The 261,527-nt window shown below is 38.4% G+C and overlaps 1 protein-coding gene across 4 annotated transcripts; it reads right to left on the bottom strand.

Moving 5' to 3' along the window:
* Positions 1–29,295: 29,295 nt before the first annotated feature.
* Positions 29,296–173,186, bottom strand: MAOB (monoamine oxidase B). Of its 4 annotated transcripts, XM_053670574.1 has the most exons (16): positions 172,984–173,166; positions 165,126–165,184; positions 124,423–124,517; positions 122,010–122,147; positions 71,632–71,736; positions 70,817–70,908; positions 62,709–62,850; positions 59,310–59,459; positions 58,179–58,338; positions 51,402–51,498; positions 50,286–50,339; positions 49,038–49,095; positions 43,301–43,398; positions 31,916–32,027; positions 31,229–31,291; positions 29,296–30,171 (listed from the first exon to the last, which is right to left on the bottom strand). In XM_053670574.1, the coding sequence occupies exons 1-16, from the start codon at positions 173,016–173,018 to the stop codon at positions 30,016–30,018; spliced, it is 1,614 nt and encodes a 537-aa protein (XP_053526549.1). In that variant the 5' UTR covers positions 173,019–173,166; the 3' UTR covers positions 29,296–30,015. The 4 variants fall into 4 exon arrangements, with proteins under 4 accessions (XP_053526549.1, XP_036991661.2, XP_053526550.1 ...); XM_037135766.2 differs by lacking the exon at positions 165,126–165,184 and having other exon boundaries at positions 172,984–173,186; XM_053670575.1 differs by lacking the exon at positions 71,632–71,736 and having other exon boundaries at positions 172,984–173,169.
* Between the last annotated feature and the right edge of the window lie 88,341 nt (positions 173,187–261,527).

The raw sequence follows: 261,527 nt of genomic DNA on the forward strand, positions 1-261,527 counted from the left end.
ATTCTCCAGGCTGACAACAGGAGTGCATGCCCAAGGCAGAGAAAATAGTACTACTTTCAGGCACAAATCCCAAAGGAAGGTTCTCAAGTCACAGTCTGCTGAGTGGACAAAGGCTAGTAGAAGTTATTGCAACCTTCCCTTCTCACCTATCTTCATTCTGGTTCTCTCACCCATCTGCCTTTTCATAGAGCTCTTTCAAACAGGGAACCCATCTTTCTGAGGTCAAGCCGTGAAGAATATTTTTCAGCATTCCCCTGCTGGCCTGCAGGAAGCACTGGACACATTAGGGACCCTCTTCCCTCCATCAGCAGGATCTTGGAAAAGGAGATCATCCACTGAAAGTGCACCAGGAGGAAGCCAAGGACAGTTATGAGGAAAAGCTGACATTGAGAAGATGGGCAGAAAGAAGCCCAGGAATGTTATGGGGAAGGAGAAATCACTGGGTCTTCCAACATCCTGCAGTTACCTTGTGATGATGTTACTCAGAAGTTAAACTTCAGAACTGATTTTATATATGGATTGACCACATTTTAATGAAGCTTGCTTATTAATGGTAGGTGAGATAAGCCAAGAATTCAGTTTGTGGGCCAGATGTACATTTGACAGACCCCAATCCCAGAGGCTTTCTGATGTAATATTTTACTGTGACAACATAAAACAGAAACATTTCAGGTCCTAGTCAATGTGTCCTTATTGGAATCCCTCAGATTCCCCACCTAGATGGCAGCTGGCCTTCCCTGTGTCCAGCTGCTTTTCTGCCTTCTCCTCACACACTTATTGCTTACCTACCATTTCTTTTTTGAAACAAGTCTTGATTTTCTGTATTGTTTCATTAACTTCATGTTTACTTGTACTGCTGAATGTTGCCTCAAATTCTTTGGGAAATAGCAGACAATAAGAAAATACATGAATACAGCAGCATATTGTTTAACCAGGTGTCTGAAAACCAGAAATATATAACATAAGTGTTGGGATTTTTTAAAAATACTAATTTTTAACACCAGGTTGTTATATTCATTGAAAAACTGTAATAATGTAGCTTACAATGGATGATCATAGTGAAATCACAGTAGAATACACAGATTGTGATGGTTCTTATATATGTTCCTTTTAGGGATCACAGCTGTTTCTAAGTGAATATATATATATATATATATATATATATATATATATATATATATAATCCCATTCTACATGTAAAGTTTGTTTGTCACAGCATTTATCCTCAGAGATATTTCTCGACCCCATGTCTCCCAAAGTTATATTACCAGCCCCAAACTCTTTCCTAAACTCTGACACATATGTTCAACAGTCTATCCAACACATCCACTTGGATGTCCACAGATACTGAATGGGTATCTCCAATCTACTACATTAGACCAAGCCACCAAAATCTCTGGCTTGGACAACTTCCCTGGCCTAACTAGTCTCCTGCTTCCACTTTTACTGAATAATAGTCTGCTGTTCGCATTGCAAAGTGTGTCACAGGCTGAATTGCCCAAAAAGTCAAATCTGAGATGGAGATTTGCATGCAGGAAGTTTATTTAAGGGTCCCCTTGGAATTAACATCTATGAGGGAGTGAGGGAAACAAAATTGGGCAGAAGGTGAAATTGAACTCTGATGAAATTGCACTAGAGGCATCAGCTGATCCTGTGAAAGCCCTGGAGTTGGAACAGTTCTTTGTACCCTCTCATTGCCCAGTCATTGAATGTAGGCTACCCCTAGAAAGGGGCATGTCTTTGGGTCCGGGGGTCTTTTTCAGCCCACAGAAAGGGACACAGCCATGTGGCTGTCAGCCTCCCAATTTTCAGCAGCTGGAAGAATAAGTGCCTAAGTCCATAAGAAAGGATCTGGGCAGTGCACCACAGAATTCCCTATAGAGTGATTCTCGTAAAGATTTTCCAGACCTACTCCCTTACTAGAAACCCTCCAGTGGATTGTCTTCACATGTAGAAGAAAACACAAAGCCTTTACTATGTCCTGATACTTCCTAAATGATTCTGGTCCTTGTCTAAATCATCAACTTAATTTCCTACCACTGGTTTTATGTTACTGTTGCTCCTGCCATACTGATCCCTTTTCTGTACTTTAATACTCCAATAATACTCTCACCTCTGAGACTTGCACTTGCTGTTTTTCCTTCATGGAATGCTCTTTCTCTGAATAGCATCATGTTTCATGACCTTACTTTACTTAGATCTCTGTTTAAATGTCACTTTCCCTGCAAACAGTAACCTGACCACCCAATCTACAATAACCAGCCCCCACCACATTACTCCCTTGCCTTGCTTACATATTCTTGATAACACTTCTATCTACTGACATAATATATAACAGGGTTTATTTATTCACTCATTCATTTATTCATTGATTTGCTGTCTATTATTCTTTAATTCATATAATAGAATAGGCAAAAGAACATTATCAAGAAGAGGTCAGGGTTAGATTGAGTGGTAAGAGGGCAAGAAAAAGCTCTTTTGAAAATGAAATATCTAAGTGTTGGTAATACCAGAAATTCAGAAAGGTCAGGTTCTAGGTATTTTGTATAAGTGGCTCAGGGGATAGAGACAGTGCAGAGAACACTCACAGGTTTAGTACAATTCCCAAGTGGGTTTGAAGCCCATGTCTTCCTCTTACTAATTTTGGAACTTTTACCTTATAGCATCTCTGAAACTTAGATTCCTGATCTGTAAAATGGAAATGATGAATGTTATTTCAAGATAAAATCAGATGATGTATAGGGTCATGTCAATAGCACATTTAATGAAAAGTAGCTATTATAATAATATAATTAATAATAAACATGATTATTGGCCAAATTCTGATTAGGTCTTTAATTTTGCCAAATAATGTGGATTTTTAGGACACTTTGGACTGTAAGTACCAGAAAACTTGTATTCAAACTTGTTGAATTTATTTCCCATATGAACATCCACCCCAAGACAGGGTAGCCTGTAAGTATGGTACATCAGGTCTACAGCCAGGTTCCTATGACATTTTTGGCCTTAAATAGTTTGGTATATGGCCCTCATCCTCAGCCTGAAAGTTAGATGGCTGATGTGATTACAAGTGTCATACCACATATGAGAGAAGATGAAATGGGTCTTTTAATTCATAGGTCTGTTTTTAAGAGTGGGGGACCCTTTCCCAGAAGCTCCAGACCTACTCCTCCCCAAAAGACTTCTCCTTTTTTGCCATTAGCTGGAATTGTATAATATACCCAGGCTTAAGTTAATCACCGACAAAGAAAATAGGCCCACCACAACTAGCTTAGACTCACCAGTGTTAACTGACTCTTGAGGGTGTGACCAGCCTACCTATCCTAAAGTATATATATAAATGAAGTTGAATAGCTGAACAAAATCAATACATTAGAAAGAAGATGGAAGAGTAGATGTTGAGTAAGTTTAATACCCAACATTCTGTACTAACGTTTGACTCAAAAGAAATTACTGTTGTCAATGGGAATAGTCTATATAACCTAGAGCTCCCTCTGTGGACCCTCTTCCTATACTGCTCCTTTCTGTGACAGGTTTCATTGTTGCCTACATTGTCTTTTGCTTAAGTAGTACCTCTGGCATTGGGCACCTAAAATAAAAGGGGATCAAGGATGCAGGGCATTGGAAGGGAAGTTCTTATATTAATTAAGAACACAGAATTTATATCCTGGTTTTAACCTTCCAAACAGCTTTTACAAAATATTATTTTAAAGACAATCCTGCTCTTGCAGTACTCCCAAAATACAAGGATGCATAGTCCTAAGGGCCATCCAAACTCAGCCTTGACCAATAGACTGGGGGCTTAAGCATTTGGCAGCACTTGACATAGAGCAGGAGAAGAGTGGGTAGGGGAAAAATAGGGCTAGAGAAGACCTATGGGTCATGAGGATAGGGCTTTATGATCCATGCCTGCTCTAACTCTTCTGAAACAGCTGGTGGTCTTCTTCTTACTGCCCCCACAAGATTCTAGAATTTTCTACTCAATTTTTTATAGCTCAGGCAAGATTTTGGTATTGAAAATATTTTGACAGTAGGTTAGGAAAAAGAAAATATAGTACAATGAAATGGCCTAGAGGTAAGACAGATATGTCAAACTCAAGAGCAAAAGCTCAGTGTCGCTCAGTGTCACTCAGTGTTTTGCCTTGCAAGAAAATGTACTTTCAAGGACAATAAACTGAACCAGAATGCTTAGGGAAAAAATAGTTGATGATTATCGATGTAAAGAAAGCTTAAAGAAGAGGTCAAAAAGATCATGGATGGAGGCTAGAGTGAGTCTGAAATGTCATTCTGCTAGAGTGGTATACAACTTGCCAGTGGCTCATTGCATAGTCTCAGCAGAACTGACAAGAACAATCACATTACAAAGTAGCAGCCCTGGGTAAGTTCAGGGTCTAATTAGATAAGTTATTTCCAATACAGAGCTTGACTTCTAGTGTACACAGACTAAAATGTCAGTAGAATCACTCTCCAGGAGAATTTTCAACTCAGATAAATCTTTTCTTGGTACTTAAATATCAAACTTACAGAAAATAAACAAACCACCAAAACAAATCCGAGACCAAATTACACCAAGTTGTCTACATATTTTCCTAGAGTCTAGAGTATTCTAGACTACTCTATTATGTTACAAGGTTTATTCTATTTTTGAAATGAGTTGCCCCTCTTAGTTTGGGGCCAAGTCTGAGAAGGAAGTAAAGGATTCTAAAATTGTCCAAGAAACAAGATCCTATAGGGTACACAATGACAGAAGATTAGATAATTGGAGACAAGGATATTTGAAGTTTGAAAGAAATCAGAAAGGAGGGAGCTTACTGTTGGCAGAGGAAAGACATCTCTATTAGTTAGGTACACTCAATTTTCATAGAAACACTAAGGGCAGTGAGGATGTAGGGGAGATCAGCCCACTGTGGTTCATTCAAGCCTCAAAATGTACTGGAAGGATGCTCATTGCTCTTGAGATGTCTCTGTAGGTCAAGTGACATAGCTTCCCCTCTATTGTCACACCCTCAGGACTGGGCATAATTACCCCATTCTTGTGACTTACCTGCCCTCTCTTTGTGCCCACTTTGTCTTCATTACTGCCACAAGAAGGCTTTGGACCAGGTGAAGTCTTGGAGCATTGTCCACTCTATAGAATGCTATCTTTGAGTCAGAAGTCAACCCTAGTCCAATCACTTGTGTCCATGATAGTAGATCACAAAAGCAGGTAGTCAATCTGCAAGGATCCACTTCTAATCACTTTTTTTTATAAGGAGACCACAAGCATGGCAAATATTTAATGTTTCATAGACACCATTCTTGCCTGAGAAGTTACCAATAGATGGAATTTACCGTAGTTGTATAGCCTTGAAGATCTCAAATTGGGATATAGTTTCATAATAAAAATATCTACTAGAGTGTCACATAAACATATTTTTTCTCAAGGCTCAGAATTTCTCTGTCGAGAAATCAAGCAAGCAAACTCACAAAACCAAAAAAAGCCCACAATATTAAGCTTCTCTTAACTTCTGTTTTAAGTTGTATATTAGCCCCTATATAGAGGACCCCTCTTGGGCACCACCACATTCTCTCAAACTATATTTTCACTTCAGCCATTGCTGCAAGAACCAGCAACCAGATGCACAAGTTACTGACAGCAACTTCCTCAGTGGTCATTCTGATACATAGGCAGACCTGAAAGTTTAACAGTGAACACTTTGACCAATGAGAGATAAACTCCCATCTTTTGTTCCCTCAGGTGATCTAGACTGAGGGGCATTCTGTACAGCTCTTCAGAGAGCCCCTGGCAGGACTGAGCCCCATTAGTCCATAGCAGTGACCAAGTCAATAGTACAATCGTGGGTTCGCTTTCTCTCCTTTCTTGTTTCACTCTTCTCAGTCCCACTTCTGTTCTCTGAGCTCACTTCCCAAAGTAAACATTATGTATAAAAGCTCTTGTTTGAGTCTCTGATTGATTTGGGGGAGAACCTACCATAAGACAACCATGTTTTCTAATCAAGATAATCTTTCTTTAGTCAATTAGCTCGTATGATTCAGGAAACATATCTCACTTTTTACTTATTGACTCAATGCTTAACATTTAGAGAAAACTGCTGTTCCTTTTTATTGCAGTATTTTATAAGCATATTTTCAACCTGATATACCTGAAAAGGAATGGAAGTAGAGTAGCAGTTCTGTGAGATAGCTGAACTCCAGATGTCCAAGCCCTACTGTACCTTCAAACCAGTGATTCTTAGCTTTTGGCTAAGCTCTTTATAGAGAAGGTCTATCAAGACACTTGCCCTTGACACAATCTGCTGAATTAATCTCCTCATGTAAAGCTTAAACACATGGGCTTCTCCAAAACACCCCATACTTCTTGTGTGCACCCTCAGTTGAAATAATTGCTTTTGACTCATTAATAAGCCCAAGAAGAAAACTGAACCCAGTCCATTTTTATTGCTACCTCAACTAAAATATGGTGAAGAAAACTGATAATTTCAAAATAAGTATGTGGAAAACTGAAAATTAGCTCTCTTCAAAACAGGGCACAGAAACATTCACTTAACAAAGAGTAGATATAACAGGATTTTCAAATACAGAATTAAAATTTAAAATAACAGGAATTAATTCATTTATTTTTGAGACATTATGATTAAGGGCACCATAGGAGATACAGAAAATGAAAAGATGAATAGGGAACAGTCTCTCCTCTAAAGTATAGATGATAATCCCAGTGTACTGAATTTGATGTAACAAAGTCACTAATTTATTTATCTTCCACTGTCCATTTAAATTTCCCAGTAAAAGAATTTTCTTCTCTTCTTGTGTTTGAAAACCCTGGTAGTCTATGACTCTACCAATCATATTTAAATTAGAGGAAATTCTAAGGTATCTTTAAGTCACAAGTCACAGTTTCAATTCAATAATTAGAAATGGAATATTGTGGAACAATCAAATCTATGAACTTGATTTAGAGTTTGATTTTCTTTTCTCTTCCAGTTAGGACCAGATTCGGGGGCTGCTGAGCCATCTTGCAGAAACCTGTGATTAACTTTTCCTTTTCTTCACTTCTCCTTGCTTAGCTTGCCAACCATTGACGCTGGTTTGGGCATGTCAAGGAAGAAAGGAAAATTGCTTACTGAACATTCCAACTTGACTGGTATTCTTTTCTGGGACAGTTTTTTTATATGGTCTGGACCTGCTTGTGATGAGAACTGATGCTTCATTATGGGGACACTTGTTGGTTTTTTTTTTTTTTAAGAAACTCTTGTGACAGCTCTTTCTATCATTACACAGGTAGTACCTCTCCTTTGGTTAGTCAATTTTGATCTCCATTAAGCTTCTGTGTTCCTGAAGTCTCTGTGGCATTCCTTCACTTTAGTCCAAAGAATCTTGAGCAGGATTCAGGGCTTTAGATTCCTCAGGGAGGTATTATACTCTCAAAGGTGTTATCTCCTTGCAACCCCTCCCACTAGATGTGAGATGAGAATATAGCACCATGTCCCTCACCTTTGGGGTGCCTTGTACTCAAAGCATGGCAGGTCTCTCTAAGGAGAGCTCTTCACAAATCTACCCCTTCAAAAATACACTTTTTGGCCCTGGCTGGTGTAACTCAGTGGATTGAGCATGGGCCTTCGAACCAGACAATCGAGGTTCAATTCCCAGTCAGGGCACATGCCTGGGTTGCAGGCCAGTTCCCAGCAGGGGATGGGCAAAGGGCAACCATACATTGATGTTTCTCTTCCTTTCTCCTTCCCTTCCCCTCTAAAGATAAATAAATAAAATTTTAAAAATACGCTTTTTATACCCTCAAAACTAGTGAGGAGTTTCAACAGAAAAGAAACAGTGTTTTTTTTTTTTTTTTAGGAAGTTAGGGGATGGAGGGATTTTTTTTAAACTTTTTTTATTGATTATGCCATTACATTTGCTCTATTACCCCCTCCATTCCCCTCCACCCTGCATACCCCTCCCCCACCATTTCCCCCTTTAGTTCATGAACACGTGTCTCAAATTCTTTAGATTCTGTATTTCCCCTGCTATTCTTACCCTCCCCCCTATCTATTTTCTATCTACTGTCTATGCTACTTATTTTCTGTACCTTCTCCCCCCTTCCCCTCCTCCCACTCCCCTGTTGCTAACCCTCCATGAGATCTTCATTTCTATGGTTCTGCTCCTGATCTAGCTGTCCTCTTAGTTTGCTTTTGTTTTAGGTGTGGTTGTTAATAACTGTGAATTTGCTGTCCTTTCACTGTTCATCTTTTTTATCTTCTTTTTCTTAGGTAAGTCCCTTTAACATTTCATATAATAAGGGCTTGGTGATGATGAACTCCTTGAATTTGGTCTTATCTGAGAAGCACTTTATCTGTCCTTCCATTCTAAATGAAAACTTTGCTGCGTAGAGCAATCTTGGTTGTAGATCTTTGGTTTTCATGACTTGGAATACCTCTTTCCAGCCCCTTCTTGCCTGTAAGGTCTCTTTTGAGAAATCAGCTGACAGTCTGATGGGAACTCCTTTGTAGGTGACTGTCCCCTTAGATCTTGCTGCTTCTAGGATTCTCTCCTTCATTTTAATCTTGGCTAATGTAATGATGATGTGCCTTGATGTGTTCCTTCTTGGGTCCAACTTCTTTGGGACCCTCTGAGCTTCCTGGATTTCTTGGAAGTCTATTTCCTTTGCCAGGTTGGGGAAATTCTCCTTTATTATTTGTTCAAATAAGTTTTCCACTGGTGGCTGTGCCTTTCCCCCTTCTGGTACCCCTATAATTCGGATGTTGGAACGTTTAAAGATGTCCTGGAGGTTCCTAAGCTTCTCCTCATTTTTCTGAATTCTTATTTCTTCATTCTTTTCTGTTTGATCATTTTTTTCTTCTTTCTGGTCCACTCCCTTGGTTTGAGTCCCAATTTTCTTTCCATTACTATTGGTTTCCTTTGTATTACCATTCATTTCAATTAGTTTAGCTTCCATATGTTTCTCTAATTTTGACTAAAATCAACCAGTTCTGTAAGGATCCTGATAACCAGTGTTTTGAACTGTGCATCTGAAAGACTGGCTATTTCTTCATTGCTTAGATCTATCGGTTCTGGGGCTCTGAGATGTCCTAGAGCCATTTTTGGTCTATTCGTGCTGTTAAGTAAGCGGAGCGAAGCCTTAGTTGTTTACCAGGACGGGGAGACCCAGGTCGCTGGTTTGCGACGCTGTGTGTGGGGGCGTGGTCAGAGAGGGAGCAATGGCGGTCCTCTCCGCTAGCCCAGCCCATCCAGTCACACCACACGCCTCGGGCTTTTTTATCCGATCGGAATTGTGCTAGGCTGCTGCCCCGCGCAGGCTTCCCTTCTCACTGGTTTCTCCGCACGTAAACGCGCGACCGACCGACTGCCGCGCCTCTTCCCAGTGCGCTCCCTGTGCACTCCCGTAGCTAGCTCGCTCCCGATCAGCGCTTTCGGCTGCTTGCGTGCTCACCAGCTCACCGCGCCCCACCCAGGAATTTTTTCTTGCTAACCTGTTCCGCTGCTGGCTTCGCTCCTCGTACTGGTCCAGCTGAGTATCTAGTTGTCCTTTGGATTCCGTATTGTCGATTTTCCGTGTGGCTTGGTTGTGACTGCTGTTAAAAATAGTTGTTCTTAGATTTGGTTGTGCACAAAGGCAAGGTGGTTCCTCCACCTATGTCTCCATCTTGGCGGAAGTCCTGGATGGAGGGATTGAGCAAAAAGAAAAAAGGACTCATGGACATGGACAATAGTGTAGTTAGTGATTGAGTGGAGGAAGAAGGTATAGGGCACTAAATGGTGATTGGAAAAATACAATATTTTTTTTAAAAAAAAGAAACAGATTTTGAGGTTTTTTCCTTTAAAGTTTCCTGTTTTTGTGTAATTTGGGATTACCTTGGTAATGATATCTAATATGACTTGTAACTTCAGTTGGCACAATTACAACATAATGTGTAAGTGCAAGACATGAGGTCTATGCATGTAGCCTTAGGAGAAAAAAGGGCCATCTTGCACAGGAGGAGGATGAATAATTCAGGAGATTCCTGGAGAAGATATTTCTTATTGGACTCTTACTTTTTTCATTCAATAAATATTTCCCCCAGTTTCATTGAGATATAATTGGCATACAGTACTATATAAGTATAAGGTGTACAACATAATGTTTACATATATCATGGAATGATCACCACAACAAGTTAACATCCACAGTGTCATATAGCTACAAAAAATAAAAATAAATATAATTTTCTTTTAACATTCATATATACCATACAACAGTAAGTATAGTCATCATGTACATTATATTCCTAGCATATATTTATATTATAACTGGAAGTTTGTACCTTTTTACCATTTTCATCCAATTTTCCCTCCCCTTGCCTCTGGTAACCACAAATCTGATTTTTTTTCTAGTAGTTTTCTTGGGGGATTGGTAATTTTTTATTCTCTCCCTTTTAAAATTGTGAACTATGCCCTAGCTGGTGTGGCTCAGTGGTTGAGTGCTGACCTGTGAAAGGGTCACCATTTCAATTCCCAGTCTAGGGCACATGCCTGGATTGTTGGCCAGGTCCCCAACAGTTAGTGTGCAAGAGGCAACCACACACTGATGTTTCTCTCCCTCTGTTCCTCCCTCCCTTCCCCTCTCTAGTAACTAACTAATTAACTAAATAAAATATTATTTTAAAAATAAAATTGTCAAATATGACACACATACAGAGAAATGTATAAAACAAATGTACAATATTGTGAGTAATTATAAAGCGACACCCATATTTTACTCAGGTCAAGAAATACAATATAGTTAGCATTTCAGCATTGTCTCATATTTCCATCAGGGTCACAACTCTCTCCTTTGCTCCTGGTGGGAACCATGACCCTCAATTTCATGTAATTATTTCCTCATATTTTATGTAATTTGCTATCAAGTGGGTATCTCAGAGTTTTTATTTTTACATTCCACATCATGTGAGATCATGAAGTGTTTATTTTTCCCTGTCTTACTTATTTCACTTAGCATAATATCCTCAAAATCCATACAAACAAACACACACACACACACACACACACACACACACAGTCTGTTCGGAAAGTATCCAGCCATTCACTAAGAAAAATAGAGACATTTATTAAAGAAGATACAAGAGACAAGAAAGTCCTATGTGTCATACATAGGACTATGTGTCATACATAGGACTATGACACATCAGTTTCCTTCAAAGTAGGCACCTTGGGAGAACTCACACAATTCTTCCAGTTCAAAGGTGACTTTAGTTTTGGGAAAAGCCAGACAGAAGTTGCAGGGCACCAAATCTGGGTTGTAGAGGGACTGAGTCACCTGGGTGATTTGATGTTTTGCCAAAACCTGCACAAGATGTGATGCATGAGCAGGAGCATTGTCATGGTGAAGCTGCCAATCACCAGTTGCCCATAGCTGCAGAATTCTCAATCATCCAAAAAGTTTCAAAAAAAAAGTTTCTATGAAGGAATGTTCAAGCTTAATGCAAAATTTGATGCAGATTCATTGTTTTACTCACTCATTTTGAATGTGACAGCTACAGAGTACACATGCTCTCACCCAGTGGTGTCTACCCCCTACTGACTAGTATAAACTGAAGTCATCATTATTCAAGAATGTGCATTCCAATCCACGCTTCTTGGTTACCAGGTTACATCAATGTCATGTAAACCATTCTCATTACATTAACAATGGCTGGACTTTTTCCGGACAGAACTTCATATATATTTATCTCATTTTTTTCTTTTTTTTGAGTTAAATGTGGCATTTTATTTTATTTTTTAAAATATTTTATTTATTTATCTTTAGAGGGGAAGGCAAGGAGAAAGGGAGAGAAACATCAATGTATGGTTGCCTTTCGTGCGTCCCTGCTGGGAACTGGCCTGCAGGGAACTGGTCTGCAACCCAGGCATGTGCCCTGACTGGGAATCCAACTGCGATTGTCTGGTTCGAAGGCCCGTGCTCAATCCACTGAGCTACACCAGCCAGGGCAGCATTTTACTTTTTATTAGTTTATTTATTTAATTGTTGTTCAAGTATATTTTTCTGTTTTTTACTCCCATCTCAGTCCACCCCCCAGTGCTCCCCACCTCCCTCCCATTTCCACCCTCCTTAGTTTTTTTCCATGTGTCCTTTATACTAGTTCCTGTAAATCCTTACCCTTTTGTTGTGGACCTCTCTGCCTGGTTCTAGGAATTGTAACTCTACCCCCTTTGGCTAAGGAGGAATCAGTGACCTCTGCAATGCGAGCCGCAGGAGACAAAGATTGTCTCTGGTAGCAAACGCTGCCTCAGTTTCCTCCCTGCCCCCAAAGCATGGTCTGAAGTCCTTGACAAGTAAGACTCCTAAGAGAGGGGCCACCTGGGCCAGACACAAAAACTTCGGAGGCCCCCATGGAAAGACTTGGGGGGGCTGCAACAAAGAGCAATGGACTCTCACCCCCCGGCTTTGAGATAGCCCGAGTCCCCATATCTTCTGGGAGAAGTGCTTCCTGGCTCTAATCCCCTTAAGCCTGAATTCCTGTTGAGGAGGGGTGCAGCTCCTTGCCTTCCTGGAGTGTGTCCTAGGGAAAAATCTGGCATGACATAGACTTCCTGATAAACCTGTGAAATCTGCTCTGCTAAGAGTGCTTTCATTCATATGTTAGAGGTTTGAGTAGGAAATTCTAAATCTCTCTTCTTGACAGAGGCTGATTCAGACTAAGCCCTCAGATTTCTTTGAAATGTTATCTACTGTTTGATCCTCGCTGTTCTGTAATCCTGTGTGTTACAACCCAATAAAAGGCCTTGGAGGAACCGGCTCAACGCTTATTCCCCTGAGAAACTGGCCACTGCTCAAGGCCTTTTTCCTCTGGGAAACTGGCCACCTCTCCTCCCCAAGCAGATCACAATATGTCTCAGTCATGTTTACTCTCATCCATGGCACAAGGGGGGACTTGGGACAAAAGTCGCTCCCACACCCTTTCCCCCTTGAATTCCCTCCACTCTCCCCTCTAGTCACTGTCCCCCTGTTCTTTATTTCAGTGTCTTTGATTATATTGCTTGCTTGCTTGTTTATTTTTTTAGGTTCCTGTTAAAGGTGAGATCATATGGTATTTGTCTTTCAATGCCTGGCTTATTTCACTCAGCATAATGCTTTCCAGTTCTATCCATGCTGTCACAAAGGATAGGAGCTCCTTCTTTCTTCCTGCTGCATAGAATTCCATTGTGTAAATGTACCATAGTTTTTTGATCCATTTATTTACTGATGGGCAACTAGGTTGCTTCCATCTCTTGGTTATTGTAAATTGTGCTGCTATGAACATTGGCGTGCATAGGTTCTTTTGGATTTGTGTTTCGAGGTTCTTAGGGTATAACACTAGCAGTGGAATTGCTGGGTCAAAAGGCATATACATTTTTAGTCTTCTTTTAGAAAATACCATGCTGTTTTCCACAGTGGTTGTCCAGTCTTCAATCCCACCAACAGTGAACTAGGGAGACCTTTTTCCCACAACCTCTCCAACATTTGTTGTTTGTTGCTTTGTTTATGATAACCATCCTGACTGGTGTAAAGTAGTGTCTCATTGTGGTTTTAATTTACATCTCTGATAGCTATCGATATTTAGCATCTTTTCATGTGTCTCTGGATCCTCTGAATGTCCTCATTGGAGAAGTATCTGTTCAACTCCTTTGTCCACTTTTTAATTGGGTTGCTAGTCTTCTTAGAGTGTAGTCGAGTAAGTTCTTTGTATATTTTGGAGATTAAACCCTTGTCTGAGGTATCATTGGCAAATATGTTTTTGCATACAGTTGGTACTCTTTTTATTTTAATACTGTTTTCTTTAGCCATGCAGAAGCTTTTAATTTTGATGAGATCCCATTTGTTTATTCCTTCCTTTATGTCCCTTGCTGTAGGGGACATATCAGTAAAAATGTTCTGCATGAAATGTCTGAGATTTTCCTGCCTATATTCTCCTCTAGGATTTAAATTGTGTCATGACTTATACTTAAGTCTTTTATCCACCTTGAATTTATTTTGATGTATGGTGTAAGTTAGTGCTGAAGTTTCATTTTTTTGCACATACCTGTTCAGTTCCCCCAACACCATTTGTTGAAGAGGCTATTTTTACTCCATTTTATGTTGCTGCCCCTTTTTTCAAATATCAATTGACCAAAAAGGCATGGGTTGATTTCTGGGCTCTCTGTTCTGTTCCATTAGTCTATCTGCCTGTTTTTATGCCAGTATCAGGCTGTTTTGATTACAGTGGCCTTGTAATACAGTTTGGTATCAGGTATTGTGATCCCTCCTAATTTGTTCTTCTTTCTCAAAAATTGCACCTGCTATATGAGATCTTTTATGGTTCCATATAAATTTTTTAAAATTTTATTTAGTTATTTTTCAAGTACAGTTTTTTGTCTATTTTTCCCATCCCAGCCTCCCCCGCCCCTTGCTCCCCACCTCCCTCCCATTTCCACCCCCCTTAGTTCTCGTCCCTGTGTCCTTACTATTTGTTCCTCCAAATCCCTCCCCCTTTTTCCCCTTAACTTCCCTTCCTTCTCCCCTCTGGTCACTATCCCCTTATTCTCTATTTCAGTGTCTTTGTTTTTTTTTTTTTTCTGCTTGCTTATTTGTTTTGCTGTTTAGCTTCCTGTTAAAAGGTGAGATCATATGGTATTTGTCTTTCAGCACCTGACCTATTTCACTCAGCATAATGCTTTCCAGTTCCATCCATGTTATTGCAAAGGGTAGGAGCTCCTTCTTTCTCTCTGCAGCATAGAATTCCATTGTGTATATGTACCACAATTTTTGGATCCATTCATTTACTGATGGGCACCTAGGTTGCTTCCAACTCTCGGCTATTGTAAATTGTGCTGATATGAACATTGTGGTGCATAGGTTCTTTGATATTGATGTTCTAGAATTCTTAGGATATAATCCCAGCAGTGGAATTGCTGGGTCAAAAGGCAGGTCGATTTTTATTTTTCTGAGAAAATTCCATACTGTTTTCCATAATGGTTGTACCAGTCTGCACTCCCACCAACAGTGAACTAAGGACCCCTTTTCCCCACAACCTCTCCAACATTTGTTGTTTGTTGCTTTGTTTATGATAGCCATCCTGACTGGTGTAAAGTGGTATCTCATTGTGGTTTTAATTTGCATCTCTCTGATAGCTAATGATATTGAGCATCTCTTCATGTGTCTCTGAATGTTCTGTATGTCCTCCTTGGAGAAGTGTTTGTCAAGTCCTTTTCCCATTTTCTAATTGGGTTGGGTGTCTTCTTAGAGTGGAGTCGTGTAAGTTCTTTGTATATTTTAGAGATTAAACCTTTGTCTGAGGTATCATTGGCAAATATGTTTTCCCATACAGTTGGTTGTCTTGCTAATTTAATACTGTTTTCTTTAGCCATGCAGAAGCTTTTTATTTTGATGAGATCCCATTTGTTTATTCTTTCCTTTACATTCCTTACTCTAGGGGACATATCAGTAAAGAAGTTGCTGCGTGAAATATCTGAGATTTTCTTGCCAATGTTCTTCTCTAGGACTTTAATGGTGTCATGGCTTACATTTAAGTCTTTTATCCACCTTGAATTTATTTTGGTGTATGGTGTAAGTCTGTGCTCAAGTTTCATTTTTTTGCATGTAGCTCTCCAGTTCTCCCAACACCATTTGTTGAAGAGGCTATCTTTACTCCATTTTATGTTACTGCCCCCTTTGTCGAATATTAATTGACTGTAGAGAATTGGGTTGATTTCTGGGCTCTCTGTTCTGTTCCATTGGTCTATGTGCCTGTCTTTATGCCAGTACCAGGCTGTTTTGATTACCGTGGCCTTGTAATACAGTTTGATATCAGGTATTGTGATCCCCCCTACTTTGTTCTTCTTTCTCAAAAGAGCAGGTGCTATTCGGGCTCGTTTATGGTTCCATATAAATTTTCAAAGTGTTTGTTCTATGTCTGTGAAATATGTCATTGGTACTTTAATGGGTATTGCATTGAATCTGTAACTTGCTTTGGGTAGTATGGACATTTTGAAGATGTTAATTCTTCCAATCCATGAACAAGGTATATGTTTCCATTTGTTTGTGTCTTCCTTGATTTCTTTCTTCAGTGCTGTGTAGTTTTCTGTATACAGATCTTTTACTCCTTGGTTAGGTTTATTTCCAGATATTTTATCTTTGTTCTTGCTAAATCAAATGGGATTTTCTCCTTGATTTTTGCTTCTGCTGATTCATTGTTGGTATACAAAAATGCCTTTGATTTCTGGATATTGACTTTGAAACCTGCTGTTTTGCCAAAATCATTAATTAGTTCGAGCAGTTTTTTTGGTAAAGCCTATAGGATTTTCCATGTACACTATCATGTCATCTGTAAACAATGACCATTTTGTTTCCTCGTTTCTGATTTGGATGCCTTTTATTTCTCTTTCTTCTTTGATTGCTGTGGCTAGGACTTCCAATACTATACTGAATAGAAATGGTGAAAATGGACAACCTTGTCATGTTCCTGATCTCAGTGAAAAAGAATTTAGTTTTTGCCTGTTGAGTTTGAAGTTGGATGTAGGTCTCTCATATATGGCCTTCATTATTTAGAGGAATGCTCCCGCTATTCCCACTTTGCTGAGTGTTTTCATCATAAATGGGTTTTGTATTTTATCAAACACTTTTCCTGCATCTGTTGATATGATCATGTGATTTTTGTCTTTGCTTTTGTTTATGTGATGTATTACATTTACTGATTTATGAATATTGAACCATCCTTGCATCCCTTGGTTGAATCCCACTTGGTCATGGTGTATAATCTTTTAGATATATTGTTGGATGCGATTTGCCAATATTTTGTTGAGAATTTTAGTGTCTATGTTCATCAGTGATATTGGCCTGAAGTTTTCTTTCTTTGTTGTGTCTCTATATGATTTTGGAATTAGGATGATGGTGCCTTCATAAAAAGAATTTGGGAGTTTTCCATCCTTCTTGATTTTTTGGAATAGTATGTGAAAAATAGGGGTTAGCTGTTCCTTAAATGCTTTGTAGAATTCTCCTGTGAAACCATGTGATCCAGGGATTTTGTGTGATGGAAGTTTTTTGATTACTGACCTTCTATCTTGATTGAGAGCCTTGCTGGGTAAAGTAGCCTTGGTTGTAGGCCTCTGTTTCTCATTACTTGGAATATTTCTTGCCATTCTCTTCTTGCTTGGAGTGCTTCCATTGAGAAGTCAGCAGCTAACCTTATTGGGGCTTCCTTGTATGTTACTTCCTGTTTCTCCCTCGTAGCCTTTAAGATTCTCTTTTTGTCTTGGAATTTTGCCATTTTAATGATGATGTGTCTTGAAGTGGGCCTCATTGGGTTCCCCTTGATTTGAACTCTGTGATTCCTGAATTTGTGTGCCTTTTTCTCTCATCAAATTAGAAAAGTTTTTCATCGTTACTTTTTCAAATAGGTTTTTTATTCCTTGTTCTTCTTCTTATTCTGGTATCCCTATTATCGGATATTATTACACTTCATATTGTCATGTGTTTCTCTTAATCCCTCTCCATTCTTTCTGATCCTCTTTTCTCTTTCTTGCTCTTCTGGGTGTTATTTTCTACTTTGTCCTCCAACTCGCTGATCCGATCTGCTTCATCGAACCTGCTTTTGATTCCTTCTACTGTGTTCTTCAGTTCATTTATATTCTTCATTTCCTCTTGGCCCTTGTTGATCATTTCCCTTTCCTTTTTCATGTTGATATAGTTTGCAGTGAGTTCATTGTAGTTCCCCTGTAGTTTCTGGTAGCTCATTGTGAGCTCTTTGAACTTCCTGATAACCAGTGCTTTTAATTCAATATCTGATAGCTGACTTGCCTCTATTTCATCTAACATTCTTTCTGAGGCCTCCTCCTTCCCTTTCATTTGGGGGTTATTCCTTTGTTTTGCTATCGTTTGCGAGACTCTTCTTGTTACCTTCAGCTTCTTAAATTGATTTGTTCTGGCTTCTTGGGTTTATGGTGTGAATTTCTGTGGTATGTGAGCTTTGGTGGTGTAGTCTCCTTGATCTCCCAAGCTCACTGGTCTTGGGCTGTGGTTTAAATTGGCTCTGTGTTTGTCTTTGGGGTTTGGTTTTTCTGGCATCTTTCTTTGTTGGGTCCTTCCAACCAGCTGGTTAACTGATGGTTCCTGTGTCCACCACCTGTTTCAGTTGTGCTGGTGAGGGCAGGCTGTGTTGAAGCTAGTTCTTTTTTTTGCACAAGGTTTTGAGGATTCTCTTTTGCTCTTGTTCAGTTGTTTGTACTGGGTAGGTTTCTCCACTATTTAGTTCTATTTCCAGATAGGTGTTGGATTGAGGTTTGTGTGGTTTCTACTCCCTCCTTCACCTTCTTTTGTTGTTCTCTGTTGATGGTTCTTTTGTTGTAGGGTTTCCTTTCCCAGTGTGTATCCTGGTGTTCTTTGGTTCCACCTACTCTTTTTTGTGTGTGAGTGTGATCAGTTGGAGGGGGAGGCAAAATGTTTTATGACAGCAGGATAATATTTTATGATATTTACAGTCACAGCCAGTAGGGAAGAGATAGGAGATCTTTAGGCTATGTATAGTGTTAACCTTAATCTTCAACCCCACTAGCCACTTTTAAGAAAGGATGGACAGAAGCTAAGACCCTTGTTGGGGGAGAAAGGATTGTGAGTTGGATCTAGGAAGCAGTGAGGTTGTGGGAGGTCAGATTATGAAGTAAGGTGAAGTAAAGAATAGTAAATATGAAAAGTGTGTGAGAGAATAGAGTTAACCATTACAGTAATAGAATTCAGGAAACTGTGAAGTGGGCTAAGATCTGGAGAGGTTTGTGAAGCATTTACAGTTGTTTAGAACAGCTATTATGCACAATAATATTAGAGCAACAATCATATGACAGACTCTTTGTGATCTGGATAACATGAATAGGGGGTATAGAACTTTGGGTAGTATGCTAAAGGAACACAAGTGACATGAAGTATAGAAAACTACAAATACAGCGTGAAAGAGAGAACAGGGGAAACCTGTTAAATGATACAATATAACCAGCCAAGGCAAAGAAGCCTATACAGAAAAAGGAAGAATACAAAGATACTATTGAAATATAAAAGATGTGAGAAAAAATCATAATACACAAGTATGCAGCAACTTGTGGGTTCTTTGCTATAGCAAAGTGAAATTTGTCTCTCTGTCTCTACTGTTTGTATGCCCCCTCTTTGGGTCCAATTCTGGTCTTTTCACAGTTTCATGTTGTTCGTTTCACTTGTGGATAAAAAAAAAGGCAGGAGAAGGGAGTCAGTAGTGATAAGTTTGGAAAAAAGGAAGAAGGAATAAAACAAGAAAGAAGAAAAGAGAGGACAAAGGTATTGAAAGATAAAACAATAAAATTAAAAAGAAAAAAGATTACTTAAAAAAAAATCTGTTGTTGGTTTCAAACTGACCCAACCAGTTTTTCTGGTCTCCCTGGCTGCAGCAGGCTGTGTGGAGATTGGTGTGGTCTTTTTGGAAGCACTCTCCCAAGAGCTAACCTGGCACCTCTCCCCAGCGCCCCATGAAGGGGATCTAGGTCCTCTTCAGAGCACTCTTTCACTTGAGGTCCTTGATGTGGGCTGGGGTGACAGGGAGCGCACACCAGCCAGGCTGCCTGGGTCCCTCTGGTGTGGGCACAGACCCTTTCCTGTTCTATGGGGAAACTCTAGGCCTCCACCCAATCTCGGGATTGCTGCCAGGCTTGGTGGGGATCAGGCTAAGTGGCTGTCATAGGAGAATCCTTCAGTTTACTTTCAAAGAAATTTCCCCTTAAGTAAGCCTGCCGCCTGCCGATCCCCCAGCCAGACTGGTGACTGTCGGAGTCAGAGCCTGACACTATGCCTCTCAATTCTACCAAGCTGGCATCCACAGACTCCGTGGTAGATCACAGCCCTTTGTCCTTATTACCCTCTCTGTAAACTCAAGCAAACAGATCTCTCCTTGCTTGGACGGGGACAGAGGGAGCTGATGACCTGGATCTCTCCTGAGGATCTGCAGCAGGCCCAGGTCTCCCAAAGAGTCCACGGTAGACCCGCCAGGCACCGAGACTACTGCCGCTCCTGTCTTTGCTCAGGTCCCTGAGACCCCACTGTCCTGAAGCCACCTCATTACCGTCTGTTTTTTTAGTGTCCACTACAATTTCTGGTCTCTGATTTTCATATATGCTGGGAAAATTTTGGCTGTTTGCGCTGTTCCTCTGTAGATCGGCTGGATTTTTTCCCATGTGTACAGGGGAAATGGAATCCACTCTGTCCTACTCTGTCACCATCTTCTCGATGTTCTATCTCAATTCTTTTATCCATTGATCCTTTGATGGACCTTTACATTGTTCTCATGTCTTGACTATTATAAAGAATGCTGCTACAAACATGGGGTTGCAGATATATCTTCAACATGGTGGTTTTGTTTATTTGAATATATTTTCAGAAGTAGCATTACTGAATCATGGGGTAGTTCCATTTTTAGTTTTTTGAGGAAACTCCTTACTGTTTTCCATAGTAGCTGTACCAATTACATTTCCACCAACAGTGCATATGGGTTCCCTTTCTCCACATCCTTGCCAATACTTGTTGTTTGTTGATTTATTGTTGACAGCCATTATGACAGGTGTGAAGTGATATCTCATTGGGGTTCTAATTTAATAGATATGTTGATCTGTAATGTGACTACTTTGGGGGGGAATTTTTTGGAGGGCAGCATGTTCAAGAAAACATACTTATGTCAAGTACATTACATGTTTAGACAGATCCAAAACACAAAATTTACAAAGAAATTCTAGTGGGCTCTTTTTTTTATTTAAATATTAAATTTTATTTAGTTACTTTTCAAGTACATTTTTTTTTCTCTTCCACCCCCCGCCCGGTCTCCCCCCTCCCTCCCATTCGCCCCCTCCAGTCCTCATCTCTGTGTCTTTCATACTTGTTCCTCAAAATCCCTCCCCCTTTTTCCCCTTAAGTTCCCTTCCCTCTCCCCTCTGGTCGCTGCCCACTTGTTCTCTATTTCAGCGTCTTTGTTTTTATTCTGTTTGCTTGTTTGTTTTATTCTTTAGCTTCCTGTCAAAGGTGAGATCATATGGTACTTGTCCTTCAATGCCTGGCCTATTTCACTCAGCATAATGCTTTCCAGTTCCATCCATGTTGTTGCAAAAGGTAGTAGCTCCTTCTTTCTCTCTGCTGCATAGAATTCCATGGTGTATATGTACCACAATTTTTGGATCCATTCATTTACTGATGGGCACCTAGGTTGCTTCCAACTCTTGGCTATTGTAAATTGTGCTGCTATGAACATTGTGTTGCATAGGTTCTTTGAAATTGATGTTTTAGGATTCTTGGGGTATAATCCTAGCAGTGGAATTGCTGGGTCAAAAGGCAGGTCAATTTTTATTTTTCTGAGAAAATTCCATACTGTTTTCCATAATGGTTGTACCAGTCTACAATCCCACCAACAGTGAACTAAGGTCCCCTTTTCCCCACACCCTCTCCAACATTTGTTGTTTGTTGCTTTGTCTATTATAGCCATCCTGACTGGTGTAAATTGGTATCTCATTGTGGTTTTAATTTGCATCTCTCTGATAGCTAACGATATTGAGCATCTCTTCATGTGTCTCTGGATATTCTGTATGTCCTCTTTAGAGAAGTGTCTGTTCAAGTCCTTTTCCCATTTTTTAATTGGGTTCGATATCTTCCTAAAGTGGAATCATGTAAGTTCTTTGTATATTTTGGAGATTAAACCTTTGTCTGAGGTATCATTGGCAAATATGTTTTCCCATACAGTTGGTTGTCTTTTTAATTTAATACTGTTTTCTTTAGCCATGCAGAAGCTTTTAATTTTGATGAGATCCCATTTGTTTATTCTTTCCTTTATATTCCTTGTTCTAGGGCACATATCCGTAAAAATGTTGCTGCGTGGAATATCTGAGATTTTCTTGCCAATGTTCTCCTCTAGGACTTTAATGGTGTCATGGCTTATATTTAAGTCTTTTATCCACCTTGAATTTATTTTGGTGTATGGTGTAAGTTGGTGCTCAAGTTTCATTTTTTTGCACATAGCTGTCCAGTTCTCCCAACACCATTTGCTGAAGAGGCTATCTTTACTCCATTTTATGTTACTGCCCCCTTTGTCAAATATTAATTGACTGTACAGGATTGGGTTGATTTCTGGGCTCTCCGTTCTGTTCCATTGGTCTATGTACCTGTTTTTATGCCAGTACCAGGCTGTTTTGATTACAGTGGCTTTGTAATACAGTTTGATATCAGGTATTGTGATCCCTCCTACTTTGTTCTTCTTTCTCAAAAGAGCAGCTGCTATTCGGGCTCATTGATGATTCCATATAAATTTTTGAAGTGTTTGTTCTATGTCTGTGAAATACGCCATTGGTACTTTAATAGGTATTGCATTGAATCTGTATATTGCTTTGGGTAGTATGGACATTTTGATGATGTTAATTCTTCCAATCCATGAACAAGGTATATGTTTCCATTTGTTTGTGTCTTCCTTGATTTCTTTCTTCAGTGCTGTGTAGTTTTCTGCATACAGGTCTTTTACCTCTTTGGTTAGGTTTATTCCCAGATATTTTATTTTTCTTTTTGCTATATCGAATGGGATTTTTTCCTTGATTTCTGCTTCTGCTGATTCATTGTTTGTATACAAAAATGCCTTTGATTTCTGGATATTGACTTTGTATCCTGCTTTTTTGCCAAATTCATTAATTACTTTGAGCAGTTTTTGGGTAGAGTCTATAGGATTTTCCATGTACACTATCATGTCATCTGCAAACAGTGACAATTTTGTTTCCTCGTTTCCTATTTGGATGCTTTTTATTTCCTTTTCCTGCCTGATCGCTATGGCCAAAACTTCTAATACTATATTGAATAGAAGTGGTGAAAGTGGACATCCTTGTCTTGTTCCTGATCTTAGTGGAAAAGCTTTTAGTTTTTGTCCATTGAGTATGATATTGGCTGTAGGTTTCTCATAAATGGCCTTTATTATATTGAGGAATGTTCCCTCTATTCCCATTTTGCTGAGTGTTTTTATCATAAATGGGTGTTGTACCTTATCGAAAGCTTTTTTCTGCATCTATTGATATGATCATGTGGTTTTTGTCTTTGCTTTTGTTTATGTGATGAATTACATTTACTGTTTTGCGAATGTTGAACCATCCTTGCATCCCTGGGATGAATCCCACTTGGTCAGGGTGTATAATCGTTTGGATATATTGTTGGATGCGATTTGCTAATATTTTGTTGAGGATTTTAGCGTCTATGTTCATCAGCGATATTGGCCTGAAGTTTTCTTTCTTTGTTGTATCTCTATCTGGTTTTGGAATTAGGATGATGCTGGCTTCATAAAAGGAGTTAGGGAGTTTTCCATCCTTTTGTTTGGATTTTTTGGAATAGTCTGTGAAGAATGGGGGTTAGCTCTACCTTAAATGCTTTGTAGAATTCTCCTGTGAATCCATCTGGTCCAGGGTTTTTGTGTGATGGGAGTTTTTTGATTACTGCTTCAATTTCTTTTGCTGTTATTGGTCTATTCAGGTGTTCTACTTCTTTTTCATTGAGTTTTGGGAGATTATATTTTTCTAGAAATGTGTCCATTTCCCCTAGGTTCTCAAATTTCTTGGCATACAGTTCTTCATAGTAATTTCTTACAATCCTCTCTATTTCTGTGGTATCAGTTGTAATCTCTCCTCTTTCATTTCTGATTGTGTTTCTTTGTGTCCGTTCCCTTCTTTTCCAGATGAGCCTACTTAAAGGCTTGTCTATTTTGTTTATTTTTTCAAAGAACCAACTCCTGGATTCATTGATCTTTAGAATTGTACTTTTAGTCTCTATGTCATTTAGTTCTGCTCTGATCTTAGTTATTTCCTTCCTTCTACTTGCTTTGGGCTGCTTTTGTTGTTGTTCCTCGAGTTCTTGCAGGCGTAGAGTAAGGTCATTTGTTTGAAATGTTTCTGTTTTCTTTAGGTAGGCCTGTATTGCTATAAACTTCCCTCTCAGGACTGCCTTGGCTGTATCCCATAAGTTTTTGGTTGTTGTGAGATCATTTTCATTTGTTTCCAGAAACTTTTTGATTTCTTCCCTAATTTCATTCTTGACCCATTCATTGTTTAATAGCATACCGTTCAGTCTCCATGATTTTGGGTGTTTTGGGTTTTTTCCTTTGGGGTTGGTTTCCAGTTTTAGTCCTTTATTGTCAGAGAAAATGCTTGGTATGATTTCAATATTCTTGAATTTGTGGAGGCTTGTTTTGTGCCCTATCATGTGATCTATCTTTGAGAATGTTCCATGTGCATTTGAAAAGAATGTATATTTAGCTTCTTTGGCGTGAAGAGCTCTGTATATATCAGTTAGGTCCATTTCATCAAGGGTGTTGTTTAATGCCACAATGTCTTTGTTGATATTTTGTTTGGAAGATCTGTCCATTTTTGATAGTGGGGTGTTAAAATCCCCCACTATAATTGTGTTGCTGTCTATATCTTTCTTGAATTCCTCTAAGATTTTCCTTATATATTTTGGTGCTCCTATGTTGGGTGCATATATATTTATGATGTTAATGTCTTCTTGGTGGATTCTTCCCTTGAGTATTATGAAGTGATCTTCTGGGTCACTCTTTATGGCTCTTTTTTTGAAGTCTATTTTGTCTGATATGAGAATTGCTACCCCAGCTTTTTTTTTTCTTGTCCATTTGCTTGGAAAATTTGTTTCCAGCCTTCCACTTTTAGTCTGTGATGGTCTTTTGTCCTGAGGTGGGTCTCTTGTAGGCAGCATATGTGTGGGTCATACTTTCTTATCCATGACGCTATTCTGTGTCTTTTGATTGGAGCATTTAATCCATTTACATTTAAGGTTATTATTGATAGGTACTTATTCATTGTCATTTTTGTACCTGTGTTCCTCTCTGTCTGTCTCTTTTCCTTCCTTTCCTTAAAGCAGACCTTTTAGTATTTCTTGTAGAGCTGGCTTGGTGGCAGCAAATTCTTTTAGACTTCTTTTGTCTTGGAAGCTCTTTATTTGGCCTTCTATCTTGATTGAGAGCCTTGCTGGGTAAAGTAGCCTTGGTTGTAGGCCTCTGTTTCTCATTACTTGGAATATTTCTTGCCAATCTCTTCTTGCTTGGAGTGTTTCCATTGAGAAGTCAGTGGCTAACCTTATTGGGATGCCCTTGTATGTTATTTCTTTTTTCTCCCTTGCTGCCTTTAAGATTCTCTCTTTGTCTTGGAAGTTTGCCATTTTAATGATGATGTGTCTTGAAGTGGGCCTCTTTGGGTTCCTCTTGAATGGGACTCTGTGTGATTCCTGGATTTGTGTGACTTTTTCTTTTGTCAAATTAGGGAAATTTTCTCTCATTACTCTTTCAAATATGTTTTCTATCCCTTGTTCTTCTTCTTCTCCTTCTGGTATTCCTATTATTCGGATATTATTACGTTTCATATTGTCTTGCATTTCTCTTAATCTCTCTTCTTTCTTTCTGAGCCTCTTTTCACTTTCCTGTTCTTTCTGTGAGATGCTTTCTACTTTGTCCTCCAATTCACTAATCCGATCTTCTGTTTCATCCACCCTATTTTTAATGCTTTCCACTGTGTTTTTTAATTCAGAAATTGTATTCTTCATTTCCTCTTGGCCCTTGCTAATAATTTCCATTTCCTTTTCATGTTGATATAGTTCACAGTGAGATCATTGTAGCTTCCCTGTAGTTTCTGGTAGCTGATTGTGAGCTCTTTGAACTTCCTGATCACCAGTGCTTTGAATTCAGTATCTGATAGTTGACTTGCCTCTGTTTCATCTAACATTCTTTCTGAGGATTCCTCCTTTCCTTTCATTTGGGGATTGTTTCTTTGTCTTCCCATTGTTTGTGAGACTCTTCTTGTTAGCCTCAGCTTCTTAGATTAATCTGTTTTGACACCCTGGGTTTATGGTATGAACTTTTGTGGTGGAATGCCTGTGAATTTCAATGGTGCAGCCTCTTTTGGTTATCCTGTTGTTCTCTGCTTCCACCTACTCAAATATGCAGCAACTTGTGGCTTCTCTCCTACAACAATGTGCAATTTGTCTTTCTGATTCTACTATTGGGAGGCCTCTTCTATGGGTCCAGCTCTGGTCTTTTTATATTTTCAAGTTGATTGTGACTCTTGTGGGTAAAAGAAAGAAATGATAAGGAAAGAAATAAAAGGAAGAAAGAAAAAATGGTAGGGGAATGGAAGAAAGAGCAATAAGTTTAGAAAGAAAAGAAAAAGAAATAAAACAGGAAATCCGGGAAAAGAGGACAAAAGTATGGAAAGATGAAACAGTAATAAAGTTTAAAAGAAATAACAGATTACTTAAAAAAAGCAAAAAGATAAAGAAAAAGAATGGAGAGGGGAGAAAGGTAAATAAAAAAAAGAAAGAATAAAAATAAAATAAAGTAAAAAAAAAAACAAAACAAAAACAAAAAAAAAAACAAACCAAAAAACGCACCAAAATAATCTCTCAAAAACAACCTCAGAAAAAGGAATGTCACTTGTTGGCTTCAAACTAGCCGAACCGGTTTTTCTGGTTGCAGTTGGCTGAGGGTCGATTGTTGTGATTTTTTCAGCCAGCCCCTCTCAGGATCCAGACACTTGGCGCCTCTCCCCCAGCTCCCTACAATGGGGAGCTAGGACTTTCTCGCAGCGCTCCCCTCCCAGGGGTTACTGCCATAGTCTGGTTTGCTGTGTTTGCAGGCACCTGCACCGGCCTAGTTGCCTGGTTCCCTCGGGATTGAGCACAGGCCTGCCCCCGTTCAGTTGGGAGGCCCCAGACCCTCTGCCCAATCCTGGGCTCGCTGCCAAGCTGGGTGTGAAGCAGACCAGGCTGCCGTGTCTACTGGATTCAGAGCCCCAGGCTGCACCTCTGAGTTCTCCTGCGCTGGCAACCACAGAGTCTTTGGTTGGGGCCCTTTGTCCTCCGCACCCTCTCTGTAAACTCTATCATCAAACAAGTCTCTCCTGGCCCCCCACCTTGCTTGGCCAGAAAGGGAGGGGGTTGAGGGTCTCAGCTCTTTTCCCAGGACCCCTCAGCGTCCCGGGCTTCCAGATAGTCTGAGGGGGGTAGACTGGAAGCCGGGAGCCGATCTGAGGACTGGGCGCAGACCTAAAAACTCTGTGTGCTCGTCATGGCATGCTGGGTGGTGTGTATCCCTTCTGCTCCTGTGTTTGTCTGGTTCCCCTGGCCAACCTCTGGCAAAAAAAAAAAACAAAAAAAAAACAAAACAAAACAAAAAAAAACCAAAAAAAAAAAAAACCAAATAAACAATAACAACAGAGAAACCTTTCCCTTGTTGGTTTCATACTGTCCAGACTGGTTTTTCTCATCGTAGCAGGATCTCCCTGTGTGCTGGGATGCTGGCGCAAGTGCGCGCACCAGCCGGGCTACCAGCTTGGGGTGTGGGCGCCTGCACACTTGCTGGGAGCACCAGCCAGGCTACCGGATTGGGGTGTGGGTGCCTGCGCACTTGCTGGGCACACTCCCGGGCTGTCCGGGACTGCGCAACCAGCGCTTCCCGTTTCGCCCCGCCCCCGAGTACTTCCCTGTCCGTGCAGGGCCCAGCACTTCCCAGTCCGCGCAGACCCCGAGCACTTCCTGGTCCGCACCAGCCCCCAGCACTTCCAGGTCCGCACCGGCCCCAGCACTTCTCGATCCTAGTGGCGTCAGCCTAGAGTTCTCTGCGCCCCCGCTACCGTCTGGCGCTTCTAGGACCAGTAGCCCCGGCTCAAAGATCCCTGCGCCAGTGCACGCCGGAGTCCGGCTATGCGTGAGAGCAGGAAACCGTCAGGGAGCGTCTTTGTCCTGCGGCGCCTCTCTGAACTCTCTGAGCCCGCGAGCTCCTCGTTCTGGGACTGGCGTAACCTGCAGCGGGCTTCCCAGACCCCTGGTGGTGGCTCAGAGGCCTCCGCTTCCAACAGACCTTCTGGGACCCGGAGTAACCGGCAGGGCACTTCCCATTCTTGTGGCTAGTCCCCAAATGCCTCCACTTTCCCCCTGGCTCGCTGCAAGGCCGGATAGGAAACAAGCCAATCTGCCTTGGCAGGAGAACACCTCAGTCCACTTTCAATAGAACAAAACAAAACAAAACTTTCCGGAAATCCTGTCTCTCATTCCTGCTCAGTCCCCAACCAAACCCGTGAGGCTAATACGTCTCTGGATTCCTCCCAGGCTTGCAATCACAGAGTCTGCAGTTGAACCGGGCCCTGTGTCTTTGTACCCCTCCCCAAAAATGCAAGCTGGCAAGCAGACGGGTCTCTACCTGGTGTTGTCCAGTTTTGCTTATACAGGAAGCAGGGGAGCTGCTGGCCCACGCTGGTGGCCACTGGAGCCGCTGGGTGCCCAAGCTCCTGTGGTAGACCTCTCTGGTGTTGGTCTCAGACCGATGGTTCTCGACCCCGGCTGTAGATGCAGCACCCGGGCCACCTGGCCTGGGGCGCCAGCCCCCGCCGCTGCTTTGTCTTTACTCTGGTCCCCAAAGCCCCACTGACCTGCCGCTTTCTGGTGTTTCAGCGTCCAACAGAGTCTCTGTTCTTTCAATTTCACAAATGCTGGATAACTGATGGATTAGTGCGCTGCTTTTCTATAGATCTGCCAGGATTTTCACCCACGAGTGCGGGAGCTAGAATCCGCTCCCTCTTACTCCGACGCCATCTTCCCCGGTCTCCCTAGTGGGCTCTTTAATTTCCTCATTTTGTCTCTAAATTTCCTATAAATTCATGAATATAAATGTCACTGCAAAATCAAAATCTTTATACTATGATTGATTAATCCTAGGGGATTTCTTACATTCTATTTATACTAAGGTTAACAAGCTTTATTTTCTAATGGAAAGTGGGAGAATGGTCATTTATAGATTTAAAACATATCTTGATAAAAGCTTAGTGAGTTGAGAGTTATGAGTCCTTTAAAATGATATCATTTGTAGAGTAGTTCAGATAGAATTTAGTGGAATGTGAAACTGTAGTTTTAAATTAATTAGTGTACCTAGTAAAAAGCTTTGCACTGATAAGAAATATTAAAGGTCAAATGAAATATTGTAATTATCTTAATAGTTAAAACATCTTGCTTATTAATATATCGACTATTTTGACAGTTTTGGGGGGTGGTGAAAGCAAGGGGTTCTGTCTTTTAGCATCCTTGTCATACCATTATAAATCATGTACTATGAGTTTGCATACACAGCACCCATAATGGGCCATCCAATCAAAATGCATGCATCATCTGGGCTTCCAGTAAAGTTTGACTAAATACTTTAAGACCACAATTATATGCCTAATATTGTATTGTGATTTAATCTGTCAAAACCTTGAAAGTCATTACCTAAAAAGAAAAAGCAACAGACATCTGGTGAATCAACTTTATTGTATAATAATAGTAGGAGTAGTACAGTAGTAGCACATAACAACTTAGTATAGAGTAAAACCATACAAGGGGGAAATACCAGTAACCATGGAAGGAAGTAGAGGAGGGTTCTTGGGGCATACATTCTAGGAGGTGGGAAAGCAATGGACCTGTGTTCTAGTCTCCAAAATATCGAGGTCTTATGTGGACCTTGGGCAATTATGTGCCACCTCTCCCAGCTTTATTTGGGCAAACTCTAAAAATAGAAGGTGAGGACTAGATGGTCTCTAAGGTCTTCTAACTATAAAACTACAGGATTATAAGGACAAATGCAGAAACCCTGAAAGATGAGGTTGTTACTTAGTGAGGAGAGAAGCGCAAAGCCATGGAGGTGGGGAAAAACTAGTTTTTTTTTTGTGCATGGGCAAGGTGTATTGTAGGACAGTAAGGACTTTAAACAAGACTGCTTAACTACTGTGAAGATTCTTGGGGCAATAAATTTGGAAATGGGCAAGACAGAGTGCTAAACCAAGTAGGGGGCAATAAGCTGGGAGCAAAATGAAGAAAGAGATACTGTTTCCTACGGTCAGTTGTTTGACTTATCTTCATGCTCCCCATCTCATGCTAGAGTTTGTATATCTTCATGGAACTTTATCACAACCCCTTCTCCTAACCCACACACAAAGTAAAGTAAGAAGGGGTGGTTATAGATGCCGCATTAAAAAACCCTTTTTGTGGGCCAGGAAGCCAAAAGCAGTTGCTGAAAAGATGGCCATCAATCCAATCAGCCTCAGCAGACCTGGCACGGAGGGCAAATGTCTCTCCAAGAAAGTTGTGGTAATGGGCTGTGCAGGAACATCCTGAGTTCAGAGAACATTTGGTGTCAGTACAAGGCTTGTGAGCTTTGCTCCAGAAAGTCTACATTTCCTCCAGTTCTGTGAACATGACCCGCTCTTGTCAACCTCTAGACTATTAAATATAATATCCCCTCTGGTCATAGCACTCATTCCCATTTCCTGCTGGGGCCTTTCCTTAACTAATTCTGACTCAACCTTCAAGTCTCAGTTTATACCTCACTTCTGCAGAGGGCTTTCCTTGTATCCACAGGCTAAATCGTCCCTGTTTTAACATTCTCAGCATGACTTCTTTATCACAGTTGTGCTTTTTGGTTATCATCTATTCTCTCAACTACATGTTGAGCTCTGTGAAAGCACTACTATAGCCTTATCACAATAGTTGATGCAGAGTAGGTACACAATAAGTTATTTGTTGAGTTGAATAAATCTATGGTTCACTCCGCCCTCAATCCCGTCCTTGACAGGCACTAAGAGAATAACTTGCACTGTCAGGAATATTCTTTCTGACTTCACACTTAATAGAGGAATAACTCTGACCTTTTTAAACCTTATTCTCTAAATTACATTCTACTCTATCATGCATGTGCCCTTCCTTACATGTGCCCAGTAGACCAGGAAGACTTACTGGGGTTTTATTACAAAAATAATATTGCATATATTGAAAATGAAATTTTAATAGAAATCTGCTCCATGTCATCCCAATCCTATGCCACTGGACAGGGGATGCTGCTATATCCTACTTTTACTTCCTACCTTCTGTTGAGAATCACCAGATTTAGAGATTTATTCAACAGGCATATGCTCAATTCTTAATATGTCTAGAATTCTCAGATGAAAAAGATCATATCTTTCCTAATAATCTATAATGAATGCAGCAGCTACAAATTTATCAAAGTTCTAAATCTCTGACCTCTGCCCTAACTTAGGCTAGTAAATTTTCATGGGTTGAATCACTTAGGGAAATATATATGAATATAATCATATACAAGTTGTGTTCTTTTTGCAAATAATTGTTCTTAGAGGACAGAGATTTCAATTCATGAAATAAAATATAACCTACCACAGACTCTGGTTCAGACTGCCAGATTTCATCCTCTGGAATCTTCCTCATGGCATACAGGATCTGAAAAGGAGTATCCTGGTGAATAACAAAAGTGACACCATATTTTTCCTAATCTGCTCTTTAAATAAAGGACTGAATCTTGAGATATCCATTAAAAACACCAGGGTAATAGCCAACATAGTCACTCAACCCTTAAAAGGGTCCAAAAACTCTTTCACTAATGTCATAAAAACCTCCAATCATTAGGCTCACCATAAATTTTACTTATGAAACATGATTTAATAGGAATGAGATCAGAGGAATTAGGCCGAAGCTCTAGTGGAGCAATCAGTTAGTGCATGGTACTTATAAAAGGAATTATCAGGAAACTTATAAATGAATTCTGAGTCCTAATAGAAGCATGTTTGGTTCTATAACATTAGACCTAGGTTATTTCTCCAGGAGAACCATAGTGATCTTTTGTCCCATGAGCTCTTTTCATCTTGGGCTATATGATAAATATTTTTGTTGTTACTTTTGGGTTAGGGTGTTCACTTCAACTGAGACTACTCTTAAAATTGTGTTTTATGCATCTCCAGATGGAAGTTACAGGAGAGTTGGCCTCCAGGATCTCAGACATGTTTGATCTGCTTGTCAGGTCCATGAGTTCCTTCTTTCTCCACAGCTCATAACCCCAGGTCCTACCTCTCGGGCTGCTCTCTCCCCAGCCTCTACAGCTCCCTCCATGTATCCACTCCAGTGTGTGGCAGTCTCTGTGCCTGCAAAATATATCTTGCCCACTGGCTGGCGTAGAACCCTTGAAACAAAAACAAAGAAGTAGAAATGGTTAGTATCAGAGAACCAGAGAACCTTAAAGATCAAAGTTGGTTGGTTTCCTCAGATTCTAAACAGCAGGGGTACATTGTGAATTTTGGGAAAATGTTCATGGGTTCCTCCAGCTCTTGCATGATCCTTGTCACAGACAAAATGGAATAAAAGCCAAAGTCCACTCCTACACCAAAAGCTTACAAGTGAAGACACTGACATCAATGGATCATGTATTTGTTTCATGTACATGAAGTCATGTGTAACTATTTTGATGGCTCACTAACTGTTCACAAGCCAACACATGGCCTAGTTCCCTGTCTGGCTATTCTATCAATAAACTTAGGAAGTCACTTTCTCTCACTGAATTTCCATGTAATTCCAAGGCTATGAAAATAAAACTTTTTGCAGTATTCCAAAAGTCACAAACCTTAAGGGTAGAGGAAAGCCCTGTGGGAAAATAATCCTTGCTCAGGCTGGGAGTTACATCACTAAGATATGCTGTGCCTTAGTTTTTATCTTACAAATTGAAGCTAATGATATGTATGCTGACACATGTCCCTGGGAAAGAATAAAGATGAAAAAGGGTATTACCATGTCACTACCAATGCCTTATAAGATGGGGTTTATCTTATTTCTTTCATGTGGTCAAGGTCAGACCAGTGCAGGTGAGTCTTCTTTTCCTCCCCACACTCCATTGCCAAAAGGCATTTTCCTGACACATCTTCCAGGACTGAAAATGAAACCTGCCACTCCATGGTCAGAAATATAATCATATCACAAACCAAAAACAAAAGTAATGGTCTGATTGGCTTTTCTCTGTTGAAAAGTTAAGTTTTTCACCCCAAAATTTGTTGTATGAGGCAAGAGATCCTATCTATGTTTCCAATTCTCCATTCCATCCTCAATATCACCCAGAGCCCAGACATGCAGGACTTTTCCCCGATATTCCATGAACTTGTAGAATTTTAAGTATTTGCTCAGACAGTTTCATCCACCTAGAGTGTATTCCCCAATAGCCTTTCTCTGCTCTCTAAAATCTTCAGTTATTATGGATATTATAGGCCTTTACAGATTTCTCTAGGTAAAGCTAGCCTGTCCCTCCCTGGGTCCTCATGGTATTAGTATGCCCCTTTATTAGAATACTTACTATAGTGATTATAGCCCTTACCATAGCATTAGAGGAATGTTTGATATTTTCTTATCTCCTCATTTCAATCCCAGCCCAACAATCCTTCACAGCAGAGAGGGCTTTTCTTAGTATCAAAGGTTTCATCACAAGGCTTGGCCAATGGTTAGCACAGTCAATAAATGCTGAATGAAACCATTACTATTGACATATTGTACACTCACCATATCCAAAGATTAACACAATGATCCAGTAGCTAATAGGTGGAGCCCTTTGGCCTAAGAATGTTCTCATAATCATCTACCATTTCATTATTATTTTGCATCTTCAGGAGGGAAAAAAGTATTAACCAAAGTCATTTCAATATTTTTTACCAGTTTTCATGGACAGTTCGATTAGCCATTTACATTTATTCACACTCTCTTTTAATTTTACACTATCAACAGCCTTTTAGTCACTATTCTACATTTCTTATTTTGTTTAGATTGAACTTTTCACATCATATTATTAGTTTGGTTTAATATTACTCTCATAGTCATAATAATTACTGCTATATCATTAATGTACACATTGCTGCTATCATCAAATACAATTAACTAAACACCAATGAGTTATATTTGGATGTGCAACATTGTGAATACTAAAAATTATTGAATTGTGCATTTTGAATGGGTAAATTGTGTGGTATGTGAATTATATCTCAATAAAGATGCTAAATAACAGACTGATTAACACACTGATTATTGTCTATGATATATGATTTATGTTTTCCCATATACCTCCTAAGGAAAGTGAGGTTCAAAGAGGTAAAATGACCTATCCAGGATGACAAAGTTGTTTTTTTTTTTAGAATCAGGAGGGGAACCCAAGAGCCTTCACTTTCAGTCTAGAACTCATTTTGCTTTTATAATGTTGTAACCATGTTGGCGCTTATATAGTTCTATTTGAAGAATTCTTACTGAGCTTTAATCTCACTATGAAGAAACTTCTTAAAATGTAAGTGAACCCTCTGACTATCTAAATACCAATTCTTATGCTGCATTGATTGGTTATATTGATTGGGAATGGTTCTTCAAAGGAATTAAGAGTGAAACACAGGACTTCTAGTTAAGATGGTGGCATAGGTAAACAGGGCTCACCTCCTCACATAAGCACATCAATATTACAGCTAATATAAAGACTTGGAAGATGGCGATGAAGTAGGAGGGAGCAGATTCCACTTCCCCCTGTACATGGAAGAAAAACCTGGCTGATCTATGGAGAAACAGAGCAAACAGCCAACAGTGTACCAGCATATATGAAAATAAGAGACCAAAAGTTGTAGCAGACACTGAAAAAACAGAAGGTAAGGAGACTGCTGCAGGACAACAGGGTCCCAGGGACCAGTGCGGAGATGTGGCTATAGCCCCAGGCCAGGCACCTGGTGCCAGTGCTGTGTCTACCACAGACTATTTGGGAGCCACCAGCCTGCCACAGAGTCCTTGAGAGAGAGCTGGGTCAACTGCTCCCTCCCTCCCCAGCCAAGCAGTGTTTGAGCAGCATCAGGAGAGACCTGGTTGCTTGAAGTTGCATAGGGGGAATAAGGACAAAAAGGCAAACACACAAGGACCATGATCACTCACAGAGTCTGTGGTTGCCAGCTTGGGAGAGTTGAGAGCCCTGTAGTGATGCGCACTGACCCTGATTGTCACTGGTCTGCCTGGAGAATTGGGCTGTACTGAGCATCAGGCTTGAGTAGGAGGAATTTCTCAAAAAGTAAAACTGTTTGGAGAATTCTCCCGCAACAGCCACTCAGCCTACTCCCTACCCAATTGGGCAGCAATACCGAGGTTGTGAGAACAGCCCTGCATTCCCCCATAGCACTGGGAAGGGTTTGCGCCCAAACCCATGGGACCCAGACAGCCTGGCTGGGTGTGCATGTGCATCCAGACCCCACCCCAGGGCAGTAGTCCCCTGGGAAACAGTACTTCGAAGAAGACCTGGATACCCCACATAAGGTGCCCAGGAGAGGCACCAGAACAGCTCTTGGGAGAGTGCTCACAAGACTGGTTGAGTACACATAAGCAAGGGAGAAAGGCCACACCAATCGTCCCTCAGCATGCTGCATCAAGCAAGGACAGAAAAAGCGGTTTGGTTGGTTTGAAACCAACAAGAGGTGTTTTTAGGGTTTTTTTTTTAATCTTTTTTTTCAATTTTTATTATTGTTTTATCTTTTAATACTTTCTTCCTCACTTTCCCTCTTTCTTGGTTTATTCCTCCTTCCTTTCTTTCTAATTTTATCTCTACTTCCTCCCTTCTCCTACCTTTTTCTTTTTATACCCACAAGTGAGACAAAAAACAGAACTGTGAAAGGACCAGAGATGGATCCAAAAAGGGGGCATCCAAATGGTTGAGACAGTGATACAAATTTCACCTTGCTATTGCAGAGAAACTACAAGTTAATGCATATTTGTATTATTATTTTTTCATTACTCTTACATCTCTTATTTTAATAGTATTTTTGTATTTCTCCTCTTCCTGTATAGGCTTCTTTGCTCTCTGGTTACACTGTATCATTTCACAGGTTTCCCCTATTCTCTCTTCCACAGTGTATTCCTAATTTACTATCCTTCATGTCACTTATGTTCCTTTAGCACACTACTCAAAGTTCTATACCCCCTATTCATGTTATCGGGATAACATAGATTCTGTCATATGACTATTGTTCTAATATTATTGTAAATAATAGCAATTTCATGCAATTGTAAACACTTCCCACAACCCTTCCCGGATCTTAGCCCACTTCACAGTTTCCTGAACTTTATTACTATAGTGGTTAACACTATTCTCTCACACACTGCACCTATTTACTATTCTTTACTCTCACCTTACTTCAGAATCTGACCTCCCACAACTTCACTGCTTTCTAGATCCAACTCACAAGCCTTCCCTCCCTAACAAGAGTCTTACCTTCTTTCTATCTTTCTTAAAAGTGGTTGAAGATCATGGTTAACATTATACATAGCCAAAGGATCTCTTATCTCTTCTCTACTGGCAACTACTGTAAATATGATGGAATACTCTCCTGCTGTCATAAACCATTTTGCCTTTCCCTCCAACTAATCACAAAAAAAGAGTAAGTGGAAGCGGTGAACACCAGGATACCCACTGGAAGAGGAAACCCAGAAAAAAAGGAACCACCAAAAGATAACAACAGAAGAAGGCGAAGGAGGGAAACACAAATCTCAATTCAAGAGATATCTAGAAATACAAATAAATGGTGGAGAAACTACCCAGTACAAACAAATGAACAAGAGCAAAAGAGAATCCTCAAAACCGTGTACACACACACAAAAAAAAACTAGCTTCAACACAACCTTCCCTAACCAGTAAAACAAATTACCAGAAGCGGTAGATAAAGTGACCATCAATTAACCAACTGGTGGGAAGGACATACACACACACAAAAAAGACCACAAAACAATCAAAACACAAAGAAAAACAAAGAGCCAACTTAAACTACAGCTCAAGACCAATAAGCTTAAGAGATCAAGGACATCACACTACTAAATCTCACTGGTATTCTAACACAGAAGTTCACATCATAAACCCAGAGCCAGAAAAAAACAATTTAAGAAGCTGAAGCTAACAAGAAGAGTCTCGCAAACAATAGCAAAACAAAGGAATAACCCCCAAATGAAAGGGAAGGAGGAAGCCTCAGAAAGAATGTTAGATGAAATAAAGGCAAGTCAGCTATCAGATATTGAATTAAAAGCACTGGTTATCAGGAAGTTCAAAGAGCTCACAATAAGCTACCAGAAACTACAGGGGAACTACAATGAACTCACTGCAAACTATATCAACATGTAAAAAGAAATAGAAATTATCGACAAGGGCCAAGGGAAAATGAGGAATACAATTTCTGAACTGAAGAACACAGTAGAAGGAATCAAAAGCAGGATCGATGAAGGAGAAGGTCAGATCAGCGAGTTGGAGGACAAAGTAGAAAATAACACCCAGAAAGAGCAAGAAAAGGAAAAGAGGCTCAGAAAGAATGAACAGGGATTAAGAGAAATGCAAGACAATATGAAACATAATAATATCCAAATAATAGGAATACCAGAAGGAGAAGAAGAAGAACAAGGGATAGAAAACCTATTTGAAAAAGGAATGATGAAAAACTTCCCTAATTTGATGAGAGAAAAAGTCACACAAATCCAGGAAACACAGAGAGTCCCAATCAAGAGGAACCCAACGAGGCCCATGTCAAGACACATCATCATTAAAATGGCAAAATTCCAAGACACAGAGAAAATCGTAAAGGCTACAAGGGAGAAACAGGAAGTAACATACAAGGAAGCCCCAATAAGGTTAGCCACTGACTTCTCAATGGAAACACTCCAAGCAAGAAGAGAATGGCAAGAAATATTCCAAGTAATGAGAACTAGAGGCCTACAACCAAGGCTACTTTACTCAGCAAGGCTCTCAATCAAGATAGAAGGATAAATAGAGAGTTTCCAAGAAAAAAGAAACCTAAAAGAATACACCTCTACTAAACCAGCTCTGCAAGAGTTGCTAAGGAGACTGCTTTAAGGAAAGGAAGGAAAAGAGAGAGACAGAGAGAAACACAGGTACAAAAATGGCAATGAATATGTATCTATCAATAATAACCTTAAATGTAAATGGATTAGATGCTCCGATCAAAAGACATAGAACAGCTGAATGGATAAGAAAGCATGATCCAAACATATGCTGCCTACAAGAAACCCACTGCAGGACAAAAGACCTACACAGACTAAAAGGGAAGGGCTAGAAATAGCCCTCACTTTTACTAAGATTACTAGGAAAACAGATAGGGAAAAAGAAGCTGGGGTAGCAATACTCACATGAGATGAAATAGACTTCAAAAAAAGGGCCATAAAGAGAGACCCAGAAGGTCACTTTATACTACTCAAGGGAGGAATCCACCAAGAAGACATAAACATTTTAAATATATATGCACCCAACATAGGAGCAAACAAATATATAAAGAAAATCTTAGAGGACTTCAGAGAAGATATTGACAGCAACACAATTATGTTAGGGGATTTTAACACCCTACTGTCAAAAATAGACAGATCTTCCAAAAAATATATCAATAATGATATTGTGGAGTTGAACAATGCCCTAGATGAAATAGACTTAACTGATATATATAGGACCCTTCATCCCCAAAAAGCTAAATATGCGTTTTTTCAAATGCACATGGAATATTTGAAAGATAGACCACATGATAAGACACAAAACAAGCTTCAACAAATTCAAGAAAATTGAAATATTATCAAGTATTTTTTCCAACCACAAGGGAATGAAAGTAGAAAACAACCCCAAGGAAGAAAACACCAAACACTTAAAATCATGGAGCTTGAATAGCATGCTATTATACATCGAATGGGTCAAAAATGAAATTATGGAAGAAATAAAAATTTTCTGGAAACAAATGAAAACGAACTCACAATAACCCCAAACTTATGGGACACAGTGAAGGCAGTCCTGAGAGGGAAGTTCATAGCAATACAGGCCTACCTAAGAGAGATAGAAACATTTCAAACTAACAACCTAACCCTATGTCTACAAGAACTCAAGGAAAAACAACAAAGACAGCCCAGAACAAGTAGAAGGAAAGAAATAACCAAGATCAGAGCAGAATTTAATGACATAGAGACTAAAAGCACAATTCTAAGGATCAATGAATCCAGGAGCTGGGTTTTTGAAAAGATAATCAAAATCAACAAGGCTTTAAGCAGGCTCATCAAGAAAAGAAGAGAGAGGACACAAATAAACACAATCAGAAATGAAAGAGGAGAGATTACAACTGACACCACAGAAATAAAAGGCATAGTAAGAAATCACTATGAATAACTGTTTGCCAAGAAATTTGAAAACCTAGGTGAAATGAATACATTTCTAGAAAAATATAGTCTCCCAAAACTCAATGAAGAAGAAGCAGAAAACCTGAACAGACCAATAACAGCAGATGAAATTGAAGCAGTAATCAAAAAACTCCTGTCACACAAAAGCCCTGGACCAGATGGTTTCAGAGGAGAATTCTACAAAGCATTTAAGGAAGAGATAACTCCTGTTCTTCACAGACTATTCTAAAAAATCCAAAATGATGGAAGACTCCCAAACTCTTTTTATGAAGCCAGCCTCATAGTAATCACAAAACCAGACAGAGATACAACGAAGAAAGAAAACTTCAGGCCAATATTGCTGATGAACATAGATGCTAAAATTCTCAACAAAATATTGGCAAATTGCATCCAACAGTACATTAAAAAGATCACACACCATGACCAAGTGGGATTCATCCCAGGGATGCAAGGATGGTTCAATATTCGCAACTCAGTGAATGTAATACATCATATAAACAAAAGCAAAGAGAAAAATCACATGATCAATCAATAGATGCAGAAAAAGCATTTGATAAGATATAAAACCCATTTATGATGAAAACACTCAGCAAAGTGGGAATAGCGGGAGCATTCCTCAAAATAATAAAGGCCATTAAGGAGAGACCTACATCCAACTTCATACTGAACAGGCAAAAACTAAAATCTTTTCCACTCAGATCAGGAACAAGACAAGGTTGTCCATTTTCACCAATGCTATTCAATATAGTATTGGAAGTCCTAGCCACAGTGATCAGGCAAGAAAAGGAAATAAAAGGCATCCAAATCAGAAAAGAGGAAACAAAACTGTCACTGCTTGCAAATGACATGATAGTGTACATGGGAAATCGTATAGACTCTACCCAAAAACTGCTCGACCTAATAAATGAATTTGGCAAAACAGTGGGATACAAATCAATATCCAGAAATCAAAGGCATTTTTGTATTCTAACAATGAAACAGCAGAAGCAGACATAAAAAAAAACCCATTCAATATAACAAAAAGAAAAATAAAATATCTGAGAATAAACCTAACCAAGGAGTAAAAGACCTGTATACAGAAAACTACACAACACTAAAGAAAGAAATCAAGGAAGACACAAAGAAATGGAAACATTTGCCATGTTCATGGATTGGAATAATTAACATCAGCAAAATGTCTATACTATGAGAAGCTATTTACATATTCAGTGCAATACTTATTAAAGTACCAATGGCATATTTCACAGACGTAGAATAAATACTTCAAAAATTTATATGGAACCATATATGACCTTAAATAGCAGCTGGAATTTTGAGAAAGAAGAAAGTAGGAAGGATCACAATACCTGATACCAAACTGTATTGCAAGGCCACTGTAATCAAAACAGCCTGGTACTGGCATAAAAAAAAAAAACAACACATAGACCAATGGAACAGAACAGACAGCTAAGAAATAAACCCAAGTCTGTGTGGTCAATGAAGATTCAACAAAGGGCCAGGAACATAAAATGGAGTAAAGATAGTCTCTTTAACAAATGGTGTTGGGAGAACTGAACAGCTAAATTCCCCCCCCCCAAAAAAAAATTAAACAGAATCAGCAACTTACACCATAGAAAAAAAATAAATTCAAGGTGGATAAAAGACTTAAATGTAAGTCGTGACACCATAAAAGTCTTAGAGGAGAACATAGGGAGGAGAATCTCAGATATTCTATGAAGCATTATTTTCACTGATATGTCCCCTAGAGCAAGGGACATAAAGGAAAGAATAAACAAATGGGAATCTCATCAAAATAAAAAGCTTCTACATGGGTAAAGAAAACAGTATTAAAATAAAAAGAGAACCAACTGTATGGGAAGTATTTGCCAATAATACCTTAGACAAGGGTTTAATCTCCAAAATATACAAAGAACTCACCTGACTCCACTCTAAGAAGACAAGCAACTCAATTAGAAAATGGGCAAAGGACTTGAACAGACACTTCTCCAAGGAGGACATACAGAGCACCCAGAGACACATGAAAAGATGCTCAATATCGCCAGCTATCAGAGAGATGCAAATTAAAACCACAATGAGATACCACTTTACAGTGGTGAGAATGGCCATCATAAACAAAGCAACAAACAACAAATGTTGGAGAGGTTGTGGAGAAAAGGGTACCCTAGTTCACTGTTGGTGGGATTGCAGACTGCTACAACCACTATTGAAAACAGTATGGAATTTTCTCAAAAAACCAAAAATAGATCTGTCTTTTGACCCAGCAATTCCACTGCCAGGATTATATCCTAAGAATCCTGAAACACCAATCTAAAAGAACTTATACACCCCAATGTTCATAGCAGCACAATTTACAATAGCCAAGAGATGGAAGCAACCTAAGTGCCATCAGTAAATGAATGGATCAAAAAACTATGGTACATTTACACAATGGAATTATCTGCAGCAGAAGGAAAGAAGGAGCTCCTACCCTTTGTGACAGCATGGATGGAACTGGAAAGCCTTATGCTGAGTGCAATAAGCCAGGCAATGAAAGACAAATAACATGATCTTACCTTTACCAGGAAGGTAAACAACAAAACAAGCAAGCAAAGTATAACCCAATAAACTGAAGTAGAGAACGGGGGGACAGTGACCAAAGGGAAGAGGGGAGGTAATTTCAGGGTAAAAGGGGAAGGGTTTACAGGAACAAGTATAAAGGACATATGAAAAAAACTACTGGGGTTGGAAATGGGAGGGAGGTGGGGAGCACTGCAGGGGCTGGGCTGGGATGGGAGTAAAAGACAGTAAACTGTACTTGAACAACAATTAAAATAAATAAATTTTAAAAATTACAACTAAAATATAGACAACCATCACTCATCATTACAAATCAAGCTGAATGGAAGTCTGACAACTTTGGAATTATATAATCCACATCCATCTAGATTGGTAGGAGGAGTGTAGATGCAGAATGGGCTGGTCCCACATCCACATGTGGTAGATAAAAATTCAATAGGGATATCTGAGGAGCAAGGAGTCCCAGACTCACAGCGGGCCTCCCAGCCCAGGATTCCAGTGCCAGGAAGATAAGTCCCCATAACATCTTACTGCAAAAACCAGTGGGGTTGGAGTTGGTTGAAGAAACTTCTGGAGATCCAAGCAGTTCCTCTTAAAGAACCCACACACAGACTCACCTACTCACACTCACTTCCTCTGAGTTCCAGCACTGAAGTAGTAGTTTGAAAGCCACCAGTGGCACACAAGGAGAAACTGAAGTGTCTGGCATCAAGGCAGGGGCTGGAGATAGGTTTCTCTCAGACAGAAGGGATTGCAGAGGCCATTGTCCATTTGCTGAGTCCTCCCCGCAGAGAACCACAGAGCTGGCAGGCTGGTGCCATATCTGAAACTCTATTAACATGCTAACAGTGTTTGCCCCACCCTGGAGATCCTCTGAAATTCAGTTGCACTCAACTTACAGGCACACACAAACTGTGAACTCTGACTTTTCCATATGAATGGCTGGTCTTGGTTCATGCTTCACAACTTCCTAATTCCTATCAAACAAGCAGCAGCTGGCTTTAGTAAGCCCCAAACTCTGTACTTCTTGTTAACGAATTGAAGGACAGATAAAGAGCTTCCCAGGCAAGAAAAAACTAAAGGATTTTATCATCATGAAATCATTATTATATGAAATGTAAAAGGAACTTATTTAAGAAAGAGAAAATAAAAATTTTGAACAATAAAGTGGCAAAAAACACCTATCTATCAACAATTGAATCTAAGAAACAAACTAAGCAAACAGGAACAGAGACAGAATCATGGATAAGGAGAGGGTTTTGATGGTTACCAGATGGGAGGTGGGTATGGGGGAATGGGTGAGGAATTGACAAAATTAAGAAATGCAAATAGGTAGTTAAAGAATAGCCATGGGGATGTAAAGTACTGTATAGGAAATGGAATAGCCAAAGAACACATATGCATGACCCATGGACATGAACAATGGTGTGGGGATTGCCTGAGGGAGTGGGGATGCTGGGTGGAGGGGATCAAAGGGGGAAAAATTGGAACAGCTGTAATAGCACAATGAATAAAATATAATTTATAAAAAGAGTGAAGGTCACCCCCATGATGCGTAATTATGATTTCTTTCATTCGATTCACAAGATACAAATAAAATTGGGCAGTTTTAAAAACATTTCCAAGAAACAGAAGAGCTATATAAACCTATTTAGAGTTTGGATTCAACTTAGCACACTGTTACTCTACCTTCCATATTGAGTCAGGATCCCTGGGGGGAAGTACGTCGTGTAACAGCCTCCTGAGTACTGATCCTCACACCAGTTCTTTTCTTCATAGTGCACCGGCTGCAAGGCAGAGTGAAAAAAAACTCAAAGGAAACTATCTACTCCAGAATAAATGAAACACATCTCAATAGGCTTCATATTAAAGAACCACTATATGTCTGAAATAGAGTCTTATTATCCTAATGTTTTTAGAGATTTGACTTTGGGAAGGTAATAAACTTCTAAGAAATTCTGACTTCAGAAAGTTTTCTCAATTTGTTCATATATAACTTAGGTACTGTGCATAAAACACAATTGTCAAGTTCCATTTTTAAATTGGTCTTAACTATTAATAAGTTTTAGTGCCTAATGGTTTCAAGACAAGTTTTAAAAGGGATTTATGCTTCTGTAGCTGTTGGAGTAGGGAAAAGCAAGAAAAAAAGTCTGTCAAGGGAAAAGGATGCTTGGATTCATGTTTTTGATGGAATTGGACTTTGTTGAAGAAAGCTAGACAGAAAAATTAATATTTTCATGGAATGTAGGAAATTCTGTTTTTTGTAAACAATTATTACTTTAAAAATATGTTTTTTTGACATGAACAGGGAAAACATTAGATGATATTTTGCAAAGCTTAAGTTTTTTTTATTAATATAACTAACATATACATTATCATTAAGCACAATTTAAAAAAGGTAACATTAACATGGCAAGTTTTAAGAAAAAATTATTTTAGAGGATAGCAATGGGGGAAATGGGGACAACTGTAACTGAACAAAAATAAAAAAGAAAGTAAAAAAATAGATTTTGATAAAATGTTTTGTTCAAAATTTTTGCAGTCGGGTCAATAATATCTTAACTGTATGGTGCCAGTTGGGTGCTGGAGGTATCAGGGAGAGTGCTTTAAGAAGTATATGGTTGTCTGACCACCATGCTGTGCACTTGAGATAAATACAAAGTAATGTTGAAAGCCCTGGCTGGCATAGCTCAGTGGATTGAGCTCAGGCCTGCAAACCAGAGTATCGCGGTTCGATTCCCAGTCAGGGCACATGCCTGGGTTGCAGGGAACTGTCCCAGCAGGGGACACACGAGAAGCAACCATACATTGATATTTCTCTCCCACTCTTTCTCCTTCCCTTCCCCTCTCTCAAAAAATAAATAAATAAAAGTAATGTTGAATATAGGCTGTAATTGGAAAAAATAAAATAAAATGGAAAATTCCAGAAATAAAAAAAATTGCAGTCACATAGAACTTTGGGTACTCATTTGTAATGCCTCCTATTTACAAAGCACTAGGCACTGCCTAAGGGGTATAAGTTGCTCCAGGCCTCTTGTGGTGTCCCCATGTCTGATGGCCAACCTTTTGTCTCTGCATCAGATGGGGACAAAGCACCTCATGACTACCCTTCTCTGGTATTTCCTGCCAATTAGACTAAAGGATGGACTTCATCTTTCACCTTTCCAGGAGTTGCCTCCTTCTGTGCAACAGACAACAAAGTAAGAGTAAAGCAAGTTCTCCTCTTTATACCAAGAGCAAACAAAGACAGGGTAACTCATTTTTATCATCAGCGACTAATCATTCATAATTAGAAAAATAGACTTTTCCAAATTAAAAATGATCAACTTCTTTGGAAATCTGAGAACAATTGCTTTCCTCTTCAACTAAGGTTCAACAACCAACTACCTAACAGGTTGTTAGAATAATTTTAATTTCAAACTGTGTAAACCTATGAGAGCCTCAGAATTGTATCTTCAAAAACATTGGAGTATGGGACTTCCGCCAAGATGGAGGCATAGGTGGATGTGCAGTGCCTTCTCACACAACCAAGTTTAGAGACAACTAAATATTAGCAACAGAAAACATAGCCAGAACACGGAAAATTGAACTTTTCGGAAGTCCGTTAACAACAAATTCTTCAGCCTGACCGGTAAGGGGTGAAACCAGCGGCTGGTGAAGCGAGATTGCACAGGAGGTCTTGGTCAGCCGCACTCAGGCGCGGAATCCAGACGCGCGGAATCCAGGCGCAGGGTTGGACCTAGTGAGCGACCGAGCGAGCCACCAGGCGAGCGACAGTGGGGGAGACAGTGGGGGAGCGGTGCTGCGTGTTGACTGTGGTAGCGCATTTGTGCGCGGCCGGACAGACGAGGGAGTGGGCGGTTGGACCGGGGCCCGGCGGGTCCCCGAGGCAAGCAGCAGTGGAGGGTGCCGCCATTTCCCCACTCTGACCCCACCTCCACATACAGCGTCATAACCCAGCAACTCTGAGTGGCCCAGCCCAGGTGAACCACCTAAGACGCTGATCCTCACCCAGCTGTGAGAAAGCAGAGGGGGTCGCCATTTCCCCGCTCTGACCACGCCCCCACAAACATTGTCACAACCCAGCGACCTGGGAGTCCAAGACACTGCTTCTCACACTTAAAGGGCCAGAACAGACCAAAAATGTCGCAAGTTCTCAAAGCCCCAGAGCCTATAGATCTAAGCAATGAAGAAATAGCAAAACTCTCAGACGCACATTTTAAAACACTGGTCTTCAGGATCTTCACAGAACTGGTTGATTATACCAACAAATTAGACAAATATATGGAGGCGAAACTAATTGAAATGAATGGAATTGCACAGGACACCAATAGCAATGAAAAGGAAACTGGGACTCAAATCAATGGAGTGGACCAGAAGAAAGCAAATAATGGCCAAACAGAAAAGAGTCAAGAAGCAAGAATTCAAAGAAATGAGGAGAGTCTTAGGAACCTCCATGACATCTTTAAACGGTCCAACATCCGAATTATAAGGGTACCAGAAGGGGGAAAGGCACAACCAACAGTGGAAAACTTATTTGAACAAATAATAAAGGAGAATTTCCCCAATCTGGCAAAGGAAATAGACTTCCAGGAAATCCAGGAAGCTCAGAGAGTCCCAAAGAAGTTGGACCCAAGAAGGAACACACCAAGGCACATCATCATTACATTAGCCAAGATTAAAATGAAGGAGAGAATCCTAGAAGCAGCAAGAGCTAAGGGGACAGTCACCTACAAAGGAGTCCCCATCAGACTGTCAGCGGATTTCTCAAAAGAGACCTTACAGGCAAGAAGGGGCTGGAAAGAGGTATTCCAAGTCATGAAATCCAAAGACCTACAACCAAGAGTGCTCTATCCAGCAAAACTTTCATTTAGAATGGAAGGACAGATAAGGTGCTTCTCAGATAAGATCAAATTCAAGGAGTTCATCATCACCAAGCCCTTATTATATGAAATGTTAAAGGGACTTATCTAAGAAAAAGAAGTTAAAGAAACATGAACAGTGAAAGGACAACAAACTCACTGTTATTAACAACCACACCTAAAACAAAAGCAAAGTAAAAGGACAGCTAGATCAGGAGTGGAAACATAGAAATGAAGATCTAAGGAGGGTTAGCAACAGGGGAGTGGGAGGAGGAGAAGGGGGGAGAAGGTACAGAAAATAAGTAGCATAGACAGTAGATAGAAAATAGATGGGGGGGCAAGAATAGCATGGGAAATATAGAATCTAAAGGACTTGAGACACATGGTCATAAACTAAAGGGGGGGGGTAATGGTGGGGATGGGGGGGTAGGGTGGGAGGGGAATGAAGGGGGGAATAGAACAACTGTAACAATATAATCAATAAAAAAATTAAAAAAAATTGGAGTATGTACCAGGATGAACACTCCTGAACAGTGTTTGTAAACAGAAAACCCAGTAATTCTTAACAGATGTGAAATTATATATATATATATATATATATATATATATATATATATATATGCACTCATATACATGTATATCTGTGGTTTTGCTACTTCACTCACACCACCATTGAGCTTAGAGTATAGGCTCATACTTAAACTTGCTAAATGGTATATGAAAGCAAAAAATGAAACAAAACACATTCCTCATTATTATGTTTTTATCTAAATGAATCAATTAATTATTTTTGTTCATTTAGTGAGAAAGAACTCCCAAAGTCCTTAAAAACCCATGTTTCACTGATATCAACTACAGGGGGAAAATTACTTTAAAAATGAATGAAAATGATAAATTCAAATGTCTCAACAGCTTGACTAGAAGGAAGCAAGGCACTGCAAAATTGAACAAGGTTAGTGTTAGAATAATAAGATTAAGCCATGTAGCTGCTCAACTAGGCCATGGTGTACACTGAAGAAATTTGTATTTAAGAGTCTTAACAAGCTAAACATTCTTAGCCTCCTCATTAGATTTTTCTCATATTTTAACTGCTCATTTGTCATTAGTTTCCATTGCCTTCAAATGCTTCATGGATAACTGGATTTAATAACGGCTTTCAAAAGATAATTTAATCCATGTCAAAATATTAAAAACCCAGCAGTTTAGTAAATGTAATAAGAACACTGAACTACTGCTTTAAATATTGGTGAGGGAGGCAGTTATGGCTACTGGTTATGAGTACATTGGACCTTCTGACTGTTATCAGATACCTTTTCTCAATGCCTTCCTACAGCACTGCATTCCACCCTTGACCACCTGCAGAGTGCTACTAGTTTAACTTGAAGATCAGTTTCCTGGGGCTACTTTTTTAATTTTAATTTTTGTGCAAGTACAGATTTCTGTCTTTTACCCCCATTGCAGCCCAGCCCCCAGCCCTCCCACCTCCTTCTCATTTCCACCCCCTCCTTGTTATTGCCCATGTGTCCTTTATACTTGTTCCTGCAAACCCTTCACCCTTTCCCCCTGAAATTCCATCCCCTTTCCCCTCTGGTCACTGTTGGCCTGTTCTCAATTTCAGTGTTTTTGGTTATATTTTGCTTGTTTGTTAATTAGGTTCCAGTGCTAGGATTATATCCTGAAAACACTGAAACACCAGTCCAAAAGAACCTATGCACTCCAGTGTTCACAGCAGCACACTTTACAATAGCCAAGTACTGGAAGCAACCTAGGTGCCCATCATTAAAGGAATGGATCCAAAAACTATGGTACATTTACACAATGGAATTCTATGCAGCACAAAGAAAGAAGGAGCTCCTACCCTTTGCAACAGCATAGATGGAACTGGAAAGTATTATGCTAAGTGAAATAAGCCAGGGGTTGAAAGACAAATACCATATTATCTCACCTTTATCAGACTACTTTCAAAATTGTCTAGAAAACCCTGCTGATGAGGCTCACCTTGAGTCAATCAGCATGTCTTTTCCTGTAACTCCTAATGTTCAAGGGTAAAACAAGGCAAAAAGGAATGTGCAGGGGGGACAGGTCACCCTATTTTTACCCATGAGACAGTGAGGGGTGGGGTGGATGTTATGAAATGTTTATATGCTAGTTTATGTATGTAAAGGAAATTCTGGTGTCTTTACAAGATCAACAGAGAAAGAACAAGTTATTTTTATCCCTATCCTGGCTGCTAGGATATAGGATCAGAAGTACCCTTCTTCTACCTCCTGACAAAGCTAGGAGCAGAGTAGCCCAATTCTCCAAGAAGGTCTTTGATCTTAGGGACAAGCATAACACCACCTGAATCACAGCAATGTTGCAGGGTTCCTTAGCTTCCACCAACACACCCAGGGCCCATACTCTTTGGGCCAACTTATAAGTTCATCAGTCCTGTACAGACCCCTTCAAGAATGTATCAGGGAAAACATGAGCTTTGGGGCCCTACTGATGAATCTATCCCTGCTAGTCCCTTGAAGACAGAGCAAGAGCTCTATCCTCAGGAAAAGGTTGGGAAGCAGCCTTACCTGCAAAGCTTCTTGGGAGCCCAAAACTTTTGCATAGAGATCACAAAGTTTATTCAACCTATTTGGGGGGCAAAAGTGAAAAGGAAGGAAGTGAAAGAAAACAGAAAAAGGCATTCATCTCCACATTGAAGACTGTGAGCCATTGCTTCCACTTGACATTTCAATTTAATTTTTCAAAACAAGGGACTTTGTTCTATTTCAAATGTTTTAAATCTATGTCACAAATAGTATTAAAGAAAATAAAGTGAGGCATTGCCTAAATCACTGGGATCACATGGTAATTTGTTCATTCATTCTAAAAAGCATTGTGGCCCTGGCTGGTGTAGCTGAGTGGATTGAGTGCCAGCCTGTGACCAAAGGGTCACTGGTTCAATTCCCAGTCAGGGCACATGCCTGGATTGTGGGCCAGGTCCCCAGTAGGGGGCTCATGAAAGGAAACCACACATTGATGTTTCTCTTCCTCTCTCCCACCATTCCCTTCTGTTTAAAAATAAATAAATAAAATCTTTACAAAAATAAATAAGCATCGTGTACCTCTTAAGTGTCAGTCAATCTGCTAAACACTGGGAGGACCCAGACATAATCCTTACTCACTCCCTTCCTGCTCCACTGCAAAGCAATGGGCACAGTGGAAAAAGAAGGGAGCAAGAATAGCTTTAAATTCTGTTTCTGCCTCTTATGTACTATAAGCTCTTGAGCAGGTTACATAAGCTCTCATAGCTTTAGTTTTAATAAACTCACATTATTTTTTTTGTTAATGATGTAAAATAGTGTGATCCAAGCAGCATCCTCACCCAGGAACCTGTTAGAAGTGCACTCCTCCCCAGGTAAATTTTCAGCTCCTGGACTATATCTATTTTAGTATTCTAAGGTGGTATGTGTATTATGTATTATCCAAAACTTCTTGCATGGTATCTTATGTATAATAAACTCAATAAGTATTAATTTGAATACTCAGTTTTTAAGTAAGTTGTAAGCACTGTGACTTTATACAAGACCATTATAAAGAACACAACACACATGTAACATTGGAAACACACATATTATTAGACAGTATTTAAGTTAAAAATTAAATAAAATTGCAAGGCAGTCAAGTAGACAGAAAAGAATTTAAAAAGCAGGAAAAGAAGAGAGGAAGGGGAAAGAGGAAAAGGGATTGGAAAGAAGGTAGAGGTATAGGAAGGAAGGAAGGAAGGAAGAAAAGAAGGGAGGGAAGGAAGGGGGAAGAAAAAAGAGACACTTTCTTACCTTTCTTCTTTGCTAAGACGTGCCAGTTTTCTGGCTTTGTGGGCAAGGATAAATCTAAAACATGCAAACAAGAATAAAAGGGGGGACTTAATTGCTGCTTTCATCTTGGCCTCATTTTTATAGTTACATATGTGCCTAGTGTACAAGTTAAAAATAAACCAGAAGAAACAAATTACACAGTAGTTATTTTATGTTCAATGTTTTACTATCTATGTGTTACATTCCTGACACTGAAACATACTTTCTAGCTTTAGGGATCCAATGCACCAAAGATAGATCACTGGCCATGATTTCTGCCTAGGGTTAATACTATGACTGATCTACTTCTCCCTACATGGCTAGTAGTTGATAGAAATGAGTCCTGGGTCTTAAACGCCCAATTAAGGCATGTCTAAGCCTTTCCAATTTCATCCAGCCCTTGCCCTTTGCTTCTATGTACACAATGGTGTCTCCCTAGTGCCCAGCCCTCTAGAATCTGCCTCCATTTGTAGTCCTATGATTGTTTTCAACCTTACAACAACCAACTTTGATCTCCCACCTCTGACCCTTGGCTCTGTCTGAAATAAACTCATACGTATTCTAGAGCCCATATTAATTTTGAGTGCTCCAAGTGACTACCTTTCTAGGTCAGGTTCTGTCCCCCAACATATCCTCCATCTGTGTTCATCTTCCTTGCCAAGCTGAGGACTTGGTTGGTCTTGACTCCTCTCTAGTGGGACTTGAAAGCATCCCACATAAATGTGGGAATCTCAGCATCCCACATAAATACCATTGATGTTCACATAAGCTCCCACAAGAAGCCCTCTTAGTAAAGCACCCCAAGTCAGGTCTTTGTATCATGCTTTCATGAAAGATAGCTTACCAAAATATATCACCCCCCAGCACTAAATATGATGCAGAAAATTAATATAACAAATTTTAAAATGTTGTTATAATTTATTTATAAATATTTATTCATTGGAAAACACTATTTAAAAATAATTTTTCTACTGAGGATTGGAAGAATAATGCCATTATGCAAAATATTATTTTTAAGAATTTGGGGCACATTATTAATAGTATGGCAATACACTGCCAATGCCAAATAGCATTCACACCACCATAACTGTGCCTTACCCAATTATGGAGGGATAATTGCCATCAGGTTTGGTATCATCCAACGTATAGGCAACTGGAGCTTCTTCTCCTTCAATAATCATGGTTCCACAGTAATCTTTGAGAACAGAAAAGTGAAAGAAGATATTCATCATCCTATCGAGCTACCCATAGCAGTTACAATGAGCACACATTTTTTCAACTTCAGAAGGCCAAAGGTTGAATATAAGATACTATACTCGCAATATGTGAAGACAAATCATGATGTCAAAGGAAGGCTAAGTAGCCAATCTTTTGTGGAAAATATCAAACTGTAGACCCCTGTCTGCAAAGAATAAAGCAATGGGATATTATGAATTAGTCCAGGCCACCATGTAATGAAACCTTGTTTTCCTTGTCATACTCATGTCTTCTATTTTCTCTTCTATAAGAAATCAGGTAAAATCAAAGATGTTTAAAAGAAATACTAGTTTATTACTATAAAACAGAAGAAACTGAACATTCATATTCTATGAGGAGCCACTTACTCTATGTTAAGTAGTTTTTATTATCTGGAGACAGGGCCGAGAGAATACGGATAATTAAAATTCACAGAGTTCCAAACTCTCATTTCAAACACAACCTCCAGAACAACTTGGAAAACAATTTAAGCTCATTCTGGACAAAGGTATTGTCTCATTCCCCACCTGAACAAAATATATGCAATTTCAACAAAAGACTGTGGCAAAGCAGTGGTGTAAATGTCAGAGCAGAATTTGAAATGTTATAATAATGTGTTGCTATAGCACATCCTTCCTCCTACTCCATCATTTACTTGCAAATTGAGGTTCTTTGAACAAAATTATAGTGTAAGACTCTGGAACAAATGTTGTATAGAAAAATCCAATGAAAGGGTTTCAAAACGACGAAGAAAAAACAGAGGAAGAACTTTGAGGGTATGCATTGCCCTGACCATCATATGAGCAGACACACCTGTAGGCTTTTTACCTGCAGTTACTTCTCTTTTTCTCCTCCCACAATCCTTCCCACTCTGCATCCATGGTAATCAATGTCCCAGTCAGCCACTGGGTCGAGGGGCATCTGTATACCCCTCAGGCATACTGAGACAGGAAAAAACATTGAAAAAAACCTCAAAAGTTGGATGGAGAAATGTTTAAAATACACCTGGGAACTCAAGAAGATCTAAGAATACAAGAGAAATAGCTAAGGAATCACCTGTTATAAGAAGACAAAAAGAGAGAAAAACAGGACAGGATGTGATAAGAGAACAGAACAAATGCACATTGATCATATCACATGGAAGTTGCTGGATTGGATGGATTGATAACAGAGGATGCCTGGCAGTGTGGAGTTGAGGTTCTGCTTTCTGGGTAGAGGGACTCTTTGCCATTTTTTCCTAGTGTAAAGCTGCCTTTGAGCCATGCAGGTGCACTGGGCAGAAGAGAACAAACATAAGGCAAAGGAAAGAGTTATGCTTAAGCTAGAACAAACCATGTGGTAACAGTGTAAGTAGAAAGCTCAGGAGCTTTCACATGCAAAGGGACTTGCTGTTAGCTTGATCCAGCCTCACTCTATAAAAGAAAAGGGCATTCAAGAATGTCAAGACATTTAACAAATCCTTTATCAAGAGTAACAATGACAGCCCTGGCTGGTGTAGCTCAGTGGATTGAGTGCGGGCCTGCGAATCAGACAATCGCGGTTCGATTCCCAGTCAGGGCACATGCCCAGGTTGCAGGCAGGTTCCCTGCAGGCCAGTTCCCAGCAGGGGATGCACAAATGCAACCATACATTGATGTTTCTCTCCCTCTCTCCTTCCCTTCTCATCTAAAGATAAATAAATAAAATCTTAAAAAAAATACTTAAAAAAAAAGAGTAACAATGACAAAAACAGTAAGAAAAAACAAACAAGAAGGAACTCTTAGAGAATAAAGACAAGGAGTACAAGAAATTTCCCCCAAAGTGGCAAGTAACATCCTCAGGGAGAAAAGAGATGTTGTAGCTATGGGAAGTAATAAAGAAAAATATTCAGAATAAAATAATTCATTGGAGGCTTTTTTAGTGGGGGGGCTGTAGAATTTCTAAGCAAATAAATTCATCCGGAAGAATAACTCAAGTTTACCAAGGACAAACTTTTAGCAAAAATAATGCAGAGAAAATGCCTCAACAGATATGAAGCATATAAGGCCACAGTGATTAAAATAATACAGTACTACCATAGGACTTGTTAATATAATTTTTTATGTACAAAGTGGGATGTGCATACCTGGATTGCACATCTAGAAAATAGAAGAAGATATCAGAAATTCTTAGTTTTTAATTTTAGCCTTTCAAAAAAAGCATATTTGTATATTTTATAATTATAAAATGGATTTTCAGAGGTCCATGTGTATAATCTAGAAGTGAATATATTCAGTGGTAATTAGTATTTAAAATATATTTTATACGCAGGGCTATAAAATATTACCTGTTATTGGTAATATTTAGCTTTTTCTGGGATAATCTACAAGCAATTAAGAACTTGCTAAGGCTGTCTGTATCAAAATGCAAAAAGTTACCTTATCTTCAATAATCAAACCATACTTCACTTAGAAAATAACAACAAAAAAGCAAACAAATAAGCAAAACTCTTGAATAATTGGCTGCTGAGTAACCCATATGTCATTGTGCTAGGGTTGTTTGGGCTGCAAAATTCACTCCCTTTTATCTGGTTAGTTCAATATTCCCTGAGCTTTTGTGTTACTCATTAATCACAGTGTCTTCAGCAGTGGCATTGACAGTCTTACACAAAGTAAACACCCTATTATGAAACTCAACTTTATTATATTTCATTCTGTTATAAAATCTTTCAAGATGTTATCAAATTGCTTATCCCTGTTACAGGAATCATCCTGACTCACATCACATCCTGGATGTGAGTTTCTTCCTTGTGTTTCCACAATAGCCTAGGTAACACTGACACTGAACTCAATACATTGTCATGCAATTATCAGTTTACATGATTGTATCTCTCTGGAGTCTGGATTTTCTGGTCAAGGAAACATGACTTTGAATTCCCAATGCCTAGCATGGCACCTGCCATAGAATAAGTGTTTGATATTTATCAGTGTTTGAAGAAATATATTAATGTAGTAGCTTAAAAAGAAATTAAAAATGTTTTTGTGAGGCTTTCATGTCCACAATCACTTTTTAAAGTGTAACTCACAGTTCATTACCAACCATGACTAAGTTTACCAAGCCTCTTCTAAAAGTTGGAAAATTTGAGTTTTCTTTTTGATACTACTATCTAACAATGAATTTGCCCAGCACATAGCAGGCCTAAGATGGAGGTTTGCAGACATCAGTTGAAAGTTATAGATTCTCTCCAAAAATAAAGGTATTCAAATCATAAAACAAAAAGCTCTATCCCATGGTCTTAAACCCTATCAACTTGATATCAGTCAGCTATCTAAAATGTGATACTTGGATCAGAAGAGGAAGCAACTTAGCAGCAGTACACTTGCTCTTCACAGTAGGTCACTACACATTGTCCTTTCACAAGGAGGATTATTTACTTAACTGATGCACCAATTCAATAGTAGTTCTAAACAGGATTTCTCACAAGTATGGAGAATTAGGAGGCTATGATGTAGCTGGAAAAAGTATATATACAGGAAGAACTGACGTGATGTAAAATTGTGAAACTTTCCCCCTTTGGCTCAAGCATAATTTCTCCCTTTTATGCAGTTAGTTCCTCATTTCAGTCCATCCTTCCCTTCATTATCAGTTTCAGGTACTGACTGTTCATACCATGACCTCCTCTTAGAATAAAAGTAGATGGGATAAGTATAAATGGGATAGAACTCTAACATTGTGCTATCTAATACAGTAGCTACTAGCTGTGTGTGGCTTTTTACATTTGAATTTAAAACAATTCAAGTGAGACTTTTGGCCAAGATGAAGGTGTAGGTAGAAACATTGTACCTCCTTGCACAATCAAAATTAAGGACAATAAAGATTTAGAAACAAAAACACAACCAGAGCAGACAGAAAATTGAACCATACAGAAGTCCGACAATCATTCATCCAGACTGGTAAGAGGGTCAGAGTTGGCGGCCAATGGAGAAGGGTCACAGCAGGAAAAGGCAGTGGCTGGCAGACTACAGGCATGGGGAGGAAATGAGAAGACCTGCTGAGGCATGCAAGGTGGTTGGCTTACCATGGTCACACATTCCTGCACAGATAAACCAGGCAAAAATGGGCAGCAAGACAGACCGCACAACCCAGGGCCCCAGCAATGGGAAATAAAGCTTAAAAGCACCACTTGAAAAGGTGGTGGGAGAGACTCCCAGCCTCACAGGAGAATTCATTGAAGAGACCAACAGGGTCCAAGAACATACACAAGGAACCAGCCACCAAGGAACCAGCATCAGAAGGGCCCAAATTGCTTGTGGGAAGTGGCAAGAGGGGAAATCCAATAGAGAGTGGAGCAAGTGCCATTATTCCCTCTCTGACCCACCTCCCACATACAGTGTCACAACCCAGCAACCGGGTTGCCCTGCCCTGGTGAACACCTAAGGCTCTGCCCCTCACTACATAAAGGGTGCAACCTGACCAAAAAACTATGGCTCAAATGGAAGAACAGATCAAATCCCCAGAGCCAATACTTTTAAGCCACCATGAGATAGCCAACCTATCAGATGCACAGTTCAAAGCACTGGTGATCAGGATGCTCACAGAACTGGTTGATTTTGGTGACAAATTAGATGAAAAAATGAAGGCTCCACTAAGTGAAATGAAGAAAAATGCACAGGGAACCAATAGTGATAGAAAGAAAACTGGGACTCAAATCAATGGAATGGACCAGAAGGAAGAAAGAAACAACCAAATAGAAAAGAATGAAGAGCCCTGGTTGGTGTAGCTCAGTGGATTGAACTCGGACCTATAAACCAAACAACCTCAGTTTGATTCCTAGTCGGGGCACATGCCTGGGTTGCAGGCCAGATCCCAGTCAGGAGACACACGAGAAGTAACCATACATTGATATTTCTCTCCCTCTCTCTTTCCTTTCCCCTCTAAAGATAAAAAAATAAGGTATTTAAAAAAAAACAATGAACAAACAAGAATTCAAAAAAAAAAATGAGGAGAGGCTTAGGAACTTCCAGGACATCTTTAAACATTCCAACATCTGAATTATGGGGGTACCAGAAGGGAAAGAGGAAGAGCAACAAGTGGAAAACTTATTTGAACAAATAATAAAGGAGAACTTCCCCAATCTGGCAAAGGAAATAGACTTCCAGGAAGTCCAGAAAGCTCAGAGTCCCAAAAAAGGTGGACCCAAGGAGGAAAACACAAAGGCACATCATAATTATATTAGTCAATATTAAAATGAAGGAGAGAATTCTAAAAGCAGCAAGAGCTAAGGGGACAGTCACCTACAAAGGACTTCGCATCAGACTGTCCGCGGATTTCTCAAAAGAGACCTTACAGGCAAGAAGGGGCTGGAGAGAACTATTCCAAGTCATGAAATCCAAAGACCTACATCCAAGACTGCTCTATCCCGCAAAGCTTTCATTTAGAATGGAAGGGCAGATAAAGTGCTTCTCAGATAAGATCAAGTTCAAGGAGTTCATCATCACCAAGCCCTTATTATATGAAATGTTGAAGGGACTTACCTAAGAAAAAGAAGATAAAAAAGATGAACAGTGAAAGGACAGCAAACTCAGTTACTAAGAACCATACCTAAAATAAGAGCAAACTAAAAGGACAGCTAAATCAGGAGGGGAACCATAGAAATGAAGATCACATGGAGGGTTAGCAACAGGGGTGTGAGAGAAGGAGAAGGTGGGAGAAGGTACAGAAAATAAGTAGCATACATGGTAGGTAGAAAATAGATAAGGGGAGGGCAAGAATAGTATGGGAGATATAGAATCGAAAGAAGTTGAAATACGTGGTCATAAACTAGAGGGGGGGAATGGTGGGGGTGGGGTGTGCAGGGTGGAAGTGAATGAAGGGGGGAAATGGGACAACTGTAATGGTATAGTCAATAAAATATATTATAAAACAAACCAAAACAATTCAAGTGAAATAAAATAGAAGTATAAAATTCCTTAGTCTTATTAGCTACATTCCAAGTATTCAACACCCACATGTAATTAGTGACACATTAAAAAGAGCAGTTCTAGAACATTTCCATCATTCCAGAATCTAACACATTAGTGAGCATCCCTGTGATGTTGTACCCAATACAGTAGCACACTTGCTGAATATATATAAATAAATAAATTGATTTAATTTAATTTAATAGAATCTTGACACAAGTGAGAACTTGCCTGGGAATTTTCAGGACCCTCACCTTTCTGAATAGATCTACAAACTCATATTTTTATTTTCTATTTTTCAACTACAGTTTATATTGAAGATTATTTTGTATTACTTTCAGGTGTACAGCATAGTAATTAGGTAATCAGATTGCTTTATAAAATGTCCCCCTGATATTTTAAGTAGCCACCTGGCACCATACATTAAACTCATACTTTAAAGAAAATGTATCATAAAATGTTAGTAACCTATTTTCACAAGATTTTGTGGGAGGATTAAATAAACTTTATATTGAATTATAAAAAGTTGGTCATATTCTAAGGGAAGATAATTCCATCAGTTTATGCCAATACATTTATTTTGTTTGATAGGATTGTACTTAGAACCTTGACTAATGTTTTATGTCCAGCATTCTAATAAAAACAGTTACAAGTAAATGTGTCTTTGAATGAAGTTTCTTATACCTTCCCCTCAACATCTTTATTTAAGGAAAGTACTCACCCTTTTTCCTCCAAAAGGGTTCTTTATAATAAACAATACACTTGATGACTGAACCCAAAGGCACACGAGTAATCAGCTGGTTTCTCATCATTGGCAGAGGGGGACTGAAATGAATCTTCATCCCCAGAGAAGGAGGAATAGCACTAATCACATATTTAGCCTGGAAGAAAAAAATATCTGTAAAAATTGTTGGTAAGTTGTGCTTTTTTCCTAATGTTTCTTCCTCATTTCACTCTTCTCCACACTTCAGTCTCTTCTAAACAGAGAAACTGGAAGGATATTGTTAGATCCAAAATGTGCCCTTATTGTTCCAGAGTTCAAAACCTCTGATGACTTCCCATCACACTTGGAGTCAAAATCAAGTTCCTCAGTCACTTCCAAGACCATAAGTGAAATGGACCCCTGTTATGTCTCTAATCTCACCTCTTGTTACTCTTCCCCTCATTCCTTAATTCTGCCACTGTGACCACATTCCTTCATCATGCCAGGGTTGCTTTTGCCTCAAAGCTTTAGCACTGGCTGTTCTGTCTACCTAGAATGTTGTTCCCTCAGAGAGTCACATGGCTTAGTCTCTTATCTCTTTTGGTTTTGTGCTCAAATATCACCTTCTGAGTGAATTTTTCCTTGATGACCTATTTAAAATTGTATGACCAGTTGCCCCACCCTACCTTCTGGCAGACTCCCCCCACCCCACTTCCCTATTTGATTTTTTCCATAGTATTTATCACTATCTGGCACACTCTATATTTTAACTATATATTTGATTATGGTCTTTCTCCTTCACCAGAATGTAAACCACATGAAGACAAAGAACTTTATCTGTTTTGTTCACTGTTCTGTTCCCAACTCCTAGAATAATGCTAGGCAGATAGGAGGCACTTGATAAATATCAAATATTTTCTTTGCTTTTCTAATTATGTAGGACCCCAATACAGAAGGTTGGTAAAATGTTTTTATAACCCCCCCACCCAAAAATATTCTGCTTCTCTTTTCTTTTCTTTCAGATAGAGTTAGTTTTTTCACTTTTGGGAAAGGAATTATCTATGAAGTCTGGAATATTCCTGACTTATTTAAGCTTTGATTATCTATGAGACTCTGGTCTTTTCCCCTGAGTTTAAGGCTCTTGGTTACCTCATACACCTCATGATTGAGGGTCTCCACCAGGACATTTTCTCCTGCCTGGTCAATGTGGGTCACAGGCCTCTCCAGCTTCACTCGATCCCCAAGAAGGTCCATTATCCGTTCACTCACTTGACCAGATCCACCCACAAATTTCCTTTCCTGAAAAGAAAAAAAGGATTATAGAGGTATGTAGGAAATATTGGAATGGGTATAAATTATTAAACTGGTAGTTTTCATCATATATCATTTTGTGAGATACATAAAATTTTATTTTGCTGTCATGAATAGCATCTTTTACTGTTATTGTCTAATTACTGGTTGCTGTATTTTGACAAAAATTACTGATTTCCTAATTGTCATGTTCCAGGTAATGCATATTTTCAAGCTCCAACCTCAGCTGGACAACCTTACCCTAACCCCATGTCTCACCTGTCTGGTCACTATCTTTGCTCTGTGTATTATCTGAATCTTTTTGTTAGGTTGTTGGGTCTGGTGAAGCTATTGCCTAAAGTTGGGTTACCACTGGTGTGAGCCTATTTTCCCCATCCTTATTATTCAGGCTTAGAACTTCCTTGGCCTACCCATTTCAGGCCAGCCTCCTTCCTTTGCAAGTTGTCCACCTCATCCTGAGTCAGGTGCCTGCTGCTTCTGTGGCCACTGCATCATCTGTCCTGAGCCCTTGTAAAGCTTCCAAATGTCCTGCATGGTTGTATACACAGTTGAGCTGACTGTCTCTTCTTAAATTTTCAGTTCAGTTGATTTTTTAAAGATATTATTTATTTATTTTTAAAGAGAGGAGAAGGGAGGGAGAAAGAGAGGAAGAGAAACATCAATGTATGGTTGCCCCTCATGCACATCCTACTGGGGATGTGACCTGCAACCCACACATATGCCCTGACCGGGAATTGAACTAGAAACCCTTTGGTTCACAGGCTGGCACTTAATCCACTGAGCTACACCAGCCAGGGTTAATTTTTTTTAAAGACTATTTCAAATAGGTTTAAAAAGAAGAAGGATTCCTCTAAGATTTTCTTTATATATTTGGGTGCTCCTATGTTGGGTGCATATATATTTACAATGTTAATGTCTTCAAGGTGGATAAAAGACTTAAATATAAGCCGTGAAACCATTAAAGTCCTAGAGGAAAACATTGGCAGGAAAATCTCAGATATTTCACACAGCAACTTTTTTACTGATATGTCACCTAGAGCAAGGGGCATAAAGGAAAGAATAAACAAATTGGATCTCATCAAAATAAAAAGCTTCTGCATGCCTAAAGAAAATAGTATTAAAATAAAAAGACAACCAACTGTATGGGAAAACATTAATGCCAATGATACCTCAGACAAGGGTTTAATCTCCAAAACATACAAAGAACTTACATGACTCTACTCTAAGAAGACAAATAACCCAATTAAAAAAATGGGAAAAGGACTTGAACAGACACTTCTCCAAGGAGGACATACAGAGAATCCAGAGACACATGAAGAGATGCTCAATATCGCTAGTCACCAGAGAGATGCAAATTAAAACCACAATGAGATACCACATTACACCAGTCTGAATGGCTATCATAAACAAAGCAACAAACAACAAATACTGGAGATGTTGTGGGGAAAAAAGGTCCCTAGTTCACTGTTGGTGGGAATGCAGACTGGTACAACCATTGTGGAAAACAGCATGGAATTTTCTCAGAAAAACAAAAATGGACCTGCCTTATGACTCAGCAATTCCACTCCTAGGATTATATCCTAAAAGCCCTAAAACATCAATTTCAAAGAACCTATGCACCACAATGTTCATAGCAGCATAATTTACAATAGCCAAGAGTTGGAAGCAACCTAGGTGCCCATCAGTAAATGAATGGATCAAAAAATTTTGGTACATATACACAATGGAATTCTATGCAGCAGAGAGAAAGAAGGAACTCCCACCCTTTGCAACAGCTTGGATGGAACTGGAAAGCATTATGCTGAGTGAAATAAGCCAGGGGTTGAAAGACAAATATCATATGATCTCACCTTTAACAGGAAGCTAAATAATAAAACAGGCAAGCAAGCAAAAGAAAAACAAATACACTGAAATAGAGAACATGGGGACAGCAACCAGAGGGGAGAGGAGAGGGAATTTCAGGGTGAAAAAAGGAAGAATTTATAGGAACTAGCATGAAGGATACATGGACAACTACTAAGGGGGTTGGAAAGGGGAGGGAGGTGGGGGGCATGGGAGGGTGGGCTGGGAAGGGAATAAAAGAAAGAAGACTGTAGTTGAAAAATAATTTTAAAAAAAATTTAAAAAGCATGAAAACAACAAAAAAGGTGAAGGGATAAAGCAAAATCAAACAAATAAACAAACACTCCCCCAAATTCAGAGATGGACAACAAACAACAAACAGTATGGTGATTACCAGAGGAAAAGGGAGTGGGGGAAAGGTAGAAGAGGGTAAAGGGGGATTAATGGTGATGGACTGAGATGTGACTTGGGGTAGTAACCATACAATACAGTGATCAGATGATGTGTTGTGGAATTGTGCACTTGAAACCTATACAATTTTGTTAATCATTGTCTCTCCAATAAATTAAATGAAAAGAAAATAAATTAAAAAGTTAAATAAAAAAGAGGGTAAAAAGTATAGTGTACAAACATGGCAAATTATATAATATAGTTCAATTATTAAGTGGCAAAGAGTAGCATAATATCACAATGTTTTGTCAATGGTTTCAGCTGTGCTTTGTCTTAAAAAGATATGTATCCTGGGAAGCCATATACAAGTGACCAAATAAAGGTAAGTATCTAAGCTTCCCATCAACAAAAAAAAAAAGAGAAGGAAGAAGAGAATGAGGAGAAGGATAATAAGAAGAAAATGAGGAGAAAAAAAGAAAAAAGAGGAGAATAAATATGGGGAAGTAGGTATGGAAGAAGAAGGAATGGAAAGGAAAATGACTACCAGGCAGATTATATAAGAATTCTAGTCCACTTCCCTCCGTGCCAAACACAGTATCTTATACAATGCTGGAGAAATAGGTAATGAATGAATAATTTCACATGTGTGTGCATTTTAAGTTGAAAATGCATTTCTGACTTTTTGTTGACTTTTCCAAGAAGTGCTCAAGCTATGTTCATCAGATGTTCTCTTATAAGCTTATCAAATAATAATTGAATGTATATCCAAATGGAAAATTGCAAAAGTATAAAAAGAGAATAGCCTAATCTTAAATTTACAGTGGCTGCTGGGTTCTCACATTAGGTACCTAACAAACAGACTGTCCCTCACAAAAGCCACCTTGAGCTGCCATGATAAAGTCCTAGGAGCTACAAGGCTGCCTGCTGATGACTGAAGAACAATATCAATCTTTCATTTAGGCAGTGATGGTTTTCTGTTAGAATGGTGGGGTTATAGATAGGTACCTGCCCTCCATTTGTTGTTGAGATGATCCTGGTCGTGCCACCACACTGCTTTACATACCAGAGGAACCACAGAGCGGAAATTTCATGGGTCTCTGCAGTGACACACAGGTTCACAAAGAGAGTAGCAAGCTTCTTTGCAGATCTACTCAGAAAGAAACAAGAACAAAATTGGCAAATGCAAAAGTAGAGCATCATTTTAATTGTATGGAAATTATTCAAGCAATAAATGTACTTGGCTACATTTGGAACAACTTAGCAAGTCACAAAAATTGTTATTAGAATACTGTATTATAAAACATTAGGCGAGAAATGTGGGGAGTAATACATTTATCTCCCCTTAACAAAAATACCTTACTCGGGATCAGTTTGTATTCTATATTCTTTACTGTCATGATTTCTCCCCACATACTTGCTACTTTTCCAGTAATCCCCATCTCTGTAAAAGGCATCACCATTCACCCAATTGCTGAGGCCAACACTCTAGAAATCAATCTTTATTTCTCTCTTTCCATCACTTTCCCCTCATCCAATCCACCAGAAAGTCCTATTGTCTTTCACCACATCACACCACCTTCATCAATTCAAATTAGCATCCTTTGTTGCCAGGACTATTGCAATTGTCTCCTCCCAACCAGTCTCTCTACCTCTACTTGTCCTCACCTGGTATGTATTCATTACACTCAAAGCCAGAAACTTTTTTATCTCTGTACCCTCCCTGGTGTTCTTTCTAAAGTCTAAATCAAGTCATGAAATTCCCTTGCTTAAAACCATCCAATGGTATCCTATCAAAGCCAGAATAAGATTCAAGTCTTTTATGATGGCCTCCAAAGTCCTAAGTGAAGTAGCCTATACCTACCTACTCCATCTCTTACTGTACACTATCTACTCATTCTAATGTCTCTTCAGGAAGATTAACTCTTTTTTAAGTTTTTATTTATTTATCTATTTTTAGAGAAAGAGTAAGGGAGGGAGAAAGAGAGTAAGAGAAATAGCAATGTGTGGTTGCCTCTCATGTGCCCCCAACTGGGAACCTGGCCCACAACCCAGGCATGTGCCCTTGACTGGGAATCAAACTGGTGACCCTTTGGTTCACAGGCTGGCACTCAATCCACGGAGCCACATCAGCCAGGGACAAAAGATGAATTCTTATATGTCTATGAAAATGAGCACCGACTTCCACATTCTCAGCACCCCTGGCATTGTATATCATTTCACTACAGTGGAGTTACTGTTAGAACTCTTTCACCTTCTTAAGTCACCTTAATTATTGCTTTATTATTTGTATTGCTGTCTCCCCCTCTAGAATACCAACCAATGATAAAATGGATCTTAACTTTCTTGCTCACTATAGTGCCCCCTTTAATAAAAGTGCCTGGAACACGGTAAGCACTCAATAATTGCTTGTTGATGATTGAATGAATGGTTGATGAGAAATATCAGCTTAACATTATTTAAAAATTATCTATAATGCACAAAGGATATACCAATTGCTAGGCCAAACACAGAATTAGTCACAGTTATCTATTCAGCCATTTTACTGCCTAATGGAAGACAAGGTTGAAGGATGGATGGGGGGAGGACAATGAATAGAGTATAAATAGGTGAACATTTGTTTGGAGTTGTCAGGTATATGGCAAGAGTTGCTGTCTGTAGGTACTTTGGAAAGTGAATGATTTCATACAATTCCAATGACTCAGTTATATCTAACACACCTTGAAATTCACCAATAATGTGTACTCTGGGATATCTTTAACAAGGACCAAGCAATCATCCTTTTGACTTTGACATAAACTTTGTATGTTGCTAATCAGCTTATGCGCAACTCAGAATTTGACACCTCATAGTGCTGCTGATTATGGGTGGAATATATAATACTGTCTTCCTTTTATTAAACTCTTTCACACTCCATGGTTTTTATACCTAGTATCTTATGGAACTGTCATAACAACTATAAAATAGTTTTGAGATAATTTTTACTCTTTTCCCTTAGTTCACAAGCTCTCAGAGAGGTTATTAATATGTAGTACACAACTCACTAAATAATACAACTTGAAACCACATCATACCTGATTTAAACCTCAAGATTTGAATACCTCAAAATGCTTTATAATTAGTCAACTGACAATTTGACTCATGAAGGGGCACACCTGCTCTGCACTGTTATTTTGGAAGTGTGTAGAATCATACCTAACACACATACCAGTTACTGACAATGTAGCCATAACAGCCTTACAGGACTTTTGTGACAATCTCCATCATTTAGTCGGCAAATAGTGTAATACATATGCTGAAGTGATTTAGAGTTAGTTTTGTAAGACTCCTCATGATAACTGAAGGGATGGAAATTATTGAGTTGTCATTTCTTTGTGAAGGCAATTTGCAGCAGGCATCTATCTAAAGCAAATATCCAAACATTGGTTTAAAATATTATGTCAAAGTGAATATCCTTTGCTGTTTTCTGATGTCCTGTCTCTTTTATTTCTTGTTTTATAAGTGAATTGAGATGGCATAAGATAAAGGGATTAATAAATAATTAAAACAGCACTGGCTTAGCTAGATAGCCAATATTAAACATAAAAATATTGCTGTGATTACAGTTGTTATTGCTGCCAACTTGGTGAGAAAGAAATAATCCTGGTTTGAAATGGAGGGAGATTTAAAAGTAATTCTCTCCAGAGGGTCGTGCAATTTCTAGTCATTTATTTGATTTACTCTGAAAGATTTAGTGAGAAAAAAAATGAGAACAATAGCTGAGGGATGAAAGGCCAATAAAGATAGTGCAATGATATTTGTGCATTCTTAGCCCTGTTGACTTTTTAAAAGATAAATGTTATTACATTTTCTAAATGGAAAAATATACATTATATAAAATTTGGAAAATTCATAAAATAAAAAGAGAATGAGTATCTTGCATGCTTCTGCTCCCCAAAAGATAATCATTAGCCTAATGTTGATTCATTTTTTCTAGTTATAGGTTTTTATTATTTTTTATTTCTTAAAGTATATTTTATTGATTACGCTATTACAGTTTTCCCAATTTTTCCCCTTTTATACCTCCTCTACCCTGCACCCCCAACCCTCCAGATTTCTACCCACCTCAGTTCATGTCCATTGATTGTACATAAAAGTTCTCTGAGTTCTTTATTTCCTATACCATTTTTTACCTCTCCCCATCAATTTAATGTCTACCAATAATGCCTTCTTCCTTGTACCTTTCCCCCACATTCCTCCCTTCCCTCTTCCCACTGAAAACCCTCCATGTGATGTCCATTTCTCTGATTCTGTTCCTGTTCTAGTTACTTGCTTACATTTTGTTTTCCTTGTTTTTCTTTCTTTTTTTTTAGGTTCATTTGTTGATAGTTGTGAGTTTGTCGTCACTTTACTGTTCATATTTTTTATCTTCTTTTTCTTAGATAATTCCCTTTAACATTTCATGTAATAATGGCTTGGTGATGATTAACTCCTTTAACTTGTCCTTATCTGGGAAGCACTTTATCTGCCCTTCCATTCTAAATGAAAGTTTTGCTTGATAGAGTATTCTTGGATGTAGGTCCTTGCCTTTCATTACTTCAAATATTTCTTTCCAGCCACTTCTTGCCTATAAGGTTTCTTTTGAGAAATCAGCTGGTTGTCTTATGGGCACTGCTTTGTAGATAACTCTCTCCTTTCCTTTTGCTGCCCTTAAGATTCTCTTTGTATTTAATCTTGGGTAACTTAATGATGATGTGCATGCCTTGGTGTGTTCCTCTTTGGGTCCAACTTCTTTGGGACTCTCTGGGCTTCCTGGACTTTCTGGAAGTCTATTTCCTTCACCAGTTTGGGGAACTTTTTCTTCATTATTTGTTCAAATAAGTCTTGCTCTTGTTCTTCTCCTTCTGGAACCCCTATAATTTGGATATTAGAACATTTAAAATTGTCAAAGAGGTTCGAAAGTCTCTCTTCATTTATTTGGATTCTTGCTTCTTCTTTCTGTTCTGGATAGACATTTATTTTTTCCTTTTGTTCCAAATTGTTGATTTGAGTCCTGGTTTCCTTCCTGTCACTGTTGGTTCCCTGAATATTTTGCTTTATCTCATTTTGGTATCTTTTATTTGTTCTTTCATTTTTCAAACAAGGTCAATCAGTTCTGTGCATATTTTGATTACCAGAGCTTTAAATTCTCCATCAGATAAGTTGACTATCTCCTTATTGCTTGGCTTTCTTTCTGAAGCTTTGCTCTATTCTTTAATTTTGTCTCTATTTTTTTTTTGTCTCAGGCACCTGTTAAGTTGTAAAGGGGTGGGGCCTTAGGTATTCACCAGGGCAGGGCAACCCTCCTTGCTGTGCTGTGGTGCTGCCTGTGGGGGAGGGGCCAGAGAGGGAATAATGCAGCTTGCCTGCTCAGCTCTAGCCCAACTTTCCACCAAACTCTCATGTGAGACTGGAGTTTCTCCCACTGCAGCAACTGCCATAGTCCACAGCCACCTCTGAGTCTCAGTTTCCCCTTAAGTCACCCCCACCTGTGCAGTCTGCCACCTTGCCACAGTTTCTCTCCATCCACCATCTTACCAGTCTGATTGGTCTGGTTGACTGTTTCTTAAATTCTGTGGTTTTCAGAGTTCCATGCAGTTTGATTTTCTGGCACTTCTTGTTGTTTACTGATTTTAGGTTGGGTGTTATCCTCCTTTTGGTTGTGTGAGGAAGCTAAGGGTTTCTACCTAAGCCTCCATCTTGGCTGGAACTCTCTAGTTATAGGTTTTTAAAAGGATATTTACATAGCTGACCATATTGCAAATTTAATTTGTATTTCTGAAAAGCACTTTCTAAATAAGTGAGAGAATGATCAACATTAGTCTTTGAATGTATGATTGTACTTTAGTTTAAATCATGACAGGTTGGATATTCTTGGGATTACTTCCTTTAAGACCAGGAAATAAATAAATACACACACACACACACACACACACACACACACACATATAGTCTTTTATATCCTATTTAGGAAAAGTTAGAAAATTATCTTGTGTTTATGTATTTCTGATATCTAAGAATGTTTTATTTTGTCAGCCAACCAACTACTAAGGGAAGAACTAGGCCAAGGACTATGATACAAAAAGTCAGATCAGATCTCTATGATCCAACAAGAATATAATTAGTTCTATGTTCAAGAAGCTTTTAAGCTCTCTGGGGGGGGGAAGCTAACTGAATTTATTAAAAGCTTTTCATAACATAACTTATAAAACAAGTGCAGGTAATTAAATACCCAATATATTTTGAAATTCTAATGTATAGAATTTATAAGTAAATTCTGTGATTTTATTACAATCAAATATGTTACAGATTACAATTTCAAACAGGTAGTAAATAGCATTAGATAAGGGTTATACAAATATAATAAAAATAGACATTGACTTCATGGCAATAAAAGAATTTTACTATTCCAGAATTGGTTGTTTTGAAAGGTTGAAGACATAGGAGATATACAAAGAGGTTTATCACGGATAATTACATATTAATAATAAAAAACTGGAAGTCACCAAAATGCCAAACAGAATGCTAATGGATAGATATATTATGATATTTACTTTCTATAGAATATTATAAAAACATGAAATAGGATGTTTAATAAAGCATTTTTAAAGTTGGGGTTAAATGTTTGTATTGTAATATTAAGTATTAAAAACATTCAATGGATGTCTATTGCTTTCCAGTGTTTATACAGTTTTGTTTTTATTCACTTATTTTTATTGAATTTATTGGGGTGACATTGGTTAATAAAATTATATAGGTTCCAGGGGTACAGTTCTATAATTCATTATGTGTATAATGTATTGTGTGTTCACTACCCCAATCAAGTTTCCTTCCCTCACCACTTATCACCCCTTTTAGGGTCTCCTACCTCCCCCAACCCACCTTTCCCTCTGGTAATCACCATACTGGTGTCTGTGTCTATGCATTTTTCTTATTTTTATTTTTTTGCTTTATTTCTTCACCTTTTTCTCCCAGCCCTCCTCACCTCTGACAGCTGTCAGTCTGTTCTATGTATCTATGCCCTTGATTGTATTTTGCTTATTAGTTTATTTGGTTCATTAGATTTCACATGTAGGTGAAATCATATATAATTGTTTTTCTTTGACTGGCTTCTTTCATTTAGCATAATGTTCTCTAGGTCCATCCATGCTGTCACGAAAGGTAAGATTTCCTTCTTTTTATGGCCAACTAGGATTCCATCATGTAAATGTACTACAGCTTTTTATCTACTCATCTACTGATGGACAATGGGCTGCTTTCAATTCACAGCCCTTGTAAACAACACTGCAATGAACATAAGGGTATAGAGTTTCCTTTTTAGAAATTAGAACATATATCATACTGTACATACTCGATGATAGCCTGCATTTCTATATTTAATATTATATTTTTCAAGCCTTCTACAACATGATGTTAAATATTCTTCTACATTAAATATTCTTGTACAACATGATTTTAAAAGACTGTAGGGTATTCCATTATTTAGATGTCCCTCAATTAATTTCATCAATGTTCTAGTGTTAGACATTTACATTACACCTAAAACAAAAGCAAATTAAGAGGACAGCTAGATCAGGAGTGAACCATAGAAATGAAGATCACGTGGACGATTAGCAACAGGGGAGTGGGAGAAGGAGAAGGGGGGAGAAGGTACAGAAAATAAGTAGCATAGACAGTAGATAAAAAAATAGATAGGGGGAGGGTAAGAATAGTAGGGGAAATACAGAATCTAAAGAACTTGAGACACGTGTTCATGAACTAAAGGGGGGATGGTGGGGGAGGGGTGTGCAGGGTGGAGGGGAATGGAGGGGGGGAATAGAACAAATATAATGGCATAATGAGTTAAAAATGTAAAAAGAAATAAAAATAATGATTTAAATCTCTCTTTCTCTCCCTCCCTCCCAATATGCCTTTCTCCCTCTCTTCTTTTCTCTCTCCTCCTTTAAGATAAATTATAAAAAGTTGAATTTATATATCAAGTATTATGTAAATTTTATGCCTTTTGATTATTTCCATATCTTAGATTCATCTATTCCTAAACATTTGTTTTATTTTTAGTTGTCAGTGCTTCAGCTTCTCTCCCCAATGACTAGAAAATGAAGACATCAACCCCAGAGCCAAACAAATTCCCTACTCATGCTGTTTAGCATGGGAGCATAATCTCCTTGAACTTGGCTTCCATTTCTCTTTGATTATCACAAATCCACCATATCCATGGACTTACAATCCTTTCCATTTCCCTTGCTCTTCAAACAAGCATGAAGGGTAAGTCCCCTTTATGTTGTTTCTCTATATAGACTCCACAATTTATATATAGTTCCCAGCTTTGCCAACCAGAATTTAATCTTTTGGGTCATGAATATGTGCTTTCAAACTACATGCTTTTCATTTAAAATGAGAGCAGTGTATCCAGTCATCCATGTTTCCTCTATAGTTGTAAATTACCCAGAGAACTTCTCTAGAAGTTCCTTTTCAAATCCTTGAAGAGTATACCCATAAGGTACAGAAAATAAGTAGCATAGATGGTAGGTAGAAAATAGATAGGGGGGAGGGCAAGAATAGTATGGGAAATATAGAATCTAAAGAACTTTAGACACGTGGTCATAAACTAAAGGGGGGGAATGGTGGGGGAGGGGGTGTGGGGTGGAGGGGAATGAAGGGGGAAATAGAACAACTGTAATGGCATAATCAATAAATTTTTAAAAAGGTGTTTCAAATACATATTCTAAAGCACCTTCCCTACACTTGACCACCAGTGAGAAGCACAAAAGTATTCTTCATCAACAACTTGATAAATTACATCTTTAAGCTAATGATCTTGAAGCTGTTCTAATTAAAGAAAGTGGCTCGTTCTGGCCTGTTATGAGGAATTTATGGGATAATATTCACATTGTATTGCAAAATTCTTCCAAAGAAGTCAGCTTCGTGTATAGATACTTTGAGGCAGGACACATTTCCAATAGTTTTCAGTATGCCACCTGGCCAAATGGCATGATTTTAGACACAAATAGCTACTCGTTCCATTCCCATTGAATAGTATGCTAAATAAACACAAAAGACTGTCACAGTAAATTCCTGTGTCTAATGGAGAGTCTTACTCAGTCCAGCAGATCTTGTCTAGCAGCTCTTTCATTGTCATGTGGTCCCACTCTTCTGCAAGGGGAGCCTTCCATGGGGCATCACTGGGAATCTACATTCGGATGAGGATTCAGAGAGGGAAAATATAATGTTGTACTTTAAATAACTATTTTAATAGTATTAAAAACTCTAACTTAAAGAATGAAAATGTAAGTTTACAAAATCCCCCAATACTGACTTTTATTGGAAAGTCAATGCCGTCTGTGTAGCTTTTCAATTATAGGTCTATATGCCACATAATCCATATTTAATTTATGATAACACTTTCTGTATAGTAAATAGAAACTATGTTGTAATTAGTCCATTTCCAAATATCAATTACTAATTTCCTTATTTAGAGAGAACATTAATAAATTCAGCTCCTTAACAAGGATTAAACAGCTATAACAAATCACGTTTAAACTGAAGTTTCAGGTCAAGCTTTGTGTGTATTTTCTGATAGGTTGCTGGTTTGGGCAGAGTGGTGACAGAAAGATCCAGAGATCCTATTTTGCTGTGTCCTGAGGATTTTCTAGATTAGAAACATCATCCCAGGAAGGGTGGTGAATGATATGTGATCTTCTCTCCCGTCACAAGTAGTATAGAAATAGCAGTCTGTTGGGAATCTCATTCTTTTAAAGGTTAGAAACAAGTTTACTTGTTATTGTCACAAATCTTTACTAAGAGTTACTGTGTGTACACAATGTGCTAGGCATTTGTGATATGTTGCATCTTCTTTCTTTTAAGGACTAAAGTTATATACAAATGTAGTCACAGAAGCTTTGGAAAGTTTTACCTCTTGTCCCATTATATCCAATGTCCTCCAAAGGTTGTTATGATCTAGGTAGGTAATTGGATTCCACACAGGTGGGAATGGGCCCCTGAATTTGTATGATTTGCCCTGTGAGATACAAGATATTTTTTAAAGGAAACATTTACTACAACATTAAAAAAAACAGTTAAATCGGCTAAGTAAGTGAATGTCTGTAATCAGTATTATGTTAGTTATTAATATGTGATACACATTCAAGTGTTTTCATTCCTTATGGCATTAGACCTCTACTTAACTGTTTAGCAAAGAGATTTCAAATGAAATTATGTTAACTAAATAAATGTAGTACCATAATAAACACAATAAAAACATTTTCCTCTGAAATTGGAACCCTCAACATGCAAAATTTAAATGTCAGTACAGAAGTAGGGTTATCTAAATTAATTTAATTTGCCAATGATACCTGAAAATATATGTCAGTATATTTGTGTTCTTAGAGGGTGAGCAGTTACAACTATAAACATTACATGAGGCAGAAGGGGCTGAAAAACCAGTCACAGAGGTGCAACCATCTGTAGGAAGAGTCACAAAACAGGGCCCAGAAAGCTTTCCAAAAAAATCAGATGTGCTTGCTCAACTCAGAAGTTCCCACAGACCAGCAAGTTCAAAGCAGAAAGAGACAATTTCACATCATTCCTTGGGACATATATACTACCTAGTTCCCCCAACAGGGCAGGAATACCTCAACACAGAGATGAAGAAAACACATTTTCCAAGGACAAATACTAACACGGGCTATGAATCATCTCTGGGAGTCTTAACTCCATGCATGAAATATAGGAACATGAACCAAAACCACTTTGGGTTTATTTGAAACCTGACTCAGAAGTCATCTTTCAACTGAATCAAAGTAATTCAAGGTCCACAGTTAACTGAAATCTCACAACTCAATCATCCAGTAAAGGTTTATCTAAAATTGAGTTTTGTAGGCAGAAATCTTGAGTCATAAAATGAAAATAAAGTTCATATTGTTAATTTTTTGAGGATGCATTTCTTTATATATTTTTAAAATCTATTTTCAGTTACAGTTGGTGTGCAGTTATATTAGTTTCAGGTGTACAAACATAGTAATTAGACATTTATATACCCTCCAAAGTGATCACTTGGTTAAGTCAGGTATCCATCTGACACCATACATAATTATTACAATATTATTGACTATAATCCCCATGCTGTACCTCAGTTCCCTATGACTACTTTTATTTTTAATATATTTTATTAATTATGCTAATACAGTTGTCCCATTTTTTCTGCTGTTTATTCCCCTCGGTGAACCCCCAACCCACATTAATCCTCTTAGTTCATGTCCATGGGTCATACATAGAAGTTCTTTGGCTTCTCCATTTCTTATATTATTCTTAACCTCCCCCTGTCTACTTTGTACCTACAATTTATGCTTCTTATTCTCTGTACCTTTTTCTTCATCCTCTCCCCTCCTTCTTCCCCTGATAACCCTTCATGTAATCTCTATTTCTGTGAATCTGTTCCTGTTCTAGTTGTTTACTTAGTTCATTGTTTGTTTTTTAGGTTCAGTTATTGAAAGTTGTGAGTTTGTTGTAATTTTACTATTTGTATTTTTTAATTTTATTAATTTATTTTTAGAGAAAGGGAAAGGGACAAAGAGAGAGACAGATATCAATGTGTGGTTGCCTCTTTAGCACCCCCTATTGGTGAACTGGCTCACAACCCAGGCATGTGTCCTAACTGGGAATCAAACTGGCAACCCTTTAGTTTGCAGGTCCATGCTCAATCCACTGAGCTACACCAGTCACCGCAACTGTTTGTATTTTTTATCTTCTTCCTAGATAAGTTCCTTTAACATTACATATAATAAGGGCTTGGTGATAATGAATTCCTTTAACTTGACCTTATCTGGGAAGCACGTCATCTGCCCTTCCATTCCAAATGATAGCTTTGCTAGATAGAGTCATCTTGGATAAAGGTCCTTGCCTTTCATGACTTCAAATATTTCTTTCTAGCCCCTTCTTGCCTATTAAGGTTTCTTTTGAGACATCAGCTAAACGAATTATGGGAACTCCTTTGTAGGTAACTGTCTCCTTTTCTCTTGCTGCTTTTAAGAGGCTTTCCTTATCTTTAATCTTGGGTAATAAAATTACGATGTGCCTTATTGTGTTCTTGTTTGGGCCCAGCTTCATTGGGACTCTCTGAGCTTCCTGGACTTCCTGGAAGTCTATTTTCTTTGCCAGATTGGGGAAGATCTCCTTCATTATTTGTTCAAATAAGTTTTCAATTTCTTGCTCTTCTTCTTATCCTTCTGGCGCCCCATGATTCAGATGTTGGAACATTTAAAGTTGTCCTGGAGAATCACAGAGAGTCCCAATCAGGAGGAACCCAAAGAGGCCCACTTCAAGACACATCATCATTAAAATGGCAAAAATTCCAAGACAAAGAAAGAATCTTAAAGGCAGCAAGAGAGAAAAAGGAAGCAGCATACAAGGGAGCCCAAAGAGGGTTAGCTACTGACTTCTCAATGGAAATGCTCCAAGCAAGAACAGAATTGTAAGAAATATACGAAGTAATGAGAACCAGAGGCCTGCAACCAAGGCTACTTTACCCAGCAAGGCTCTCAATCAAGATAGAAGTCCAAACAAAGAGCTTCCAAGACAAAAGAAATCTAAAAGAATATGCCTCCACCAAACCAGATCTGCAAGAGACGCTAAAAGGACTGCTTTAAAGAAGTTAAAGAGAGACTGAGAGGAACACAGGTACATAAATGGCAATAAATAAGTACCTATCAATAATAACTTTAAATGTAAATGAATTAAATGCTCCAATCAAAAGACATAGAATAGCTGAATGGATAAGAAAACACGACCCACACATATGCTGCCTACAAGACACCCACCTCAGGATAAAAGACCATCACACACTAAAAGTGAAGGGCTGGAAACAAATCTTCCAAGCAAACAGACAAGAAAAACAAAACAGCCAGGATAGCAATACTCGTATCAGACAAAATAGACTTCAAAAAAAGGGCCATAAAGAAAGACCCAGAAGGTCACTTCATTATACTCAAGGGAAGAAGTCACCAAGAAGACATTAACATCATAAATATATATGTACCCAACATAGGAGCACCCAAATATATAAAGAAAATCTTAGAGGATTTCAAGAAAGATATTGACAGCAACAGAATTATACTGGGGGATTTCAATACCCCACTGTCAAAAATGGACAGATCTTCTAAACAAAATATCAACAAAGATATTGTGGCATTGAACAATGCCCTAAATGAAATGGACTTAACTGATATATACAGAGCCCTTCATCCCTAAGAAGCTAAATACACATTCTTTTCAAAGGCACATGGAACATTTTCAAAGATAGACCACATGATAGGACACAAAATGAGCCTCAAAAAATTCAAGAAAATTGAAATCATACCAAGAATTTTCTCCGACCACAAGGGACAGAAACTAGAAACCAACCCCAAAGGAAAAAAACCCAAACACAAAAAATCATGGAAATTGAATGGCATGCTATTAAACAACAAATGGATCAAGAATGAAATTAGGGAAGAAATAAAAAAGTTTGTGGAAACAAATAAAAATGAACTAAAAACAATCCAAAACTTATGAGACACAGTGAAGGCAGTCCTGAGAGGGAAGTTCATAGCAATACAGGCCTACCTAAAGAAGATAGAAACATTTCAAACAAACAACCTAACCCTATGCCTGCAAGAACTCGAGGAACAAAAACAAAGACAGCCCAGAGCAAGTAAAACGAAGAAAATAACCAAGATCAGAGCAGAATTAAATGACATAGAGACTAAAAGCACAATTATAAGGATCAATGAATCTAGCTGTTTTTTTTCAAAAGATAAACAAAATAGACAAGTCTTTAAGTAGGCTCATCAAGAACAGAGAGGACACAAATAAACACAATCAGAAATGAAAGAGAGATTATAACTGATACCACAGAAGTAGAAAGGACTGTAGGAAATTACTATGAACAACTGTATGCCAAGAAATATGAAAACCTAGGTGAAATGGACAAATTTCTAGAAAAATATAATCTTCCAAAACTCAATGAAGAAGAAGCAGAAAACCTGAAAAGACCAATAACAGCAGATGAAATTGAAGCACTAATCAAAAAACTCCCGCCCTGGCCAGTATAGCTCAGTGGATTGAGCACGGGCCTGCGAACCAGACAATCGCGGTTCGATTCCCAGTCAGGGCACATTCCTGGGTTGCAGGCCAGTTCCCTGCAGGCCAATTCCCAGCAGGGGACGCACGAAAGGCAACCATACATTGATGTTTCTCTCCCTCTCTCCTTCCCTTTCCCTCTAAAGATAAATAAATAAAATAAAATAAAATAAAAAAAGATGATCTATTAAAAAAAAAAAAAACTCCCATCACACAAAAGCCCTGGATTAGATGGTTTCAGAGGAGAATTCTACAAAGCATTTAAGGAAGAGCTAATCCCTATTCTTCACAGACTATTAAAAAAAAATCCAAGTGATAGAAAATGCCCAAACTCTTTTTGTGAAGCCAGCATCATCTGAATTCCAAAACCAGATAAAGACACAACAAAGAAAGAAAACTTCAGGACAATATCGCAGATAAACATAGACACTAAAATCCTCAACAAAATATTGGCAAATTGCATCCAACAGTACATTAAAAAGATCACACACCATGACCAAGTGGTATTCATCCCAGGGATGCAAGAATGGATTTCAATATTGGAAAATCAGTAAATGTAATACTTCATATAAACAAAGGCAAAGACAAAAATCATATGATCATATCAATAGATGCAAAAAAGCTTTTGATAAGGTACAACACCCATTTATGATAAAAACACTCAGCAAACTGGGAAAAGAGGGAGAATTCCTCAATATAATAAAGGCCATATATGAGAGACTTACAGCCAACATCATACTTAATGGGCAAAAACTAAAACCTTTTCCACTAAGATCAAGGACAAGACAAGATTGTCCACTTTCACCACTTCTATTCAATATAGTATTGGAAGCTTTAGGGATAGCGATGAGACAAGAAAAAGAAATAAAAGGCATCCAAATTGGAAAGAAGGAAACAAGTGTCATTGTTTGCAGATGACATGATAGTATACGTGGAAAATCCTATAGACTCTACCCAAAAACTGCTCAAACTAATAAATGAATTTGGCAAAACAGCAGAATACAAAGTCAATATCCAGAAATCAAAAGCATTTTTGTCTACTAACAATAAATCAGCAGAAGCAGAAATCAAGAAAAAAATCCCATTCGATATACCAAAAATGAAAATAAAATATCTGGGAATAAACCTAACCAAGGAGGTAAAAGACCTGTATGCAGAAAGCTACACAACAGTAAAGAAAGAAGTCAAGGAAGACACAAGCAAATGGAAACATATACTGTGTTCACGGATAAGTAGAATTAACATCATCGAAATGTCCATACTACCCAAAGCAATTTACAGATTCAATGCAATACCTATTAAAGTACCAATGGCATATTTCATAGACATAGAACAAACACCTCAAAATTTATATGGAACCATAAACAAGCCCGAATAGCAGCTGCAATTTTGAGAACGAAGAACAAAGTAGGAGGGATCACAATACCTGATATCAAACTGTATTACAAGGCCACTGTAATCAAAATAGCCTGGTACTGGCATAAAAACAGGCACATAGACCAATGGAGCAGAACAGAGAGCACAGAAATAAATCCAAGTCTTTAGGGTCAATTAAAATTTGATGAAGGGGGCAGCAAAATAAAATGGAGTAAAGATAGCCTCTTTAACAAATGGTGTTGGAAGAACTGGACAGCTACATGTAAAAAAATGAAACTTGAGCACCGATTTACATCATACACCAAAATAAATTCAAAGTGGATAAAAAACTTAAATATAAGCCGTGACACCATTAAAGTCCTAGAGGAGAACATTGGCGGGAAAATGTCACGCAGCAGGATTCTTACTGATATGTCCCCTAAAGCAAGGAATATAAAGGAAAGAATAAACAAATGGGTGTCATCAAAATAAAAAGCTTCTGCATGGCTAAGGAAAACAGTATTAAATTAAAAAGACAATCAACTGTATGGGAAAACATATTTGCCAATGATACCTCAGACAAAGGTTTAATCTCCAAAATATATGAAGAACTTACACGACTTCACTCTAAGAAGACAAGTAGCGCAATTAAAAAATGGGCAAAGGTCTTGAACAGACATTTCTCCAAGGAGGACATACAGAGGATCCAGAGTCGCATGAAGAGATGCTCAATATCTCTAGCTATCAGAGAGATGCATATTAAAACCACAATGAGATACAACTTTATATCAGTCAGAATGGCTATCATAAACAAAGCAACAAACAACAAATGTTGGAGAGGCTGTGTGGGAAATGGGTCCCTAGTTCACTGTTGGTGTGATTGCAGACTGGTATAACCACTGTGGAAAACAGTATGGAATTTTCTCAGAAAAATAAAAATGGACCTACCTTTTGACCCAGCAATTCCACTGCTGGGATTATATCCTAAGAACCCTAAAACACCAATCCAAAAGAACCTATGCCTCCCAATATTCATAGCAGCATGATTCACAATAGCCAAGAGCTGGGAGCAACCTATGTGCCCATCAGTAAATGAATGGATCAAAAAATTATGGTACATATACACAATGGAATTCTATTCAGCAGAAAGAAAGAAGGACTTCCTACCCTTTGCAACAGCATGGATGGAACTGGAAAGTATTATGCTGAGTGAAATAAGCCAGGTGGTGAAAGACAAATACCATATGATCTCACTTTTAACAGGAAGCTAAACAACAAAACAAACAAGTAAGCAAAATAAAAACAATGACACTGAAATAGAGAATAGGGGGACAGCGACCAGAGGGGATAAGGGAGGGAATTTCAGGGGAAAAGGGGGAAGGATTTACAGGAACTAGTATAAAGGATACATGAAAAACAACTAAGGGGGCTGGAAATGGGAGGGAGGTGGGGAGCACTGGGGTGGGTGGGCTGGGATGGGAGTAAAATACAGAAAACAGTACTTGAAAAATAATTAAATAAAGTTGTCCTGGAGGTCTATACCTCTCCTCCTTTTTTAAAATTCTTGTTTCTTCATTGTGTTCCAGTTGAATGTTTATTTCTTCCTGCTGGTACAAATCATTCATTTAAATCCCAGTTTCCTTTCCTTCACTGTTGGTTCCCTGTACATTTTCCTGTATTTCACTTTTCATAGCCTTCACTTTTTCCTATAATTTGTGACCATACTCAATCATTTCTGTGATTGAGTATGATTACATAGTCAATCACATACCTCAACCTTTTTACCAGTGTTTTGAACTCTGCATCTGACAGGTTGGGTATCTCTTCATCACATAATTGTATTTTTTCTGGAGCTTTGACCTTTTCTTTCATTTCGGCCATATTTTTTTTTGTCTCAGTAGGCCCATTACGTAGCAAGGAGTGAAGCCTTAGGCATTCACCAGGGTAGGGCAACCCACTTTGCTTCCTTGTTGTGCTGTACATGGGGGAGGGGTCCAAGAGGGAGCAATGCTGCTTGCTCATCTCTCAGCCAGCTTTCAGCCACTTCCTGCACTACCAACAAGCAAATTGAGCCCTTGTGGTGCTGATTCCAGGGTGGGTGAATTTGTGTACATTATATGACCTTGGTCTCTCCAATGAACTCTCCTGTGAGGCTGGAAGTTTTTTCTGTGGCTGCACTCCTCACAGATTTTTTCAGTCAGAAGTTTTGAGGCTTTATTTCCCTGAACTGGAAGCATGGGTTGTGCAGTCTGGCTCTCTCCCCATTTGTTCCTTCCAGTTTATCTGCACATGAATGAGGGAGTACCTGCTTCACCAGCCACCACTTCGCCCAGTCCCCCGGCTGTTGCCTTGCCTCATGTCCCCTCCACTCTGTCTGCCTGTCTCCACCCCTCCTACCAATCTGGATGAATGTTTCTTCTTCAACTTCTTGGTTGTTGGACTTCCATACAGTTAGATTTTCTGTCAGTTCTGATTGTTTTTTGTTTTTAAATTTGTTGTTGTCCTTTTTTTGGTTGTACAAGAAGGCAAAATGTATCTGCCTACACCTCCATCTTGGCTGGAAGTCCCATGACTATTTTTATAACTGGAAATTTTTACTTCTTAATCTATGTTGATTCTTATATTAATTCTGTGGTCATGTTTGTCTTGTCTCTGCAACAAGGTTCTCAGGCAAGAGTTATTGTACAGGCTTTCATTTTTTTCTCATATTAGCATTCTCCTCAGGAACAGAAGCAATGAAATTTGTTTGTATGCGGGGGCAGGAAAAGAGAGATTAATTTTAAGAAATTGTTTCAGGCAATTGTGGAGACTTAGGAAGTCCAAAATCTATAGGGTAGGCTAGCAGGCTGTAGGGAAGAGTTGTCATTTAAGTCCAAAGGCAGTTTGCTGCCAGCATTCCCTTAGGTGAGACTCACTCGTATTATGGAAGGTAATCTGCTTTATTCAGAGTCTACTGATTTAAATGTTAATCTCATTTTTAAAAATGCCTTCACACCACCCAAGTGTCCATTGATAGATGAGTGGATAAGAAAGCAGTGGTATATATGTATAATCTTCACATTTGTGACAGCATAAATGGGTCCAAAGGGTATTATGCTCAGTGAAATAAGTTAGTCAGAGAAAAACAAGTACCGTGTTATTTTACTTTCACATGCAATCTAGAGAACAATATAAATGAACAAACCAGTCAAATACAAAGAATAGACTGAGGGTTGCCAGAGTGTTGGGGGACTGGGTGAAAAAGGTGAAATGATTGAGAACTACAAACTGGTAGTTAGAAAATAGTCATAGGGATGTAAAGTACAGCATAGATAATGTAGTCAATAATGTTGCAATAACTATTCATGGTGCCAGGTGGGCACTGGAAATATCAGGGTAACACTTTGTAAACTACATGATTGTCTAATCACTATGTTGTACATCTGAAACTAATATAGAATAATACTGAATGTAAAAATATTTTAGATTAAATGAAAAAAATAAAATAAATTAAAGAAAACCTTCACAGAAATATCTAGAATAGTGTTTGAAGAAATATCTAGAAATAGTGGACCAGGCAAGCTGACACATAAAATTAACCATTACGCTCTTAATCAATTTTATTGAGGCATAATTTACATAAAATGAAACTATTTTAAATGCATGACTTGGGAATTTTTGCTCATGTATGCACCTCTGTAATATTTAGCACAATCGAGATATAAAATATTCTTTGAAGGGACTAGACAAAGAATATTTATGAATGAGCCACGCACTGTGGGGATTGACTATGAGAGTGGGGGGGGTGTTGGAATAGGTGAAGAAAGGCAAAGGGGGAAATTGAATGGAATAACAATAGAATAACAATAAAATTATTTATTATAATAGAATAACAATAAAATTATTTTAAAAAACATAAAATATTCCCATCATCCCAGGAAATTCTCTATTGTTCTCTCCCAGTCAATTCCTGCCTCATTTCTTGCTACATACAACCACTGATCAGTTTTCTGTCACTATAAATTGGTTTTGCTTGTCCTAGATTAAAAAAAAAAACATAAACTTGCCCAGGCTGGTGTGGCTCAGTGTATTGAGTGCCAGACTGTGAATCAAAGGGTCACCAGTTCAATTCCCAGTCAGGGCACATGACTGTGTTGTGGGCCAGATCCCCAGCAGGGGGCATGTGAGAGGCAATTACACAGTGACGTTTATCACCCTCTATTACTCCATCACTTCCCCTCTCTAATACATACATACATAAATAAATAAATAAATAAATAAATAAATAAATAAATAAATTAAATAAATAAATAAATAAATAAATATTGCAGTATGTATGATTCCATATTTACCTGGCTTCTTTTGCTTGGCATAATGTTCTTGAGCTTTGTCCATGTTGCATTTTGTTTCCTTTTATTGCTGAGTAGTACTCCATTGTATGGATATACTATGATTTGTTTATCCATTTCCCTGTTGATGACTAGTTTCTGTTTTGATCTGCTGTAAATAAGGTGCTATGAACATTCTTGTACAGGTCTTTTTGTGTACATGTTTTCCTTTCTCTTGAGTAAATGCCCAGGAGTGGAATGTCTGACCTGTATGGTGGGTACATGTTTAATGTTTTAAGTTTTAAACTTTGAAGTTTTAAGTGTTTTAAATTTTCCAAAGTGGTTTTACCATTTCACATTTCACCAGAAGTTTCAGAGAGTTCTACCTGCTCCACATCCTGCCCAATACTATAGACTTTTCCTTTATCATGCTTTATGCTTTAAATACACTTTTTATTTTAGAATATTAGATTTAGAGAGAAGTTGCAGAGATAGTACAAAATGTATCCACATATCTGTCTAGTAGTGTTCCATAATGTTAGCATCATACATTTATCAAAACTAGGAGACTGACACTACTTATGAAATTTCTAATTTTATTTAGATTTTACAAGTTGGTTGACTAATGTAATTTTCTGTTTCAGAATCCCATTCATGATACCACATTGCATTTAGTCATCAGCTTTCCTTGGTCTCCTGAGGTCTGTGATAGTTTCTCAGTCTTCCCTTATTTTTCATGACCTTGACAGTTATGAAGAATACTTCTCAGGTATTTTGTAGAATGTCCCTCAATTTGTATTTGTGTGAAGGATTGTTTTTTTAAAGATTTTATCTATTTATCTTTAGAGGGGAAGGTAGGGAGAGAAATACCAATGTATAGTTGCCTCTCATGCATCCCCTGCTGGGAACTGGCCTGCAACCCAGGCATGTGCCCTGACTGGGAATCGAACTACGATCCTCTGGTTCTCAGGCCTGCACTCAATCCACTGAGCTACACCAGCCAGAGCTGAAGGGGTTTTTTTGTTCACTTTTAGACAGGATTTGGGGGCTTGGGGGAAGAACACAACAGGCATTCTCATCACATCAGGATATACTCCTGACTTATCATTGGTAACGTAAACTTGATTCCTTGGTTAAGGTGGTACCTGCCTTGTTTTTCCACTATAAAGTCAGTACTTTTCCCCTTTCCTTGTATGGTTCTTTGGGAGAGAGTCTCTGAGTTCAGTTCATCTTCAAAAGGACACAGTGGGAAGTAAGTTCTACTTTCCAGAGGGAGAATATCCACATAAATTTTTAAAATTCTTCTCAAAAGAGGATTTGCCTCTTTCCCACTGTTATTTATTTATTCACTCTTTTATTTATGTCAGTATAGACTTACATTTATTTACTTTATACTTTGAATTATAATCCAATACCACATTATCATTATTATATTATTATTATTGTTGTTGCTGTTATTTTGTTTACATTGTTCTAATTGTGGTTTTTGGGAACTTTTGTGTCTTTTTGACATTCCTCCATCTTCTTGTTTCTTGAGCACTTCCTTCATTTCTGGCACTAAAAGATTCCCAGGCTCATCTTATACTGTCTCTGTTCCAGCCCTAGGTTCTGCCATTACTCCAAGGAACCTTTGTTCCTTTTATCAAAAGAATGGTATTTAGAAGCAACTTCTGACTGCTAGGTGTATGCTGGCTTAAAAAATAAACAGCTTTATTGAGATATAATTTACATACCATCCCATAAAATTTACGTGCTGATTCTTTTTTTAAAAGATTTTATTCATTATCTTTAGAGGGGAAGGTAAGAAGAGAGGGAGAGAAATATCAATGTATGGTTGCCTCACTTGTGTCCCCTCCTGGGAACTGGCCTGCAACCCAGGCATGTGCCCTGACTGGGGATTGAACCCCAATCCTTTGGTTTGCAGGCCTGCACTCAATCCACTGAACTACACCAGCCAGGGCGGCATGCTGATTCTTAAAAACCTCTACATATGCCTCCATCAGAACTCTGCACATAGACTTACTCAGGAGAAACATATGGATTGATCCATGGGATCACTCTCCACAAAGGACATGTGGATCCCAGCCCAGCTCTGCCTCTCCTAAGCTGATGGATATGGAACAAGTTAGTTACATGATCTTGTTGGGCCCTAGATATCAATCTTCCCAATTCAATGTTTCTTAGCCTTACCACCTTCCTCCAGAAAGTATGCCCAGATTACCATGAACAGCTGGGTAAGTGATTTTCTCAGTGTCCCAAGTTCTTCATTTACCATTCACATGTCACTGATTTAACTGCATCTGCTTCATGAAGCCACCTTACTCGGGTCAAGTCATGGCTCTGCCACTCACTAATTGTGTTAAGTTGCTTAAGGTCTCTGTGCCTTACTCATGTGTCAAATGGGATGACAGTAACTCACTCATAGATGTACTGGAAAGATGAAGTGACTTGATCCATGTAAGTTACTTTGAGCAGTGACTGGCATGTTGTAAGGTGTCAATAAATTTGTAATTACTGTAGCTGCTATAGTTGTAATTATAATCTTTGCATGCCTAGGACCTGTTGGCATAGATTGTTGGCACGCAGTAAGTTCACAATAAATGTTTAACATTATCTCAGCTTAAAGGCAGATTTCTCTGCTGGTAGGGAGAAGGCAATGCCCAGGAGTTACATTTTATATAACTGTAATATATCACATCACACATGTGTACATATATATTTATCCTTATAGAAAATTTTAGAAAACTATAAGATAAACAGTAAATATTTATAATCCCACCAAGTAGAACTTTATCATGGCTATTAATATTTCAGCATGTTTCTTTCATCTTTTTATATATTTTATACATTGTACAATTAAGGTCTTTTATACATGTTATTATTGTCCTGTTGTTTTCAGTCAATGTTGTATTCTAAATATTTCTAATGTTGTTCATTTACTCATTCGGCATATTCTTATTATTATTACATAATACTTCATAATATGCACAGAACAGCAGTTCTCAAACTGTGGTCCAAGGACCCCTTTAAGGTCTCCAAAACACACTCATGGAGACTTTCTAACCATACGTGAAGGAAGGTTTCCTTCATATACCTCAAATAAAATGACATATTGCAGCACCTTGAATGCTAATGCATAAAAGAGATTCCAACTGTCTCTTATTGAGCCAGATGTGAATGAGATAAGTAAAAATGAAAATCAGCATCATTCAACTTGACTTTTTGTTTTAAAAACTATTTTCTTCATAAAATGTTTTAACTTGTAATAAAGTTAGTGTTATTTTAGTAGAATTAATAGATAATATTAAAATTTCTCAGTTTCAATTCTTAATATGGGAAATATATATTCATGTTACAAAAAGCTTACTTGAAGTTCTCAATAATTTTTAAGAAATGTAAAAGTTTGAAAAGTACTGGCCCTGACTGGTGTGGCTCAGTGGTTTAGGCATTATCTTACAAACCAAAGGGCTATTGGTTTGATTCCTGGTTGGGACACATGACTTGGTTGCAGGCCAGGTCCCTGGTTGGAGGTGTGTGAAAGATCCTTGATTGAGGACATGCAAGAGGCAACCCATTCAAATTTCTCAAAGCACTGAAAATGCAGGATGGCTTTCAAGAGGCCAACAAAACTGATTCACATGGGCTATAGTTTGGAATAAAAGAAATTTAATCGTCTTTATGGAGGAAGAGGAAAGGAAGTGTTGAAAGCTCTACTTAGGCAAATAGATTTCTTTTTACATTCATGTGTTCACATTCCTAAGCACCTGGAGCTGGCACTGACACTGTCTTATAATTGTATCATCACATGTCCAAAGCTTGAGGGAGGGGCAGACAACAATGGCAATGTTTTTGGAAACTTCCAGCAGCACTGAAGCACATTAAAGACCTGGAATTGTCTCTGTAGGAAGAAATGGGAAATATGGGGGTGGTAGTAGCTGAGAAACTAGGCAAAGCCCTGCAGGAGTAATAACAACAAATAACAATAGCTAACACTGAGTGTTTAGTCTGTTCAGGCCTTGTTCTGTATACTCTACATATATTGATTTGTTAGTTTTCACCACAGTCTTTTCAGATGAAGAAACTGAAGCACAGAGAAATGAAATAATTATTTGCCCAATGTATCAAAACTACTAAATAGCAGCAGGATTTAAATTCAAACAAAGGCTAATGGTTTTGATCAAGAAGCTCCCCAGCCTCTTACTTATAATTATATTTATTAAACAAACACCAGTTGTCAGCCACTGAGCTAAATTTTTAAATTAAATTATATGCAGTGTTACCTCTGTACTCATCATTAACTCATTCTGGAACTTGTAACAGGTGCTGAAACTGACAAGTACTGAACGAAGAAGTATTTTTTCTTGCAGGGTATTATGACTCATATAAGTTCTAGCAAGTGTGATGAGTCCTAAGCAAGTACCAAGTGCTGAAACAGTTGTTTCTTGTCAAAATGCAATGAGTACAGGGTTTGATGAGTTCTGAAACCAACAAGTATTGAAGTATGACTGTAATTCAATCCTCACAACAATTCATTCAGTAAACTGCTAATTGTATGCTTCATGTTACAAATGAGTTTTGATGCACAGAGAGGTTGATAAACTTGTTTAAGTACATCAGCTTGTATGCAGTGGAAACAAAATTTAACCTCAGTTTTGCTTTTTCAGAGTTTAAGCTCTTAGGTCTCTTCTCTTATGACCCACTGCTAAGTTGGTTTAAAGGTCTCTCTCTGGAAGGCATTTAGGACCAGTAACTGCTTGAGATTCTTACAAACTAGGTAGAATTTAATAATGAGTTCAGTGACCAGCCAGATCTTTCTTATGTTTATCCTTCCTATTCTCAGGCAAGGAGCAGTCCAGTCCATCTGAAAATGGCTGCTGCATCAGTTCATCCACTCATTTATTCAACAAATATTTCTTGAGCATTTCCTATGTACCTTTCACTATTCCTAGTTCCAGAAACACAGTAGTGAGTGAAAAAAGCAAAAAATCTCTGCTCTCTTGAGAGCTTACATTCTAATATGTGTAAACAAAATACACTAACAAAACAGACACTAAACAAATAAGAAAAGAGGATGATAAGTGCTATGAAGAAAAAGAGAGTAGGGGAGGCAAAGAAGTGTTGGTGCTTTGGGGTTGATTGCAATTTTTAATAAAGTGGTCAGAAAAGATCTCACTTACAAGATGATATTTGAGTGAGAAGATGAAAGAGAAGAGGGAGAAAACCATGAAATTGTTTGAAGGTGGTGAGGGAGAGCCTTTAGGCAGAGGCCTCAGCAAGCATCCTGAGATGGAATTAGGAATAGACTGCACAAGGTATGGGAAGGAGGAAGCTTTATCCTATCTCTTCTATAATATCTTCTTGCCCACTGGAATACATCCAAGATCTTGGCCCTGGTTCTCAAGGTTGCCAGAAGAAGTTGGCTACTAACAAGATGGCCTTTGTGCTCTGGTCAAGCAGTTTCCTTCATCTCAGCAGGCCATCCTCATCACTGTATTATAGCTACATTTTTCTCAAAGGCTCTCTGCCTTCTAATCTTCATCAGTACAAAGCTTAAACCACTTTCTATGCCCAACTCAAGACTCACCTTCTTCAAGGCTTCTGAAATTCACCTCGCATTTGATCAGTGCTCTAAAGATCAAGTTCACCCCATTTGAAGTCCCTACCATATTAGCTTACATTTGCCCAAGTTATCTTGATACTATTCTCTAGATGTTCTACATGGGTATCTCCTCTCTCCAGCTAGTTCAGGAAAGGAATCAATCATTTGCATCCTCCCATAATGCTTAAGAGTATTATATATTCAATTGGCATTTGACAAATACCAGGTGATTGAATGAATGGTGCTATAGACTAAATGTTTGTGTCCCCCACAATTCATAAGTTGAAACCTAACCCCTAGTGTGATGGTATTTGAAGGTGGGTTCTTTGGAAGGTGATTAAGTCATGAGGGTATCCTCATGGCTGAGATCATTGCCCTTATAAAGGAGCCTCTAGCCCTGGCTAGTGTAGCTCAGTGGATTGAGCATTGGCCTGCAAACCAAAGGATTGCTGGTTTGATTTCCAGTCAGGACACATGCCTGGATTGCAGGTCAGGTCCCCAGTTAGAAACATGTGAGGGGAAACCACACATTGATGTTTCTCTCCCTCTCTTTCTCCTTCCCTCCCCCCCTTTCTAAATAAATAAATAAATACAATCTTCAAAAAGAGACTAAAGACTTTCTACCATGTGAGGACTCAGCAACATCAAATCTATTGGCATTTTCATTTTGTCGTTCCTAGCCTTCAGAACTGTGCAAAACAAATGTCTTTTGTTTATAAACTATCCAATCTATGGTATTCTGTTATAGTAGCCTGAGCTGATTAAGGAAAATAGAATTAACATTAGAAGAGGAATTCTTCAGGGTCCAAGCCAGAATCTGACTTAATGCTTTCTAAACAATCAAAATTAATTTCTTCTGAAAAAACAAAACAAGTATTTAAACTAGGAAGCTGAAAATTGTACCTCTTATCCCCAAGGACCCAATCAATGTCTTTATCATCTTTATCCTCATAATATCTTGTAAATACACCTGCCAAGGTAGACAAGCCTGAGTTTCACAGGGGAGAGTCTTGAAAATTGGCTAATACAGATCCCTCAAAGGATAAGAATCTGTTGAGAAAGATGCAGAGTTTTGTGCCCTTAATCTTCTGCTGCTTATATCAGCCATTTCCAGCCACATCACATTGCAAGCCATCAGGACACATCACTGATGAAAAGAGATTGTTTTCAAAGTACTATGCCCACAGTTAAAACCCATTTTCCTGTGCCAATTTTTTTCACTCTTTCAATGTTTAGGCACATTAGTGCTTATTTGACCAAATAGCACAGGCATTTAAAATATCTTTTTACTTAAGGAAAGTAATTTTGAACATCCCCAACATATCACCCAGCATGCATCAGAACTAGCAAAATGCCAGACTGCTCCAGCTTTGAATGATGCTTTAGCTTTTCCAGAAGAAATCTTGGTCCAAATAAAAGCCTGTGCTATAAAAATGCTAGGGATTGTAAGAAAGCTTGGAACTTGAAAAAGTGGTTCTTGTTCTTCTTTAGGACAAGTGCCCCTCCAAAAATTCGTTGAAAACCATGGGATCTCTCCAGTAAAGTACACACATACAAACTGTTCTGTACATAGAACTGGAGAGTGTACCTGAAGCTTACCTTGGGGCCTTCCCTAGTTTAGGGATTAAGGTTAAGAAAGTGTGGTAAATACCAAGTGTTGGCAAAATTAAGGAGTAACCAGAACTTTCATCCCCTACTAATAGAAAACTCTGCTAGTATCTACTGAAGTTCCATATGCACATAATTTTTTATCTACTTCTAGATACATGCTCAAGGAAGTGGTCCTCAAACACATAAATGGAAATGTTAAATGTCCATTAACATTATTATGGATAAATAAATTGAGTTACATTCCTACAATGAAATATAATACAGCAATAAGAATGATCTACAACCACCCATAAAGAAAAATCTGATACTATGGTCATCTGAAATCACATTTAGAGGACAAAGGGGATTCATAGCAAAGGGCAATGATGCCAAGAAGGTAGCTATGCTTTAATCACATACCTGGAAGCTGTTCTTTATGAGTTCTTTATTTGTGAAGTCAGATCACTGCCCCATGGTGATTAACTGAAACACTACTGTGTCTGTCTTAACAACACTTATGACTCACTACAGAGGGGTTCAGGCTAGTGAGAAGGTAGGCACCTGGGTAAAACAGGTGTTCTTCTTCTATTACTGTGAGGTGAGGTGCAGTGGGAAAGCATAACTACTCTGAGAAAGGACAACTCTCACCCAAGTGTGTGTATGGATTATCATTAGAGAAGACTCTTACATCCATCTAGAGGCCAGAGAATGGGCTACACATCCTAGTCATTAAGCATCAGTGCATTTTAGACTTATGGGTGCCTTTGCATAAAATAACTACTTAAATTGTATGTCATGCTTAGTAACGACTACCTTTTAGTAAGCATATACCATATACATGGTAGTTCTCATATTATTCTTTTTTATTTTATTTTATTGTTGTTCAGTTACAGTTGTCCTGCCATTCTTAATTCTCACAAATCTTTTGGAGAATAGGTACTGTTAATAAACCCTATCTTTTAATGACAACTTTATTTAGATATAATTCATACACCATAAAGCCAATCCACTTTTATTGCAGCAAAATACATATGCATAACATTAAATTACCATTTTAACAATTTTATGCGTACAATCCAGTACCATTAAGTATATTCACAATGTCATGCAATCATCACTACTATTTTTTTTCAGAATTTTTCATCATTCTAAATTGAAATTTTATATCCATTAAACACTAATTCATTTCCCTTTCCCATTAACTCCTGGAAACCTCTATTCTATTTTCTGGTTCTCTGAATTTGCCTATTCTGGTATCTCATATAAGTGGATTTTGTGTCCTATTTATTACACTCAGCATAATGTTTTGCATGTTCACCTATTTTGAAGCATGTATCAACATTTCTTTTTAAGGCTGAATAATATTTCATTGCATGAATATACCACCTTTTATTTATCTATATCCATCTGTTGATGGACACCCTTCCCTGAATCCCACAGCTAATGAGAGGTTTTCAAATTCAGCTGTACTTAAAGTCAAGCTAGTTTCTCAGCTTATGTCACATTTCATGCATCAGGAGATCCCAGATCTGAATGGTCACTGGTGCACATACAACAACAGGCACAAATATGGCCAGACTCGTGGTCATGCCACTCTGTCTGCCTAAATATAATTGTGACTGTTAAAGCCCTAGGCAGAGAGGCAAGTGAAAAGATAACTATCAAATGAGACCTAACACTGTATGTAGCTAAACAATGAAGAGAATCAAAATTATCTTACAGATTGGCTTAGACAGATCCAGGAAAAAATCACTAGGTATCATATTTCTTAGTGTTACTAACACTTGGGCAATTTCTTCTTTCGCTCAGTAAAAACATATTAACCACACGGTATGAGACAGGCACCATGTAATGCTCTGAAGATATAAAAATAAAATAAGACATAGTCGCAGGGTCAAGGACTTTTAAAGTCCAGCTGAAGAGGCAGCTCCACAGAAACAGAGAATTATAGCATAATAATTAAAGCATGGTGAGTGGCTGGCTTCATTACCATTACCTAGTTACATGGCTGTGTATTGCAAAGCTCCTTAGTGGAAACCCCAGTCTTTGGGTGTTGGGAACCACTCTGTCTGGTTTCAGGAGTTGTAACTACCTCCCATGGCTCAGGATGAGTGAGAAACCTCTGGAATGCAAGCCACAAGGAGACAAAACTTATCTCCGGTAGCAAGCGCTGCCTCTACTTTCTCCCCAGCCCCCAAAGTATGGTCAATAGTCCATGATAGGTAAGACTCCTTACAGATAGGGGCAACCTAAGCCAGACACGATCACTTGGGATGCCATCATGGAAGGACTCAGGGGCTGCAACAAAGAGAGAGTGATGGACCCTCGCCCCCTGGCTATTCTGACATAGCCCAGTCCCCATGTCCTCTGGGAAAAGCGCTTCCTGGCTCTAATCCACTTAGGCCTGAAAACCTGTGATGGGGGAGATGGTGCAGCCCCTTGCCAGCTAGAGCGGGATCCAGGGTGATCGGGCATAAGAAAGTTCCTAAAGTCCTGTGAAGCCTGCTTTTGCTAAGAGTGCTTTCATTCATATGTTAGGGGTCCGAGCAGGAAATGAGTATGTCTCCCAAGGTTTTTGCAATCACTTTCCTGACAGACACTGACTCAGACTAAGCCCTCAGATTTCTTTGAAATGTTATCCACTGTTTGATCCTTACCACCTGTATTCCTGTGTATTACAACCCAATGAAAGCCGTTGAGGAAGGGGCTCCTGGGTTTTTCCTATGAGAAATTGGCCACCTCTCCTCCCCAAGCAGATCATGTCTTGGTAGTGTTACTTTCATCCATGGCAGACAGAGGGAACTTGCAGGCAAAGTTGCCCCCACATTTGGGTATAGGGAGCTATTTCATAAAGAGCACAGTCAGCAAGATTCATAACTGCATCTATATTATCCCAGACACTGCTATACCTCTTCATTACGAGCCATATCATTAGCCAAGTGGCAAGGGCTACAGAAGCCCCAATAAGTAAGGGCTGGCCTAAAACCACTAAAGAGAAGACTACCACTTGGACTACCCAAGTGGCTGATGTGGTGAATGCTGTGATAAGCTTGCCCACATCCTTATTTTGAAATAAGAGACTTATTTCTTCAGCTGGTAGGAGTGTTCCTGGCAGGAAACCTTTGGTTCTTAGCCTCTTCAGGGATTACCCTAGCTGCAGAAAAACTACTTTTCCTAAGGTTAGGCCACCTTCTCTATGCAACAAGTCCAATGACTGCCTGACTGGTGTGAGGGGTCATCTTCAGAATTCCTTACAGGATTGTCTGAGGCTTCCATTGAAATTACATTACAATTTGACTACTCATTTCACTAGCTCCTGCTTCTTTCCCCTCCTATCCACAGGTGTTGGTCTTGGGATCACCCCCTAATAACCCTCCTGCATGCTAATCTCTATCCAAGGGTCAGCTTCTTTGGGAGCAACACCACAACAGCCATTCACTGGAATGAGCACAACAGACTACAGAAATGTGGAAACAATCTTAATCCCATGGCTTTGGGGTAGTCCAAATCTCATGAAAAACTTGTAGACCCCAGGCATATGAGAATGGGAGTGTTTTTCTTTAGGATGATTACTGGGGAGTTCACAATTTTCTTTTTTTCCATGATCCTCACTGACTACTAATGAAAATGGCATATAGCTGTATTGCTATTACAAACATACTCAGACTGAAAGCTTGGAATTGAGAGAGCCTGTAATCAAATGTAAGGCCTACAAGACAAAGCTAATTTTTACATTATAGATGATAATTTAAAAATCCCATTGATGTTCATATAAAAGTTTTTGCCAGGAGCAAGAGTAAATTTGCCATCTTAAAAATATCTCCAAGGACCTTTAAAAAAATCTCTTAGGATATAATTTTCAGTTATTTAGAAAAAGACCTTGGAGTTAAAATCCACATGATCTCCAAACTCCAATGAATTTTAAATAAGTCTAAATATTAAAATATTCTCTTCCATGCATTTCAACATTCTGTGACAGTTGCATCAGCATACATGTAATCTTAAATTAGAGGACACAACACTTTATTCTCACTCAAAGACTTCATAAGACACATGGGAGAAAAACCTGGCCAATCTATGGAGGAACAGAGCAAACAGCCAACAGTACCCCAGCATATATGAAAATACGAGATCAGAAATTGTAGCGGGCACTGAAAAACCAGATGGTGAGGAGACTGCTGCAGGACAATAAGGTCCCAGTGACCAGTGCAGGGACAGGGGCAGTAGCAGCCTCAGCCCCATGCCCAGTGCCCTGCACTGGGTCTACCAGAGACTACTTGGGAGCAGCGGGCCTGCCACAAAGTCCTTGAGAGAGATCCAGGTCAATTGCTCCCTCCCTCCCCAGCCAAGCAGGGTTTGAGCAGCATCAGGAAAGACCTAGTTGCTTCAAGTTGCATAGAAGGGAATAAGGACAAGGAGGCAAACACACAAGGGCCATTATCAAACACAGAGTCTGTGGTCACTGGCTTGGGAGAGTTGAGAGCCATGCAGTGATGTGCACTGACCCTGATAGTCACTGGAATGGCTCGAGAATTGGGCTGTACCGAACAGCAGGCTTGAGTAGGAGGAATTTCTAAAAAGTAAAACTGCTTGGGGCATTCTCCTGTGACAGCCACTCAGCCTACTCCCCACCCAACCAGGCAAAAGGCTCTGCATTTCCCCATAGCACTGGGAAGGGTTTGATCCCAAACCCATGGGGCTGAGGCAGCCTGGACAGGTGTGAGCACCCACACCCTTGCCCATGGCAATGACCCCCAAGGAAAGAATGCTCTGAAGAAGACCTGGATCCCCTTCATGGGGTGCTGGGGAGAGGCGCAAGACTAGATCTTGGGAGAGTGCTCACAAGACTTGCTGAGTACACATTGGGAAGGGAGAAAGGCCACACCAATCGCCCCTCTGCCTGCTGCACCAAGCCAGGCCACATAAACTGGTTTGGCCAGTTTAAATCCAACAAGAGGTGTTTTGTTTTTGTTTGATGTTTGTTTTTAGTAATATTTTATTTTTTAAATTTTATTATTGTTTTATCTTTCAATACTTCCCCCCTCTCTTTCCTTCTCTTACTTTATTCCTTCTTCCTTTCTTTCCAATCTTATCTCTTCTTCCTCCCTTCTCCTGCCTTTTAAATTTTTCTTTTATTTAATTGTTGTTCAAGTACACTTTTCTGTGTTTTACTCCCATCCCAGCACCCCCAGGGCTCCCCACATCCCTCCCATTTCCACCCCACTTAATTGTTCTTCATGTGTCCTTTATACTAGTTCCTGTAAATCCTTCCCCTTTTCCCCTGTAATTTCCCCCCTCTCCCCTCTGGTCAGCAAAATATAATGAAAGACACTAAAATAGAGAACAGGCAGACACTGCCTTTTTTTTTAAATACCCATAAGTGAGACAAAAACTTGGAAATGTGAAAGTACCAGAGATGGACCTAAAAAGGGGGCATCTTAAGAGTTGAGACAGTGAGACAAATTTCACTCTGCTATTTCAGAGAAACTACAAGTTAATGCATATTTGTATTATTATTTTTCATTATTCTTACAGCTTTTATTATAATAGTATTTCTGTATTCCTCCTCTTCCTGTATAGGCTTCTTTGCTTGCTGGTTACATTGTATACTTTGACAGGTTTCTGCTATTCTCTCTTCCACAGAGTATTGCTAATTTACTGTCCTTCACACCAATTGTGTTCCTTTAGCACACTACTCAAATTCCTATACCCCCTATTCATGTTATACAGATAACATAGATTCTGTCATATGACTGTTTCTCTAATATTATTGTAAACAATAGCTGTTCTATACAACTGGAAATATTTCACATCACCCCTCCCAGATATTAGCTCACTTCACAGTTTCCTGAATGCTATTACCATAGTGGTTAACTCTATTCTCTCACATACTACACATCTTTACTATCATTTACTCTCATATTACCTCAGAATCTGAACTCCCACAGCCTCACTGCTTTCTAGATCAACTCACAATCCTTCCGTCTCCAACAAGAGTCTTACCTTCTTTCCATTCTTTCTAAAAAGTGGCTAGTTGGGTTGAAGATCATGGTTAACACTATACATAGCCAAAGGATCTCCTATCTCTTCTCTACCAGCTGCTACTGTAAATATCATAGAATACTCTCCTGATGTCATAACCCATATTGCCTTCCCCTCCAACTGATCACACAAAAAGAGTAAGTGGAAGCAGTAAACACCAGGATAATCACTGGAAAAAGAAAGGCAACAACAAAGGAACCACCAACAGATAACAACAGAAGAAGGTGAAGGAAAGAGTAGAAACCACACAAACTTCAAACAAAGACCTATCTGGAAATAAAACTAAATAGTGGAGAAACGACCCAGTACAAACAAATGAACAAGAGCAAAAGAAAATCCTCAAAACCCTGTACACACAAAAGAACTAACTTCAACACAACCTGCCATCACCAGCACAACAAATTACAACAGGTGGTGGACAGAGAAACCATCAGTTAACCAGCTGGTGTGAAGTACCCACAAAAGAAAGACCCCAAAACAATCAAAACCCAAAGACAGACACAGAGCCAAATTAAAGGAAAGACCAGAACCAGTGAGCTTGGGAGATCAGGGAGATACACAACTGAATCCACAGGTATTATATGAAAGAGGTTTACAACATAAACCCACGGAGCCAGAAAAGATCAATTTAAGAAGCTGAAGCTAACAAAAGAGTTGCACAAAAAATGAGAACACAGAAAAGCAATCTCCAAATGGAAGGAAAGGAGGAACCCTCAGAAAGAATGTTAGATGAAATAGAGGCAAGTCAACTATCAGATATTGAATTCAAAGCACTGGTTATCAGGAAGTTCAAAGAGCTCACAATGAACTACAAGAAACTACGGGGGAGCTACAATGAACTCACTGCAAACTGCATCAATATGAAAAAGGAAATAGAAACTATCAGCAAGGGCCAACAGGAAATGAAGACTACAATTTCTGAACTGAAGAACACAGTAGAAGAAATCAACAGCAGGATCAATGAAGCAGAAGATCACATCAGTGAGTTGGAGGGCAAAGTGGAAAAAAACACCCAGAAAGAGCAAGAAAAAGAAAAGAGGCTCAGAAAGAATGAAGAGGAAGTAAGAGAAATTCAAGATAGTATGAAATGTAATAATATCCAAATAATATTAGTACCAGAAGAAGAAGAAGAAGAAGAAGAAGAAGAAGAAGAAGAAGAAGAAGAAGAAGAAGAAGAAGAAGAAGGGATAAAAAACCTATTTGAAAAAGTAATGATGAAAAACTTTTCTAATTTGATGAGAGAAAAAGGCACAAAAATTTAGGAATCACAGCATCCAAATCAAGAAAAACCCAAAGAGGCACACTTCAAGACACATCATCATTAAAATGGCAAAATTCCAAGACAAAGAAAGAATCTTAAAGGCAGCAAGGGAGAAAAAGGAAGTAACATACAAGGAAGCCCCAATAAGGTTAGCTACTGACTTCTCAGTGGAAACACTCCAAGCAAGAAGAGAACCCAAAAAATATTCCAAGTAATGAGAACTGGAGGCCTGCAATCAAGGCTACTGTACCCAGCAAAGATCTCAATTAAGATGGAAGGCCAAAAAAAATCTTCCAAGACAAAAGAAGTCTAAAAGAATACACCTACACCAAAGAAGCTCTGCAACAGTTACTAAAAGGACTGCTTTAAGGGAAAAAAAGGAAAAGAGAGAGACAGAGAGGAACACAGGAACAAAAATGGCAATGAATAAGGACCTATCAATAATAACCTTAAATATAAATGGATTAAATGCTCCTATCAAAAGACATAGAATAGCTAAATGCATAACAGAGAATGAGCCACACATATGCTGCCTACAAGAGACCCACCTCAGCACAAAGGACCGACACAGACTAAAAGTGAACGCTAGAAACAAACTTTCCAAGCACACAGGCAAGGAAAAAAGCCGGGGTAGCAATACCATATCACACAAAATAGACTTCAAAAACAAGGTGATAATGAGAGACCCAGGAGGTCACTTCATAATACTCAAGGGAAGAATACACCAAGAAGACATTAACATTATAAATATATATGCACTCAACACAGGAGCACCCAAATATATAAAGAAAACCTTAGAGGATTTCAAGAAGGATATTGACAGCAACACAATTATAGTAGGGGATTTTAAACACCAATGTCAACATTGACCAGATATTCTAAACAAAATATCAAAAAAGATATTGTGGCAGTGAACAACACCCTAGATGAAATGAACTTAACTGATATATACAGAGCCCTTCATTTCAAGGAAGTTAAATATGTATTTTTTCCAAATGAACATGGAACACTTTCAAAGATAGATCATGTGATAGGACACAAAACGAGCCTCAACAATTGAAGAAATTTGAAATCATACCAAGCATTTTCTCCAAGCACAAAAACTGAAACTAGAAACCAACCCCAAAGGAAAAACCCCAAAACACTCAAAATCATGAAGATTGAATAGCATGCTATTAAATAATGAATGGGTCAAGAATGAAATTAGGGAAGAAATCAAAAAGTTTCTGGAAACAAATGAAAATGAACTCACGAGAACCCAAAACTTTTGGGACACAGGAAAGGCAGTCTGGAAAGGCAAGTTCATAGCAATACAGGCCTATCTAAAGAAGATAGAAACATTTCAAAAAAAAAAAAAACAACCTAACCCTATGCCTACAAGAACTTGAGGAACAACAACAAAGACAGCCCAAGCAAGTAGAAGGAAGGAAATAACCAAGATCAGAGGAGCATTAAATGACATAGAGACTAAAAGAAAAATTCTAAGGATCAATAAATCCAGGAGCTGGATTTTTGAAAGATAAACAAAATGGACAAGCTTTTAAGTCGGCTCATCAGCAAAAGAACAGAGAGGACACAAATAAACACGATCAGAAATAAAAGAGGGGAGATTACAACTGACACCACAGAAATACAAAGGATTGTAGGAAATTACTAGGAAGAAGTATATACCTAAAAAATTTTAAAAACATAGGTGAAATGGACACATTTCTAGAAAAATATAATCTTCCAAAACTCAATGAAGAAAAAGCAGAAAGCCTGAACATACCAATGACAGCAGATGAAATTGAAGCAATAATCAAAAAACTCCCAACACACCAAAGCCCTGGACCAGATGGTTTCACAGGAAAATTCTATAAAGCATTTAAGCAAGAGCTAATCCCTATTCTTCACATACTCTTCCAAAAAATCCAAAATGACGCAATATTCCCAAACTCCTTTCATGAAGCAAGCATCATCCGAATCCAAAAACCACATAAACACACAACAAAGAAAGAAAATTTCAGGCCAATATCACTGATGAACATAGATACTAAAATCCTCAACAAAATATTAGCAAACCACATCCAACAATATATTTAAAAGCCTCATACACCATCTCCAAGTGGGATTCATCCCAGGGATGCAAGGATGGTTCAATATTCGCAAATCAGTAAATGTAATACATCATATAAACAAAAGCAAAGAGAAAAATCACATGATCATAACAATAGATGCAAAAAAGCATTTGATAAGGTAGAGCACCATTTATGATAAAAAAAACATTCAGAAAAATGGGACTAGAGGGAGCATTCCTCAATATAATAAAGGAGATATATGAGAGACCTACAGACAACATCATGCTCAACAGGCAAAAACTAAAATCTTTTCTACTAACATCAGGAACAAGACAGGTTGTCCACTTTCACCACTTCTATTCAATATAGTATTGGAAATTTTAGCCACAATGATCAGAGAAGAAAAGGAAATAAAAGGCATCCAAGTAGGAAAGGAGGAAAAATAACTGTCATTGTTTGCAGATGACATGATAGTGTACATGGAAGATCCCATTGACTCTACCAAAAAACTCCTGGACATAATAAATGAATTTGGCAAAACAGCAAGATCCAAAGTCAATATCCAAATATCAAAGACATCTTTGTATATCAACAATGAAACAGCAGAAGTATAGAAATGAAGAAAAAAATTCCATTTGATATAGCAACAGGAAAAATAAAATACCTAGAAAAAAAAACTAACCAACCTTTAACAGGAAGCTAAACAATAAAACAAACAAGCAAGCAGAAAAAACAAAAACAAAAAACCAAAGACACTGAAATAGAGAACAAGGGGACAGTGACCAGAAGGGAGAGGGAAGGGAAGTTAAGGGGAAAAAGGGGGAAGGACTTGGAGAAACAAATAGGAAGGACACAAGGGACGAGAACTAAGGGGGGTGGAAACGGGAGGGAGGTGGGGAGCAAGGGGCGGGGGAGGCTGGGATGGGAAAAATAGACAAAAAACTGTACTTGAAAAATAACTAAATAAAATTAATTTTAAAAAAACTAACCAAGGAAGTAAAAGACCTGTATGCAGAAAACTACACAACACTGAAGAAAGAAATAAAGGAAGGCACAAATATATGGAAACATATACCTTGTTCATGGATTGGAAGAATTAACATAATCGAAATGTCCGTACTACCCAAAGCAATATAAAGATTCAATGCAATACCTATTAAAGTACCAATGGCATATTTCACAGACATAGAACAAACACTTCCAAAATTTATATGGGACCATAAATGACCCCGAATAGCTGCCACAATTTTGAGAAGAAGAACAAAGTAATAGTGATCACAAAACCTGATATCAAACTGTATTACAAGGCCACTGTATTCAAAACAGCCTGGTACTGGCCTAAAAACTGGCAGATAGACCAATGGAACAGAACAGAGAGCCCAGAAATCAACCCAACTCTCTACACTCAATTAATGTTCAACAAAGCGGGCAGTAACATAAAATGGAGTAAAGATAGACTCTTCAACAAATGTTGTTGGGAGAACTGGACAGCTACTTGCAAAAAAAAATTAAACTTGAGCACCAATTTACACCATACACCAAAATAAATTCAAGGTGGATAAAAGACTTAAATATAACCTGTGACACAATTAAAATTCTAGAGGAGAACATTGGCAGGAAAATCTCAGATATTTCACACAGCAACATTTTTAATGATATGACCCCTAGAGCAAGGGACTCAAAGAAAAGAATAAACACATGGGATCTGATCAAAATAAAAAACTTCTGCACGGCTAAAGAAAACAATATTAAATTAAAAAGAGAACCAACTCTTTGGGAAAACATATTTGCCAATGATACCTCAGACAAAGGTTTAATCTCCAAAATATACAAAGAACTTACATGACTACTCTAAGAAGACAAGCAACCCAATTAAAAAGTGGGCAAAGGACTTGAACAGACATTTCTCCAAAGAGGACATACAGAGGATCCAGAGACACATGAAAAGATGCTCAATATCACTAACTATCAGAGATATGCAAATTAAAACCACAATGAGATACCACTTTACACCAGTCACAATGGCCATCATAAACAAAGCAACAAAAACCAAATGTTGGAGATGTTGTGGGGAAAAGGGGACCCTAATCCATTGTTGGTGGGATTGCAGTCTATTACAACCACTATGGAAAACAGTATGGAATTTTCTAAGAAAACCGAAAATGAATATTTCTTTTGACCCAGCAATTCCACTGGTATGATTATATCCTAAGAACCCTGAAACACCAATCCAAAAGAACCTATACACCCCAATGTTCATAGCACCACAATTTACAATAGTCAAGAGGTGGAAGCAATCTACGTGTCCACCAGTAAATGAAAATGGTATATGTTTTCATTTGTTTGTGTCTTCCTTGATTTCTTTCTTTAGTGTTGTGTAGTTTTCTGAATACCAGTCTTTTATCTCCTTGGTTAGGTTTATTCCTAGGAATTTTATTTTACTTTTTGTTATATCAAATGGGATATTTTTTCTTGATTTCTGCTTCTGCTGTTTCATTGTTGGAAAACAAAAAAGCATTTGACTTCTTGATATTGATTTTGCATTCAGCTGTTTTGCCAAATTCATTTATTAGGTCGAGCAATTTTTGGGTAGAGTCTATAAGATTTCACATGTACACTATCATGTCATCTGCAAACAATGACAGTTTTTTTCCTCCTTTCTGATTTGGAGGCCATTTATTTCCTTTTCTTGTCTGATCACTGTGGCTAAAGCTTCCAATACTATATTGAATAGGAGTGGTGAAAGTGGACAACCTTGTCTTGTTCCTGGTGTTAGTGGAAAAGATTTTAGTTTTTGCCCATTGCGTATGATGTTGGCTGTAGGTCTCTCATATATCTCCTTTATTATATTGAGGAATGCTCCCTCTATTCCCATTTTTCTGAATGTTTTTTTATCATAAATGGTGCTCTACCTTATCAAATGCTTTTTTGCATCTATTGGTATGATCATGTGATTTTTCTCTTTGCTTTTGTTTATATGATGTATTACATTTACTGATTTGCGAATATTGAACCATCCTTGCATCCCTGGGATGAATCCCACTTGGTCATGGTGTATGATCTTTTTAATGTACTGATGGATGTGGTTTGCCAATGTTTTGCTGAGGATTTTGGAATCTATGTTCATCAGCGATATTGGCCTGAAGTTTCCTCTTTCTGTTGTGTGTTTATGTGTTTTTGAGATTCAGATGATGATGGCTTCATAAAAAGTTTGGGAGTCTTCCATCATTTTGGATTTTATGGAATAGTCTATGAAGAATAGGGATTAACTCTTCTTTAAATGCTTTGTAAAATTCTCCTGTGAAACCATCTGGTCTAGTGCTTTTGTGTGTCAGGAGTTTTTTGATTACTACTTCAATTTCATCTGCTGTTATTGGTCTGTTCAGGCTTTCTGATTCTTCTTCACTGAATTTTGGAAGATTATATTTTTCTAGAAATTTGTCCATTTCACCTAGGTTTTCAAATTTCTTGGCATGCAGTTCTTCATAGTCATTTCTTACAATCCTTTGTATTTCTGTGGTGTCAGTTGTAATCTCTCCTCTTTCATTTCTGATTGTGTTTATTTGGATCCTCTCTCTTCTTTTCTTGATGAGCCAAATAAAAGGTTTGTTGACTCAGTTTATCTTTTTAAAAAACCAGCTCCTGGATTCATTGATCCTTAGAATTGTGCTTTTTTCTCTATGTCATTAAATTCTGCTCTGATCTTGGTTATTTCCTTCCTTCTTCTTGCTCTGAGCTGTCTTTGTTGTTGTTCCTCAAGTTCTTGTAGGCATAGGGTTAGGTTGTTTGTTTGAAATGATTCTATCTTTTTTAGGTGGGCATGTATTGCTATGAACTTCCCTCTCAGGACTGCCTTTCCTGTGTCTCATAAGTTTTGGATTGTTATGAGTCCATTTTTATTTGTTTCCAGAAACTTTTTGATTTCTTCCCTAATTTCATTCTTGACCCATTTGTTGTTTAATAGCATGCCATTCACTCTCCATGATTTTGAGTGTTTTGGGTTTTTTCCTTTGGGGTTGGTTTCTAGTTTCAGTTTTTGTGCTTGGAGAAAATGCTTGGTATGATTTCAGTTTTCTTGAATTTTTTTGAGGCTCATTTTGTGTCCTATCATGTGGTCTATCTTTGAAAATGCCCCATGTGCCTTTGAAAAGAATGTGTATTTCGCTTCTTTGGGGTAAAGGGCTCTGTATATACCAGTTAAGTCCATTTCATCTAGGGCATTGTGCAATGCCAGAATATCTTTTTGATATTTTGTTTAGAATATCTCTTCATTTTTTATAGTGGGGTGTTAAAATCCCCTAGTATATTTCTGTTGCTGTCGATATCTTTCTTGATATCCTATAAGATTTTTTTCTATATATTTGGGTGCTCCTATGTTGGGTGCATGTATATTTATAATGTTAATGTCTTCTTGGTGGGTTTTTCCCTTGAGTATTATGAAGCTACCTTCTGGGTCTCTCTTAATGACCTTCTTTTTGAAGTCTATTTTTTCTGATATGTGTATTGCTACCCCAACATTCTTTTTCTTTTCTGTTTGCTTAGAAAATTTGTTTCCAGACCTTCACTTTTAGTATTTGTAGGTCTTTTGTCCTGAGGTGGGTCTCTTGGAGGCAGCATATGTGTGGGTCATGCTTTCTTATCCATTCAGCTATTCTATGTCTTTGGTCAGAGCATTTAATCTATTTATGTTTAAGGTTATTATTGATAGGTACTTATTCATTGCCATTTTTGTACCTGTGTTTCTCTCTGTCTCTCTCTTTTCCTTCCTTTCCTTAAAGCAGTCCTTTTAGCATCTCTTGCAGAGCTGGTCTGGTGGAGGCCTATTCTTTTAGGCTTCTTTTGTCTTGGAAGCTCTTTATTTGGCCTTCTATCTTGATTAAGAGCCTTGCTAGGTAAAGTAGCCTTGGTTGCAGGCCTCTGGTTCTCATTAGTTGGAATATTTCTTGGGATTCTCTTCTTGCTTGGAGTGTTTCCATTGAGAAGTCAGTATCTAACCTTATTTGGGCTCCTTTGTATGTTAATTCCTGTTTCTCTCTTGATGTCGTTAAGATTCTCTCTTTGTCTTGGAATTTTGCCATTTTAATGATGATGAGTCTTGATGTAGGCCCCTTTGTGTTCCTCTTGATTGGGGCTCTGTGATTCCTGAATTTGTGTGACTTTTTCTTTCATCAAATTAGGGAAGTTTTTCATCAGTACCTTTTCAAATAGGTTTTCTATCCCTTGTTCTTCTTCTCCTCCTTCTGGTATCCCTAAATTCAGATATTATTACATTTCATACTATCTTGAATTTCTCTTACTTCCTCTTCATTCTTTCTGAGCCTCTTTTCCTTTTCTTGTTCTTTTTGGGTGTTGTTTTGCACTTTGCCCTCCAACTCACTGATGTGATCTTCTGCTTCATTGATCCTGCTGTTGATTTCTTCTACTGTGTTCTTCAGTTCAGAAATTGTAGTCTTCATTTCCTGTTGGCCCTTGCTGATAGTTTCTATTTCCTTTTTCATGTTGACATAGTTTGCAGTGAGTTCAATGTAGCTCCCATGTAGTTTCTGGTAGCTCCTTGTGAACTCTTTGAACTTCCTGATAACCAGTGGTTTGAATTCAATATCTGATAGTTGACTTGCCTCTATTTCATCTAACATTTTTTCTGAGGCTTCCTCCTTGCCTTTCATTTGGGGATTGTTTCTCTGCCTTCTCATTTTTTGTGCAACTCTTCTTGTTAGCTTCAGCTTCTTAAATTGATCTGTTCTGACTCTGGGTTTATGGTGTAAATTTCTGTGGTAGAATATCTGTGAAATTCAGTGATGCAGTCTCCTTTGGGTATCCTGGTGTTCTTCACTTCCACCTACTCTTTATTTTTGTGATCAGTTGGAGTGGGAGGCAATGGTTTGTGATAGCAGGAGAGTATTTTATGATATTTACAGTCACAGCCAGTAGAGAAGAGATAGAAGATCTTTAGGCTATGTATAGTGTTAACCATAATCTTCAACCCAACTTTCTACTTTTAAGAAAGGATGGACACAAGATATGTCTCTTGTTGGGGAGGGAAGGCTTGCGAGTTGGATATAGGAAGCAGTGAAGTTGTGGCAGGTCAGATCCTGAGGTAAGGTGTGAGTAAAGGATAGTAAGTAGGTGTAGTGTGTGAGGAAATAGAGTCAACCAATACAGTGATAGAGTTAGGGAAACTGTGAAGTGGGCTAAGATCCGGGGGATGTGTTGTGAAGGATGTGTTGTGAAGTACTATACTCTTGTATAGAAGAGCTATTGTTTACAATAATATTAGAGCAACAATCATATGACAGACTCTATATGATCTGGGTAACACAAACAGGGTGTATAGAACTTTGGGTAGTATGCTAAATGAAAATAAGTGGCGTGAAGTATAGAAAATTAGCAATACACTGTGGAGGAGAGAACAAGGGAAACCTGTCAAATGATACAATATAACCTGCCAAGACTAAGAAGCCAATACAGAAAGAGGAGGAATACAAATATACTATTTAAAGATAAAAGAAGCGAGAATAATAAAATAATAATAATACAAATATGCAGCAACTTGTGGCTTCTCTGCTATAGCAAAGTGGAATTTGTCTCTCTGTCTCTACTGTTGGGATGCCCCCTCTTTGGGTCCAACTCTGGTCTTTTTGCAGTTCCAAGTTGTTTGTGTCACTTGTGGGTAAAAGACAAAAAACAAAGGCAGGAGAAGGGAGGAAAAAGCAATAATTTTGGAAAGAAAGGAATAAGGAATAAAACAGGAAAGAAGAAAAGAGAGGAATAAAGTATTGAAAGATAAAATAATAATAAAATTAAAGAGATAAAAGATTACTTAAAAATAAAAAAAAACATTCCTTGTTGGTTTCAAACTGGCTGAACCAGTTTTTCTGGCTAAAGCAGTCTGAGGGGAGATTTGTGTTGTCTTTCTCTGAGCACTCTCCCAAGAGCTAACCTGGTGCCTCTCCCCAGCACCCCATGAAGGGAATCTAGGTCCTCCTCAGAGCACTTTCCCTGGGGGTCCTCGCTTTGGGCTGGGGTGGGAGGGTGTGTTCTCCATCCAGGCTGCCTGGGTCCCTCAGGATCTGGCATGGACCCTTCCCAGTTCTGTGGGGTAACTCTAGGCCTCTCTGCCAGGCTGGGTGGGGAACAGGCCAAGCGGCTGCCACAGGAGAATCCTTCAGTTTACTTTCCAAAAAATTTCTCCTTAAGAAAGCTTGCCTCTCAGCACAGCCTAATCCCCCAGCCAGACCACTGACTATTGGAGTCAGAACCTGACAGTGAGCTTCTCAATTCTCCCAAGCTGGTGACCACACACTTTGAGGTTGATCAGGGCCATCTGTCCTTATCACCCTCTCTATAAACTCAAGCAAACAGGTCTCTCCCCAGTGTTGCCCAACCTTGCTTGGCTGGGGAGGGAGGGAGCTGATGACCCAGCTCTCTCTCAAGGACCCTCGGTAGGCCGAGGGCTCCCAAAGAGTTTGTGGTAGACACACTGGATGTCGGGCACTGGGTGCAGGCCGAGGCGGCTGCTGCTCCTGTCTTTGCTCTGGTCCCTGAGATCCTACTGTCTTGCACTAGTCTCCTTACCATGTGGTTTTTCAGTGTGTTACAATTTCTGGTCTCTTATTTTCATACATTCTGGGGAACCATTCACTGTTTGCGCTGTTCCTCTGAAGATTGGCCAGGATTTTCTCCCATGTGTATGGGGAAATAGAATCCCCTCCATCCCACTCCATCACCATCTTCCCTCTCTCCTAATTTATTTTTAATTTTTTTTTTCTTCCAGAGTTCTAGAGTCAAGAAACCTTAGCTACAGCCTGGATGCATAAACAAGATATCAACAATGATCTGGGAGAAGTGCCTGAAAACAATATGAGAGAAACATGAGGTCCCTAAATAGCAGCAGGACAACTCTCCTGGCCTTAGAAAGAGAGGTAGCAGCTTAAAAACAACCTGTTGTTTATAGATGGACTGTCATCCTTTCTAATCCAAATGATCAAAGTCATTAGGTATAATAATGACAATGTTCAACTGCCAAAACATCTATTCTACCTAAGCCATTCTTAAATATATAGTTTTACTTTCTTTTTCTGCCTAAGCAGAAAGTCATACATACAGAAATGTTTTTCTAACCATATTGGTTTATAATTTGCAATGGAAAAGTAAAATGAAAGTGAGATATTTATCTGGTATTACACAGAGTTCTAATAGTGTTATCAGAATGAGCAGCTTTAATGCTTTTTTAAATTTCTGGATTAAAAATGAAATAAAATGGTTTAATGTCTCTCAATAGCCCTTAATTTGACAAAAATGAACAGTTTGTGTCAGTGGCCTCCTTAGGCTCTTTTTTTTACTTGCTAATTTTATTTGGTTTAATTTAATTTATTTTATTTTGAAATCTGGTAAAATATATACCATATTTCAAAAGCTTAGTACAAAAAAGAATATAAAATTTCTTATTAATAATGTTTTATATTGAACACATGTTCAAATAATAATATTTTAGATATTATGGATTAAATAAAATATATTATTAAAATAAAAAGTAATCACCTGTTTTTTTTTCAATATGGTTACTAGAAAATTTAAAATGACATATGTGGCGCATGTTATATTTCTGTTATGCATTGCTGTTTCAAATTTTAATGAGTGTTCTAAGATTTCATGTATATGTAAAAAGGGGGGAAATGAATGCATTTTGACTCTCTGAATTTAGGTCATTTACAGGTTAGTAAACTCTGACACACCCACTGTCTCCTAACAGCTGTACTAGAGAGCCAGCACCGCCACATAGTAACCTGGAAGAAACAGTCTCATTGGAGCCAAATAATAACCACTGTCCCATAGAAATGCTCTGAAGACATCAAAACACCCCTGGCTAGTGTGGCTCAGTGAATTGAATGCTGGCCTGCAAACCAAAGGGTTGCGGGTTCAATTCCCAGTCAGGGCACATGCCTGGGTTGTGACCCAGGGTCCCAGTTGGGGGTGCATGGCAGGCAACTATATATTGATGTTCCCCCCCCCCTTTTTCTCCCTCCCTTCTCCTCTGTTTAAAAATAAATAAAATAAAATCTTCCAAAAAATAAAGACATCAAAACAAAGCTGAAGGAAACTTGGAAGGTAACATAGCCAGAAAGACTTTCTTTTCTGTTTTCTATTATCTATTTACTCTATTCGTCCAGGCATGTAAGTTTAATTGCAGCCAAATGCTGGTGTCTTAGCCTACTAGTAACATGAGAAAAAATAAAGGAGAAGATGTATTCAAGAGCAGGAGGTGGTCAGTGTATAAGTGGCCTACAAATTATTTTTAAGGTAAGTTTATTGACTTTGTTCTCTTTGAAAAGAATGAGTAAAGATTTATCTTACCTGGTGTCTTGCCAGTTAAATTCTGACTTGGTAGTAAGAATCCCTATAGACTATTAGAAAAGTTTGATTTTAAAATAAAAGCAAAGAGACTCTAGCCTTCCTATCAAAGCATTCTTAGTATCTTCAGTGTATCATAGAAGCCTTGTTGGTGAGAATAATATTAAGCAGTCTTACATTATCATCTTTTCCATCACTAAGCAGGACAAGTACAAATATCCTTTTTTTGCAAATGAAAAAATCAAGGTTTTGTGTAAATAACATGGCCGGTGCCACACAAAAATTCAACAATGAAGTATGTGTGTAAGACAGAGGGAAAATTCTGAAGCCTAGTAATGCCAGAATATGACTCTTTGAGGTTCTGCATTTGAACATCTACTTTGGAATCTAGACTGTCTAAACTCAAAGGGTCAAAGCTCAGTCATTAAGCCTGGCTGTAAGCAGTTTGGTTATTGTTAATAGATCTGTAATTGGGAGACTAGTGCTTAGGCAGGTGAGAAATTCACAGATCTGCTGGAAACACTAGGCCTAACTTCTTCTCATAAACCGTGAGTTCTCAAAAGTAGAGTCTGTGTCTGATTACATTTTTAAAGTAGAAATGAGAGTTAGTACATTATAAAAAGCTGGAGCAGTACTAAAAAATACAAAAAAGGAAATAAATTACCTCCAATTTTATAAGCCAGGCTTAAAATAGCTATAATATTTGGTGCATGACATTCCAGACCTCTTTGTAAGTATCTACAGTATAGAAAGATGGATGAGGAATGGATGGTTGATATGGATAGGCAAACAAATATATGATTTTTAAAAATATTTAATGTATTTATTTTTAGAGAGGGGAAAGGAAAGAGGAAAGGAGGGAAAGAAACACCAATGTATTGGTTGCCTCTCATGCACCCCCTACTGAGGGTCCAACCTGGCCCACAACCCACATATGTGTCCTGACTGGGAATCAAACCAGCAACCCTCTGGTTCACAGGCTGGTGCTCAGTCCACTGAGCCACACCAGCCAGTGCAAACTGGATGATTTAAAGATGGAGGAAGGAAACAAAAACATAAAGAAGGATGAAAGGAAGGAGAGGGAGAAACTGAAGAAGTGCTAAATTTCACATTAAAAAAAACCTCAAGAAATACTTGTTCCTGAAAGAGCCCAATAGCGTAAAATCAAAAGATATAAAAAACATTAATATATTTGAGTCTTCGTTTTTTATTAGCTATACATTTAACTTTGGTATAGACCGATTCCATGCAATGAAGATTTTTTAAATCTTCCAACAGTTTATTAGAAAGAATGTAGACATTTAAAAAAAATCCCCACTGTCATGAACATAAATTGAGGTTTTTGGTCCTCATACAAGCTGTATCCAAAAAAAAAAAAAAAAGAGGCAAGGCAAGGCAAGGCAAGGCAAGAGAAGGGAAAGGGAGGGGAGGGGAGAACAAAATTCAATAGCATATTTTTTTCATTCGTTTGCTATACTGACAATGTAAATACAAACTTGGTCTAAGTGTATCGACTTTCAAGCAACAATGTACAGCCTTTCTTTATCCTACATGCTAAGAGATATAACAATACCAAATGTACAGACTTCAAAAACCATCCAAGTTGGTGCACTCACTAGTTTTTAGGTAAGATACATTTGGAACACTGACATGTGATCAATTATGTACAATAATGTGAAGTAAATATTTTGAAAAATAAAACTTTAGTGGAGCCACCCTGAAGAATATACCAGTGGAACAACAGGTTATCAGTTTAAGGTATCAACCAATTTGTTTCAGCCAGTTTAAATCCACATTCTAAAATCTTCCTTTCTTGCTTTCCAGACATCTGATTTTATAGATTACATATTTTTCACCATATATAATTTTTTAAAATGCAGGCTGCAGTACATTCTATACAATAATCATCAATTTTATCAAAGATTATACATTTTTGAGTTCTTTATTTTGAGTCATCATTTGATGATCCCTTGACATGGAGTGCTGCTATGACAAAATTTTAAATTGTGTGCAATTGGCTTAGTGGACAGGATGCACATGGTCAGAAAAGAGATGCCACAGGATTGAAAGGCAGAGAAAGTAATAAAGCATTGCCAATATTATTGCCTAACTAATTTCAAAGGCAGACAAACTATTTATCAATTTGCTTTCAGCAATGCCATAGCTCTGGGATTCAGCAGCCAGGATTAGAACCCTTAAGTTTTCCTTGCCATCAATTATCAAATTTTATGATCTAAAGCTGCTGTCTTTTTGTGGTTCAACCGTGACATGGAAATCCTTCATTTTTTACTTTATTCTATTCAGTCATTTTCTCCTATTTCTATTCATTTCCTTTTATATTGAGATGAGATTCTCTGACCCCACAATCCCACACCAACTATACCACAAATTGTCTCAAATTTAATTATTTAGCACAGGGCTTTGCATAGTAGTAACTTATACTAAATGCTCAGTAAATGATGGATGATTTTAATAGAATGTAGATGATTAACAGTAACTGATTGGCAAAATATCTACTGTATATTACACTTTCTTAGAATATTACGTATCTATTTAAAATGGTATCAACAAAGAATTTTTAACAACATTGTAAAAATGGTTAAATACTCATAAGCAAAAAGTATACATAAAAACTTTCTTTGTGAACATATAAAAATAGGAATCTAGGAATGTTAAATATAAAGAAAATATGCTGTATATGTATGTGTATGTATGTGTATAATCCCAAAGTACGATTAATGAAACACTATTCATCCTACTTCCAAACATGTTTTACAAAGTGTAATCAGGAAAGTAATAAGAATACAGGGCTTGGGAAGCAGCCAGTGGAAGAACTGTAGTCAATTGCATAAAATCTTAAGGAAAGGAGAATCTTGAACTGGATTTTTTCAAGATATGAGTGTACGTTTAGCAGGAAGGAAGGAAGGCAAGCCAGTTGCTGGGGCTCAAAAGGAAATAACAGAAAAACTCCCAGCCAGGGGACAGTGAACTCTGTACAGTGGATTCTTGGCACCTGAAAACCTCGGTCATGCTCTGCCCCCCTCACTTTCTGCCATAAGGAAATAACAGAAAAACTCCCAGCCAGGGGACAGTGAACTCTGTACAGTGGATTCTTGGCACCTGAAAACCTCAGTCATGCTCTGCCCCCCTCACTTTCTGCCATATGCCATTTCCTCTTCATGGCCTTTATGTCCTCATCTATTCACAACCAAATAAGTTCTAGTTATTTGGGACTCATGATTGTGAGGCCCAAATAATATCTCATGTGTGAAAGCACACAGAAGGTTCTAATGTCCATACCAAAATAATAATATCATTGTTATTATTTTCTAGTTGTAGCAGAAGCCAAGAGAAAGGCATGGTCTCTGTGATCAGCTGACATGGAATCATGTCAAAGCCTTTCCACAGGCTGCTGATGTTTAGGGAGCGGCAAAGTAGACTAATACATTTTAGATATCTTGTACTTCTTGCCAGTATCTCCCTACTGTAGGCTGCTGAAGCTCTTTGACCTGTTACCCAGTTGCCTTTGTTTTTCACCTTCATTTGGTGAGCTAGGCCCCTGTCATTGCATCTTCTTTGGACCACTTAGCTATACCCCATGATGACACAATATACACACTGTAAAATTTGCACAAGGTTTAAGATACAAATCTGTTTCCTTTAGTGAATTTCACCATTGAAATTGAATTCTATACATTCTCTACTTTCGAGCATAATTTAAAATTATCTCTGTGTTACCCACTTTATACATAGAAAATATGTTTACTGGTTTTATCAGATTTTAATCCCAAATGGAAACCTTGAAGGCTTAGAAATAATTCATCTTGTATTCCAAAATATTGCTCCAAATCCAGCCATTGAAGGCATAATTTTCAGCAAATTATATTAAATGCCAAAAATCTGCCTGCATTTTCTAAAGAACACAATGAGCACTTTGGCTTCCAGAATAACTTAACATAAGCTTTAGAATAATCACTAGAAAAGTGGATTTCAGATGGTAAGCAGGAAATTACTGCTCTTCACATTTTTGTGGGAAAAAATCTCCCGTGGTGATAAGAAAGATTTGTTTCTAAAAAATAAGAAACGAAATGGGTGGGAGCAGAAGAGAAAGTTCATGAAGCTCATTTTATCTAGGGCATACTCTTGGAGCCAGTGAGCTCTGTATAGCATGTGGGAAGTTCATGGAAAATGGGCAGCTGTTCCTGGATGTAATACAAGCATTTGTCTAACCTGCTCTTGAAGACTTCTGTCATCATGAGAGAAGCAACTGCATCCTGAACTTTTTGATTCAGTCTTCCCTTGATTAATAGGGTTGGAGGTACAGACATGGAGAAGGAGTTATTAAGAGCTTGAAGAATAGTGGACATTGTGGTATGCTGATTTATGGGATATGGTGAGGTCCTGCATAATAAGATACTTTCTGCTTGCCAGATGCAACAATAATTTGAATATTTTATTTCTCAGTATTTTGGCTCCAATTTTGTTGCTTTTCTGCAATACCAAGAGACAGTTCATCACCTGTGATCTCCTCCAAGAAATTCACTGAACTGGTCTTGTCAATAGAGATCTAGTTTCCACCATGCTTTGCATTTATGTGCTTTTTGTGTACTTGTATTTTCAAAGAGATTTCAGAGTTCTCAACAAACTGAAGAATATGTTAAATGCTTCTTCCTCCATAAGGTTGTTTGAGCAATAGAATTCACAAGAGCAACAAGTAGGCAATATATTTGAGAGATGTCTCCCCATTCAGATAACTTTTCAAGCATTGATAATGATGACATACAACACAAAAGGAACTTTGACAATGAGCTTGGCTTCTGCCCACTAGGAAGCATACTAAGAACTGAGCATCTTTTTATTAGTGCTGTCTGGAGTTTAGAAATTATTATCAATGTGAGGTTGAACTATTAATATATATTTACATTTACCTAACTCTTAACAGTTCAGCCTGCAGGCCTAAAGCAGTTCATGTGTACTTTGATTAGACATTAGTTCCAAATTTCAGACTGATAAAAGCTTCTGAGATAGTGAAACTTTATTTTTTCAAGAGTCTAAACTGTACCAAACTGAAGAATTTTCTAACTTCATTATTATTTTAAGATTTTATTTATTTATCTTTAGAGTGGAAGGGAAGGAGACAGGGAGAGAAACATCAATGTATGATTGCCTCTTGTGCATCCCCCCTGGGAACTGGCATGCAACCCAGGCATGTGCCCTGACTGGGAATTGAACCACAATCCTTTGGTTTGCAGGCCTGCACTCAATCCACTGAGCTACATCAGCCAGGGCTAACTTCATTATTTTTAAAAATTCATTATTTATTGACTTTAGAGAGAGGGGAGAAAGGAGGGGGGGAGAGAGAAAATTGGTTGATTCTTGTATGTGCTGTGACCAGGGATTGAACCCCCAAATTAGAGTATCAGGATGACGCTCTAACAAATTGAGCTACCCAGCCAGGGCCCAACTTCTTTAAAGTAAAAATGCAAAAGAACAAAAAGGGAACAACAATGAAACAACCATATACATGTTCACACACAAACAGACACACACAGGAGGTGAAAGAGGAAGGGATGTAAGTCCACATATAACAATGTTGCTTAATATTCTTTTTTATTTTCATCTTTTTCTTTTTAATTATGAGATAGTACCTAAAAGGGAACAATTTTTATAAGTCATTTCCAAGGCACTTAAACAGCTGCCATATAAACTATACTAGCAGAAATTAGCATGACTATTTCTAAACAGATTTAAAAATTTTAGTAGATGTTTAACAATAACTATTAAGCACTAATGGCTCTGTCACTATTTTAGTAGTGAGGAAAACACCTAAATTATATAGATCTGAGTTGAACTGATGATTTTTTTCCTACAGATAATTAAATCCCAATGTAGCTTGGCATCATATCTTTTATTCACCAACAAGGCTTTGGAGAGCCACATTTTGGCAACATGAGACAGATATACAATAGCACTAAAAATGAATGCCACTCAGTACATATAAACATTTCCAACAGATAAGGGGCAGACAGTAAGGAGTGCACATCATAGCACACTAGGGGGTTCCTGTTTATACAGCTGGCATGAACACACCCTATTGGCAGATCATTTTCTCCTACAAATACTAGGGAACTAGAGATACCCAGAATCATTATTTCTTGACAAAGACACCCTTCCCTTAAGTAGCTAGCCGATCATGAGCTGTTGTAACCTCTCCCTTTTGTGGGTAGCTCCATTTCATTAGTTTCAGTTATGACCAGGCTACCCAAGTTCCTTATCCTGATGTTATGAAGGCTGCACATAAAACTCTGTCTTCCATTAACAATCATGTAAAAAATCTAAAATGCAGATTTTTTGAATAGGCTCATTCAAATAGCAGGATCTGGCAATATGGTAAGAAGCACACTTCATACTCTCAGGCTCTGGGCCAAGAAATATTTGCAGGTCCTCTAAAGAAATAAGCAGAAAATATACTATATACTTGCATAAATCATAGTTTTCACTTGGGAACACTAGTATTTAAAACATGTAATAGACAGTAATGTCAAAATGTCAAAATTACTGCCTACATGATAGAAGAGACAAATTTCTGAACTACATTCTTCTGAATGTAGTTTCAGATAGAATGCCATAATTCTGGTCAACAATTCCATAAATAGTTACAGCCATCCAAGATGTTTTTACATGCTAAGAATGAGAACAATGACATGTGGGCAATGAAAGACATAGAAGTGATGATGGTGGAGAACAAGTATTTAGTTTGGGGAAGACTTCTTAGCTATAAGGACTTATGATAACTTATCATATAACTTTTCATGGGTTATGACCATGAGAAAGTCAAATTAGCACATCTATCAAGATTGAAATAAAATTTTTTTCATATTCTCATTAATATTTCAATTATATCTTTAGTGAGCATTCATTAGAGTAAGTTAGTGTATCAAACATGTACACCTATGCATAAGCATATGTATACAATATTTTAAAGTTCATTGATATTCCTCATTTCTCTCAGTAGAGGCCAGAAAATAACAATACAGGAATATGAAGCATCTGTAAACCAAGAGAATATTTGATTTTTGCTAGATAGCCTTAGAGAAGTTTTTTTTTGTTTTTCAGTTTTTCTTTACCCATATTCTCTACTTTCATTTTTACAATAAATATTCTTTACCTTTGTAATAATTAAAAAGAAATAACATTTATTTATTTTTAAAAATTATATATTTTTGATTATGCTATTATAGTTGTCCTGATTTTTCTTTCTCCCTCTACCCAACACCCCCAACTCCTTCAGGCAACCTCCACACCCCTGTTCATGTCCATGGATCATACATATAAGTTCTTTGGCTATTCTATTTGCTATACATGGCTATTCTGTAACTACCTATTTGTGCTTCTTAATCCCTTCACCTCTTTACCCATTTCCCACAACCCCCTCCCATCTGGCAACCATCAAAATGCTCTCTGTATCCATAATTCTGTCTCTACTCTTCTTGTTTGCTTTGTTTGTTTTTTAGATTCAACTGTTGATAGATAGGTATTTTTTGTCATTTTATTGTTCTTAGTTTTGATCTTTTTCTTAAGTAAGTCTCTTTAACATTTCCTATAATAGTGGTTTGGTGATGATGACATCCTTTAGTTCTTTTTCTTGTCTGGGAAACTCTTTATCTGACCTTCTGTGTTTTATAAATAAGTAAAGGGAGGGAGAAAAAAAGGGAGAGAAGCATCAATGTGTGGTTGCCTCTCACATGCCCCCAACTGGGGACCTGGTCCACAATCCAGGCATGTGCCCTGACTGGGAATCAAACCAGCAACTCTTTGATTCACAGGCCAGCACTCAACCACTAAGCCACACCAGCCAGGGCTACCCTTCTATTCTAAATGACAACTTTTCTAGGTAGAGCAGTCTCAGGTGTAGATCCCTATTTTTCATGACTTTGAATATTTCTTGCCACTCCCTTCTAGCCTGAAAATTTTCTTTTGAGAAATCTCCTGATAGTCTTACAGGAACCCTCTTGTAGGTAACTAACTGGTTTTCTCTTGCTGCTTTTAAGATTCTCTCTTTATCTTTAACCACTGGCATTTTATTTATGATGTGTCTTGGAGTGGGCCTCTTTGCATCCAGCTTGTGTGGGACTCTCTGTGCATCTTGGACTTGCATGTCTATTTCCTTCACCAAATTAGTACAGTTTTCTTTCATTGTTTTTTTAAAATAGATTTCCAATTTCTTGCTCTTTCTCTTCTCCTTGTGGCACCCCAATGATGCAAATGTTGAACCTCTTGAAGTTGTCCCAGAGGCTGCTTATACTATCCTTATTTTTTTTCTTGGATTCTCCTTCTTCCTGTTGCTCTGATCAGTTTTTTTTGTTTTTTTTTTTTTTGTGGGATTTTTTGCTTCCTTTTGTTCCAAATCATTGCTTTGATTTTTGGCTTCATCCATTCTGATGTTGTTTCCATGTATATTGTCCTTTATTTCAATTAGTATAGCCTTCATTTCTGACTGGATCTTTTTTTTTTATTCTGCTGAGGTCCTCACTAAGTTCCTTGAGCATTCTTATAACCTGTATTTTCAACATCACATCTGATAGACTGCTTATACCCATTCCATTTAGCTTTTTTTTCTGGAGTTTTGATCTATTCCTTCATTTGGGTCATGTTTGTTTGTTCTCTTGTTTTGGCAGCCTCCTCGTATTTGTTTCTATGTATTAGGTATAGTTGCTTTGACTCTGTGTCTTCACAGTGTGGCCTAAAGTAGTAGGTGTCCTGTAGGGTCCAGTGGCACAGCCTCCCTTATCACCCAAGCTGGGTACTCAAGGTGCACCCTTCGTGTGGGCTGAGTATACCCTTCTCTTATAATTGAGATTTGGTTGCTGTTAGCAGGTCAATGAGAAGGATTTACCTAGGCCAGTCAGGTGCAAGACCTGGTTGTGACCACTGACCATCAACTTCCACCCTCCACGGAGGATCAGCTATGCAGGGGCAGGGTGGTGGTGTTCCAACGTGGTCTGCAGCTGTCCATTGGGTGCGCTGGCCCTGGATTTTCCTGGGCCATATAGGCCAAGGTCAGCCCCAACCTTTCTTTTGCCCAGAGCCACCCTGCATGAGCTATAAATCAATCTGAGATGGCTGCTACTTGTGCTGGACTTAGAGATTCCCAGGGAAAGTCAAGCTGTGAAACTAGGCTTGCAGCTGCTATTGTTGGGTGTTGGGCTCACTGAGGCCAGCTGTTGCTTGCTTGAGAGGATTTAGGAAGTTGTGAAGCAGGAGCCAAGACCAGCCATTTATTGGAAAAAGCAGCTTATGTGGGGCCATATGTTGGGTGGGGCAGTCTCTGGGGATCTCCAAGGTAGGTCAAACAGTGTTAGCCAGGTTGATGGAGTCTCATAAATGGCTCCAGCTTGCTGACTTTGTTGGGGGTGGAGTTTAGAAAAGAAACAATGTCCTCTGCTCACCTTGATGCCACACACTTCAGTTCCCTGCCATGTGCCACTGGTGCCTTTCAAGCTGTTACCCTAGTTCTAAAGCTCAGAGGGAGTGAGGCTGAATACGTAAATCTATGTGACTGTTCTTTAAGAGGAACTGCTTGGGGCTCCAGAAATTTCTTCCACCAACTCAATCCCTGGTGGTTTTTGCTTCCAGAAGTTGTGGAGACTTATCTACATGGTACTGGGACCCTGGGCCGGGGGGCCTAGTATAGAGCTGGGACTCCTTACTCCTGAGATATCGCTACCAAATTTTTGTCAATCACATGTGAGTGAGGGACCAGTCCATTCTGCATCTGCACCCCTCCTACCAGTCTGGATAGATGTGGTTTCATTAATCTTGTAGTTGTCAGACTTCCATTCACCTCAATTTCCGACAGTTCTGAGCGATGGTTGTTCTATCATTTTAGTTTTAATTTTGATGTGGTTATATTAAGAGACAAACCTTGTCTGCCTATACCATTATCTTGACTTGAATGATCAATAATATTTAAGTTTTATAAAAAGCACTGTCAGTGTATGTATTTATCTTGCATCAAGACAGCAATATTGCTTAATGGCTTGTATTTTTGTAGCTGCACTTACATTATTTGAAATAGTCTAAGAAAACAGCACGTTTGGCCATCACTCCGAAAAAGTATTGTGTAATATCATTTTCACAATTGATGACTCTTTCAAACAAGGGACTTAATGTTACCCATAAGATTACCAGAAAAAAACTAATTTTGGTCAAGATGGAGGCACAGGTAGATACATTTTATCTCCTCACACAACCAAAAGAAGGACAACAACAAATTTAAAAACAAAAAAATAACCAGAACTGCCAGACAATCAAACTGTATGGAAATCTGACAACCAATAAGTTAAAGAAGAAACATTCATCCAGACTTGTAGGAGGGGCAAAGATGGGCAGCCAAGGCAGAGAGGATGCATGGAAGGTGGCAGTTAACAGTGCAGGCAGTCCCACATTTGTATGAGGGCAAGCCAGGAGAAACAACTGGGGAGTAAACCAGGCTGCACAAACCAGGGATCTAGTGTGGGTAAATAAAGCCTCAAAAACCATTGACTGAAAAAAACCTGTGGGGGTTGTGGCAGCAGCGGGAGAAACTTCAGCCTCACAGTAGAATTAATTGGAGACACCCACAGGGTCCTAGAATGTACACAAAACCACCCATCCAGAAATCAGCACCACTAGGGCCTAATTTGCTTGTGGGTAGCGGGAGAAGTTACTGAAAGCTGGTTGAGAGTTGAGCAAGCAGCATTGTTCCCTCTCAGACATCTCCCCCACATACAATGCCACAACAGAGCCACGTGCGTTTCCCTGCCCTGGTGAATACCTAAGGGTACACAGATCCACCCCTTACTATATAAAAGGAATGCTGAGACAAAAAAAAATGGCACAAATGAAAAAACAGACCAAAGCCCCAGAAAAAAATACAACTAAGTGATGAAGAGTTACCCAAGCTATCACATGCACAGTTCAAAACACTGGTAGTCAGGATACTCACAGAAATGGTTGAGTATAGTTGCAAAATGAAGAAACAAATGAAGGCTACCCAAAAGGAAATAAAGCAAAATATGCAGAGAACTAACAGTGATGGAAAGGAAACCAGGACTTAAACCAACAGTTTGAAGCAGAAGGAAGAAAGAAACATTCAAGCAGAACAGAATGAAGAAACAAGAATTCAAAAAAAAAATGAGGAAAGGCTTAGGAAACTCCAGGACATCTTTAAACATTCCAACATCTGAATCATAAGGGTGCCAGAAGGAGAAGAGTTAGAGCAAGAAATTGAAAACTTATTTAAAAAATAATGGAGAACTTCCCTAATCTGGCAAAAGAAATAGATGTTCAGGAAGTTCAGGGAGCTCAGAGAGTCCCAAAGAAGTTGCACCCAAGGAGGAGCACACCAAGGTACTTCACAATTACATTAGCCAAGATTAAAGATAAGGGAAGAATTTTAAATGTAGCAAGAGATAAGGGGACAGTCACCTACAAAGCAATTCCCATCAGACTGTCAATGGATTTCTCAAAAGAGACCTTACAGGCAAGAAGGGGCTGGAAAGAAGTATTTGAAGTCATGAAAGACAAGGACCTATATCCAAGATGACTCTATCCAGCAAAGCTATCATTTAGAATGAAAGGGGAGATAAAGTGCTTCCAAAATAAAGACAAGTTAAATGAGTTCATCAGCACCAAGCCCTTGTTATATGAAATGTTAAAGGGACTTAGCTTAGAAAAAGAAGATATAAAATATAAACATTAAAATGAAAACAAACTCACAACTGTCAACAACTGAACCTAAAAAAAAAAACCAAACACAAAATCAAACTAAGAAAAAACTAGAACAGAAACAGAATCACAGAAATGATCACATGAAGGGTTATGAGCAGGGAGGGAGAGGGGAGAGAATAGGAGGAAAGGTACAGGGAATAAGAATCATAAATGGTACGTACAAACTAGACAGGAGAGGTTAAGAATAGTATGAGAAATGGAGAAGCTGAAGAACTTATATGTACAACCCATGGGCATGAACTAAGGTGGGGGAATAATGGTGAGAGGGGAGGTACAGGGTGAATGGGAATAAAGGGCAGGAAAAAATGGGACAACTGTAATAGCATGATCAATAAAATGTAATAACATTTTTAAGGATTACCAGAAAAACAAACATCTTGAACATAGTTCTTGACTGCCAAGACACCCTGAACACACAAAGCCAGAAGAGTGAATATAAACTGTAGTCATCTCCTCTGTCTGGAGAAACCTAAAAGAGGTACCAGTGTTCTGGGAAATAAATTTCTGTAAGTCTTACATGTTAGGACAAGGGAGACAGAAGAAATCAGTCAATGTGACCTACATTTACAAGCAAGGAACCCAACGAAGGATGTTTAGTAAGTGCTGCTGATTGATGTTAAACAAATTGTGCTTATCACCATGCTACATTTTCATTTGTGAATGATGTGTCTCTCTTTCTGTTAGACACATATGGAAGCAAAGTGAAAAAGCTTATAAAGCAAAATCGGACATTCAACTAAAACTTTTATGTATGAATTAAGGAAATCTTCTACCCACATTATGCCAAATTAGATAGATTTTTGTTTCCTGTTGTATTAAATGATTCATAATGATAGTCTCTTTTCTGTCTTTTTTGATATTATCACTCACAAATAATGTAAGTATGATGATGTGTCAGCATTGTTATATGAATCAAACTGACTATTGCTAGTTTCTCCTGTCCTCTCAGATGGCGATTTCTACTGGCAAGGAATATGTCTATACTGCTCACTTCCACCTACAGAGGCAACTGAGGAAGACAGACTAAAATTCAAAACCTTTGCCAGTTCTATGCAAATTAAAACCACAATGAGATACCACTTTACACCAGTTAGGATGGCTATCATAAACAAAGCAACAAACAACAAATGTTGGAGAGGTTGTGGGGAAAAGTGGACCTTAGTTCACTGTTGGTGGGATTGCATACTGGTACAACCATTATGGAAAACAGTATGGAATTTTCTCAGAAAACCAAAAATGGACCTGCCTTTTGATCCAGCAATTCCACTGCTAGGATTATATCCTAAAAACCCTAAAACATCAATTTCAAAGAACCTATGCACCACAATGTTCATAGCAGCACCACTTACAATAGCCAAGAGCTGGAAGCAACCTAGGTGCCCCTCAGTAAATGAATGGATCAAAAAATTGTGGTACATATACACAATGGAATCCTATGCAGCAGAGAGAAAGAAGGAGCTCCTACCCTTTGCAACAACATGGATGGAACTAGAAAGCATTATGCTTAGTGAAATAGGCCAGGTGTTGAAAGACAAATACTATATGATCTCACCTTTAACAGGAAGCTAAACAACAAAACACACAAGCAAGGAAAATAAAAACAAAGACACTGGAATAGAGAACAAGGGGACAACAACCAGAGGGGAGAGGGGAGGGAATTTAAGGGGGGAAAATGGGAGGGATTTAGAGGAACAAGTATAAAGGACACAGAGACAATAACTAAGGGGGTGGAAATGGGAGGGAGGTGGGGAGCACGGGGCGGGGTGGGCTGGGATGGGAAAAATAGACAGAAAACTGTACTTGAAAAATAACTAAATAAATTTAAAAAAAACTCTGCCAGTTCTTCCATGGGACTTTAGGTAGAGTGCAAGAGTAAGTCATTTCAGCTTGTTGGAAAATGTCAGTGACTTTTTAGCCCAAAACTATGATGCTGGGAAAATAAGGATCAGGGAAATGTGAGAAAAGTCTGAAGATCAGCAACATGGTGGAAGACTAGAATCCACAGAGAAATGTGGCTAGTAAAAAATCCCCAGGAAGCATAAGACTATAATTAGAATGTCTAATATTCAATTCTAAGTTAAAAGTTTGTGTTTCTGCAATTAACTGTACCCCCCACCCCACATTATTCAACATTTCGGTCAAGTCTTCTGCACACAAAAGCTTGGGGTGGTCTGAGGAAAATTACAATGAAGAGGTGAATTTCAACCCAGGCTGGCATAGGGCAAAAGGAAGAAAAGAGTCAGAGGCCATGAGATGTGAATGAGCATAGATGTCATGGAGAAAGGAACCATAAGCAACAAATGATTATGAGAATGTGAAATGTAGTAAATCCACAGAAATCTTGGGAAGATGAATGGAGCTTCCCCACAAAAAGAAATGGAATTTGTGACTTGAGCCACTGTTATGTAAACCTCTAATAAGTAACTTTATCTGTTAAATAGGACACCATGATAAAATTTCAAAATACTACATCAGACATATAGCAAATACTTTTTATAGTGTCAAGTCTAAGGTAACACTTCTAAAACTGTACACAAGTTTTTGTATCACATAAAACAGCCCAATATTTTAAATAAATTAATCACAAATGTATTTTCTCTGTTAGGTTTGTTAAACTTTTTACCAAATGGGCAATAATGCTGAGTTACTTTCATGAATAGGTTGAGAATACTCAGTTAATTCTACTTGAAAAAATTCTCAAAGTGGTTTAAATACACTTATAAAAATACTTTTGCATACATCCAAGGACATAAAAGTTTCTTTGAGAAAACCATCTAGAATTTATATATAGAAATACCCATAGGGTAGTCTTCAAATGCTTCAAATGCTGGCCAGTCTTACCTTTACATGGTGGATCAGATACTCTACTTCATTCACTTTGTAAGTTTCCAATCCTAGCTCTTTGGCTAATCTTAAGATATGATTCTGGGTTGGCCCAACATATGATCCTCCAAGGTCCACATATTTAACCATTTCATTCTGTTCATCCAAAGAAAAAATAAAAATAAATAGTTGCAAAAATGTTATTAGTAAGATAAAAAATTAGGTCCTGAAATAAGCAAATTGGCATTTCATAGGTTATAGACACATCTTGTGTATTCACAAAAAAGTGGATTCTATTCTCAACTGCATTCATGTAATTTAAGTTATTAAATAATTTCTTAATTTAAACCAAAATTGATAGAACTTTGTATAGGCAAGAGACTTCTGAATCCAGTCATTCACAATGTACCACAACACAACATGGTTTGGTTTTTAGTACCTTAAGTTCATAAGCTCTGAAATGTTGGTGAATTTTTTATACTTAGTACTTGAGACTATTTTGATGTATCTAATGCTAGAGAAAAAAACAAGAAAGGAAATGATCACTTCATATGTGGTTTGCCAATCCAGATGTTTGAAAGATAGCATTGGAGAATATTTGGTCATAATTTAAAGCTTTGAAGTTGCTCTTATGTTCAATAGCAACTTTTCTATACAGTTTTGAATCAGTTTCACATCCAATGACTGAGAACCAATCTTTGAACAGAGTTATTAGAAAAATTCCTTCAACAAATGGTGTTGGGAGAACTGGACAGCTACATGCAAAAAAATGAAACTTGAGCACTAACTTACACCATACACAAAAATAAATTCAAGGTAGATAAAAGATTTAAATATAAGCTGTGACACCATTAAAGTCCTAGAGGAGAACATTGGAAAGAAAATCTCAGATATTTCACGCAACATTTTTACTGATATGACCCCTAGAGCAAGGGACATAAGGGAAAGAATAAACAAATGGGATCTATCTCATCAAAATTAAAAGCTTCTGCACAGCTAAAGAAAACAACACTAAAATGAAAAGAGAACCAACCATATGGGAAAACATATTTGTCAATGATACGTCAGACAATGTTTTAATCTCTAAAATATATAAGGAATTCACATGACTCCACTCTAAGAAGACAAGCAACCCAATTAAAAAGTGGGCAAAGGACTTGAACAGACACTTCTCCAAGGAGGATATACAGAGGGCCCAGAGACATATGAGAAGATACTCAGGATCACTAGCTATCAGAGAGATGCAAATTAAAACCACAATGAGATACCACTTCCCACTGATCAGAATGGCCATCATAAACAAAGCAACAAAAAAGTGTTGGAGAGGATGTGGAGAAAAGGGAACCCAATTCACTATTGGTGGGATTGCAAACTAGTACAACCACTATGGGAAACCGTATGGAATTTTCTCAGAAAGCTAAAAATGGAACTTCCTTTTGCTCCAGCAATTTCACTGCTAGGATTATATCCTAAGAACCCTGAAACATCAATCCAAAAGAACCTATGCAACCCAGTGTTCATAGCAGCACAATTTACAATAACCAAGTGCTGGAAGCAACCTAGGTGCCCATCACTAAATGAATGGATCCCAAAACTATGGTACATTTACACAATGGAATTTTACGCAGCAAAAAGAAAGAAGGAGCTCCTACCCTTTGCAACAGCATGGATGGAACTGGAAAGCATTATGCTAAGCAAAATAAACCAGACAGTGAAAGACAAATACCATATGATCTCACCTTTAACAGGAATCTAATTGACAAAACAAACGAACAAGCAAAATATAATCAAAGACACTGAAATTGAGAACAGGCTGACTGGCCAGAGGGGACAGGGGAGGGAATTTCGGGGGAAGGGTTTGCAGAAACAAGTATAAAGGACACATGGACAATAACAGGGAGGACTGGAAACGGGGGAGGGAGGTTTGGAAAGCTGAGATGTTTGTCTGGGGTGGGGGGGAAGGCAGTAAACTGTAATTAAACAACAATAAAAAATAATGTTTTTTTAAAAGAAAAATTTCTTATGTCTCAATGTGTTCATGCAAATCTGGGTACCTATTAGTCAGGAACACCAGAGAAAGCCCTCCTGTTATGTTTTTGTTTGTTTGTTTGTTTTCTTTTTATTGTCTAGCTCTCCACCCCCAAAAGACATACATTTCACAAAAGCAAGAATCTTTGTTTTATTAACAAATGCATTCCAAACACATATTCTTTGGTGCAATAATTTACTGGGCAAGTTTCAAGTATCATGAGGTAAGAAGAGAAAAGGTACAGTAGAAAGAGTGGAAAAAGACACACTGGGAGAAAGTCTGTAGGAAATATTTTAGAGTAATTTTTATTCTCTTAGAAAAAGTCAAGTGAAATTCAAGACTTCCAGCAAGAAAAAAAATCAGTCTCGATCCCTTTTTTCTCCTCTGTCTTTAATATCTTACCCTAATAGTGTAAGTCCTGCCTCCCACACGGTCCCGAGCTTCCAGAACAACAACGTTCAGGCCAGAATCATGCAGAAATTTGGCTGCTGCCATACCTGGGAGAAAATACAATAAGAAATCAGAATTAAACACTCTATAGGGACTCCAGGTAAGTTCTTCATCCAATGAGAAAAGTCCATGTTGGTTCAAACATGGCCTACCGTTACATTGAACTTATTGGTGGTTAGGATTTCCCAACAGATACCAAAATTCCAAGCTAGAAAACCAAATGCTATTTTCAGAAAGAACAAAAGGGACTTTATTTTTGGTAAATATCTCAAATTTTTAAAACAGCTCTGGTCAGTATATCAAAATATCTTGTATGATTATACATCAACAAAACAGATAAAAACACAAGGTCTCACTTAAGAGAAATGTATAAGTCACAGAAGACTCAGGACCAAATGTAGCCAATAATTTTATTTCCAGGAATAAAACTGAAAAATTGGTAAGTTGCCAGGGGTGAGGGGGGGAGTGGACCTTCAAAGTGTGTGAGAAGACCTAAGATTTACAGTGAAATTTTAGAGGTGGATGTAATGTTTCAAAACCAAGGACATAAATTTTACCTGCTTATGTGTCCTAATCCCTATGTGATCCATTGCTGAAGAATTAAATGACTGTATTCATTCATCCATTTAATTATTAATGTGGTCAAAAATAATCAATGCATACTACATACTCACTGCCATATATTTAGCTTTAAAAATAGGTTTACTGATATAAATTTACATACAATAAACTTTATGCAATGAGATGTGTTTATTTATTTATTTTTCAATTACGAGTATTGGTGAGGATGTGGAGAAAAGAGAACCCTTGTGAACTGTTAGAACTGCAAAAAAGTACAGCCATTATGGAAAACAGTGAGGAGGTTTCTCAAAAAAATTAAAAATAGAATTACCATATGACCCACCAATTTCACTTCTGGGTATTTATCTAAAGAAATCCAAAACACTAATTCAGAAAGCTATAGGCACCCCTCTATTCATTGCAATGTTGTTTGCAATAGCCAAGATATAGAAGCAGCTCAAGTGTCCATCAGCAGATGAGTGGACAAAGATGATATGGTACATATATACCAAGTGAGTTTTGACAATATACAAGTCCATCTTGGATATAGTTTTCTTTTTATCTTAGAGGTTTTAAAATTCTGCATCTTTAAATCCACTCTTACAGAATTGTATAACTTTTCTCAGACAACAGAATTCTGATGCTCTGAATGATTAAACGAATTTTCCCAGTTCCAATTATGTTACTCATTCATTTTTATGAAACCAAACAAAATCAAGAAAAGATCAAGATGCTGTACCTTACAGACAAATGAAACAGCTTCAATCTTATCTTTCAAAAATAATGGTTCTGGGACTTTTATACCCCTGCCTAATATGAAAAAAGATTCTTATAAAAATAGCCATATAGTGCTTACTACATTTAAAAAGTTGTTCTAATTTTTTTAGTATATTAATTCAATGAATTCTCATAGCAAACCAATAAGAAAATTGTTGTTTATAATCCCCATTTTACAGCTGAGGAAATTGAAGGACAAAAAGATGTCTAAGGTCACATAAGGAGCCAGCAGGCAACGTCAGGTTCTTTCACTCCAGTGTCAGTATTCGTGAACACTATGACTATTGCTTTCCAGTAGGCCTCAGTGCCATCCTCTTTATATTGGTAGATTGCATCTCTCTATTTTTGCTAAAGGGAGAAATTATATTTCAAAAAATATTTTTCACTTTATTTGGGTCGACATGTTTTTAAACACATACTTATATCTTGTTTGATAAGAATCTGTGAAACATAAGATATGAGTCCACCACAAAAGCCATAACAAAAAGCCAAGGCTTCATTCATCATCTATCAGCCAACCTAAAAGAAGAACCCTATGTTTTAAAAAGGTTGATTTGACACTTCATTAGTTGGGTTAATCTACCTTCTAATCCCTGTCCTTGGGGGCAGGGCCAGAGCTTTTCAGTGAGTAGGGGGAGGGGGAGAGGTCCCAAAGTCCACCGTCCCCTGAGCGGTGTGCATGAGCATTGCACAACCATAACATTGGGTTTGGGTTTTTAACTCCAGTATCCTAATTTCACCTCTATAAGGAAAAAAAGAGAAAATATTTCTATTTACATTCAAAATTGTGGACAATTCAATGTCATTTTCTCATCAAGTATCAGTTCAACAAATAAAATATGAAATAAGATGCAGCCATGGTAACAGCTCTTATCACGGAATTCAGACAGACCTGCTGCTCATGCTGAGGCTAAAACAAAAAAGTTCAGAAATACATCACTCATATATGCAACCATTTTATATTCCACAAAATGTATTGCCATTTAGTAAGTGCAGTTACTCAATAGTATCCAGTACTAAACATAAACAGTTATTAGAACAACCCAGGGTCCTATCAAACCATTGAATCATTGAATAGATTTCTATATGTTCTTGTTCCTTAAAAAGTCATACATAGAAAATTACAAAAAATATCTTCAAATAGAGCAATACAAGAGTAAGTTGCTGGAAATATCTTACAATTTGTCATACTGACTTTCATAGGCAGCCATTCGAAATTTTTATTGGAAGTCAATTGAAAAAACTGATTGGAAAAGTAATTGGCCCAAATATCAGTTGCTTAGGGAAGTCACTTCAGTTTACTGGAGGGGATTTTAGAACACCCAAGAACCTGAGGAGTTGGAGTCTGGTCATTAAGAAGTAGCTCTCAATGGATTCCTCAGTGATGACTGGCAAAAGGACTAATGGTTTGATTGATGGAAGAGTAAGCAAACAATAAACTATACATCAGCAAAAGAAAAAAGCAAACAGAATATAACCAGAGACATTGAAATTAAGAACAATCTAACAATAGTCGGAAGGGAGTGGGGAGGGGACAGTGGGGAGAAGGGTTTTCAGGAGCTACTATACAGGACACATGGACAAAACCAATGGGGAGGGTGGAAGTAAGGGAGGGAGGGAGGTTTGGGTGGGGTGGCAGGGGAGTGGTGGGGAGAAAATGCAGACAACTATAATTGAACAACAATAAAGTAATTAAAAAATAAACTATACAGAGCTGCCCTGATTTACAATAGGGTTGTTTTGAGTTAATTTCTATGTCAGTTGTTTGGAACTTTTAACACGTTTTGCCATAGAACAAAATATGAGAGATGATGTATTTTCTGGCAAGTCAGGGAATTTAAAAATGCAATATTAGCCTTGGCCGGTAAAGCTCAGTGGATTGAGTGCGGGCATGCGAACCAAAAGACTGCAGTTCGATTCTCAGTCAGGGCACATGCCTGGGTTGCAGGCCAGTTCCTAGCAGGGACCAGTTCCCAGCAGGGGACACATGAGAAGCAACCATACATTGCTATTTCTCTCCCTCTCTCTTTCCCTTCCCTTATAAAGATAAATAAAATTTAAATTTTTTAAAAAAAGAAAGAAAAGTTCTGGTAATTCTTTAAGAAAAAAAATGCAATATTATTGTAGCAGAAGTGCATTTGCCCTAAAACACTAAACAATGTAATTGTCACTGTTTAAAAACTTTAGCAATCACTTCCTGACACAATGCAATAAGTTTTTTAAAAAACAAAGTATCTACAATAGTAACAGCCATTGTCAGAAAGCATCAAGCACTTGCTTTACCCTTGTGTGAAGTGCTTTACACATAAAGTGCTTCTGATCTTTGCCGGAATGCTGAAAAGTATTATTATCCTTATTTTAAATAGAAAAATAGAGGATTAGAGACATTCATTGATTTGCCATAGATTATATAATTAGTAAATGCAGGGTCAGATTTCAGACCTAAAGCTGATCTCTTAGCCACCACTCTGGTACCAAAAAGGAAAAAATGAAAAATACAGTAACTTCATAAAGTGATTGATGTAAAGTGCCTTAAAATACTCTACTCTCTATCTAAATATAATAATCTTAAAATACCAATTTTTTTCTTAAATGACTATTTAACTTTTGGAGCCAATTTAGGATCAAGTTTACAATCACTTTGTACTTTTAAAAAGCTAGTTAAACTTCAGTTAATACTTCAATTAATATTTCACAAACAAATGATCATTTACCACTTTCAAAAGCAGTCCCTGTGTGCCCCTGACAGGCTTCGGATAAGATCATCCTATTTCTTGCTTCCAAATGGTGCAAGATCTATAAGATGTTAGCTCAGGGAGTGTCCCTTGGATGAATAATCATAGCACAGCACACGGAAATAATGGTAGACTAATGCCTGATGCCATGAAATTATAAAAATATTGCATCTCTCTTCCCAAGCAGTTTACTTGGGAAAAATTCATCAAAATAATGAGTAACTCAATCATTTGGATACCTAAATTTGGATCAGACACCTAAATTATTTTAAAGGTTGAAAATCAGTGGTGTGTAGCATTCTTAGCTTTCTATGCTTCCAGTTTTGTGCTATGGAAAATGGCCCAATAGTTAGATGCTGTAAGAGACTGGAAAGAACACAGTGCAGGTAACAAGTGCCTCTTCCAGGTATCTTCAGAACAATGAAGTTAAGATTTAGAGGAAAAGAAAAAAATCAAAACTACCATCTGCTTCATTCTTTGCTTTATTAATCTGTTGTACGTCCTTCGTATCAAAATCTGATATACAACAAAATGTTTTAAATGTTTTAAAATGCCAATTGTCTTGAAAACATTATAAAATATCTGTACTTTGATACTATATAGATCAGGTTTTTCCAATTAAAAAAGTTATGTGAACTAAAATTGACAATAAACTTCACTATACCTCAAAGCATCTCTAAATTAATAACCTTGATAAACAATGTAGGCATTCCCCCCTGAAAGAAAAAAGCCAAAATATACAGAGTCCTCATTTGACAAAACAATGGTTTTATGAGACAATTCTAGAAACAAGCAAGTGACCTTCTGACCAAAGAACTGGAATTCTTTGATGTCTCTAAAGAAAATGTTTCTTAGTTAACCCAAGTACATGCAAAAAGAAAAAAAAAAAGCCTGGGGTAAAAAGAAAACTATCCTCAATGTAAAATTTAATTCATTAAAAGAATAGGGTATTTATAAGTAGAATTTAGATGTTAATTGTTGAACTTTCAACACAGTAGAGAGGAAGGTGAAGATAAAGCTAAAAACAGCAAACATTTTGAGCACTGACTATGTATCAGTTTCTATTATAAGTGTTTTCCATATAAAAGTTTATTTATTCTCTCAACAACTCTATGAAGTGGTCTGACTTAGAAAGTGAGGCACAGCCCTAGTTAGTATGGCTCAGTGGATTGAGTGCCAGCCTGTGAACCAAAGGGTCAGTGGTTCAATTCCCAGTCAGGGCACATGCCTAGGTTGCCATGGTCCCCAGTTGGGGGCTTGCAAGGAGCAACCACACATTGATGTTTCTCTCCATCTCTTTCTCCCTCCATTCCCTCTCTCTAAAAATAAATAAGTAAAATCTTTAAAAGAAAAAAGAAAGTGAGGCACGGAGAGGACAAGTCATATATCTAAGGTCACACAGCTAACAAATGGCCAGTATTCGAAGCAATCTGACTCCAAATAAGCATGCCCAGCCCCAGCAGCCTTCCCAGTGAAATACTGAGAGCCTTCCATTGAACACCATGAACTATATAAGCAGCAGGGCCACATCTAGAACATTCTATGCCTTTGTGTAAATTAGAAGAAGTTACACACTCCTGGCAGGTAACTTTCAAAAAGACATTTTCCCTTCAGATGAATACAGCCTCCCTCTGTGTAAATGGCTTGGCTGGCAAAATGTAGGTTGGGTTGCATAACCTCTTTCGCTGAATCAGCCAGGTCCCCTTGTGCAGGGTACTGCCCAAACAGCTTATACTATGCTATGCTATGGCCTTAAAACTCAGAAAATTTATTTCCTGAATGATCAGAATTTAATTATCTGTTCTGCATCTAGTCAATGTTAGCATACAGTTATCACTTACATGTTTGTTAAATTAATTCATTGCATATCCTTCAACAAAGTTGTCACTTAATTATTGAATTAATCAATGAATAAATGGCTGCAATGGTGTCTTTATAAACATAATATATTTAATATGGTATTAGAAACTAAAATATCAGACTTCCGCCAAGATGGAGGCGTAGGTGGAAGCACTGCACCTTCTCACACAACCAAGTTTAAAAACAACAAAGTTTTAGCAACAAAAACACAGCCAAACCACAGAAAATTGAACTACATGGAAGTCTGACAACAACGAACCCTTCAGCCAAACTGGTAAGAGGGGCAGAGCCAGCAGCAGAGTGGGGTTGGGCAGGAAAGATCCACCGGACTGACCCGGGCGTGCAACCCAGGCAGGCCAGCAGCCATAGGCAGATCCCAGGTGTGAAGAAGCGGGCGGACCCACTGAGGGGGCAAGGCGTTGGACCCACTGAGTGCACAAGGCGGTAGACCCACTGAGGGCTGACCACAGTCATACATTCGAGCGCAGATAAACCGGTGAAGGAGCAAAGCACTGAAACAGACCTTGCAGGCCCCAGTGGCAGAAAGTGGCAGAGGGGACAGCCATTGTCACTCTCTGACCCCGCCCCCACATACAGCATCACAAAACAGCAACCTGGGTGGCCCCACCCTGGTGAACACCTCCTCGAACGTAACAGACATGAACAGATCAAAACATGGCTTAAGAACAACTCAGAGCCCCAGAGCCAATAAATCTAAGCAATGAAGAAATAGCCAAACTTTCGGATGCACAGTTCAAAACTGGTTATCAGGATGCTCACAGAACTGGCTGATGATAGTCACAAATTAGAGGAACATATGAAGGCTAAACTAATTTAAATGAATGGAAATACACAGGAAACCAATAGTGATGGAAAGGAAACTGGGACTCAAATCAAAGGAGTGGACCAGAAGGAGGAAAAAAATGACCAAACAGAAGAGGATGAAGAAACAAGAATTCAAAAAAATGAGGAGAGGCTTAGGAACCTCCAGGACATCTTTAAACATTCCAACATCAGAATCATAGGGGTACCAGAAGGGGAAGAGGAACAGCCACGAGTGGAAAACTTATTTGAACAAATAATAAAGGAGAACTTCCCCAATCTGAAAAAGGAAATAGACTTCCAGGAAATCCAGGAAGCTCAGAGAGTCCCAAAGAAGTCGGACCCAAGAAGGAACACCCCAAGGCACATCATCAATATATTAGCCAATATTAAAATGAAGGAGAGAATTCTAGAAGCAGCAAGAGATAAGGGGACAGTCACCTACAAAGGAGTTCCCATCAGACTGTCCCCGGATTTCTCAAAAGAGACCTTACAGGCAAGAAGGGGCTGGAAAGAGCTATTCCAAGTCATGAAATCCGAAGACCTACATCCAAGATTGCTCTATCCAGCAAAGCTTTCATTTAGAATGGAAGGACAGATAAAGTGCTTCTCAGATAAGATCAAGTTCAAGGAGTTCATCATCGCCAAGCCCTTATTATATAAAATGTTAAAGGGACTTACCTAAGAAAAAGAAGACAAAAAAGATGAACAGTGAAAGGACAGCAAACTCACAGTTATTAAGAACCACACCTAAAACAAAAACAAACTAAGAGGACAGCTAGATCAGGGGCAGAACCATAGAAATGAAAATTACATGGAGGGTTAGCAACAGGGGAGTGGGAGAAGGAGAAGGGGGAGAAGGTACAGAAAATAAGTAGCATAGACAGTAGATAGAAAATAGAAGGGGGGCAAGAATAGCATGGGAAATATAGAATCTAAAGGACTTGAGACACATGGTCATAAACTAAAGGGGCGGTAATGGCGGGGATGGGAGGGTAGGGTGGAGGGGAATGAAAGGGGGAATAGAACAACTGTAACAGCATAATCAATAAAAAATTTTAAAAAACCATTAAATTGTAGACTTCAAATGAGTAAATTGTGTGTATGGTATGTGAATCATAGATAGCAATTAAAATGTTATTTAATATCTTAACAAGTTGAAATTTTATTTTTAATATATTTTATTAATTATGCCATTACAGTTGTTCTATTCCCCCCTTCATTCCCCTCCACCCTGCATGCCCCTCCCCCACCATTCCCACTTTTTAGTTTATGACCACGTGTCTCAAGTGCTTTAGATTCTATATTTCCCATGCTATTCTTGCCCTCCCCCTATCTATTTTCTACCTACCGTCTATGCTGCTTAGTCTCTGTACCTTCTCCCCCCTTATCCTCCTCCCACTCCCCTGTTGCTAACCCTCCATGAGATCTTCATTTCTATGGTTCTGCTCCTGATCTAGCTGTTCTTTTAGTTTGCTTTTATTTTAGGTGTGGTTGTTAATAACTGTGAGTTTGCTGTTCTTTCACTGTTCATGTTTCTTTAACTTCTTTTTCTTAGATAAGTCCCTTTAACATTTCATATAATAAGGGCTTGGTGATGATGAACTCCTTGAATTTGATCTTATCTGAGAAGCACTTTATCTGCCTTTCCATTCTAAATGAAAGCTTTGCTGGATAGATCAATCTTGGATGTAGGTCTTCGGATTTCATGACTTGGAATAGTTCTCTCCAGCCCCTTCTTGCCTGTAAGGTCTCTTTTGAGAAATCCGGGGACAGTCTGATGGGAACTCCTTTGTAGGTGACTGTCCCCTTATCTCTTGCTGCTTCTAGGATTCTCTCCTTCATTTTAATCTTGGCTAATATAATGATGATGTGCCTTGGTGTGTTCCTTCTTGGGTCCAACTTCTTTGGGACTCTCTGAGCTTCCTGGAAATCTATGTCCTTTTTCAGATTGGGGAAGTTCTCCTTTATTATTTGTTCAAATAAGTTTTCCACTCGTGACTACTTCTCTTCCCCTTCTGGTACCCCTATAATTCAGATGTTGGAACGTTTAAAGATGTCCTGGAAGTTCCTAAGCCTCTCCTCATTTTTTTGAATTCTTGTTTCTTCATCCTCTTCTGTTTGGTCATTTTTTTCCTCCTTCTGGTCCACTCCATTGATTTGAGTCCCAGTTTCCTTTCCATTACTATTGGCTTCCTGTGTATTTCCCTTTATTTCAATTAGTTTAGCTTCCATACGTTCCTCTAATTTGTGACTAAAATCAACCAGTTCTGTGAGCATCCTGATCACCAGTGTTTTGAACTGTGCATCTGAAAGTTTGGCTATTTCTTCATCACTTAGATTTATTGGCTCTGGGGCTCTGAGTTTTTCTTGAGCCATGTTTTGATCTGTTTGTGCCTGTTACATATGAAGAGCAGAGCCTTAGTTGTTCACCAGGGCGGGGCCACACAGGTTGCTGTTTTGTGACGCTGTATGTGGGGGGCGGGGTCAGAGAGGGACAATGGCAGTTCTCTCTGCTGCTTTCTGCTGCTGGGGCCTGCGTGGTCAGTCTTACCACTGCTAGCTCCTTCACCAGTTTATCTGCGGGCAAATTTGTGACCATGGTCTGCCCTCAGTGGGTCCGTCGCCTTGCACCCTCAGTGGGTCCGCCCACTTCTCCACACCTGGGACACACTCACAGCTGCTGGTGCACCTGGGTCACGTGCCCGGGTCGGTCAGGTGGATCTTTCCTGCCCAACCCCGCTCTGCTGCTGGCTCTGCCCCTCTTAGCCGTTTGGCTGAAGGGTTCGTTGTTGTCAGACTTCAGTATAGTTCAATTTTCTGTGGTTTGGCTGCATTTTTGTTGCTAAAACTTTATCGTTTTTAAACTTGGTTGTGTGAGAAGGCGAAGTGCTTCCACCTCCGCCTCCATCTTGGCAGAAGTGTCAACCAGTTGAAATTTTAGAACTAGGTAAGTTTTGTTATTATTATAATTACTTCTTTAACTTATTTTGAGGTTTTAGTAAAAGATGTTTTAGCAGGTATTGTGGATGCACCACCCATATTCCCTCCTAATCCACTTCTGTTTGAGCCCATAACTAAAACTGACTATGTCCAAGGGCTTATTTCTTGCTGCAGATGCCATTAAGTATCCCAGCTGTCTCATATACCTCAGTGAAGATAACTGAGGTATTATCTTACACTCATTCCCTGAGGTTCCCTGCAAGATTGAACTCCAGTCACCCACAGTGGAAACATGCTTGAAAATGCACCCTTTCTTGATATCCTTGCCTCCTCTATCAGTGTTTTCTGGGATCAATTCCCAAATAAATGACTTGCACTCACATCCTGTCTTAGGATCAATTTCTAGGGTAACCCAAGGCAAGATATTTGTTACTCTTTCTTGCCTTCTCAAATAATATCCTTGTCATGCCCCATTAGAATGATCAGAAATGACAATTGGTTAAGTCATTAAATTTTTTTCTGTGGTTATATGTTTAACCACAGAGGTAATTTTAGAATTAGATTTTCTTGAATTATGTTTACAAATAATGCCCAGCTTCCCTACATTTCTGTAATAACTACCACCAATCTTTATATGCCAGGTTGCATGGGAAATGTGGGGCCTTCAGAGCAGGGGCCTCTGGAGTGACCGTCTGCTCTTGGGGCTCAGAACAGAGGACTCTGAGGCTTCAGTCTACATGTATAGAAGGAGCAGCTCCCAGTGCAACACTGTGAAAGGATCAGATGCAGTGTCTCCATCCCATGGAAACAGCAACAAGGGCTTCAGGAGAGCAGAGAAGGGACTTTGCAACTGGCTGAGACCAGCACATGGAAGGTTCCAGAATCAGGAAACCATGAGAGTAGGGAACCTTCCTTGTCCTCTGGGGTTCAGTTGGTCTAACAGCACTACTCAGATGGATAGGAAAACAGACATCATGGAAGCACAGCTATAAAAGTATTGACAGCGTAAAATAGGGAAATGTCGTTGGGACTCCTACATATTAAATTTTGGCTGAAAAGTTTGGTGAGAATATCATGTCTTTTCTGAAAACAATAAACCACGTGATAAGCAAAAATAAACCCCACCAAATAATAAACAAAAATCTCATGATGCACATAACAAGTGTACAACTGCCTCATTTTAGGTACTATATTTTCCAATGCATGTCATCCTCATAACTTATATTTGCAAATAATTCAATGATTTGTAAGTCTTGGAACCAAATGAATTTCAAAGCTTTGAATTTTTCAGATTTTAAAGAGATAAACAGTACATAGGCATATTTTATGTAATAGTCCTAATGACAATTGGGAAACCCACCCTTAAATTACTAAATTTTTATATCTGCAGTAACATACAGGAAGAGAAAAGGTAGGTTTACAATTGTGAGTATGTCAAACAGTTTATTCTTACATTTATTCTTTATTAATTGTATTATATTCCATATGGACAATGGTAAACCTACGTTTGCCCAACCCTATATGACAATTAGCAAAGCACATGCATCAGTTTGCTCAGGTTTTGCTGAAATATCCAGAAAATATTTTCAATTTTCATACCTCTGAGCATTTGGGAAATGCAAATAAGGGACTGCAGCCTGTATGAGGGTAGGTGAGAGCCATAGTTGCAACTGTGTAAGTGTCGAGGACATGAATGTCAAAAATGTGACAAGAAAATTCAGGCAAAACAAGAACACTGGTTCATTAAAAATACAATTTTCCTAGCCAACAAGGTGCTTTAATGGTTATTAATCAATCATAACCATTATATCAAACAAACTCAGAAAAAAGGAAAAACACAATTTAAATGCAATTTAAAACCCAAAGTTATAAATTTAGTTGTCAAAGAAAGATTTAATGAACCAAATAATATTTACTATGAATCTACTAGGTGCAGGCACTGTGCCAGGTGATTAAGACATAGACAGAGTGTCCCCGCCTGGGGGCTTCTAGCAGGGAAGGCAGAAAAGGTATAAAACAAGGTGCCAGAAAGGCATAGCTGGGAGATGCAGTGTAGTTTGCAGAAGGCTATCAGAGAAGGAGACCCCCCAAAAAGTGAGTTTTAAAATAAATTCTGGAAGATCATCAAGAGTTACCAAAGTGATATGTGGAAAGGAGGAGAGTTAGGAAGAAATTCCACATGGAGAAGAGCAAGTGCAAAGGCCAGAGACTGTGATAGATTATTTGAGGACATCAAAGTGGGCCAGTGTGACTGCAGAGCAGATGAAAAAAATGGTGTGAGATGAAGCTTCTGAGGCAGGCAGGGCTCAGGTCTGCAGTGTGTCCAAGCCACATTTATCACTTTGGACTTTATCTTGGGGTGAGTGGGAGACCACTAAAGGATTTAAATCAAAGGAATGACCTCATGAGATTTGTATTTTAGAAAGATTGCCCTACAGAAGAAAAGTCTAGAAGGACACATGCCAGGCTGTGAGCAGGGGTCACCTCAGGAGGTTTAGGATGGGGTAAAGCCAATAGATATTCAACTTTGTCTTTGAACAGCTTTATTGGCTTCATGACAACAATAAACACTTTTGTGAAGCTTAGAATTTTTTTCATGGAAAACAAATTATTCTTCCTTCAGTGTAAGAGTGGACTGGGTGGATGAACCCTGAAGACATTATGCTAAGTGAAATAAGCCAGACACAAAAGCACCAAGTACTGTATGAATTGTCCTTTGTGAAGTTTCCAAAGTACAAATTCACAGAGACATAAAGTAGAATGGGGGTTGCCAGGGGTAGAGTAATGTAAGGAATGGACACAGAGTTTCACGTTAGGATAATGACAAAATTCTGGAGCTGGATGGTGGTGATGGTCGCACAACAATATGAATGTATTTAATGCTACTAAATTGTATTAAAATAGTTCAAATGGTATGTTTTTTACTATATATATTATCACAATGAAAGAAAATAGTGGACTGGAGAAGGGCTGGCCTGAATGATGGGATGTAAATAAGCAGACTCTGAGAACTACTGTGGTCCATGTGAGGAACTCCAGGTCAAGGAGACAGTGAGGTGAACAGGTCTGAGCTATATTTTGAAAGTGGAGATGTGAAGAAAAAAGAACCCTCATACACTGTTGGCAGGATTGTAAGTTAGTGAAGCCACCATAGAAAACAATATGGAGATTCTTCAAAAAATTAGAAAGTTTCTCATATCTAGTATCCAAAAATAGACCCTGAAACAAAGAGTTGGGTATCACTAGTTTATTTGGTAGGTGGTCTCAAAAAGTCCTGATAGGCTCTGGGGGATATGAGTCAAGGGAAAGAAGGTAGGCAATAAGGGATGCAGTACCAAGCAGGCTGCCAATGTGGGCACAGGAACTCGATCCCACTGGGGGCCTCTGAGAGACTGTATGGAACATGTCTCAATGATTCCAACTAAGAGGCGGGGAAGTGGGTTATTTATCCTGTCAGCCCTAAGTAATGGCTGCTCCTGCGGGCATTAACCATACCCAACTGCTTGTCTTTCCTGGATAGGAGGTGAGAAGTTTCCATTGGCCAGAGAAAGTCCTCAGGCAAAGACTTGCAGCAGTCAGAAACCATAAGCCTCTGTGTATGGGAATGGGTGTCAGAGGGGATGGTAGGAATCCTACAGTGTTCACTAAAAATGTCAAGGATGTCAGTTTGAAAACTGGTCTGAAAGTGGTTTTTGTTAGGGGCTAAGGGAAATAATCTTAAGAAAACTAAGTTGTTTGTTCAACCTTAGCTGCTTGCTCAAGCTTGGGTGGGGGGACTGCACCCCCACCCCCGGGGCAAATGTTCCAGGAAGTTAAGCAGATAGCTTCTTGGAACATCCGTTGGGGGGGGGGGGGATTTTTACCCCTAGCATGAGCCCCTAGGCCAATGGCTAACCTGAGCACGAGCTGTTCATGAGCCCTGCCAGCCAATCATCAGCAAGATCACGAGCCCTAGCATAAGCCCCTGAGCCAGTAGCTAACTGCCACCTTTTGCTTCTGGAAGTTGCTTGCTTGCTCGTTTCTATAAGAACCCTAGCCTGTAAGCGTTAGGCGTGACTCTCATTTGCAGCCATTTTGGCACTCGTGTGTCTCCGGAGGCACCCCGAGAGTTCGCCCCTGCGCAGGTAAAACTTTGAAACTTTGGCCAATAAAACACCTCTGACTACCCAGCAGTCTCCGACTTGGAGCCCAAGAGGCCTGTGAGGGGTCGAGGATAGGGTCTAGCACTGCGGGTGTGGTGACTGGACTTGGTTTCCAGCCTCGGGGCTATCTTGGGTTATAACAGTTCTCTGACCCCTTGAGAAAGTAGCCGCTTCTCCCAGCAACTCATATCTTTGGCCTGTGCATCATGTACCAAGAAAGTGTCTTAGCTTGGGAACGTCCGGACTCTAAGGGAAGAGATAACTTTTGTAGGTCAAGGAAGTAAGCTACGTGCCAGAAGGCTTCTCCTTTGTTCTCCTTTGTATCCAAGATTGTATATAAGCCAGAAGACTGCGCAATAAACTTGCCTTATGCCAGCAGAGCATTTGGTCCTCTCCTTTATTTCAGTCCCTAGCTCAGCCTCACGACCACCCTTGCCGCAGCGGGCTGCGGCAGAGTGGCGCCCGGAACAGGGACCTGAAGAGTCCAGAATCGTGAGGATTTGAGATCCCGAGAGGACCGCTGCTATGGGGGCCCGGTAAGTTAAAAGTAAAAAGTATCAGGGAGCGGTGCAGGAGAGCATAATAATGGGGAATTCCCACTCTTCCGAAAGGGAGTTGTTTAAACAAGTATTGTGCACCCTATTAAGGGGACGAGGTGTCACAACCTCTAAGGGGCAAATCCATCGTTTTGTGGATTTTGTCCAACAAGTATGTCCTTGGTTTCCTATAGAAGGAACGATTAATATTAATACTTGGAGGAAGATTGGGGAGTCAATAGATGGTTTCTCCCCCGAGAGACAGATTTTCCTTGTCCTTCAGAGGCAGAATGATCAGGGCCAACAGTGGCGAGATTATGAGCCTATTCCTTACAAGACCTTGAAGGAGTTAAAATTGGCCTGTGCCCAATATGGGGCTACTGCTCCCTTCACCATTGCTACCATGGAAACTATCGCGAGCCTTGCTCTTCCCCCACAAGATTGGAAAACTATGTGTAAGGCAGTGTTAACTGGGGGTGATTATTTGTTATGGCTTGCTGAATATCATGAGAGCTGTGAGCGACAAGCTAGGTCTGAAGTTGCTCGCAGGCTTGGAATAACATGAGAGGCAGCTAGAAAGCTGGTACAGGAGCAGCTTGCTGCCGGACATATTGAACCTTCCAGGTCACCATAGAATTCTCCTATATTTATTATCAAAAAGAAGTCAGGAAAGTGGAGGCTCCTTCAGGATTTGAGGAGAGTAAATGCTTCCATGTTCCCCATGGGTGCGTTGCAGCCTGGACTTCCATCTCCTGCTGCTATCCCTCCATCTACTTATAAGATTGTGATTGACTTAAAGGACTGTTTTTATACTATTCCACTGTTCCCCTCTGATTGTCAGCGATTTGCTTTTAGTGTTCCCTCCACTAATCTTCAAGAACCAATGTTAAGATTTCAATAGAAAGTTTTACCTCAGGGTATGGCTAATAGTCCTACCTTGTGTCAAAAGTTTGTGCAACAAGCTATTCAGGGAACACGAGATAAGTTCCCCTCAATTTTAGTCATTCATGATATGGATGATATCTTGCTAGCGCATTCCAATCATGACCTTTTGATTTTAGCATTTTCTAGGATGAAACAAGACTTAGCCGTTTTCGGTCTGCAAATAGCAGCTGATAAGATCCAAAATGCTTACCCTTACTCCTATCTTGGATACCAACTTAAGCCCCTAACTTTTTTCGCCTCAAAAATTGCAGATTGATACTTCGCACCTGCAGACTTTGCATGATTTTCAGACCCTACTAGGAGAAATCAACTGGATACGCCCATCTTTGAAACTTACCACCGGCGACCGTAAGCCTCTTTTTACCTCACTTAACAGAGATTCCAATCCTGCCTCTGCTCGAGCGCTCACCCCGAGCGCACGGCAGGCCCTACGGCTGGTGGAAGACGCTCTTCAGTCCGCCCAATTGTCTTACTGTGATATTTCACAACCTTGGTCCTTGTTAATAATACCTTCTTCTATCGCCCCGACAGGAGCTCTCTACCAGCATGGGGTACTCCAGTGGATTCACGGCCCGGCAACGCCAAAGAAGGTGCTTGCCTGTTATGCCTCGTTAGTAGCCGAGCGAGTTCAGCAGGGACGCAAAGTGTCTATCCAGATCTTAGGACGAGACCCTCCTGTTATAGTCATACCATATACTTCCGAGCAGTTTTCCTGGCTAATGAAAATGAATGATTATTTTCCATTGGCCTTTGAAGGCTTCTCAGGACAGGTCTCATCATTTCCCGAAGGGCAAGATTTTGCATTTTGCCTCTCAAGCCCATTTTATCATTCCCAAAAATCTCTCCCTCATCCCTTTAACTTCCGCCGTCAATTTATTCACAGATGGTTCATCTAATGGACACGCCGTTCTAATCACCCCGGAAAAATCCCAGGTTTGGCAGGTCGCCTCCAGTTCTGCTCAAGAAGTCGAACTCTTTGCTGTTCATCAGGCCTTCCTCCTTATCCCTGAACCTTTTAATCTTTATTCTGACAGTCAATATATTGTCCATGCGTTAACTGTTTTGGAAACTGTCCCTTTAATCACAACTTCTAATCGTACAGTTCTCCAGTTATTTCACTCCATCCAACAATTGCTTCGACAGCGAAAAGCCCCCTGCTTTGTTGGTCACCTTTGGGGACATTCATTTCTTCCAGGACCTTTGGCGACATCGAATGCGCTCGCAGACTCTCATACTCACGTCTTTCTTTCGCAGCAGCAGCGTGCTCAACAATCCCATGCCCTTCACCACCAATCTGCCCGATCTCTTCGGTATCAATTTCAGCTTACCCGAGAGGCGGCACGACAGATTGTTAAGTCGTGCTCAACCTGTTCTCAGCTGCTTGCAGTGCCCCATTTTGGTGTTAACCCCCGAGGTCTCAAGCCTAACGATCTCTGGCAGATGGATGTTACGCATTGCCCCTCCTTTGGCACACTTCGATATCTACATGTCACTATTGATACTTGTTCTCATTTCCTTTTTGCCTCCCCTCTATCAGGAGAAAACGTTTGCAATGTAATCTCTCATTTACTATCTTGCTTTTCAGTACTTGGTATCCCCAAAATCTTGAAGACCGACAACGCCCCTGCCTATACCAGTAAAGCCTTCGCCTCTTTCTGTACTTCCTTTCAAATCCTTCATAAAACAGGTATCCCTCATAACCCTCAAGGACAAGGAATCATCGAACGAGCACACCTTTCTCTCAAACAACAATTTACTAAACTAAAAGGGGGGAGATGGTATAGCCCCCACTCTCCAAAACTGCTTGTATCTCATTCCTTATTTGTTTTAAATTTCTTAACTTTAGGTTCGGATGGACGCTCTGCGGCGGACAGACACTGGGGGCCGCGCATGCGGCACTACCCTCAAGTATATTGGAGAGACCCCATAGATGGGTCTTGGCATGGCCCTGACCCGGTACTAGTTTGGGGCCGAGGGCATGTTTGTGTTTTTCCCACAGACGCTGAGTACCCACGGTGGTTGCCCGAGAGGTGTGTCCGCCATGCCCAAGAGCAAAATAAAGAAGCTCCAGAGGAGACTCACGGTCATGTTACTGAGGAACCAGAACACCCATCCCCGGAGAGCCCAGAGGAGACTCCAGCGGTTAGCGCTGATCTTGAGCCTCCTGTGGATACTGAAAACTCAAGTGCAGGCTGAAGAATACTGGGCCTTTCTTCCCAATCCTCCCGTCCTGCATCCAGTTACTTGGGAGGACAATGATTTTGTGCCTGTATATGTGAACAATACCCAGGTCTTAGGCCCGCCATCTTCCGGGCATATCTTGCCCATGTCAGCTAAGTATAATTATACCGGCTTGTCAACTACTCAACCCATTTGCTTTTCTTCGACCCCAAGAAATTGTACTCTTATCTCCAGGTATGCTGATTGGGATAGTAATTTCACTGATGGACCTCATTGGGGTGTGGACATGCTTTATCTTCATAGAAATGTGAGCACCACTACTGTTGGCCAGGGGTCCCCTCCTCCTGACATCCTGGTATGCAAGCAGAGAACGCCCTCTCAGAGCCAGTGAGGCCCGGCATGGAGAATTTGTCATCTCAACCATACCGTTTGTGATCAAGGGATTTGTGACTGGAGTGATTACCGAGAAGGGACCTACAGGCCCATGAACCTGCTGCATGGAATATGGACAAAGAATAATCGGACCTATCAGACTATGCTTTGGAAGGCTGTCGCCTCCCTCCAATATGTCACTGTAGCCAAGAGACAAGTAGTTTGGATGCATATAGGAACACAAGACGCTATCTCCGTAGACGGAACCCAGAAAAATGTATCTGTCATAGCTTGTGTACCTGACCCCTTCGCGTTTATTGCAGGGAATTTGCAGCTTGCTCAGAATACCATGTATAATCTAACCTGTCACGATTGCATTTTAACCAATTGTCTTAATTCCTCCTTGAATGTAAGCGCCTTTGCTGTTGTTAAACAGCCCGCCTTTTCTTTTGTTCCTGTTAACCTCACTATTCCCTGGTTCAATGATCCTGGTTACGCTGTCATTCGAGCAGCTAATGAACTTATATTAGCTCGCGCCAAACGCTTTGTTGGAATACTAATTACAGGAATAGCTGCCCTTATAACTCTTATAGCCACGGCCGCCACGGCTACTATTGCCCTAACAGAAGGAATTCAGATAGCAAACTTTGTTAATGAATTGTCTCATAATATTTCTGTAGCTTTTCAGACTCAGGAAGATTGGGATCGGAAGATAGAACAAAAGTTGAATGCCCTCTATGACACCATCAGAGTCGTAGGGGAAGAACTGAATTCTCTTGAAGTTCGGTCCTCATTGAAGTGTCATGCCATGTTTTCTCACATTTGTGTTACCCCCTTCCTTTACAATTCTACCACTTTTCCTTGGAATAAGATACGTAACCATTTATTAGGTATTTGGCATAACTGCAATACTTCCTTAGATCTTGCTGCCCTACACAAGGAAATCCGAGACCTGGCAGTAGCACCGCCTATAGATGTCGATATTGCTCGAGACGCTCAGAATTTTCTGTCAGCCTTAGCTAAACAGTTCCCTACCTTTAACCAGCTCATGTATAATTGGATTGGTGTTGGAATCTTTATACTCTTGTTCCTCTTGCTGATACCCTGTGTGATTCGAGTTTTTGTAAGCCAAATGAACGGCTTATATGTCGACCTGAAGCGGCAAAAATTGGACATGACCAAAAACGAAATACCACTATGTTATATAAAGTAAAAAAGGGGGAGATGTTGGAGCCCAAGAGGCCTGTGAGGGGTCGAGGATAGGGTCTAGCACTGCGGGTGTGGTGACTGGACTTGGTTTCCGGCCTCGGGGCTATCTTGGGTTATAACAGTTCTCTGACCCCTTGAGAAAGTAGCCGCTTCTCCCAGCAACTCATATCTTTGGCCTGTGCATCATGTACCAAGAAAGTGTCTTAGCTTGGGAACGTCCGGACTCTAAGGGAAGAGATAACTTTTGTAGGTCAAGGAAGTAAGCTACGTGCCAGAAGGCTTCTCCTTTGTTCTCCTTTGTATCCAAGATTGTATATAAGCCAGAAGACTGCGCAATAAACTTGCCTTATGCCAGCAGAGCATTTGGTCCTCTCCTTTATTTCAGTCCCTAGCTCAGCCTCACGACCACCCTTGCCGCAGCGGGCTGCGGCATCCGACCCTTCTTGCTCGCAAGGACGGGATGTAACAGTTTTCTTTCCCAAAACAGAACACTGGAGGTGAAGTGAATAGGCAAGGGAGTCTGAAGGAGCAGGTAGACAAGTAGGAGGGAAACAGGGAACTTTGATGAGAAGGGATGTTTTAAAATACCTGGTTAGTACATAACATGAAAAGTTGGAAGATGTTTTCTTAGATTGTGGAAATTATTTTTGAAAACACTACTAGTTAAATAGGTATTTATAAGGTCCAAACACCCTCTACCACAAGGCTCAAAGGCCAAATATGTAGAAACTGATATTTAACTAGACAAGTAACAGTGTGAGAGTAATACAGGCCCTCAACATGTGTTTCAACTCTTCATATTTTTTGACCTTCCCCTTTATGTACAATTATACAAATCAAGACACTACACAAACTACTCTATAGGAAGGATGTATTTGTCAAGAAAGAAAAATCTAATATTGCCTCTTTTGTGTCTACAAGAATTATACGGAACAAAGCATCCTTAGAAATATGAAGCAGATATTGTTACTATTATTTTGAATAAGAATTTTGTTTGTTCTTCACACATAGTTGCCATTATTTTCACAGGAAGATTGAAGAAGCTCTCAGTTTATGAATTATTCACAAACATCATTTTTCATTGTCATTGAAGTCTTCATCCACTGTATTTCAAAAAATATTTAAAAAACAATGCCAGGATTTTATCCATAGAATTCATGACTTCAAGACTGGTTTAAATTCTAAGAGCTAATATTTTTCAAATCCTGATTTTCTAAGAAAAGGTATTTAAACATCTTAACACACACAAACACATATATTCATTGGAAATTTAAAATTCACTAATGGGAGGGAGGTGGGAGCACTGGGGGTGAGCTGGGAAGGGAGTAAAAAACAGAAAACTGTACTTGAACAATAATTAAATAATTTTTAAATAATAAAAAACAAAATTCACTAGTGCTTTTAATTTTAAATAATGGTTTAAACTTATTCTTAAGCAATTTTTAAATGTAAACACCATTTTCAAAGAAATTCATCTATAGGGGCAGGGAGGCTGGGATGGGAGAAATAAACAAAAAACTGTACTTAAAAAATAACTAAATAAAATTATTTTTAAAAGAAATTCATCTATAGGGGCAGGGGGGCTGGGATGGGAGAAATAGACAAAAAACTGTACTTGAAAAATAACTAAATAAAATTATTTTTTTAAAGAAATTCATCTATAGGGAAGGAAGCCAGATTTAAAAGACATCTGTTAACTGAAGTATACCTTTACTCTTTGATGTTTTTGTATTTTATTTTTTCTTGTTGTTGAATTTATTGGGGTGACGGTGGTTAACAAAATTGTACATGTTTCAGGTACACCATTCAATGACACATCATCTGTATACTGTATTGTGTGTTCACCATTCCAAATCAAGTCTCCTTCCATCACCTTTTACTCTCCACATACCCTCCTTTAAAAGAATACAGTAGGAGAAAAATGTTTTATAATTTTCATCAGCTTCTCATAGTTTTGTGCTCACAAACTAAAACCCAGAAATAAAGCAAGCATAAACCCCAATTAATTTTTCTTTTGCACACAAAATGTTTTTTGCCTCTCTTATGTTACAGTCATCTCAACCTCTTTGTACTCTTCCCTATTTCTCAAACGTGACCACTGGAAGCTCAATATTGTGGACTGGTAGACTGATTTATCTACAGAAAACTCAATTTCCCCATGGACACATTCTCCTTAAATCAGAAGGAAAGTAAGAAAGGGAGAAAAGCAGATCACAGGCAGTGTATTATGGATGTTCTGTCTTTTATCAACTAGGACCATGCGATTTGCTTTTAGACTCTAACTACTCCTATGTGCAGCCCGATTTCAGGTGACATAAAAGGCAAGTATGATATTCTACTTACTCCTCATAAAGCCCGGAATATCACGCTATCTATGAGTAAGACCAAAAAAGCTAGCAGAGGACACAACAGCTGGAAAACAAAACCAAAAATATCTTAGCATCCATTCTAACTTCAAAGGTGAGCTACTTTAAAGAACACAAATTTTTCTTCTATTTAAAAGGTACATTTTGGACTTCCTCCAAGATGGAGGTTTAGGTGGAAATGCCGTGCCTCCTCACACAACCAAGTTTAGGGACAACTAAATATTAGCATCAGAAAACACAACCAGAACACGGAAAACTGAACTTTTCGGAAGTCCGCTAACAACAAATTCTTCGGCCCGACCGGTAAGGGGCGAAACCGGCGTCGGGTGAGGAGTTACAAAGGAGGGCTCGATCGACCCGGGCGCGGAATGGACCTAGTGAGCGACCGAGCGGCCCACCCGGTGAGCGACTACGGAGGAGACAGTGGGGAGGCGGTGGCAGTGAATTGACTGTGGTTGCCTGGTTGCGCGCGAGTGAGGGAGTGAGCGGTTGGACCGGCGGCGGTGGCGGCGCCGCCATTTCCCCGCTCTGACCACGCCCCCACATACAGCGTCACAACCCAGCGACCTGGGACTCCAAGGCGCCGCTTCTCCCACTTAAAGGGCCAGAACAGACCAAAAATGTCGCAGGGAGACCTCAAAGCCCCAGAGATAAATCTAAGTGACGAAGAAATAGCAAATCTCTCAGACGCACAGTTTAAAACACTGGTCATCAGCTTCCTCACAGATCTGGTGGACTATAGCCACAATTAGAGAAACATATGAAGGCTAAATTAAGGGAAATGAATGGAATTCCACAGGAAACCCATAGAGATGAAAAAAACTGGGACTCAATTCAATGGAGTGGACCAGAAGGAAGAAAAAAATGATCAAACAGAAAGGAATGAAGAAATAAGAATTCAGAAAAATGAGGAGAAGCTTAGGAACCTCCAGGACATCTATAAACGCTCCAATATCCGAATTATAGGGGTACCAGAAGGGGGAAAGACACAACCACCAGTGGAAAAACTATTTGAACAAATAATAAAAAGAAAATTTCCCCAATCTGGCAAAGGAAATAGACTTCCAAGAAATCCAAGAAGCCCAGAGAGTACCAAAAAAGTTGGACTCAAGAAGAAACACACCAAGGCATATCATAATTACATTAGCCAAAATTAAAATGAAGGAAAGAATCCTGGAAGCAGCAAGAGCTAAGGGGACAATCACCTACAAAGGAGTCCCCATCAGGCTGTCAGCAGATTTCTCAAAAGAGACCTTACAGGCAAGAAGGGGCTGGAAAGAAATATTCCAAGTCATGAAATCTAAAGACCTACAACCAAGATTGCTCTACCCAGCAAAACTTTCATTTAGAACGGAAGGACAGATAAGGTGCTTCTCAGATAAGACCAAATTCAAGGAGTTCATCATCACCAAGCCCTTATTATATGAAATGTTAAAGGGACTTATCTAAGAAAAAGAAGTTAAAGAAACATGAACAGTGAAAGGACAGCAAACTCACAGTTATTAACAACCACACCTAAAACGAAAGCAAACTAAAAGGACAGCTAGATCAGGAGTGGAAACATAGAAATGAAGATCTCAAGGAGGGTTAGCAACAGGGGAGTGGGAGGAGGAGACGGGGGGAGAAGGTACAGAAAACAAGTAGCATAGACAGTAGATAGAAAATAGATGGGGGGGGCAAGAATAGTATGGGAAATATAGAACCTAAAGGACTTGAGACACATGGACATAAACTAAAGGGGGGTAATGGTGGGGTTGGGGGGCAGGGTGGAGGGGAATGAAGGGGGGAATAGAACAACTGTAACAGCATAATCAAATAAAATAAATAAATAAATTTATTTAAAAAAATAATAAAAGGTACATTTTTTATATGAGCCAGCAATTAATAGGCATAGGAAATATAATTTAACATGTTTGGTGTGTGTGTGTGTGTGTGTGTGTGTGTGTGTGCATGTGTTAAGCTTCAACTGTTTCCTAATTGCTTATTCTTGGCATCTAGCACATAGAAGGCACTGACTTCATGTTTCTAAATGAAAGACTAGCAGCAGACAAAGGGAGATACATTGACATGCTGCCAGCTAAGATTTTGGGTAGATAGTAGATATAAAAGGCTGAATCACAGGATTAAAAACTAGCCCACAATTTCCTTTTTACAGACATTTCCATAATTAATGTGCTTTGTTTCTTTTCTGTTAGAGAAGAGAATCCTCAAAGAATGTCATCACAATACTAGTAGTCTAGCTCTATCTGCTTTGGTTTCACAGATCTGAGGACAGAATTTGTTTCTTTGTCTTTCTCTCTCACTGGAATAGTGTTCTCACCATTGGAATTCATATAATTCTGAACTACATACAGTCCCTGCCCTTCTGTATGCATTTCTATTTATCTTCAAGAAAATGATCTGCTAGGGAAAGTCTGTCTTTGTTTCCCAGCTACTCTGCACTGCTGGATCCTAAGCACCTTGCCTTGAGTACTCTCACCATTCTGATGTACATCAGTCACACAACTCAGCAGTTGAGGTGTTCGTTATCCCACCCAGTGATGTGCTTACAATTTGAACAGACACCTCTGTTTAGAATCTCCAGAACCCAAAGGAAAGGATTCTTGCCTTTCTAACTCATCCTAAACGTACTCTAAAAACAATTGTCTCCTTTACCCAAATGTAAAAACAATATCAAATTACTAAAACTATATATATGCATATATGTATACGCATACACACATATATAAATGTACACACACACATATATCTCCAGAAGGTATCCAGCCATGTAATATGAAAAATAGAGACATTTATTGAAGGAGATGCAAGATATAAGAGACATTATAATAGGAAAATGATGCCTCAGTCCTCTTCAAACTAGGCACCTTGGGACCTCACACAGTTCTCCCAGTCACCATCAGCTGCCCCATCATATTTTCCTGAATCTCACTGATGGTCTGAAATCTCTTCCCTTTCAAAGGTGATTTTAGTTTTGGGAAAAGCCAGAAGTCACAAGGCACCAAATCTGGATTGCAGTTGCCTGGGCTGCCTGGGTGATCTGATGTTTTATCAAAAAAGTCTGCACAAGACATGATACATGAGCAGGCATGTTGTTTTAATGAAGCCGCTAATCACCAGCTGCCCATAGCTGCAGCTTCTGAATCATCTAAAGAGTTTCCATGAGAACAATGTTCAAGCTTAACACAAACTTTGATGCAGATTCATTGCTCTATTCACTCAGCCATTTTGAATGTGATGGCTACAGAGTACACATGCTCACTTAATGGTGTCTACCTCCCCCACTGACTAGTACAGTGAAGTCATCATTGTTCATGCATGCATGTTCCAGTCCACTCTCCTTGGCTGCCTGTTTACATCTATGTCACGCAAACCATTCTATTGTATTAACAATACCTGGAATTTTCCAGATAGACATATACATGTGACAGAACCCCCCCAAAATCAGAATTATCTTCTGGAAAGTGGGTCCTTTATAGTACAGGTTTATCCCACTTGGTGAGTGTTATAGGAACCCATGTGTATCAGTGTACTAGCTGGGGTTGTTGTGAAAGGCTGCATTCAGCTTCAGTGAATTTTTTTGAAGACTCTTTCAAAACATTTGCCCATTTCATAATGGGTGATTTATGAGCACACCTGCCCACACCAGGCTGAATGATCAGCAGTTTTTGACTTAAAACATCATGACCTCTGAGCGACTTTTTTGTTTCCCCAGAAAAAAAAGTCCTCAAAGGGAAACATTTTGCCAATGTGGAAGAAGTGAAACAAAAAAGAACAGCAGAAGGACTAAATAGGCATCAAAGTTGATAAGTTCAAAAACTATTTTGAGCACTGGAAAAAAGTCTCGGTAGGTGTATTGCATCAAATGGAGAATACTTTGAAGGTGACTGAAGTTTAAACGTATAAGAATAAATATACATTTTGATAAGTAAATTCCGAGTTTTGAGAGTCCCATATATATCATATCATGTTATATATTTTTTCTGGCCCTTACATCATTTGGTGAATTACATAGAAGATCATATCTCTGGACATGCCAATTCAAAATGCTGTGACTTAGCACTGTCCCTAGGCCTTTTTGGCTTCTGGCATCTTAAAAAAGCCCAACTCCTTTCATGGCATCCACCTCCAACTTACTGAAGCTTCATGGTTAGAGCATCTTCTGACACACAGAACAAAAATGCTGTTAAATCATTGTATGTCTAGATTAGGGTCTATGGCAGGTAGTCTTAAAGAAAAATTTGCATGTAGAAGCTTTATCAGGGTTCAATACATATAAAACAGTACGAAAAGCAGGACTGAGCAGAGGGAGATGAACTGAGACACATTATTATGGATGCCTCAGTCAATCCTACAATGAGCTCCACAGCTGAGATTATCCTTCAGAATTGTCATGAATTGAGCAAGTGGACCAGGTCTATATATATCCATGTCTGTGGTAGGGTAACCCCAGGGAAGAGGCATACTCTTGGGTGAGTCAGCTCCTCTCAGTCAAGGACAAATTCCAGAGAGGGGCTCAGCTGTGAACCAGCACCAGTCAACACTCTCAGGAGATGGGGGACTGTCCTGAAGAGGGCTAGGTAGCCCACTACAGCATCCACTACACTGCTATTTTAGGGCTAACAGTAAAAAAAAAAAAAAGAAACTGAAGTTTTAGTGCCCTGTGTGTATTAGAGCAGTGGTCCTCAACTTTTTTGGCACATGGGACCAGTTTTGTGGTCCCATAGACGGTCCCACAATTTTTCCATAGACGGGGAGCGAGATAAGTGGGGTGGGAACAAGTGGTAACACAAGCAAAGCTTTACTCACTTGCCCATTACTCATTTCCTGCTGCCTGGTCTAGTTCCTAACAGGCCACAGACCAGTACCAGTCCACGGCCCAGAGGTTGGGAAATCCCTGTTTAGAGCATGGATTTGAGTTTCAACCACTTAAGCTATATTTTAAAGAAGAATATTAAAAAAAAAAAACAGCCAGAACTGCCAGAAGATCAAACTGCATGGAAGTCCAACAGCCAAGGAGTTAAAGAAGAAACATTCATCCAGACTGGTGCAGCAAGACAAAGAAATATGGACCAAATGAAAGAATGAATCAAAACTCCAGGAAAAGAACTAGGCCACAGGAAGATAGACGACCAATCAGATGCAGAGTTCAAAACACTAGTAATCATGATACCCACAGAAATGGTTGAGTACGGTCACAAAATAGAGGAAAAAGTGAAGGCTATGTAAAGTGAAATAAAGGAAAATGTACAGGGAGCCAACACTGATGGGAAGGAAACTGGGACTCAAACCAATAATTTGGAGAAAAAGAAAGAAATAAACATCCAGCTGGAACAGAATGAAGAAACAAAAATCCAGAAACATGAGGAGAAGCTTACGAACCTCCAGGACAATTTTAATGTTCCAACATCTGAATAATAGGGATATTATCATCCTTATTATTCAGAAGGAAAAGAGGGAAAATAAGAAATTGAAAGCTTATTTGAACAAATAATGAAAGAAAACTTCCCCAATCTGGTGAAGGAGCTAGACTTGCAAGTCTAGGATACTCAGAGAGTCCCAAAGAAGTTGGACCCAAGAAGAAACACGCCAAAACACATCATAATTACATTACCCAAGATTAAAGATAAAGAGAGAATCTTAACAGCAGCAAGAGAAAAGGAGACGGTTACCTACAAAGCAGTTCCCATAAGACTCTCAGCTGATTTCTGAAAAGAAACTTTGCAGGGAAGAAGGAGCTGGAAAAAAGTATTTAAAGTCATGAAAGGCAAGGACCTATATCCAAGATTACTCTATCCAGTAAAGCTATCATTTACAATAGGAAGGCAGATAAAGTACTTCCCAGATAAGGTAAAGTTAAAAGAGTTCATCCTCAGCAAGCCCTTTTTATATGAAGTGTTAAAGGAACTTATCTAAGAAAAAGAAGATAAAAAATATGAACAGTAAATGACAACAAACTCACAACTATCAACAACTGAACCTAAAAAGACAAAAGCAAAAACTAAGCAAACAACTAGAATAGGAATAGAACCACAGAAATGGACATCACATGGAGGGCTATCAGTGGTGAGGGAGAGGGGGATATTGAGGGGTAAAGGTACAGGGAATAAGAAGCATAATTGAAGCATAATTGGTAGGCACAAAATAGACAGGGGGAGGTTAAGAATAGTATAAGAAATGGAGAAGTCAAAGAACTTATATATATGACCCGTGGACATGAACTAAGAGGTGGAGGCAGAATGCTGGAGAGTGAGTAGAAGGTTGAGGGGGATAAAGGGGAGAAAAAAATGGGACAACTGTAATAACATAATCAATAAAATTACTTAAAAAATAAAAGTCCTCTAACTGAAAAAAAAAAAGCCAGTTGGTGAAAGACAAATACCATATAATTTCACTTGTAAGTGGAATCTAATGAACAGAATAAACTAATGAGCAAAATAGAACCAGTGGCAGAGATGCACTGAATAGACTGATAGCTGTAAGAGGAGATGGGGGACTTGGGGACTGGTTGAAAGAAGGTGAAGGGATTAGTCAAAGAACATATGTGCATGACCTATGGACATGGACAACGTTGTAGGGATTGACTGTGGTGGGGAGGGCGGGCTGAGTGGAGGGGGTAAAGGGGAAAAATTGAGACTACTGTAATAGCACCATAAAATATTTAAACTTAAAAAATAAAAATGTTAAGGTACAAAAAAAAATAAAAATAAATAAAGAAGAATATTTAAATTGGCTGATTATCTTTCCAATAATTCCTATCACCAAATAATTCTTCAGGTCCTTTAAGGCCCTGAGGTGAAGCTGCTGTTCTCCTCTCCTCTGTGCTATCTAAACCAAATGAACTTTATTTGTGTCCTTTCCCGCCAGCCCTCAGCATTTGCCACCCTCTGTTTGATGTGCCCCTCCCATCTGCATATTTCCACACCTAGCCCAATGGTTGGTAAATAGGACAATTAATAAGGGTATATTGAATCAATCAATCATTAATAAATGAGCAAACGTGACTTCTTTTTCTCCACTGAAGAAACAAGATAGGAAACCCCATTTGATGAACATATATGATTCATTTGAGTGTACACCTTTGTGTGTGCTTATCATCAGTGCTTAACAAGGACTATTTCATTTGGACTGACATAGAATAAAAAGGCTATTCTCAAAGTCAACTGTATCTTAAATGACTCCTAAATAAATTAAAATCTATCATAGGATTTCAATGTGAACTAGAGAGGAAATTAAGATTTGAACAGAAAATAGCTCTTTGATCAGATGTTATAATAGACTGCAACAAAGGCTATATTCATGTTTTATCTAGATGAGTAAAATAATCATAGAAAATGATTTGTTATAGGCTGTTTCTTTTCTGTGTTGAAAGACAACAGAAGTATCTAATTAATGGTATCCAAAGCATAGGATGAATGGCATCCAAAATTTTTGAAGTATTATTTAAAAAAAGCCCTGGCCAGTGTGGTTCAGTTGGTTGTCATCCTGAAAATCAAAAGGTCATGGGTTCAATTCCCTGTCAGTGACATGCCTGAGTTTCAGATTCAGTCCACAGTCAGGCCACATGCAATAGGCAACTGATTGCTGTTTCTCTATGACATTGATATTTCTCTCCTTCTCTTTCTCCCTCCATTCCTCTCTCTCAAGAATCAATAAAAGAAAAAAATGTTTTAAATAAAATGTTAAAATTATATATATATATACATACATATATATATACTTAGTAAATAATAGTAGAGATATGAAAAATTAGTTTGCCAACATATAGAGAACAACATTTTCCACCAGTGAAATTTTATAAAACTAAAGATATTTGTAATTTCTTGTACCTACAACTTCATTAAGTTACAAGTGTGAGCTGCTGAAGAACAATGATTTTTCTCTGTATTGTTTTGGGATGGGGGCAATGTTGGTTTCCTTTTGAAGTAACTAAAAATCTCATTATTAAAATTTCACCATGAATTGTGGGGAAAAGGGGTCCTTAGTTCACTGTTGGTGGGATTGCAGACTGGTACAACCATTACGGAAAACAGTATGGAATTTTCTCAAAAAAATAAAAATTGACCTGCCTTTTGACCGAGCAATTCCACTGCTGGGATTATACCCTAAGAATCCTAAAACATCAATATCAAAGAACCTATGCACCACAATGTTCATAGCAGCACAATTTACAATAGCCAAGAGTTGGAAACAACCTAGGTGCCCATCAGTAAATGAATGGATCAAAAAATTGTGGTACATATACACAATGGAATTCTATGCAGCAGAGAGAAAGAAGGAGCTCCTACCCTTTGCAACAACATGGATGGAACTGGAAAGCATTATGCTGAGTGAAATAGGCCAGGTGCTGAAAGACAAATACCATATGATCTCACCTTTAACAGGAAGCTAAACAGCAAAACAAATAAGCAAGCAGAAAAAAAAAACAAAAACAAAGACACTGAAATAGAGAACAATGGGATAGTGACCAGAGGGGAGAAGGAAGGGAAGTTAAGGGGGAAAAGGGGGAGGGATTTGGAGGAACAAATAGGAAGGACACAGGGACGAGAACTAAGGGGGTGGAAATGGGAGGGAGGTGGGGAGCAAGGGGCGGGGGAGGCTGGGATGGGAAAAATAGACAAAAAACTGTACTTGAAAAATAACTAAATAAAATTTAAAAAATTTTTTAAAAACTTAAAAATAAATAAATAAATAAATAAATAAATAAATAAATAAATAAATAAATAAAGAATATATATAAGCAAAAAAAAAAAAAAGAACGGTATAGGAAATGTAGAAGCCAAAGAACTTACATGTACAGCTCATAGACATGAACTAAGGGTGGGGAATGTGGGTGGGAGTGGGGGTGCATGGCATAGGGGAATAAAGAGGGGAAATGGAACAACTATAATAGCATAAACAATAAAATATATTTAAAAATAAAAATAAAATAGAAATGGCCTTGGTAAAAGATGACTAACAGAAGATCAAGAGCTTAAACTTCTGACATTATGTATAATTAACTAGAATACTACATTTAAGATGCTATTAAATGGGGACTCTGATAACATGACAAATATTTGAAAGGTCAGACCTAACCATATATGATTTCTGATTGTGCCCTCTCTCACAAAACTGGTTTCAATGATAACTCTTATATAACAAATAGGATGAACCATTCACTTCGTGTTTGAGATTACCCAAGATGTGTGTTTGTCATTTAGTAAAGTGGATCAAAGTCCTTAGAAAGATCTCTGATTTATTTTTAAGCAATAAATTTATATAATGTCGAGTCTTTTAATTCTAATAATAAAACTTTAAAGGGAAAACATTATTTTTTATGATACTTCTTTTCTAGGTGGACTCTCAGGAAAATAAAAGAAAGCAAAGCATGCATTTGAAGACATCCTTCCCATTCTTGCCTCCCCTCTGCCTCTTCCTTTTGCAACTTTCCTTGAGGGTTGAGATAAACCAACTCATTATAATCAGCTAATCACCTCTCAATCTGTTCCTGAATTTCTTCTACCTATCTTTTGGCTTCCTTGGCTTTACGTTTACCCTCTTTCACCTAACAGGCACATAACTGCTCACCTTATCTTTATAGCATAAATTTTCAATGGCTCCCAGAAAAAAAAAATCTAACTACTACCTTTGCTTTTCAATATGTCATCATATGATCCTGCCCTCTTTTCTATTAACTTCATTACCCTGTCTCCCCATCTTATTATTCTAGCCTTGCTGAAATTTCTACCTTCATACAAACAGAAATAGCTGTTACTTATTATCTCTATGCCTCAAAATATTATTTTTTTAAAGATTTTATTTATCTTTAGAAAGAGGAGAAGGAAGGGAGAAAGAGAGGGAGAGAAAGATCAATGTGTGGTTGTCTCTCATGCATCCCCCATTGGGGACCTGGCCTGCAATCCAGGCATGTGCCCTGACTGGGAATCAAACCAGTGACCCTTTGGTTCACAACTCACACTCAATCCACTGAGCTACACCAGTCAGGTGTCTTCTAAACCTTAAAGACTGAACAGCAGCTGCACTTTTGAGAAAGAAGAACAAAGTAGGAGGGATCACAATACTCGATATCAAACTGTATTACAAGGCCACTGTAAACAGAACAGCCTGGTACTGGAATAAAAACAGGCACATAGACCAATGGAACAGAACAGAGAGCCCAGAAATCAACCCAACTCTCTATGGTCAATTAATATTTGACAAATGGGACAGTAACATAAAATGGAGTAAAAATAGCCTCTTCAACAAATGGTGTTGGGAGAACTGGACAGCTATGTGCAAAAAAATGAAACTTCAGCACTGACTTACGCCATACACCAAAATAAATTCAGGGTGGATAAAAGACTTGAATATTAGCTGTGACACCATTAAAGTCCTAGAAGAGAACATTGGCAGGAAAATCTCAGGTATTTCACACAGCAACATTTTTACTGATATGTCCCCTAGAGCAAGGGATATAAAGGAAAGAATAAACAAATGGGATCTCATCAAAATTAAAAGCTTCTGCATAGCTAAAGGAAACAGTATTAAAATAAAAAGACAACCAACTGTATGGGAAAACATATTTGCTAATGATACCTCAGACAAAGGTTTAATCTCCAAAATATACAAAGAACTTATACCCCATCTTATTATTCTAGTCTTGCTGGAGACTAGAATAATTCTAGTATCCATTCTAAGAAGACAAGCAACCCAATTACAAATGGGAAAAGGACTTGAAAAGACACTTCTCCAAGGCGGACATAGAGAAGATGCGGAGACACATGAAAAGATGCTCAACATTGCTACATATCAGAGAGATGCAAATTAAAATTACAATGAGATACCACTTTACACCAGTCAGAATGGCTATCATAAACAAAGCAATAAACAACAAATGTTAGAGAGGTTGTGGGGAAAAGGGGACCCTAGTTCACTGTTGCTGGGATTGCAGACTGGTACAACCACTGTGGAAAACAGTATGGAATTTTCTCAGAAAAATAAAAATGGACCTACCTTTTGACCCAGCAATTTCACTGCTAGGATTATATCCTAAGAACACTAAAACACCAATCCAAAAGAACCTATGCATCCCAATGTTCAGAGCAGCACAATACAATAGCCAAGAGCTGGAAGCAACCTAGGTGCCCATCAGTAAATGAATGGATCAAAAAATTATGGTACATATACACAATGGAATTCTATGCAGCAGAAAGAAAAGAAGGAGCTCCCACCCTTTGCAACAGCATGGATGGAACTGGAAAGCATTATGCTACGTGAAATAAGCCAGGTGTTGAAAGACAAATACCATATGATCTCACCTTTAACAGGAAACTAAACAACAAAACAAACAAGCAAGCAAAATATAAACAAAGACACTGAAATAGAGAACAGGAGGACAGCGACCAGAGGGTAGAAGGGAGGGAATTTCAGGGGAAAAGGGGGAAGGATTTACAGGAACTAATATAAAGGACACATGGACAGCGACTAAGGGGGGTAGAAATGGGAGGGATGTGCAGAATCACTGGGGTGGGGGGTGGGCTGGGATGGGAGTAAAAGATAGAAAACTGTACTTGAGCAATAATTAAATTTTAAAAAGTTAATCTGGTTCTTCCAAACATGAAATAAAAATAAACATGGAACTAGATATACAATATTTTCTTAGATTTTTAATTACCTATAAAAATTAAAATGTTTTATTCCAAGAAAAAATAAATAAATAAAGACTGTCTCTTCTTGTCTACCCAACCAAGTCTTTTCAAGACCTATTAGAGCCCAAGCCAATGTGGCTCAGTTGGAATGTCGTCCCTTAAACTGAAAGGTCACGGGTTCAATTTCCAGTTAGGGAACATGCCTAGGTTGCAGTTTGGTCCCTGGTAAGGGCACCTGTGAGAGGCAATCATTGTCTGTCTCTCTCTCTGTCCCCCTCCCTCCCCTTCTTCCCCTCACTCTAAAATCAATAAGCACATTCTCAGGTGAGGATATATTTTAAAAAGACCTGTTTGAATTCTACTTTTTATAGAGCAAGAGCAGAGCAGATTTTTTGGATACCTTTTGTAATCCAATATGGAGTCACTGTCAGCTATGCCAGTTATGTTGAGTGGCATGATGCCCAGGGTTGAAGTAATAGGGTATAATGGGAATGCCCCATGGGCCCAGATCACATAAAACCACAAGTCTAGACACTTGGATAGGACTCCATCTGGACACTGATATGAACATGATCGTCACCCACTGTGGGCTATAAGAACCCAGAGCTGCAGCCACTTCATGCTCAAGCTTGGTTGTACCACAGGCCACACTCAAAGCCCAAGAGGACTTCTGCTCCACCATAAGTGTGCTGCCATTATAGCCTCCTGGCTTGAGACTAACGCATGCCTCTACATCTGTGGAGGCCTGCAGTAATCAGCACTTTGCACCAGATGTTTGCTCTGTTTGCTCTATCCAGTAAGCCCTCCTCCCTTTCTGTGTGAAAGCTATGTATGGCTCTATTGGCTTATTGGGGAGGTCTCCCCTAATAAACATGGCATTGTGGAAAGTCACAAAGGTGTGTCAGTGACTCCTTTCTGGGACACTCCCTTGCTCATGACACACTCTCTTAATGAGACCTTCTCCAACTGCTTAGATTTTCAATGATTTCTTCTGTGTAACTTAGCCATTGGATCCCGCAGTACAGAACTCAATGATATATTATTATTAATAGTTTCTTATGTGCTGGTCTTGTTTCCTAAGATGAGAACATGGTCTTACCCTTTTTCTATACCTTTCTTCAGTAAATAAATATACAGGTATGTGTTGGGTTTATCAACATTGTCTACTGGGACTTGGTTTTGTATAGTACATTTGTTTACTGAGTCAACTGAAGGGGTTGAAGATGGATCCATTTTGTGAATGTGAAAGTAGAATATAAAAACAGTGCTTTAAAAGTATTAGTGATTTTTACCTCGACTCTGCATCATTTGGTCAGGTTATTGTTTTAATTGCACTTCCTCATAAATCTGGGGTGCATTCCTCAGGGCAGTAATTTTATTCAAAAGAAGTGTCTATGAGTCCTAGAGCTAGCTTTTTGGCCTTTCTGGTTTGTTTTCCCTTGGACAGAAAACCAGGTGTTCTCATTAGTAGCTAAAAACTCTAAAGATGCTTGCATCACCTTCAGTCACCAATGATTCTATTAAAGCAAACCTCTTTTTAGCTTAGAAGAGTTGTATGTGATTTGGATGTTCAAAATCAAGACTTTTATACTATTATACTCCCTCTATTAAGGGAAATAATGACCTATATGCAGAGACATTACTAAGAAACTAAGCCTAGCAAACTTGAGCCCTTCCAAAATAGTAATGCTACCCTTTTAACCTAAATCTCCAAAGCATTCTATTATGGTTATAAAAACACTCATTCTGAATACAGCCTCTCAATTTGGCTCAATTTTTAGACTTAGAAGAGTATTCACTCTGGTACATCTCTAGGATCCCCTCCATTAAGTACTATCAGTTCAATGGTAAAAATAGCATATTTAACATTTACTGAGCATTACAGGAGTTAGCCCCAGGACCATCACTCCACTTTATAAGTGAGAATCTGGAGACTGAGAAAGTAGGTAATGAATACAAGCTGCAGTTAGGGACATAGGTAGGATTTGAACCATTTAACTTCTGTGTTATCCTGCTTCCTCCAGGAGATGAAAAGTTTGCTCACTTTTTTTCAATAGGTTTCTAATTGTGGAGCTTACCTTTTCTTGGTCCAAAACCGAACAAGACCCATGGTGATGTTCAAGGGACTCTATCAATTTAATTCAATTTCTGGGGGCTAAGTGGGCTAGGTTCTTTTCTAAATACCAGAGATAGAGAGATAAATCATACAAAGTCCTGCAATTTTGTCATCCCTATGTTCAGGTGTGGGATTATAGATGTTTAAAAAAGTAATTTAAATGAGATTTAGTAATAGAGATACACATGGAGCACTGTTAAGGACATAAATATAATGCCATCAAATCCATAGATAAAACTGAAGGTTCAGGTGGGTGGCAGAGGAGCCAGCTACAGGAGCGAAACATTCTCAGCCCCTGTGCCGCTGCCATAGCAACTGGACTGGACACCGGGGAGTCAGGTATGGGAGGTGGGACATTCTAAGCCTCTGTGCCACTGCCATAGAGACAGGACTAGACGCCTGGGAGTCAGGTACGGAAGCCAGGACAATCCAAACCCCTGTGACGGCCCTGGGTGGCAGAGGAGCCAGCTACGGGAGCCGGGACATTCCCGGCCCCTGTGCCGCTGCTGTAGTAATGGGCCTGGGTGCTTGAGGTGGCTACTACAGCCGGGACATTCAGCAGTGGTAGGCGACCAACGCAGTGAACAGTGCGAGGACCAGCATGAGAGTAGGTGGAGACGAAGAACATCAAGAAACTTCAAGGAGTCTGCAGCACTGAACTCCACAAGGATCATACCACAGCAGTTCACACCATAAAACCAGGGTTTCAGAACAGATCAATTTTAGAAGCAGAGACTAACAAGAAGAGTTGGAAACAATGGGAAGACAAAGAAACAACCGCAGAATAAGAAAAAGCAGAAACTTCAGAAAGAATGTTAGATGAAATAGAGGCTGATCAACTATCAGATAGTGAATTCAAAGCACTGGTTATTATGAAGTTCAAAGAGCTCACAGTGAACTACCACAAACTACAAGGGAACTACAATGATCTCTCTGCAAACTACAGCAACATGAAAAAGGAAATGGAAACTATCATCAAGAGACAAGAGGAAATGAAGAATACAATTTCTGAATTGAAGAACACAGTAGAAAGTTTCAAAAATAGGATAGATGAAGGGGAGGATAGGATTAGTGAGTTGGAGGACAAGGTAGAAAGCATCTCACAGAAAGAGCAGGAAAATGAAAAGAGGCTCAGAAAGAATGAAGAAGGATTAAGAGAAATGCAAGACAATATGAAACATAATAATATCCAAATAATAGAAATACCAGGAGGAGAAGAAGAAGAACAAGGGATAGAAAACATATTCGAATGAGTAATGAGAGAAAATTTCCCTAATTTAATAAGAGAAAAAGTCTCACAAATCCAGGAATCACAGAGAGTCCCAATCAAGAGGAACCCAAGGAGGCCCACTTCAAGACACATCATCATCAAAATGGCAAAAGTCCAAGACAAAGACAGAATCTTAAAGGCAACAAGGGAAAAAAAGAAATAACATACAAGGGAGCCCCAATAAGATTAGCTACTGACTTCTCAATGGAAACACTTCAAGCAAGAAGAGAATGGCAAGAAATATTCCAATAGGAATTCCAATAGGAGAAACAGAGGCCTACAACCAAGGCTACTTTACCCACCAAGGCTCTCAATCAAGATAGATGGCCAAATAAAGAGCTTCCAAGACAAAAGAAGCCTAAAAGAATATGCCTACACCAAACCAGCTCTACAAGAAATACTAAAAGGACTGCTTGAAGGGAAGGAAGGATAAGAGGGAGACAGAGAGGAACACAGGTACAAAAATGGCAATGAATAAGTACCTATCAATAATAACCTTAAACGTAAATGGATTAAATGCTCCAATCAAAAGACACAGAATAGCTCAATGGATAAGAAAGCATGGCCCACACATATGCTGCCTACAAGAGACCCACCTCAGGGCAAAAGACCATCACAGACTAAAAGTGAAAGGCTGGAAACAAGTTTTCCAAGCAAACGGACAAGAAAAAGAGCTGGGGTAGCAATTCTCATATCAGACAAAATAGACTGCAAAAAAAAAAAAAAGGCCATAAAGAGAGACCCCGAAGGTCACTTCACTATATTCAAGGGAAGAATCCACCAAGAAGACATTAACATTGTAAACATAAATGCACCAAACATGGGGGCACCCAAATATATCAAGAAAATCTTAGAGGACTTCAAGAAAGATATTGACAGCAACACAATTATAGTAGGGGATTTTAACACCCCACTATCAAAAATGGACAGATCTTCCAAACAAATTATCAACAAAGATATTGTGGCATTAAACAACACCCTAGATGAAATGGACTTAACTGATATATATAGAGCCCTTCATCCCAAAGAAGTTAAATACACATTGTTTTCAAATGCACATGGAACATTTTCAAAGATAGACCACATGAGAGGACACAAAATGAGCCTCAACAAATTAAAAAATATTGAAATCATATCAAGCATTTTCTCCAAACACAAGGGACTGAAATTGGAAACCAACCCCAAAGAAAAAACCCAAAGCACCCAAAATCATGGAGACTGAATGGTATGCTATTAAACAATGAATGGGTCAAGAATGAAATTAGGGAAGAAATCAAAACGTTTCTGGAAACAAATGAAAATGATCTCACAACAACTCAAAACTTATGGGACACAGTGAAGGCAGTCCTGAGAGGGAAGTTCATAGCAATACAGGCCTACCTAAAGAAGATAGAAACATTTCAAACGAACAACCTAACCCTACACCTGCAAGAACTCAAGGAATAACAACAAAGACAGCCCAGAGCAAGCAGAAGGAAGGAAATAACCAAGATTAGAGCAGAATTAAATGACATAGAAACTAAAAGCACAATTTTAAGGATCAGTGAATCCAGGAGTTGGTTCTTTGAGAAGGTAAACAAAATAGACAAGCCTTTAAGTAGGCTCATCAAGAAAAGAAGAGACAGGACACAAATAAACACAATCAGAAATGAAAGAGGAGAGATTACAACTGATACAACAGAAATAGAAGGAATTGTAAGAAATTACTATGAAGAACTGTATGCCAAGAAATTTGAAAACCTCGGGGAAATGGACACATTTCTAGAAAAATACAATCTTCCAAAACTCAGTGAAAAAGAAGCAGAAAATCTAAATACACCAATAACAGCAAAAGAATTTGAAGCAGTAATAAAAAAACTCCCATCACACAAAAGCCCCAGACCAGATGGGTTCACAGGAGAATTCTACAAAGCATTTAAGAAAGAGCTAACCCCTATTCTCCACAGACTATTCCAAAAAATCCAGAAGGATGGAAAACTCCCAAATTCTTTTTATGAAGCCAGCATCATCTTAATTCCAAAACCAGATAGAGACACAACAAAGAAAGAAAACTTCAGGCCAATATCGCTGATGAACATAGATGCTAAAATCCTCAACAAAATATTGGCAAATCGCATCCAACAATATATCAAAAAGATCATACACCATGACCAAGTGTGATTCATCCCAGGGATGCAAGAATGGTACAACAATGGCAAATCAGTAAATGTAATACATCACATAAACAAAAGCAAAGACAAAAATCACATGATCATATCAATAGATGGGGAAAAAGCTTTTGATAAGGTACAACACCCATTTATGATAAAAACACTCAGCAAAGTGGGAATACAGGGAGCATTTCTCAAAATAATAAAGTCCATATATGAGAGACCTACAGCCAATATCATACTCAATGGGAAAAAACTAAAAGCTTTTCCACTAAGATCAGGAACAAGACAAGGTTATCCACTTCCACCACTTCTATTCAATATAGTATTGGAAGTTTTACTCACAGTGATCAGGCAAGAAAAGGAAATAAAAGGCATCCAAATAGGAAAGGAGGAAGCAAAACTGTCACTGTTTGCAGATGACATGATAGTGTACATGGAAAATCCTACAGACTCCGCCCAAAAATTGCTTGAACTAATTAATGAATTTGGAAAAACAGCTGTTTACAAAGTCAATATTCAGAAATCAAAGGCATTTTTGTATACCAACAGTGAATCACCAGAAGCAGAAATCAAGGAAAAATTCCCATTAGATATAGCAGAAAGAAAAATAAAATATCTGGGAATAAACCTAACTAAGGAGGTAAAAACCTGTATGAAGAAAACTACACAGCCCTGAAGAACGAAATCAAGGAAGACACAAACAAATGGAAACATATACCTTGTTCATGGATTGGAAGAATTAACATCATCAAAATGTCCATACTACCCAAAGCAATATACAGATTCAATGCAATACCTATTAAAGTACCAATGGCATATTTCACAGACATAGAACAAACACTTCAAAAATTTATATGGAACCATAAACGAGCCCGAATAGCAGCTGCTCTTTTGAGAAAGAAGAACAAAGTAGGGAGGATCACAATACCTGATATCAAACTGTATTACAAGGCCACTGTAATCAAAACAGCCTGGTACTGGCATAAAAACAGGCACATAGACCAATGGAACAGAACAGAGAGCCCAGAAATCAACCCAACCCTCTACAGTCAATTAATATTTGACAAAGGGGGCAGTAACATAAAATGGAGTAAAGATAGCCTCTTCAACAAATGGTGTTGGGAGGACTGGACAGCTACGTGCAAAAAAGTGAAACTTGAGCACAGACTTGAGCACTATACACCAAAATTAATTCAAGGTGGATAAAAGACTTACATGTAAGCCGTGACACCATTAAAGTCCTAGAGGAGAACATCGGCAAGAAAATCTCAGATATTTCACGTAGCAACTTTTTTACTGATATGTCCCCTAGAGCAAGGAATGTAAAGGAAAGAATAAACAAATGGGATCTCATCAAAAGAAAAAGCTTCTGCGTGGCTAAAGAAAACAGTATTAAATTAGCAAGACAACCAACTGTATGAGAAAACATATTTGCCAATGATACCTCAGACAAAGGTTTAATCTCCAAAATATACATAGAACTTACTCGACTCCACACTAAGAAGACACCCAACCCAATTAAAAAATGGGAAAAAGACTTGAACAGACACTTCTCCAAGGAGGACATACAGAACATTCAGAGACACATGAAGAGATGCTCAGTATCGTTAGCTATCAGAGAGATGCAAATTAAAACCACAATGAGATACCACTTTACACCAGTCAGGATGGCTATCATAAACAAAGCAACAAACAATAAATGTTGGAGAGGTTGTGGGGAAAAGAGGTCCTTAGTCCACTGTTGGTGGGATTGCAGACTGGTACAACCATTATGGAAAACAGTATGGAATTTTCTCAGAAAAATAAAAATTGACCTGCCTTTTGACCCAACAATTCCACTGCTGGGATTATATCCTAAGAATCCTAAAACATCAATTTCAAAGAACCTATGCACCACAAATTTCATAGCAGCACAGTTTACAATAGCCAAGAGTTGGAAGCAACCTAGGTGTCCATCAGTAAATGAATGGATCAAAAAATTGTGGTACATATACACAATGAAATTTTATGCTGCAGAGAGAAAGAAGGAGCTCCTACCTTTTGCAACAACATGGATGGAACTGGTAAGCATTATGCTGAGTGAAATAGGCCAGATGCTGAAAGAAAAATACCATATGATCTCACCTTACAAGGAAGCTAAACAACAAAACAAACAAGCAAGCAGAAAAAAAAACAAAGACACTGAAATAGAGAACAAGGGGACAGTGACCAGAGGGGAGAAGGAAGGGAAGTTAAGGGGAAAAAGGGGGAGAGATTTGGAGGAACAAATAGGAAGGACACAGGGACGAGAACTAAGGGGGGGAGGAAATGGGAGGGAGGTGGGGAGCAAGGGGCAGGGGAGGCTGGGATGGGAAAAATAGACAAAAAACTGTACTTGAAAAATAACTAAATAAAATTAAAAAAAAAAAGAAAAATAACTAAATGAAATCAATTAAAAATTTAAAAAAAACCCTGAAGGTTCACATGGTACAGGACACATGTCATTTGTCCCAGATGCTGACTGGCATCTGCAATTGTCCTATGATCTTGTCACCTGTAATAATTTAATATTCAGTAATTTTAAATGTTATTTAAATTGTAGATGTTCTAATTCAATGTATATCAGTCAATTGCATGTGCATATATAGTTTCAATGTTGACAGGAATAAAGAAATGTACATTTGAGGATTTGGTGGTAACATACTAGTTGTCATTATTGATATCTAGAAAAGTAATATTTGACACTAAAACATTATAAGGATTTTACCATGTCAATGTAACATGAAGTGCTTGCTACTGAGGTCTCAGATGTAAGATAAGTAAGTTATTAACTAAATTATCTCTTTAAGTTCACTGGAAAAAATTGACGAATAAGTCATGACTCTGAAAAATGCAAGAACCATTAAAACAAGTTGAATTTTCAGCTATAAGCTATAATATGTTTTCAGGCAACTTTGATGACATACATATCAGTTGCATAAGGTAACCACTTTACAAAAATCCTGTCAATGTATGTCTTTGCAGCTATGTAACTGTAAACAATTGTTATCCAAACACATTACAAATTCCTGTTATAGAGGAAATGGCTGATCTGTAAATGACTAAAGGGTAAAAGCCTGAAAATAGCTACTCTTGTAATTACAGTTTCACCAGAACAGAAGAAATCCATTAGGGAAACAAATGCTAAATTAAGGAACATTGAAGTGATCCTAGTGTTAACACCAAGTGAATTAGAAATCTTCATGTAGGAATGTGTTCTACATTTAAAGTTATTAATATATTTATCTCTAAAATATAGTAAAAATAGCTAGAGTTTAAGCTTTCTGGCTTTCTTGCATCTGTAATACATTAGCAAATCATATGCAAGCCAGGAAAGCAGGGCTGAGAAGGCCTGTCCCTGTTACATTATAGTATTTCATGTGTGTGCATATGCATGTGCATGCATGGACACTAGCCACTTCCTCAATCTAAAGTTTGACAGTAGAGTCAGTTGGCATACTGGCACTTCATACCTGCTAGTGGTTACTGGTTATTTTATCACCCCAATTAACAATACTAGCCAACATCTACTCTGTGCTTGCCAGATGCCAAGCCCCACTCCAAGCACCTTGTGTGAATTTTCTCTTCTTTTCTTTTTACATGAATTTTCTTCCAATCTTCTCAACTACTTTAGAAATAGATACCATTATTATCCCTATTTTCCAGATAAGAAAACCAAGGCATGGAAAGGTTATTGATTTTGCTTAACGTGACACAGCTAGTTAGCAGTGGAACCAGGGAAGACATCATGATTTTAACATCTATGTTCCACCACTGCCTCCGAGGATAGGCAGCCTAGACTTTAACACCCAAGCAGAGGAGAAAGAAAAGGTCACCACTGCCCTGGTTCATGTGGCTCAGTGAATTGAGTGCCAGTCTGTGTACCAAAAGGTCTCTGGTTAGAATCCCAGTCAGAGCACATGCCTGGGTTGCAGGCCAGGTGCTCAGTAGGGGGCACACAAGAGGCAACCACTCATTGATGTTTCTCTTCTTCTCTCCCCCATCTTAACAATAAATAAATACAATGTTATTAATAAGAAAAGAAAACTGTAACTATTGATAATAGCCAATCCAAGTCTTAAACATGCTTTAGTGACTTCTGAGATTATGTAGGGACATAGAAATTGTGACTCTAGTAGCACCTGGCTCTGCTCACATGGCCTACCAAGCAGGCCCTTCCCGGTATGTTCCAGGTAGTAGAATTAAGTGGAATAAACAGGGCTTTGTCATTCTAAACTCTCACAGAACTGCTCTGAAAAGCCAAGTTCCTAATATCTTATTCAGCATGTAGACAGTGCTCAATGTGCCACCTTTACTTATTATTTAATAAATAATATCATTTATTATTAATATATATGTTATTATAATTAAGAGGAGAGTCAGGTGGCTGAAGTGAAGGCCAGATCAGAATCAGAATTAGAGCTGGACTAGAGTGATGGTGAAATACATTTCTTAGGTTTTCAAAATTTCTCCTGATGAGGAATACAGTGGGTCCCAGAATCACAGTGAACCTCCGCTTCTCAGGCTCCTCACTAGATGAAATAAAAGGACAGGCTGGGGTAGGATGTGGCTGGAACCAGGCAGGTAACTGTTGATGCCTGCACATATACCTCAACTCCTATTGCCACCTTATACGTGCCTCACAGCAAGAAACATAATTGGTTGGTGAAAAGGAATATGTGATTACACAAAAATGTCTGCTTCTACTCCCATAGATTTTTTTAGGGACCCCAGAAGCTAAACAAGGATAGATTTTCCAAAAAGGTTCAAGCTGTACCCGTAATGACCTCCATGTACTGTCCTTCATGTACATTTTATCTAATCCTAGCACAGTGTGCAGTTGTTCATGTTCATTCTTTCTAATCCTCCGCCATAAAGGCATTTAAAGTCTCATATTACAAAGAGGTTATAGAACCCTGGTCAGTAGAGGAAATGGGATTGACAACCCATCTGTTTGCCAGCAAAGTATATGCTCTTTTTACTTTTACATACAGCTTCACTATGTCCTCTCCTTGAATGGGATATCCAAATTTCTAAGCACTTTCACAATTGTTATTTTTTAAATCACTCAGGTGGGCTATTTGAGCCCTTGTGGGCCATCTCAGACACTCCCTGACCAAACTAGTCCTGCTAGCTTGCAGCAAGCTTGCTCTCCTGAGCACACAGGTCACCTGCAAGTTATTCCTTACAACTTTGGAGGCTGGCTCCAACTCTTTCGGGATCTTAGCCAAGTGCCTGCCACACTCAGATGGCTGAATCTCCTCTTTCAAGCCTAGCACACACTTTCTCTTTTCTGCTTCAAGTTTCCCTTTTTGTTAGATTTTATTCTGAGAACTGAGCAAGAGCCATTCCAGAATTGAAAAAGATAGTTTCCATGGTTCTACCAGCCCAAACATTAAAACCAAGCATCGGAACAGACACAATGTGCTGTGGTCCAGTTCCATCTGTAAAATGCAGCTACTTTGCCAACACTCCAGAGATGATCTACTCCTTACATGAAGGGAATATCAATAGATTTGCATCTAGATTGCACACATATTTTTAAATAGCTGTTTCACAATTTTCTTGGACTTTTTCAAGCATCAAAAAAACAAAGTTATATATTAACCAGCCATATCCCCAGAACAGGTCTATTTATCTCAATGGGAGTGATCAAAATTTGCTGACAGCTTTAAAAATAAGCACATGTGCATGATCATAATGTACCAAGTTTAATAATTAACAAAGTTTTAAAACAAGAATCAAATTTAGACAGTTTTAAATGTAAATCATGGGATCAGTCACCTAATTCTAAATTCCTGATTTTACTATGTTTCCTATTCTTCACGTGATTTGGCAGGAAATGTGAAAGGGTTGGTTGTAAATTGGTGTGGATTTTGGATCCAATCAATTATTACTTCATTGGTGTAATGTTCACTAATTTCACATATTTACTGAGTGCTAACGGGGCTGGGCAGAGCTCTGGAACTGGGGGTTGTGGGTCTTCTGGGGAGGAAACAAGATACCTTTCTGGGATCCAGAGGCTTACACTCTAGTGAAAAAGAAAGATATTGAATATACAGGCATACCTCAGATATAGTGAGGGTTTTGTTCCAGACCACCTCAAGAAAGCAAATATAACAAGAAAGCAAGTCAAACAAAGTTTATAGTTTCCCAGTGCATATAAAAGCTCTGTTTATGCTATACGGTAGTGTGCTAAGTGTACAGTAGCATTATATCTTTAAAAAACATCATATCTCAATTGAAAAATACTTTATTGCTGAAAAATGTTAACTATCATCTGAACTTGTTGGAAAAATAGTGCCAATATACTTACCTGATGCAGGATTGCTACAAACCTTCAATTTGTAAAAAAACACACTATCTGTAAAGCACAATAAAGCAAAGTGCAATAAAACAAAGTATGTCTGTACATAATTATACTAATACATGAACAATTAAAAACTCATGGAAAGAACAAAGTGGCAGAGGAGAGTTAAACAGAGGCATCTAATCCCATTTGGGAGGGATTCAGGAAGGCTGCCCTGGGAAATGATATCTGAGCTAAGATTTGAGGTTAATAAAGTATTTTCTATTGCTTAATTTCCTCATCTCATACAGAGAATGACTAAATATCTTCCTTCATGTGGTGAAAGTAAGCACCCTCTTTTCTAGTTCTGTTCTAGCCTCCTCTCTTCTCTACACTCTTGGTTTGGGTGATTTTTATTTATTTCAGTGGTTTCAAATAAAACTTTGTAAACCCAACTTCTTCCCTACATTTGTACCTGCTAGACATCTTTCCCTCATGTCTTTCCAGCACCTCTACCTCCAGATGTCCCATCTTTCCCCCAAACCTACTATTCCCTTCCTTACATGGCTCTTTTTGCTAACACTGTCACTCAATAGGTGTCACTTTGTGAATGAAAAATCCCCAGTGGCCATTCAATGATCACAGAAAGAACTAAACCTTTTGAGGTGACATACAAGATTCCCCACAATTCATCTCAACTGACCTTTGTAGTTTGGTCTTCTACTAGACCACCCCCAACTGTCCACACTGAAGTTCTCAAGGTTTCCTAAGCATGCTACCATGTTCTTTCACATATTTGTAATTTTTTAAATTAATTAAATTCATAAACATTAAAAATAAAATAAAATTAACTTTTAAAATATTATAGTTGACATACAATATTATATTAGTTCAGGTGTACCCCATAGTGATTAACATTTATATACCTAACAAAGTGATCACCATAAGTCTAATAACCACCTGCTACCATACAAAGTTATTATAATATTATTAACTATATTCTCTATGCTGTACATTACATCCCCATGATTTATTTATTTTATAACTGGAAATGTGTACCTCTTAATCCCATTCACTTTTTTTGCATATGTCTCCACCCTCCTCCCTTCTGAAGCTGTCCCTTACTTTAAAATGCTTTCTTCATATAGTCCTCCGGTGAATTCATATTCATTCTTCAAGACCTACTTCAACTGTTACCTCCTCTATGAAGTCTGCCCAGATTTTCCCAGATAGAGTTCAACTTTCTTTCCAATCGCTTTCTCTAGACCTTTTGCTCGCCCTACTAAAGCATCTGTCACCATAGGTCATTAATGTTTGTTCATGACTCTGCCTCCCACATCAACTTGTGAGCACCCCAGAGGCAATGGTCATGTATAATTCACCTTTCATTTTCTTTGGGATAAAATGTGGAACAGGAAATAAATATTCATTGAATTAATGAGTAATGAATTAATTAATTAATGGACCCTTCTTGTAGTATGTACTGCATTGTACCTTACATTGTCTTTGGGTATCTCATCTCTCTTCCTGGATTGACAAATCTCCACGGCAGTAACAATGTGATCCATTTTTGCATGCCTTACCACAGCCTACTCTAATGGTTATTGTTTGAATAAACAAAACTTTTGTAGGACTTTGTGTCATACACCACAATTGCATAGCCATCCTCACACTCACTGTTTCACTTGATCTTCACACTGACTCTGTAATCTAGCTATGACAAGTTGCTGTGATTCTGAGATAGTAGGTAAAGCAATCGAGTAAAGCTTTGGAACTCTACTTTCTTGGTTTTTAGAACAATTCCTATTCTATGTAATATTTTTGAGAAAAGGAAGATCTGCTCAGCAGTCCCTGGTTTTGAGAGTTTGAGGATGAATGTAGAGATTCATGACTTTTTATAAAAATAGCTAAACCCACCCTATCCTTCCCATGAGTTTAAAATAAATAACTTGAGTGAGCTTGATGGCTTGGGGTATGAATTAGAAAGAGCAAAATAAAGGGTGGGGGGAGAATAAAAGAATCTGAACCCTTTAGATATACTTTGGACCAAAAGAGACTTTGGGGACCTGAGAACATAAATTTCAGTTTCCATAAGATGGAGTGCTTTGCAGGGCAGCACCAAAAAGCATTTAGTAATACTTTCTAAAATACCTAGGTAGACTTGCTATTAAGTCCAAGTTCCTTTAGGAAAGAAGATATCAAAAATGTTGAAAGAAAACTAAATCTAGCCTTGGCCCACCTCAGCATGCTGCTGTGTTTATTCATCTATGTACCTGCAGCATTGGGCACAAAGTGTAGCATGGGTGAGCTCAAGGGGGTCAGGCTGACTGAAGTGGTAGCCTAAAATCTTACTCTAAGGTAAGGAAGGCTGAAGTGGAGGAAGGTGCCCCGGACCAGGGCCAGCACCCAACATCCAATGCCTTGGTTTGCTCAACAAGCACAGTAAAAACTGTACTTGAAAAATAACTAAATAAAAAAAAAGAAGAAAAAAAAAAAAAACAAGCACAGCAGAGTCAGAGCACCATGACTCTGCTGTGCTTGTCAGGTCCTGCTGACCTTACTGGGAACAAGACCAACCCCTGCCCCTGAGATCTGCAAGTCTTAGCCAACATATTCATGGGTGTCCTAATTATTGCTCAAGTACCAGGAAGCCCTGGGTGTTCAGAGAAAGCATCCCCAGGGGTTTGTTAAACAGGCTGTTGTGGAAGCATTGTTTATTCCCACTGACCCCACCCCATATGATCTGACTGACCCTCCTTAAGAGTGGGGTCCCCCACCGACCTCATCCTTCCTTCTGACTTCTGTCTTTGGTAGCCCCTCTGTGTGAACAGCCACCCTCCCCCACTTTCATTTCTCATAGGGTAGTCTCTGACCCCATATCTGCCAAATATGGATTGGGCCAGAGAGAACCAAGTTTTTCCACCCCAGCCCTGCTGGGTGGTTTGGCTGTCCTGGGTTGGTGGGGGAAGGAGGAGCGTATGAGACAAGAGACATTTCCCAAGAAGGCCCTGCAGCCCCAGGTAGGACCATGACAATCATCGAACCCCAGAGAATCGGGGTCAGGAGGGTCTTTGGCAATTGATTGCCCTGGAGTTCAACCCCTTCTTTCTGAACCGGGAGCTGTTCAAGGCCATTTTCCTGTCAGGATAACAATACGTTGTGGTGCATGCCTGCTCCAAGCGTGGGTGTGGAGTGCCCAGGTCCGGTTGGATCAAGTGACTGATCTTCTCTTGGGGCAAGTGACAGACCTTTGCTAACCGCAAGTAGGAGTCCCTCTCCTGCCCTCCCCCTTACCTCTTGCTTGGAAAATTACAGCAAGCATAGATTTGGCACTCTCCAGGGGAGACAAAGCCTCATACCTCCGACAGACTTCCAGCCCCACGCTTTTCTGTCAAGGGTGCACCAAATACTCCCCCTGAGGAAGCGTTCAGTGCGTCACCCTGGACACAGTTGGTAGATCCCGCCTGTGCATGGAGAATCTAACGGCTCCTAGGCGCAACCCCCGCCCTTGGCAGCCCTGCGTGCCTCTCCTAGCCTTCACTTCTCCGAGTGCTGGAGCAAGAAGAAGGACACACAGCCACAACTGACCTGAGATACCGCCCCCCACCACGACCACGTCGCATTTTCTGCTCATGACGCTCGCCCCTCTCCAGGCCACCTGGGTGCCAGCTGCTCTGGTCTCTGGGTCTCGGCTCCTGCCCGCAGCGCTGACCGAAGCGCTACTGCCTCTGCCGAACCTCTGGATTGCCTGCTCAAGTAGCTGGGGAGCAGAGTCCCTCCCGAGGGTGGGGGGGGGGTGGTCCACGCCCTAATAAGGTGGAGCGCTGGCCGCTGCCTCCTCCCACAGCTCCAAGGCCGAGGCTCAGACTTGCAGAAGGATAAGCTCCTGGGTGGAGAGGTCGATATGGGGACTGCAAAAGTCCTTTCCTGGAGGCACCGCCCCTTGGCCTTCTCCTGCACAGTGTTTTCCCATCATCCTCCCTAGTGCGTGATTGAGCTTGGGGTTGGGAACATGGCAGTTTGGGATGCCTTCCTCTAGCACCCCAATTACTCCCGGAATAGAGCAATACAGACAGTAACAAATATTCATTGAGCTCTTTCCAGGTGCCAGGCAACTTACTTAATAAAGCTAAAGCCTACATTGCATGATCCAGTTGAACCTTGCCACAACCCATTTTACACATGAGGGAAGCGAGATAAAATAGTGACTGGCAAAGGCAAGATAAAAAGCCAGAAAGAAAAAAAAAAGCCAGCAAAATTCTGAGATGCATTTTGACCCACCACACAGTGTTACCATAACCTTGGCACATACTTTAGTGGGACTCTCAGATTTCCCATTTTCCTTTCAAATACCCACTTCTTTCCCCAATGCCCCTGCCCATATGCCCACAATTAACTTAGGAAGACTCTTCTCTAGTATTGCAAATGCAGAATCTAACAACAGTCTTAAATTGCCACACTTTGCAAATGATTGAAATAACAGACACCCACCGTTAAACAGCAAGGGGAGTTATTTATAGCCCTGGGATGTGGGTAGTGGATCCTGGATTTGCCAAACATAAGAGTGATTCAACAATATTACAGGTGTTTACTAATTAGAAAGAATGTATGCAACTCTATGTTCAACTGCAGTACTATTTCCAATAGTCAAACTATGGAAGCAACCCAAGTGCCTATCCATACAGTGGATAAAAAAGCGGTGGTACATATATACAATAAAAAATAATGAAATCTTACCATTTGCAATAGCATGGATGGACTTAGAGGGTATTATGCTAAGTGAAAGAAGTCAGTCAGAGAAAGACAAATACCATATGATTTCTCTTACATGTGGAATCTAAAGGACAACATAAATGAACAAAAAAAAAACAGAAATAGACTCATAGATACAAAGAACAGGCTGAGGGTTACCAGAAGGTTGGGGGACTGGGTGACAAGGTTGAAGGGATTGAGAAGTACAGATTGGTAGTTACAAAGTAGTCACAGGGATGTAAAGTACAGCATATGGAATATAGTCAATAATGTAACAACTATGAATGGTGGCAGGTGGGTACTGGAAACATTGCCAAGGTCACTTTGTAAAACATATGATTGTCTAACCACTACACTGTAAACCTGAAACTAATACAAAATCACATTAAATGTAAATTGTAACAGGAAAAAAGAGAAATCTATCATTATAACTAAAAAGTACATTTAGAAACACTGCTTGAAAGGAGATCAAGATAGAAAATTCAATTGTAATCCTTGAAATATTGTCAAAATATTAGAAAATAAAATTCAAAAATTCCATTTATTATAGTATCAAAATTAATAAAATACTTAAAAGTAAATTTAGGAAAAGAAAAAAGATAACATGTATTTTAGCTGAGGTGGCTCAAATTAAAACAGAGGTGTATTTCTTCAGACCACTAGGAAAACCACATCTGAGAATGAAAAGTGGAAACAAGCAATGTAGGGTAACTTTTTTTTTATCTTTAGAGGGGAAGGGAAGGAGAGAGGGAGAGAACATCAATGTATGGTTGCCTTTCGTGCGTCCCCTGCTGGGAAGTGGCCTGGCATGTCCCCTGACTGGGAATCGAACCTCAATTGTCTGGTTCGCAGGCCTGCACTCAATCCACTGAGCTACACCAGCCAGGGCTAATGTAGGGTAACTTTTGAAGAAATAACTATATATAGTGTTTTTGTTCAGGTTAGCTAGCTACAGTGGGATGCTGGCTCCAGGTCTGGTGAATTGATGAAGCAAACATTCTTGTCATCCCACCCTAGTCAATGTATCCACCTGCTACCAAAGTATCCTGAGCTTCTGCTGCCCTGAGACTGGAAAAGGGTTTGCTCATGCCTGTGACAGAGAAGTTACTGGTGGCAGAAAACATCTTGGACCAGCTCTGACTTGGATTCTAGAAACTTTATCTCTCCTGCTTTGATATACAATGGTTCCTGGTCTTAAAACTTGAGCCTGTGGTCCCAGACTCTAAAAGCAGTGCTTCTCAGACTTGAACATGCATACGAATTGCCCAGGTGTGATGTCTGAGAAGCTACATTCTAACAAGCTCCAAGTGATGGTACTGCAGATGGTTCATGGACCACACACCTTAAGCAAATTCTCTTCTCTGTTCCTCTGTTATCCATCAGTTCCAGAGCCAGCTCCATTCTCCAGAGCCTCTTATCTATCTCAAGATGAGCCTAGTGGGAAGATGTCTGTTTTATAAAAGCATTTATGAAACACCTGCTATGCTGAGCCCATGGGAAGAGGTGAAAAAGATGAAGGCTGCCCCTACTCTCTTATGGCTCACACTCTATCAGGGAAGACATCTGGGTATAGTAACTACAAATACAATGAATGTTGCACTGGAACATGCAGCAGAGACAGATAGCCTAGTACAGGTAATCACAGAGGACCCCCAGGAGAAAATTACTTTTCTGCTGGGACTTGAAGAATGAATCAGGGTTAACCAACTATTGAGGAAGAGGAGCACACTAGTCGGTTAAAAAGCAAGCCTGAGGCTAGAGTATTGGAATAATTGGACACAGTCCAGGATACAAAGAACATCTTTGACTACCTTTAGGGCTTGTTAGAAACACCACAAAAGTAATTCTAATTAAAAGAATAAAATTGTGGAAAATTAACAATAAATGAAGTGATAGAAAATATAATTTATTTTGTGTGTGTTTGTGTCTTCTCTTCCCAAGTAGATAATAAATTCCTGCAGGAAAGGATCATGCATTATCTCTTATTTATCCATTAAAGGAGATTTTATTGAGCACCAACACTGTGTCAGGCACTTTACTTATCATTGGAAATAAGCCCTTATAAATAAGAAATCGTTATAATCCTAGAAAACCAAATATGAAAGCAGGCAATAACAATTAACTTAAATTATGTTCCAATGGATTAATGGTTAACACCTCTAACCAAACACAGAGGAATGCTCTTTGCCCCAAGCAGTGATTATTTGCCTTCCCAACTTGATGAAATGCATGTTTCTTTCATCAATTAAAATTAACCCACTTTCCTTTTATTTTATTTTATTAAAAGACTGCCAAAGAGATAAAATCTTGTTATTCTTTCTTACTGTCCATCTTTTCATTAACAGATATTTCAGTGAGTTTCTCATGTTGCCATAGGATGTTTCAATAAAGAGACAGGCTGTGCAGAACAGAGTTCACCTGATGTTATCTAAGTTGTGCATTTCTTCTTCTGTTTTTTGGAAAACTAGAAGCTTGACAGAGGATAGAATTTTTTTAAAAATTAGATTCTTTAAAGCTTACCAGTTTCTTCATCCCAACTTCTCTGTTAATCTTTTTTTTTAATATACACTGCTCTATCAACTGATGAAAGGGTCAGCCATTGCAGGCAGGACAACTCGTTAAAAATGTTAAATTGGAATTTCAACAAGTTAACAATTGTAAATGTTATATGGCCTCTTATTCTACCCAGTGAAGTATCCATCATCAGTTTGGATCCTAATATGGGGGTGTCCAAATCCTCAAGAAGATAACAAGGGAATTTTCAGTGGGCCAAGGACTTGCTTTTGGACTCAAGGACCTGGTTAGAGGGGAATCACATCCTCAAGCAGCCCTAGAGCTGTAAATACCCAACTTCAACCCATGTCAAAGTCATGGGACATTGGACTGAGATGCAGATGCACTGAGCTGGCTTATAAAGACAAGGCTGAGATGGAAGAGAAATAACTCTTCCTGTCCAAAGAACCAGAGTATGGCCCTGGCTGGTGTGGCTCAGTGGCTTGAGTGTTGGCCTGCAAACCAAAGGTTCAACAGTTTGATTCCCAGTCAGGGCACACACCTGGGTTGCAAGCCAGGTTCCCAGTAGGGGCACCACACATTGATGTTTCTCTCCCTCTCTTCTCGTTCCCCTCATTTCTCTCTAAAAATAGATATATAAAATCATATATATATATATATATATATATATATATATATACACACACACACAGAGTATTGCTCTTTCTCCTATGACTTAATTGCCATAGCAAGAGCAGGACAGGGACAAAAGGGAACAGCACAGAGGAGCGGGCCCCAGCACATATGAGTCAGGAAGAGACACCAAGTTATAAAGCTTCAGAAAGCTAGAGGTCATACTTAGATATGTTGCGGAGCATGCTGAAGAAAAGCAAACTGTGTTTTCAACATAAGCACTAAACAAACTGTACCCAAAGTGATTTTTACAACAATGAGTGATGCTGAGACTAAAAATATTTTCACAAGTCATAATAAGGGTTTCTAAACAAGGAATGACATATCAGAACAGATGATGTTGAGGCAGGATAGTAAGAAACTAGAGACATTCCTTGATAAATGGAATAAGAGAAACTGACACAAAATAATTAAACAAAGCCAAATGATTTAAATAATTTATAGTCAGCTAATTAATCACACAGTTTTATCTTCCCTAACCAAGGACACTTAAAAGAAAATGTACATTCCAGACTGTCCCGAGACAGACAGGCCTAGGTACCTCTTCAATGATGTTCTTTAAAATTGAAAGTAACCAGAAAATAACCCTTGAGCCCACTATTTGTGCATTTTGATGAATTAACATATTGAAGGAAACACCTGAAAAAGTAATGAATAGTCTGCTAAGACCCTTCCCTGAGACCTCCCCTAGGATTCTGTCCAGCCAAAGAAAGATGAAAAAAACTTCAAGACAAAAATCTACCCATGATGAGCTCTTGCTAGATCATGCCTAGGCCCCTTTGATCTTGCTGGTTCAAAGAGGCCAGATCATGTATCTGCCTTCTTTGTCCTAGACTGTAAGGGTCCCCATGAGACTTGCACCCCGGGGAGTAGTGGGCAGCAGCAGCTCATTCTGGGCTTATCCCCCAAAACTGTCTCCAAGGCCCTCTTCTTTTCTCTAAATTCCCAATGAGCTCACTTCTTTTACTGAAACTTCTACTGTTTAGAGTTAAAGAAAGCCCTGCCTAAGCTCTCTCCTGTTGCTTCTTTTACCCTAAGCCCTTCCTTTGTTTCACTGCTTCCAGCTTTAATAAGCACACTGTCAAAATCACCTAGATTCATGTCATGAAATCTTTCCTACACAAAGTCAAGAACCCGCACACTACTGGCTAGACCAAGGCAGACCCACTCTAGGCCTAATACTCATCCAGTAACAATGCAACAAGGACTGTGTGGGGCACACAGATGAAGAGTAAACAGCAAAATATTCAGCTCAGGAAAAGAAATACCAGAACAGTCATTTCCTAAGAACACCAGGTTAAGGGTTTTCCCCAATTCTTTTGGGAAATGAAAATTAGAAATTAATATTAGAGTCCCACTAAACAGAACAATTATTAGTTGTTGAATAGAGTTACTTTCAATTAATTATTCTCATTTATATTATACTGATTTTATAGTGTGTAGTTACTGATACAGAATCAATCCTTTGGCTACCTTTATGTAATTCTGAATTTAAATAATCTCTCCATGTTTTCTTATTTGTGTCATGTAGAATCAAAATGATGATTGCAATCAAGAGTCTGGTAACTACGGTGATCAGATGAGAAAAGGAGCTCCACTTATAGATGACTACTGCAACAAGACATATTCCTGGTGGGGAAGATTACACATCACAAAATTTTGCTAATGACTGTGGCTTGAGTTAACTTGAACTCTTCTAAGTAATAATAATCCAGTTTATATGAAATGATTGAAATGAATGCATTAATTATTCTTCACTATGAATGTTGAGACTCTTATTGGTTTAAACTATGAACAACTGTAAAAATAAGGGAAATAGAAAATGGGCAATACACTGTAAAAACCTGAAATATATTACAAAAGGTAAAAAATGTGAACATATCTCTGAAATTTAGTATATAATATTAAACATAATAAAACAAATATATACCATATATACATATATTAATGTATTATTGATTAATTAATTATATTGCAATTATAACTTTATAATTATTATACATAATAATGTACATTCCATATATGTAACATATTGCATAATTAGAATGTCTAGAAGCTCCCACTAATATCCATTTGTCGGTGGTGGTACAACCAAAATTGTGGACCAGCAGCTGAGTATGGCTAGTGGTACAGAGCCTCTTCAGAAGATAGCATCATCATGTTTTATAAGCCAGGCATCTACAAGGGAAGAAAAATATTCCACAAGTGGAGCAAACTGCAGCCACTACAAGAAGTTACCATTTCTCAAGTATGTAGCAATATGAGTTAATAGTTGTGAGTTTGTTGTCATTTTACTGTTTATAGTTTTTATCTTCTATTTCTTAGATAAGTCCCTTTAACATTTCATATTGATTAAAGATAAGAAACTATGAATAGTAAAATGACAACAAATTAAAAACTATAACAGCTGAACTAAAAACAAAAACAAACTAAGCAAACAACTAGAACAGGAAAAGAATCAGAGAAACGGAGATCACATGGAGGGTTACCGCCGGGGGCGGGGGGAGCAGGGAGAATGGGGGGAAAAGATACAGGGAATAAGAAGCAAAATTGGTAGGTACAAAATAGACAGGGGTAGGTTAAGGATAGCATAGGAAATGGAGAAGCCAAAGAACTTATATGTATGACTCATGGACATGAACTAAGGTGCGGGGGAATACTGTGCAAGGAGGAGTGGAATAAAGGGGAGAATAAATGGGACAATTTTAATAGCATAATCAACAAAGGATATTTTTTAAAAAGATCTAGCAGTATCAAAATTGGATTGAGGTAATCCTCTCTAGAGGTAGTAGACCTTGTGCCTAAAGCATGAGGCTGAGGGTACCTGGATTACCCAAGAAGCAAACTTTGAGATACAGGTATTAAAAGATAAACTGAGGCTCATTCAAATAAGAAGTTTATTTGACCAAACAGCTATTTGAGTGAGGCAGTGCCAAACAGGAAGTGGGTTAGGAGTGTTCCATGAATAGAGCTGGGGAGGCAAGGCTTTTACAGGGCAGATGTGGAAAACAAGCAAGGAGATTATTCGATTGGCTAGAGTCTCAGGCTGCCTTATTTAAGGAACAAACAGCCAGTCTAGCTGGCTGTTTGTGACCAGTTGTTCTTAAAGTTTATGTTCTCAGATAGGAGTGCATTGTTTCTGGCTTAGGTTCTGGTTTGCTTTCGTAAGCTAGCAAGGCATCAGAGCCACTTCTGTCTAATTGCCTCCTTGTTTAAATACTTTAACAGAGGTTAGTAAGCTGAATATTTATTAGGGAGTGCTCTCAAAAGCTACACCTGCAGAAGGGAAAGAAAAGCAGGAAATTGAAGAAGTTGAGCTAGATAAAGTATCGATGGAAGCTTCAGCCAAGCTCTGGCTCTGGAACGGCCCTCCAGAATTGTTATCCCCTTGGAACAGGAGCTAGGCTCCTGCTTCAAACCTTCATTTGATGTGGGCTACCTGGGGATGGTGATGCAACTCTCAGCAGCTGAGACAATCCCCAAAGAGGGCTGACAGATGATTTTTATTGGGATCTGTTTTATGATATTAAATCTATTTACTCAAGAACATGAATGTTTTTTCACCTGTTCAAGCATAATCTTGTATATTTCCAAACTTTTTTTGTAGTTTTTCATATATAGCATTTGGCTGTATCTTGTTAAGTTTATGCCTAGGCATTTTCTTTCTTTCTTTTTTATTGTGAATGAGACCTTCTGCTTTATCATATCTTTGAGTATGATACTTTTTTTAATGGAAGACTTCCATGTTTTGTATATTTCTTTAAAACCTATTAGTTTATTAAAATCTCTTGTTATCTGCAATACTTTTTTCACTGATTTGAGTTTTACCTAAAGGATATGCAAATAAAGGTGGTTTTATCTTGGCATAGCCAGAAAAATCCTGAAAAAGAAGAGAAAAAATAAAGGGAAGCAAACAGCTGGGCTTATTACATACGAAAACACTTTGAAGCCTGTATGACTAAATCAGAGAGGTATTAAGTCACGAGTAGACAAACAAATAGAATGGAACTTAATAAATGTATCAATCCCACATGGGAATTTGCTATGTGATAAAAAAATAAACCTCAAAATTAGTGACAGAAAGATGGAGGTTGTATTTTTCTGTAACCATGTTATTTTAAACAGGCTCAAGCTTACAGAAAAGTGCTAGTACAGCACAAAGAACCTTTTATTCCCAGAGGATTTGAAAATAAGTTGTTTACATGTTTCAACACCACCCCAACAAAATACTTTGTGTATTTTTTGTGAACAGTCATTCTCTTACATAACCACAATGTGACCCTCAAAATGAGAAAATTAACATTGATTCATAATTACCATCTAGTCCTTAGACTTTATTCAAGTTTTGTCATCATCCTATGATGACCTTTGTAGCAAAAAGACTCTAGCCTGAATCACATGTTTTGTTTACTTGTGTTATCTCTTTAATTCAGAACAGCTCTGTGTTGTCTAGATTTACATGAACTTAACATTCTAGAAGAACTTACTTATTCGAGGACTTTTATAGAATGTCTCTCAATTTGGGTTTCTCTGATATTTTCTTGTGATTACATTCATATCATACATCTTTGGCTGAAATATCGCCGAACTGTGTCTCTTTCCTTCTAACTGCATCCTATCAGGTATAATTAAAATTGGTCTCATTACTAGTAATGTTAATTTTGATATCTTGATTAAGGTGGTATCTTCCAAACTTTTACTCTAAAGTCACTTTTTATTGTTTTGTATTAATATTGAATAACTATTTTGTGAAGAGATACTGTAAAACTATTTAAATATCTTATTCTTCAAAACATCAATGTATTCACTTATTATTTACAGCAGTATAGACTCACTGATCCTTATTTTATTCTATGGGTTATAATCCATTGTTTTTATTTATTTGGGTGCTCAAATTGTCAGTGGGTGCTCCTTCAAGCTGACTTCTGTGTTTTTATAACATGCCGTCCCAAAGATAGAACTGTTACTAAATAAGTAGTCATAAAATAAAAGATAAAATTGAATCCCAGATGGGAATTTAAATGCAAAAAATTAAATTATACAAGTGCTAAAAGATAACATGGGTGAAATCTTTTATAAACTGGGAGTAGGGGAAATTTTCCTTACAATGTCTCAAATGCAGAAATATTAAGAGAAAAGATGAATAAATGTGATTAACCTTGTCCTTGTTCTACCCACATGACCTGACTTCATTGCATCCATTGAGCTGACTTTATTCCTTGCTAAAAGCAGCTCTAACTACAATTCTATGTGCACACCCTTTGAGCAAGCCTCTTTGCCATCACCCAGACTCATTCAATCCTCTACATCTTTGTTCTTTCCTTGCTCTTTGTCTTTGCCAACCCATTGACAGACTGTTCTGTCCATCTGCCTCCCCAAATCCTTTGCCTCTCCTGAAGTGTCTAGCTCAATCTCTCTGTTCCCATTAGCCTTCCCAGGTACTCAAGCCTACTTCACCTCTCCTTACACTGAATCCCTAAAACACAGATGGTATCACTCAGTTAAAACTATATTTGTTGAATATGAATGTCTTCCTTGAGAGCAAAGAACACATTTACATCTTCTCACCCCTTCATATATAGCCAGTCTGGCTGACAGGTGCACAACAACCATTGCACATGTGTTGTCACTTTAATTCCATGAGGATTAAATAGTCCACATATCTATGTATTGATTGAATAGTGATCCCTGGGTAGATACTCTGCTAAGTGCTAGAAACAGTAATGACACAAAGACCCAAATCTTACTCTTACAGAACTTTTACTCTAGTTTCTAACAAGAGTCCAGCTATCCAACAGCCTCATCTGGACCCAGAACTAGTGAAAACTCAAAAGAACTGTCTGCCTTTCTTGAGCTTTGCTTTCCCACACTTTATATAGGTCACTATTATGCTTCTTACAATCTCAGTTTCATTTTTTTTCCTACTTCATCCAAGGCACTCATAGAGTAGAGTTCCTACTTAGGGAAAGAAAAACTGTTAAATTTACTTTCTACTTGTGCCTTTCCCAAGAGAATGGTGGCACAAATATCTTAATACACTGGTGCTGTGCTGGTATTTATAGAACTATATCCTTTATGTCCTTCCACACCCTTGGTTCCCATGTGCGATGAATTAAATTGATCCCCCTTTTCAAAAGTCATATGTTGAATCCTTATCCCCAATGTAATGTTTAAAAGTGGGGTACTTGAAAGGTGATTAGGTTTAGATGAAAGTGGAGCCCTAATGATTAGATTGACACATTAAAAAGAGACACCAAGAAACACTCTCTGTCCTCCTCTCTCACCCCCTCACTCCCTCTCTCCTAATTTTCTTCTCCATCCCCCATCTCTCATTCTCTCCTTCTGCAATGTGAAGATATAGCAAAAAAGGTGGCCGTCTACAAGCCAGGAAGCCTCACCAGAACGCAGTTATGCTGTCACCCTGGTCTCAGACTTCTCAGCCTCCAAAACCATAACAAATTTTTGTTGTTTAAGCCACCCAATCTATTGTACTTTGTTATAACAGGGGTCCTCAACCTCAGAGCAGTACCAATCAGGGCCTGTTAGGAACTGGGCCACACAGAAGGAGGTGAGCTTGAATGTAATGCACTTGAATCATCTCGAAAACATCCCTTCCCCCAACCACCGCCATCCATAATAAAATAGTCTTTCATGAAAAAATTATCCTCCATGAAAGTGGTCCCTGGTGCCAAAAAGGTTGGGGACCACTGCCTTAACACCCATAAAAATCCTGCAATAGAAATGTCTTCAAAGTTTACTGTGATTTCTCTAATAAATAGTCTTCACTTTAGGTAGTACTTTGGAGGTTGTTTTTTTTAAAGATTTTATTTACTTATTTTTAGAGAGGAAGGGAAGGAGATAGGGAGAGAAATATCAATGTATGGTTGCCTCTTGTGTATCCTCTGCTGGGAACTAGCCTGTAACCCAGGCATGTGCCCTGACTGGGAATTGAACCATGATACTCTGGTTCCCAGGCCCGTGCTCAATCCACTGAGCTACACCAGCCAGGGCTTGGAAGTATTTTTTTTTAAGTTGAAAAATTTCAACTATGAGGTTTTCACAAAGCTAACAAAGTTCAACTCAGTTTTTATATATTTTCTGAAAAAGACTATATGACAAAGGCACTGATCTTACTTTTAGTTCTTTGTGTGTCACTTGGAAGAAGTCCTCTATCCAAAAGTTCTAAACTACAGTCTAATGTTCTGATACTATGACCATTCACTCACAGATATCTGGCCATCTACAGTGTAATTATTATTATATTAAGAATTGCAAGAGTCTCTGAAATTCTAGCATGTTTCTTAAATCGTACAACAAAAAGATCAAATTACGCTCACTATAAAAGAAATTTAACAAACTCAACCAAATGCAATATGTAGACTTGTTCAGATCCTAATTAGAGTAAACTAACTGTGTTTTGGAAACAAATGGATAAATTTGACTACGGACAGGCTACTAACTGATATTAAGCAATTATTGTTCATTTTGACATATGTGATAAGAACATGGTTGTTTTATATAAAATATACTTATTATTATAAATGCATAATAAATATTTGAGGGTGAAAGAACACGTTTTACATTTTCTTTAAAATACACTACAAAAACATAGTGGTAGCTGTAAAAATATAAGACTGACAAAATAAAGAGATATTGAAGTTGGGTGATAGATGCATGAGGAATGTTACGCATCCTACTTGTGTGTATTTATCAAATTTTTCAGAAAAAATATTTTCAAATATATTGACTAATTTTATTAGGCATATTTTATGCTGTTCCAATGATTTTACAATAGGTATTTGGTTACTAAATTTGTATTAATTTCAAAAATATTGTACAACAATGTTGAGTAATAAAGGATTTGCTGTATTATAAAGAAAATAAAGTTTTCCAATCTTTTTAGCTCTTATTTTAGTAAACCATTAAGTTTCTTATTTATTTATTTTCATTGTTGTTCAAGTACTTTTTTCTCCATTTTTCACCCCAACATGCCCCTCTGCCCCACCCACCCCACCTACCACCCTCGAACCTGCCCCCTTTGACTTGATCCATATGTCCTTTATGTATGTCCTTGATAGCCTCTTCCCTATTATCCCCTATTACCCTTCTTACCCCTCCTCTCTGGTTACTGTCAGTTTGTTCTTTACCTCAATGTCTCTGATTATATTTTGCTTTCTTCTTTGTTTTGCTGATTAGGTTCCATTTACAGGTGAGATCATATGGTATTTCTCAACCCTGGCTGGTGTAGCTCAGTGGATTGAGCAAGGGCCTGCGAACCAGGCAATTGCGGTTCGATTCCCAGTCAGGGCACATGCTTGGGTTTCAGGCTGGTTCCCTGCAGGCCAGTTCCCAGCAGGGGACACATGAAAGGTATTTCTCTTTCACCACCTGGCTTGTTTCACTTAGCATAATGCTCTCTAGTTCCATACATGCTGTCACAAATGGTAGGAGCTCCTTCTTTCTTTCTGCTGCATAGTATTCCATGGTGTAAATGTACCACAATTTTTTATTCACTAATTTACTGATGGGTACCTATGTTGCTTCCAGCACTTGGCTATTGTGAATTGTGCTACAATGAACACTGGGGTGTATAGGTTCTTTTGAATTGGTGATTCAGAATTCTTAGAGTATAATCCCAAAAGTGGGGTCTCTGGGTCAAAAGACATTTCCATTTCTAGTTTTTGAGGAAATTCCATACTGTTTTGCACAGAGGCTGCACCAGTTTGCATTCCCACCAACAGTGAACTAGGGTTCCCTTTTCTCCACAACTCCTCCATCACTTATTGTTTGTAGATTTGTTTATGATGGCCATTCTGACCAATGTGAAGTGGTATCTCATTATGGTTTTAATTTGCATCTTTCTGGTGGCTAGTGATGCTGAGCATCTTTTCATATGTCTTTGAGCCCTCTGTATGTCCTCCTTGGAGAAGTGTCTGTTCAAGTCTTTTGCCCATTTTTTAATTGTTTGTCTTCCTGGTGTAGAGTCATGTGAGTTCTTTATATGTTTTGGAGATCAAACACTTGTCCAAGGTATCATCTGCAAATATGTTTTCCCATATGCTTGGCTTTCTTTTGATTTTAATGCTGTTTTCTTTGGTTGTGCAGAAGCTTTTAATTTTGATTAAGTCCCATTTGTTCATTTTTTTCCTTTATGTCTCTTGCTCTAGAGAACATACCGGTGAAAATATTGTCACATGGAATATCTGAGATTTTCATGCCTATGTTCTCCTCTAGAATTTTTATAGTGTCATGACTTATATTTAAGTCTCCCCCCTTTGTTAAATATTAATTGACTGTAGAGATCTGGGTTTATTTCTGAGCTCTCCATTATGTTCCATTGGTCTATGCATTTGTTCTTATGCCAGTACCAGACTGTTTTGATTATTGGCCTTGTAATATAGTTTAATATCAGATATTGTGATCCTGCCTACTATGTGTTCTTTTTCTCAAATTGCTGCAGCTATTAAGGGTCTTTTACAGTCCCATATAAATTTTGGAAATGTTTGTTCTATGTCTGTGAAATATCTCATTGTTATTTTAATAGGCACTGCATTAAATCTATAAATTGCTTTGGGTAATATGGACATTTTGGTGATGTTAATTTTTCCCATCCATGAACATGGTATGTGCTTCCATCAATTTGTGTCTTCCTTAATTTCTTCCTTCAGAGTTGTGTAGTTTTCTGAGCACAGGTCTTATACCACCTTGGTTAGGTTTACTCCTAGGTACTTTACTTTCTTGATTCTATATTAAATGAAATTTTTTATGATTTCTGTTTCTGATATTTCATTGTTGGCATATAAAAATGCCTTTGATTTTTTAATATTGACTTTGAACCCTGCTGTTTTGCCAAATTTACTTACTAGGTCAAGTAGTTTTTTGGTGGAGTCTATAGGATTTTCTTTTTTTTATTTTTTACTTATTTATTTATTTATTTTTCATATTTTATACATTTACTGTAGTTCAAGTACATTATTTTATCTATTTCTCCCATCCCACCCCACCCCCCACCCGTTCTCCCTCCTCCCTGCCATTCCCCACCCCAGTCCTCATCCCTGTGTCTTTCATACTTGTTCCTCAACATCCCTCCCCCTTTTTCCCCTTAAATTCCCTTCCCTCTCCCCTCTGGTCGCTGCCCACTTGTCCTCTATTTCAGTGTCTTTGTTTTTATTCTGTTTGCTTGTTTGTTTTATTGTTTAGCTTCCTGTCAAAGGTGAGATCATATGGTATTTGTCCTTCAATGCCTGGCCTATTTCACTCAGCATAATGCTTTCCAGTTCCATCCATGTTGTTGCAAAAGGTAGTAGCTCCTTCTTTCTCTCTGCTGCATAGAATTCCATTGGGTGTATGTACCACAGTTTTTTGATCCATTCGTTTACTGATGGACACCTAGGTTGCTTCCAACTCTTGGCTATTGTAAATTGTGCTGCTATGAACATTGTGGTGCATAGGTTCTTTGATATTGATGTTTTAGGATTCTTGGGGTATAATCCTAGCAGTGGCATTGCTGGGTCAAAAGGCAGGTCAATTTTTATTTTTCTGAGAAAATTCCATACTGTTTTCCATAATGGTTGTACCAGTCTGCAATCCCACCAACAGTGAACTAAGGTCCCCTTTTCCCCACAACCTCTCCAACATTTGCTGTTTGCTGCCTTGCCTATTATAGCCATCCTGACTGGTGTAAAGTGGTATCTTATTGTGGTTTTAATTTGCATCTCTCTTTTTTTTAACTTTATTTAGTTATTTTTCAAGTAAAGTTTTTTTGTCTATTTTTCCCATCCCAGCCTCCCCCGCCCCTTGCTCCCCACCTCCCTCCCATTTCCACCCCTCTTAGTTCTCATCCCTGTGTCCTTCCTATTTGTTCCTCCAAATCCCTCCCCCATTTCCCCCATAACTTCCCTTCCTTCTCCCCTCTGGTCACTATCCCCTTGTTCTCTATTCCAGTGTCTTTGGTTTTTTTGTTTTGTTTTGTTTTCTGCTTGCTTGTTTGTTTTGTTGTTTAGCTTCCTGTTAAAGGTGAGATCATATGGTATTTGTCTTTCAACCCCTGGCTTATTTCACTCAGCATAATGCTTTCCAGTTCCATCCATGTTGTTGCAAAGGGTAGTAGTTCCTTCTTTCTCTCTGCAGCATAGAATTCCATTGTGTATATGTACCACAATTTTTGGATCCATTCATTTACTGATGGGCACCTAGGTTGCTTCCAACTCTTGGCTATTGTAAATTGTGCTGCTATGAACATTGTGGTGCATAGGTTCTTTGATATTGATGTTTTAGGATTCTTAGGATATAATCCTAGCAGTGGAATTGCTGGGTCAAAAGGCAGGTCCATTTTTATTTTTCTGAGAAAATTCCATACTGTTTTCCATAATGGTTGTACCAGTCTGCACTCCCACACACAGTGAACTAAGGGCCCCTTTTCCCCACACCCTCTCCAACATCTGCTGTTTGTTGCTTTGTTTATGATAGCCATCCTGACGGGTGTAAAGTGGTATCTCATTGTGGTTTTAATTTGCATCTCCCTGATAGCTAACGATATTGAGCATCTCTTCATGTGTCTCTGGATATTCTGTATGTCCTCTTTAGAGAAGTGTCTGTTCAAGTCCTTTTCCCATTTTTTAATTGGGTTCAACGTCTTCCTAGAGTGGAGTCGTGTAAGTTCTTTGTATATTTTGGAGATTAAACCTTTGTCTGAGGTATCATTGGTAAATATGATTTCCCATACAGTTGGTTGTCTTGCTAATTTAATACTGTTTTCTTTAGCCACGCAGAAGCTTTTTATTTTGATGAGATCCCATTTGTTTATTCTTTCCTTTATATTCATTGCTGTAGGGGAAATATCCGTAAAAATGTTGCTGCGTGGAATATCTGAGATTTTCTTGCCAATGTTCTCCTCTAGGACTTTAATGGTGTCATGGCTTATATTTAAGTCTTTTATCCACCTTGAATTAATTTTGGTGTATGGTGTAAGTTGGTGCTCAAGTTTCATTTTTTTGCACGTAGCTGTCCAGTTCTCCCAACACCATTTGTTGAAGAGGCTATCCTTACTCCATTTTATGTTACTGCCCCCTTTGACAAATATTAATTGACTGTAGAGGGTTGGGTTGATTTCTGGGCTCTCTGTTCTGTTCCATTGGTCTATGTGCCTGTTTTTATGCCAGTACCAGGCTGTTTTGATTACAGTGGCTTTGTAATACAGTTTGATATCAGGTATTGTGATCCCTCCTACTTTGTTCTTTTTTCTCAAAAGAGCAGCTGCTATTCGGGCTCGTTTATGATTCCATATAAATTTCTGAAGTGTTTGTTCTATGTCTGTGAAATATGCCATTGGTACTTTAATAGGTATTGCATTGAATCTGTATATTGCTTTGGGTAGTATGGACATTTTGATGATGTTAATTCTTGCAATCCATGAACAAGGTATATGTTTCCATTTGTTTGTGTCTTCCCTGATTTCTTTCTTCAGTGCTGTGTAGTTTTCTGCATACAGGTCTTTTACCTCCTTGGTTAGGTTTATTCCCAGATATTTTATTTTTCTTTTTGCTATATCGAATGGGATTTTTTCCTTGATTTCTGCTTCTGCTGATTCATTGTTTGTATACAAAAATGTCTTTGATATCTGGATATTGACTTTGTATCCTGCTGTTTTTGCCAAATTCATTTATTAGTCTGAGCAGTTTTTGGGTAGAGTCTATAGGATTTTCCATGTACACTATCATGTCATCTGCAAACAGTGACAGTTTTGTTTCCTCCTTTCCTATTTGGATGCCTTTTATTTCCTTTTCCTGCCTGATCGCTGTGGCCAAAACTTCTAATACTATATTGAATAGAAGTGTTGAAGGTGGACATCCTTGTCTTGTTCCTGATCTTAGTGGAAAAGCTTTTAGTTTTTACTCATTGAGTATGATATTGGCTGTAGGTCTCTCATAAATGGCCTTTATTATATTGAGGAATGTTCCCTCTATTCCCACTTTGCTGAGTGTTTTTATCATAAATGGGTGTTGTACCTTATCAAAAGCTTTTTCTGCCTCTATTGATATGATAATGTGGTTTTTGTCTTTGCTTTTGTTTATGTGATGAATTACATTTACTGTTTTGCGAATGTTGAACCATCCTTGCATCCCTGGGATGAATCCCACTTGGTCATGATGTATAATCTTTTGGATATATTGTTGGATGCGATTTGCCAATATTTTGTTGAGGATTTTAGCGTCTATGTTCATCAGCGATATTGGCCTGAAGTTTTCTTTCTTTGTTGTATCTCTATCTGGTTTTGGAATTAGGATGATGCTGGCTTCATAAAAGGAGTTTGGGAGTTTTCCATCCTTTTGGATTTTTTGGAATAGTCTGTGAAGAATGGGGGTTAGCTCTTCCTTAAATGCGTTGTACAAATCTCCTGTGAATCCATCTGGTCCGGGCTTTTGTGTGATGGGAGTTTTTTTATTACTGCTTCAATTTCTTTTGCTCTTATTGGTCTATTCAGGTGTTCTACTTCTTTTTCATTGAGTTTTGGGAGATTTTTTTTTTCTAGAAATGCGTCCATTTCCCCTAGGTTCTCAAATTTCTTGGCATACAGTTCTTCATAGTAATTTCTTACAATCCTTTCTATTTCTGTGGTAACAGTTGTAATCTGTCCTGTTTCATTTCTGATTGTGTTTATTTGGGTCCTCTCTTCTTTTCTTGATGAGCGTACTTAATAGCTTTTCAATTTTGTTTATTTTTTCAAAGAACCAACTCCTGGATTCATTGATCCTTAGAATTGTACTTTTAGTCTCTATGTCATTTAGTTCTGCTCTGATCTTAGTTATTTCCTTCCTTCTACTTGCTTTAGGCTGCTTTTGTTGTTGTTCCTCGAGTTCTTGCCGGCGTAGAGTAAGGTCATTTGTTTGAAATGTTTCTGTTTTCTTTAGGTAGGCCTGTATTGCTATAAACTTCCCTCTCAGGACTGCCTCCCCTGTGTCCCATAAATTTTGGGTTGTTGTGAGATCATTTTCATTTGTTTCCAGAAACTTTTTGATTTCTTCCCTAATTTCATTCTTGACCCATTCATTGATTAATAGCATACCATTCAGTCTCCATGATTTTGGGTTTTTTCCTTTGGGGTTGGTTTCCAGTTTCAGTCCCTTGTGGTCAGAGAAAATGCTTGGTATGATTTCAATATTCTTGAATTTATTGAGGCTTGTTTTGTGTCCTATCATGTGGTCTATCTTTGAGAATGTTCCATGTGCATTTGAAAAGAATGTGTATTTAGCTTCTTTGGGGTGAAGAGCTCTGTATATATCAGTTAGGTCCATTTCATCAAGGGTGTTGTTTAATGCCGCAATGTCTTTGTTGATATTTTATTTGGAAGATCTGTCCATTTTTGATAGTGGGGTGTTAAAATCCCCCACTATAATTGTGTTGCTGTCTATATCTTTCTTGAATTCCTCTAAGATTTTCTTTATATATTTTGGTGCTCCTATGTTGGGTGCATATATATTTATGATGTTAATGTCTTCTTGGTGGATTCTTCCCTTGAGTATTATGAAGTGACCTTCTGGGTCACTCTTTATGGCTCTTTTTTTGAAGTCTATTTTGTCTGATATGAGAATTGCTACCCCAGCTCTTTTTTCTTGTCCATTTGCTTGGAAAATTTGTTTCCAGCCTTTCACTTTTAGTCTGTGATGGTCTTTTGTCCTGAGGTGGGTCTCTTGCAGGCAGCATATGTGTGGGTCATACTTTCTTATCCATTGAGCTATTCTGTGTCTTTTGATTGGAGCATTTAAGCCATTTACATTTAAGGTTATTATTGATAGGTACTTATTCATTGCCATTTTCGTATCTGTGTTCCTCTCTGTCTGTCTCTTTTCCTTCCTTTCCTTAAAGCAGACCTTTTAGTATTTCTTGTAGAGGTAGCTTGGTGGCAGCAAATTCTTTTAGACTTCTTTTGTCTTGGAAGCTCTTTATTTGGCCTTCTATCTTGATTGAGAGCCTTGCTGGGTAAAGTAGCCTTGGTTGTAGGCCTCTGTTTCTCATTACTTGGAATATTTCTTGCCAATCTCTTCTTGCTTGGAGTGTTTCCATTGAGAAGTCAGTGGCTAACCTTATTGGGACGCCCTTGTATGTTATTTCTCATTCTCCCTTGCTGCCTTTAAGATTCTCTCTTTGTCTTGGAATTTTGCCATTTTAATGATGATGTGTCTTGAAGTGGGCCTCTTTGGGTTCCTCTTGAATGGGAATCTGTGTGATTCCAGGATTTGTGTGACTTTTTCTTTTATCAAATTAGGGAAATTTTCTCTCATTACTCTTTCAAATATGTTTTCTATCCCTCGTTCTTCTTCTTCTCCTTCTGGTATTCCTATTATTTGGATATTATTATGTTTCATATTGTCTTGCATTTCTCTTAATCTCTCTTCATTCTTTCTGAGCCTCTTTTCACTTTCCTGTTCTTTCTGTGAGATGCTTTCTACTTTGTCCTCCAATTCACTAATTCGATCTTCTGTTTCATCCACCCTATTTTTAATGCTTTCCACTGTGTTTTTTAATTCAGAAATTGTATTCTTCATTTCCTCTTGGCCCTTGCTAATAATTTCCATTTCCTTTTTCATGTGGATATAGTTCGCCGTGACATCATTGTAGCTCCCCTGTAGTTTCTGGGAGCTGATTGTGAGCTCTTTGAACTTCCTGATAACCAGTGCTTTGAATTCAGTATCTGATAGTTGACTTGCCTCTATTTCATCTAACATTCTTTCTGAGGATTCCTCCTTTTCTTTCATTTGGGGATTGTTTCTTTGTCTTCCCATTGTTTGTGAGACTCTTCTTGTTAGCCTCAGCTTCTTAGATTAATCTGTTTTGACTCCCTGAGTTGATGGTGTCAACTTTTGTGGTGGAATGCCTGTGCATTTCAGTGATGCAGCCTCTTTTGGTTATCCTGTTGTTCTCTGCTTCCACCTACTCAAATATGCAGCAAGTTTTGGCTTCTCTCCTACAACAATGTGCAATTTGTCTCTCTGACTCTACTATTGGGAGGCCTCTTCTATGGGTCCAGCTCTGGTATTTTCATATTTTTAAGTTGATTGTGACTCTTGTGGGTAAAAGAAAGAAATGATAAGGAAAGAAATAAAAGGAAGAAAGGAAAAATGGTAGGGGGATGGAAGAAAGAGCAATAAGGTTAGAAAGAAAAGAAAAAGAAATAAAACAGAAAATCCGGAAAAATAGGACAAAAGTATGGAAAGATGAAACAGTAATAAAGTTTAAAAGAAATAACAGATTACTTTAAAAAAGCAAAAAGATAAAGAAAAAGAATGGAGAAGGAAGAAAGGTAAATTTAAAAAAGAAAGAATAAAAAATAAAATAAAGTAAAGTAAAAAAAAAACCCAAAAACAAAAAAAGCACAAACAAAAATAATCTCTCAAAACAACATCAGAAAAGGAAATGTCACTTGTTGGCTTCAAACTAGCAGAACTGGTTTTTCTGGCTGCAGTTGGCTGAGGGTTGATTGTTGTGATTTTTTCAGCCAGCTCCTCTCAGGATCCAGACACTTGGCCCCTCTCCCCAGCTCCCTACAATGTGGAACTAGGACTTCCTCACAGCGCTCCCCTCCCAGGGGTTACCGTCATAGGCTGGTTTGCTGTGTTTGCAAGCACCTGCACCGGCCTAGTTGCCTGGTTCCCTCGGGATTGAGCACAGACCTGCCCCCGTTCAGTTGGGAAGCCCCAGGCCCTCTGCCCAATCCTGGGCTCACTGCCAATCTGGGTGTGAAGCAGACCAGGCCGCGTGTCTACTGGATTCAGATCCCCAGGCTGCACCTCTGAGTTCTCTTGGGCTGGCAACCACAGAGTCCTTGGTCGGGGCCTTTTGTCCTCCGCACCCTCTCTGTAAACTCTATCAAACAAGTCTCTCCTGGCACCCCACCTTGCTTGGCCAGAAAGGGAGGGGGTTGAGGATCTCCGCTCTTTTCCCAGGACCCCTCAGTACCCGGGGCTTCCAGATAGTCTGAGGGGGGTGGACTGGAAGCTGGGAGCCGGTCTGAGGACTGGGCGCCACCCTAGAAACTCTGTGTGCACGTCATGGCACGCTGCGTGTTGTGTATCCCTTGTGCTCCTGTGTTTGTCTGGGTCCCCTGGCCAACCTCTGGCAAAAAACACCTAGGGATGGAGCAGCACCATGCCGGGCGCTGGACCCAGAACTGTGTGCAGGCTGAAATCTCTGCTCCCCTCTGGTTGGGTCTCTTGGCCAGTCTGGGCCCAAAAATCCTAGGGAGGGAGCTTTCCAGGCGCTGAACGTTGGCCTAGGTGCCCTTAGGCACCTGCCCAGACACACTGCGTGTGGAGCGACTAGTTCCCCAAATTGCGCGCAGGCTGAAATTTCTTCCACACCTCTTTGCCTGGGCCACTCGGCCTGCCCGGCAGAAAAATCCCAGGGAGGGAGCCCTCCAGGTGCTGAACGCTGTCCCAGGCGCTGTTAGGCACTCTCCCAGACACAGTTCCCACCGGGCGCCGGACCTCGGAGCTATGCACAGACTGAAATCACCTCTGCTCCCCTCTGGTTGGGCCACTTGGCAGGTCCCCGGCCCAAAAATCCCAGGGAGGGAGCTGTCCGGGCGCTGAAGGCTGTCCCATGAGCCGTGGGGCTCTCGCCACTGGGCGCTGGTTCCCCTACCCTGCATGGCTGTTTCTCCCTGCTCCATCCCAGAGACTACTGTCTCCCTACCGTGTGGTTCCTCCGTGACTGATGAGATTTCTGGTCTCTTATTTTCATATATGCTTGGCAACCGCTGGCTGGCCTCACCTCCTCCTCCGATCAGATAGGTTTCTCTCTCTTTTGTACTAGGAACTGTTATCTGCTCCGTCCTAGTCCACCGCCATCTTGAAAAGCAGATTTTCTGTGTGAACTATCATATCATCTCCTAACAGTGACAGTTTTATTGCCTCCTTTCCAATTTGAATGCCTTTTATTTCTCTTTCTTGCCTGATCACTGTGGATAGGACTTCCAAAATACATTGAACAGAAGTGGAGAAAGCAGACATCCCTGTCTTGTTACCGATCTTAGTGGGAAAGCTTTTAGTTTTTGCCCATTGAGTATGACGTTGGCCTTAGATTTCTTGTATATGGCCTTTACTATGTTGAGTAAATCTCCTACTACTACTTTGCTGATTGTCTTTATCATAAATGGGTGCTATAACTTATTAAATGCTTTTTGAGTATCTATTGATATAATCATGTGATTTTGTCTTTCCTTTTGTTTATGCAATGTATTATATTTATTGATTTTTGAATGTTGTACCATCCTTGCATCCCTGGGATGAATCTCACTCGATCATGGGGTATGATCTTTCTGAAGAATTACTGGATGTGCTTGCTAGTGCTTTCTCAAGGATCTTAGTGTTTGTGTTCATCAGCAATATTGGCCTGTAGTTTTCTTTCTTTATTGTGTCTTTATCTGGTTTTGAGGATTAGGATATTGCTGGCTTCATAAAAAGAGTTTGAGAGTCTACCCTTTTCTTAGATTTTTTTGGAATAGAGAAGAATATGGGTTAGGTCTTCCTTAAATGTTTTGTAAAAATCTCTTGTGAAGCCATCTTGTCCAGGGCTTTTGTGTGCCAGGAGGGTTTTTTTTTTAATTACTCTTCAATTTCACTTGCTGTCATTTGTCTGTTCAGGTTTTATGCTTCTTCTTCATTCAGTTTTGGGAGATTATATTTTTCTAGAAATTTGTCCATTTCACCTAGGTTTTCAAATTTATTGGCATATAGCTGTTTGTAGCACTATCTTACAATCATTTATATTTATGTGGTATCAGTTGTAATCTCTTGTCTTTCATTTCTGATTGTGTTTATTTGAGTTCTCTCTCTTTTCTTGATGGGCTTGCTCAAAGACTTGTCAATTTTGTTTATCTTTTCAAAGAACCAGCTCCTGGATTTATTGATCCTTTGGATTGTTGTTTTAATCTCTATGTCCTTTAATTCTGCTCTGATCTTGGTCATTTCCTTCCTTCTACTTGCTCTGGGCTTTTTGTTGTTGTTGTTCTTCCAGTTCTTGTAGATATAGGGTTCGGCTGTTATTTTGAAATGTTTCTATCTTTTTCAGATAGGCCTGTATTGCTATGAACTTCCCTCTCAGGACACCCTTTGCTGTGTCCCATGTTTAGACTGTTGTATGTTCATTTCCATTTGATTTCAGAAACTTTCTGATTTCTTCATTAATCTCATTCTTGACCTATTCATTGTTTAATAGCATTGTGTAATAGCATGCTATATTACATCTCCATGAATTTGAGTATTTTGAGTTTTTTTCTTGAGGTTGGTTTCTAGTTTCAGTACTTTGGGGTCTGAGAATATACTTGATATGATTTCAATTTTCTTGAATTTGTTGAAGTTCATTTTGTGTCCTATCATGTGGTCTATATTTGAAAATGTTCCATGTGCATTTGAAAAGAATGTGTATTTTGCTTCTTTGGGGTGAAGGGCTCTTTATATATATCAGTTAAGTCTATCTGGTCTAGGGCATTTTTCAATGCTGCAATATCCTTGTTGATATTTGTTTGAAAAATATATCCATTTTTGACAGTGGGGTTTTAAAATCCTCTAGTGTGTGTTGCTGTCTGTATCCTTCTTGAATTCCTCCAAGATTTTCCTTATATAGTTGGGTGTTCCTATATTGGGTGCATATATGTTTATAATGTGTATGTCTTCTTGATGGATTCTTCCCTTGAGTATTATGAGGTGTCCTTTAGAGTCTCTTTTTATGGTCTTTGTTTTGAAGTCTATTTTGTCTTATATAAGTATTGCCACCCCAGCTTCTTTTTTTCTTGTCTGTTGGTTTGGAATATTTTGTTCCAATCCTTCTCTTTTAGTCTGTGTAGGTCTTTTGTTCTGAGGTTCATTTCTTTTAGGCAGCATATATGCACGTCATGTTTTCTTGTTCATTTAGCTACCCTATGTCTTTTCATTTTGGAACATTTAATCCATTAACCATTAAGGGTATTATTGATATGTACTTATTGCCATTACCCCTTTGTACCTGTGTTCTTCTCTCTCTCTCTCTGTCTCTCTCTCTCTCTTTCCTTTTCTTCCTCTTCTTATAGCAGTCCCTGTAGCATAACTTGTACTGCTGTTTTGGTGGAGGTGTATTCTTTCAGCCCTTGTTTGTCTGCACAACTCCTTATTTCTCCTCCCTTTTTAATTGAAAGCCTCACTGAGTAGGGTTGTCATGATTGCAGGCCTTTGCTTTTTATTACTTGGAATATTTTTTTACATTCTCTTCTGGCCTGTAGTGTATCTGTTGAGAAGTCAAGTGCTAGCCTTATCAGAGCTCCATTGTATGTTACTTTCTGTTTCCCCATTGTTGCTTTTAAGATTCTCTCTTCATCTTTAAAACCTGGCATTTTAATTATGATGTGTCTTGGAGGAGACCACTTTGAGTTAATCTTTTTTGGGACCCTCTGTGTTTCCTGAACTTGTGTGGTTTTATCCCTCTCCAGGTTCAGAAAGTTTTCTGTCATTATTTTTTCAAACAGGGTTTCTATTCCTTGTTCCTTTTCTTCTCCTTGTGGTATTCCTATGATTTGAATGGTTTTGCATTTCATATTAGCTTGGAGTTCCCTTAAGCTATCTTCACATTTTTTTAGTATTTTTTCATGCAGCTGCTCTACCTGGGTGTTTCTTTCTATCTTGTCTTCCAGCTCACTAATTTGGTCTACTTCATTCCGCCTACTTTTAACTCCTTCTAGTGTGTGTGTTTTTAATTTCAGAAATTGTATTTTTATTTATTCCTAGTTTTTGTTTATAGTTTGTATTTCCTTTTTCATATTGTTGTAGTTCTCACTCAGTTCCTTGTAGTTGTCTGTGAGTTCCTTGAGCATCCTTATAACAATTCTTTTGAATTCTATATCTGATCGTTTTTTTGCCTCCATTTCATTTAGCTCTTTTAGTGGGGAGTCTCCCATTCCTTTTGATTGCAGGTTCTTTCTTTGTCTCCACATTTCAGGTGCCTCTTTCTGCATTTCCTGATGCTCTGCTTTGCTAGCTGTTTTTGTAGGGTGAATTCTATGGTAGTTCTATGAGATTCAATGGTATGGTCTCTTTTATCTTCTTGTCTGGATATTCTAGGCTTTTCCTTTTTTCTGTTTGTGTGGGCCGTCTTGTTGTACTTTGTTTTTACCTATTGGTTGTTCCTTTTTTGGTGGATTCCCTCCTCCAGTGGGTTTACTGATATCCACAATACAATGCCTTATATTGCGTGTGATCAGCGGCAGGGTGTAGGCAAAATAGAATAAACAGCAGGAAAGTGTTCTATTGGATTTAAAGTACCAACAAGTAGAGAAAAGATAGGAGATCCTTTGTATAAATACAGCAATAACCATGCTATTTCACCCAACTGGCTACTTTTTATAAAAGGTGAAAAAGAGATAAGACTCTTATTTGAGGGGAGAAAGATTGTGAGTTGGATTCAGAAAACAGCACTTATGTGAGGCTAGATGATGAGATAGAGTGAAAGTAAGGTATAGAAACTGGCATAGTGTGCAAGAGAATAAAGTTAACCACAGCAGCAACAAAGCTCAGAAAAATAGTGAAATGGGCCGAGACAAGGGAGGGGTGCTGTGTAGTATTTATAGTTATATGGAACAATAATTATTTACAATAATTCAGGCACAATAACATGAAGAGTAATATATATGGTCTGAATAAAAAGAATAGAAAGTAAAAGACCAAGGGTAGTGTCCGGTAGTTATTGGAACACGAGTGAAGTGAGAGAAGGAAAATTAAAATACAATGTGAAAGGGAGGACAAAGAAAACCAGTCAAATAATGCACTTAAACAAACAAAATGAAGAAAACTAAATAGAAAGAAGAGAAATAAAATAATAAAAACAATAAATAACAAAACGAAAGAAATGAAAATAATAAAAATATAATAATAAAAATGAAAAATAAAATGCAAGTTGTGTAGGATAGTAAAGTAAAATTTGGCTCAGTTTCCCAGTTGGTTAGCCTTCTGATCTCTCTCTGGTTCTGTCTTTGGTTCTTTGGTCCTTGCACAGCTCCATGTCTTATTGCCTCACCCTGTGGGGGGAAGGGGGAAGCCTCTTGCTGACTTTAAACCTGCCCAACCAGTTCTCCTGGTCTTCCTGGCTGCTGCAGGCAGAGGGGGGTTGGGCTTCAATTTTTCCTTTTCTGTGGTCTTTTGAGGAAGGGGCCTAGGTCTGGGCTGCAATATTCACAGTTGTCCTGTTGCAGGAAAATGAAGCGACCAGACACTGAGGGTTTCTGAAGTATGAGGTTTATTTTAATGTGCACGGGCCCAGAGGAGTCAGTATCCAAATTCTGAGCCCCAAACAAAGGATTCTTGGGGGCTTATATAGTTTAGGGGTCTTCCTGTCCACGTGACAAAAGCGGAATACAGAAGCAGAATGTGATCATTAGTTCTATCAAGGGGGGTGCTAGTCCCAGTCCTACTGACTATCCTGCTGTTTGCTTTTCCCAGATGGCCTTATCACTCTCCCAGAGTGCCTGGGGTTTTGGGTGAACAAAGGTTTTCCAAAGCTTCCCACATTAGTCCAGCCTCCAGCCCAAGCCTTCTGAGCTCTAATGCAGCTCCCACTGTCCATCTGTGCCAGGCTGACACCTTTAGTCCACCACATTGTGCCACCAGTGAGGTGCACCAATTAGGAGCAAACTGCACCCCTCTTCCTCCCTCTTTGCTGGCTTGAGGGCTTTGCACTCTCAGAGTCCCTTCAGGGCAGTTAAGTTCCTGTATTAAATTCTTTCTGGGAACTGTTAATTCTCTGAGTCCCTGCTGCCCTCCTCTGATTGATACAGAGCCAAGAGGGGGGGCCCAAAAAGGGGTTTGGAATGGGGTCCAGAACTCAAGGTGTCTAAGAAATATTGGAGAGACATATAAGATGTTCTCACCCCTTCCACAACAGGTATTAGTTGGGGGAAGGGACGCAAGGAGCAGGAACATGCAGGGCTGTTTTGTACAGCCACAACCTTGCAGCTAATCCATGGCATAGTAATTTAGCATATCTATAGCCTTTGGCGGGTCATGCAGATATGTTAAATAGCTGTGGCCGTGCTTGTAGCCAGGGGGATGAAAGTCACTCCCCTCAAGATGGAACTGGGGGGCAGGTCCCCCAAGTTACAGTGCCTGCATGAGAGCTTAGAGAAGATTGGCTCCATGACATGGGGCCATACCTGTCTAGACTCACAATGGCAGCCCAGTAAACTTGGAATAATACAGGAATGCTGACAGGTGTAACTAACTGATTGTGGGAGTTGGAAATGGGGGTACAGAGGAAGATCGGTGCAAGGATTTAAACCCAGACATGGCAGCCATTAAAGAAAGAGACAGGAGGTTTTGCTAGAGTGAGGACTCCTGCAGCCACGTGAAGGAGAGAGAGCCATGAGCTTTTGGCAGAGTGCAGACCACCTCTTGGCTTTGCCAGGAAAAGAGATCCATGTAGATTGACCAGAGTGCAGACCCCCACAGCTCTGGTGAAGGAAAGAAGAGACTTTGCCTGGAAAATGGGTACAAGGAACTTTTGCCAGTAGACCATGAGAAGGAGCCACATGGCTTTGGATTAATTAGAGATCCTGCCTGGATGCAACACACCTGATGGTGGCAGGAGCTTGGATCCTGGGCTTTTGCTTTGTTTCCTGAGGTACCCTGAATTAGGGGAGGGGGGAGAAGGAAGCACTGTGGGCATCTGTGGTTATCCTAAAGGACTTTGATATTTTAATAGGGACATTGAGTCACTACTTTAAATCTGTATAGCATTAAATAAACATTTCCTTTCCTTTTCACAAATCTCTGGCATTGAGAGATGGCTTTCTGATTGGTGACAGACAATTGAGCCCAGTAGGGAGTCCTGATGGTATTAATATACCATTCTGGGGTGGGGTGTGTCCTGTGTTGTTCTGTAACATGATCAGTCGGTGCAGAGCTCCTCCTCCCTCTTCGCTGGCCCAGCAGTGGCTACTGCAAGGGAGAGGTCCTTGCACAGTAGCTTCCATACCACTTTTTTTTTTAGTGAGTTTCCCTTGGTTTCCAGCTGCTGTCTTTAATAAGTGCTGGGTTTTTCACACAACCCAACTCTCTGACCAGTCCTAAGACTCTTTGGGTCATGATCATTCTTCTCCCATCTCCAGATGTCTCCCTGTTCCACTCTTTCTCTTGTGCTCTGGAGCCAGGGACCACAAACCAAGCTGAGGAACACCCCCCTGCTGTGTGTCTCCCACTGCATCTTTATCCACCCAGCAACTTCAGGCATCTAGGTTTCTCTTAGGTGTGACTGGTTTCCCTGCTCTGGGAGAGGAGGGAGCTGCAAAGTTAGTATCACTGACCCAGCTATCCCCCAAAACTCCTATTGCAGCAGGGATAGCAGAAGTGACAAGGACCACAGCCACTATGACGTGGCCCCAGGCCCAGGGCCTGGTGATTTTCCTGTCCACCTACAAAGTTTCCTTATCGTCTGTCTGTTTTTTAATGTCCTCTGCAATATTTGACTTCGAAACTTCATATAAACTGGGATTATATTTGCTGTTCACTCTGTTCTTCAGAAGATCAGCTAGGTGTCCCAGTTGGGTACACAAGCAAGTGGGTTAAGCTCTCACCTACCTCGCTGCCATCTTCCAACCTCCTCTTTCAGTTTCTTTGTTCTCTGTTGAAACCAGAAAAATAGAGAATAAAATAGGGACTGCCTTAAAGAGATTTGGCCTGGAGGCAGAAACCACAAGGAAATTAAGAAAGAACATAGGGAGTGGAGAAGGCGGAACTACAAAACCAATGGGGCTGAACAAGTAGAGGACCACCTGTTCAAGTGTCTAGATTAAAATTTTTCCATTACTCAAAACCCAGAAAGCTTAGGTCATGCTCGCACCACCCGAGTAGCCAGTAGCTAACAGCTACATTTGCTTCTATACAATGCTTGCTTGCTCGTGTCTATAAAAAGACTTAGCTGTAAGTGCTTAGGGCAGCTCTTGTTTGCAGCTCTTATGAGCACTGTGTCTTCGGACACTCTGAGGGTCCGCCCCTGCACAAGTTAAAACTTTGGCCAATAAAAAAACATCTCTGAATCCTGAAAGTTTCTGACAATTTGTCTCTTGTGTTGGTGGATGCAACATTCTCCACCTGGAATTACCTAGAACAAATACAGAAAAACACTTTTTATCTCCTAAAAGCAGATGAAAAGTCAGTATCTTTCCATCTTAAGAGGACTGGTAATATGAACCATAGAACTGGAAAAGACCTTTGGAGTTATTTGGTCTATATCTCTGCTGTTACCTCCCTATAGCAACCAACCTACAGCCTTGGGAACAAGGAGCAAGGTCAGCATCAGGCAGGCCCTAACAGTGAGGCAGTGGAACAGCAAGAAAGCTCTAAACAGAAACAGGAAGTAATATCATTTCTGACACCCTTAACTCCTCAAAACAACAACACTCATTTATATGGCCAAGATTAGAACACAGGGCTCCTGGCTATGAAAAACAAGTATAAAAAAACATAAGTGTTGTGAGGTTGTCATGACATTTTGTATGACTATAGCTCCTGTTTGTATAATACTCTGCTACACGTGTGACTTTTACCGACAAATTCCAGATAGCAAGGCAACTGTAGTTGGTATTATAAATGGAAACTTTGACTTGCTGAGCTGAGAACAGATCACTTATCAATGATTGTTTATGCTTTCTGGGCATTGAAGTCAAGTCATTTTATCAATGCTGACATTCCAAGAGCAGCTCCATGTGTTCTCAGTCACAATGTTCATTATAGAAATGGCATTATATTCATTGATACCAAAGTTCTAGGTGGAAAAAATACTTTTGGTGCTAAATTTCCATGACCAAATATTCAAATAACTGAGACTGAAACAAGTTGTTTCCCTGCATTATTAATATACGAATGTCCTCTATGAAACTCAGGCTTGGAATGTACAGGGCTAAACAATAATCTCCCATGCACTGTATCCTCCTTGGGAAAAAAATTCCTAGGGCCTGGTTTCTCTCATCTTCTAATTTAACATTTCAGAAGTGACCCCTTAAACTCCTCCATTTCCTGGAATCCTGTTCTTACTTTTGATCACAACTGATTTAACTAATGACTGATTATGAACTAGAACAAATAGCTCACTTTTCCTACCTTTGGAGGAAAATTATTTTAACTTTCTGTCTACTTCAAAGAATGATATAGCTGCTTTTTTGAGTGCTTGAGTACTCACTTCACAGCCAGGCCTCTCTCATATGTCCTTGGAGACATAGGAAAAAGAGAATACTTGCTCTAAACACAATTGCCAAATTTAGCAAACAAAAATATAGGGTACTCCATTACATTTGAATTTCATAACATAAATGTGTTTCATGCAACATTTACAATATAATCATAGTAAAAACTATTTATTGTGTATCATCTATTTAAATTTAAGTGAATGTTCCATACTTCATCTGGCAACTCTAGTCCAAAAAGATACTTTGTTCTGGTTCAGGAGGAGAAATCAATACAAAGAACTCACTTTGAGAGCACTAAATAGCAGGTTGTGATTAAATACTAAAATATGAAGTGAAGTAATGAAGAAATGAACACATCAATCAGTGCAAGGAAACTTAAGGTGAGTCTTGAATGAAGACCAAAATCTGTAGGAAAGAGTAGTAGAGAGAAGGAATGAGCATATCCATCTTGGCAGGAGGCTGGGAAAAAGGAGCTGTTATAAAGAGTATTGATGGCAATGGTTCTCAATAGTTTTTAACTGAGAATGACTTAAGCAAAGCAAAAGATTCTACAGCTGCTGAATTTCCTCATTGTACTTTCAATTAGAACTTAAATAAAACTCTATGGAATTGCATGTGATGCTCCTAGAAACGCTTAGCATGATACAAAGATTTATATTTTTAGGTCTGTTTACAGCACTCCTTGGGAGCTCTTACTACCCATTAATAATCTAAGGATCATATTTTGAGAAAATTCAACTAGAAACTTGGTGGTAAGTTTCTTAAGCTAGAAAAATGAAAAGTAAAAGACTAAATTTTAGATTTTTAAACATTTTGATACAAGAGTGTTAATATCAAAAGCACATTCTCTGTGCTTTTTTTTTAAGTAACTGAAATTATCTGACACCAAGAAGAGACAAGAGGTTAGGGTTTTTAAACTTTTGCAATAATTGACATTTTGGACAGGAAAAGTCTTTGTTATTTAGGCTACTTGATGAACTGTATGAGGCTTAGGAACACTCCTGGTATGATGGTCAATTTCATGTGTCAACTTGACCAACCATAGATTACATATTATTTCTGAATCTATGTGTCTTTGAGTGTTTCTAGATGAGATTATCATTCAAATTGTTGTACTTAACTAAAGCATATTGCCCTCCCCCAACATAGGTGGGTATCAGCCAATCCACTGAGGGCCTAAATAGAACAAAAAGGGAAGGAAGGAGGAATGTGCCATTTTTTCTTCTTGCCTGATCACTTGAATTGCCACATCTCATTTTCTCTAGCCCTCAGATTCAAATTTAAACCATTAGTTTCCTTGGTTCTCAAGTTTTTTTTTTATTCAGACTGAATTACACCCCTGGCTTTCCTGCATCTTCAGCTTGCAGATGGCAAGTTGTGAAACTTTTCAGCTTCCATAGTCATGTGAGCCAATTCCTCATTGTATATCCTTCCTACAGGTTCTGTTACTCTGCAGAACACTAACTAATATACCAGGTTTCTACCCACTGGATACCAGTAATACCACCTCTGACAGCCCCACCCTATTTGTTTGTGAAAAACAAGAATGTCTTCAGACATTACTAAATGATTCCTAGGGAAAAAATCACCTCCTATTGAGAACCATTGGTCTAGATAAAAGCAACCTATATCAGTTGAGTTAAATGTCTCAGAAGCCTCTAAAATAATTCTTTCCCTATCCAACTGAGACAAATAAGGGATAATTTGAACAAATAAAGTATATGAATTTGAGAAGCTTGTGCCTAAGATACATAAAAGTGCTGTCAGATATAAATACTGGGTAATGAAAAGGCAGATGATGCATTTTAACCATTAAGAGCATACACACTCACTTCAAGGCTCCTGATATCAGTAGTTCTAGGTGAACCTCAGTTAGGTCACACCAAAATAAGTGCATCTAGCAAAAACAAATAGTCACTGTCTAGTTACCAGGACAATTACCTTTAATAAATACTTCTGTATCTATAATTGGTGTAGAAAAAATTCATATGGTAAAGAAAAAGAGTCATGAAAATATGGAGTCTCTCCTGAAGTGCATTTGCCCTCAATTAATAAATACTGTGTTTTTTTCCATCCAAAAATCTTCATAAATTTTTCACACTCAAAATCATTCTACCAAAATATGTAGATCCCATATTGCTTTGCCTCTGGCTATTCTATTCTAGAAACATTATTTCATCACTTTAAGAAACAAACATTACTTCTAATGGGAGAGATAAGTAACAAGATACATTCACAATGTACTTTTTCTATTTTAAGAAATTGTTTTTCCTATGGTAAAGTTATAAAAATATCCCATTTTCTGATAATTTATTAAGTGAAAATTAGCCTGGGATTCAAAGCATGAATAAAATGAATTTATATTTTGCATATCCAGTGTTTTAGGGAATTGTTGACCAAATATTAAAGGAAACACTCTTGCCTTGCTTTAATTAAAAAAAATGTATTCCTGGTTGCTGTAGGTCAGTGGATTGAGCACTGGCCTGCAAACCAAAGGGTTGCTGGTTTGATTCCTAGTCAGAACACATGCCTGGGTTGCAGGCCAGGTCCCTAGTGTGGGGCATTCAAGAGGCAACCACACATTGATGTGTCTCTTCCTCTCTTTCTCCCTCCTTTCCCCTCTATAAACAAACAAACAAAAAATAAATAAATTTTAAACATATTTAAAAAAATTAAAACACTGAGTGAAAGTTATAGGACTCCACAGATAAATATCAGTCAAAAGAAATTTTCAATAAAGTCCCTTAATTTCCTACTCATGTAACATTAAGTAATAATCAGATATAGGAATTCTATTTCCAGCAATAATATACACATATATATATATACTACATGTCCTGAAAAATTTCCCAATACAAAACACCTAAAAACTCTAGATAAAAATATAACACATGCCACATTATATTAAATAAAAGAAGCCAGAAACAAAAGGTCACATATTGTATGAAACCATTTATGTGAAATATGTGGAATAGTAAGGAAGAAAGCAGAGTAGTTGTTGCCAGGAGCTAGGGGAAGGGGAAAATGGGGGATTAACTGCTCAACATGTACAGGGTTTTCCTTTAGGGCAATTAAATGTTTTGGAAGTAGATAAAGGTGGTGGTAGCACAACCTTGTAAATGTGCTAAATGTCATCTAAATGTATACTTCAAAATAGTTAATTCCATGTTATGCAAATGTGCCTTCAATTAAAGAAAATAGAGATAACAAATATGTTTTTAAAGTACAGCCAAGTTAGTAAGAAAGTGATAGATATCCACGAGGGGCCAAAACTTAGGACAGAGCTGGAAATACAAGTGATCAGCTGAAACTATAGCTATTGTGGGGCTTTTGATGATTTTCCTAACCAGAGGAATTGGCTTTTTAGTGCATCATAGGACAGAAGGTAGTGCTTTCGACTCATACCTCATGAGATGTTAGAAATGAGACCCCTGAATGAAGCCCAAAATCTAAAAAAAATGAGTCAATGAAAGGGCTCATTTAACAAAAGCCACATGCCTAAAAGATAGAAGAAAAAGAATATATCTCAGCTTAGGATCAGCATGTGAAAAAAAAGTTTCTTCCTGGAAAACTGTAACAGCAGTTACAATTTTCTGGCATTACAATGAATGCCAGAAATAATAGGGAAGGATAAGAGTTGAAGACATAATTTAAAAGGATATTTATTATTTTAAGCTATTAAATAAAATTAAACAAAACAGTAAAAAATGTAAGAAGTTGAAATCAATAGAGTTTGTTAGTGCATTGGAAGTAAAAAGGAAAAAATCAAAATATATAAAGGTAATTTAAAAATAAAAGGTCATATAAAATAAAGAGATACTCAAAGGGAAGAGTTCTAAAAAGCATAAATCAGAGTCAGAAAATAAAAAAGAAAACAGAGTACTAATTCACAGTAAAATAATTTAAAACAAGCTAAACAGAGTAACAGTGTACAAAACCAACACAGGAAAGTGAAGCTATGAATACTTTTGAAATAGTGTAAATATATACCTGATCACTATGAGGAAAAATAACAGCCCACCAGAGTGGTGAAAATGCAGAGTTGGTAGGAATTCCCAAGGAAGACTGACCATGCCCCATGGTGGAGCCTAGGCAGAAGCCATCAATGTCAGAGAGGTAAGGGTGGCAGAATCCAAATTCCAGAGGTAACAATCCTACACTTTGGCTATTTACAAGAAAACTTGAAACCAAAGTCATCCACTTGATAAAAATACATGTGCATACATGCACACACACACACACACACACACACACACACACACACACAGGCAAGGGCACTATGACTGTTAGGGATGCGGGCTTTTCTAACATCACACAACTGATAAATGACAGAGCTGTTACTTCATCTATGATCTTCTGATGCCAAAATATACATTTCTATTATTTCTGTGAATTTTCATCTTAAGGAAAAAAAGCAGTGAAGCAATTAAGCACAAAATACCTCTGCTGTTGTTCTCTTTTTGTTTCCCAGTTATTTTGTTGCTTTGAAATTTCAGAAATGTTATGTCTAGTTAAAAGAAAGAATTGAAGGAGACAGGTGCAAATTCTTTTGGACATAGTGAAGGGAACAGAGCTGGGTGGCAGTGCTGGGAGGGAGTGGTGGGGGCACAGGGGCCAAAGAGTATGAGAGAAGAGCAGCAGAGTGTACATAGGGCCTCACAAGGAACAGGTGATGCCTGTGCTCACCAAGTATTATCAACCTTTGTCAAAAAGGGAAGACAAAAAAAACTGCAGTGAAATAATCAGAAAGTTAAGATTATGCTAATTTGGGGGCCATCATCTAGTCTGAGATTATATCCTTACTCTTTTTTGGGTATTAACATGTCTTTTATAAAATAATTACAAAAGTAGACACTATCTAGGATATCTTTATCTGATGCAATTAAAATTTGACAACTTTACACCAGTCAACCAATTTATTATTAAAATTATTATTAGGGAAATTATATCAATCTGTGAAATTACCAAGTGTTAGTAGTCTTCATTTTTAAGACAAAAATAGCAGATCTTAATAAAAAGAGTGCAGGTAGCTGTGGTGTGTATGTGTGAAAGAGAAAGAGAAAAATACACACAAAAAGAGAGAAATGGGAAGGCCAGTGTGGAATATGAGAGTTTTAGAGAGTAATTATGAGAATAAGAAGGGGCGAGACTAGGACAAATGGGCCTGGAGATCATTAAAGTCTTGTCTCAGCTTTACATAAATATGGTGCTTTTCTTAGCGTGGGTTTCCATGAAATCCAGAATCTGGGACAAGGATGTTCAAGCAGATAGTTGGGGGAGTTATTCAAGAGAATGGTAATATGGACTGTGAAATGGGAAATAAGAAAGGAGGAACACAACATGGGCTCCTGGAATTCTAGTGGACCTTCTGGGGAACTGTATAGAATGCCTCACAATTGTCTGCCAAGTAGTACAGGAAGAGGGGACATTTACCCAGACACCTGTCCCTCATTGGTCAAGGGTTACCCATGGGCGAAGTCTCCCACACTTTCAGCTTATGCATATATGAGTGCCAAGAGGGTTTGTGCAGGTGTCCATACAGTGGCATTAGAGGAACCCTTGAACAGAAAGTAAGAAGTATAAGATGCAGTCGAGATGAGGAGCTGTGAGCTTATACCTGTGCAAAACTGACTGCTACATCAAAGGCTGGGGAAAGAATGTGTTAGGAGGATGTGAGGCAAGGCACATGAAGGATCAAATACAATGCTTTAGTCAAGTAGAAGAATCTAGAAGCAGTTGCCTTATCATAAAAAGTTTTCAAAAGAAACTTCCATTGAATGTAATGTTCTTCCCATTAGCCTATAGTGATTCTGGCTTCATCCCAGTAACAGCTGGGATAGGCATGCAGGTGTTCTTCTAACACACCATGCACCCAAGCCCAGTTGAAACTATATTTAATGTCTTTGGGTTTCTCTTTTCCAAAGGTCCCTAATCTGCTCTAACATTTATACAGTCATTGCAGTGGCCTGATTTTTCCATAATTATTTAATAATTCAGTCTCAGGTGTTACTGCAATGGGACTCCTTAAATTCTCCATGACCTAGACTGGCTCAGTCCCAGCCTGGATCAGGTATTAACTAGCTCATTTGTACAGCCTTCATAAAGTTACAGGACATCTTCACATGACATTTAAAAAATTTTTACTACATATATTTTAAATATATTTTTTGATTATGCTATTACAGTTGTTGCATTTTTTCTCCCCTTTACTCCCCTCCACCTTGTACCCTATCTTCCACCATTATTCCCCCACCTTAGTTCATGTCCATGAGTCATACATATAAGTTCTTTGGCTTCTCCATTTCCTATACTATTCTTAACCTCCTCTTGTGTATTTTGTACCTACCATTTATGCTCTTATTCCCTGTATCTTTTCCCCCATTCCCCCCCGACTTATAACTGACCATATGGGCTCTATTTCTGTGAATCTATTCCTGTTAGAGTTGTTTGTTTAGTTCATTTTTGTTTTTGTTTTTTAGGCTCAATTACTGATAGTTGTGAGTTTGTTGTCATTTTAATGTTCATAGTTTTGATCTTATTCTTTTTCTTACATAGGTCCTTTAACATTTCATATAGTAAGGGCTTGATGACCATGAACTCTTTTAACTTGACCTTATCTGGGAAGCACCTTATCTGCCCTTCCATACTAAATGATAGCTTTGCTGGATAGAGTCATGTTGGATGTAGGTCCTTGCCTTTCATGACATTGAATACTTTTTTCCAGCCCCATTTGCCTGCAAGATTTCTTTTGAGAAGTAAGCTGACAGTCTTATGGGAACTCCTTTGTAGGTAACTGCCTCCTTTTCTCTTGCTTCTTTTAAGATTTTCTCCTTATGTTTAATCTTGGGTAATGTAATTATAATGTGCTTTGTTGTGTACTTCCTTGGGTTCAAATTTTTGGAGCTATCAAAGCTTCCTTGATTTCCTGGAAGTCTATTTCCTTTGCTAGACTATGGAAGTTCTCCTTCGTGATATTTTCAAATAAGTTTTCAATTTCTTGCTCTTCCTCTTCTCCTTTTGGCACCCTTATGATTCAGATGTTGGAATGCTTAAAGTTGTCCTGGAGGTTCCTGGGCCTCTCCTCATTTTGGGGGGATTCTTGTTTCTTTATTCTATTCCAGTCAAATGTTTATTTCTTCCTTCTGTTCCAAATTGTTGATTTGAGTTCTGGTTTCCTTCCTTTCACTGTTGGTCCCCTGTATATTTTCCTTTATTTCACTTTTTATAGCCTTCACTTTTTCCTCTGAGACCATACTCAGCCATTTCTGTGAGCATCTTGATTGCCACTGTTTGAACTATGCATCTGATAGGTTGGCTATCTCTTCATCACTTAGTTGTATCTGTTTTCTTCCTTTGGGCCATATTTTTTCTCAGCATGCCTGTTACTATGTAACAGGTGGAGCCTTAGGTATTCCCTAGGGTGGGCCAACCCATATTGCTGTATTGCGGCTTGGTCTAGATGAATGTTTCCTCTTCAACTCCTTGGTTGTCAGACTTTGATGCAGTTTTATTTTCTTGCACTTCTGGTTATTTTTTGTGTTTAAATTTGTTGTTTTCCTTCTTTTGTTTGTGTGAAGAGGCAAAGTATGCGTTCATCTTGGCCATAAGTCTTTCACATGACATTTTTATTCAACCTCACACCAACCCTGGAAAAATAGGTTTCAAATGGTAGAAATGGCAGCTACATTCCAGAGATAGCATAACTACCAAGCCATAGAATGTTAGGATATTTCTTCCTGGATAGTCTACTTCTTGTCCATAATAATTTGGAAACAGATATTAAAATAAAATGACTCTTTTCTTACAGATTGAAGCTAGAACATTGTAATAAACAGCTTTCGTCAGAGTTGTCAGTGTACCTCTAGTGGGCCACCTTTTAATCTTTGTATTAAACAGCTGAAATCAATTCTATCTATTGTAAGGAATAAAAAATCTTGTTGAAGAGAGATAGGTTGGCTCACATAATTGGTGGGATGACTAAAGAACTAGGCGAATAAATAAACTGGAACCAAAGTGACAAGGTTGGCTAGGTTATGTTTAAGCAGCTTAAGTCAATAAAGGCTTATTTCTTGGTCAACCCACATATCCATCTTGGGTTGACAGAGACCCTTTGCTCAACATAGTCACTCAGGAGCCCATCGCTGATAAGGCATCTGCCATCTCAAACCTTACCAGTTATCATGCTAGACAGAAAAGATAAATTTGAAGGGTCTCACTAGACTAATTAAATTCTCAGCCGTAAAGTAGCACTCATCAATTTCAGTAAGTTCATTGGCCATAATAGTTCATATGGCTCCACTCAATCATAAGCCAGGAAATAAAAGTGTACCATGGACCCAGATGAAAGAACTGGAAATTCATGACAAATGGCACTCAGTACTATCAGTCATGAACAAGGAAAAGTCCTGGTTAGAGCTCCACAACTGGGCACTGCTGGTCACCACTAGCACTGCCAGAATAAAGTTTAAACTTCTTTGATTATTTATTCTGAAGTAAAAGCCCTTAATGCATCCTGAATTCAAATTTCATATTAATTGATTAGGTTTGGGCCACTGGATCATGCCCCAGCTACAAGTACTTGTCTCTCATCATGTCATATGTGAATAAAATGGCATGTTCTCCAAATGCAAGAAGGGATTTTGAGATCCCAAGCAGCAAAAAGGAGAAAAACATCCATTATATAACAAATATGATCAATATCTAATGCACTCAACTTTCAGCAGAAAATAGAATGTATACACACACACACACACACACACACACACGTGTAGGGAACCGTCTCATGTGTCGTGGAAATGTAGCTCAGCCCTCACATGGAAAACCAGTCGGCACACAGGACCATGCCCTTGGATAGGTTTCCCCATGGGGAATTAGGCCTGCATTGTACCTAGGCTGCTATGAGGTTTGCTTTTGCTAGAACTCCCTCACCCTGAATTGAGGCACAAGGGCTTACTGCAACTTCCTAAAATCTGAGCTAACCCTCCCAAGTATGGAGTGTAACTGGTCCAACCACTTTTCCCTTGACATTTGCAAATATTCTTCTTCTTTGATGTAATTAGCAACATCCTCCCCTTTGTTGTATGTAAAAGGTAATCACCTAATGTGAACCTGTGCATTATAAATGAGGACTACCCTCCATGTAATGTACCTAGGAAAACAATAAAAGCCTGTCGAGGTGGGGGTCGGCGCCCTCTCTCTCTGACTTAGACAACGGCCATGCCATCTATTTTTTTCCACAGGATTTCTGTAGCCCATGTATATTTGTTCACAAGCAGCCACAACATACATGGATCCTGCCAGCCAGGATCTGCCACACACACGCACACACATAAATGGTCTTATTCCAAGTGTCATTCCTGTTTGTCCTCTGATAAGTATGGAAAATGGTGCTACATGGACTATTCACTCATATCTGCTTCCATATATTCATTTAGGCAACAAATGTTCACAGAGGTTTCATCTGCTTTCAGGCACTCTGAACATACCAAGATGAGAAAGACTTGGCCCTCCAAATGCTTGTGTTCTAATAGTAAAATAAACACCAAGTAAATAATTACAATACAACATAGTAAGTCTTTTTAGAGAGATGAATGATAAGGGATGATATTGGCACAAAGTAGAAAGTAATTAACTTTAATAGGGGTTGGGCATGCTAGTCAGGGACAGCCATTCTGGGAAGAAGATAGAGAAAGGAGGGACAAAGCTACGCAATACTTGCCTTGGGGAGAAATGAAGTAATGTGTCAAGAGCTTAGAAGGTCACATGGAGCTGCGGTTGGAGTTAGGGTTGCCAGATTACACAAATACAAATACATGACTTCAAGACCTGGCCAGCTGGCTCAGGTGGTCAGAGTGTTCTCCCCAGCACCAAAAGTTTACAGATTTGATCCTTCCCGGTTAGGGCACATTTCTAGGTTGCAGGTTCAATCCCATGTCAGCACATGTGCAGGAGGCAATTGATCTATGTTTCTTTCTTTTTTTCTCATTCTCTCTCTCTAAAATCAGTAAACAGATCCTAAAGTGAGGATTAAAAAAACACAGGATGTCCAGTTAAATTAGAATGTTAGATGAACAATGAATATTTTTAAAGTAATTGCATCTCATGTAATATTGGGGATATGATTACACTAAAAATTATAGTAAAATTTTGTTGTTTATGTGAAATTCTAATTTAACTATATCCTGTATTATATCTGGCCACCCTAACTGGATGCTTTCTTACTCATTCTTGGGACACATTTTAATTATCCTGTCCTCTAGGAAGCCTTCCCAGAACACCTGGGTTGGTCTGAGAACCTTTTTCTAGGCGTCTCTGGGCCTGCTTGTGTGCTTCTATCATAACATATGCAACATTTTTGTGAAATTATCTCTGGAGGTGGTGTTGTCTTACATTAGTCTCTACATTTTCTTTTTTCTTTTTAAATTTATTTAATTGTTGTTCAAGTACAGTTTTCTGTCTTTTACTCCGATCCCAGCCCACTCCCCCCAGTGCTCCCCACATCCCTCCCATTTCCACCCCCTTAGTTTTTGTCCATGTGTCCTTTCTACCAGTTCCTGTAAATCCTTCCCCTTTTACCCTGAAATTCCCTCCCCTCTCCCCTCTGACCACTGTCAGCCTATTCTCTACTTCAGTGTCTTTGGTTATATTTTGCTTGCTTGTTTGTTTTGTGATTTAGGTTGCTGTTAAAGGTGAAATCATATGGTATTTGTCTTTCACTGCCTGGCTTATTTCACTCCGCATAATGCTTTCCAGTTCCATCCATACTATTGCAAAGGGTAGGAGCCCATTCTTTCTTTCTGCTGCATAGAATCCCATTGTGTAAATGTACTCTAGTTTTTTGATCCATTCATTTACTGATGGGCACCTAGGTTGCTTCCAACTCTTGGCTATTGTAAATTGTGCTGCTATGAACATTGGGGTGCATAGGTTCTTTTGTATTGGTGTTTCAGGATTCTTAGGATATAATCCTAGCAGTGGAATTGCTGGGTCCAAGGGAGATTCATTTTTAGTTTTCTTAGAAAATTCCATACTGTTTTTCATAGAAGGAAATTAATCTGAGGCCTGATGGAACTCTGTATTCTCAGCATTGTATTCCTTAATGAATGTTGACTTTAAAATCTGTAGGACAATATCAACAGCCTTACAAATAAACACCCTAAATATACCATCCTGAAGTCATTTGAAAGAAAAGATTGTCATTATTCTTTACATTTCTCCTGTGATAAAAGAAAAAAAGCAAGACTCTGATAGCTGAGTCCACACCTTATCTGAATATAAAGGGTAGTTGTAAAGATATCCAAGAAATCATATTGTATTCGTTGCAAAACATCAAAGTTCAAACAGTATAGATATGTTTGGCCTTTTACTGTAAATATATGTTTGACATAAAATACTTGAAAAAGATGGTATACATTTTTCTGTCTCAGAGTGCCACTGAAATAAGATATGTGAAGGAATTAGTACTTCAAGAGGAAAAGTTTTATTGCCAGGCATTAAATACCCTAGCAAGGAAATCTAGCCTATTTTCTTAATTTGTGATAGGAATCATTCCAGGGGGATGAGAATCTAGCTAAGAATCAAGTGTCCTTTATTAGTCCAAAGCTATAATTTTACAGATAAAGAAATTAGGACCCACAGAGGCTAGGTAAAAGTAACTTGCCCAATCAATAAAATAAAAAAATATATTTAAAAATAAATAAATAAATAAATAAATAAATAAATAAATAAATAAATAAAAGTAACTTGCTCAAGCTTGTGAAATTTATTAGTTACTAAGGTTAAACATCCTCTAGCCCAGCCCAAAGCTCTTCTAGTTGTCTACAGAAGACTTTTCTTATACCTTTTAAAGATTATGGAATAATTTATTCAACCGTTTACCAGAAAATATTAATTATTAAAAAATCACTTTTTCCTTCCATCTTTTCTCAGTTCTTTATTTTGTTAAACTCCTCACTTTGGTTTTTCTTTCAATAAAAAGGAAAGATAAACCCCACTCTCATCAAACTGTGCTTTGTATATTTAAAGCACTATTAAGTTAACCCATAGGTCATTTTATTCTCAGACAAAAATAAAAACAGTTTGTTTTAAATGAAGTTTGTTATCCTGGGCAAAGTGACTCTCCTTGGGACTATTACCTGGATTTGGGGATCCTTCTTACATTGGAGCTCATAGAATGGATACAGCATTATAGTATGGACCTGCCCAGTTTGAGGAGAAAGGAAGAACTACTTCTATTTATGTATTTTCACACATCTCTATATATTTTGTAATTACATTTCTATTAAAGAAAAAGAGGTAGATAAAATGGCTTTTAATTACTGATTCATGATAATACCATTCACTTCAAATCTTGACATAGTTTTACTACTATTAACAGTAAGTTCAATGAGATCCCCAAATCTCTGCCCTTTCACTAGACATTAATACCTCATGTGCCCTGTACCTTAAAGGGCTTGCTTTGCCAAAGATTGGGCTTAAACTCATCCTCTTTGCTATCTTTATGATCTGCTTAAATATATTTTACTAAGAATGCAAAACCACAGGATGTAGGCCATGAACCTTACCCAGAGCAAAGTGAATTATATTTCAAGAAAGTCAAATCTAAGCCCTGGCTGGTGTAGCTCAGTGGATTGAGCACGGGCCTGCGAACCAGACAATCGCGGTTTGATTCCCAGTCAGGGCACGTGCCAGGGTTGCAGGCAGGTTCCCTGCAGGCCAGTTCCCAGCAGGGGACGCACGAAAGGCAACCATACATTCATGTTTCTCTCCCTCTCTCCTTCCCTTCCCCTCTAAAGATAAATAAATAAATTCTTTTAAAAAAAGTCAAATCTAAAGTTCCTTCTTGGCTAATTCTCACTTAATTTCAAATATTCATTTTATGTAATCTGTTTCAGATCTTTAGTATTTATTGTCCTTATTTTTAATCTACAAAGCCTCTAATTTCCGTGTAATAGCATGAGCTTATCTTCTTAGAGACATTTCCATATAAGTTTACTTAACAATATTTAAAGGTACATGATGCCTATACTTAAAAAGGATAAGCATGAATATCAAGTTATAAGCTATAATATTGGGGAACATAATAAATATTAAAATAATTCTGTTTATAGTCTGGCCATAAGAACCTTCTCTTCTGATACCTTTCTCTTAACCTTTCCCTCTTGCTTAAAAATGTTTGCCCCTTCTCTTCTAATTATTCAAATACCTCCTGTTCTTAAAGATTTGGTTTAAAATCTCACCTATGATGACTTACTGACCAAAGCATGGTTCCCATACTTTTATTATGTAAATGATTTTTCACCTGCTTTTCTTTCTTACAACACCTGTACTTTTGCTTCATTGGACTAATACAATTTGTAAGTGATACTTGTTTGTTTACTTGTAATTATATGCTTCCCTCTTTCTAGTATGTCTTTCTCCATTCACACCTACCCCCTATAGTGTATCCCTAGGATCTCACATAATACTTGGTATTTGTTAAAGGAGTGAGTAAAAGCAACCTCATCATAACAACCCTGTTGGTAAGCATTATTACCCTTATTTTAATAATGAGTAAGCTGAGTTTCACAAAAGTTGAGTAATTGACCCAACATTATGTAGTGTTGTCTGAGCTGGATTGCTCTGAGAAGGTTTTCTGACTTACTAGCTGTTAGGCTTTGCACCAGTTTTTTGTTCTTTCTATGCTTCCATTTCTTACTGTCAAATTTTAAACTTGCACATTTAATCCCCACAAGAACACCATAAGGTAGATAACTTTAAATTATAGATTTAGATTTAAATTACAAAAGTATGAGAACAATGCTCTGGTCAGCAAGTCATCATAGGAGAGAGATTTTAAGCAAAACTTTTAAGAACTAGGAGGATTTGAATAGTTAGGGGAAGAGAAGCAGACATTACTAAGCAAGAGAGTCAGGTTCAGACAAAGGTATCAGAAGAAAAGTTTCTTATGTCAGATTACAAAGAGAATGACTTTAATATTCATTCTGTTCTCCAGTATTACAGTTTATAAGTATGAGTTAAGATATCTGCTTTAAAGGGTTGTTGTGGAGATTAAATAAGTAAAACTAGGTTAAGAAAAGAGCCCTTGAAGTCATTGTTTGACACACCTGTTTGAAATCATCCTTTGTATAAAATTGTTCAAATAGCACTAATCCAACAATTTTGTCCACAAAGATGTAAAGAAAAGCCTTCTCAAATGCCTTGTTGAATTTAAGATTTACTAGGCCTATGAAATCCATTATCTGCCAGTTTTTTTTAAACTCTATTAACAAAGGAAGCAAGATTTGGATTATTTGTTGCTGAACTCATTCCAACACTGACAATGACTTCCAACTTCCATGCATGTCCTAAATCATCCCTGTGCTATCTGTCTGAGAATTTTGCTGAGCAATTCCTCAAATACATTCTTCCCTGGTTTTCAGAACCTATTTGGCTTCTTTTTTGGAAGATAGGGATATTATTACAAATCTAAAATAGATTAATTTAGTTTTAGATTTTGTTCCCAGAGAGTCTGGTAAAATGCATTGTTAATTTTACTTTAGAGAATTGATTAATTCATTACTGAATTCTTATAATGTCTTTGGAATTTACTAGAATCTATCCAGAACCTTAGTGTTCTAATGATCTATTTGTCTAATAATATGATAACTAAATTTATTGAGTCTCAAGGAATGAGCCAAGACCTCCACAAGCATCATTTCCTTTAGCTTTTACAACATCACTTCAAGTCAACTAATATTATTACCCAATTTTACAGCTGAGAAATTGGGACTTGGAGATTATACTTCATGCTCAATGGTATCTAAAGAAATAAAAAGAATGACTGGTAAAGAAGAAGTAAAATAGATATACAATGAAAAGTAAGAAAATTCATGGACTTCCCCAGGTTTTAATGGCTTCTTAGGTAGTATTTCTCCAGTCGTTTTGAACCCGTATAAACCACCCCTTCCCACCCTTAATATAGGTCTAAATAGTATTTATTACTTGAAAACTAAATCCTAACTAGGAAGGCTTTATGGAGGATCTTACAGGTAAAAATTAATTTTGAAGAGTTAGGAGTTTATGAGATGAATCAAGAGTGTTTCCATAATACCAAGTATAGTATGAGTAAGATATAAGTATCTCGACAGATACAGTGCAACATCCAGGATGTCTCAATGGTTCCAGTCCTTTGAAAAAGATAACCTGAAGTGTACAATAAAGGATAAGATGGAGAGACAGATAGGAGGAAAATTATGTTCTACCATGTATATCAAGGAAAAAGAATTTAAAAAGTAAGGAAAGCCACTGAATCATTTTAAGCTGGAAAAATAATTTGTATAGTATTTCAGAGTGATCACGCTGACTTCAACAACCTAATGGGACTTGGGGGATTCTAGACTGTCAAGAGACTGAATTTTTATAACTCAGGAAAAGAGTAGAGGGATCTGAACCAAAGTAGACACAGTTACACTATTAGCTGACCCCAAAGAGGGAGTTTTAAATACCAATTCATTCATCCAACTAAAAATTACTTAATACCTATGATTTAGGATGGTCTAGAAAAAAACAAAAAACATTCCACACGTTATAAACAAAAGAAATATGAGTTGCCTGGAATGCCCAGAATTTGGGGTATTTTGAGTGATGGTTCAAACCACTCTAAAGTTCAAATTATTCGATATTTAACTTTTAACTGTACACTTCTGGTGAAAAGTACTCTTTAGGTCAATTGCATGCATCTTCTTTCTAATCCTAAATGAACTTGATGGGCATAAAGATAAACCTGAATGAAACAAGTGTATGTATTTCCATAATTCATTTAAGCATATAATCCAGACACATTGAAGTTTTATCTTTTTTTGTTTTATTTTTTAATTTATTTTTTATTGATTATGCCATTACAGTTGTTCTATTCCCCCCCTCATTTCCCCTCCACCCTACACCCCCGTTTCCACCATTATCCCCCCTTTAGTTTGTGACCATGTGTCTCAAGTTCTTTAGATTCTACATTTCCCATACTATTCTTGCCCTCCGCATCTATTTTCTATCTACTGTCTATGCTACTTATTTTCTGTACCTTCTCCCCCCTTCTCCTCCTCCCACTCCCCTGTTGCTAACCCTCCTTGAGATCTTCATTTCTATGTTTCCACTCCTGATCTAGCTGTCCTCTTAATTTACTTTTGTTTTAGGTGTGGTTGTTAATAACTGTAAGTTTGTTGTCCTTTCACTGTTCATGTTTCTTTAACTTCTTTTTCTTAGATAAGTCCCTTTAACATTTCATATAATAAGGGCTTGGTGATGATTAACTCCTTGAATTTGATCTTATCTGAGAAGCACTTTATCTGTCCTTCCATTCTAAATGAAAGTTTTGCTGGATAGAGCAATCTTGGTTGTAGGTCATTGGATTTCATGACTTGGAATACCTCTTTCCAGCCCTTTCTTGCCTGTAAGGTCTCTTTTGAGAAATCCGCTGACAGTCTGATGGTAACTCCTTTGTAGGTGACTGTCCCCTTAGCTCTTGCTGCTTCTAGGATTCTCTCCTTCATTGTAATCTTGGCTAATGTAATGATGATGTGCCTTGGTGTGTTCCTTCTTGGATCCAACTTCTTTGGGACTCTCTGAGCTTCCTGGATTTCCTGGAAGTCTATTTCCTTTGCCAGACTGGGGAAATTCTCCTTTATTATTTGTTCAAATAAGATTTCCACTCGTGGGTGTTCCTCTTCCCCTTCTGGTACCCCTATAATTCGGATGTTGGAGCATTTAAAGATGTCCTGGAGGTTCCTAAGACTCTCCTCATTTTTTTGAATTCTTGCTTCTTCACTCTTTTCTGTTTAGCCATTATTTGCTTTCTTCTGGTCCACTCCATTGATTTGAGTCCCGGTTTCCTTTTCATTGCTATTGGTTTCCTGTGCAATTTCATTCATTTCAATTAGTTTTGCCTTCATATGTTTGTCTAATTTGTGGCTATAATCAACCAGTTCTGTGAGGATCCTGATGACCAGTGTTTTAAACTGTGCGTCTGAGAGTTTTGCTATTTCTTCATCGCTTAGATTTATAGGCTCTGGGGCTTTGAGATCTTCTTGAGCCATTTTTGGTCTGTTCTCACCCGTTAATATGAGGAGCGGAGCCTTGGACTCCCAGGTCGTTGGGTTGTGACTGTATGTGGGGGTGTGGTCAGAACGGGGAAATGGCAGCGCCCTCGGCTGCTGGGTCCCGTCTAATCGCCCACTCTCTCGCTTGTCTATCTGCACACGAATGCGCAACCACAGTCAACCTGCAGCCCTGCTCCCTCGCTGTTTCCTAGCTGTCCTTCACTGGGTCGTTCACTAGGTCCAACCCTGCGCCTGGGTTCCTTGTGCCTGAGTCCATCTGACCGAGTTTTCCTGTGCAACCCCGCTCCACCAGCTGCTGGTTTTGCTCCTCTTACAGGTCAGGCTGAAGAATTTGTTGTTATCAGACTTCCAAAAAGTTCAATTTTCTGTGTCCCGGCTGTGTTTTCTGTTGCTAATATTTAATTGTCTCTAAATTTGGTTGTGTGTAAAAGCACGGTGTCTCCACCTATGCCTCCATCTTGGCAGAAGTTGGTGAAGTTTTATCTTAGAGATGACTAAGTTCACAAAATTAATATTTTGATTTGTAAAGCCCCACATACATAAGTTTCACAGACAAGTTATCCACTGCAGCATGACCAGGATTCAGGATGGAGAGACAATTAAACTCAAGGTTAATTTTCTATAAAATTACTAGTTGCGCAAAGACTCAAATATTGTACATTAGTTTTAAATAACAGATTTCTTAGGCTGTTAGATTTTTTTAAATACATGACTGAAATATATTTTTATCTTTTTTGCCACATTTTCCATTCATTTTCATATAAAAGCAATGGTAAATACTTCTCCCATCTCTTTAAACACCCCAGAGAATCTCACTTCCCCTAAAGAAGCCTTCTGGTTTTGTTTGTTTGTTTGTTTGTTCACTTTATTTTTAGGGATAAGGAGAAGCAGCTAGCATATTGCTTTGTGTGCTTCAGACTTACATATTTCTTGTGTTTTTCATGTGCTACTGAGACAGTCTGTTGCCTCAAGACATCACCTTTCCTTTAGCCAGTGCCCTGTAAGCCATCCTGAATTATGTTGGTGCCCAAGGTGCTTCATATCTATGATTTTTTATGGTGAATAGCACATGGCAGGATTTGATTCAACTGTCTTGAGAAAAAGCAGGTGTTATTTAAATTCTAGAGGGGGAAACAGAGCTTGTTTATTAGATCACTTAAGGTAATTGCTCAGACCTATACCATCTAAAGCAATAAAATTTTTATCTGGGACAAATTTTATTATGTTACCTTCCACTTGCTTCAGTAAGCACCATAGAATATCTAACTCTAATCATAACAACAACAAATATTTTTAAAGTAAGTTGGCCAGATGTCTATGCCTGAGACAAAGAAATAGAAAGTATGTGTATATGGACATAAAACAAAGGATGAGTTTCATAGATAGAGGTTCTGATATTTTCTTGGCAGGAGGATCATAAGTTATAAACTACATGATCCTGAAATCCTTCCTAGAAGAAAATAATGCTTCCTCTATTTAGTTCAATTCTTTCAAAACAAGACATCTGTAAGAGCCGGCTTCAAATTCCAATGGTGTTTTAAGTATGAATATAAATTTTGTTATTTATAAGACTCCTTTTAAAATCTAGTTTTTAGATTTTATATGAATTTGCATAGGTTTATTTTTTTTCATTTTGACCTTTTTCATTGACTATTTTTTATTATTTAATTATTTTTCAACTACAGTATTCTGTCTTTTACTCCCATACCAGCCCAGCCCCCCATGTCCCCCACCTGCCTCCCATTTCCACCCCCCCTTAGTTGTTGTCCATGTGTCCTTTATACTAGTTCCTCTAAATCCTTTCACTTTTTCCCCTGAAATTCCCTCCCCTCTCCCTTCTGGTCACTGCCCCCTGTTCGCTATTTCAGTGTCATTGTTTTTATTTTGCTTGCTTGTTTGTTTTGTTGTTTAGCTTCCTGTTAAAGGTGAGATCATATGGTATTTGTCTTTCAACACCTGGCTTATTTCACTCAGCATAATGCTTTCCAGTTCCATCCAAGCTGTTGCAAAGGGTAGGAGCTCCTTCTTTCTTCCTGCTGCATAGAATTCCATTGCGTATATGTACCATAATTTTTGATGCATAGGTTTAAATAGAAATATATTTTAATAATGCCAACTTTTTGTTCCCTTCTCCATTTTTGCTTGGCTTCTCCATCTGCTTCCTCACTTCATTCTCACCACAATACCCTTCCTACATACACACACATGCATGTGCTAATGCATTCACACACATTATGTTGACTAATTAGTATGTATCCTTCCATATTTGTGTCTTTTGATTAGCAGAAGTTTTAAAATTTGATAACATTTATTAATTTTATCTTTTACAGTTAATGTTTTTGTGTCTTCACAAAAATAATTTGCTTAATGTAATGTTGTGAAAATATACTCTTATGTTTACCTTTAGAAGTTATATAGCTTTAAGTTTTATATTTAAGTCTATGAACACCTCAAATTAATTTTTATACATGGTATAAAGTAGAACTGTTGTTCATTTTATTCTATACAGATATCCAGTTATTCAAGCACAATTTGTTAAACACACTTTATTTTCCCCATTATAAACTTTGTGCTTTTATTGAAAATCAATTGCTTATATAGGTGTGAGTCTATTTATGATTGTATTATATTCCATTGATCTATTTATCTATCTTTATGTTAATACCACACTGTACAAGCTTTATAGTAAGTCTTGAAATCAAATCTTCTATTTTTTAAAAAATGTTTTGGCTATTCTAACTTCTTTGCATTTCTATATACATTTTAGACTCAGCTTGTCAATTTTTACCCAAAACAAAAATTTTAATTGAGATTGAGTTAAATGTATAAGTCAATTTGGAAGAAATTGACATCATAAAAATATTCAGTTTTCCCATCAGTGGACATGATATTGATCTCCTTTTATTTAGATCTTCAATTTCAGTCAGCAATGTTTTATAATTTATAGAATAGATGTCTTTTATGTTTTTATTAAATTTATTTCTATGTATATTATTTGGGCATTATTATAAATGATATTTTTAAATTTTGTTTTTCAATGTTTGTTAGAAGCAGATAGAAATAGAACTGATGTTTTTATATTGACTTTATATTCTATGGATTGCTAAATCCATGCATTAGTTGCATTAATCTTTTTGTAGAATTTTTAAGATTCTCTATATATACAATCATGCGATCATGTCATTTGAAATAAAAACTGCTTTAATTCTACCATCTTTGAGAATATGTTTTAAATAATGGTAAAGGTGTTTCTGGTGGGTCTCAGATAGAAATGAGAAGCATGTTATTACACTAGATGAAAGGCAATTCTTGTTATAAAGTGGCATAAAATTTAGCTGAAATGTGTTCTGTTGGATGAAAGGTAGAATTTATAAGCAATAAACTTGGGTATTTAACTGAGAAAATTCTGAAGCAAAGCATGGAGAGTACAGTCTGGTTCCCCTTGCTGGTTATAGTAAAATGTGAGAGAAAAAAGTAAACTGAGGAATGAATTGTTAAGCAAAAAGTAATCAGCACTTAATGATTTGGAAACTTCTCAACCTATCTGGATTCCATGCTCTGAAAACAAGGCCAGGGACATGGCTGGATAACCTTTTGCTAAAAGGAGATCAGGTATGTGACTCCTGGATTCAATCAACCAACTCAGCAAAAACCAAAACTAGAAATGTACTTACCTAGGAAAGGTCTGTGGATGACCCTCTTTTCTAAGCAACAGATTAGATAGATTGATAACAGGAAAAATTGCCAGCCTGAAATGAAAGGAACAGAAATGAGATAAAATGAAATAGGACAGAGCTACAGATGCAGAGGCCTGGCCCAGCACGACTTTCTCAGCTCTAGAGGTCATGGCTGTCACTCAGGGCCAACAGGGTAGGGCTGTCACCCAGGGCCAAAGGGTCAGGGCTGTCCCAATGGGCTGAGAAGAAAAAGCATGGAGCCACAAATAACTATTCTCAGGTCTGTAGAGTTTTGAAGTTCCTTGGGACCCATTACCCAATTTACTCTTTCAATTTCTCCCTTTTGGAATGAAAATATCTACCCCATGTTTATTCCACCATTATCTTTTGGAAGCAAGTGCTTGTCTGGTTCCACAGGTTCACAGGTGGAGAAAATTTTTACCCCAGGATGGACCACATCCTAATTCCTACCCATATCTGATTTACATGATTTTGGATTTCTGACCTCCCCAACTATAAGAGAATTAACTTCTGTTGTTTTAAGCCACTAAATTTGTGGTAATTGGTTAAAGCAGCAACAGGGAACAAATATAAAGATAAAGAGGGTGACAAATAAAAAGTATAAAGAAGACAGAGGGAGAAATATTGGAAAATAATGAAAATTTATTAAAATACTATGTACATAAGAGGTTCCCTTTATGATGTTCACCCAATAGTAGAAAAGGAATATATTTCTAAATTTTTTAGATTAAAAAAAGAGGGCTGAAACTATTTGCTTTAAATTCTAGTGATTATAACTTCCATAATGGGATACTTATAAAGTAAAAGGAGGTAATATTTTATTTAATTTTTTGAAAGATTTTATTTATTTATCTTTAGAAAGGAAGGAAAGAAGAGAGGGAGAGAAATATCAATGTATGGTTGCTTCTCGTGTGTCCCCTGTTGGGAATTGACCTACAACCCAGATAGGTGCCCTGACTAGGAATCGGACCATGATCCTCTGGTTTGCAGGTCTGTGCTCAATCCACTGAGCTACACCAGCCAGGGTGAAAAGAGGTAATATTTTAATTAAAAAAAAGTTATTTTGTCATTTTGTGAAGACAATTCATATTTTCCTAAGAAATCCAAGGATACCAATTAGAAAATTATTATAATTAATGAGTGAATTATTGGAAGTTCTCAACAAAAACATACAAAAACATTCTCTTTCTTATATATTTGTCATAGCTAAGGAAAACTATATATTTTTTGCTTATTTGAATTTTTATGCTTTTATATAATTGCAATTTGTTACTTGAGTAATAAAAGCAGTTGATAATGAGAAAAATTTAAAAGTCACTGGTTTTCAGCAATTTGACTATGTTGTAAATTGTGTAGTTTATTCGTGTTCTTTATGCTTGGAGTTAGTTCACAGAGCTTGTTGAATTTCTATGTTTATCATTTTTTTCAAAATTGGACATTTCTTTTACTTCTAATATTTTGTCCCTTTTTCCCTCTTCTCTTTGGAGATGCCAAATACACAAATGTCACTTGATATTGTCCCACATGTTACTGATGCTCTCTTTATGCACTTTTTAGTTTTTTCTCACTCTTTCATTCTGAATAATTAATTGTGTCTTTAATTTCACCATCTTTTCCTTCTGCAAAGGTAACCCCATAGTATTTTCCATCTCGAATAGTCATTTTTATATATAATGTTACACTTGAATCTTTGTATTTCTTCATATTTTTGCTTGATGTACTTAATCTTCTACTTTCTATGACATGTAGAATATAACTCTGATAGTTTAATGTCCTTGTCTACTAATTCTATCTTTTGTTATTTATGGATGTTTTAATTGGCTGATTATTCTCCTCATTTTGGCTCATAATTCCCTGAATCTTTGCCTGCCTGATAATTTTATATTGGTTGTTAAATGTTGTGAATGTTACATTTCTGGTGTTTGGACATTTTTATGTTCCTAAAATATTTTTAGAGCTTTATTCCAGATGTAGTTAAGTTGCTTGGGGAAAAAATTATTTTGAGGCTTTGTTTCAAGCTTTGTTAGGTGAGATCTGAGTAGCTTTTAGTGTAGGTCTGATTTTTTCTCACAGTTTATTCAATATCCATGTGATTACTCTATCTGATGCCCTGTGAATTATGAGGTTTTCATTTATGACTAATGAGAACACAAACTATTCTTGACCTTGTGTGAGTTATAGATAATTTTTCTACTGCTATCTTTAGGTTCTTCTTTCTCCCAACCTCTGGTCATTTCTTTACATACATGCATGGATTAGCACTCAGCTAAAGAATCAAGGGGACCCTATGCAGATCTCTGGAAAACTCTCTTTGGACACTCTCTTCTTCAGTACTCTGTCCTGAAAACTCAACTCAGGGACACCACAAGGCAATCTTCAATGGAGCTCTCTCTCCTCGCATGGCTGTCAGGAAATTCTCTTTGAGAAGTAAGCTGGAGCAGTCATAGGCTAAACCCATTTGTTTACCATCTCTGTGATCACTGTCCTGAACTGCCTAATATCCAGTGTTTGAAAACTTTTGTTTTATATTTTTTGTTAACAAATTGTTTCAGGTCCCTGTTATTCCATTTTGAATGGAAGCAGAAATCTACAATGAACATTTCAATATACATCATAAAGGTACAATTATTAAAAGATTTTCAAACATTCAAAAATTATTTGACAGATCAATAAATATATATGTCATTGACACAGTCATGTAATGTACAATAAAGCTGGCGCCAAAAGTCAATAGCCAAAAGGGGAAATTAATCAGAAAAATTAACTGGAAAATTACTTACCTATTTTAGAACGAAATTAGTTTATATCTTCATCATACAAAATACTTGAAATCAATTTCAATTGGCACAAAGAATAACAAGCGAGTACAAAAAAATCCAAAAAGTAAAATAGAACCAGAGGCATGGAAACAAGGAACAGACTGATGGTAACCAGAGGGCAGGAGGATAAGGGTAGAAAAAAGAGGAAGGGACTAGTCAAGGAACGTGTATGAATTGACCCACAGACATGGACAACAATGTAGGGATTGACTATGGGAGTAGAGGGTGGGCTGGGTGGAGGAGATGAAAAAGGGAAAAAATGGAATAACTGTAATAGAACAACAATAAAATATTTAATAAAAATACAAAAAAGAAATACAAAAAATAGACATGAATATTTGTTTAATGCACAGAATTTTTAAGTTTAAATTAAACGCTGTTAGGAAACACAGAATAATAAAAAGATATGAATGATAGAAATAAGAAATGTCAATAAATATTAAATACAAATAGGGAAAGTCAAGAAAACTATTTTCAATAGCATTTATATTCAGTGTTGATAACTTTTATGAATTAAAGAGAAATTGGGAGACTGGAAGATGGTGGCCAGATAGGTAGGAGCTGAACCCACTTGTTCATGCAAACAACTGGGACACCTAGCCAATCTTCTGAAGAACAGAGTGAACAGCCAATAGAATCCCAGATTATATGAAGTTTGGAAGTCAAACACTGCAAAGGACATTGAAAAACAGATGGTAAGGAGAGAGGTGGGTTTGGCTGGGGTGGGGGAGTGGTGGGAGGAAAATGCAGACAACTATAATTGAACAACAATAAAATAGTTTTTAAAAAACTAATAAGCCTTTTTTTAAAATAAAAGAAAAACAGATAAGAAGGAGATTGCATTGGGACGGTAAGGCCCCTGGGACCTGTGCAGGGACCAAGGCAGCTGCAGTTCTTAGCCTGGTGCCTAGTGCAGGGGGACAGTGGCTGCCAGGGGAGTTTTGGAGGACAGCCGGAGCAGCAATTATAACTTTCCAGCTCCCTCCCCTCCCAGAGCAGGGAAACCAGTCCCACACCAGGAGAGACCTGGATGCTTAAAGTCATCAGGGGGAATAAAGACCCAGTGGGAGACACACAGAGGCAGTGTTCCACAGCTAAGACTGCAGACACTGGCTGGGACAGTACCAGAGAAATTAGGGAGCTGGGTGACACCTGGAGATGGGAGAAGAGTTGGGCTGTGACAGACTCTGACACAGATACTCTCCAGACTGGTTCGAGTGTTGGGCTGTGTGAAAAGCCAGGTGCTTGTTAAGAACAGCAGGTGCAAACAAGAGGAATTTACTCAAAGAAAGGCTCTCAGTTGCTGTTTAAGAAACTCTCATGCATCGGCTGGGTGAGGGAACAGGGAGGAAGAGGAGTGCAATTTGCTCAAAATCAGTGCCTCACAGATTTATCAAAGGGGGGCAGCAGGGGCTCAGAGGCATAGCAGTTCCCAGACAGACTTAATTTAATAGGGGAACTAAACTGCCCTGAAGGGACTTTGGGAGTGTGAACCACCCAGGCCAGCAAAGAAGGAGGAGGGGTGTGAGTTTCTCCCACTCAGTGCACTTCACAGACCAATCAAAGGGTGGCACAATGAGATGGATTAAAGGTGTTTGCCTGGTGCATATGGATGGTGGGAGTCATGCAGCACTCTGAGGGCTTGTGCTGGAGGTTGGACACCTGTGAATATTGGAGCCTAGAACAAGCCCTCAATGCAAAACCACAGGAAAGGGGAGAAAATGGAACTTAGCTCCCCTCTGCATGCAACATCCAGGAAGTCCAGCAGAACCCACTCGGCAGGCTCAAAGTCAGCAAGAGACTTTTTTTCCTTCCAAGTGTAAGACAATAAGACCTGGAGCGGTGAAAGGACCAAAAAAATGCAGAGAGAGATCAGAACACTAATGCCAACAACTGAGACAAAACTCACTTCACTATCCTACATAATGTGTATTTTATATTTTACTTTTTATTTTTCTGTTATTATTTTACATTTTTTATTTCTCTTTCTTCTGTGAACTTTTATTTGTTTGCTTCATTTCATTGTTTGATTGGTTCCTTTTGTTGTCCCTTTTATACTGCATATTAATTTCTCTTCCTTCACTTCACTCATATGCCTATAACACACCACTCTTGATATTTTACTCTCTATTCTTTTTAATCGGATCATATATTTCTCTTCCTGTTATTGTTGTTTCCCTTCCCACAAAGCACTCTTCTTTGGTCTTGGTCAAGTTTACTATCTTCCTGAGCTTTATTATTGTTGTATTTAACTTCATTCCCTCACACATTATGCCAAGTTTCTATCACTTCTAACTATATTTCACCATCTAACCTAGCATAAGCACTCTGCTTTCTGGAGTCAGCTTACATTTTTCCCCCCTCTAACAAGAATCTTACCTATTTTTTTACCTTTGCTCAGTGGATTGAGCACAGGCCTCTGAACCAAATATCCACAGTTTGATTCCCAGTCAGGGCATATGCCTGGCATTGCAGGCCAGGTCCCAGCAGGGGACACATGAGAGGCAACCATACATTGATATTTCTCTCCCTCTCTCCTTATCTTCCCCTCTAAAGATAAATAAATAAAATCTTTTAAAAAGCGGCTAGTTGGATGAAATATCATGGTTATTGCTGTATTTCTACAAAGGATCTTTTACCTTTTCTCTACTTGTTGGCATTTTAAATCTAGTACAATACTCTCCCACTGTCTTAACCATTTTGCCTTTTCCCTGCCACTGATAACATACAAGATAAAGTGGGAATTATGAATACCAGTAAACCCACTGGAGGAGAGAACCCAACAAAAGAGGAGCTACCAATGGGTAAAACCCAAGTACAACAAGAAAGCCCGCTCAAATAGAAAAAGGTGCAAACCTAGAGCACCCAGACAAGAAGATCAGAGACCACACCACTGAACCCCACAGAATTCCTACCATAGAAGTTTACCCTACAAAAACAGCTAGTAGAGCAGAGCATCAGGAACTACAGAAACAAATAAAAAGAGTTACCTAAAATGGTGAGACAAAGAAAGAACTTGCAATCAATAAGAATGGAAGACTCCCCACTAATAGAGCTAAATGAAATGGAGACAAGCAAACTATCAGATACAGAATTTAAAAGGATGGTTATAAGGATACTCGAGGAACTCACAGACAACTACAAGGAACTGAATGAGAACTACGACAGTATTAAAAAGAAAATAGAAACTATAAACAAGAACCAGGAAAAATAAAGAATACAATTTCTGAAATAAAATGCACACTAGAAAGAAATACAAGCAGGCTGGATGAAGTAGATGACAGAATTAGTGAACTAGAAGACAAAGTAGAAATAAATACCCAGGTAGAGCAGCTTCATGAAAGAAAGAATTTAAAAATAGGAAGATCACTTAAGGGATCTGCAAGACAACATGAAATGAAACAACACTCAAATCAGACGAATTAAAAAAAAGAGAAGAAAAGGAGCAAGAGATAGAAGTGCTGCTTGCAAAAAATAATGAGAGAAAACATTCAAAACTTGGAGTGGGGAAAAACCATGCAAGTTCTGGAAGTACAGAGGGAGAAATCAAGAGAAATCCACATAGGTCTACTCCAAGACATATCATAATTAAAATGCCGAGGTTTAAAGACAAATAGAGAATTGTAAAGTCAGCAAGGAAGAAACAAGAAGTAACACACAATGGAGCTCCAATAAGGCTAGCAGCTTATGTATCAACAGAAACAATGCAAGCCAGGAGACAATGGCAAAAAAGAAATATTCCAAGTAGTAAACACCAAAGGCCCACAACCAACACTACCATACCCAGGGAGGTTCTCAATTAAAATGAGAAGTGAAATAAGGACTTTCCCAGACAAAAGAAGGCTGAAACAATATACATCCACCAAACCAGCATTGCAAAATAAGCTAAAGGGACTGCTATAACAAGAGGAAGGAAAAGAGTGAGAGAACACAGGCACAAAGCAAAGGAATGGCAATGAATAAGTACCTATGAATAATAACCTTAAATGTTAATGGATTAAATGTTCTAATAAAAAGGCATGGGGTAGCTGAATGGATAAGAATACATGACCCTCAGAACAAAAGACAGACACAGATTGAAAGTGAACAGTTGGAACAAATTTTCCAAGCAAATGAACAAGAAAAAAAGATGAGGTAGCAATTCTCATATCAGACAAAATACACTTCAAAAAAAGGCCATAAACAGAGACCCATAAGGTCACCTCATAATACTCAAGGGAAGAATCCACCAAGAAGGCATTAACATTAAAACATATATGCACACAACATAGGAGCACCCAAATACATAAGAAAAACCTTGGAGGTTTCAAGAAATATATAGACAGCAACACAATTATACTAGGGGATTTTAACACCCAATTGTCAAAAATGCCTAGATCTTCCAACAAAATATCAATAACATTGTAGCACTGAACAATGCCCCAGATCAAATGGACTTAACTGATATATATAAAGAGCCCTTCATCCCAAACAAGCAAAATACACATAAATGTCAAATGCAAATGAAACATGTGCAAAGGTAGACCAAATGATAGGACACAAAACAAGCCTCAACAAATGTAAGAAAATTAAAATTATATCAAGCATTTTCTCTCACCACGAGGGACTGAAACCAGAAACTAAACTCAAGGACAAAACCCAAAAACACTCAAACTCATGGTGACTGAATAGCATGCTATTAAAAAAGAATGGGTCAATACTGAGATTAAGGAATAAATCAAAAGTTTCTGAAAGCAAATGAAAATGAACTCACAACAATATAAAATTTATGGGACACAGCAAAGGCTGCCCTGAGAGGAAAGTTCATAGTGATACAGGCCTATCTAAAAAGGACAGAAATACTTCAAATTAACAAGATAACCCTACACCTACAAGAACTGGATGAACAACAACAAATACAGCCCAGAGAAAGAAGAAGGAAGGAAATAACCAAGATCAGTGCAGAATTAAATGACATGGAGATTAAAAGAACAATCCTAAGGATCAATAAATCTAGGAGCTGGTTCTTTGAAAAGATAAACAAAATCAACAAGCTTTTAACCAGACTCATCAATAAAAAAAGAGACAGGACCCAAATAAACACAATCAGAAATGAAAGAGGAGAGATTACAACTGATATCACAGAAGTACAAAGGACTGTAAGAAATTACTATGAAGAACTATATGCCGAGATATTTAGGAACCTAGGTGAAATGGATAAATTTCTAGAAAAATATAATCATCCAAAACTGAACAAAGAAGAAACAGAAAGCCTGAACCGCCCAATGACAGGTGACGAAATCAAAGCAGTAATCAAAAAACTCCCAACACAAAATAGCCCTGGACCAGATGGTTTCAGAGGAGAATTTTAAAAAGCATTTAAGTATGACCCCTAACCCCTATCCTTTACAGATTATTCCCAAAAATCCAAGAAGACGCAAGATTCCCAAACTCTTTTTATGAAGCCAGCATCGTTCTAACCCCAAAACCAGATAAAGACATAACGAAGAAAGAAAACTTCAGGCCAATATCGCTGATGAACATAGACACTAAACTCCTCAACAAATATTGGCAAACTGCATCCAGCAATACATAAAAAAGATCATACACCATGATCAAGTGAGATTCATCTCAGGAACGCAGGGGTGGTATAATATTCACAAATAAATTAAATGTAATTCATCACATAAATAAAAGCAAAGACAAAAATCACATTATCATATCAATAGATGAAAAAAAGCATTTGATAAGGTACAGCATCCATTTATGATAAAACACTTAGCAAAGAGGGAAGAGATGAAGTATTCCTCAACATAATAAAGGCCATATACAAAAGAACTACAGCCAATGTCATACTCAGTGGGCAAAAACTTAGAGCTTTCCCACTACGATCAGGAACAAGACAAGGATGCCCACTAATACCACTTCTATTCAACATAGTATTGGCAGTCCTAGCCACAGCAATCAGACAAGAAAAGCATACAAAACACATCCGAATTGGAATGGAGGAAGCAAAACTGTCATTGTTTGCAGATGACATGATAGTGTACATAGAAAATTCTATCGACTCCACTAAAAAACTCAACCTAATAAGTGAATTTGGCAAAATAGCAGGATACAAAGTCAATATTCAGAAATCTAAGACATCTTTGTATACCAACAATGAACTATCAGAAACAGAAATCAGTAAAAAAAAATCCCATTTGATACAGCAACAAGAAAAATAAAGTACCTAGAAATAAACTTAACCAAGGAGGTGAAAGATCTGTACTCAGAAAGCTATACAACATTAAAGAAAGAAATTAATGAAGAAACAAACAAATGGAAGCATGTACCATGCTCATGGATTGGAAGAATTAACATCATCAAAATGCCCATACTCCCCAAAGTGATTTATGGATTCAGTGTCATCCCTATTAAAGTACCAATGATGTATTTCACAGATATAGAACAAACAGTTCAAAAATTTATATGGAACCATAAATGATCCCAAATAGTCCTGGTAATTTTGATAAAGAAGAACAAAGTAGGTGGGATCACCATACCTGACATCAAACTATATTACAAGGCTATGGTTATCAAAACAGTCTGGTATTGGAATAAGAACAGACACATAGATCAATGGAACAGAACAGAGAGCCCAGAAATAAACCCAAGTCTCTATGGTGAATTAATATTCAACAAAGAGGACAGAAACATAAAATGGAATCAAAATAGCCTCTTGAAGAAATGGTGTTGGGAGATCTGGATAGCTAATGCAAAAAAAATGAAACTCAACCACCAACTTATATCATACATGAAAATAAATTCAAGGTGAATAAAAGACTTAAGTATAAGCTGTGACACCATAAAAGTCCTAGAGGAAAACATAGGCAGGAAAATCTCAGACATTTCATGCAGCAATATTCTCACTAATATGTTCACTAGAGCAAGGGGCATAAAGGAAAGAATACACAAGTTGGACCTCATCAAATTAAAAAGCTTTTGCATGGCTAAAGAAAACAGGATTAAAATGAAAAGAGAACCAACTGTATGGGAAAACATATTTGCCAATGCTACCTTGGGCAATGGTTTGATCTTCAAAATATATAAAGAACTCACATGACCCCACTCTAGGAAGACAAACAACCCAATTAAAAATGGGCAAAGGACTTAGACACTTCTCCAAGGAGGACATACAGAGGGCCCAGAGATATATGAATTATGCTCAACATCGGTAGCCATTAGAGAGATACAAGTTAAAACCACAATAAGACACCACTTCACATTGGTCAGAATGGCCAACAGAAACAAATCTACAAACAATAAGTGCTGGTGGGGTTGTGGAGAAAAGGAAACCCTAGCACTGTTGGTGAGAATGCAAACTGGTGCAGGCTCTGTGGAAAACAGTGTGGAGGTGGGTCTCTTGTAGGCAGCATATGTGTGTATGATCTCACCTTTAACAGGAAGCTAAACAACAAAACAAACAAGGAAGCAGGAAAAAAAACAAAGACACTGAAATAGAGAACAAGGGGATAGTGACCAGATGGGAGAAGGAAGGGAAGTTAAGGGGGAAAAGGGGGAGGGATTTGGAGGAACAAATAGGAAGGACACAGGGACGAGAACTAAGGGGGGTGGAAATGGGAGGGAGGTGGGGAGCAAGGGGGGAGGCTGGGATGGAAAAAATAGACAAAAAACTGTACTTGAAAAATAACTAAATAAAATTAATAAAAAAAGAAAGATTAAAAATTAGGTTAAGGTTTTAAGGTAGAAGCCTTGGTTCACTAAACAGAAGACTTTCTGGCACATGTTATCTTATAAATTGTGTCACTCACTCTTTTGTAACAGACTTATTGAACCACATGGAAAAGTGAATATGTGAATATAAAGTGACATACTTATTAATTTTTTCCCAAATAAATTTAAAACTAAGAATAGACTGTAAATATATATATTGGTATTGCTTTCTAAAACTGAGTACATGGTGTTACCAAAAATATGCAACACATGAATAGAGCTGTCAAGCAACATCAAATAAAAACAAGTAAATGTTAAAAAAAAGAAAGAAAGAAAACAGTGTGGAATTTCCTCAGAAAACTAAAAATTAAACTGCCTTTTGACCTGAAAAATTTCACTGCTGAGATTATACCCAAAGAATCCTAAAACACTAATTCAAAAGAACTTATGCACCCCAGTGTTCATAGCAGCACAATTTACAATAGCCAAGTGCTGGAAGCAGCCTAGGTGCCCATCTGTAAATGAGCAGATCAATAAACCACGGTACATTTACACCATGGAATACTATGCAGCAGAAAGAAAGAAAGAGCTTCTACCTTTTGTGACAGCATGGATGGAACTGGAAAGTATTGTGCTAAGTGAAGTAAGCCAGGCAGTGACAGACAAATACCATATGATCTCACCTATAAGTGGAACCTAAACAACAAAACAAACAAGCAAGCAAAATATAGCCAGAAACATTGAAAACCAACAATAAACTGGCAGCAACCAGAGGGGAGGGAAGAGGGAAATAACGTGAGAAAGAAGGGAAAGGGACATAAATTAACATGAATGAGGGACCCATGCACATAGCCAAGGGGAGTGGGATTGAGGGTGGGAAGTGGGCATGGGGATGGCAGGGGGAAGTGGTGGTAGAAAATGGAGACAACTGTGTTTGAACATCAATAAAAGAGGTTAAAAAAAAACATAATGAGTTACTACTTCACACGGGTCAGAATGTCCATCATAAACAAATCAACAAACAAGAAGTATTGGAAAGAATGTGGGGAAAAGGGAATTCTAATGTATTATTGGGATTGCAGACTGGTTCAACTACTATGGAAAACAGTGTGGAATTTCCTCAGAAAACTAAAAATGGAACTGCCTTTTGACCCAGCAATTCCAATGCTGGGATTACATCCTAAGAACCCTGAAACACCAATCCAAAAGAACCTATGCACCCCATATGTTCATAGCAGCACAATTTGCAATAGCCAACTGGTAGAAACAACCTAAGTGCCCACCAGTAAATGAATGGATCCCAAAATCTATGGTACATTTACACAATGGAACACTATGCAGCAGAAAGAAGGAGCCCCTACCCTTTGGGACAGCATGGATGGAACTGGAGAGCATTATGCTAAGTGAAATAAGCCAGGCGGTGAGGGACAAATACTATATGATCTCACCTTTAACTGGAACCTAATCAGCAAAACAAACAAGCAAGCAAAATATAACCAAAGGTGTTGAAATTAAGAACAATCTGACAGTAACCAGAGGGGAGGTGGGAGGGGATAATATGGGGGAAGAGGGTATGGGTTTTTTAGGAACTATAAAGGACACATGGACAAAACCAAGGCGGGTGGAAGCAGGGGAGGGAGGTGGTGATGGCTGGGGTGGGGGGACTGTTGGGGGTTAAATGCAGACAACTGTACTTGAACAATAAAATTATTTAGAAGAATTCCTACTTTGTCATTAATTAATGTCTTCATAACTTAGTCACTACATACATCCCACGGTATTTCTCCAGTGATTGATTATACAAGCCTGCATGGAAAATTTATAATTATAAGACTTTTCTCTTTTCAGACAGTGAAAAGGCTTCTGGAATGAGTCTCTTAAGGTTAAGATGTCATATATATGGCTTTTACTTTGAGATCATTTAAATTAAATTTAAGGCTGAAAAAATGGTATGTGAAACATTATCTAGTGATTTTAAATACCCTGACTTCATTAGAACAAAAAAAAAACACTAAAATTTTATCAGAAACTCAATAAGATGGTACCTAGTAAATGAAGAAAAGTAAATTTAAATCACAGCTTATAGAGTAATTTCTTTATATCATACATATATACATATGGCAGTCAGCAAAATTTATCCTATTTTCTTTATACTTTGATCTTTTTCAGTCAATTCTTTTAATTAAATACTTGGTGTTCAGAAAAGCAATTAGGCTTTCAAGATGGCGGTGGACTAGGATGGAGCAGATACCAGTTCCTAGTACAAAAGGGACAGAAACCTGTCCTATCGGAGGAGGTGAAACCAGCAAGCCAGCAGTTGCCAAGCATATATGAAAATAAGAGACCAGAAACCTCATCGGTCACAGAGGAACCAGACGGTAGGGAGACAGCAGCTGTACAGTAGTCTCTGGGACGGAGCAAAAAGAAACAGCCGGTGCAGGGTAGGGGAACCAGTGCCCAGTGACGAGAGCCCTACTGCGCATGGGACAGCCTTCAGTGCCCTGATAGCTCCCTCCCTGGGATTTTTCTGCCGGGCAGGCCCAGTGGCCCAGGCAAAGAGGTGTGGAAGAAATTTCAGCCTGCGCGCAATTTGGGGAACTAGTCGCTCCACAACGCAATGTATCTGGGAGAGTGCCTGAGGGCGCCTAGGCCTGCGTTCAGCGCCCAGAAAGCTCCCTCCCTAGGATTTTTGGGCCTGGACCTGCCAAGAGACCCAACCAGAGGGGAGCAGAGGAGATTTCAGCCTGCACACAGTTCTGGGTCCAGCGCCTGGCGTGGTGCTGCTCCATCACTAGGTTTTTTGTTGGTAGAGGTTGGCTAGGAGACCCAGACAAACACAGGAGCACAAGGGATACATACCAAGCAGCGTGCCATGACGTGCACACAGAGTTTCTAGGTCGGCGCCCAGTCCTCAGATCAGCTCCCAGCTTCCAGTCCACCCCCCTCAGACTATCTGGAAATCCCGGGCGCTGGAAAAGAGCTGAGACCCTCAACCCCCTCCCTTTCTGGCCAAGCAAGGTGGGGTGCCAGGAGAGACATGTTTGATAGAGTTTACAGAGAGGGTGCGGAGGACAAAAGGCCCCGACCAAGGACTCTGTGGTTGCCAGCCCAGGAGAACTCAGAGGTGCAGCCTGGGACTCTGAATCCAGTAGACACGGCGGCCTGGTCTGCTTCACACCCAGCTTGGCAGTGAGCCCAGGATTGGGCAGAGGGCCTGGGGCTTCCCAACGGAATGGGGGCAGGTCTGTGCTCAATCCCGAGGGAACCAGGCAACTAGGCCGGTGCAGGTGCCCACAAACACAGCAAACAAGACCATGGCGGTAACCCCTGGGAGGGGAGCGCTGTGAGGAAGTCTTAGTTCCCCATTGTAGGAAGCTGGGGAGAGGTGCCAAGTGTCCAGATCCCGAGAGGGGCTGGCTGAAAAAATCACAACAATCAACTCTCAGCCAACTGCAACCAGAAAAACTGGTTTGGCTAGTTAGAAGCCAACAATTGACATTTCCTTTTCTGATGTTCTTGAGGAATTATTTTTGTTTGTGCATTTTTTGTTATTTTTTTGTTTTTTGTTTTTTGTTTTTTTACGTTATTTTATATTTATTCTTTTTTTTTTACTTTTCTTTTTCTCCATTCCTTTTCTTTATCTTTTTGCTTTTTAAAAGTAATCTGTTATTTCTTTTAAATTTTATTACTGCTTCATCTTTCAATACTTTTGTCCTCTTTTCCTGGATTTTCTGTTTTATTTCTTTTTCTTTTCTTTCTAAACTTATTGCTCTTTTTTTCCATTCCCCTACCATTTTTCTTTCTTCCTTTTATTTCTTTCCTTGTCATTTCTTTCTTTTACCCACAAGAGTCACAATCAATTTGAAAATATGAAAAGACCAGAGCTGGACCCATAGAAGAGGCCTCCAAATAGTAGAGTCAGAGAGACAGATTGCACATTGTTGTAGGAGAGAAGCTAAAAGTTGCTGCATATTTGAGTAGGTGGAAGCAGAGAACGACAGGATAACCAAAAGAGACTGCACCACTGAAATTAACAGGCATTCCACCACAAAATTTCACACCATAAACCCAGGGTGTCAAAACAGATTAATCTAAGAAGCTGAGGCTAACAAGAAGAGTCTCACAAACAATGGGAAGACAAAGAAACAATCCCCAAATGAAAGAAAAGGAGGAATCCTCAGAAAGAATGTTAGATGAAATAGAGGCAAGTCAACTATCAGATACTGAATTCAAAGCACTGGTTATCAGGAAGTTGAAAGAGATCACACTCAGCTACCAGAAACTACAGGGGAGCTACAATGATGTCACGGCGAACTATATCCACATGAAAAAGGAAATGGAAATTATTAGCAAGGGCCAAGAGGAAATGAAGAATACAATTTCTGAATTAAAAAACACAGTGGAAAGCATTAAAAATAGGGTGGATGAAACAGAAGATCGAATTAGTGAATTGGAGGACAAAGTAGAAAGCATCTCACAGAAAGAACAGGAAAGTGAAAAGAGGCTCAGAAAGAATGAAGAGAGATTAAGAGAAATGCAAGACAATATGAAACGTAATAATATCCGAATAATAGGAATACCAGAATGAGAAGAAGAAGAACAAGGGATAGAAAACATATTTGAAAGAGTAATGAGAGAAAATTTCCCTAATTTGATAAAAGAAAAAGTCAGCCCTGGCTGGTGTAGCTCAGTGGATTGAGCGCGGGCCTGCGAACCACACGATCGTGGTTCGATTCCCAGTCAGGGCACATGCCTGGGTTGCAGGCCGGTTCCCTGCAGGCCAGTTCCCAGCAGGGGACGCACAAAAGGCAACCATACATTGATGTTTCTCTCCCTCTCTCCTTCCCCAACTTCCCCTCTAAAGATAAATAAATAATAAAATATTTAAAAAAAAAAAAAGAAAAAGTCACACAAATCCAGGAATCACACAGATTCCCATTCAAGAGGAACCCAAAGAGGCCCACTTCAAGACACATCATCATTAAAATGGCAAAATTCCAAGACAAAGAGAGAATCTTAAAGGCAGCAAGGGAGAATGAGAAATAACATACAAGGGTGTCCCAATAAGGTTAGCCACTGACTTCTCAATGGAAACACTCCAAGCAAGAAGAGATTGGCAAGAAATATTCCAAGTAATGAGAAACAGATGCCTACAACCAAGGCTACTTTACCCAGCAAGGCTCTCAATCAAGATAGAAGGCCAAATAAAGAGCTTCCAAGACAAAAGAAGTCTAAAAGAATTTGCTGCCACCAAGCTAGCTCTACAAGAAATACTAAAAGGTCTGCTTTAAGGAAAGGAAGGAAAAGAGACAGACAGAGAGGAACACAGATACAAAAATGGCAATGAATAAGTACCTATCAATAATAACCTTAAATGTAAATGGATTAAATGCTCCAATCAAAAGACACAGAATAGCTCAATGGATAAGAAAGTATGACCCACACATATGCTGCCTGCAAGAGACCCACCTCAGGACAAAAGACCATCACAGACTAAAAGTGAAAGGCTGCAAACAAATTTTCCAAGCAAATGGACAAGAAAAAAGAGCTGGGGTAGCAATTCTCATATCAGACAAAATAGACTTCAAAAAAAGAGCCATAAAGAGTGACCCAGAAGGTCACTTCATAATACTCAAGGGAAGAATCCACCAAGAAGACATTAACATCATAAATATATATGCACCCAACATAGGAGCACCAAAATATATAAAGAAAATCTTAGAGGAATTCAAGAAAGATATAGACAGCAACACAATTATAGTGGGGGATTTTAACATCCCACTATCAAAAATGGACAGATCTTCCAAACAAAATATCAACAAAGACATTGCGGAATTAAACAACACCTTTGATGAAATGGACCTAACTGATATATACAGAGCTCTTCACCCCAAAGAAGCTAAACACACATTCTTTTCAAATGCACATGGAACATTCTCAAACATAGATCACATGATAGGACACAAAACAAGCCTCAAAAAATTCAAGAAAATTGAAATCATACCAAGCATTTTCTCTGACCACAAGGGACTGAAATTGGAAACCAACCCCAAAGGAAAAAACCCAAAATCATGGAGACTGAATGCTATGCTATTAAACAATGAATGGGTCAAGAATGAAATTAGGGAATAAATCAAAAAGTTTCTGGAAACAAATGAAAATGATCTCACAACAACCCAAAACTTATGGGACACAGGGGAGGCAGTCTTGAGAGGGAAGTTTATAGCAATACAGGCCTACCTAAAGAAGATAGAAACATTTTACACAAACAACCTTACTCTACACCTGCAAGAACTCGAGGAACAACAACAAAAACAGCCCAAAGCAAGTAGAAAGAAGGAAATAACTAAGATCAGAGCAGAACTAAATGATATAGAGACTAAAAGAAAAATTCTAAGGATCGATGAATCCAGGAGTTGGTTCTTTGAGAAGATAAACAAAATAGACAAGCCTTTAAGTAGACTCATCAAGAAAAGAAGGGAACAGACACAAATAAACACAATCAGAAATGAAAGAGGAGAGATTACAACTGTTACCACAGAAATAGAAAGGATTGTAAGAAATTACTATGAAGAACTGTATGCCAAGAAATTTGAGAACCTCAGGGAAATGGACACATTTCTAGAAAAATATAATCTCCCAAAACTCAATGAAAAAGAAGTAGAACACCTGAATAGACCAATAAGAGCAAAAGAAATTGAAGCAGTAATCAAAAAACTCCCATCACACAAAAGCCCCAGACCAGATGGGTTCACAGGAGAATTCTACAAAGCATTTAAGGAAGAGCTAACCCCCATTCTTCACAGACTATTCCAACAAATCCAAAACTCCTTTTATGAAGCCAGGATCATCCTAATTCCAAAACCAGATAAAGATACAACAAAGAAAGAAAACTTCAGGCCAATATCGCTGATGAACATAGATGCTAAAATCCTCAACAAAATATTGGCAAATCGCATCCAACAATATATCAAAAGATTATACACCATGACCAAGTGGGATTCATCCCAGGGATGCAAGGATGTTTCAATATTCGCAAATCAGTAAATGTAATACATCAAATAAACAAAAGCAAAGACAAAAACTACATGATTATATCAATAGATGCGGAAAAAGCTTTTGATAAGGTACAACACCCATTTATGATAAAAACACTCAGCAAAGTGGGAATACAGGGAGCATTTCTCAATATAATAAAGGCCATTTATGAGAGACCTACAGCCAATATCATACTCAGTGGGAAAAAACTAAAAGCTTTTCCACTAAGATCAGGAACAAGACAAGGATGTCCACTTTCACCACTTCTATTCAATATTGTATTAGAAGTTTTGGCCACAGCGATCAGGCAGGAGAAGGAAATAAAAGGCATCCAAATAGGAAAGGAGGAAACAAAACTGTCACTGTTTGCAGATGACATGATAGTGTACATGGAAAATCCTATAGACTCTACCCAAAAACTGCTCAAACTAATAAATGAATTTGGCAAAACAGCTCGTTACAAAGTCAATATCCAGTAATCAAAGGCATTTTTGTATACTAACAATGAATCAGCAGAAACAGAAATCAAGGGAAAAATTCCATTTGATATAGCAAAAAGAAAAATAAAATATCTGGGAATAAACCTAACCAAGGAGGTAAAAAATCTGTATGCAGAAAACTACACAGCACTGAGGAAAGAAATCAGGGAAGACAGAAACAAATGGAAACATATACCTTGTTCATGGATTGGAAGAATTAACATCATCAAAATGTCCATACTACCCAAAGCAATATACAGATTCAATGCAATACCTATTAAAGTACCAATGGCATATTTCAGAGACATAGAACAAACACTTCAAAAATTTATATGGAACCATAAATGAGCCCGAATAGCAGCTGCTCTTTTGAGAAAGAAGAACAAAGTAGGAGGGATCACAATACCTGATATCAAACTGTATTACAAGGCCACTGTAATCAAAACAGCCTGGTACTGGCATAAAAACAGGCACGTAGACCAATGGAACAGAACAGAGAGCCCAGAAATCAACCCAACTCTCTACAGTCAATTAATATTCAACAAAGGGGGCAGTAACATAAAATGGAGTAAAGATACCCTCTTCAACAAATGGTGTTGGGAGAACTGCACAGCTACGTGCAAAAAAATGAAACTTGAGCACAGACTTACACCATACATCAAAATAAATTCAAGGTGGATAAAAGACTTAAATGTAAGCCATGACACCATTAAAGTCCTAGAGGAGAACATCGGCAAGAAAATCTCAGATATTTCACGTAGCAACTTCTTTACTGATATGTCCCCTAGAGCAAGGAATGTAAAGGAAAGAATAAACAAATGGGATCTCAACAAAATAAAAAGCTTCTGCGTGGCTACAGAAAACAGTATTAAATTAGCAAGACAACCAACTGTATGGGAAAACATATTTGCCAATGATACCTCAGACAAAGGTTTAATCTCCAAAATATACAAAGAACTTACATGACTCCACTCTAGGAAGACATCTAACCCAATTAAAAAATGGGAAAAGGACTTGAACAGACACTTCTCCAAAGAGGACATACAGAATATCTAGAGACACATGAAGAGATGCTCAATATCGTTAGCTATCAGAGAGATGCAAATTAAAACCACAATGAGATACCACTTCACACCAGTCAGGATGGCTATAATAAACCAAGCAACAAACAACAAATGTTGGAGAGGGTGTGGGGAAAAGGGGACCTTAGTTCACTGTTGGTGGGATTGCAGACTGGTACTACCATTATGGAAAACAGTATGGAATTTTCTCAGAAAAATAAAAATCGACCTGCCTTTTGACCCAGCAATTCCACTGCTGGGATTATATCCCAAGAATCCTAAAACATCAATTTCTAAGAACCTATGCACCCCAATGTTCATAGCAGCACAATTTACAATAGCCCAGAGTTGGAAGCAACCTAGGTGTCCATCAGTAAATGAATGGATCAAAAAATTGTGGTCCATATACACAATGAAATTCTATGCAGCAGAGAGAAGGAAGGAGCTCCTACCCTTTGCAACAACATGGATGGAACTGGAAAGCATTATGCTGAGTGAAATAGGCCAGGCATTGAAGGACAAATACCATATGATCTCACCTTTGACAGGAAGCTAAAGAATAAAACAAACAAGCAAACAGAATAAAAACAAAGACACTGAAATAGAGAACCTGTGGGCAGTGACCAGAGGGGAGAGGGAAGGGAATTTAAGGGGAAAAATGGGGAGGGATTTTGAGGAACAAGTATGAAAGACACAGGGATGAGGGCTGGGGGGGGAATGGGAGCGAGGTGGGGAGATGGGGCGGGGGGGGGCTGGGATGGGAGAAATAGACAAAAAATGTACTTGAAAAATAATTAAATAAAAATTAAAAAAGAAAAGCAATTAATATTTGAATATTGATATTTTCTAAAGTAATTAAATTTTGTAATACTGTACTATGGTTACATTGTCAGTAATAACCATTACAAAATACTTTCTTCTTACCATGATTTAAGTCTTAGATCATATTGGGTTTCTGAAGCTTATAGTCCAGTAGATTTTAAGAAAGTCCTCATCGGAACAATATTCTCCAAGTTCTTACAGATTCACAATAGTTAGCCTATAGCCTCTATATATAAAAGTCAGCCAGGCTGCTTATAAAAAAAAAACTTAGCTCACATTTTCTTTCATAAATGTGCATATGTAAGAAGTGTGTATATATATATATATATATATATGACAATTCTACTGTGTGTGTGCATAAATTGACTAATATTAATCTAATTTATCTACCTTATCAATGATGTGGTAAACCTAAAGGAATTTTTGGTGTGTGTGTACTACAAAATCTACTACTTCCATTAAAATATGTCTGATGTTAGCTGTTCTGGTAGATTATCTTAGGTTACTTTTTAAATTTTCTTCATTTTACCTTGACATTTTCTTGAATTTCTTCCTGAGTTTTGATGCCTATTCTACCCTCCTTTTTTATTTGGGTTTTCTCTTTCCTTTACCTCTAGAGCAACTCTTTCTCTTCAATGTGAGATTTGTCCCAGAAGGGCATTTCAGTTGGTTCGCTTTGAGAGTTCGTGGGGCCCAAACTACTCCAACAAAGTCCTATATTAACATGGTCCCTAGATTGAAACCTGGAAATACAGCTTCTAATTTTTGCTGTTCTCGGGCTTACCCCTTGATCTGTCTAAGCTAAGGGTGAATCTGTTCCTTTGGAGAAATCTATGGACAGTTTTTGGATTATCTGTTTCTTGTGGGGGCAGGGGTGTCACTGAAAGTTCTCATTTCTTTCTTTATTCCACTTCTGCACGCACACGGACTAATTCTGTACCACCAGTCTTGTTGTTGTTCAGATTTTGTACTAAATTTCTTTATTTTCAGTGTTTGTGGGAACACCTTGCTGTTTGATTTTGTTGTAGTTGTTCCTATTTTTACTCTTTAGTTGCTCTGTGGTTCTTTTTTTTTTTGTAAGAAGATTCAAAAGCTATGTTGCTGCTAACACCACTGTCTTTCCCAAGTTCCTCTCAGTGAAATGATATTGATAAATAATGATAATAATAAACACACCTTCCTGTGAAATCCAGTGAGATAATGTCCATGGTAATATGCACATTACTTGGTGTTGCTCATAGCAGAGAGGGACTAAAACCCTTGTATTGCTTAGACCACATTCAATGCAGCATCCACATATTAGACATTGACAAGCTAATTTTCACAGTCATTGATTACTCCATTTCACAGGTAGGTAGAATGCAACAAAACACCACACACTGAAATCAAAACTCTTGTATTTTCAGATTATGATTGTTTTCCATTAAACTATACACTAGAAACAGATGACAATTATTTATCTTTGCCTTCTAATCCTCAATGCAAAATTCCAAAAGTAGAGCCTGAGCAAAAAAAAAGATGGTCTAAATGAAATAAACTGGTTGAGTAAAGATGTCCATGGGGAAAGGGAAATTTATAAGGTCACAGGTGGATTTTTTCAGAAATACTTCCAAATAAAAACTATAGCTATAAACCTCTATAGTTATTGGGAGCAATTTACTTTAAGAATGATCAAAATAAATCTTAACAGAAATGACTACAAAAAGAAAGGTAAAACTGAATTCTATCAATAAAAATTTTGAAATTCATTTTAAAGATGCCAGAGGCAAGATTTAAATACTGGAAATAATTATTTAAGGGTGCAAACATATTGCAGAACAACAGAGCTCCTGTCACTTTCCTACTTCCTTGTGGTAATGACCCTGAGGGGTCAGAGGAGAGTATTTTTGACTATACATATTAATGCAAGGTGACAAGTTCTATTTAAGAGGAAGCTGAGGGTGGTGAAGAACAGTAGGTATGAGTCAGCAGGTTCTGGACAGGACAGAGCAGGTGCAGAAGCTTACCACAAAGGGCTCTTCCTCCCCACCTGCCCAGAAATCTGCAAAAAGAACAGGAGACTTCTCTTGATGGCTCTATTCTTATAGCCTCCCTTAGCAATCTGAACTCCTTTTTCTATACTTTGACAGAACATTTCTGGCCAAGGCTACCAATGACTCCTAATAATGCTACCAAATCTCCTAATCTTCACACAGTTCTTGAATAAATGATGCACTGTTGACACCCCCAGGATCCTCTCAAACTTTTGCTTCCTTAGCTCCCTCTTTTCTGGTCATACCTCAGCATCTCTGGCTGAAACTGCTCAAATATTTCTATCAGTCCCCCTATTCTACTTGCCCCTTTAATTTGGGTTCCTTTTAATTTTTTTCTTATTATTGGTTGATTGAGAAAGAGAGAAACATCAATTCATTGTTCCACTTACTTATGTATTCATTGGTTGCTTCTTGTATGTGCCCTGTGTGGGGATCAAACCTATAACTTTAGTGTATCAGGATGACACTCTAACCAACAAAGCAATCTGGCCAGGTCTTAATTTTTTTCACTCTTCTAGCTTCTTCTACCATTTCTGGACCAAAGACTGCTATACTTGTGTCTGTGTCTGACCTCCATCTTCTTCAGCACAGCACAGGATTCCTAAGGGTCTAGCACCCCATGCCCTGCAGAATATGCAGGGCAATTCACAAATAGGCAGCTCTAGCTCCACCTACAATATCTACAACATCACTTCATCTGCAAGTCACATGTCCCTTCTTTCTGTATTGTTCTTCTTATTATGTTCTCACCTAATCCTTAGGGGAAGACAAATGTAGCCAGTGGAACCAGTGTTGTTGTTCACATATGATCGTGTCACTCCCTTAGTAAATGTGAAGCCTTTGCTCAAATATTCCCTTCTCTGTGAGAACTATTCTGTCTGCCCTATTTGAAACCTCTCTCACACCCTTACCAACATTCCCAACACCTCTTTACCCCACCCTACATTCTTCTATAACACTTAGCACCTTCTGACATATTACATGATTAACTTATTTATTATATGCATCATTTGTTATATGTCTCCTTGTTAAAATAAAGGCCCCACAAGGGCAGGGATTTTATTTGTTTTTGTTCTCTGGTGTGTCCCCAGCACTTATAACAGTGCCAGACATGTAGTGGACTTTCAATAATTATTCATTGCATAAATAAGTGAATAAAGAAATAACAGAAGAGAAATTCATCAAGTATATGAAAATTAGAAAGAGAAACAAGACAATGATGCAACTGAAGCCAGATATAAGGTTCAAATTTCTATTTACATATAATATAGTAGGCCCTAATATTGGGCATTAGCAGCAGTTACACAAAAGAGAATTATAATCAGGGGGCCCAACAGAGCCCCAGCTAATATAATAGATGAATGATTTCAGACAAGAAATTTTATGCTTTGTTACATTATATTATTAGAACCTAAAATTTGTGTAATTGGTTAAGTCTCAGATGACAGGTGACATGGTAGACAAAAGATAACTACAAAAAAGTCCTTCCCAATATTTGCCTACTTAATCTTGGAAGGGACTACTAGGGTTCATTAATCATGTTTTTTAAAATTTTTATATTGTATGATGTTTTAACATCTTGGGGCCTTGAGGACTGAAGAAGGGACTGGTCCTCCTTAGATTAGCTAATTCCTAGAAATAGCAAACATCTTACTACAAACAAACCAATCCTGAGTCTATACCCACTATATACCGCTTTTTATCAGTCTCCTATCATCCAAGACACTCTCACTCTGCCATAAATCACTCCAGGGACAAGTACCAGACAACTAAGAACCACCCTTTTCCCTGGAGCCTGCTAAAATTATTCAAACTACTCAATCCTAAACATGCTTTGTTTGCCTACCCTGCCTTGCCCATTCCTTGTGGTGATCCAAGCAGGCTTCTCCTTTCTTTTTTTAAAGACCTTTGAAATTTTTAAGAGGATTTGACCTATTAAATTTTAGGAATGTGCCTTGGCTTATGCAACTCAGTGGATTGAACATGGGCTGAGAACCAAAGAGTCGCCAGTTGGATTCCCAGTCAGGGCACATGCCTGGGTTGTGGGCCAGGTCCCCAGTGGGGTCATGTGAGAGTCAACAGCACATTGATCTTTCTCTCCCTCTCTTTCTCCCTCTCTCTAAAAATAAATAAATAAAATATTTTTTAAAATTTAGGAAGGTTTTTTCATGTTCGATTTGTGAGTCTGCCTTTGTAAATGTGGGGAAATCAAATACATTAAATTTTGTAATTTAATTAAAAATACTTGAGGTAATTTGATTAATTAAAGATGGCACTGGTGTTATATATTTAGGGGAATTTGTTTTGTCAAATTTATAAAATAAGTGCACATTAATCAAATAATCAATAAAATTGGTTATTGGTTATTCTTTTGATTATATAAAATCATTAAGGTTATAAATATGGTAAGTTGAGCTTAAAAGTTTAAAATATGGGTGTATGTATACACACACACACACACACACACACACACACACATATATATATATATATAACTTTGATAAATTTAAAAGGAAGACATAGATAACTGTAAGAATTTTTTCTGTGCATGAAAACTCTTTGGACATAACAGTCACTAACACAAAATTTTTCAAAGCTTCATAATGCACCTAAAATCAAGTCTTAATTTGTAGCACAGTGCCAAGACCCTGGAGAGGCAAGTTATCTCCTGCCTACCTTTCCATGTCGTCCTTCCACAAGGGCTGGTACCATCTTAACCCTCCTGTTCATCCAGCTCCTTCCTGCACTTCCTTCAAGTCTCAGCTTGATTATGTCTTATGACTAAGCCCCCACTGAAATGAAGTCATACAGTATTATGTACTTTGCAAATAAAATCTATCTTAGAATTTCTACCTATGTATTAATTGTTTTGGAGACTAATGGATTCTCAGGGGTTACTTCTTGGCCAGGCACAACCTCCCCCAAATGGTAACTTACCAATTGGCCAGGCTACTAATGGGTGTTTCTAAAACAACAAAGTTTCTTGTTATGATCTGAAATTTAGCAAGAATACCAGTCACATCTCAGATCCCCAGGACTAATCCACAACCACTGACATTCAAGACAAAGGAATGCAATCCTTCTGGCCCTCATCTGACAGCACCTTCTCAATACAATGCCATCTGTGCCCAGCTCTACATCTGGCTGCAACTCTTTGGCCAAATCTCTTCATCTATGAAATATACCTGATAATTACCAGGGTACTAACATTCTAAAGAACTGGAACTGGGACAATTATATGGAGAAAAAAGAACCTAGACTCCTACTTCACTCCATTCACAAAAAAATTATTGAGATGTATTATATACCTAAATGTAAAACCTGGAGCTTAAAAGCTTCCAAAAAACATAAAATAATATATTCATGAGTTTGGGGCAGTCAGGTTTTATACACAGAACACAAAACATGTTAACTATAAAGGTTTTCAGTTATTTAGGTTATTTATTTAAATAGGTCATTTATTCTGCCACTCACTTGAGCTAGTACACTGTATATGATATACATGCCAAGCCAATATTTGAAATTTGATATTTGAAACAACCCCTTTCATTTATGAAGATCCTAAATCTTTAAAAGGTCATACTTATTAACATTGCCAATAATGTACCCTAGTGGATCATGGATCAGAGGAAAAATATTGTTATAGAGACCATCTTTGAGACAACTGCTGAAATTTGAGTATGGAATGTATAATTTTACTCTGGTTATATAAGAAACTGTCCTTACTCTTAGGAAATGCATAATGAAACATTTAACAAATATAATTCTGTTTACTCTCAAATGGTTTCAGAAAATTTAAGTTCATATATGATATAGATAAAGCAAATGTGGCAAAATATTAACAACTGAAGAATCAAGGTAAACAGCCTATTTGCATTCTTTGTACTTTTCTTGCAACTTTTTTGTGAGTTAGAAAAATTTTTAACTAGAAAAAAATTTATTGCTGAAATTGAGTTGAAATCAATCTCCCAAAGATTTCCATACCTTTGGATCTAAATCTGTCCCTTACATGATCTTTCTGAACAAATTGATTTTTTCATTATAATAGAATTCCAGACATTAGAAAAATGGTATCATAACTCTTCCAAACTTTTTCTCACCAGGTGATCTGGTGATCTGGATGGGATTTCACCTTTCTCCCAACCTTCATCCCTCCCTGCTCTCTCCTCAGTCTTTTTCCTCTAATCAGGGCACACACACATCCATCATATATAGATAGATTAGATAGATAGATAGATAGATAGATAGATAATAGATAGATAGATAGATAGATAGATAGATAGATAGATAGATGATAGATAGATATAGCACCAGTGTGTGTGGATGTGTGTGTGTATATATATATATACACACACATACATGCATGCATGCATGCATGTTATATATATGACATGGTACTTTATGAACATCTGTCAGCTTTTACATGTGAAGGGACAAGGAATTATTTTCTTCACTGCATAGAAATCCTCAACAATATCTAGGGCTAAAATGCTACTGTGATACAGCAAATCACCTGCTTCAATGCCAAAGAAAAATTAGATACCAAAGCATTGCCTTTTTTAGCAGGACTATGAGACAAATTGAGCCTCAGGAACTCATAATGTATGGAAAAGAAAAGAAATGAGACATAAAAGTCTGCTGTAGAAAGTTTGCTATGGTATAATATGTTTTTCTTTACCCCTCTCTTCAGAGTCAGAAAAACATGAATGATCTAGGTTATATCAGTTTTTTTAAGGGATGAATGAAATGTTCCTGAAGAAAACTATCACACAAAATAAATGGCTTCATCATACAATCTAGCAACATTATGAACAAAAACCATCACAAGCTCTAATCAATACACAAAGATACAAGATAAATCTGAATTTTGAAGATGTGTATTTACATTTAAAGTACCCACTGATGGCATGGATTGATGAGATCTGCCTAGAGTAATCTGGTACATTAAGCATTACCAAAACCTTGCTGTGTAAACAAAAACCCCAGCAATGTATTTTTTATCAAGATCGCCCCTGAAACATGTTAGTGGGTATGTTCCCAGGGTCTAGCACAGGAAGTCTGAAATATAGCTAACTTCTCAGTCATTTAACCTCCTTGATTCTGAGCATAAAGCATTATTGGAGACTATGTGTTATAGTAGAACATTAGCACCATCTAAAGGTTGCATACCAAATGTCTTGCCAGTGTGAATGTTGCTCGAAGTACTGTTTGCTATGATTATATAATTATTTGGATAACTGACAGTGTGAGAATTTTTGCTTACCTAGAATGAAACGGTAGGCCACTATGGCATGATAAGTGTCTGTGACTATTATATTCTCAGAGAGGTACATGTACAAAAGCACTAGTGTTTGAAAGAGGGGGCCATGTTTATCAGAAGCTGTGTTGGCTTGTTTTCTCATGTAGGTACCTGTTATTCTTTAACTCAGGGAATTTACTCTGCCAGTAGGCCTAGTCTGAACCTGACTATGACCATAGGGGTGAGGGATGAAGGGATGCAATTAGGGGGAAGAGGATGGAGCAACCATCTAATAGTCTTGGCAGCAGAGATAGAAGTTCCAGTCCTGTGTTGCTGTTTGCTAGGTTTGTGATCTAAACTTCTCCTAGCTTCTCATGCATAAAATAAGGCTATTCAACTAAATTATCTCTAAGGGTGTCTCTTATTCTACCATCATTGTGGCCCTATGTTCTGGGAAGGTGAGGTAAATGCCTGGTCTCATATCTGTATTTCATATTGTTGCAAGGAACAAAATAAAATGATATAGTCAGGTTTCTGTTCAGTTTTTAAGTCCTGCCTAGTTTCACCCAAATCCTTTGGATTCAAGGGCAAAGAAAGTTTCACTTAAAGTTTCCTTGGAAAGTTTATTGGATCCCAGTGGTTAACTGGAGCCCCCACATTCCCAACAAGCTCCCAAGAACCTTTTAGAAGTAGGGACTGGATATAATAGACTTGAATGGTACGAGATTTTTAGAAAAGATTGACCTCTGATCCTGACCCAGACCCTCTGATGCAGTCAGTCAATGGGAAAGTGTTTTATCTGAAGGTTAAATCTAGGTAGGTACAAGGATGTCAGATGGCTGGAGCAAAAAAAAAAAGTGTTAAGCTTAGTAGATATAGAAGTTTAGGGTCAGTTTGCCTCTACCAATTACTGGTTGTGAAACTTGGAGCAAATAATTCATTTGACTTCTTTATATTTTGGTTTCCTAGTCTGCAAATGCTGTTAACAACAGTGTTGTTGAGAAGATTAAATTGGATACTGTACTGACTTCTGGCCAAGATGGAGGTATAGGTAAATACACTGTGCCTCTTCGCACAGCCAAAAGAAGGACAACAACAAATTTAAACTAAAAACACTGAGAACTGCCAGAAAAATCAAACTTATGGAATTCTGACAACCAAGGAATTAAAGAAGAAATATTCATCCAGACAGGTATGAGAGGTGGAGACAGGAAGCCAGGCAGAAAGGACTCACAGCAAGGCAGCAGGTGTAGAACCTGGGCAGGTAAGGAGGCAGCTGGCAGACCAGGCAAGGCCGTTGCTGGCAGACCAGGCAAGGCAACGGCTTGCAGAGCAGGCAGAACCACATTTGTGTGCAGATAAAATGGGAGGAACAACTGGGGAGCAAGACAGACTGAGCAACCCAGGGTTCTAGCATGGGTAAATAAAACCTCAAAACCTCTGACTGAAAAAACATGTGGGGGATCAGGCAGCAGGATAAAACTCCCAGGCACACAGGAGAGTTCTTTGGAGAGACCCACAGGATCCTAGAATGTACACAAACCCACCCATCCAGGAATCAGCACCAGAAGGGCCCAATTTGCTTGTGGATAGTGGTAGAAGTGACTGAAATCTGGCCAAGAGCTAAACAAGCAGCATTGTTCCCTCCCCCGCCCCCACAGTGCTACAATGCAGCAATGTGGGTTGCCCCACCCTGGAGAGGACCTAAGGCTCCGCCCCTTACTACATAACAGGTACACCAAAACAAGGCAAGAAAGGGCTGAAAAGAAGTATGCAAAGTCATGAAAGGCAAGGACCTACAACCAAGATTACTTTATCCAGCCAAGTTATCATTTAGAATAGAAGGACAGATAAAGTAATTCCCAGATAAGGTCAAGTTAAAGGAGTTCATCATTACCAAGCCCTTATATGAAATGTTAAAGGGACTTATCTAAGAAAAATAAGAACAAGACTATGAACAGTAAAATGATGATAAATTCACAGCTATCAACAACCAAACCTAAAAACAAAGACAAAACAAATTGAGCAAACAACTAGAACTGGAATAGAATCACAGAAATGGAGAGTACATGGAGGGTTATCAGCAGAGAAGGGAAGGAAGAAATGGGTGAAAAGGTACAGGGAATAAGAAGCATAAATGGTGGGTACAAAACAGACAGAGATATGTTAAGAAACCTATAGGAAATGGAGAAGCCAAAGAACTTATATGTCCATGACCCATGGACATGAACTAAAGGGTGGTGAATGTGGGTGGGAGGGGGTGTGCAGGGAAGAGGGGAATAAATGAAGGAATAGGGGACAACCATAATAGCATGATCAATAAAATATATTTAAAAATAATAAATTGGTTGTGTCTGAAAAAAAGATCAGTGCAGAAATAAATGAAATAGGGTCTGAAAAAGCAATGCAAAAGATCATAGAGCTAGTTCTTTGAAAAGATATGCAATATTGACAAATCTTTAACCAGACTCATTAAGAAAAAAGAGAAAGGACACAAATAAAGTAGAAAGAAAAGATGAGAAATAACAACTGACACCAAAAAATACAAAAGAGTGTAAAAAATATTTTTAACAATGATATGTGAACAAACTGGGCAACCTGAATGAAGTGGACAAATTCTTAGAAACATACAATCTTCCAAAACTAAATCAGGAAGCATCAGAGAATCTGAATAAACAGATTTCACACAGTGAAATTGGAGCATTAATCAAAAAATTCCCAACAAACAAAAGCCCTGGACTATATGGCTTCCCAGGGGTATTTTACCAAATATTCCAAGAACTAACACCTCTCCTTCTCAAACTATTTCATAAAATTTAAAAAGAGGGAAGATTCTCAAAGTCATTTTTTAAGACCAGCATTATCCAAATTCCAAAACCAGATAAAAGCACTACAAAGGAAGAAAATTTTAAGCCAATATCTTCGATGAACATAGATGCTAGAATGCTCAACAAAATGTTAGAAAACTGAATACAGCAATGGGTCAAAAAGATCATACACCATGATCAAGTGGGATTTATTTGCAGAACACTAGGTTGGCAGAACATTCAGAAATCAGTAAATATGATTCACCACATAAACCAAACGGACAAAAACCACATGATAATAACAAATGCGAAAAAAAAGCATTTGATAAAATTTAGCACCTATTTATGACAAATACTCTCAGCAAAGTAAGAATAGAGAGATAATACCTAAACATAATAAAGGCCATATATGACAAACCCACTGCCAGCATCATACTCAATGGACAAAAAGTACATAATTCACTGAAATAGAGAACAAGGGGATAGTGACCAGAGGGGAGAAGGAAGGGAAGTTAAGGGGAAAAAGGGGGAGGGATTTGGAGGAACAAATAGGAAGGACACAGGGACAAGAACTAAGGGGGGTGGAAATGGGAGGGAGGTGGGGAGCAAGGGGCGGGGGAGGCTGGGATGGGAAAATAAATAAATAAATAAATAAATAAATAAATAAATAAATAAATTAGATTTTACTAGTCATTGTAAAAAAAAAATAAATAAAAACAAAAAATAACCAGAACTGCAAAAAAAAAGTACATAATTTCCCTTAAGATTGAGAACAACACTGCTTCATTATACACTGTTAATCAAGGTTAACAATGATGCTGATATCCACTTTTACCTCTCTTATTCAACATAGTAATGAAAGTATTAGCCACAGCAATCGGGGGGAAAAAGAAATAAAAGGCATGCAAATTGGAAAGGAAGAAGTGAAATTGTTTTTATTTGCAGATGAAATGATTCTGTACATAGAGAACCCCAAAGATTCCATCAGGAAACAACTAAAACTGATAAATGAACTCAGCGAAGTAGCAGGATACAAAATTAATATCCAGGAATAAGTTCCATTTTTAAATGCCAATAATAATCTAATAGAAATGGAAATCATAAAAACAATCCCATTCACAATTGCTGAAAAAAAATAAACTACCTAGGAGGAAACCTAACCAAGGATTTAAAAGACCTGTACTTGGAAAATTATAAGACAATGAAGAAATGAATTGAAGAAGATACAAATAAGCAGAATCCCATACCATATTCACGGATAGGAAGAATTAACATAATTTAAATGTTCATACTACCCAAAGCAATGTATGGATTCAATACAATTGCTATCAAGATTCCAATGATGCATTTCACAGCACTAGAACAAGTATTTTAAATATTTATATAGAACCACAGAAGGCCCTGCATAACAACAACAATCCTGAGAAAGAAGAACAAAGCTGGAGAAATCATGTTACCTAATAGCAAACTGTACTATAAGGTCATAGTAATCAAAACAGTATGGTACTGGCATAAAACAGATACATAGATCAATGGAACAGAATAGAGAGACCAGAAATAAAGTCACATCTTTATAGTCAATTAATATTTGACATAGGAAGGAAGCACATACAATGGGCTAAAGATAGTTTATCCAATACATGGTGTTGGGAAATTTGGACTGATATGTGCAGAAAAATGAAACTAGACTACCTTCTTACACCATACACAAAAATAACTCTAAAATAGATCAAAGAATTAAATGTGAGACCTGAAGTCATAAAAATTGTAGAAAAAAACATAGGCACCAAAATCTTGCACATTGTTTATAGCTATTTTTATCAGATACATCTCCCTAGGCACAGGAAACAAAACAAAACAAACAAACAAAAAACAAATGCCACTACATCAAACCAAAAAGTTTTGCACAGCAAGGGAAATCATCAACAAAATAAAAAAACAACCCACAGAGTGGGAGAACATATTCACAGGTACATCTAATAAGAGGTTAATATCCAAAACTTACGAAGTACTTAAAAAACTCAACACCAAAAAGAAAAACAAACTAATTTAAGAATGAGCAAAGTACCTGAATAAACACTTCTCCAAAGAGGACATACAGATGGCCAATAGACTTATGAAAAGATGCTCAATGTCACTAATTATCAGAGAAATGCAAATTAAAACCAAAATGAGATACTATCTCACACTTGTCAGAATGGCTATCATCAGTAAGTCAACAAGCAACAAGTCCTGGAGAGGATGTAGAGAAAGGGGAACCCTGTTGCACTGTTGGAGAGAATGCAAACTAGTGCAGCCACTGTGGAAAGCGGTATGGGAATACCTAAAAAAATTAAAAATGGGACTTCCAGCCAAGGTGGAGGCATAGGTGGAAATACTGTACCTCCTCGCACAACCAAATTTAAGGACAGCAAAAATTTAGAAACAAAAACACAACCAAAACAGAAAATCAAACTGTACCAGAGTCCCACAACAATGAACCATACATCCAGAAGGTAAGAGAGGTTGAGTCCCCGGTCCTCGGAGAGGGGTCCCGGCAGAAAGAGGCAGTGGTTAGTGGACTAGGTGCAGGGTAGAAAATGAGCAAACCCAGTAAGGCACGCAAGGCGGCTGGCTGACTGTGGATACACATTCGTGTGCAGATAAACTAGGCAGGTTTAAAAATGGTCAGTGAGACAAACCACGCAACCCAGGGCCCTAGTGATAGGAAATAAAGCCCAAAAGCACTGATTGGGAAAACTTTCAGGGATTGAGGTGCTTGGAGAGGTGCCCAGCCTCACAGAAGGGTTCGTTGGGGAGACCCACAGGGTCCTAGAATGTACACATGCCCACATACCCTGGAACAAGCGCCAGAAGGGCCCAATTTGCTTGTGGGAAGCAGCAGAGGGAACCGAAATCCAAGAGAGAGCCCAACACACTCCACTGCTCCCTCTCTGACCCAGCCCCCAGTTATAGCCCAGCAACTGGTAGACCTGCCCTGGTGAACACCTAAGCCTCTGCCCCTCACACATAACAGGTGCCAACAGACCAAAACATTAGGGCTCAAGCAGAAAAAAAAGCTCAAAGACCCAGCCAATACTTCTAAGCAACCAAGAGATAGCCAACCCATCAGATGCACAATTCAAAGCACTGGTGATCAGGATGTTCACAGAGGTTAATTTTTGTCACAAATTTGATGAACAAATGAAGGCTACACTAAATGAAATGAAGGACAATGCACAAGAAACCAATAGTGATGGGAAGAAAACTGGGATTGAAATCAACGGAGTGAACTAGAAGGAAGAAAGAAACAACTAACAGAAAAAAATGAAGAAACAAGAATTCAAAACAATGAGGAGAGGCTTTGGACATCTTTAAACGTTCCAACATCTGAAGTATAGGTGTACCAGAAGGGGAAGAGGAAGAACAACAAGTGGAAAACTTGTTTGAACAAATAATAAAGGAGAACTTTCCCATTCCGGCAAAGGAAATAGACTTCCAGGAAGTCCAGGAAGCTCAGAGAGTCCCAAAGAAAGTGGACCCAAGGAGGAACACACCAAGGCACATCATAATTACATTAGCCAAGATTAAAATGAAGAAGAGAATTCTAAAAGCAGTGAGAGATAAAGGGATGGTCACCTACAAAGGAGTTCCCATCAGACTGTCAGCGGATTTCTCAAAAGAGACCTTGCAGGCAAGAAGGGGCTGGAAAGAAGTATTCCAAGTCATGAAAGGCAAGGACCTACATCCCAGATTGCTCTATCCAGCAAAGCTTTTGTTTAGAATGGAAGGGCAGATAAAGTGCTTCTCAGATAAGGTCAAGTTAAAGGAGTTCATCATCACCAAGCCCTTATAATATGAAATGTTAAATAGACTTATCTAAGAAAAAGAAGATAAAAAATATAAACAGTGGAAGGACAACAAACTGACAGTTATTAACAACCACACCTAAAACAGAAGCAAAGTAAGTGGACACCTAAAACAGGAGCAGAGTGACAGAAATGGAGATCACATGGAGGGATAGCAACAGGGGGGTGGGAGGAGAAGAGGGAGGGAGGAGGTTCAGACAGTAAGTAGCATAAACAGGGGAGAAAATATAGACAGGGGGAGGGCAAGAGTAGTGTGGGAAATGTAAAAGCTAAACAACTTGTGACACATGGACATGAACCAAAGGGGGGCAGGATGTGGAAGGAGGGGGTGTGCAGGGTGGAGGGTAATGAAGGGGGGGAAATGGGACAACTGCAATGACATAATCAATAAAATATATTTTTAAAAGAAGAAAAAAATTAAAAATGGATCTACCTGTGATCCCACTTATGGGAATATAGCAGAAAAAACCCAAAACACTCATTCAAAAGAACGTGAGCACCCCTATGTTCACTGCAGCATTATTTACAGTCACCAAGATATGGAAGCAGCCCTAGTGTCCATGAATAAATGAGTGGATAAAACAACCTGGGATATTCACAAAATGGGATGCTACTCAGCCATAAAAAGGAAGAAAAACTTACCCCCTGTGACAGTATGAATGGACCTGGAGAACATTATGCTAAGTAAAATAAACCTGTCTGAGAAAGACAAATACCATATGATTTCATTCATATGTGGAACCTAATGAACAAATTGAACTAATAAGGAAAATTAGGACAGACTCATAGATGGAGAGCAGATGACAGCTAGTGGTGGGGGAGACGTTAGGGGGTGGAGGGATTGAGCAAAAAATTAAAAAGGACTCATGGAAGTGGATAACAGTGTGGTAATTGCTCTGGGAGTAGGGTATAAGGGGATTAAAAAGAAATAAAAATACAACAAAGACAAAATTTAAAAATAAAACCATAAGTAGTGTTTAGAATGTCAGGTCTTACAAGGAGAGACCTGGATTTTTAAAAATTTATTTTCATAACATATGCATGTACAGATACTTTATATATTATTTGTGATTATAATGGCAATATTAGTTTTGATGGTCATTTTAAAGATAATAAAGAAGAACCAAAAAAGTCAGGGTGATTAGAGACTACTAGCACTTATTCATACTACCGGCAAAGTGGGGGTAATATTAACCTCAGAGCTGGTTGGGAGAATTAAGTGAGATAAAGCAGAGAAAACACTACGCACAAGTCTGCTTCATTATACACTATTAATCAAGGTTAAAAATGATGAGCATGATAACAACAATGATGATGATGACATACCTCACAAATTAAACTGTTCATAGGGAACCACGGCAAATTTTCAACAATTTAAATTTAAAACTTTCATGTTAATATGTATGTATAACACCAGGATATTGAAGTCATTCAAAATATGACAGCCAAATATGAGAGTGTTTTGAACTCATGAATGTGGCTTTGGTTCCATATGTAATTTGGAATTATTTATTTTCTCCAGAAATTTATATTAGAATAGTATATTATAAAAAGTTCAATGGGGTCAAGGTTCTGCATGTGTTGTGTACATTCTTGCATCAGTTTGCTAATAAGTACTTACATATACCACACAAAATGGTTTGGTGGTCTTGTTTTTCTGTCCACAAATTTTAGAAATAAAAAAAGATGTTTTTTTGTGGAACAGAACCACAGAAATGGAGATCACATGGAGGGTTAGCAACAGGGGAGTGGGAGGAGGAGAGAGGGGGGAAAAGGTACAGAAAATAAGTTGCATAAATGGTAGGTAGAAAATAGACAGGGAGGGCAAGAATAGTATGGGAAATGTAGAAGCTACAGAACTTATGACACATGGACATGAACTAAAGGGGGGGATGTGGATGGAAGAGAATGTGCAGGGTAGAAGGGAATGAAGGGGAGAAATGGGACAACTGTGATAGCATAATCAATAAAATACATTTTTAAGAAGAAGATGTTTAGCCCTGGAACATCTTCTGGGGATCGCAGTTCGAGTCCCAGTCAGGGCACATACCTGGGTTGCAGACCGGTTCCCAGCAGGGGACACACGAGAGGCAACCATACATTGATATTTCTCTCCCTCTCTCCTTCCCCTCTAAAGATAAATAAATAAATAATTAAAAAAAAAACAAGACGTTTAGGAAGAGCAAATAAAGCAGAGTTTTGGGGGGTATTTTTGTTTGTTTGTTTAATATTCTTTCTTTTCTTTTTTATTGTTGTTCAGGTACAGTTGTCTCCATTTTCCCCCAGCACTCCCCAATCCCAGCCATCCACACTTCCCACCTTTGATCCTACCCCCCTTTGGTTTTGTCCATGTATCCTTCATATATGTACCATGACAACCATTTCCTCCCCCCAATTATCCCCTTCTACCTCCCCTCTGATTACTGTGAATTTGTTCTTAATTTCAATATTTCTGGTTATATTTAGCTTGCTTGTTTGTCTTGCAGATTTGGTTCCACTTACATGTAAGATCGTATAATATCTCTCTTTTAACACCTGTCTTCTTTCACTTAGCATAATGCCCCTCAAAACCATCTAAACTGTTGTAAAATGTAACAGCTCATTCTTTCTTTTTTCTGCATAGTATTCCATCATGTAAATGTGCAACATTTTCTGACCCTCTCATTTAATAAAGGGTACTTACATTCCTTCCAGCACTTGGCTATTGCAAATTGTGCTGCTATGAACACTGGAGTGCATAGAACAAATATTTTAAATATTTATATAGACCCACAGAAGGCCCTGCATAGCAACAGCAATCCCGAGAAAGAAGAACAAAGCTGGAGAAATCATGTTACCTAATAGCAAACTGTACTATGAGGTCATAGTAATCAAAACAGCATGGTACTGGCATAAAACAGATACATAGATCAATGGAACAGAATAGAGAGACCAGAAATAAAGTCACATCTTTATAGTCAATTAATATTTGACATAGGAAGGAAGCACATACAATGGGCTAAAGATAGTTTATCCAATACATGGTGTTGGGAAAATTGTACAGATATGTGCAGAAATAGATTTAAAGGATCCTCCTTTCTGAGGCTCCTTTGAATTGGTGTTTCAGAATTCTTAGCGTATAGTTCCAGCAGTGGAATTGCCGGGTCAAAAGACAGATCAATTTTTAGTTTTCTGAGGAAATTCCATACTGTTTTCCACAGTGGATTCACCAGTCTGCATCCCCACCAACAGTGTATGGGGTTCCTTTTTCTGCACAACCTTTCTAACACTTGTTTGTTGATTTGTTTCTGCTGGCCATTCTGACGGGTGTGAAGTGGTATCCCATTGGGGTTTTCTTTTTTTTTTTTCTCACTTTTTAT

Source organism: Artibeus jamaicensis, unplaced genomic scaffold (genome assembly GCF_021234435.1).
Source record: "Artibeus jamaicensis isolate MK-2021 breed Jamaican fruit bat unplaced genomic scaffold, CSHL_Jam_final contig_60, whole genome shotgun sequence".
NCBI classification, from domain to species: Eukaryota; Metazoa; Chordata; class Mammalia; order Chiroptera; family Phyllostomidae; genus Artibeus; species Artibeus jamaicensis.

Coding starts and splice junctions, on each gene's coding strand:
- MAOB (XM_053670574.1), bottom strand. CDS start 173,018: ATGCGACGTGGTCGTGGTGGGGGGCGGTATCTCAG. Junction 71,737..122,009: donor ATCTGATCCACCATGTAAAG/GTAAGACTGGCC, acceptor TGTATCTCACAG/GGCAAATCATACAAATTCAG. Junction 70,909..71,631: donor TGGATATAATGGGACAAGAG/GTAAAACTTTCC, acceptor ATCCGAATGTAG/ATTCCCAGTGATGCCCCATG.